The sequence below is a fragment of the Bombyx mandarina genome, chromosome 21 (genome assembly GCF_030267445.1).
Source record: "Bombyx mandarina strain Sakado chromosome 21, ASM3026744v2".
Lineage (NCBI taxonomy): Eukaryota > Metazoa > Arthropoda > Insecta > Lepidoptera > Bombycidae > Bombyx > Bombyx mandarina.
This window is the reverse complement of record NC_143227.1, coordinates 4,310,470-4,547,013: the sequence shown is the minus strand read 5'-3', so window position 1 is coordinate 4,547,013 and position 236,544 is coordinate 4,310,470. Positions and strand designations below refer to the sequence as shown.

General features: G+C 37.6%; 19 protein-coding genes across 30 annotated transcripts; 11 read left to right on the top strand and 8 right to left on the bottom strand.

Annotated features, from left to right (window-relative positions):
• The first annotated feature begins 211 nt into the window (after positions 1-211).
• On the top strand, positions 212-17,383 carry LOC114252974 (putative RNA-binding protein EEED8.10). Of its 4 annotated transcripts, none has more exons than XM_089736510.1 (13): positions 212-481; positions 575-687; positions 1,495-1,640; positions 2,225-2,397; positions 2,542-2,594; positions 2,942-3,092; positions 4,624-4,814; positions 8,713-8,799; positions 9,458-9,962; positions 11,709-11,914; positions 13,997-14,122; positions 14,572-14,734; positions 15,690-17,383. In XM_089736510.1, exons 1-13 carry the CDS (start codon positions 418-420, stop codon positions 15,773-15,775), a joined length of 2,064 nt encoding a protein of 687 aa, XP_089592636.1. In that variant the 5' UTR covers positions 212-417; the 3' UTR covers positions 15,776-17,383. The 4 variants fall into 4 exon arrangements, with proteins under 4 accessions (XP_089592636.1, XP_089592635.1, XP_089592633.1 ...); XM_089736509.1 differs by having other exon boundaries at positions 2,539-2,594; XM_089736507.1 differs by having other exon boundaries at positions 237-481; positions 563-687.
• A 4,179-nt stretch (positions 17,384-21,562) lies between these two features.
• On the bottom strand, positions 21,563-25,507 carry LOC114243952 (mitochondrial import inner membrane translocase subunit Tim29). Its single transcript, XM_089736518.1, has 2 exons — positions 25,318-25,507; positions 21,563-25,109 (listed from the first exon to the last, which is right to left on the bottom strand). The coding sequence occupies exon 2, from the start codon at positions 23,465-23,467 to the stop codon at positions 22,901-22,903; it is 567 nt and encodes a 188-aa protein (XP_089592644.1). The 5' UTR covers positions 23,468-25,109; positions 25,318-25,507; the 3' UTR covers positions 21,563-22,900.
• A 1,710-nt stretch (positions 25,508-27,217) lies between these two features.
• Positions 27,218-34,511, top strand: LOC114243946 (2-oxoglutarate and iron-dependent oxygenase domain-containing protein 3). Of its 2 annotated transcripts, XM_028175607.2 has the most exons (4): positions 27,218-27,644; positions 29,939-30,368; positions 30,860-31,012; positions 34,213-34,511. In XM_028175607.2, the coding sequence occupies exons 1-4, from the start codon at positions 27,553-27,555 to the stop codon at positions 34,489-34,491; spliced, it is 954 nt and encodes a 317-aa protein (XP_028031408.2). In that variant the 5' UTR covers positions 27,218-27,552; the 3' UTR covers positions 34,492-34,511. The 2 variants fall into 2 exon arrangements, with proteins under 2 accessions (XP_028031408.2, XP_089592638.1); XM_089736512.1 differs by lacking the exon at positions 30,860-31,012 and having other exon boundaries at positions 27,276-27,644.
• Positions 34,512-35,826: 1,315 nt separating this feature from the next.
• Positions 35,827-39,980, top strand: LOC114243921 (uncharacterized). The gene is made up of 3 exons (XM_028175576.2): positions 35,827-35,987; positions 36,096-36,219; positions 37,767-39,980. Exons 2-3 carry the CDS (start codon positions 36,098-36,100, stop codon positions 39,436-39,438), a joined length of 1,794 nt encoding a protein of 597 aa, XP_028031377.2. The 5' UTR covers positions 35,827-35,987; positions 36,096-36,097; the 3' UTR covers positions 39,439-39,980.
• Positions 39,981-41,002: 1,022 nt separating this feature from the next.
• LOC114243931 (ubiquitin-like protein 7) lies at positions 41,003-50,034 on the bottom strand. The gene is made up of 8 exons (XM_028175588.2): positions 49,742-50,034; positions 48,783-48,997; positions 47,817-48,051; positions 46,805-46,932; positions 44,778-44,892; positions 44,191-44,304; positions 43,761-43,880; positions 41,003-41,137 (listed from the first exon to the last, which is right to left on the bottom strand). Exons 1-8 carry the CDS (start codon positions 49,890-49,892, stop codon positions 41,082-41,084), a joined length of 1,134 nt encoding a protein of 377 aa, XP_028031389.1. The 5' UTR covers positions 49,893-50,034; the 3' UTR covers positions 41,003-41,081.
• Positions 50,035-51,034: 1,000 nt separating this feature from the next.
• Smg5 (Smg5 nonsense mediated mRNA decay factor) lies at positions 51,035-55,195 on the top strand. Its single transcript, XM_028173610.2, has 4 exons — positions 51,035-51,268; positions 51,669-53,871; positions 53,954-54,152; positions 54,347-55,195. The coding sequence occupies exons 1-4, from the start codon at positions 51,195-51,197 to the stop codon at positions 54,784-54,786; spliced, it is 2,916 nt and encodes a 971-aa protein (XP_028029411.2). The 5' UTR covers positions 51,035-51,194; the 3' UTR covers positions 54,787-55,195.
• Positions 55,196-57,378: 2,183 nt separating this feature from the next.
• Positions 57,379-61,144, bottom strand: LOC114242618 (uncharacterized). Its single transcript, XM_028173857.2, has 3 exons — positions 60,813-61,144; positions 60,529-60,719; positions 57,379-60,313 (listed from the first exon to the last, which is right to left on the bottom strand). Exons 2-3 carry the CDS (start codon positions 60,710-60,712, stop codon positions 58,287-58,289), a joined length of 2,211 nt encoding a protein of 736 aa, XP_028029658.2. The 5' UTR covers positions 60,713-60,719; positions 60,813-61,144; the 3' UTR covers positions 57,379-58,286.
• A 1,927-nt stretch (positions 61,145-63,071) lies between these two features.
• mRpL34 (mitochondrial ribosomal protein L34) lies at positions 63,072-63,600 on the top strand. The gene is made up of 2 exons (XM_028174929.2): positions 63,072-63,240; positions 63,317-63,600. The coding sequence occupies exons 1-2, from the start codon at positions 63,203-63,205 to the stop codon at positions 63,540-63,542; spliced, it is 264 nt and encodes an 87-aa protein (XP_028030730.1). The 5' UTR covers positions 63,072-63,202; the 3' UTR covers positions 63,543-63,600.
• On the bottom strand, positions 63,591-69,930 carry LOC114243428 (solute carrier family 25 member 46-A). Its single transcript, XM_028174916.2, has 7 exons — positions 69,467-69,930; positions 69,212-69,309; positions 68,593-68,771; positions 66,797-66,853; positions 65,848-66,063; positions 65,044-65,248; positions 63,591-64,086 (listed from the first exon to the last, which is right to left on the bottom strand). Exons 1-7 carry the CDS (start codon positions 69,657-69,659, stop codon positions 63,805-63,807), a joined length of 1,230 nt encoding a protein of 409 aa, XP_028030717.2. The 5' UTR covers positions 69,660-69,930; the 3' UTR covers positions 63,591-63,804.
• A 2,748-nt stretch (positions 69,931-72,678) lies between these two features.
• LOC114242398 (uncharacterized) lies at positions 72,679-97,160 on the top strand. Of its 4 annotated transcripts, none has more exons than XM_028173549.2 (12): positions 72,679-72,901; positions 72,992-73,143; positions 73,219-73,439; positions 75,882-76,028; positions 77,111-77,234; positions 78,405-78,513; positions 79,888-80,020; positions 84,708-84,863; positions 85,941-86,172; positions 88,164-88,267; positions 89,400-89,522; positions 90,042-97,160. In XM_028173549.2, exons 1-12 carry the CDS (start codon positions 72,856-72,858, stop codon positions 90,124-90,126), a joined length of 1,632 nt encoding a protein of 543 aa, XP_028029350.2. In that variant the 5' UTR covers positions 72,679-72,855; the 3' UTR covers positions 90,127-97,160. The 4 variants fall into 4 exon arrangements, with proteins under 4 accessions (XP_028029350.2, XP_089592637.1, XP_028029342.2 ...); XM_089736511.1 differs by having other exon boundaries at positions 89,396-89,522; positions 90,042-90,270; XM_028173541.2 differs by having other exon boundaries at positions 72,711-72,901; positions 75,870-76,028.
• On the bottom strand, positions 93,909-129,920 carry LOC114244507 (voltage-dependent calcium channel subunit alpha-2/delta-3). Its single transcript, XM_089736505.1, has 25 exons — positions 129,122-129,920; positions 128,655-128,919; positions 127,707-127,875; positions 126,616-126,747; positions 124,489-124,769; positions 123,984-124,213; positions 122,797-123,019; positions 122,125-122,265; positions 121,005-121,097; positions 120,877-120,900; positions 120,640-120,666; positions 120,042-120,122; positions 118,566-118,640; positions 113,026-113,133; positions 112,658-112,917; positions 111,533-111,690; positions 110,529-110,666; positions 109,000-109,193; positions 106,383-106,517; positions 104,995-105,234; positions 104,288-104,384; positions 103,228-103,394; positions 102,662-102,823; positions 100,669-100,788; positions 93,909-97,493 (listed from the first exon to the last, which is right to left on the bottom strand). Exons 1-25 carry the CDS (start codon positions 129,382-129,384, stop codon positions 97,344-97,346), a joined length of 3,933 nt encoding a protein of 1,310 aa, XP_089592631.1. The 5' UTR covers positions 129,385-129,920; the 3' UTR covers positions 93,909-97,343.
• Positions 129,921-131,800: 1,880 nt separating this feature from the next.
• IIM1 (insect intestinal mucin) lies at positions 131,801-133,870 on the top strand. The gene is made up of 3 exons (XM_089736517.1): positions 131,801-131,939; positions 132,349-133,109; positions 133,605-133,870. The coding sequence occupies exons 1-3, from the start codon at positions 131,933-131,935 to the stop codon at positions 133,704-133,706; spliced, it is 870 nt and encodes a 289-aa protein (XP_089592643.1). The 5' UTR covers positions 131,801-131,932; the 3' UTR covers positions 133,707-133,870.
• A 5,477-nt stretch (positions 133,871-139,347) lies between these two features.
• Positions 139,348-150,832, bottom strand: LOC114244485 (uncharacterized). The gene is made up of 5 exons (XM_089736521.1): positions 150,712-150,832; positions 145,543-147,630; positions 145,228-145,503; positions 144,463-145,176; positions 139,348-144,396 (listed from the first exon to the last, which is right to left on the bottom strand). The coding sequence occupies exons 1-5, from the start codon at positions 150,716-150,718 to the stop codon at positions 139,619-139,621; spliced, it is 7,863 nt and encodes a 2,620-aa protein (XP_089592647.1). The 5' UTR covers positions 150,719-150,832; the 3' UTR covers positions 139,348-139,618.
• Positions 150,833-170,265: 19,433 nt separating this feature from the next.
• LOC114243222 (uncharacterized) lies at positions 170,266-192,035 on the top strand. Of its 5 annotated transcripts, none has more exons than XM_028174630.2 (4): positions 170,266-170,452; positions 170,531-170,616; positions 188,692-188,878; positions 189,459-192,035. In XM_028174630.2, the coding sequence occupies exons 2-4, from the start codon at positions 170,581-170,583 to the stop codon at positions 190,094-190,096; spliced, it is 861 nt and encodes a 286-aa protein (XP_028030431.1). In that variant the 5' UTR covers positions 170,266-170,452; positions 170,531-170,580; the 3' UTR covers positions 190,097-192,035. The 5 variants fall into 5 exon arrangements, with proteins under 5 accessions (XP_028030431.1, XP_089592639.1, XP_089592641.1 ...); XM_089736513.1 differs by having other exon boundaries at positions 188,692-188,940; XM_089736515.1 differs by having other exon boundaries at positions 170,266-170,616.
• Positions 192,036-193,284: 1,249 nt separating this feature from the next.
• Positions 193,285-194,560, top strand: LOC114241720 (UPF0729 protein AAEL015238). Its single transcript, XM_028172647.2, has one exon. The coding sequence runs from the start codon at positions 193,419-193,421 to the stop codon at positions 193,656-193,658; it is 240 nt and encodes a 79-aa protein (XP_028028448.1). The 5' UTR covers positions 193,285-193,418; the 3' UTR covers positions 193,659-194,560.
• On the bottom strand, positions 194,554-199,905 carry Fkbp45 (45 kDa immunophilin FKBP45). The gene is made up of 8 exons (XM_028172630.2): positions 199,499-199,905; positions 198,727-198,954; positions 198,183-198,349; positions 197,583-197,737; positions 197,144-197,351; positions 196,562-196,732; positions 195,809-195,981; positions 194,554-195,238 (listed from the first exon to the last, which is right to left on the bottom strand). The coding sequence occupies exons 1-8, from the start codon at positions 199,506-199,508 to the stop codon at positions 195,157-195,159; spliced, it is 1,194 nt and encodes a 397-aa protein (XP_028028431.2). The 5' UTR covers positions 199,509-199,905; the 3' UTR covers positions 194,554-195,156.
• Positions 199,906-200,967: 1,062 nt separating this feature from the next.
• Positions 200,968-203,127, top strand: RpS17 (ribosomal protein S17). Its single transcript, XM_028173395.2, has 3 exons — positions 200,968-201,107; positions 201,246-201,397; positions 202,863-203,127. Exons 1-3 carry the CDS (start codon positions 201,105-201,107, stop codon positions 203,107-203,109), a joined length of 402 nt encoding a protein of 133 aa, XP_028029196.1. The 5' UTR covers positions 200,968-201,104; the 3' UTR covers positions 203,110-203,127.
• A 1,432-nt stretch (positions 203,128-204,559) lies between these two features.
• LOC114243627 (ubiquitin carboxyl-terminal hydrolase 3) lies at positions 204,560-215,676 on the top strand. The gene is made up of 10 exons (XM_028175189.2): positions 204,560-204,777; positions 205,867-206,011; positions 206,998-207,298; positions 208,027-208,377; positions 208,892-209,040; positions 209,200-209,317; positions 210,394-210,525; positions 210,967-211,109; positions 211,635-211,769; positions 212,194-215,676. The coding sequence occupies exons 1-10, from the start codon at positions 204,690-204,692 to the stop codon at positions 212,342-212,344; spliced, it is 1,713 nt and encodes a 570-aa protein (XP_028030990.2). The 5' UTR covers positions 204,560-204,689; the 3' UTR covers positions 212,345-215,676.
• On the bottom strand, positions 215,582-217,300 carry LOC149500443 (uncharacterized). Its single transcript, XM_089736380.1, has one exon. It carries the CDS (start codon positions 217,172-217,174, stop codon positions 215,702-215,704), a length of 1,473 nt encoding a protein of 490 aa, XP_089592506.1. The 5' UTR covers positions 217,175-217,300; the 3' UTR covers positions 215,582-215,701.
• Positions 217,301-236,544: the final 19,244 nt, after the last annotated feature.

Genomic DNA, 236,544 nt, shown 5'->3' with positions numbered 1-236,544 from the left:
TTTAAGCTCCCGCCAAAAACTCCAGTATTTTTACTTTTTTTGGTTTATTACCACGAATAATAAAGTTGGCCTTAATTAGGCGTTTTTACTACAAACTTTGGCAGGTTTTTAACTAAAGTAACGCATGATCTATAGTTAAGAGATGGTCACACTGAATCTACTACCCATAGATTAAACACATAATATTTGAGACTAGTACCGTACCTACAATTTGAATGTGCATCCCTACCATAGATTATACACTTATCCCTACATAGGTACCCATTGAAATACTGATTTGTGTTGAGATTGAAAAATATTTAGTGATCTCAAAATTTAACAATTACGTGTTGTTTTTCTTTGGATGTAACATGTGCATTTTATAATACGGAAACTTATCTTAAACATAACAGCTTTTTGAATTAGAAGAATACCATCATGTACAACGACGAGGAAGACAACGAGAGATATTTTAGTCCAGATTTACTTCATGTCGTTCGCAGTGAGTTTTGTTTGTAAATGATTTGCATGGCTCAGTTAGTGGTGTATTGTTCTAAAGTGTATTTTTATATGTTACATGTAGGTTTTGTTTCAGTTGCCACTATTTCAAATCTTGAACTAGCTCCGTACGGGATTAGGAGTGTACCCACAAAAACTGAAGATGGAATACCGATTAGAAAGCTTTACGTTACTAACTTACCACCCAAGGTAAAACTCTGGACTGTTATGATATAAAAACCGAACATTTAAAATTGTTTGCCGATATTACCATGCTAAGTGGACATAACAAGTGTATCTTTACTCAGGTAGAAATTGATGACGGTATTTACCAATTGTTTAAATGCTGGCTAAACTGTTCTTAATACAGGTGTATCGTAAATAACCTATTGGCTAAAAAAATATATAACCCAAAACAAAATGATTATGGTAAATTCAGTGTCAGTTTGTTTTGTTGAAAGTTCAGTTTAACCAAGTTTTAGATTGTAAAAAATAATTTTATTTAAAAATATCTTTAAAAGTAATTAATTATATATCTTTGTTTAATTTTTTTATATACTTCATTAAAAGGGTCTTAATATTTTTTTATGTATGACAGGAAAGTAAAGTATTCTCTATTTAACTAAGCGCTTTTGCTGCCAATCAATCTTTATTTATTTGCATACATATATGTCCTGCGTAAAAAGTTTTAAAATGAATGGGTATTATTAAATATTTTTTTGGTATTTATTATATAACCTACCAAAGTTTAAGAGTGAACCTTTACATTTTTGATACGAGCATGGTTTTGCAACTCACAACTTATTTGATTCAACGCTAAGTTGTTGTGGGAGCTTACGGACATTACAATGTGTATCCCTTTGTCAACTCTGTAATTGAACTACTGCCTAATGGTTTTAGCAAAATTATATTTAATGGCAGTGTTTTTGCAATTGTACTTCAGATGTATTAATAAGAAAATGATAAATATCAAGTTTAATTAGATACAAAACTAAATGTTAATTTTCTTTATTTCAGACAACCAGAACTGAATTATATGGGGTATTTGCCCAATATGGTCTCATTAAAAGCTGCTGGTTGAAAATGGGAGACAAGGGGCCAAATAAAACTCCAATACCTACATATGCATTTGTAACTTTTAGTAATCCAGCAGACGCTCATCAGTAGGTATTTTTAAAATGGTAAATTATTAGAGATCATAGATAGATGATTTTAAAAATAAATGTTTTTGCATTAAATATTGTTATATGCACGCTAAATAAGATATATCTATATTCTTAAACAACTGTTGTCAAACTATTCCCAAGTCTGCAATGCAGGACAATGACCTAAAGATAAAAGCAGAGTAACATTTTTTATTGTGTAGATGAGTGGATGGATGTGGATGTGACACATACATGAAAATTTAATTTGTTACTGATTTCTAAAACATAAGAAAATGTTTCATAATGTGCAACAGGCTTTATTGTATATTCTACTTGTAATTGACTGTTATAGTGAAATAAAAACATACTCCAATGCTTCGTTTGAAACTGTGTAGTAGTAAATTTAGTTCACTTGTTTTGAAGACTTCATTTAATCAGAAATCAAACTGATTAAAAATAAAATAACTTTGAGGTTAACATAAAAATATCAGCAGAGCTTCCATGATCTGATCTATTTTCTAAATACCAATCATTTCAGGTTAGATTTTTTTCAGTATGTCAAACAACATTATTTTATTGACAATTTATTATTTTTATTATAGAGCCCTTGAAGCACCTAGTCATGAAAAAATATTGAGGGGTCGAAACCTATATACGTCACCAGCAGACAGTTGGCATCAGCCAGTAGAGGATGCAGATGGTCGGGTCTGCTGGAAACCACGTTTTTCACGTACTAATGTTCGATCACGCTCTAGGTCAAAAGATTTAGATGAAGGTATTATTCTACTACTAGCTTCACAAAACAAATTTAAAATCCAATTCTTTAATTATCTTTAATTTTATTACTTTTAATTATTTTTAATTAAAGGATTTGATGTCAGACAAACAACGTAAGTTATAATGGATATAATTTTAGCAGGTACAAGCACCAAAATGTCCACCGTTGCCACTTTAGATTCATCAGAATCATCAGTAAGTAAATTGTATTTTTTTTTACAATATACACTGTATGTAGGTAATCTGGAAGCCTGAACATAAATTAATTACTAAACCCCGCTACGAACACTTAATTGTTTTCCATGAAGCGTAAGAAACAGTTTGTTGTGAAATTCTCATATTCATACTTCAATCAATATTATTGATCGAAGTATTCATGTGTTTTTTAGTGCTACTGTGTTATATACATATTACTACATCAATTTTGCTGTATCATCAATATTGATTGATTTTAAGCTAAGCAAAGATATTCAATACAGTTTACATAATGATTTTTATTACTTTAGTACACTCATATTACTTATGTTGTATTTTGTTTGTAGGATGAAGAAGATGTGAAGAGTTGCACCATATTAGATGTGTTAAATAGAGATTGTTTGACGCATATCCTAAATTATATCCCTATTAGGGACATAATATTATCTGAAAGGGTCAGTAAAGGTTGGCAGATTATGGTCCAAGAATATTTGGCAGGTGATAAGACATTACTCATTAATTTTTATTTAAAAACTAATGCAAAATTGGATACAAATATTGAAACATTAAACAAGCTCTCGTTTTTATAATAAAATTGACTCAGAAATAACAACGACATGTCTATTTAAAATTATCAGGATATGCCTAACCAAGTGTTATTACACTTTATAAATAAAATTAAAGCATTAATTGAATGTTTCATAGTTTGGCTTCATTAAGGTTTGGTGTTAAACCTGATCTATCTACTAATAAAAACACTGCTAGCTCTCTGCAGCATTATCAATGCTGGGTTTGCAACCTGTTGTGAAAAAAATCTGGTGTAATGGATTATGTATACATAATAAAATTAATTATAGTGATCACATTACATTTCCTGCATTGGCTACTATTTCATACTTAGTAAGCAAATAACTACAATTATAAGAGTCGTTCACTGTTAAGGACTTACATTGTGTAAATGAAAATGAAAACAGTAGAGTTCATTAATTTGTGTCATAGTAGACAATAGGGGCGCGTTGTTCTGTTCACTTAATATTTAACACTAAATGTGAACTCTGTGGCTGATGGCCGCTGAGGCCAAAAAGTTTTCGATTGGCGACCGAGTATCGAAAGACGTAGCGTAGGTAGCCCTCACACAAGGTGGACCGATGAACTATTGAGGTCGTTGTGGGAAGGCTTTTGTCCAGCAGTGGACGTCTGTGGGCTGATAGATAGATAGAAGTGAACTCTAAAGCTGAAGTCGTCGTGGCCTAAAAGATAAGACGTCCGGTGCATTCGTATGTAGCGATGCACCTGTGTTCAAATCTCGCAGGCAGGTACCAATTTTCCTAATGAAATACGTACTTAACAAATGTTTACGATTGACTTCCACGGTGAAGGAATAGCATCGTGTAATAAAAATCAAAATACCCGCAAAATTATAATTTGCGTAATTACTGGTGGTGGTAGGACCTCTTGTGAGTCCTCACAGTTACATGCCACCACCCTGCCTATTTCTGCCGTGAAGCAGTAACGCGTTTCGGTTTGAAGGGTGGGGCAGCCGTTGTAAACTATACTGAGACATTAGAACTTATATCTCAAGAAGGGTGGCTCATTTACGTTGTAGATCTCTATGGGCTCTAGTAAGCACTTAACACCAGGTGGGCTTGTGAGCTCGTCCACCCATGTAAGCAATAAAAAAAAAGCTAAATTTAATAAAAATTTTTGTTTGATTTAAGATGAATTTTAGTAATATTTAAAAACAGACAAATATGTTTAGTGGAATCCGGTGATTTAATGCGTATGTCGGTCGGGTCTAATGAGATTGCGAGGTAGCTGAATACGCTGTGTGCGTGTAATCAATAAAAAAAAAGGTATGAGTTGGAAGTAGTAATAATTTTTTTTTGCTTAGATGGGTGGGTGAGCTCACAGCCCACCTGGTGTTAAGTGGTTATTGGAGCCCATAGACATCCACAACGTAAATGCGCCACCCAACTTGAGATATAAGTTCTAAGGTCTAATAAGGCGGGGGTGTGTGTGGGGAGTGCAGGCGTGCGCGTGCTGAAGACGTCGTGGTGGCAGGCGGAGGCGGCTCGGCTGACGACGGCGGTGCTGCGGCGGGTGCTGGCGCGCGTGGGCGACTCGCTGCTGGCGCTGCACATCGACCACCACTGGTCGGCGCTCAACGACCGCACGGCGCACTCCATCGCCAGGTTCTGTCCCAAGCTCGAGGAGCTCAAGGTGCGTCCTACGGTTTCGAACAATATTACCTATGCTCTTTAACAATTTTGTCTATACTAATACATATTAATATCTATACAAATCACAACATAGTATAAAACAAAGTCGCTTTCTCTGTCTCTCCTCCTCCTTGCGTCGGTTTCCTCATTACTGAGGGTCGTGGTCATGGCCTTGAAACAGATTGTTTTTTATAGTGCACCGCCATCTGTTCCTATCTGCAGCTGAGTGCAGAGCATCGTGCACTGTGGTATCCAGGGCTGCACGAATCTGGTCCGTCCAACGGGTCGGGTTCCTGCCTCTTGGTCGCTTGCCCTCGACCTTTCCAGTGACCATCAATTTCTCTAAGTTGTCACTGTCTTTCCTTGCGATGTGGCCAAAGTATTCAAGAATCCTTCGCATACAAATGGTGGAGAGTCTAGTCCGGATCTTCAACTGAGCTAGGATGGATACATTGGTGCTGCGTGCGGTCCAGGGAATACCCAACATCCTCCTCCAGCACCACATTTCGAAGGCATCAATCCGATTGCGGTCAGCTTTCTTTATAGTCCATGTCTCTGCTCCGTATATGAATATTCAAAACACTAGTGTGCGGACTAGGTTGCTCTTGGTGTTCAGAGAGATATTTTTGTCCTTCCATATTTTGTCCAGCTGAGACATGGCACCTTTTGCCATCCCAATCCGTCTGCAAATTTCCGGTTCACAAGAGCCATTGTTGCTGATGTTGGAGCCCAGGTAAACAAAGTTGTCCGTTACTTCTAAATTAAGTGTACCGCTGAGCTCCAGTCTGCCTGTGCGATCAACGATCATGACCTTTGTTTTAGATCTGTTTATCGCGAGTCCGAGGTCTTTGCTAATGCGCTCCATCCTGTCCAAGAACTTGCCCATCTCGATTTCGCTGGCTGCCAGGAGAGTGGTGTCGTCAGCGTAGCGTAAGTTAGAGATTTTACAGCCTCCGACGGTAATACCACCATCCCATCCATCGCATGTTTTCCTGACGATGTATTCGCCGTAAATATTGAACAGGATGGGTGACAGGATGCAGCCCTGCCGCACGCCCTTGTGAAATTTGAACGAGTCAGATGCAGTCCTATCGATTCTCACTACTCCCTGGCTGTTGTAGTATAATGACTGAAGGAGTGCAGTAAGGTGGCGAGGGACCCCCAACTCTGTGAGGACATCCCACAAGCAGTTCCAGTCAACACAGTCAAAAGCCTTACTATAGTCAACGAAACACATGATGACCGGCGTGTCGAATTCGTAGCACTTTTCCACAATCTGTCTCACGTTCAGTATTTGCTCCCTCGTGCCCTTGCCTTTTACAAATCCAGCTTGTTCCTGCGGGATCTGCCAGTCCAAATAGTAACGAATCCTGCTGTTTATTACATGCAAAAGAATTTTGCTAGCGTGAGAGATGAGGGCCAGGGTGCGGTAATTATCACATTTTCTAGTTGAACCTTTCTTGTGCAGTGGGATAATTACAGACCGCGTCCAGTTTTTGGGCCATTCACCGTTTTTCCATACGTGATTGCAAATCTTATGGAGTACGTCCAAGCCATTGTCACCAAGAGCCTTGAGGATCTCCGATGTGATATCGTCAGGTCCGGGAGCCTTCTTTGATTTGAGCCGGTCGATTGCACCCGTTACCTCTGATCTCAGGATATTAGGCTCCAATTCAAGATCTTTCAAGTCGAACCGGCTTTCGGTAGATTCATGGGGAGCTTTATAGAGTTGCTCACAGTAGCCACGCCAGCGTTCCGTGATTTCGTGCAGTTCATGCAGTAGTCGTCCTTCAGAGTTTTCTATGACCCAAGATTTGGGCTTGGATTTTCTACTTAGCAGACGGACTTTCTTGAACAGATCTGAAGTTTGCAGCTTTAGCGCGTGTGATTCCACCTCTTGACATATGCCCATAATAAATTTATTTTTGTCTCTGCGGCATTCTCTTTGGACTGCTTTACAAATCTCAGAGTATTCCCTACGTATCTCGGGATTCTGTAGGCCTCTGACTTTGACATCTTTTCTGCGCTGGATTAGGCTCCATGTTTGGTCTGTTATCCATGTGGATCTCCTGGGATCTTTTTCTCTTTGAGAGGTAACATCTTCAAGGGCATCATTTATTTTACTTTCCAGATTCATCCACATACATTCTGCATCCTCCGTCAGTGATAAAGGGGATTTGGCAAGCTTTGTTTCAATCAAATTCCGAAAATGAGCTTCTTCTATTGGATTTAGTGATCTAGGTTTGAGTCGTGAGTTTTGGTGGACAGCTTTAAGCCGGAGGGAGAAGAAGGCGACGAGCAGTGTGTGATCAGAACCACATTCGGCCCCAGGAAAGGTCTTTACATTTTTTACGGAAGATCTCCAGCGCTTGTCCACTAATACATAGTCTATCTGGTTTCTGAATCGATCGCCAGGAGATCTCCATGTGTACAGTCGCCTCTTATGGTGCTGAAACATTGTATTCGTAATACTCAGACTTCTACCAATACAGAACTCCGCAAGCCTTTGTCCACGTTCGTTTCTAGTGCCCAGACTAGTTTCTGTCTCTATGTATGCTTAAATCTTTAAAACTACGCAACGGATTTTGATGCGTTTTTTTTTATAAATAGAGTGATTGTAGAGGAAGGTTTATATGTATAATAACATCCATTAAATAGTGGAGAAATCAATAATAAATTACAGTTTCCGAAGCGAAGCGAGGCCGGGTCGCTAGTTACATTATAAAGAGGAAAGATTTGTTTGTTTGTTTGTATTGAATAGGCTCCGAAACTACTGAACCGATTTGAAAAATTATTTCACTGTTTGAAAGCTACGCTATTCCAGAGTGACATAGGCTATAATCCTTTTGAAAAAAATTAAGGATCCTTACTAAAAATCCAATAATGCAATCCAAGGTGTAAAAAAAAATACATGAAATATTCTTTACATCGCGCGCCCTGCGAAAACTATTGATGATAGAATAAAATAATGAACTACGACTTTGTAGAACACATAGTTGTGCCGCAATAAATGTTCTTTTATTTAAAAAAAAAAAAAAAAAAACAACGTCAAATATCCTTGAAATTTTTGTTAAAGACCCGAGCGGAGTCGTAGCGGGCCGCTAGTTGTTAATATTGCCAGTTCAATATATTCATGCCTTATTGTGTTTTATTTATTTATTGCATATACGCCGACGAGCTCACAGCCCACCTACTTAAGTGGTTACCGGTGCCCGTAGACATCTACAACATAAATGCCGCCATACACCTTGAGATATGAATTCTAAGGTCTCAGTATAGTTACAACGGCTGCTCCACCCTTCAAACCGAAACGCATTACTGCTTCACGGCAGAAATTAGCGGGATGGTGGTACCTACCCGTGCGGACTCACAAAAGGTCCCACCACCAGTAATCACGCAAATTATAATTTTGCGGGTTTGATTTTTTTATTACACCGAGTTATTCCTTCACCGTGGAAGTCAATCGTGAACATTTGTTAAATACGTAAATAATTGTAAAATTCGGCGGGATTCGAACACCGGTTCAACGCTAGATATGAATGCACCGGACGACTTATCCTCTGTGTGTAAAAAAAATTCTTTATTTTATATGTTTAGCAATGTCTCATGCTACCTATTAAGCATAAATTATGCCAAATCAGAACCTCGCCTGTATTGATTTATATATAATTTGATTAATGTAAAATTATAATTGGTAATTCAATATAATAATATATAATAATAAATATGTAAATTTTAATATTTTATAAAAGATACATAATATTATAGTACAGATAGGTGCAATATAGTTTTTAAAGAATATAAGTTTTAATGTTCTAAAAGTGAATTACTCGTTTATGTATAACTTAAACTTTCTTTTAATTATGCGCTATACAGACTTTGTCTCTGTCATGTTTCAGATCGTCGGTATGCATACAAAAAATTGGAACCCCCTTCTGTACGGATGTAAAAAACTGAAGAATTTATCATTTATTTCTTGCAACAAGGTAATTATAAATATGAATTTATAAAATGAACACCTAAATCTATCTATCTATCTATATATATATAAAAATGAATTGCTGTTCGTTAGTCTCGCGAAAACTCGAGAACGGCTGGACCGATTTGGCTAATTTCCAATTATTTGTGGAAGTCCAGAGAAGGTTTAAAAGGTAGAGATAAATATTAAAAAGCTCGGAAATAAATAAAAATAACAAATTTGTTTTTTCTTTAATGTCGGACGGATTCCTTTTGTTTGTTTTAAGTTTATTTTATACAAAAGTTTAGGTCTTTTATTTATCGATTGAGGCACTACGAAGTTTGCCGGGTCAGAGCTAGCTAACAAAATTAAAGAGAAAATGTAATATACAAAATTGTACTTAAGTAGTTGAATGAGTAAGGTGTATTTTCTATGTTCGAACCCTCAGACACAGACAGCCCACTGAGTTTCTGTCCGGATCTTCTCAGTGGGTCGCGTTTCCGATGCGGTGGTAGATTCTGCGAAGCACAGCTCTTGCTAGGGTTCGTGTTAGCAACGTCATCAGGTTTGAGTCCCGTGAGTTCACCTACTAGTTAAGGCGACGCTGATATAGCCTCTCAAGGTTATCAGCTTAGGTAGGAAAAAAAAAACCATGTTCGTACACTGACATCTTGAACGTGTTGCAGTTGACGGACTCGAGCCTGGTGCATCTGGCGCACGTGGACTCCTGCATCGAGAAGATCACCGTGGCCAACAACACGCACGTGACGGGACTGTTCCTCACGGGCGCCGCCCCGCCGCAGCTGAGCTCGCTGTCCTTCTACAACTGCTACAGCCTCCAGGGGACGGTCCTAAGCGCCGCTATGGACTCCCTACCGAACCTGACCACCTTGAAACTGGACTTGTGCCCAGCGGCCATGTGGAAAATCGTACCCATGATCTTAAAGACCCTGTCCAAACTCGTGGAGCTGTCTCTAAGCGAGTACATGTCGAGCGAGGTGTGCTTCACGTCCCAGAGCAGTGATGAATTCTGTGAAGCCCTCACCGGTCTCACTGAGCTGCGGAGATTGAACTTGAGCAGAAATATACACATTACTAATGCAGTGCTCAAGCAGATCGGGCAAACGTGTCATAAGTTGGAGTACCTCAACGTATCAAGTTGCAATTCCAGAAAAAACTTCCCTCAACCGGGTACGTATCAGTACTTGTTTCGTATGAAAAATACGGAAAAAATACATTTCTTTTATTCAATACAAACCAATAGTAATTTATAAAATACCAGCTGACCCGGTAGACTTCGTAGTGCCTCAATCGATAAATAAAAGACCTAAACTATTGTATAAAATAAACTTAAAACAAACAAAAGGAATCCGTCCGACGGGGGACACATCAAAGGAAAAATAAAATTGTTATTTTTATTTAATTCCGAACATTTTGATTCATTCATCTACCTTTTAAACCTTCTCTGGACTTCCGCAAATAATTCAAGACCAAAATTAACCAAATTGGTCCAGCCGTTCTCGAGGTTTAGCGAGACTAACGAACAGCAATTCATTTTTATATACCTAGTCAGGTCATAAATTCTGTCACATGTTTAATATAAAATAATTGAAACAAGTTTATTCATTATGTAACCATTCATATACCAAAATGAACTTAACAAACCATAGATTCTTATGACACTAAAGTATATTCAAAACGACCTCCGTGATTTTGAATACAGGCCTTCAATCTGCGCGGCTAGTCGTCTATCGCAGCACGAACGAGGTCCATGTCAATATCGGCGGCTGCCTTAATCAAGGATGTCTTGAGTGACTCCAAATTGGGATGAGGCTTTGAGCACGCCTTTTCCTCCAAGTGTTGCCATATCTTGTAATCTAACGGATTCAAATCTGGACTGGAGGAGGGCCAGTCTTCGTGCCGGATGAAGTCGATTTCACGCGCCGCCAGCCAGTCTTGTGTGCTCTTCGCTCTATGAGCTGGCGCCGAATGTTGTTGGAATACCCAGTGCCTGTTATTGAACATGGTATGAGAAACAGGTTCCGCAAGGTTCGTCAGGACTGTATTTTGATACACAACTGCATTCGTTTTTACACCTTTCTCACAAAAATGTACCTCTGTTAAGCCCCAATAAGAAACTCCCAACCATACCATGAGCGAGGATGGAAAATGACCTCGTTGGACACGCGGAATACGGTTGCGCGCTTCTTCACTACTGTGTGCGTACACCTTATCATTTTGTTTGTTGTAGCTCTCTTCTACGGTAAAAATTTTTTCATCCGAAAAAATAATTTCCCGATATTTTTTTCCCGCGTACCGCTTCAACAAAGCGCGGAATCTCTTCAGTCTCAGGTCCATTAGACGAGCATTCAAACGATGTCCTGTTTTTCTTCGATATGCCCGAAGCCCTAAGTCTTCATTTAACACCCTTTTCACCGTGGTTCTGCTTAACCCCATCTGAAGGGCCAACAGTTTCTGCTTACGTTTGGGATTTCTTTGAATTCGCGCCTTCACATCTTTTATCACTGCTGGAGTCCTAACAGACCGAGGGCGACCACTTCTTGACCTGTCATCTACACTAGAGTCTTCATTGTATCGTTTGATGGTACGATAAACGAATCTTTTGGTTATATTCAAATTTTTCAGTATGTTAAAAATTTGAATTGGCGCGCAACCGCAACGATGCAACGCAATAACTGCAACACGGTCTTCTTTAAGCGTCCACTCCATATTTAAAAATGAGTAAAATTCTAAAAGTATACATTTTTATTTTCATGAACAATTCGAAATTCGAATTCAATAAACTTTTTTGTGGCCAGCATTCTAAAAGAAAAGTTTTTACTGTGTGACAATACTTATGACCTGACTAGGTATATAGATTAAGTTTGGTAGAGAGCGAGCTTCCCTAGATGACGATGAGGTCCGTTGTTATTGCAGGAGTGAGCGACGAAGGTCTGGCGGCGCTGTGGGCGGGGTGCCGGCGACTGCGCGAACTCGACGTGTCGTACCTGGCGGGGCTGGGCGGCGCCGGGCTGGCGGGGCAGGGCGGCGCCGCGCGGCTGCGTCGGTTCACGGCGCGCGGCAACCCCGCCCTGTCCGCCGCCGGGCCCGCTGCGCTGCTCGCCTCCGCGCCCTGTCTGCAGGTAACCCTTCGTGCACCACCAGTGGCATGTAAACCGGCCACAAATCTGTTGTATAAAGGCGGCGTCACCCGAGACAACGCTGCGCAGGCAACCCGAAAGCACATGACGTTAGCAACATTACATATATTCTCAGATTAATAAATGGCCTAAAGGTCTAAATCAGATTAATAAACAAAAATAACACATGATATTGAAAAAAGAAATTATTATACTAGCTTTAGAATTGCTAATCAGTTATTCGTGTCTTTTAAATTACTTTTTTTTTATTTCTCCTTATAACAATTATAATGAGTACATTGAGCAAAGTGCCTATTTGTTAAAAAAGGATTTGGTTAGACGGATGGAAATACATTTTTTTTAAGTGATTTTATGACCTGGTAACTAAGACCAGTCATGTCTTATTTTAATTTATATTCTTATTTTTATGAAAAATGATAATATGGAGTGAAATGAAATGAAAATAATTAATTTGAGACGTTAATCAACTGCGATGAAATTAAATGAAATGAGATGATATGGAATGAAATATAATCTTAGTAAAATGGTGGTCATTTACTAAGATTTTTTCAGTGGACTTTTTGGAGGATCCCGAGAAGTTGCATCCAGCGGCTTTGTTTCATTTTCCCACATTTTTGCACTTTCACAGATATTAAACAGTTAATAAATCACCGTTATTACACATTTAAACCTGAAGAAACACTAAATAGACAAAATAAAACAAATCACACAACGTCACTCCTCGCGCTCCCGCCAAAAAGTCCGATGGAAATACATATTTGAATGTGTGGCCAGCCTAATTTTTTACTACGAATCATATTATTATTGCAGAACCTTGCTTAAAACATAATTCAAGGGTTGGCAGAAAAATAGTTTTATATGTTATGTTTAAGTACTCTGTGCTCCGAAACTGTTACTTGTAGGACACTGTATATTAAGGTAATCTATATATTAATACGTGAAGCAAAAACGTTGTATCCCTCTTTACGAAAATTGCGCGGACGGAGGAGTATGAAATTTTCCACACTTATAGAGAATATAGAGAAGAAGTGCACAATGCTAATATTTTTTTTAAATAATGCATAAAAGATACATTAAATCAATAAAGAAAACATTACACACACTACATACCGTGTATTTGACGCACACACGCATGCATACTATTTATTGTCAAACTTTTGTTCTTGACGTCTGTTGTCAAATTGAGAATAGATTAAATATTGTTTGTCTTTATTAATATTTTTTATAGTGTAGCCTTGGCGAAATTTGTGATTATAGAAGTATAAAATACAATCATAATAGTGTACAAACTTAGAATTCCAATTAATTATAGTCGAATTTCGACTACTGCGGGACCTCTAGTAATAATAAATGTATTAGTGCATTTCAAACTAAATCAAACATATGACAGAAATTTACTAATACTTTTGTAAAAGTTGATCAATTTTTATTAAATATATGGAATCCATCTCTTGGGTGCCGCACCTTACATATCAGATATCAAGGCCCAGTCCATAGCTTGTAACACCCACACCTATATATAGCCCACTGAGTTTCTCGCCGGATCTTCTCAGTGGGTCGCGTTTCCGATCTGGTAGTAGATTCTACGAAGCACGGCTCTTGCTAGGGTTCGTGTTAGCGACGTCGTCAGGTTTGAGCCCCGTGAGCTCACCTACTAGTTAAGGTTACGCTGATATAGCCTCTTAATTCTTAATTATTCAATATTGATTCTGTTTTTCGTTACCTATTATGATTCTTATTAAGTTGAGTTCAGCTGTGTTAATTTAAACTGGAAATAGCACAATTCACGATTTACTATTTTATGTAATCTTAGAGAAACTTCACGGCAGTATTTGTGGGCTTTTGGTTTCTGTAGATCTTCATTAATCAATCTCTAAATAATTAAAATCTAAAATGTATCGCAACATTACGATTGTAAATTACGCTAATATACTTTTTGTCATGAATTAATCCACAAAACCATTAAAAAAAAGCGCCTAAACAGTTCGATGCTCACCCGCCCTCCCGCTGCCGCCTCAATTAATTATGAACCGTTCAATTTTTTAAATTAAATTAAATTCATAGGAGATGGATCTGTGCGGTTGCGACGGAGTGTCCGAAGAAATAGTGGAGGCCGCAGTGAACGCCCTGGCGCTGAACCCGCGACACCTGCTCCTGCGGCTCGCGGGCACCGGCGCCGCGCAGGCACAGGTATCCAGCGCACGCCTCTCTGTATCACAATCACCAACCACAAACAACTACTCACATATTTTCGTATATGGCAATTTTGATGTTAAAGTTATGACATATAAATATCCTTAATCAAACATTGAAAATATAGGCATATATTAACCACTCACCGTCAGGTAGACCTTATGCTCGTCGGTTTATATGGGCAATAAAAATAAAAACAAATATATTTCGATTATAATATATGTGTGTATGTTCCATCAAAACCCTATAACTTTTCCAAGCCGATGAACTCTTTGTATATATCTAAAGAAATGCAAACAAAACAAACAAAAATGGAGTAAATGTGATTAAATATTGGTTATTAATATTTGAGGTTATTTTAATCATAGTATAATGATTTAAAAAAATACAAAAAAATAAATACGGTGTGGAATATTTGAAGTTACGGTGTGTGTGACCGCCAACAGGAGGAGCTGCCGAAGCACAGGCTGCTGACGGTGAACGTGGCGGACGACCTGTGCAACCCCAACATGAGGCCGGACTTCGTGGACCGCATATTCGGGAACGACTCCGACGAGTCCTTCGACGACCTCTACGACCACGACGATTTCGAGGACCTGTTCGGTTCGGGTGAGTCGCGGTTTATTTATTTAAACACGTTGCACGTGGGACGCTCACACCGATACATTGTCTGAAGTCGTCGTGGCCTAAAAGATAAGACGTCCGGTGCATTCGTGTTGAAGCGATGCACCGGTGTTCGAATCCCGCAGGCGGGTACCAATTTTTCCAATGAAATACGTACTCAACAAATGTTCACGATTGACTTCCGCGGTGAAGGAATAACGTCTTGTAATAAAAATCAAACCCGCAAAATTATAATTTGCGTAATTACTGGTGGTAGGACCTCTTGTGAGTACGCGCGGGTAGGTACCACCACTCTGCCTATTTCTGCCGTGAAGCAGTAATGCGTTTCGGTTTGAAGGGCGGGGCAGCCGTTGTAACTATACATGAGACCTTAGAACTTGTATCTCAAGATGGAAGGCGCATTTACGTTGTAGATGTCTATGGGCTCCAGTAATCACTTAACACCAAGTGGGCTTGTGAGCTCGTCCTCCCATCTAAGCAATAAATAAATAAAAAACTCGAATAAGTATCAAAACTCTAAGCAATGTGTCTTCAAATTACGTTACAAATAAGAGTACATGTCATTTCGAATGGTTTTTTAGTATTGTACCGTAGTCCGTCTCGCAGTCATCACTTCCATTTCGATGAACTGGCTTTTATTAGCTTTAACTGTATCTATCCACCTGTGTAACTAGTTTAATCAAATCTTTCAACTTCATTATCGTCGACTTCAAAACATCTCTTATTAACATCAATCAAAATTTGCAGACGTATCAAAGAACGATGACAAGGGTGAGGATAAAAAAAAAAACGAGTATTTGATTTTTATAATTGGCTCAACGTTAAAATGTGTTGTTATAGTTTTTAAAATGTTATATTTATACAATAATTAATAACGAATGCAAATATCGAAACCACTAAACAGGAATAAATTAAATAAATAATAACATTTCAATTGCAGACGAGGAAATATTCTTAGAGGACGAGCTAGACGAGTACGAGCAGATCTTCGCGTACGGAATCGACGTCCCCGACATACTCATATAGACTCCAACTGCCCACACACACGTTATTAATTCACATCTATCGGAATTATTCATCGAATATGGCAGTTTTATTTATAATTAGTTGTTTAATTTAAACACAGTTTACCATAGTCCATTTTCATGTAACAATAACGTTTTTTTCTTATCCTTTTGTTTCATTTTTTTTTCTTAATTTTAATCTGGTATCTTTTATATGGAGTTTCTGTGTTTTTTTAGCTCTGATATACTCTGTTTTTATTTAAATTACAAATATAGAGTAACTAATATTCAGAATGAATGAAAATTAATCATCACTGTAATCTGTGCTCCAATATCAATTAACCTCTTCAGAGACATTGGCTTATTTGTGTACAATTAGTTTTTGTTTATAAATGTGGCCATCATACTTTGTAATGAATATTCACTTTTTTTTTTACTTATTGAATTGTTTTCAATATAAAATAAACAAACCACAATAAAGAATAAAAAAAATTCATGTTTTTTGTACTTTAAAAAATTCGTCCCTAAAAAGGTTAATAAAACATTGAAATTAAGTAACTTAATTGTATACGCTATATTTATCTGATGTTACTATTGATCATCATATTGCTAATTAAAGTCTGAAACAATGTGATAAAAAAATACAGCAGTAATTTAATTTTAACGACTGTTACATAATGGTCAATAATTATAAAATTTATTCAACTTTGTTGTTCATTTAACATAGTTCACAAAATATATTACAAAAATTTAATGAAGTTATTTAGTTGGCGCGAGGAATATTAAACTTTACTTGTCACACTTACTATTGAATCATTTACTTGTTGTGCAAATAGAAATTACTAAACTCATATGAAAATACTTAGCTTTAATACATAATAATGAATTAAATAGAATTGCTACACATAGGGTGTTGATTAGTTTATATTTTAGAATTATAAAAATATCTTCACGGAAATGTGATATTTTGATTAATCTGTTAATTTTTTTTTCTTTTGCAATGATTATCTTTTGTCTGATGAATTTCTTTTTTCGCTTTGCATGCATTACTAAGAAATCATACTGAATATATCATTATTCAAAGCATTGTCATCTGTTAGAATCGAAATATTTTATTTTTTCATTCATTTAGATTAAAATGTTTGTTTGTGGTTTTAATGCTTTTTCTAATATATTTTTTATAAGTTATTCCTACGTTTTTTGAGAACACAAAACTTAATCAAAGCATTGATTTTATTTCTTTACGTTAATGGAGAGTTTAATTTAAAAAGTCGCAATCAAAGGCCCTGTGTAAATATTTTTTTAGATTTGATTTGCTATTAATATTAGTTGAAAGTTTCCTGATGTAAGAGATATTTTGTAAACTGCACAATGTGTTTATACAAGTGATATGCGTTGTTTTGTGATTTGAGTTTCACGTTACATTTCATTTATATCATCATTCATTTACTTAACTTGATTTTTATTAAAAACACTTAGAATTGTTGTGTTCCGAGAGAAATGTGATGTTACTTCAATTTTTTGTGATATACTTTTTTTCATTTTGAGAACCATGTTACGCTTGATTTTTTTTAAATATAATTAAGCGTATTTTTAAAACCTTCAAAATACATTGTGTCTTCAACATCAACTTGTGTATTATTTAATAATAATATGTTTATGTCGAACATACCTATTACTTTTTTTTTATAGCTTTCTACTTCCTATTTATCATGTTTATTATTATACATTTATTATGTGTATTTTGAAAAGGAAAAATTAACGTTTCTTGCCTTTGAGCTCATTTATCGATTTCAATAAAGTATACATATTCTATTTGGGGACGACCATTAATTTACGTAAGGTGTTCTAAGGGGGAGGGGATCTTTCCGATCTCATTTGAGGAGGGGGTGTTTCGTTCACCCACTTTATCTAATTTTAAATACTTTTAGCAGCAGTAATGGAGGGAATTTTTTAAGGGATTTTATGACCTGGTAACTAAGACCCTTACGTCAAGTCTTATTTTAATTAATGTTCAAACTTTTTTTTATATGAAAATTGATATTATGAAATGAAATGAAATATAATCTCAGTAAAATGGTGGTCATTTACCGAGATTTTTCAGTGGACTTTTTGGAGGATCCCGAGAAGTTACGTTCAGCGGCTTTGCTTCATTTTCCCACATTTGTGCACTTTCACAGATACTAAACAGTTAATAAACTATGGTTATTATACACTGAAATCTGAAGAAACGCTAAATAGACAAAATAAAACATCACAAAATTTCACTCGCGTTCCCGCCAATAAGTTAGTAATGGAGGGAAAAGTACAATGTATTTAGAACAAACTCAACAAAGGGGGTCTTAAATAGCAAAATCACAATATGTACCTTCGCAAAAAGTCGCAGAATATCTACATGCGTGCGGCCCATCCTGCACGTAGATACTGTGGAAATGTGCAAATTGCAACCCTCGCGGATTGTCACAAGACGAGCTATTGTGCTTTTGTGTGCAAGCGACAACGGCTTAGAATGGCTAATTCAGAGCCAACTTGAAGGAACAGAAAATTTTACTGAAAATCACATGGATATGTTGATTCAAGTACGTAGTCACTCTTGAGGCCGTTCACGAGTCTATTGACTGAATTAGAATAAATCTTTTCTAAATTTTTGTTTATTATTTAATTTTAATGATGGTAATTTTAAATTACTGTAATATTCACAAATACTAGTCTTTGCTAGTCTTCATTAAACGTAATAGAACAAGTTGTGTTTTTGTATTTTTTTTCTCAATAATCCAACACAGCTAAAACATACATTTTTAAGAATCTCGCGTGAGATTAAGGCAGGGTGTGAGAGTTGAGGAAAATCTTACGAAATCTCACAAAGAGGGGTCGAGGTTTGAAAAATTCGCAAAAAAGCCTCACTTACATAATTAATGGAAGCCCCTTTTAATATCTATCTATTTAAGCCAATTATGTTTTTATATATACATACATACATGTAGTAACTGGTTGATGTGATAGAACATTGTGGTCGATGGTAGAATTGTAAACAGGAACACAACAATAGAATCACAGAAAATCGAAGTCATTCTGCACAACCAAGAGATGATATATGATGATTTATAGAATCTAATAAGTATAACTGTTATTTGAAGACAGTACCCCACGCGAACACGAAGTTGCGTTTAGCATAAGACTGTTCAGTTGTAAAGCACTATTTTGCTGTATGGAAGACTCTTACTGATTTTACTCTCTTTTACTCTTTTGGAAATAGGGCACCAAGACGAAAAGTCTTCTTCGCAACGAACGCGCTAACCTGGCAACAATTGATTGAATTGGATTCAATTCAATTGGTCCACTCAGAGACCCATACCGTATGTTCTACAGGGAGTGCTCTGAGGATTTGATTTCTTATTTTTTTAGCAATACTTGCCATCAGAATGATATTGATATGTGAGATGACAATAATAATAATCTAGAGAAGTCTGATCCTTGTGAAACGCCAGCTTTCGTTGTCACGGCACTGGAGCAACTAACGCCAATGATTGATGCCCCATCCACATACACCAGTTAACTTTAATAGATGTATATTCTTATAATTATATAATGTGATCATTCTTTACTCCTTTTGAATTTTGCACAGACTTTTCATCTATACATACATATAAATAAAATTGGAGTAACTGTAATATTGAAATAACCGCTTTTTACTACATGCATATGAATATACCTAGTCTTGCCATAAATACTGAGACAAAGGAAAAAAAATTCTATTGCAAATAACATTTATTACTTTTACAGTGTGTTAGTTTAATACATAAATATAAAACAATTTAAAGTATAAAAAGCTTATTCGAAGTGGTCTCCATTGGTTGAAATACAGTCCTTTAAACGTTGAGGCCAGTTATCAATAGAAGCACGCACTCTTTCCATGGGAAAAATTTTCACTGCCAATCGTACGGATTGTTTTAGGGACTCCAAATTATCATGGCGTTTAGAGCAAGCCGTACTCTCTAAAACTGACCATAAATCTTAATCCAGCGGATTAAGATCGGGACTAGACGACGGCCAGTCTTCAGCTCTGATGAAGTCCGAAACGTTCGTTTCCAACCAAGACTGCGTAGACCGAGCTTTATGACCTGGCGCCGAGTCTTGCTGGAACGACCATTCTTGATTATTGAACATGGTGTTATTAAGGGGCTTAACTACCTTCTCAAGAATGGTATCTTGATACACTTGTGCCGATGTTTTGATACCTTTTTCATAAAAGTATGGCTCAATCACTCCTTCATAGCTAATACCCCACCAAACCATCACTGATGTCGGATAGTGCCCACGTTGCACTCTGTCAACTAATTGGGAAGCTTCCTTAAAGCTTTGAGCATAAATACGGTCATTTTGTTTGTTAAAATGTTGCTCAATTGTAAAAAATGTCTCATCCGTAAACAACATTTTTCTATGACCTCCCTTTGCTTACGGCTTCAGTAGTTGTTTCGATTTTATCACCCTATTCTCTTTTAAATTATCTGTTAAGAAATGACCAGTACGTCTCATATAGGACTTTTTGGCGGTAACGCGAGGAGTGAAGTTGTGTGATTTGTTTTATTTTGTCTATTTAGTGTTTCTTCAGGTTTAAATGTGTAATAATGGTGGTTTATTAACTGTTTAATATCTGTGAAAGTGCACAAATGTGGGAAAATGAAACAAAGCTGCTGGACGTAACTTCTCGGGTTCCTCCAAAAAGTCCACTGAAAAAATCTCAGTAAATGACCACCATTTTACTGCGATTATATTTCATCTCATATCATCTCATTTCATTAAATTTCATCCCAGTTGATTAATGTCTCAAATTAATCATCTTCATTTCATTTCACTCCATATTATCATTTTTCATAACATTAAGAATATAAAGTAAAATAAGACATGACTTAAAGGTCTTAGTTACCAGGTTATAAAATCTCTTAAAAAGGTCTCTTTTAGGCTGCAAGTCCTAAGTCATCTTTTAAAATACGCGACATGGTTCTAGGTGCTATCTTCATCTCCCGAGATAAAATCTTTTGCTTTCGGACAGGATTTCTTCGAATTATTTCCCATACTGCTTTGACCACCTTTTTCGTACGAGCACTACATGGACGGCCAGATCTTTTTCTGTCACAAACAGAGGAGGTCTCATTGCACCTATTAATAGCCCGATACACAAACATTTTACTAATACCAAGCGTACAGAGAGTTTTAAAAATTGCATTTGGCTCCATACCTACTTTGTGTAATGCAATCACAGCGATTCGGTTCTCTTTATCACCCCACTCCTAATATCGCAAAATATTGTACAAAGTATTGGCGCCAAAATGAGAAAACTCAATGAGCTGAGAAAACTCAAATATAAAAATGACAGATTCCAAATTCAAATGTAATATTTTGTTTATTTTTAATTGTAACAATATTTATGGCCAGAGCATATACGGTACATACACCAAAATAACATTTTTACCATTTTTGTCGGTCTGTCTGTTTGTTCCATAGACCTATATAGTAGGTTTCCTACTTCAGTGGTTTGTTCCGGCTAATCTCTGGAACGGCTGTAGGTACCGATTTTGACAGGACTCACTGACAGGTAGGTGATGATATAGGAATAACTTTGGCAACTTTTTCTAGACCAGCTTCGCTCCGCGGACACCCGAGGTACCACAATAACCGCGGGTAACATCGCGGTCATAGATTATACACTTAATTTAATAGAGAATCGCGGTACTCAACTATCAATTAAAAAAAATAATGTTTCCGAAGCGAAGCGAGGGCGGGTCGCTAGTAAATAAATAAAACTTCATTTAATTTAAATGAATCTATTATTATTACTATTAATATTACTACGATGGTATTATTTAAAGTTTTCATAAGTCTTTGATGTTTTTTAAAGGCAGTATTATGGTTCAATGTTGTTCTTATTTTATTCATTACTTAATCCCATGTTGTTTCAAATATATTAATTATAGTATTTTGAAGTTGGGAGTACTACTTTATGACAAATGTTTAAATTTACAAGTAATGAGTTGTCACTTCACATGTGAAAGAACTTGCTTTGTTGGTTGAAGTATTTTTTTGATAAATTAAATAGAGGCCGTAATAGTACTATGTACACTATTGTTAGAAGATGATAAAAATGTCAATATTCCATTAAACAGGTTGATTAAGAAAGACTAACTACAACTTGTGGCAATATATAATCGTATACTAACTCAATTTAAAAGAAAATTATATTTATGGCTAATAGACAAGGCTTATTATAGTGTGCAAGAATTTTTAAATGATAAGTGTTGTACATAATAAAATATTAGAATAAGAAGTGATAGAATGTAAAAATTAGATAGATTTAGTAAATTTTGTGTTATAATTAATATAAAAATAAATTAAATTTTCGCATGCCTAAACAGGCGAAATATATGAAGCTATGTCCTATATCTTGTAAACTATATTTCTGGCGAATAAAGATTTTCTTTCTTTCTTTCTTTCTATATTCTAAATTATATATGATTGTTCTAAATATTTGCTCATTCAAGTAAATAAGCAGCTGTATAATCTGGATCTCGAGATTGAATGAACAAGTATATAAAATCATATACAAAGAACATTAGAATATTCAGAAGCATATTAATTATCTTAAAGAGTTGCAGCAGCTAAGTACAATACAGAATTACTTTTTTATAGACATAGAATCTGAAGTAATATAAAAAAACTACCTAAATTTTTATACCTGAAATAGAAAACATTTTAGTTGTCAATACAAATTCATCTACATGCATGTTGTGTAATATTATAAGAATTAATTATTATTTTTTATTTTGTAATGAAAAAGTTATGATCATTTGAATGTTTAGCTTATGTGGCTATCAAAACAGGCAAAGGGAATGTTTGTGATCTCAATGGTGATTTTAATACATATTTTAGAGATTACGGCATGCCTTTGTAAGGTTTTAATATTTAAACAACATAGCTGATGCAGTGTTCAGTCATTAAATGCACAAGAAGTAAATCTTACCAACCAAAGTACAAAAATTTTGATAGTTGTGTTATTCAACTGTACTGAATATTTCATTATCAGACAGGCCAATAAACATATCAACTTTCACATAATAATAAGTACAAGATCAAACCATAAAACTTTCATTTAATAATTAACATCATAGTTAGTAGATTTTATAAACAAGTTCCACCATTTTCCCATGAATCCAATATCAACAATACGGGAGGGGAAACTGAAATATGTTGGTTTCGTGTAGGTACAATGGGCCCTGTATAGGTCACAGGAATTGCTTAATTCTGAGGTATACATAACAGATAAAATTCCCAAGCTTCTATAATGAATAACTTCTTGATTGTAACAGGTGTCTAAAAATCGCAAGTGTTCGACCGCCTTTGGATTTAAACATTCTTCACTTACTAGTCCGACTTCATTATTTATAATTTTCAAGTTGTCTTTAAAATCGCATTCTGTTGGATTATTTCTTGATAATACATAAAAGGTTATGATGCCAGTTGTCCACTTCATGGCTTTCATTGGATCATCTTGTATATCACTCCTTAAATCTTGCAACATTTGTCGATAATCAATAAATAAGTTCTTCCAGTAATCAGCCCATTTTTCAATAATTGTTCCTTTAAATTTTTCTGGGAATTTCACTTTGGTGCTTATATTTTGAACCGTTCCCGACACTTTATAAATACTTCGTAACATTTTTGTGGTCTTTATTTATTACGAAGAAATACCAAATGTCATCCAACACATTTTATTTTATTTTATGTAAGTACCTATGTAGTGCTCAATTTATTTTAGTTTTAATAATTTCAGTTCGGTGACATTTTTCATGACTAGTGATGTGCATTGCATTCTAAAAATTTAGGCCTGTTATTTATGGTCACAACAATTACTTTAGTCTGAGCCTTTTTGCCGGTAATGCGGTGAGCGAAGTGTGACTTGCATTATTTTGTTAATTTAGTGGTTCTTCAATAATTATATAATTGTTGAATTAGGTCTGAGAGGAAAGTCTGATTTTATTTTTTCATGGCAAATCGATGATACGAACAGCCCAATTAACAGCATATACAAAGAGTATGCTCCCTTTTTTTTTTGCCTACCTATGCTGATAGCCTTGAGAGGCTATTTCAGCTTCACCCTAACGTGTGTAGGTGAGCTCACGGGGCTCAAACCGGAGTGTTGCTAACACTGACCCTAGCAAGAGTAGTGCTTCGCAGAATCTACCACCGGATCGGAAACGCGACCCACTGAGAACATCCGGCGAGAAACTCAGTGGGCTGTGTCTATGGGTTAATTCGCTCGTCGAGCCCTTCGTCGCAAGTGACGGGTTCGACGAAGACGGTGATCGGTGGAGTATGCTACCATATCCCATGAATAACACCAATTCTAGAGCCACAGCTAAATCACCTGGTGGTAGGACCTATACTGGTGGTAGGATCTCTTGTGAGTCCGCGCGGTTAGGTACCACCACCCTGCTTATTTCTGCCGTGAAACAGGAATGCGTTTCGGTTTGAAGGGTGGGGCAGCCGAGGTTATATTTAATCTTTCTCTATGGGCAGCCGTTGTAACTATACCAGGGACCTTCGAACATGATCTCAAGGTGAAAGGCGCATTTACGTTGTAGATGTCTATGGGCTCCAGTAACCACTTAACACCATGTGTGCTGTGAGCTCGTCCATCCATCTAAACAATAAAAAAAATCACTGTCTTTTATTTAATATTTTTTATAGATTTCCTTTGAAAAGGCTGTTATATTTATTGATAACGGGATACTACGGCGGGAAGTAAATTTCAGAGTTGGAACTTTCACCATTATTAATTGGGTAATATAACCCCTGGGAACGAACGGTTCGTTTTTGAGGGTTTTTTCAATAAGATAAGCTCTACGATTACAATGATAACTGGAGAAAAAGATACTTTATCAAATAATTTCTCAAAGCTCTAGTACTAAAATCATTAGTTAACTTCAACAGAAACTTTATTAAATTGTTTTTCATGTCAAATATCTTTGATCTAATTTCTGATACTAAAATTGTCAGTTTTTATTTATTTATCAGGTGACATTGATTGTGCTGCAACCAACATTTTACCTTACATACTAAATAAACCAAACACCATATCTAATATTTAGAAAACAAAACTTAAACGTATAACACAAGCCAGGTTCATCAATATAAGGGTCCAGTTTGTTGTCAAGTGTAATCGAATATTATCCTTTTCTACTCGGCATATACCCGCCGACACCTTTCGCATCTCGTTTCATACGTGAATTAAACTCGAACCAGTTAGGCATTTGTGGTGGTGGAGGTGGTGATGGCATTTTTGGCATTTGTCTAACAACCTGGAATTAGTCAATTATAGTTTTAAATCTACAAAAACTAGTAAGGAAAATATCTTAAGTAGCTACTTCTAGACGAATTTATATGCATTTTAATAAGTAGTTGATTTATGATCAAATTAATAAAAATAAGAACTATATTTTACACAGTCATAATAGAAACATTGCTTCGAATTTTATCAAACCCTAATAGTTCAAAATAAATACATACCCTCCCTAAGGTATGCGAATAGTCACTGAAAATTTCTGCTTCAGGTGGTTGAGGGGGAGCTGGCGGGTCCTGAGCGTAACTATAATTTAGTAAGTAAGCAGTAAAAAGGACCAAAATAATGGAACGCTTCATCTTCTTACAGCTTTGAAAATAGATTACCGTCTAATGGACACGGTTCAACTATATAACACGAATCGTTGGCTTGATAAACAATAAAACTACTTCCTGTGCGATTGTTTGCGATAGATCAGATAAAAAGAAACAAGACGTTAACTACCACGATAACATCTTAAACATGTCTCTTGCGTGCTAAAAAGCATAATTATTCTATATATCAATTATTGAAGTTGGCTGTCAGAGCTAGATATATAAATGTAACATGTTAAAAATATGGAAGTTTTGAAAATAAGAGACGGGTTTTCCACACAAGATTTCCACACACGGTATTATATGTATGTCTGCTTAGAAATAGATTCTTAGTTAACAAATATAGTATAATAATATCAATGTCTGCGAAACCGATGGGACCATCTGAAAAATAATCCGTAAAGGATTTCAGGCGTTTCCGCTATATATGTTCCGCGTAACAGAGTCTGCGGAGTGTATGGAGCATCCAATCATTTAAAATGTTCCACGGTAGGTAATCATTGATTGTAGTACGCGGCTCCAAATCGGTGTAAAGCCTCCAGTTTAAGTCGCGTCCCAGTTATGTGTCAGAACACATAGCTGCTTCGTGGTAAATACACCAAAGTCTAAAATGTAGAACGCAGCTGAGGCTACTTTCTTCAAACATACAACTGTTATTTCGACCTCATGTCTCATGGAGTGTGAAGACATTCACGCTGTGATGTCCTATGGGTTCCAGTAACCACCTTAACTTTGAGTTATTTCACACATCAAAGGTGAATAATAAAACAAAATAAATAAGGTGTTGTTGAAAAAACTGAAAATTGTTTCAAACTGTAAGAATACGATTTTGAAGGGTAATTTCTGAGAGTGTCTTGTTCAGTTACGTGTCGCTTTTATCTATACTTCTATACTTAATATTATAAAGAGGAAAGATTTGTTTGTTTGTATTGAATAGGCTCCGAAACTACTGAACCAATTTGAAAAATTCTTTCACTTTTTGGAAGCTACACTATTCTCGAGTGACATAGGCATAATCTTTTTTGAAAAAATTAGGGATCCTTACTAAAACTGTAATAATATAACCCAAGGTGTAAAAAATTACCTAAAATATTCTTTACATCGCGTGCCTGCGAAAACTATTCATTATGGAATAAAATAATGTACTACGACTTTGTAGAACACATTATTATTTACAAAAAATGTCGCGACAGCATATGTTTAACTATTATAATTAAGCCGCAAAAGGTGTTCTTTTATTTAAAAAAATAAAACAATGTCAAATATAGCGGGCTGCTAGTGTAGAATAAAGTAGGTAAAGCGACTAAATATGTTTTAAAGTATGTACCAGGTTAACATCAATAATTATTTTTGAATTCGTTCTTCCATTCAGTGCCAACCGCTTAAAACTAAATTCAATAGTAATACAAAAATTTCAGACATCCCGACGTGAATACCACCACCCACCATAAGTCTTGAGGGCTATGTCTCAACTGAATTGGAACTACCTACGCAAATTATAATTCTTCACGGGTTTTATTTTATTTTTTCATCGACTTGCATTTCTTTGTAAATTATTGTACATAATATTTAAAGGAATACAAATTTTTTACTTGACTCGATTTCACTAAAACACAATTCTTACTTTTATTGAATTTCGCAATTCACTTCTTTTAAATTGATGTACCTAACTATAATTATGTTAACATTAGAGATTTACATCCTTATTCGAAAATATTTTTTTTCGCTTTTGTTAGTATTCTGAATTCTGATTGTTGTTCCCAACACTAGTTGATGCACACATTTATTTTTTCGAACTTTTAGACTTTTAGCAGTTTAGCAGTCTTCATAAATTTTATGAATGTACAGGTGGTGTTCGCGAGCATAAAAAAATGAATTTAAACTAGAATAATTATGGAGGTTTTCGCCGATGCAGGCTATAGGAAGAGCGTTTTCGACGAAAACATTTAATTATATTTGAAAAAGGATTAGTAGCACACGCTTACAAATTATTTTATTATAAAATAATACACTCACTAAAAAATTATAACGGTACAATTAATAAAGTAACACAGAAATAGTAAAATAATAAAATAGAGAAAAGGTGCAATGAGTGAAACAAGAAAAAGAAAGACAAAAAACATTCCAAATAACAGTATTAGTGATAAAGATAAAACCAAAGAAGGTGAAACCAAGACAGTGTAAGTTTTTTCTCTCAAAAACAAAAGTATTATTTTTCATAGAAATGTAAAATATGTCAAGAGATGACAGAAAATTTCAGTTCATGGAATGAAAATGGATGCCAAGATTGTTTTATGATTAAATATATTTCCTTTCACCAACGAAAAAAATAAATAAATAAATGGAGAGTTCAAAATAATAAAAATTAATTTCAATTTGAAGGTTTTTGTTCATCAGAATGTACCTTCATTATGTTAATAGTGGTTAAAGTACCAAAAGTATTTCTTTTTGCCAAATGCAATTAACACTATTGATTAAAAGTGCCTGCACTCCTGATGTTGTCCACTGTGTACTTGCATAGAAGCAAACCACTCATTCTTTAGCAAACAAGCTTAATGTATTGCAGTAGCTAAACAGTCTTCTAAAGCATTCAGTATGCTGTATTATTTGTGAATAGTCTATTCCGAGACTACAGAATCTTAAAATGAAATGATTCTGATAGCTTTTGACACTGAAGAAAACTTAGAGCTATCACTATATAATGCGATTAATAGGAAATTCTTCACATATCAATAGCTCTTGAAAATTTATTAACCCTTTATAATAAAGAGGTGACTCTTGCTAATCAAAATAAGCGGTGACCATCACCAATCAAGTGCAAAGGCTCAATAAATTTTTGAGAGTATACATTCCATGATTTCTTTTGTGCATTTTTAATATCCCTAAAATTAACAGTCAGGTATGGCTTTAAGTTGTGAATGCAGTAGGCAGTGCATTCACAACTTTAAGTTGTGAATGCACTGCCTACCCTATGCGTTTATTTCAATGTATCTAAAAGATTTGACAACTATAGCCATAGTATATTCAGGCAGACCACGGGATTAAAGATCTAAAACTGGACTCATTTGTGAATAAAACTTCATTCAAAGTTTCATCATAGCCATTATTGTGTTGGTGACCAAAATTAACCTGAACTTCAAGGCAAAGAACTCTAGCAGACAACTATAAATTATTTCAGGTCAAATACAGTTTTTCACTGGTGGTAGGACCTCTTATGAGTCCGTACGGGTAGGTACCACCATCCCGCCTATTTCTGCCGTGAAGCAGTAATGCGTTTCGGCTTGAAGGGTGGGGCAACCGTTGTAACTATACTGAGACCTTAGAACTTGTATCTCAAAGTGGGTGGCGCATTTGCGTTGTAGATGTCTATGAGCTTCAGTAACCACTTAACACCAGGTAGGCTGTGAGCTCGTCCACCCACCTAAGCAATAAAAAAATATTATTTATTTCTCTGCACACAGAGTCTTTGTCAACTGTCTGCTTTTACCTTCTTTTTTTTTACCTCTTGACAACTTGGTGTAAGCCAGATTTAGATACAGATAATGTTTGGGCTATATGTTTGGAGACAAGTAATAGCCCTAGAAATTTACGTGGCATTCAAATATGGTTTTTTTTAAGTAAAAGATGGGAACAAAGCCTAAGTTTAAAATGGGAAGTTAACGAAATATTTCGCGTATGAAAGAACGTAAGAATAGACATAGTAGATAAAATCATTCCCAAATTATTATTTTTCTAAGGGGATTAAGGAGAAGAAACATTTTTTTAAGTCTTTTAAATGTGTCCAGGAGTGTGGTTCTCGCCTTTGATTGTCTGATACCAAAAAAATCATCTTAATAATTCGACGGGTGAAAGGCTATTTGGTTTAAGCGGCATTTCGTTTAATACGCGACATTTATCTTTGTAATTAAATTCCGGTCACCGTCCTCGTCGAACCCGTCGCTTGCGACGAAGGGCTCGACGAGCGAATTAACCCGCAGACACAGCACACTGAGTTTCTCGCCGGATCTTCTCAGTGGGTCGCATTTCCGATCCGGTGGTAGATTCTGCGAAGCACTGCTCTTGCTAGGGTCAGTGTTAGCAACTCCCCGGATTGAGCCCCGTGAGCTCACCTACAAACGTTAGGGTGAAGCTGAAATAGCCTCTAAAGGCTATCAGCATAGTTAAAAAAAAAGTAATTAAAGATCTGTTTTATTTTCAATTGGGTGTGTTTCTTCTTCTTCGTCGCTTTCTTCATTGCTGAAGGTCGTGTCCCTGAAACTTGACCGTTGCCTGTTCTGGGTGTGTTTAATTTAACTTCAATTAAGCTTACCCCATTCATAGCTGAAGAAGTTTGTTTATTATATTCACCATATTGTAAACTTTGAATAGCCTCCTGTAAAGTCGCAAAAATTTCGCTTAAACCAAATAACATTTCACCCCTTCGACACTGTACATCATAGTTACATTAGCTAAACTAAATCATAATAATTTTCAGATCCCCAAAAAGCAATATACCCCTAAGAGTACTCTCTCGTGCAGTAGTGATATTTTCACTTCTTATTATAGTTTATTTTACGTCAAACGATGGAGCTTTTAAGATATTTGCCAAACAAAATGAAGTAATATCTGGTAAGGGCCAGATAGTTGAATGTTCATCTGCGTATCTGAGGGAAATTGATAAATTCGAGGGATGTTTCCCGAAGCAGTGCAAGAGGTTCGTCACTGATAAAGTGATTACAGATAAAGAAGCCGACGAACTACTCATGATTGCAAAAAAGGGTCTAAAATATGGAGGTTCCTCTGGGGGAGCCTCTATTCTTGATCTGCACAGTGGGGCTTTGTCAATGGGACAACATTTCATCAATTTTTACAAAAGATCCGAGGGAAAAAATGTATTCACGGAAAAGGATTTTACAACTTACAAGGTAAGTTTTAAATTTTCGTGGTTATGTATATGTTGCATACACTACTTTTAAACGGGCATTCTAGATCGTCATCACGGCGCTTGACACAATGCCGAAATATAGGGAACTCATTTAATTAACGTATCAAGAACCAAGAACCCGTTAAATAAAGTGTGCATTATTACAGAGACTGATTTAAAATTATATAAGATTATTATCCCTTTTTTAAATATATATTTTTATATATGATACATAATATTATATGTGTATTATTATTTTTTATTTAACTTCCATTCCCAGCCTCTCAGGGGTTTAACTCGATACCTACTCGTTCACCCGCCCCCTATTGAACTTCGAAGGCATTCGAGCCAAAAGCCATCCAAAAAAGTACTTTATGAATTTCACAACCTGACAATTTAACTAAGAAATGTGAAAAAGAATGTTTTTTTTTTGCATTTTTAAATTTTCAATTTATTTTTTTGACTAATACTTATCCTTTTATTACATTACAGGTTGTCAAAGACAAAATAAAGTATTCTATAGGGCATTATTTCGGAGTTAACCCAGAAAAAATATATTTGACACATCCAACTTTTTTCTCAGAGATAACACCAAAGGAAGCTGTAACAGTTCATGATGAGTACTGGCATCCTCATGTGGATAAAGTAAGAGACTAAAATATTTTTTACTTTTGGCTGTATGTATCTAAAATGACACCACTCCGTCTCTTTTCTCGTGGGTGTTGTAAGAGGCGATAAGAGATTCACCAGAGAATGGATAGCAGCGTTCTCCGAGTTTTATACCAGCGCACTGCGATCGCAAACCGGCATTTACTGATGTATTATCTACCAAAAATGGTTTGTACCACCATCTTCTCTATTTCTGCCGAGAAGCAACCGGGCGTTCCAGTTGGTGATGTCTGGGACAACCGATACAATACAGTAGTCCTTTAGACCTCATGTCTTAAAATGGATCTCATGGAGCCCATAGACATCTACAACGTAAATGCGCCTCCCACCTTGAGATATAAGTTCTAAGATCTTAGTATAGTTACAACGGCTGCCCCATCCTTGAAACCAAAACCAAGGGTGGGGCCTTCAGACCGAAACACATTATTGCTTCACAACAGAAATAGGCAGGGGGGTGGGTACATACCCGCGCGGACTCACAAGAGGTCCTACCACCAGTAATTACGCAAATTATAATTTTTGCGGGTTTTTCATTTTTATTACACGATGTTATTTCTTCACCGTGGAAGTCAATCGCGAACATTCGTTGAGTACGTATTTCATTAGAAAAATTGGTACCCGCCTAAAATTCGAACATCGGCGCATCGCTCAACACGAATGCACCGGCTTAGACCACGACGATTTCAAAAGGGTAGAGTGGTGGTAACTATTAAACTCTATTCCAATTACGAAGTCTCAAGAGACAGATGTTATTATTATGTTAATGTGTGTGTGTGTGAATTAATTGTACAATGATTTAGATTGATTGTGTATTTTTAAATGATGTTTACGACCATGAACAAAAAATGGTTATTATTTCAAATTATTCGAAACGTGAAGAGTTAGGTACGTTCTAAGAAATGTCAAAGGGACCACCAATCAAATATATACCAAGAGTACACCTCTACGCTTATGTGTGCTTACAACGCTACATATCGAATAATTTGGTGTGAAACGTAACTAATGATTAATGTTAATCAATTAACGATAATATTAATCTTAAACGTTAACAAATACTGACAAATCTACGATAATTTTTCACTAATTCGCGATAAATATTGTTTGGAATGTTGAAAACGTCAAAATAGGTCGGTGTTTGGATTTGCTGAAATATCTTTCTACCTAGGTACATAAGAATGCCAGTACTTACCTATTTAGCTATAAGCAACTTTTAAACTTGTTAAGAAGATTGGGATAAATAATTAATCCGGTTTTACTCAAAAGATACAATTACAAATCGTAAGTGTTTGTATCTTGAAACTGTTCGGAAAAACAGGTATTTCAGCCTAAAAATGGTCGCATGGAAATTATTAGTGCCTTTGAAATGTCCAGTTTGAAGAGTTGAAAGCATAGATCCGGCTATCATATCTCTAATATCGGAGATATATTGGATGGATTGAGTTTCTTTTACAGAACCATCCCATTCATGAGAACTTACAAAACTTAAAAGATCACTCTTCAATCTTGTTATCTATTAAGAATATAACTTTTTTTTAATTACGTAGGGGTGAACGAGCTTACGACCTAGCTGGTGTTAAGTGGTTACCGAGCGTAGAGACATCACACCGTGAATATCGCCATGTACGTTTAAGATTGGGGTTCTATGTCTCAATTGTATAATATTTAACACGTTGACTGCCGTGGGGAGCATCGGTAACCGGCACTCGAGTTGGCGGCAGCTCCGTGGTGGCCAGTGACCGGCGATCCAACAAATAAAAGTACATACCTAATTAGAATAAATATGGATACTGATAAATTTTTTTAATAAATATAATCATTTTATAACTTTACTATTAAAATATACATATTAGCCAGTATCTATTGCGATGAGTCAGATTGAACCACATAAGACAACGAAAAACTGAATTAACGCAAACAGAATGATCTTTTACCACTTTTTAGTAGAATTCCACTTTTCTTAGTTGCTTTGAATTTTTTAGTAGCATCCCTTACAAAGTCGGCGCGATTCCGATCCGGAAGTAGATTCTGCGAAGCACTGCTCTTGCTAGGGCTAGCGTTAGAAATTTCTCAGGTTGAGCCCGTGAGCTCTCACCTACCCGTTAGGCCGTAGCTGGAATAGCTTCTTAGGCTACCAAGGAATAGGTAGGGATTTTTTTCTACCCAAATTACATTTTTGCGGGTTCGATTTTTATTAAACATATTTATTTATATTTATTTATTTATACTTTATGCACAAAACAAAACTTGTACACAGGCGGACTTAATGCCATGGGCATTCTCTTCCAGTCGACCATAGGGTGGTGCAGAGATAATGCATGGTAGGTGCATTGACAAAAAAAATAACAAACAACAACAACAAAACAAAAAAAAGAACAAACTCAAAACAAAAATCTTCCTTAAAATAATATCTCAGTATTATAGAATACATATACTACAATTCAATATACCTATGTATAAAATAGTAAAATACATACATACACATAATTACACACAATAACACATGAAAATACACAATTTAGTATTATAGTTAAGAATGGCTAAAAGTAAATATATATATATATATATAATATAATAATAATAATTGAAAAATGAAATAAACTAGTTTGGAGATGATTCTTCCAGTTTTTTGTGGATGTGTTCGCGAACTTTGAGTTTAAAAGTAAAGCGATTGCTGATCATCCTGATTTCTTTGGGAAGCGAATTCCATAATATTATGGACTGTACAAAGAAAGAAGAATGTAAAAAATCTGAGCGATGGATAGGACATTGTAAGAGACGATTATGTGAAGAACGTAGAATTTTGTCATGGCTTGCGTTCAAGTATTTAAAATGCGATTTTATTTAAAGTACGAACTTCATTAGAAAAACGGGTACCTATCGGCTGGATTTCAACACCAGCATAGTCACGTCGGCGTCACTTTAATGCGAGTATACAGAGCGCCTTTAGGCCACGACGATTTGTGTGCTTAGTGCGAGTTTTTTTATCGTTCTCGATAGCGTAAAAGTTAGCTCATATTTGTATGGAATACGATCGTTTGCCTACGTTTGCCGCTAGGGGCGCTGTTCAAACTGCATACAAAAATGAGGTAACTTTTACGCTATAGAGAACGTTAAAAAACTCTCATTAAGCACACTGATTTTATTTGAATTTATTTAATTTCTATTTTATTTTACAGGAAACCTACAAATCATTCCACTATACCACGCTTTTATACTTAACTGACTACAATATTGACTTTAAAGGTGGAAGGTTTGTGTTCATTGACGAAAAATATAACAGAACTATCGAACCCAGGAAAGGACGCGTCAGCATGTTCACTAGCGGCAAAGAAAATTTACACTATGTTGAAAAAGTAACCTCCGGGACTCGTTATGCCGTAACAATATCATTTACGTGTGACAAGCAATACGCTATTGGTGATCCCAATATACGCAAATTCAATAATGATTTATAAAAAATAAAAAGTTAATGGTAGCCAGTGTTTTATTTTTGTTTGCATTAAGCAAGTAGAAGAATCACGTGATGGTGCGTAGTTTACTTTCAGGAAATTAAAACCAGACAGACAACAATATGGCTACTCAACCTGAGACTACGCATTAGGAACATAAAGAGAACCTTAAATGTAAATAATACATTAACTAAATTAAAGTTATTCAGTTTCCTACTTGTATGCCTTTGTGTACCGTTCATCTGATTGAATTTACGGTGTAAATTCTTTTATTACTCAAATGTTAATTACGAGAGGTAGCTTCAATTACAGCATGCGATTCATAAGATTCTACTTGTTTGTTAACACGTTCTCGTAAGGCAAGTTTTTATACTAATTATTACAAATATGTTCAAATGTAGAAGTACTAGGTACTTATGTTTTGTTTTTAAACACACTGAAAACGAACGGAATAGAATAGAAGAAAGATTTAATTAGTAAAATGTAATAATTTGCACTTCTCTGCTCGCATTCCCGCCAAAGAGTGAGAAACTCCACATAACTTCATAAGATAGTAAAATCGATTTCTTTCAATGTTAGTCAGTGTGATAATGAAATAAATAGATTACAAATGAATTAGGAATGTAATTTTGCTATGGACTACAACGATCAACCAGGAGCTATTTGCTAGCTGTCAAAGCTAGTAGTAAATGTTAGAAGAACAGTTGTATGAAAACGTTGCAAATTTGAATAGAGTCATTTTGCTCCCCTGTTAAAATAAAAGAACACACCGAGTTAGTCGACAGGGAAGTCAAGCAGAGCTTTCCTGCCACCCTCGAACGCGTTATCTCCCATTACGAAGTCAAGGAAGAAATCGCGAAGTTACAAGCACGGAAAGCTTTAGCTCCGACGGAATCCATAATCGCGTTTTAAAAATGTTACTCTCTTCGCTAATAATCATTACGCAATAACGCTAAACATTAATGCGTTCAGCAAGAGCCTAGAGCCAAGAGCTTCCTCACGGCGCACATCCTAGTAGGACTAAACAGACGCAGACCCGTCCCAATCGGAGCCCTTTTCTTCGATATCGCAAAGTCTGGCACAACGGTTTAATTTATAAACTGTACATTATGGGAGTGCCAGATAGTCTCGTGCTCATCATACGAGACTTCTCTATCTTACTAGTACGTATCTAGTACGAAGACTACTTTCTCATTTCATTTAATTTTATTCCAGTTGATTAATGTCTCAATCATCTTCATTTTATTTCATTTCACTTCATATTATCATTTTTCATAAAATTAAGAATATAAATTATAATAAGACTTGACCTAAAGGTCTTAGTTACCAAGTCATAAAATCTCTTTAAAAAAAACAAAATTGGTAGAACAAAATGTAAATAAAAATGTCGCTCTGATTAGAAATGTGTATTTATTAAAAATTCCAGTTAAACCAGCAAAGTATTATCGACTATTAAATAACAGAGTTAAATAAAGTATTATTGAACGCTTTTGTGACTTAAGGTAACTATTAAGACATACTTTTTGATGATTTAATATAGTATTAATTTTTGAAGTTCAGCCATATTTTAATTGACTCGGTCAACATAATTGTTTGTTTATTTACTGTAGAAATGGATCTATCAATAGCAGACCATAGCGATTCTGATTCCGGCGAAAGCTGGACGCTTCTTGAAAATTCTTCGGCGTGTGGAGAAGATGCTCCGGTTATCTTGAAAAATTTTAATTCTGAAAGGTACCTACTTATATTCTGCAGATTAATTTTCAACTGCGCAATTATATTTTCGGCGACAGCTGTACAAATGTTTATTAACCGTTCTGCCATATATACTTTAAATTAAAGGAAATGAGGGTCTCTTTTTAGAAAAATATCACTGGTCTATTTTTCAATTAAATAGTCAAAAGTATGGAATACATGAAGAAGAACGAGGAGGGGAGTGAGTAAACAAGTTTTTTTCCCATGTTAGGCAATTACTAGAACCCATAGACACCACAATTTATATGGCACAACTTTGGTAAGTCTCAATTATAATCTTGTAAATCTAAATTATTTACCAAACCAGAATTTAAAACTGGTTTTTTTCCCCTACCTATTCCATGGTAGCCTATGAGGCTATTCCAGCTGTGCCCAGATGGGTAGGTGAGCTCACAGGCTCAGCCTGAGAGAATTTGCTAACACTAGCCCTAGCAAGAGTAGTGCTTCGCAGAATCTACCACTAGATCGGAATCGCGACCCACTGACAAGTTCTGGCGAGAAACTCTGTAGACTGTGTCTATGGGTTAATTCGCTCATCAAACTCTTGTTGTTTCGGGCGACAGCGGCTTTGCGTTGCCCCTTTGTGGTGGTATAAATAAACCTTGTGTGACATACTCTGAAAGGAGTTAGTTTAATTTTATTGCATATTATTATGCACTAATAAAATAATATAACATAATAATAAGTTCTTTAAAAACACTTTGTAGAAATGCAGCAGTGCTAGGTAGTATCAATGAATTCAACTCTGGCTGACTGTACAATGTTAATTGAACTTAATTCAATCCACTGCAATCAGAGATCTTCTCCAGAGAGTTCTCCAATTTTTTTTATCACTTCTTCTCTGAGAGGAGCTGATGGCCAGTGTCTTGTGAAAATCGAGTACAGCAAAGCAATGCATCCTATTAATGGATAGCATATCATCATTAATATGCAAGATGAAACACATTGGAGCGAGCACTGAACTTTATGAACATGAGTGTTAATGATCAATGTAATAGAGCAGCTTTTGTCAACAATATGCTCCTTCCATCTAAAAAACTGATGATCCAATTTACAGTGATCACACGATGTATTCAAGTATGATGAAAACTTCAAATTAGTTGTTCAAAAGAAGAAACAAATAATGATCCAAACAGTTGTTTCTGTGTATAAGTATACCTGTAGTTGTGATTTAATGTTGGTTGATTATTTTTTGTGTAAATCAGATCAAGGTTCAAATGTTCTTAATATGAGTACAGTAAAGTAAAAAAATTGAAATTTAAACAGTAGTCAATTTTTTTTTAACTTTGAGTCTGCTATTTCAACTGAACACTATCTACAGTTTTGGGCTTCATATTCCCTTTCCGCGACATGTTGTATAACTTATTTAAAGCTTTCTTGCCCTCATCCCACATAATCTAGGGTCAGTACGCCATGTCCTCTTATAGTGCTGCAGAGTTTTTACATGAATTTTACCTCCTTTGATCATATCTTCATCTAAGTATCTTTATTTCTTAAATAATATCCAAAAATGTATTGTTCAACAGGCAAGCAGTTGACAGCAACACAGACAAAGATGAAGATACAGATGGTATATCTATTATCAGTGATTGTGAACAAGACACAGCTTTTGAACCCAATAATGACCAGCAGCAGTTTTTATCAGAATCAGAATTGAAAGATTTCACAAATCAATATATTTCGATTACACCTATTTCAACCAATAGTAGTGATCATGATGAAGCAAAACATGAATATGATTTTTTAGGTGATAATAACAAGCACAAAACATATGTTCACAGAAGAAACAAAAGATTGAGTACTGTTCTAAATATTATAATGTTGGGTAGTGTCATTACAGCTGCTGGAGTCGCTATTGGTCATATGTGGGGTGCAAAAAATGAATGCTCTACAAACACAATACCGGTATCAGTGAACAAAATTCTATCTAACCTGTATAAATTACAAGAGGAAAATGCATATTTGAGAAATAAACTAAAAGAGTTAACAGGGACCTTAAATTTGCAAAAAAAACCTGTGTTGAGCAAATCTGCAATACATCACGAACGATGCCAAAAAGTTTATGAGGAATCATTAAACAATAGACATGCTGAAAAAATTACTAAATGTGTTGATGAATATTTCAATACTGGTTTAGATACACCAAATAAACCATCACTACCTGAGTATGAAAGAGATTTTTTAAATGATATTAATAAATTGAAAAATGTCTATATGCAAAACAAGAGCTGGCTTGATGATGAGATTGCCAAAAGATTAAAAAATGAAACACAAATGCATCAGAAATTTAGGAAAGAAATAAAGGTGGCAACTCTGAATACTGTTAGAGAAGAATCTGAGCCAAAGTATGAGAAAATTGAAAATAGAATTACAGAAAAAAAAATCAAAAATCATAAAGGTAAACAGTCTCAGCTGGAAAATAAATTAAGCAATAGACAAGAAATATCTACACCTCTTTTAACTGAACCAACGTTAGATAGAATATCTTATGCTGATTCATTAAAGCAGTTAAAAAATATTCAAGGAGCAATAAAACAATCTGAAGATACGACTTCATCAATCAGTAAATCGGAAGTGAAGAATGTTAAAAAGAAGGTTCAAGAAATAGATGAAGGACTTAATAGAATAACCAGTGATTATGAAATTTTAAAAGATGACAGGCATGTTTTTCTAAATGCAAAAAAGGAACGAAATAAATATGATCGCCACAAGTCACACAAAAAACAAAAGAGAAAAAATAAATATGAACAATGGGAAATGAAAGGTGGATATTTGAAAGATTATGATGAAATTTCTTTAAGTTCACAAGAAAATGAAAATTTGAATTTGAAATTAGATCAATCTACTGACATAGATAAAAAATATTTGCAACCAACATCCAGTACTGATAAAGGTCATGATTTAAATGCTTTTGGAGAAGTCAGTGATACCAAAGTAGTTATAAATGAACCGAAAAGTTGTAAATACAAAGATAAAAATAAGACACTGAAAGAATTGAAGTGGTATGAGAAAAGGGCAGCCTTTCGAACAGAGGCTAGGAAGAAACTGGAGCATGAACTATTTGGAGAAAACAATGCTAATAAGGCCAGTTGGTACTTCCGACGTATGAATAAACGTGAACAATGTCGTGCCAAGGATACAAATAATACAAACAGAAAATTATATAAACGACAAATGAATTACAAAAACAAAAAATAAAAACATACTTGACTGGCATTGAACTTATTGGGTAAAACTTTTTTTTTGTTTACCATAGAAATGATGAAATAATAATATAATTTTTCCCTTTAATGTTTGTAAAGTAATTTTAAAGAATTACTCTACACAAATACATATTTTAAGAAGTATTGACATTTATCAAATGGCATCATTTGACTAAAATTTTCCTACAAATATTTAAGAGAATTTGATTGATTCTAATATTAATGATGTTATTTAATTATATACTTACTCAATGATTAGCAATGTTTTTGAGGACTCCTAACAATTATATATTGCAATAACTTGTACCGCCTTTCTGTAAATTTAGACTGATGTAATTTGATATTAGGAAGCACAGCTATTATAATTATTGTTACTACTTATGTAAATTATTTTAATAGTGACATTTTAATATTCAGAATATTAATGTTGTCTACTTTTTACTGACCTACTATTATTTAAGATACTTTGCCAGTGATTTCACAGCCCGTGATAAATTATTTAGTGATTTAGAAATAAAAAAATTGACCATATCAAAACTGTACTTTTTTGTGTGTATCCTTGTATACTTATTTTCTATTACTTTTAAACTAATATTATATTAAATTCTCGTGTCACGGTGTGCGTGATTGAACTCCTCCGAAACGGCTCGACCGATTTTCGTGAATCTTAGCGTGGATATCGGCCAGGTTGGAGAATCGGACAACATCTATTTTTCATCCCCCTAAATGTTAAGGGTGGTCCACCCCTAAAATTTTTTTTTACCATTATGACAATTTTTTTTGTTTTTATTTTTTTATGATACAGCATACAAAAATACATACAACCCTAAATTTTCACCCCTCTACGATCAACCCTTATTTTTTATTAGTTAATTAAAATCCTTAATTTTTTTGGCAAGAATTTTTTATTTATTTTGTCATGACTTAAATAAAAAAAATCATATTACTCTCAATTTTCACTCTTATACGATCAACCCCTATTTTTCCATCCCGATTTTTATTTATTTTATTTTATGCACAGATCCGCAATAAGGTTGTAAGATGGCAATCAAATATTATAATTGTAGTACGATAAGTTCTTATTCAGAGTTTATAATTTCAAGTTTCTTTAATTATGATTTTTTCGGTCGACTACTGATCAACTATCAATCGATCAGTTATCCCCGCCAGGTGTCACCACTCATCCAGCAAACATCACGTAGTAGGGGTGAGGACGAAGCCGGTCTCCTGTCTTACTCACTATTCATTTTTCAGCCATGTTTTTTGGTTTTATTTGTGTATCAATAGTATGTTCAGTAGGTCTGAGAATCGGCTACTATCTATTTTTCATACCCCTAAGTGAAGGGTTTGTCCACCCCAAACATTTATTTTTAGATATTTTTTTTTTGTTACAATGAGGTATTATGTGGTTGAATGAGGTTTTTTTTTCTACATTAGAATTTCCCTAGAAATCTTATCTTATTTAAGGCAACACAACGTTTGCCGGGTCAGCTAGTTATTTTGTAAAAATGTATGTATGAAGGTTAATAATAAGGTAATAGTTACAATAATACAAAATCAATTCATTAATGTTTATCTTTCCAGAACAATATATGTTTAATTATGTAGATATTTCAGAACAATTGTTTCCCTTGAAGATTATTCATCTCCGATGGCGCCACTAAAAACTAAATTTATAGCTGCATTCACGTCACCTGAAATCAAATTATTGCAAGTTTCGAATATATAGGGTATATTTCAAAGTTATTAGAATCTCATGGCAACGGGCAAAACCCCAAAACGGGACTGGAAATTTTGGGCCTAAATGAAATAGTTACATGTAGAAATAATAGGTTGGGGAAAAAGTCTTTTCGCGTTATAGTATGTATGAACTTGTAATAAAATCTCTTTGGATATACTGTTTGTATCTGGCTGGTTTTGGTATAATTAAAAGTTTAAATTTTAAAGAAGATAATTCTAAATTCAAATTAGGAAAAATATGTGATTTTTATTTATTTTTCGTACTGTCAAGATGAGTGAATCTAATGAAGAAATTCCATACATTTTAAAATTTTACTACAATAAAGGTAAGGATGCAACGCAAGCCGCGAAAAAAATTTGCGATGCTTATGGACCTAGTGCAGTGTCTGTGGGACTAGCACAAATTTGGTTTAAGCGTTTTCAATCCGGAAATTTTGATGTCAAAGATGCACGTCGCTCTGGTCGCCCTATTACGGATAAAATGGATGCCATTTTGAAAAAGTGGAGCAAGATCGGCATATCAGTAGTTACGACGTAGCTGAAGAACTGGGAATTGGCCACAAAACAGTTTTGGCTCATTTGAAAAAAAACTGGGTACACAAAAAAGCTCGATATTTGGATACCTCACGAGGTCACTGAAAGAAACCTAATGAGCCGTGTACTCATTTGTGATTCTTTATTACGACATAATGAAACCGAACCATTTTAGAAGAAGCTGTTAACTGGTGATGAAAAGTGAATCACGTACGACAAGAACGTGCGAAAAAGGTCGTGGTCAAAGGCCAATCAGGCTTCACAGACTGTGGCGAAACCCGGGTTAACTCGCAACAAAGTGCTGTGTGTGTGGCGGGATTGGAGGGGCATTATTCATTATGAGCTGTTACCACCAGGCAGGAACTCTACTGCGAACAACTGATGAGATTAAAGCAAGAAGTTGAGAGAAAGTGGCCGAAATTAATCAACAGAAGGGATGTGGTTTTTCATCATGATAACGCTAGACCTCACACATCTTTAGCCACTCAGCAAAAATTAAGAGAGCTTGGCTGGGAGGTGTTAATGCATCCGCCGTATAGTCCTGACCTTGCACCTTCAGATTTCCACCTGTTTCGGTCTTTTCAAAATTCTTTAGGCAGTGTCAGGTTAACATCACGAGAGAACTACCAAAACCAATTGTCGCGGTATTTTGATCAGAAGCCCCAAAATTTCTATAGCAATGAGATTATGTCCCTACCTACAAGATGGCAAAAAGTTATCGAACAAAATGGTACCTACATACTTTAGTTAAATGTAAATAAACTATATTAAAAAATGTTGTGAATTTTCTTAAAAAATGCGAAGAAACTTTTTCCCCAACCTATTAGATATGCCGTAATAGGTTGTCGATTACAGAAACCTACAATCGACTAAAAAATTGAATGAATTTAGGAAAATATCGCATGATTAATTAATTCATGAAAGTATGAATGTGTGTGTGATGATATTAAGAAAAGACTGCCTTTTTGAAAACTTCAGCGATTATAATTTTAAATTGTCTTCAAGATGTACGCTGATGCAAGCAGCTTCATTTTGAGATAAGCAGAAAGGGGGTTGCCTGCACACGTGCCCCGCTGTCGTGAGTGCCCTTACACTCGAAGGGTCGAAGCGACGTGGACGTGAATAAATTACATTGTGAACTATAAAAGTGGTCACTCATAGTAATTCGCATTTGATAATGTACATGGAAAACTATATGCAGATGTGAATGATGCTATGTTCTGTAATACATATATCATTGGAAAGCTTAAAGTTGCAATTGATTCATTTGATTTGCCCTCGTCATTTACCAGTGTCTAATAAACTTCGAAGACAAAATATTAAGATCAGCTAAAGTTCCGACCGATGGCACTGCAAGACCCTGTATAAATGAGAAGCAGTCCCGGCACGATAACCCAAACGAATACTACGATAGAGAATTCTGGGGTGATTTTCATTACCCGGTCATATGACATTGTGAATTTCTGTTTCAATTATGGCAGTATTGTCTTATATTGACGCTGCGGCTTCAAAAATAAGTGTCCCTTTTAATTGTTTATTATCCTCAATTAATATTTGTAATTGAAAGGTCAGTGAATGAGGCTGATCACCCATGGTTGGCCCAAGAGCTCTGCTTATTACTGGTGGTAGGACCTCTTGTGAGTCCGCACGGGTAGGTACCACCGCCCCGCCTATTTCTGCCGTGAAGCAGTAATGCGTTTCGGTTTGAAGGGTGGGGAAGCCCTTGTGACTATACTGAGACCTTAGAACTATATCTCAAGGTGTGTGGCGCATTTACGTTATAGATGTCTATGGGCTCCAGTAACCACGTAACATCAGGTGGGCTGTGAGCTCGTACACACTTCTAAGCAATAAAAAAAAAAAAAAAAACAACCTTTGAAAGTCATAATTGGCGGTAGGCAGCGGCTTGGCTCTGCCCCTGGCATTGCTGAAGTCCATGGGCGAGGGTAACCACTCACCATCAGGTGGGCCGTATGCTCGTATGCTTACAGTAGCAATAAAAAAAATTTAACTCAGCAGAGACAGTTCATGCAACATATTTACCGGAGCATATTAGTAGGGCGCGAACATTTAGGGCGTCGTCCAGTAGACCCATTTCATGCATGTGGTTCAATTGTGTTGTAAAATTATCTTCCCTTCCTCCGGGACTTTGAGATGAAGATGCTACAATTAAAATTATAATTTGAACGTTGTATTACATTTAACAAATGTACCGTAACTAGAATCGTTGTTATTGTCAAAGTCAGCAATAGTATTGAACAACAATGTCTACAAAACGTGGTTATGGTATTTGCATTATTTCCATGAGTCTGTCTGGTAGCTACATGAGACCATGTCACGCTTAAGCAATTTTATCAATTAATTTTTTTTTTATTTGAAATTCTAAAAAAATTTAAACCTCTGACTACTCTGACTACAGTAGCCGAATATTCAACTGATACTATTAAACAAAACTAGAATGCTGAATGAATACCTGCAGTACTTTGTTCCATAGGTGTTCCATCACTTTGTCTATTGCTGGATCTGTTTATGGCTTCTGAAATAGCTTCACTGAACATTTCCGGAGTGATAACCGAACGACTGGGGCCTGTAAGTGATATTAGTATTACAAGTGTTAAATATGTATGAAAATAATAAAAGATCATTTTGAATTCGGGTGTTTTATTTTTATTTAATTTTTTTATTGCTTAGATGGGCGGACGAGCTCACAGCCCGCCTGGTGTTAAGTGGTTCTTGGAGCCCATAGACATCTACAAAGTAAATGTAATAAATAATAATAATAACATAAGTGTTATTTCAGCATTCTTGTTGAAAGTCAAAATGAACTCTACCACCAATTCAAAGAACACATGGAAGAAGGAACACAGCTGGCTTTCTTATTTATATATATTTTTTGCCATCATACTCATTATTTAAGACAAACTTCTGAATAATTTAAATACCAAAATGAATTGTCAACATTATGAAATTATTTTAGGGGATAATGAGACTTATTAATATAACAATTAAATTAGAACTGGTTCGCTCAATCTACTATGAATAGTATTCAAAAGTGTGTACCTGAGGTCTGCGTGGAGGAGTGCGGTCGGGAGGAGTCGCCGGCATGCAGCAACCGCAGCAGGCTCTCGTGACTGCCGCCGCCGCTCCGCGGAGTCGACACGGCTTCCGTGGCCGCCTACCACAACCCATAACTTACATACTATTACTTAATAAAAGTTACTTAATTCCTCCAAGATCTTGCCACTTAATAGGAGTGGGTGATATAAATCATATATAGATTCAATATCTATATATCGTAGCAATATCGTTGAATCCGATATCGCCCCGCACGAAATCTATATATCGATATCAGCCGATACACGATATTGCTCGATGTGATGCATCGCCATATCGTACAGATTCGTGAATCGAAATCTATATTTCGATATCAGCCGATACACGATATTGCTCGATGTGATGCATCGCCATATCGTACAGATTCGTGAATCGAAATCTATATTTCGATATCAGCCGATACACGATATTGCTCGATGTGATGCATCGCCATATCGTACAGATTCGTGAATCGAAATCTATATTTCGATATCAGCCGATACACGATATTGCTCGATGTGATGCATCGCCATATCGTACAGATTCGTGAATCGAAATCTATATTTCGATATCAGCCGATACACGATATTGCTCGATGTGATGCATCGCCATATCGTACAGATTCGTGAATCGAAATCTATATTTCGATATCAGCCGATACACGATATTGCTCGATGTGATGCATCGCCATATCGTACCGATTCGTGAATCGAAATCTATATTTCGATATCAGCCGATACACGATATTGCTCGATGTGATGCGCATCGGCATATCGTACCGATTCGTGAATATCAGCAATATTCGTTTGATTCGTGTCGAATCGGCCAGAGTGAGTGAGCGCACGATAGGGATATCATGTGATGAATGAAACAGAAACAGGCATTATCCATACAATTGTAAACCTTATATTTAAGTCCATATGTCTGTAGATTATTCTTAGCGTATCAGCAGGATACAATTAAGGAAAGAAGTTTCAACTTTCGACCCTAACTTGAATGCAGTATAGCCTATTTGCATCGTTGAATTTAATTTCACGCTCTTTGACCTTGAACTAGAATTTTTGGACAAGTGTTTATAAATACTTAAAAGTTTTTTGTGTTTGATTTTTAAAGTACACATTTTTCTATTTTTAGTTGAATCCAAATAATTCAGTTTATTTCTTGTGTTTGTATTAAACTTTTGAAATCTACACTCTTTTGGTATATTTTGTAATTTTAAATTAAGACACAAAATACTAAAAACTGAAAATAATGTAGCCAGTCCTAAGCCTGGTAAAAGCATGAAGGAAAGTTTTTTTGATATTTTTATTTTCATGTTCTTTTTATTACTTTAAGATCATATTATAAATTGATATCAGAAAACCAACCGTATAACGTTGACTTAAATCTATATCTACTACGATATTATATCAGCGTATCGTTTCAAATCTCAAATATCATGAATCGAGAAAATCTACTAGCATCCATCAATATATAGATTCAGAAAATATATAGATTCAATATCCGATATTGATCCTCGATATATAGATACGATTCGATACGCGGCAAAACCGATATTACCCACTCCTACCACTTAAATATGAATCACATTAGATAAATAATGCTTGTTCATGTTTATGTGAGTAAAATAATATTTACACGCCCTTATTAGGAATTTCATGAATCCCTGTATATTTAAATCCTCAAGAAGCTCAAAGTGATGAACTGCCATTCGACTGTTAGTAATTTATCACGAAAGCCCTCTGACAATTTGGAGGAATTGATTATGTCACAAAATTTAGAAGAAAAGATGCAGCCCTTTATGTTTCATTATCAGAGTGTTGTAACAGGTAAACATCAAGATCTAACATCATGCGCTATTACATTAAAGGTAGGGAAAAATAGAAAGCTCTCTCTTGTCATAGAAAGTAATGAAGCAAAGCGGTGCATTGATGACAGAGAAATATAATTAATGTTCTTAAGGGACCTTTAAGTCTTGTCTCACAGTCTCTCACCTGCAATGCTGCTGCTAACTGTTCTTGAGTTATTTGGTTTCTTTCACCATTTTCATCAGTCTCCTCATCTTCACCATCTTCATCTTCAGACAAAGCCTCCAATGAATATGCAAATCCAGATGTGGGTGCTGAAAGTGTAAGTTAACTGTGTTATCTGTGATGGATTGGTGTATCAAGACAAGTTTTTTTTTATTTTTTTTTATTTCTTAGACGGGTGGACGAGCTCACAGCCCACCTGGTGTTAAGTGGTTACTGGAGCCCATAGACATCTACAACGTAAATGCGCCGCCCACCTTGAGATAATTTCTAAGGTCTCAGTATAGTTACAACGGCTGCCCCACCCTTCAAACCGAAACGCATTACTGCTTCACGGCAGAAATAGGCAGGGCGGTGGTACCCACCCGCGCGGACTCACAAGAGGTCCTACCACCAGTAATTACGCAAATTATAATTTTGCGGGTTTGATTTTTATTACACGATGCTATTCCTTCACCGTGGAAGTCAATCGTGAACATTTGTTAAGTACGTATTTCATTAGAAAAATTTGTACCCGCCTGAGATTCGAACACCGGCGCATCGCTCAACACGAGTGCACCAGACGTCTTATCCGTTGGGCCACGACGACTTAAACTTACGACTTAACGAAATGTTAATATTGTAGTCCTATTATATCTGGGAAAAGATCTAATAACAAAATATGAATAAAAGTAAGTACATATTCTAGACTACTGAAACATGATGTACCCCTCTTTTAATAAGACAGTATATCAAAACATCTCTAGAGGTACCAACATCAATCAGCAACCAAGGCCATCTGTTAGGCAGTTTGACAGTGGATAGAGGACAAAGATGCATATACATTCATTTCTATTTATTTTGGTAGAATAATATAAATAAGTTGATTTACTTCATTTGTCTATTGTATATTAGAAGATAATAATATCTAAAGAATATATTCTATTCATATGTTGGAGCTGATGTGCAGTTTTGTTTGGTCCCTAAATAGTCTTACCAGTATCACCAGGAGTAGATCCGGTTGAAGAGCGTGATCTAACAAGATTTGTGAGGTGTCTCAATGCTATGGGCAATTCTGGATGGGCTGTGGCACCCCGCCTCATTGTTTGTAGATTGGCACCTAGAGCTGCCAATAACTCAACCTCGTGCAATATTGAAAGAGCTACACAATCCTCTCCTAGTGATGGGGCCTGTTCTATGATCTCAGCCATAACAGAGTCATCATTTAAGAGCTGCAAATATAGGACTTTATTTAAAAATAATCTTTTTTACATTTAAATATAGTGATAAGCAATCTGGAAATTCAATTGGTGGACATTTTTTTTTTATTTTTTTTTTATTGCCTTTGTAGGCAGACGGGCATACGGCCCACCCGATGGTGAGTGGTTACCGTCGCCCATGGACTTCAGCAATGCCAGGCGCAGAGCCAAGCCGCTGCCTACCGCTTAATACTCTCCACAAGCCTCGTTTGAAGAAGGACATGTCATAGCGCTCGGGAAACACCGTGGAGGGGAGCTCATTCCATAGCCGGATGGTACGTGGCAAAAAAGATCTCTGGAAACGCACTGTGGATGACTGCAGTGGCTCCAGGTTGTATGGATGAACTCTACTCCGGTGGCGGGCGGTGCGATGGTAAAAACGAGATGCTGGTATCATCTCGAACAATTCCTCAGAGCACTCCCCATGGAACATACGGTATAAAATACAGAGGGAACCGAAGTCCCTCCGCAAACCCATTCAACCAAAGTACAGCATAGAACAACAAACAGAGAATTTCATGCAATTTCCCAGTGACAGCCATTTCAAATTACAATTGACACTTTAACCTTATAAATCAAAGCAGGAGGCAACAGGTCAAGTTGTGGCACAGTCTCCCGAAACTACAGTGCGAAATCCAGGTGAGCTGATAGCTTCTCCACTCATTTAAATAAATACAAAATGACAATATGAATGGTGTAATGACCTGCATAGCTCTAGTCCAACCTGGTGCATTTGGTGTACATCCAAGAGTTCTCAGTGATGCATTTAACTGCTGCAGCTCAGCATCAGTGTAAGTTGGAGGTGCTGCACTGGCAGTGGTAGTCTTCTTTTTCACAACATGCACCATTTCACCAGACTTGACTCCACATTCTTGAAGTGTTGCCTTGTCTTTTAAGATTTTTCCGTGGTGAATTAATTCTGTTGGTATTAAAAAAATGTTTTACATCAAGATAATTAGTGACTGTAAAGATTGTTTCTGAACATTTTGACTTATTTATTACAGGGATATTAATTGGGGGTGTACTTAAATATTATAGCTGCAAAAATTCAGTTAAACTTTCCTTTATGGTCTGTCGATTTTGGGTCAGGGTGGGGGTGGGGGGAGGGAGGGGGTAAGGGTTTACTCCCTGCACCATTCCCACCCCGCGGAACCCCATGGTTATGAAGACATCCACGGTAATTTTTTTTTATTAAAATTGCATTATTTAGTCAAACTCAAATGGAGCTTTAGTTTGAATCCGCCTTATCTCCGGCGCTGCGGGAAGAGCAGCCCTTCCGCCTTTGCGTGCCGAAGCACGGTCACTCATGCTCCGTCACAGCGGGCGAGGACTGCTCTCCCTCCGCGCCTCCGGTTTTTTATATACACTCTAGGGGTAGGACAGACAAGACCAGGTGGAAAGTGGGGTACTCTGATTCGCTTTTCCATATTTTTCGAGTTGTCCACACTTGCTAACCATTAAATTTTTGCCGCAGTGGCGTTAATACGTAAGTACCCAATTTTTAGTTTATTTGATAGTTTAATCCGTATCAGTCGAAGCCATGAAAATGGAAATATTGAAAATCTAGATATGTAGTGTTGTATATCCACTCTATTGTGATTCTTTGTCTAATTCAATTTTTTCGAGGCTTTTAATACATTTTACGATTTATACAAGAACGTACCTAATGACGATGATGGTACGTTGGATCGCTTTTCAGCCTCAGTTCTAAGAGAATCTACTGTATTCTCGAGTCCAAAATTCTCTAATTTGTGACGTTCTATTGGTCCAGGTTTCACTTTTATACCCAAAAATATGCATGGCTGGTTATCCATTTCTTGTTGAGACTGCCTTTTAATATGACCCTATAGATAATTAAAGAAGCAATAAATTCTAAAAAAAATTATTTTAGTGACTTGCAGAAAGCATTATTTTTCACAATTTTCACTTAAGTGACAGGTATGTATTATCATTATTTATATTTTGATTTTATGACCTGGTAGCTAAGACCTTTAGGTCAAGCCTTATTTTAATTTTAATGATACGTAACTTTTTTATATGAAAATAATATTATGAAATGAAAAGAAAGTTGATTATTATGAAACATGGCATGAAGTGAAATGAAAACGAAATGAAATGACATGAGATGAGATGAGATGATATGGGATGAAGTATAATTTCAGTAAAATGGTGGTCATTTACTGAGACTTTTTCAGTGGACTTTTTGGAAGATGCCAAGAAGTTACGTTCAGTGGCTTTGTTTCATTTTCCCACATTTGTGCACTTTCGCAGATACTAAATAAGTTAATAAACCACCGTTAATACACATTTAAATCTGAAGAAATACTAACTAGCCAATTGTACTTTTTTGTGTTTAATGTATCGCACTGTTTATTTGTTTTTTGGTGTACAATAAAGAATTCTCTCTCTCTCTCTAGACAAAATAAAACAAATCACACAACTTCACTCCCCGCGTTCCTGCCAAAAAGTCTTAAAGGTCAGATTTTTTTTAATGGATTTTATGACCTCGTAACTAAGACGTCATAGGTCATGTCTTATTTTAATTTATATTCATATTTTTAAGAAAAATGTTATTATGGAGTGAAATGAAATAAAGATGATTAATTTGAGACATTAATCAACTGGGATGAAATTAAATGAAATGAAATATAATCTCAGTAAAATGGTGGTCATCTACTGAAACTTTTTCATTGGACTTTTTGGAGGATCCCGAGAAGTGACGTCCAGCGGCTTTGTTTCATTTTCCCACATTTGTGCACTTTTACAGATATTAAACAGTTAATAAATCACCGTTATTACACATTTAAACCTGAAAAAACACTAAATAGACAAAATAAAACAAATCACACAACTTCACTCCTCGCGTTCCCGCCAAAACGTCCATAAAGGTCAGATAGTAGTTATTTTGCATAGATAATACACTCAATATTTGAGAGATATTTTGTATATCCTATGTAAAATATATTCTGTAATGAAAATGACGGATATGTCCATGCAAGGAAAATGATAATAACGAAATGTTTTTCGTTGGCATATTTAATATAGTAACACATTGAAGTTAAAGGAACTTTCTTTTTTAAATCAACATTTTGGTCAGACGATAAAATGACTTGAAAATGAAGAACGGATGTCTCGATTTATCAGAGGCCAAAATTGCGGAGCGCAATGAACGTGCCAAGAAACTTTATCGGTAAGCAAAAATGTTGTTACACATAAACTTATTGAGAATAAGTTAATGATTTACAACGTAGTTACATTAAATGAATTCTAACATACGCTCCTATAGAAAATAAAACTAGAATATGTCTAAACAATTACGTAGCTATGCTAAAGAGTACGTGATTGTATTATTCCTCAACATTTAAGTATGTGAATTAATGTTATTATTATTGATATTACGTCATATCGAATATTGTAGTTCAAGTTTTTATTTATTTATATAATCACAGTCTCACAATAAAGTGTTATTCAGATGACCAGATTTAATGATCATTCAGCCAATAAAGTATCGAACATACACTCGACGTTTTAATTTAAATAATATTAAGCACAGGCCATACCAGTATCAATTAAAAATATTCTAATTTCAGCTATTTAAGTGATGTAGCAAGACGTATCAATGACATGTCGACTGCAAGTAAATTTGTGGCAGACCTCTTTACTACTAACATTGAAGTCCAGAGACAAAAGCTGAGGGACAATTGTGAGAAGTTACTGTTTCTAGATCCAATTAATTACGGCAAGAAAGCACTTGAACTACTATGGAGAAAAGTATATTATGACACTATATCTACTGCCAAAAAGTTGAGAACTGATAGTGAGCATGACCATTTCCTGTTCACCCTCATCCAATGTGGAATTGGTAATTTTCACCATTTCTTAGATAGAATTCATTATGAAATGAAAGTAGATTTCAAGGAGTTAGATTATATGCCCAATACTGAAGAAGATGAGTTGCAACTATCTTCTGGTAATGTTGAACTATCAAATTTTGGGAAATCTGCTTTGCACTCATGTTTGATATATTTAGGGGATTTAAGTCGTTATGCAGTGGAAATATCAAATCACTTTGAACCAACAATTGCTGCTCGATACTACTTACAAGCTGCTCATACTGACTTTACATTGGGAATGCCTTATAATCAATTAGGAAACCTTTATCTTGAAAAAAATTACAACTTGGATTCTGTATGTTTTTATATTCACTGTCTTAATTCTAAAAATCCTTTTGAAGGGGCCATGGGTAATCTTACAAAAATATTTGAGAAAAATGATCAGTTTTACCATACAATAAATGAATCAGATACTTTAACTCAGGTTGAACATATACAAAATACAATTGTGAATTTTCTTTCATTAATTGAGATATGGTACTTGATCAAATCTGATTCTGATATTCCTCAGCGCTGCAGCAAAATTGCACAGCAGCTAAAGATTTGCATGGAGTTTAATGAAGCCACACTTCCTGATATTGATAAAAATTATGATGATTATCTATCAATTTTGGAACATGAAACCAATTTTCCATCTTATTTAAATCCAAATCTAATACATCGTATGGTTCTGATTTGTTTATTCACAGTCTCAAAAATGACAGAAATTGATGAAACAAAAGCCTTTGCATGCAAAGCTTTCACTCTTGCTCTTTTGTCTCAACTTTTGTTGAAATTGCTTAAGCAATTGGATTCAATTGGTTTTGTAAATCCTAGGCAGATTCATAATTATGGATCGTCAAAACCACACAATGAACAAACAGAAAAATATGAGAACAATAATGATGAAAATAAAGAAATTATAGAAAGCACAGTGAACAATGGCCACAATGCAGAACAAGAATTGGAGGAGCAGAAACAAAATAATGTAAAAGAAAACAATCTAAATGGTCATGCTAAGCATGCAAAGAAAGCACTTATGAAATGTCGTCGCCGTCGACGCATTGCCTCTTCAGAAAGTTCTGACGTGAGTGATGCTAATACTGAAAGCAGTGATTTAGATGAAATTGAACATTCATATAGCGACTTGTCAGATTCCTCTGATCAATCTGTATCACTTAGTGAAGCTAGCGATTGTGATGAAGTTAACGATGAAACTAAAGATGAAAGTAGTGAACAATTTAATGAAAAAGTAGAACCAAATAGAATATTGAATGATGATATCACCTCAAAGATTACAGAAACAAATTCACTTAATTCATCAAATTTATTGAATTGTAATACAACAAAATCTCAGCAAACCAGCAAAGTAAACACTATAGAATTGAAAACTTTTTTACAAGGAAACAATTTCATGGCCAGTATCAAGCTGTTGTTGGATTGGATTTTGATTGAAAAAGATTTAATTCTTTCATGTGGCGACAGCGGAGAGTCCTTGTTTCAATGCGTTGTAGATTTGCTAAATATTTTTACATTTTATTTCTATACAAAATCTGATGAGGGGACTAAAGAAGATTGTGAATTAATAAAGTACGTTAGAAATTTAGTCATGAAAATGAAACTTGAATATAAGACAATACCCTTACCTGAAGATATAAATTTACGGGGAACAAACATTTGTAAATTTGATAAAGATGCTGCTGAATGGCACATCTTAGAAAAGTATAAATTATCTGTTTATGAAGAAAACGTAATAAGGATTCTTAACTTCATAGATTTTGGGAACCAGATAGCTAAAATTATACCCAGAATAAGATTTAACAGGACCATGAAATTGTTTTATCTAAAAAACATTCACCCTCCTAAATTGAATACCAAAATTAACCATAAAAGAAGTAGAGAATGGCATTCAAAGAAAAATGTATGTATATTAAATTTCCATAGAATTAACATTAATGTTTTTGTTTTTAAACTAACAGTTGTGGTTTTGCATTATTTTTCAGACTGAATCGAATGAAAGTGGATTACTACGGCGCCTTGGTCGACTATGGTTGACATCACAAGTACGCGAGTTGGAACGCAGCGGACAGTCGGCGGCACCGGCATTACTCGTACTTGACACCGCAGCTCTTAACAAACATCTCCGTCGTGTCAAACAGCTCCTACTCACAACCAACTTTGTGCTCATGGTGCCTACAGTTGGTAAGATATGTCTTTTTGATTTACCAGAAGAAAATTTCAAGTTGATGGTAATTGCTATTAATAAATACAATAGTTTGCTGTTCACTATCTTGAAATGTAAGAGGTCACTTTAAACCTCTGCTAATTAACTGAAGAATGAAGGATGAAAGGGAAAACCTTTTGCAATGAGTAATATTTCCCCTTCATTATTTCAGTGCTACAAGAACTGGACAATTTGAAGCGCGAGCAGAGCACAGCACGTAAAGCTATCCGTTGGTTGGAACTTCAATTAAAAAATGGCTCAAGATTTCTGCGAGCACAACGTCCGAACCAGTCAAAGCCCCTGCCGCTCTTGAAATATCCCCGTAAAGCTCCAGCCCATATTAATAACTTTATTCAGATTTTAGAGTTCTGCAATCATTTCGTAGCGGAAGATAAAAAGACGCAAGGATCCGGTGATGCTGAAAACGTTTTACAAGGGAAGTCTTCGTCTGTCCTTATACTACTCGTTGGCAATGCTGATGAAGATGAAGAACAGTATAAAGAATTTAGTGTTATGGGCGCAGCGCAATCGGCCGGCATTTCCGTAGAAAACATCGTAGATTTCTACAGCAAATGGCGACAGACATCGCATAAAAACGGTAAAAAGAGGTGAACGCGTGTCGATCACGAGACCGGTTTTGATCACTATGGAAAGAATGGACTTCGAGGATATCGATAAAACGTCAAAAAGCTCTTGCGAGGTTTTGATAGAACACGTCCAAAACGCTCACTATTCACTATACAAAAAAAAAAAAACTAATAATAATTTCATTGAAGGTAGCGCGGAAAATTTTCTATTGATGTATTGTATCAATAATAAATGTTTATATATCGGTGTAACATTATATAACCATCCATAAATTCATAATTCATAATGTATTCATATAGCATACGATTGGGAAAATTATCATTTTTAGTTCACATTGATTACAAACTACTCAACCGTTTCATTGCCTGTGTGTTACAACACCATTCAAATTAATTTCTCATTAGAATAAATTCGTTGTCATTGAAAAATAAAATTGCCTTTTATTTTCTGTACGAGAGTAACTTCGCCTGTTGCGATATGTATTACCAAAACGTGGTAACCAACCTCATTTTCAGCATTTCCAAAATTAATGCTTGGTGTAAAAACTGTTCTATAAACGGGGTAAAGGACAGTAGGCAATTGATAGCCTGCTAGGCTGTGTTATTTTTTTTGTTGGAAGTCGAGTCTGTCATTAACCCACATCTGCAGTATGCTTAGTGCGAGTTTTTTAACGTTCTCGATAGCGTAAAAGTTAGCCCAATTTTGTATGCAGTTGGAACAGCGCCCCTAGCGGCAAACGTAGGCAAACGATCCCATTCCATACAAATATGAGCTAACTGTTACGCTATCGAGAACGCTAAAAAACTTGCACTAAGCACACTTATCGTCAAGTCCCACATACCCCGCGAACCCCCGAGACGCGGGGACCCAGTAGGAGGCTCGGCCAGACCAGAAAAAAATTCAAGCAAGCAAGCTCGATAGTAACCAATCGCTTGAATGAATAGACGCTTCATTCAAGCGATTGGTTACTGTCGAGACAACACAGGATAGCGTCGATCACTTCAAGATTTACCTGCCACAAGACGGCCTACTTCATTCCACTTCGATAAAGCGGCACGACACGAGAACCCTCTCATCGTGGTCGCCGGTAACTACATTCCCGATCCTGCGGACAGAATGGGAAGCAGTCGACGTCGCCCCAAACACGTCATTTCGGATCCTCCCGATCCACTAACGGTGCTTTTAGGTACCTCAAGCACCGGTCATCGTTCTCGTCGAACCCGTCGCCTGCGACGAAGGGCTCGACGAGTAAATTAACCCTCAGACACAGCCCACTGAGTTTCTCGTCGGATCTTCTCAGTGGGTCGCGTATCCGATCCGGTGGTAGATTCTGCGAAGTACGGCTCTTGCTAGGGTTCGTGTTAGGAACGTCGTCAGGTTTAAGCCCAGTGAGCTCACCTACTAGTTAAGGTTACGTTGAAATAGCCTTTCAAGGCTCTCAACTTACGTAGGAAAAAAAAAAGGCCTACTTCTAGTTGTCTTCGGCTAAATAAACAAGGATTCCACATGACCAGGACTGCTCTGCCAAGAGTAACCGACTATGATGAAACCTAACACGGAACCTCACGCATCGTCGGATGCCCAATCTAGGGGAGCGTTGTCTTTCGATAGCTTTTCAAATGCAGTTTCGCTGTTTTCAAAGCGATTCACTTACGGGAGCAGAGTGAAATCTCTCCTGTCCCGTACTCTGCTACAGCAGATCGGTTCGAATAGAGAAGAGCTCTACTACGCTCAATCACTAAACCAACGATAACCATTTTAAAAAAATATTAGTTAAGTACGCAAAAAAAGATTATAAAATGCAAATTGCAAAATGCTTTTAATAAATACGCAAGTTATTGGTCGTTTGGTTAAATTTTAAAAATTCAAACAAGCTGAGAATCTAAATTACATTATAAAGTTGTTCTATAATTTAGGTATTTGTTAAACGTTAAAAAAATGGAACTTCCTGGAACTGGAACAAATGGATCTAAAAATAAAACAGCATCCAGGTTCAATATGATCATTAAAACATTTCTTTGAGATTTAGATGGAGATACCTAATTTTTGGCATGTCTAAGTAAGTATGATATGAGACGGTAAGCTTAGAATATTATGTGTCAATTGAATAACGCCAGGCCACTCTCTTTGACATAGTGGAGTAATTATTCCTGGGTCCCACGTGGCTCGGTCTAGGCTAACATCAGTAAGCTCGTTGATAGAGAAATTCACAGTGACGTGTTCGACTTTATAACCCCAACACATGTATTAGGTACCTAATACTCTGGGATTCAGCTTCCCGGGAAAAGGAAGGATATTATCAAGACTGCAGAAGTGACACTTGTAGAGTTGTCCTATAGTTAGTTACTTAATTAACGATGAATGGTACTCGAAGTCAGACGAATGTGCCGATAACTTGATTTGAAGCAGTTATCGTTGCTATGATATTTGCAATATGATCTGAGGTTGTTCTCCACTTATGATTTATTGATCTTGAATGTTAAGCCCTGTTAAATTTACACCCGTACTGTGTAAATTTTGTATAGTAAATCAGCAACTGTTTAGGAATAATCATGGACTGGTAGAATACTACTAGTCCTACTAAAGCAAGTTTTAAATAATTACAACAAAAAAAAGTAAGATGTAAGTATTATTTATTGTAAATCTTGTTTCCAAAATACTATGGATATAAAATAAGTTACGTAACAAAACACAATGAACTAAGAATGAGTACTTACTGAAACTTTATAAGCAATTATGTTTACTTACATAATCTATAAAATAAACTATGTTATTTAACAAAAAATAAAACGGTATTCTATACGTTACATGATTAATTTATATGATAAAAGTTAGTGGCGCGGATTCGCTGACTATTGTTGATCGAAGCACATACATTTGTGTGGAATTAATCAAATGCAACTTTTTAAATAGTTTATCACTATTAGATAACGAACTGGTTAGTGGTCTTATCTATTCTAAGAAAACCTTTAGATTAGTATAAAATTAGGTATTCTTAAAATAATATACAATAAAATTTCATGGATATCAATTGAATCCTTAAAAGCTTAAAAACTCATTGCATGTAAAACTAAACTGCATTAACTAAAACTTCACAACTTAACTATTAGTTCTATAATAACATTAAAATGTAGCCTCCCCCATCATTGTCCAGATGCCTCACAAATCTTACATTAACTGAGAAAATACATTAAAATGTACAAAATATACATTTGTTTCAACAATGTTTCAACAGTCTTATAATATTACGAATCTAACTATATTGCACAAAGTCTAAGGTTATATATAATATAAATACATTGTGTATCATAAAGAGCTTTCAATATTTTTTATTTTAAATATATTATTATGTACATAAAATGCAGCTCCTTCAACACAATCAGTGTAATTCATTGAGATTTCTTCTAATGCATTATTTTTTTACAATGTTTTTATATATAAAGTATTTTTACAACGCTTAAATTTATTATTAATACAGATATTCATTTTTATAAGTTAACATTCTCAAACTTAGTAACACTCCATTAGCAGCCTACTAATTGTATGAGCTGTTGAACTGTTGATCGATCCAACAGACACAAATCAAAATCAAATGTCTGAGTGGTGACTTCATAGCGTCCCGTTTCTGCTATTAAGTTCACGACTCTTTCTAGATCTTCATTATTTTTTATTTTCATGATTCTTTGTTGTAAGTCTCGAAGTTGCTCCATGTAATCCGGGGAAATATCCCCAAGTTCTGCATCTTCTCCTAGACTACTAGACACCCCATTATCTTGAACTTTAGTTTCCATTGACGTTGAGCCACTACTTTCACCCCATTCAGTCTCATTATAAGAAGGCCCTGATTCAGGTATGTTAGGAATTTTTCTTTCAACTTCTTCTTCAGCAGCTTTTCTTTTGCGTCTTTTTTCTTCTTTTTTTGATTTATCCTTGTGTTTTTTTGATTTTTCTTTATGTGGAGGCGGAGGAACTTCAGCTAAAGGTTGTGGGTCTGGTTTTACTTCTGGTTCTGGTTCAGGCTCTGGTTGAGGCTCAGGTTCAGGAGAAGGCTCTTGCTTTACTATTTCTGGCGAGGGAGGCTCGATTTTAACAATTTTGGGTTCATCGTCTTCACATATAACCGAATTTTCTGAATCAGATTGACTGCTGTTTATTTCATCACCTTCTAAAAGCATAGGTTTAGCCACTCCACTTTTCGAACTACATTGAGATGCTGTATCAATTGATATAGGAGATGTTGGTTCGGGAAGTAGTCTTTCTTTGGGAATAGGTGTTATCCTATGTATAACTTTTTCTGTTGGTGTTTCTCTGGTTTTTTCGTGTTTATGTCTCTTTTCTTTACTAGAGTCTTTATGCTTTTCTTTTGACTCATCTCTCTTTTTATCTTTTTTCTTATGTTTATGTTTTCGTTCAGTTTCATTTTTATCTTTTTTAGGGGTTTCAGACCGTTCATCGATTTCTGGAGGAGGTGTTTTCCTTAAGTTTTCTATTGAGAATTTGTTAATTGTTTTCTCCGGCCTCGATTGTTTCTCTTTTATGGGGGGTGATTCTTTTTCTTTGATTGTGTCCTTGACCTTATGAGGTAGTTCCTTCTCTTTAGGGATTTCTTTTGGGGATTCTTTTGACCTGTGACTTTCTTTTTTGTGATCTTTTCTTTCCTTTCTTTCTTTATCTCTGTCATGACTTTTCTTTTCTTTTTTCTTTTTTTCCTTTTCTGCTTTCATTTCGTGTTTTTCATCAGGCCTTGGTTTTTTGTGATCCAAAAGCTCAAGATTTTGACGAGCTGGTTTATATTCTTCTTTGTTGCTGGCAACACTGTTTGCACGTAGTGGGGAACTGGTTGACCGTCCAATTGGACTGAGACAACGCTTTTTAACAGCATCAGGTGAGGCAGGTCTATCACTGGGCCTTTTTGATGCTTTTTCTTTGATTTTCTCTTGATCTTTACTAGGAGTTTTAACTTTATCTGGCCTATTTTTCTCTCTTTCATCTTTTGTTTTGTTTTTTTCTATTTTTGATTCTTTATGTTCATGTTTGGATTTCTTCTCTGAGCTTGATCTTTCCTTATCTTTTTTCTCTAATTTTATTGGTGGTGTGACCTTTTCAATTTTCTTAGGATCAGGTGAAACTTTAGCAGGTTTGTGTATGGGAGGCCCAAATAAATTTACAAAACTACTATTCCTCATAGGTACATCATCTTTGTGTTCTTTTGTTTTGTGTTTTTTATTATTTTCTGAAGACAGTTTTGGTTTGCTAACTAAGTGCTTTTCATCAGTAAATGAGTCTCTACTTCTACTTTCTTGGTCTGGATTAGTGTAAAGTTCACTATTTGTACATGGTATGCCACCTCCTTTTAGAAGCTTTTTACTAAATTCGTCACTAGGATTTTTAAAGATATAGCGGTCTTTAAGAAATCCATTTTGTTGTAATGTTAAATTGTAGGAAAAAGTTATCTTTTTGGGTTCATCTTTATTTTTTAAGTATATTTCTATGGGTAAGGTGAACCCTGCATATCCAGATTCCTTAATAGAGAATGGTGGGTCTTTAACAACTGAAAGAAAGGATAACTTATTAATATAAAAGAATAGCATCAATTCATATTAGCGATAATTCATTCAGAGCTGCACAATATTGCCAACATAAGAACATTAAATAGAACGTAAATAAATCGTTGACTTGTGATTAAATAAATCAAAACATTAAGTTTATCTAAAATTTTAGGTAAAATTAAATGTAATTATGAACATTATATGTAATGTTTTTTACCTCGTCGTGGTTTCAGAAAGGTGTGATGAAGATGAAACACAACTTTATTGATGAAATGACTTATATCTACACCTTCCTGACCGCGAACAAACACTTCCCAGTCATGAGTGAATCCGTCTGGAGTCTTTTTAGGCTTTAAAGTGGCTTCGTGTCCGATTTCAAAATTAACTCTTATCGGTGACATTCTAACACTGAAATTAGAAATTTATTTACATTAATCTCTTTAAAAGTGGGAAAACGATTTAAACGCATGAAATTAGGTTCCATGGCTAAATTGCACTTACATGTATACAGTATTATTTTGAAATCACAATATTCACTCATTACAATTAAGAAATTTAATCAGTAAGCAAGTTCATTAATATTTCTTTTCATGAACGAAAATATTCTTTTAGCGCCCTTGTTATTTTGGTCCGCCATATTAACTTTAGAGCACAGATAAAATATTTAACTTTAGTGGTACGGGTAGAGAGAAGTTTGGCAAATATATTATTGTCTTTTCGCATCCCCCAGATCTTCAATGCTTTTGCTTTTTATGTAGATCTTCATTAATCAGTCTCAAAATAATTAAAATCAAAATTTTATCACATTACAAATCTAAATTACGCTAATATACTTTTTGTCATGAACAAATCCACAAAAACATACAAATGCAAATGGATCATATAAAAGATACTAAAACTGCTCATTTATGTTATAGCGGAATATAGCGCTCATTACGAAACAAAGACCATACCTACTAAACATCTCTGTACCTGATGCGCTAAAACCAAAACACACAAATATCAAAAGTACATACTTTAGTCGAAGAAATTAAACAAATGTGACGAGACCGTGTTACAATCGTCCTCATCATTATCTAAACTACCAGTGTCGTCTCTAAAAAATGCACTGTCGACCCTGGGACTCGATATTTCAAGCAATGTTCAGTATCCCAGTCATTTGGAAGGTAAACCAAAATTGGCCTCTTAAGTGTTGGGAGTCCTCAACAGAGATAAACCGTATTTCACGTTGGGCCAAAGATTTACAAAGCACTGGTCCGGCTTCACGTGGAGTACTGGTCCCACCTCTGGGCCGGGACTCCCAAGTACCAGCTACTTCCATTTGACTCCATACAAAGACGAGCCGCTGAGTTTGACGATAATCCCGCTCTCGCGGATCACTTGGAACCTCTGGATCTACGGAGGGACTTCGGTTCTCTATGTGCTTTGTACCATATGTTCCATGGAGAGTGCTCTAAGGAATTGTTCGAGATGATCCCTCTATCTCCTTTTCACCATCACACCTCCTGCCACCGGAGCAAAGTTCATTCATATTATCTGGAACCGCTGCGTTTATCGACAGTGCATTTCCAGACTTTTCTGCCATGTTCCATCCAACTCTGGAATGAACTCCCCTTTACGGTGTTTTTCGAGCGCTATAACATGTTCTTTTTTTTATTGCTTAGATGGGTGGACGAGCACACAGCCCACCTGGTGTTAAGTGTTTACTGGAGCTCATAGACATCTTCAACGTAAATGCGCAATGCAAGGTGGGTACCTTGAGACACAAGTTTTAAAGTTTCAGTATAGTTATAACGGCTGCCCCAACCTTCAAACCGAAACGCATTACTGCTTCACTGCAGAAATAGGCAGGTGGTGGTACCTACCCGCGCGGACTCACAAGAGGTCCTACCACCAGTAATTACGCAAATTATAATTTTGCGGGTTTGATTTTTATTTGATTGATTACACGATGTTATTCCTTCGCCGTGAAAGTCAATCATGAACATTTGTTGAGTACGTATTGCATTAGAAAAATTGGTACCCACCTGGGATTGGAACATCGGAGCATCGCTCAACACAAATGCACCGGACGTCTTATCCTTTGGGCCACGACGACTTCAAAACATTATATTTCATACGAGGCTTGCGGAGAGTACTTAATAGCAGGCGGCAACTTGGCTGTGACCCTGGCATTAACATGACGTCCATGAGCGATGTAACCACTTACCATCAGGTAGTGGCAGTATGCTCGTCTGTCTACGAAGGCAATAAAAACTCCAAGCCAAGAAACTGCATTCAAAACAATACAACTCACAAAGCACCTACATATTTGTTTAAACGACTGCAAAATACTGAAGACATACCAAATAGTGGCATCGGAGAGGGCTGCTTTTCATTAACTAAAAAATACTACCACTAAATAAAACTTATTTTTTAATTCGATATCCTGGTCTGATAGCTTTTAACGTCATCTTTGTAATTAGGTATACCACTTGCTACGGTAGTGCTACCATAATGAGCCTCTTTTCGAAGGACCCGTTTTCATACATAAAGTTTGCTCTTTAGTTCTACCTTCCTAAATCTCATCCAATACCTACCTACTGTGTTTTAACGTATCTCACGTCATTACTTATAAAAGAAAGGGATTTCAAGTTTTAAAAAAAATGGGCTAGGTTACCGTTGCGTCTTATTGTTAAATGTAAGAAAAAAAAACTGCCGTCACTGGCAGTAATAGTCAAAAGTCAAAAGAAATGTCAGTAATAGTAAACCTATGTAGGTATTTAAATAAGGATAAAGTAACCCAACAAAGTCAGACTAAATCTCCAATACTGTTAATGATAATTTGAAAATATCTAACAGTATCTAGTCTTCACTGTTTTGAATCGGTTGAAAAAGTGACAGTAAATATCATGTCAGGTCTAATTTCAACAATCCTCCAACCCCTAAAGTAATATTTCCAATTTAAGAGCCAATTACAGACTTAATTTATATGCAATGTATTAATTACTATCATTTACTTACAGACTCATTAGGCAATCATCAATTTACTCAGGAGTGAGCTCGAGTTTAGTGAGGCCAGATGCGTTTTTGTTGTCCTCAATTAGGACCAAAGTAAGATGCTATTTTCCACGACCTAATGAGGTTAAAAGAGTTCGACGTCACGGATGGGATTTCAGGATGTCTACTCCAAATGGTCGCCGCGTTATAATGAGGAGATTATTGAAAGGGAGACATGTCCTCACACATTAGATATAATTAGATGAAAAGATGAATTATAGTAGTAAATAAATTAGGATATAACATTAAATGACTTTTATTAAATGAAATGATTAACAATCATTTCAAACATTTACTTAGCATATCCATGTAATAGTAATACAAAGACAAAGGATTCAACTATAACATAAATTATCAAAATATAACACCAATTTCAAAATTAAGTTCCTTTAAAAACATTCTGACGCATGGATTACCAAAATTTCTGTTAAAAGGGTAACTATCATTCACTTGACTAGTTAAACAAGTACTTTTGTTGTGTATGATCATCAGAGTTTGTAGGAGACTTGACTGGCTTCAACAGGTTTGTTATTTCAGTAACTACAATTGTAGTGAGTTTAATTATTGAAATATGAGCTACAAGCTGCAGTACTAGCGCACCAAACCCTTTGTACAACCCTGAAATTCCTTCCCGGGCTATTGTTGTATTATAACAGTCCATGAAACCTTCATATCCTGTTAGAATAGGTGTCACTGATGTTCCTGTGTCTAAATTATCAATGATTGTTCTAGTACCCTGAAACAAAAACTCTTTTTATGAACATTTTTAATTTGAATCTTTATAATTGACACTAAACATCTTTATAACAAATAGGTGATTGCAAGGGTGGACTGCTTGCCAATGCCTTTTTTTTTATTGTACAACCCTGAAGGTGAACTGTAGTAACTTAAAGTTCCACAAGCTGGAGTTTATTGCTTAGATGGACGGACAGTTACTGCCTGGTGTTAAGTGGTTCCTGGAACCCTTAGACATCCGAGATCAACCACCAACTTTGAGACATGTTCTAGTCTCCACTTTTACAGTACAACAGCTACCTCAGCTTGCTACATGTCCTTCTTCAAACGAGGCTTGTGGAGAGTATTAAACTGTTGACAGCGGCTTGGCTCTGCCCCTGGCATTGCTGATGTCCATGAACGACGGTATCCATTCACCATCAGGTGGTCGGTTGCTCGTCTGCCTATACGGCAACAAAAAAATAAATAAAAACTGAAATGCATTACTTCTTCGTGGCAAAAATACAGGGTGGTGGTACCTGCATGTGTGGATTCAGAAGACTTACCACCAGTAAAATTATTAATCCTTTGCCGCTAATTACTCAAACATCTTATTTACTTGTGGGCATAACCTCAACTGTTTAAAAGCAGTGTCAAATCTTGGTATCATGTATGTAAATAACATTTAGAATCAGATAAGCAATATGACAGCTAGCCATCGAAGGAAAAAAACATTCCTAATTAAATATAGTAGGCATTGGCCTTATCAGCTTCAATATCACTTTTTTAAACTGATTTCAAATATCATTCTAATATCACTACATATATGAAGTTTTAATTCGATTTTATATTTTTACATACTAATTTGAAACTATCCAAGATGTAACAATAAGAATAAGCCTTATTCCTACTGAACAAAATTTCCTTTATGATATAGTGAAATTAATAAACTATAGCAGAAATGACAATAATTTTATACCTGTATATGAAGTCTATGTATTATAGTCTCCACTGGATAAAAAAGTATTTCCATAGTAATAAATGAGAAAATGTTTGCTTTCAGATTGATATCTTCTATAAGAGGATTCTGTACATTTTTGCTGTAATTGTATGAATCGCTCAGCTCATGCCTATGCCGTTGTTGGAACCGGAGTATTCTTGCAGTTAAACTTCTCAGTGCAATACTGTAAAATTGTAGTTTTTTAGAGTTCTATAAAAAAAACACATTTCTACTAAAGAATTAGAATAGAATTCGTGGTGGCCTAAGGGATAAGACGTCCGGTGCATTCGTGTTGAGCGATGCACCGGTGTTCGAATCCCGCAGGCGGGTACCAATTTTTCTAATGAAATACGTACTCAACAAATGTTCACGATTGATTTCCACGGTGAAGGAATAACATCATGTAATCAATCAAATAAAAATCAAACCCGCAAAATTATAATTTGCGTAATTACTGGTGGTGGGACCTCTTGTGAGTTCGCGCGGGTAGGTACCACCGCCTTGCCTATTTCTGCCGTGAAGCAGTAATGCGTTTCGGTTTGAAGGGTGGGGCAGCCGTTGTAACTATACTTGAGACCTTAGAACTTATGACTCAAGGTGGGTGGCGCATTTACGTTGTAGATGTCTATGGGCTCCAGTAACCACTTAACACCAGGTGGGCTGTGAGGTCGTCCACCGATCTAACAATAAAAAAAAAACATAATATGACAAATGAAATTATGTAAACATAATGTTTATCATGAACATAATAAATAGATGATTTTTTTAAATGTTTGTTCTTACTGTGAGATATATTTAGAAACGCCTAGGGCTACAGTAGGTAGTACAATTGCCCATATTGGTAACATGCGTCCTTTACTGGGTGTGCCCCACTCAAGTATACGAACAAATCCCTCTCTGAACACATCAAATAGAGCTGGTTTGTCACTGGCGATATCACTCTGCACTGTTTCTACCAAGCTCGCAGAATAGAATGGAGTTATTAATGCCAAACTTAGGCTGAAAATAATACAATTAAAATTTATTTATAACTTAAACATAAATAATATTACCATATAAAATTTAACTAATTGATACTAACAATAACTTCACATTGATACACAAAGTACTAAAAAACTAATACCAGTCTAAAATGTGTTTCAATATTCAAGCAAAAAAAGTTATTAGTTTTATAAACGGCCGTCTGGTGTAGTGGTAAGTGACATGGTTACTACACGAAGGGGTCGCTGGTTCGAATCCGGCCAAGGGAAGATATTTGTATGATGAATATAAAATGTCTTTTCCAGGGTTATGTATGTATATAATAAAAAATAATAAAAATAAAAAAAGACGTGTGGTGTCGTGGGATACCAGATAGGAACGAAGTTTCTTATTATAAAAATATTAATTTTAAGTTCTATTCGAGGTATAAAGAAAATTAAACTGGAGGTTTCACAACAACCCATGGTCATTTGGTGACGTGCGAATTTATTGTGGTACACTTCATTCACGGTTGTTTGCATAAGAGTTAGTGTATTGCGCAAACGAACTCTCTGAGATTGTGGTCAATTAATGATAAAAAAAAATTATTTTTTGTACGTTATTACAAAGTTAAGTCGTACACTGTGTACATTACTAATAAAAATCTTACGTTACGGACGCTTTTTCTCGGTTAGGGTAACCTTCCGCATCTTCCCATAATGTACAAAAATTGTACTTTAATCAATATTTGCAAATAATCATATTATATTACCTTTTTAGAGCTATGTGCTGGACAAATTGCAAAACAGAATTGCACTTGTTCACCTCCCTGTAAATTTATCTTTTTTATTACATACTGTCAAATTTTGCTAAACACAGTTTATTTACTTTAATACATAATGATTTGAAATAACTTACTATTACCATTTATATGGTATAGTGACTATCACTAACTATATATTATTAATATATGCTAGAGCATAAGGAATTCTGTTAGGTTTTTTAATGGTTGCTTACTTTATCTCTTCATAGTGGTAATGTATAAGCATCATAAAAATTATATGTGAAAGCTTTATTAAACACAAAGTGCTCAACCACAATACCAAATATATATGACATGCTTGCTTTTTAGTGATGGTAGGACGTCTTGCGAGTCCGCACGGGTAAGTACCACGACCCTGTCTATTTCTGCCGTGAAGCAGTAATGCGTTTCGGTTTAAAGGGCGGGCAGCCGTAGTTAGAAGTCAGACCTTAGAACTCGTGTCTCAAGGTGGGTGGCGCCATTTACGTTGTAGATATATATTATGGGCTCCAGTAGCCACTCAACATCAGGTGGACCATTTGTTTTATGAAAAGTTGCATGAAAGTATCATCATGTTTAAAACTAAAAGCCTGAAACTTATTTTTTAGGCTGTGGATTGGATATCAATAAATATGAAACTAAGCTTACACATCAGAATAAGACATAAATTAGCTATAATTTATAGAAATATAGTCTGAATCACCCAAAATAAAATGATAAGTGTTAAGTAAGAAAGCTACCATCTGCCAACTATTTTTGCGTCGCCACAAACGTTGGAGTTAAACTTATAAAATGTTTAAATGGGAATGTTAATTTAAAATAGTCCTAGTCCTTTGTAAGCCATTATCGCCAAAATTGTTAACCATTAATATAAGAAGAGGAAAGATTAGATTTTTTGTTTGTTACATTCTTTTTTTATTGTGTTTGTTACTGTCAGCACCAGATTCGTATAAAAGAATATTCAATAGATCAATAATAAGTTACAGTTCCCAAAGCGAAGCGAGGGCATGTCGCTAGTTTAGAAAATAAATAAAAATATTAAGTCAGTGTATTTGTTAAAAAGTTACTTTGATTTTATAAATCTACATTTTGATAGTACTTTGCTATTGATTAAAACAAAATACATAATCATTCTTCAAATTATTAAATTATCTTTCAATTATTTTAATATGAAACTTATTTGTAATTATTGTATAGTTATTTTTAGAAATATACATATATTGGACCAATTACAATTTGTAATAAAGTAAAAGCCCTTTTGGAATTGGAACTTTTTTCATTTGGGTTTTCACTATTTGTGTATTAAAAAAATGCAACCCAATTCATATAACCATAGCTAAAGATTTCTTTATTTGAGGATCCAAGTTAAATACACATTGATAAAAAGGATTCCAATATGTAGGTATCCAATCCAACATTCTTTGTAAATGCACTTTTCCATATTCACCATTTCTGTATTTGCAGCATATTTATGTCACATATACTCCACAAATAAAGAGCTTTTACTGTAGTCAATTGTAGTTCCAATCATGTACACCTGAGCTAGTAATGGTAGCTATCATGGAATGGGATAGATGGCTCCAGCAAGAAACTTAGGACATTACTACATTATTCATATTTATACTTAGACATAAATAAACTTTTGAAGGACAACATTCGGAGTGAACCAATTTATCAAACAATTACACTTACTTCCTGGAAGATCTCCCCTTCATAGTTACCACTATAGGCCTATTTATTTGCCTTTAATGTTAATTTAAACTTACTTAGGCCAACCAGTGCCCTTGGCTACAGCATCTTCAACTGCTAAATTCAAACCCCTCACAATGCAAGTGGAGCCAATCCCTTTCCAGAGAGTTGTGACATCTTGTCTCCTGTGTAGTCTCACTACTACAGGTAACAGAGTGTAAGGAACTATGTGATAGTTCCTTAGATTGTTATGGACCTTCAATAAATATTTAACATTTTTAGTTTGATTAAGGATGAGAGTTGATATCCTTTATTGGTTCTTGTACACCTTGTACAACTTTTGTTTGGCTGAGCTGGTGTCATCATGGATTATCATGTACATATGTGTTTTTCTTAGGCAAATGACCATAGGTATTGCAACATGAATATGACCACATATCTTGACACATGAGAGGCGTTTCAATTTTACTTTATAACAAATGTTCCACTCTTTACAGCACAAAGAGGCAAGAGGTACATACCCATGTTGGCTTATAATTTCAGTACAGAGTCTATAGAAATCACAATTTAAATTCTGCCACCTGCTTTAAACTATTTGGTTAAAATCTGCATTGTTAACAGCTGGTGAGTTTGACAGAAACACTTATGCAGTTGATAAATATAGTATTGAGCAACATCTTAAACACCAACACGAACCTGACATTGTCTTCTGAGTACAATGAATGGATGACTTAACAAATTCTCTGTTAGAAGACTTGCTACACTTATTGCGGTTGTTATATAAGCATTGTTATCTGAAAGTAAATAGATTAGTTATTTCTATGGGAAATAAAAGTTCTTTTGATATTATTTTCTTTTCATCAAAACTAAGAAGTCATACGTTTTGTTTAGAAAATTCATTTTGAATATTTAAAAGTAATTTGATTTAACAGAATAGTAAACAATTTTTACCTTCATCTGGGTTTTCATCCATAACAAGGGGTGGTCCTTGAAACTCTTCAGTAATTGGAGTATGGTACCCATAAATTTGCTGGTAACGGGTATCGTATAAATCATTCGTTTCTCGATTAGGATCTAAACCAAACGGTCGGTTATAACCGGAATGATCTCCGAAACCTGCCATTATCGTACAATCGATAGTCATATAATAATAAAATTATACTTTTAAAACATTTTTTTATAATTCAAATCTTTAATACAAGACACTGTACATAATTATTGATGTATGATTTAAGTAAGTCCTTATTGCTTTTAATTGATTTTAATTATTTTAAGCAACCGAAAATCACCGCACTTGATCTGTGAACTGAAAAATATTAAATTAAAAATTATGTATAAAGTATTTAGGCATTGCATTCCTAAATATATTAAGTGTATAATCTATGGCATTCCTTCTTAAGTGTATAATCTATGTAGCATACTGTACATAAACCTACTCTTTGGTCTCAAATATTATGTATCTTATCTATGCTCTTTCGAGCTTACTAAATTTGAGGTGAATGAAGTTAGCCCCTCAAAAAATTTTATTTTCCCTTTTTTATACTTATTTTCTATTAATTCGTTTGTTCATCATTTTTTCATGATTGTTCACTGTTAATAATTGTTTGTTCTGCATTTATTTATTTTAAAAAAAAAAATAAAAATATACCTACAAGTTAGCCCCTCTAATGCAATTTTTAATATTTTTTCATCCTTAATGACTCGTAAATATTCATTTTCGATTGTTCTTATATAAAACACGTTTGTTCTCTTTCGAAATTACTCGTCTTTTTTAATTTACTATTTTTATTATTTGAATAAATGTATGCAAAATATGTGTACTGCGCATGCGTCAACTATAATGCCTAAACTTTCTACACGGTTTTAATCGTGAAAAAAAAAACAAATATAAATCCTGTAGGAGCATTTAATTGGTATACTGTTTAATGAAAAAAATTAAAAAATAAATAAATGAAATAATGTGCATTGGCGTTAAGTTAGACCAAATACATTTTTTCCATCCTCCTACTTATCGTTATGAAGGTATAAAAAAGATAGGGAGTTCACATAGGTAATATAAACAAATAAGTAAATATATTCATTATTTATCTTTCAAGAGATAATATAGGTATACATTATAATAACTTTTTTACACAGTCGAAATTATATTCCTAACATTAGTAAAATAACATTTTAATACGATAGGTAAGAGGATGGAAAAAATGTATTTGGTCTAACTTAACGCCAATGCACAATATTTCATTTATTAATTTTTTAATTTTTTTAATTAAACTGTATACCAATTAATTGCTCCTTCAGGATTTATATTTGTTTTTTTTTTTCACGATTAAAACCGCTTATAAAGTTTAGGCATTATAGTTGACGCATGCGCAGTACACATATTTTGTATACATTTATTCAACTAATAAAAATAGTAAATTAAACAAAAAACGAGTAATTTCGAAAGAGAACAAACGTGTTTTGTATAAGAACAATCGAAAATGAATATTTACGAGTCATTAAGGATGAAAAAATATTAAAAATTGCATTAGAGCTAACTTGTAGGTATATTTTTAAATATTTTTTTTAAATAAATAAATGCAGAACAAACAATTATTAACAGTGAACAATCATGAACAAATGATGAACAAACGAATTAATAGAAAATAAGTACAAAATAGGAAAAAAAAATTTTTTTTGAGGGGCTAACTTCATTCACCTCTAAATTTGACCGCCTTTTTTTGTTTTCGGGTTTTTATTATTTTTTATTATTTGTCCGTCGTTTGTTCGTTAATGTGCGAATGTTAACGTTTGTTAGCCTTTTGTTAACAAGTGCGTTTATACTGTCTAATTATTTCAAATTATCTAAATTAACTAATCTGAGCGATAAAAATAAAGATATCTAGTAAGAGGGGCCCACTTTAGGGTGTACAACAAATGTAATTAATTATAAATAAATAAAAGACGAACAAACCATTTTTATATTCGAACATTAACGAACAAACGACGAACAAATAATTAAATTAACTAGTAGGTGAGCTCACGGGGCTCAAACCTGACGATGTTGCTAACACGAACCCTAGTAAGAGCCGTGCTTCGCAGAATCTACCACCGGATCGGAAACGCGACCCACTGAGAAGATCCGGTGAGAAACTCAGTGGGCTGTGTCTGAGGGTTAATTTACTCGTCGAGCCCTTCGTCGCAAGCGATGGGTTCGACGAGAACGGTGACCAGTTTTTGAAGTACCTAGAAGCACCGTTAGTGGATCGGGAGGATCCGAAATGACGTGTTTTGGGCGACGTCTACTGCTTTCCATTCTTTCCGCAGGATCGGGAATGTTGTTACCGGCGACCACGATGAGAGGGTTCTCGTGTCGTGCCGCTTAATCGAAGTGGCGCATCGACGCCGACTGCATATACTTACTGATGGACTCTAAGTCCAGGTCGTCATGGAGGTCGACGTTCCTGACGAACCACGGGTGTTTGGATTAGTTTAAGGCTTAGCTTATATTTCACCTACGCAACATTATTATAATAGAGTAGATGTATGATTAAAAAATGGTACTATTATAAAATCAAACGTTTTGCAGATCGGTTTTTTCACTTCTAAAGATAGTATTTCGAGTTTTTTCGTCCGATCTTAACAGTAATGATTAACACGAAATGATGTACTGGTAACTTGAGAAGCTTTTCAGGTTTACAAGGATAAGTAGCTGAGCATGGAATTATCTGGCAGGGTTGGAATTTACAAATAGCTACCCGAATACCTCGAACAAAAACTAACCTCATCCATCTACAACCAGACCGGTATTGCGATTCTCTGAAAAGATCTGACTAGAAACTTAGCGAGCTGATGGCGGTTACGTTCCATATTGAACTCTTCGATATGTTCGATGAGTATGGTTACCAGGGACCTCTCTATGCCTGCTCTGCCCCTAGTGTTAAAGCTGCAAGTGTTTAATAAAATTGTGTTAGTGGATCGGATGGATCTGTAATGATGTGGCTAGGGCGTCGACGGTTACCTGTCGAACTGGGGTTGGAGAGTAGTTGGCGACGGCCAGGGTGAGTCAATTTTCATGACACATCGCCTTATCGAACTTGTGAGTAGGTAACCAATTTTGGTTAAATTCGAATTGGTGAATCGATTAATTAAAATCGTGTCGTGTTAGACCGAAAATATCGATTTTGTGTATTATCGGGCTTCCCTAATAGTTTGCGTTTTGACCGAGACGCATGATCAAAAACATTAAACGCGATACGCGAGGACCAAGCAAATATCGATTATAAAATAGACAAAAGCCACTGCTCAAAATGAGATCAACATCATTTATCATTTGCTTTTGATCAGTAAAATTCGTAATAATGTTTGGTAAAGCTGTGTTATGTTTGACGACTCTACAATTATATTGTAAGATGTATTTATTTTATCGCAACAGCTATAATTGTTTCATAAAAAAATATTTTTGTAATTTACAAACGTTCGTTTCTTGAATACCAGGTGTTACGGCTCAAGGAGATTGCAGTGATCTGCGAGGTCGAGTCATTTCCCACGGCATACATTACGTGCCCGGACCAAACTCCTGTAACCTTTGTATATGCGATAATGGACTACCTAAAGACTGCAAAGTTGTACTATGTTCACCACCCCAGGTAAATAAAAAACTAGCTTAAGATATTGAATATTTAAAACAACACATTTTGCGTAAGTTTTTTTTTTCTCTTCAGGATTGTCGCTCATTTCGAGTCGGAAACAATTGTTGCGAGTTTATTTGCTTAGATGATGTAGTGAAGCCAGCTGACTCCAACGAGTCGAACTTCCGTGGGGCAGCTGGCGGTGCTGCGGCAGTAGTGGTGCTCACAGTACTGTTAGTACTGTACAGAGTAAGGAACCAGAAGCGTAGACGTCCACCACATGGTGATGACCAAAGAAGCCTGACTAGTATTGGGTATGATGATTCTCTAAAATTGCTTTAATCCTTATCTGATCCGTAATATTTTTCTTTGTATTCAAATTACAAAAACTATTATGAAACAAAGAAAATAAGACAGCAGAAGAAATGATAATAAAACAAATATAACAAACCTGCATATTGCCTGAAGATTAATAAACTCAAAATTCATGTAATTTGATTATTGGTACATACATAAAGAATGATTGCTGCTTTGAGACAAAAGTATAACTTTCATTTGAAAATTTAACCAGATTACTTTATTAGTTTGCAGCAAAAATAGATAGAATGGTGTTATGGTAGTAATTCCCAATCAACTCACCACAGCCCTACCATATTTTAAGACAATGTTTAAAGGAAATGAAAGCTTAACTATGAAAATTAGAACCACTTATATGGTTTAATCATGCATTGATTATAATTTTCTGAATTTCCAAAGTATTTAGTTTCTTTTAGACAACTAAGATCAAACTGTTTAAGAATTATAAAAAGCCAAAAAAATATATAAATAGAAAAAACAAAATAAGTAAGCACTATTTTCTCTTCTTGGTCAACTGATTTTCTTTTGTTTAACACCTGCTACTATTAATAAGCTTTTGTACTTAATACCATTAAAATTATTTTAATAAAAAATAATAATAAAATTATTCTAATATAATATTTATTAGGATTTCCATGAAAAATATAATTTTAAATGGCAATCGAAGCAAGTTTTTTTATTTTTATTAACTTAAAGTACTCATTTCAAAATGTCAAATGAATTTCTATTATGAGATAGGACTGGGAGTGATAATTGTCAAAGGAGAAACCCGAAATCCATACAAACTTGGGCCTGGCGTTACAGTGCTAGAATTTGGGCATAAATTACAATACCTTAGAAGGTTTCATGAGCCCAATTTTCAGCTCTCCCAGCAATGGCCAAATTGGTAAAATCAGACAATGTTTACATTTTAGGTTATGTTAATTGTTCGAGATATTTTAATAAAAAACGATATTTTTGAGGCTGTTTCCTACTCAAGATGAGTAATTTTTTACGAAACCTGTTGCAGCAACAGGTTGCTTTGAAAATAAAAATGGAACCTGTTACGAGAAATCGCGCATTAGTTTATTTACGAAAACGAACGAAAGCCAAAAATTAAAAACAACGTAATGCGAAACGCGCTGCACACGAAATGATTTTTTTGAGGGATTTTATGACCTGGTAACTAAGACCTTTAGGTCAGTGTTATTTTAATCTTAATGAAAACTTTTTTAATTGAAAAACGATTCTTATATGATAACTTTTTTATATGAAATATAAATCATTACATGCTCCCATATCATCTCATCTCATTTTATTTCATGCCTCTTTTTATTATTTTTTATTGCTTAGATGGGTGGACTAGCTCACAGCCCACCTGGTGTTAAGTGGTTATTGGAGCCCATGGACATCTACTTCGTAAATGCACCACCCACCTTGAGATATAAGTTCTAAGGTCTCAGTATAGTTACAAAGGCTGCCCCGCCCTTCAAACCGAAACGCATTACTGCTTCACGGCAGAAATAGGCGGGCGCGCGGCGCGGACTCACAAGAGGTCCTACTACCAGTAAAATTATTAATGTAACTACACCATAGAAAAACTCAAATGTACCAAATCGGGTTTTTCATGTTATATTTAAGATTGCCAGTTGAAAATATTTTGAATTGCCGCAGATGCCGACATGATTTCGTGTCATAACTAAATGGCACAGTTATTTATTTCTTTTAATGATTTTTGTTAGTAGATTTTGGTGCTTCACGTTACGTTAATCAATAAGATTAAGTTTATATTCTAGCCAGCGAATCATGGTACAACTAAATAGCGGCAATCCAAAATATCTTCAGTTGGCAGCATTAAAGATAACATAACATGATTTGATACATTTGTGTTTTTCTATGGCATAGTCACATTAATATAAAAATTCAAAACTACCCTTTCATGCTATATTTAATGTTGTCAGTTGTAGATATTTTGAATTGCCGCCATTGTAAATAGTTGTGTCACGATTCGATGGCCATACTCTATTTACATTGATTAAAATACTTATAAAAACAGTCATTTATCCTAAAACAAAGGAATATTAATTATTTTTAACACTCAATTTCCACGAAATCGATCCTATTTTAGGGATGCTCTAATTCTAATCCGCACGTTTGTGGAGCTAGTTACGTATATTGAAATAAGTGTTGCAGATGTTTACAAAGATTGTTTAAAACATAAAATAGAATTCAACTTATTTTCTACACTTGGCCATTGTCAATGAAGCTAAGATTTCAATAGGTTAATCAAGCAAAATAGACGAATTTTTTGGTACATATCCCATTCGTGTAACGGTTAGGCCCAGAATGGGGTTTCTCCTTTCAATCATGGGGTGAATAGGGTGATCTAACCTGATACCATATAATAGTATGTTTGAAAGGTACATCAGTGGAAGCATGGGCTACATGGGTGGCACTTGTGAGACAGCTCTCGGTGCCTGGAAGCCACATGGTTACTACCTGCCAAGGGGTGAAGCGCCTCCACCTTATGATGAGGCTGTGGCACAGTGCAGACAGGAAGTCATGAGGTAATCATGTAGAATATTTTGTATCGAAAGTCTCTTTTTTTGTTTTATTGATATAGACTCATGGGAGCTTACATCACGATTATTGTATGTCCCATAAATCCGAAACATGAATCTCCCAGACCACCTTTAGACATAAGATGGAAGCTGATTGGATTTATTACAACATATGTGAAACTATTCAAACTAGAATGGGCTTCTTGGAAATCTGAAATTGCTTTGTGAAAAAACTAAATAAGATGGGAGTACGAAATTACATTGGCTTAAAAGGTAGAACTTCTAAACTGAAATAAAATAAAATAGTGTTATACTTTTCAGTTTGTTCATTTGGGGTTGTGTAGCTCTAAATTATCATGTAAAGGCTGTCGAACATTCCCTGAAATATGATTTAACATAAACATTGAATTTGAAATACTATTTTAAATATGATTTTTAGTTAAATATTGCATGAACCATATTTAATATAATATATAATCAGCAAAGCCACAAACCGAAACGCATTACTGCTTCCCCGCAGAAATAGGCAGGGTGGTGGTATCTACCCGCGCGGACTCGCAAGAGGACCTACCACCAGTAATTACGCAAACTACGCAATGAATATCGGGAATATTGAATTTTGAAGTCGTCGTGGCCTAAAAGATAAGACGTCCGGTGCTTTCGTGTTGAAGCGATGCACCGGTGTTCGAATCCCGCGGGCGGGTACCAATTTTAAAAATACGTACTCAACAAATGTTCACGATTGACTTCCACGGTGAAGGAACAACATCGTGTAATAAAAGTGAAACCCGCAAAATTATAATTTGCGTAATTACTGGTGGTAGGACCTCTTGTGAGTCCGCGCGGGTAGGTACCACCGCCCTGCCTATTTCTGCCGTGAAGCAGTAATGCGTTTCGGTTTGAAGGGCGGGGCAGCAGTTGTAACTATACTGAGACCATAGAACTTATATCTCAAGGTGGGTGGCGCATTTACTTTGTAGACGTCTATGGGCTCCAGTAACCACTTAACACCTGGTGGGCTGTGAGCTCGTCCATCCAACTAAGCAATAAAAAAAATAATCTAATTACTCTGTACAATAAAATTTCAGGATTCAAAGTGAAGCAGCTTTTCACCGAACATATCCTGCAACAGTAGAGTCTCTCACTAGGCCAGATGAGGCCATGCAGTGTGTCGGTCATGGCTATGCTAATATTCCACGACCTGTTCAACAGGTAATAATTTTTATTGAAAATAAGAGAGAGTGAGAGATTTGCTTATTGAGATTTATATAATTCCAAACTAAAACACAACTTACATTGAAGTTGGTCAATAGGCAGGTTGATTTTATTTTACTTACTAGAGAAATCAGATATTATTTTGTATTTATTTAAAACCCTACTTCTATTTCAAATCTTAATTTGAACAGAACCTTAAAAAAAAATTTTTAAAAGTATAAAACTTCAAAAAAACTTTTTTTTTTATTATTAATCTTGGTTTTCATAGTTCAAATACCTGAAATAACTATAAAGAAAAAATTGTAACTTGTAGTATCTCTCTCTCTCTCTCTTTCTTTCTTTCTCTCTCTCAGTTTGGTACATTGATTGACTTTACTTATTTGTACAAGATGTGTGTGTACTATTCCCAACCCCATACAGGGGATCATTTAAGCCCTTTAACTAAGTCGTAATCTATATTCATTTGCAAATGTATTACCATTTTATCATTTTAATATTTGGTAGGCCTGTAATCTATTTCAAACAAGAGTCGAGGTGTACTAGAGCTATTCCGCACAAGTTTCAGAATCATTCTTACGGATACGATTTTTCATAACCCCTTGTTGATCATTCTATGCCGTTTTACTTTCTACTGGACGGCGTTACTGACTTTTGTTAATGCCACCGTCTGCTCAGAGATAGCCTTCGCTGCCACCAGGTACAGTTGCAATGATCGGTTAACGAGCTCTAGAAACACCTGAATCCATAATTTTTTTTCTTGCCTATTCGCTGGTAGCCTATATATAGCTCACGGGCTCAACTTGAGAAAATTTACTAACACTAGCCCTAGCAATAGCAGCGCTTCGCAAAATCTACCATCAAATCGGAATCTCGACCCCCTGTGAAGATCCAGTAAGAAGCTTAGTGGGTTAGGTCATAGTCGTCGGAGCTCTCAAATACGAGATCGAAGTTCCCATTAAAACTTTTCGAAACACGGTGTATGACTTCTATGGTGAAAAAGGGCTTACTTATCTTATGTACGTGTGCACGCTCACACAACCGCGTAATAATAATTTTACACTAAATTAGTTCATCGACATTATAGTGATAAAAAAAATAACTTCCAGAATCGATAACCGCTGTGTGGTTTGAGTGAAAAATGAACGAACAAAAACATTTCATTTTCAGTTGGTGAATCCTCAGAACTGCTACAACACTCCACTACTGCAGGCCGTGCATACGACTGACGCTCGGGACCCAAATCAAATCCAACACCACCCCTTAGGTCCTCCTGGAGGTGAGAAATACATATAAGGTATATCCTACTACTACATATAAGGTAAATACTCATTGTAAAAATGAATATTTACAAAAAATCTAATATTTTAAAAAATGAAGACATGCCCACTGAGTTTCTTGCCAGTTCTTCTCAGGACGGAGGCTAGTTTTTGTGAATTGGCGGTAGTTATTTTTGACGTTCAACCAGTATGTGCTTTCATTTATGTTGAAAATTTTTTTTTGATTTGATTTGATTTGGTTATCGTAATGGATGAAACGGCCAATGTCATCATACCTGGTTACCACAGCTCAGATACTGCCAACTGGTATTACTGTTAAAGGTACTGACAAAGGTACAGCGAATTCACCAATGTACGATTGCAGTAGTTCCATATAGTAGACCAATTTCCATCCAGTAATGACTGTTGCAGTAATCAAAAGCAAATAACGGATTCATCGCAGATAATTTCTCGAAACTCCTCGAAATAGCAGAGTGCTAATGTTAATCGACTTTGTGATAAGTGGTTACTGTAATTATTATCATATCTGTAACGATCTAAAGTATAACGATTGTCCCACCTTACAAACTGGATTGCATGAGTGCTTGCCAGTAGACAAAATGGATAGTGATACCCATCTGTACGAGCTTGCAAAGGACCCTACCATAGGGTAAATATTAGTTTAGATGATACCCATCTGTACGAGCTTGCAAAGGACCCTACCATAGGGTAAATATTAATTTAGATGATACCCATCTGTACGAGCTTGCAAAGGACCCTACCATAGGGTAAATATTAATTTAGATGATACCCATCTGTACGAGCTTGCAAAGGACCCTACCATAGGGTAAATATTAATTTAGATGATACCCATCTGTACGAGCTTGCAAAGGACCCTACCATAGGATAAATATTAATTTAGATGATACCCATCTGTACGAGCTTGCAAAGGACCCTACCATAGGGTAAATATTAATTTAGATGATACCCATCTGTACGAGCTTGCAAAGGACCCTACCATAGGGTAAATATTAATTTAGATGATACCCATCTGTACGAGCTTGCAAAGGACCCTACCATAGGGTAAATATTAATTTAGAAAAAAATGTAGTATTTGCCTGAGAATCGAAGCACGATTATGAGTAGATCGAATGTTTTTTTTATTTATTACTTAGTTGGGTGAACGAGCCCACAGCCCACCTGATGTTAAGTGGTTGCTGAAGCCCATAGACATCTACAACGTACATGCGCCACTCACCTCGAGATATAAGCTCTAAGTTCTCAGTATAGTTAGATCAGTCAGTTATATCAGTCTTACGAAAGCATCGGGACTTTGGATATATATAATACGGACGTCAGATTGTAATGTTCGCATGTTTTTATTTTTATTTCAGGAGTGGGTTTCCCCAGCGCCATCCGATTAACCGGCTCTCTGGGTACCATCAACAACCGCGGCTTGTTGTCCGTGTTGCACGATCACGATCGTCCCAACTTGTACCCTAATCCTGGGAGCTTACACACTCCATTGTAAGTATCGTTTTTTGTATTGAATATCGAATGGCAAAGGGAACGTTGTATTCGGCCGCACGAGGAAGTAAAGTAGAAAAAAAACGACATGTTAATAATAGGCTATCAGATACCAATAATGAAACAATCAAAAAAGTAGTTATTAGAAATGAGAATTTGAATTGAATTTATCATTTATTTAAATTTTATGTTTTCAAGATTGTTTTAACTAGAAGCTAAATGCTAATCACAAGACGTGTTATAATTAGTATTTAAACTTAACTAACTACTACTTAACGTAGTATTTAAACTTATCCTATATTGTATTGCATCGTAATCGAAATCACGTCTAGTGTACCTAGTTGCATTCAGATGTATTTCGTAATAAAGTTAGATAAAGTTTAAAGGAATATTTAAATTCGTTATGGCCTAAAGGAAAGGCGCCGAAAGAAGTCGTGTAACAATAATAAAACACGCGAATTGGAAATTGGAAAATTGACTTGTAGCACGTACGGGCAACTTCAACATCTTATTATTACTTTTTTTTTTTATAATTTTGTATTTGTAAATAATATAAACATATACGATATACGACATAAATAAATAATATTTAAATAATAATTATTATTTATTTATGTCGCGAAACAGTCATGTGTTTCGTTTTGCAATGACAGGACAGTTATATAAGACTACTAGCCGTATTCGCCCGCTTCGCTGGACATTTAAAAATAACATTATTATTTATTGTCATTATTATTAGGGTGTCCAACACACATATAAATATTAGCCTATCCATTAAGTACATGTATTTTCTACATGGATACCAAGTTTCAAGTCAATCGGAAGTACGGTTCAGTAGTATAACGGAACACCCGTAAAAACCACTGTATATTTATATATTCGTACTAGCGACCCGCCCTCGCTTCGCTTCGGGAACATTAAATTTTATTATTAGTAGTTGAGTCCCGCTATGTTATCCGCGGTTATTGTCGTACCGCGGGTGACGCCGCGGGGCGAAGCTAGTCTAAAAAAAGTAGCTTAAGTTACTCCTTATATCATCAGCTACCTGTCAGTGAAAGTCTCGTCAAAATCGGTCCAGCCATTCCAGAGATTAGCCGGAACAAACAGACAGACAGACAAAAATTGTAAAAAATGTTATTTTGGTGTATGTACCGTATATATATTCATACAGTGGCGTACCTAGAACTTTTGCCGCCCGGGGCGATTTCCAGTCTGCCGCCCTTTCTTTTATAAGTCAATCAAATAGTGGTTTTTATAAATTAATACACATAAATAAATTATTAAGTTATTTAATCAATATTAATTAATACACAGAGTAAATTTGTTTAGACTTATTTGTATGCACTCGTAAACATATTTATATAATATCTACTCTTCTAGCTTTCATACTAGAAAAATCGTGTATAATGCTCTCAAAATTTATATTATTTGTAATTTCTTGTTCTATTGACAATATTGCAAGATTTTGTAGTCTTGATTGACTCATTGTAGAACGAAGATAATTTTTTATCAACTTAAATTTTGAGAAGCTTCTTTCGCAACTAGCGACACTGATTGAAATTGTTAAAAAAAATCTTAACAAAATTACAATGTTGGGAACAGAATTTTCCAACCTATACTGCTGAATAAATTTTAGCAGGTCAAGAGGGCCCTTCTCCCCGTTTTTCTAATGTTTTAACTCTTCTTTTAGTGTAGATACAGCCATAAAAACCTGGATCCTTTTTCTTTCAATATGGAACTGTTCTTTATCAATGTCGATCAAATTATTTATTTGACATTCAAATTCTTCATTTAGTAGGTTACACGGTATTATACACGAATATTTTCCCCTTTATTTGCAGGTATTTTTGAGCGTCATTAATTTCCAAAAGAACGGATTCCCATAAATGAAGGAAACATAGAAAAGAAAAAGATTGCATAGAATTGAGTAATACTCCAGCATCTGATCGCGTTTTACTATTTTCTTCTTCTTCAGATGTCAATTTGTCCAAAGCGCTTAAAATGTAAAAAAAATGTTTTTTTACTATAGTTACCGCGGCAGCTCTAGCGCTCCAGCGAGTTTCTACACTACGTTTAACACCTTGACCAGTGACCGAAAGTAAAACATTCCATTTATGAGTGGAAGAAGAAAACAACGTTCGATAGTTCCAAAAAATGTGATGGAATTGATAGCTGTAGAAGCTGCGTGCAAACATGCCAGGTTTAAGGAATGATTTGTACATGCTACAAATTCTGCATTTGGATTTATTTCTTTAATGCGAGTTTGAACTACATCTATACTTCTATACTAATATTATAAAGAGGAAAGATTTGTTTGTTTGTTTCGAATAGGCTCCGAAACTACTGGACCGATTTGAAAAATTCTTTTTCCATTAGAAGCCGACATTGTCCGTGATGAACATAGGCTACTTTTTTAAATTTTTTATTTATTTATTTTTTTTTTTTGGTTTCATGTGTGTTTTAATGTTTCCGGAGCGAAGCGAGGGCGGGTCGCTAGTGTCTAATAATTTGACTGGTTTGATCTTTGTGTGAAATGTCAGGAGTGCTATCAAATATAATACAAAAGTATTTAGCCTGCTTTATTTGATCCATAATTGTTTTTCTGACTGCGCCTCCCAATAGCTTTATGAATTCGTTCTGAATCTTCGACGACAAATAAGAGAGACTATATTTATTACCCATCTTAATTTTTATTACATGTTCTCGTAATACTGGGTCGTACTTAGCCAATAAGTCAACAACCTCGAGAAAATTTCCTCTATTTTCCAGTAAGTCGGTGTTTTCCTGATGAACACTTTCACGATGTCCTCGAGATGCCAAATTTTGTTTTGCTAAGAATCTAATTATATCAAGTATTCTTGTTAGAATTTCCTTCCATTTTTTTATTTCTTTATCAATATTCTGTTGTTGTAGTTTGTCAATAGTTGCTCTACTTCCAAGTCTTATTTCTAATTCCTTCCATTTGTAATATGATCGCATGTGCAGCGGACTAACCTCATGTTGACTAATTTTAGGATTAAGTTTCCACCATTTGTTAAAACAATTTTCCGTATTAAAACCTGCTTGACAAAGATTATCAAACAGTTTGCAGCAGAAACAATAAATACTTTTCTTCGATGGTGAATATACCATCCACGATCTTAAGAGCTTTTCGCCATTAGGCAAAATTTGAAAAAACCAGTCCCGACTCAGTATTCTTGTTTCACCTTTGGCTTTGCTTGTATTATTAGAACGTTTTATTCCTTCGCTGAAGTCGGCGTCTAAATTTTGAATTAAAAAGGGACCTTGACGTACCAGAAATACTCTTGTATTGTCGTCAATTTTGTTAGGCCATAATCCAATATCTTTCATAGAAACAGACAGAATAATTTGTGCAGCAGATTCTTCATCAAGACTTGATAAACTTTCTACTTCTTCGCCAGTGTGTGAAGCAGGTCTTTCCTCTTGAAGAACATTGGTAAATGTTTTTTCGCCTTCGAGCGCTGCATCTTCACCCGTATTTGAGGCAACAATACTAAAAGAACTAGAATTTGGCTTATGAGAGATGTATTTGAGTAGTGCTCCAGTGTTTTTAATCGGTATTTCCTCCCTTTTCTTTCTAAATGACGCACCGCTTTCTTTTACTCGTTTCATCCTAGGGATATATAATAAAAATATAACTTGTCGAAATAAATAGTATAATATGTATAGAAAACGGCAGAGTCATTTTACTTCGCTGAATAACATCTATATCTACAATACGTAATACAATATGCTTAACATTATAAATTCTCAAAATGCACTTGCACCCTAATAATTTGTTTCACTCTCCACTGTTAAAAGATTGAATCGCTAATGAACAAAATGGTTTATAAGCAATTTATCAATCCAAATACAATTCTTCAAAACGGACTGAGAATATTTATGTATTTGCGAGTTCTGAAATTGTAACTTCATCAGTATTTTTGTTTTGTCTCGTTTAGATTTTGTTGTTTGAAAAAGATAGTTCTTATGCCGGCGCCCTAATGCTTTGCAGACCTAGCAGACCGCCTTCTGCCGGCCCTGTTTTTCAAAAGAAAAATCGATGAATAAAAAAATATTGATATATTACTTCAAAGTAATCATATAAACTTTTCAAAAGAAATGACATTTATAAACTGATATTAAAAAAAATTCCGAACAAAATCGAAAAGATACTTTTACGAATTCAAAGAATTTTAATGAATACAATAAAATCAAATTATTACCTTGTTCTTGAATTAGAATTCAAAATTTACACTAATATGCATTTATATACACCGATGAATAATATTCGAAATCATATAGTTAATCATAATTTATAGAAATCAAATATTAAACTTATAATAATCATAATAATCATTTATTATTCAAGAAAGAAAATAAATATGAAATGAATAAATTGCTTTATACAACTAAAATTAAATGCTACAATGCCGCCCCAGGGTAAGTGCCGCCCGGTGCGGACCGCACCCACCGCCCCCCCTTAGGTACGCCACTGTATTCATATGCATGTAGTAAAAAGCGGTTATTTAAATATTATAAACAGACACTCCAATTTTATTTATATGTATAGATAGATAAGACTTGCGATTCTGTATTATATTGTACAATGGCCTCATCTTTTACACCGGAACGTTGTATCGTCGCGTCGAAGTGGTTCGCGAACACGTGTGCGTTGTCTGTGCAGCCACCGCACCATCCCGCTGGGGGGGCCGGGCGCGGACGTGCGGCGCTCGTTCCACCGCGCGCCCCCCCCGCGCCCCGACACCGGCCGCTCCGTGCCGCGCAACCTGGACCTGGCCGCCGGACCGCACGCCGCGCCGGACGCCGCACCGGACGTCGGGTACGTCACGCATGCGATTGAAATATATTGTTTTAACTAAACTGGATAGTAAGATTCACGAATACTTAGAAATGCCGATTGTTCGAGAGGAAGTCAACAAGAACAGCAAGAGATACAAAGAAAGACTATCGAGCACTCAAATGAATTGCCAAGGTGCTTGCACATGGACATGTGAAACGTTTAAAAAGATGGCAAATTTCAGACTTGGACCAAAGAAATTATATTTACTGCTGTAATTGATAACATTTAATGTAATTTGATCCACAACTCGAACCCTTTGGAACTATATAGCCGATTGCAGATAAATATAGAGAAAAAAAAAACCTAAGCTGGATGGTCTTGAGAGACAATATCAGCGTAACTGGTTGAGTAGGTGAGCTCAAATCTAGCCGCTGTTTACGGTGTTTCCGAAGAGCTATGACATATCCTTCTTCAAACGAGCCTTGCGAATACTACTAAATGGTAGCTACTAAATGGTGGCAGTGACTTGGCTGTGCACCTGGTCTTGCTGACGTCCATGAAATACATACATAATTAGTCTAAATTATATAGAATTAAATAAATCGATAGTTTTATTTAATTTTATCACTTTGATTGAGCGAATATTAGAGGCGGTAGTGCTGATGGTCGTACTTTTTTTTTTTTTTTAAATGTTGCCCTTGTAGGCATACGAGCATACAGACCACCTAATGTTAAGTGGTTATCGGCTCATAGACATCTAAAACGTAAATGCCGCCATCCCCTTTAAGATATGAGTTCTAAGGTCTCAGTACAGTACAACGACTACCCCACCCTTCAAACCGAAACGCGTTTCACGGCAGAAATAAGCAGGGCGGTGGTACCTACCCGTGCGGACTCACAAGTAATTACGCAAATTATAATTTTGCGTATTCGATTTTTACTATACGATGTTATTCCTTCACCGTGGAAGTTAATCGTGAACATTTGTTAAGTACGTATTTCATTAAAAAAAATCGGTACCCGCCTGCGGGATTCGAACACGTTGCATCGGTATATGCGAAGGCACCGGACGTCTTATCCTTTAGGCCACGAACTTCAGACATACATAATTTACAGGCCAATATTGCGGACCAATAGCGCCGGACAGACACGGACACGCAGCGAGGAACAGAACGTGGGCGGAGCGGTGACCACAAATGCTAATGCTAACGCTGGAGCTGCTGGGAACAACGCGGCCGTGGCGGACAGCGCGGGAACCGTCCCGAGCGCGGGCGAGGGGGGCGCCCCTCCCGCCCCCGATGCGCCCCTTCCACCCCCACACAACACATTACCCCTCACTGTGGACAAGGTATTTTATCTGTTAATTCTAGAGGGTAGATTCTTCAGCAAACAATCGATTTTTCTGTGATGTGTGACGTGTCTAATTGGTAGGTACGCAATGGAAGGCCTTTGCGTACCTACTATAGTAGAATTATTTTGTACTTGCAGTTTGGGTCATAAATAATCGGAGCGGTGAAGCGAATATTTCGCTCTCTCTCCCACTCACGAGCCTTATGGACGGGCATAGTGATGCGCATTATTGTTTTCGATAAGCGTTATCGATAGCGTATTTAGTTTTGTCATTTTGTGGGTTAGTGATAAAAATGAAAGTAAAAATCACTAATCGAACGTTTACACCACATATCGCCGCAGCAAGTTTATAGAGAAGGGCAGAAATTAACACTGTAACTTTTCGGGATCTATTTTCATTTCAGTGAAAAATTTTAACACATTGTTGATAACAACAGGTGCAAATATTATTTTGAATCAATTCTGCCGTTTTGGTACGAATGTATAAAAACACATTTCTCTTTGACATATGTACTATAATTTGCAAGTATGTACAACAAATGACTCATAACATAACAATGTCTCACCACCCTTCGTATACCGCCCCGCCGCCGTGTACCTGCCTTCGATGACTCATATGTTTTTATCGATAATGGCGTTGCGCCCGTGCAACATGCTCCACTTTGATAAAGCGGCACGACACGAGAACCCTCTCATCGTGGCCGCCGGTAACTACATTCCCGATCCTGGGGAAAGAATGGAAAGCAGTCGATGTCGCCCAAAACACGTCATCTCGGATCCTCCCGATCCACTAACGGTGCTTCTAGGTACTTCAAGCACCGGTCACCGTTCTCGTCGAACCCGTCGCTTGCGACGAAGGGCTCGAAGAGTAAATTAACTCTCAGACACAGCCCACTGAGTTTCTCGCCGGATCTTCTCAGTGGGTCGCGTTTCCGATCCGGTGGTTGATTCTGCGAAGCACGGCTCTTGCTAGGGTTCGTGTTAGCAACGTCGTCAGGTTTGAGCCCCGTGAGCTCACCTACTAGGTTCCGCTGGAATAGCCTCTCTAGGCTACCAGCTTAGGTATGCTCACCGCCCTAGCCGGGCTATGATTTATGACCCAAACTGCACGGACAAAATAATTCTACTATAGTTAATTTTAACGCACTATTATCATTCTATACATTTTTCTATAATCGTCTAAGAAATGATTGCTATATTTCTTGTTACAAATTACAAGTGCCAAGTTATCTTTTAAAATATGCAACATTATTGTTGGTGCTACATTAAGTTCCCTAGAGATATTTTTTTTTGTTTTTGGATAGAATTTCTGCAGATTCTTTCGTTCGTCCATGATTTATTATGAATAATACTACGTCTACGGTAAATTTTATTATTGCTACACAGATAGTGGATGATTCTTTGTACATCCCAAAAGCCCGGGCTGAAAGTTTCAAAATGTTCATTTGGCTTCATACTTTGTGTAATGCTATCAGAGCAATTTAGTTCTCATTACCACCTCGCTCCTTTTTGATATCACATAAATATTGACGTGAACTTAGAAAACGCTTTCAATTTCAAAACAAGAACGACAGGTTCTATATTCAAAATGCAATTAAAAATAATTTTTGTATGTAACAGTCCAATAGATCGTTGTACATATGTAGTTTTTATCAAGATTTTTACAATATTGTTTAAAATAAAACTCTTTTTGAATATCTTAAAAACTAGACGGTAAAAGTAGCTAATTTTTATCTTTTGTGCAAATTGTCGCATTTTATAAAATTTTAGAATAAAAATCTCAAATTGATAAAAATTACTGATTCCCTGATTTTGGTTTGCCCTAAAATGGTATATATGGTACACTAGGACCACCAGTGGGCCGCACGCATGGCGTTCGACATGTTAATGGCCAGTTCGTATTCGTGAATATTCGTTTATCATTAGCGAATCAATCTGGCCTATAACAAACAGTATGGCGGGCGTGTACCATTCAAATATAATTTGCAGCCGTCGTGCGTGTGCAGCTACGAAGCCCCGGCCGCTCTCGGGGGCGAAGACGCCGACGACTACCGCAGCGAGTGCGAGAACTGCAAGTCCGCCAGCAGCTCCAAGTGAGTATTCGCATACGTTCTTATTGCTCTAAGCCGGAACTGGCAACACTGGGTAATATACGGCCACCGCAGGGACTTTTTGGCGGGAACGCGAGGAGTGAAGTTGTGTGATTTGTTTTATTTTGTCTATTTAGTGTTTCTTCAGGTTTAAATGTGTAATAACGGTGGTTTATTAACTGCTTAATATCTGTGAAAGTGCACAAATGTGGCAAAAATGAAACAAAGCCGCTGGACATAACTTATAGGGATCATCCAAAAAGTCCACTGAAAAAATCTCAGTAAATGACCACCATTTTAGTGAGATTATATTTCATCCCATATCATCTCATCTCATTTCATTTAATCTCATCCCAGTTGATTAATGTCTAAAATTATTCATCTTCATTTCATTTCACTCCATATTATCATTTTTCATAAAGATAAGAATAAAATAAGACATGACTTAAAGGTCTTAGTTACCAGGTCATAAAATCCCTTAAAAAAAAAAACGGCCACCGCAGCCCATTTGGCATAATCATTGCCGTGAGCTCGTCCACTCATCCCTTTTTACTGATGGTAGGACCTCTTGTGAGTCCGCGCGGGTAGGTACCACCGCCTTACCAATTTCTGTCGCGAAGCAGTAATGTGTTTCGGTCTGAAGGGTAGGGCAGCCGTTGTAACTATACTGAGATCTTAGAACTTATATGTCAAGGTGGGTGGCGCATTTATGTTGTAGATGTCTATGGGCTCTAGTAACCACTTAACACCAGGTGGGCTGTGAGCTCGTCCACCTATATAGCAATAAAAAAAAGCCATAATAATTAGTGCAATTCAAGCTGTTACGCTGTTTCATGAAGTTGTAGGTAGTTATTTTGTACTGTACAAAGAGATAGATGTCAGTGTTTGTGTCCTCCTGCGTATGTAGGGCTGTCACTACATTGAATATCAAACGCAAGGTAAGCGGTCTGGAGGTCTAATAAAACTCAATAAAATACAATAATACATTTATCATTTTATTGCTAAATTTAATATACTAAGAAGCGATAAAGATATTGCGATACGTAATAATCGAATATATATTTTTAATGACTTCTACGAAAAGTTGAATACCCTGGTGACGGTAGCGTGTGCGTTACGTGTGTGCGTGAGGCAGATGGTCGTCGTCGGACGGCGCGTGGGAGGGCGCCGGCACGCAGACCCTGCAGCGCCGCGCGCCGCCCCCGCCCGCGCCCGCGCCCGCCACCGCCACCCTGCCGCAGCCCGTCACCAAGCAGAGGTACTGTTACGGGGTGGCTCCAGGAGCTCTTTTAAAAAAAAGTACTTGGTGACTGGCACTGAGTTTATTTTATTGAAGTCGTCGTGGCCTAAAGGATAAGGCGTCCGATGCATTCATATGTAGCGAAGCACCGGTGTTCGAATCCCGCAGGCAGGTACCAATTTTTCTAATGAAATACGTACTTAACAAATGTTCACGATTGACTTCACGGTGAAGGAATAACATCGTGTAATAAAAATCAAACCCGCAAAATTATAATTTGCGTAATTACTGGCGGTAGGACCTCTTGTGAGGCCGCACGGGTAGGTACTACCCCCCCCCCCGCCTATTTCTGCCGTGAAGCAGTAATGCGTTTCGGTTTGAAGGGCGGGGCAGCCGTTGTAACTATACCGAGATCTTAGAACCTATATCTCAAGGTGGGTGTCGCAATTGCGTTGTAAATGGGCTCCAGTAACCAAACACCAAATGGGCTGTGAGCTCGTCCACCCATCTAAGAAAAAAAAATGCTTTATGTTGCAGTCGATCACTGATGGGTCAGCCTTCGAACTGGGAGAACTGGTTTAACGCGATCCCCGATTCGGACAGCGAATCCGAAGAAGAGTAAGAATTTCCCTCTCACCCTTCTTCGAGTTACAATCAAGGAAAATGAACAAACAACAATCTCAATTTTGTTTTATACATATATGTATATATAGTAGCACATTTATGTGTCTGCGTCACATTGAACTTCAATGGAGAAGAACAAAAATAATAAGCGTGAAAAAAATCAAATACAAAAATATTACAATAAAAGTAGGTGAGCTCAGGGGTCAAGTTGAGAGAGTTTTTTACACTGGCCCTAGCAAGAGCAGTGCTTCGCTGAATCTACCAGCGGATCGCGACCCACTGAAAAGGCCCGGCGAGAAATAGCTGAAAAACTAGTTGTTGGCAGATGAAAATAATTATATAGGAGTTATTATCTTTGTGGTCGTATATAACTATACTAATTACGACAAGCAATACAATGACGATGATAACGTTTATAACCATTTTAATTTTTATGTTAAGTTTGCTTGTTATCTTTTGAAATTATTCGATCACTAGTAAGTAAGGCTAGCGGTAGGCAACGGCTTGGCTCTGCCCCTGGAATTGCTGAAGTCCATGGGCGACGGTAACCACTCACCATAAGGTGGGCCGTATGCTCGTCTGCCTACAATGGCAATAAAAATTAAAAAAAAAGATCGAAATTCGTCTAAATTTCTATTCGTAAATCATTGTGTCTCTACTTGTCGCGATGGTAACACGTACACTATATTAGTATTATGCAAATCACTGCCTCAATACCATTCGTTAAAGTCGTCGTGGCCTAAAGGATAAGACGTCCGGTGCATTCGTGTTGAGCGATGTACCGGTGTTCGAATCCCGCAGGCGGGTACCAATTTTTTAAATGAAATACGTACTCAACAAACATTCACGATTGACTTCCACGGTGAAGGAATAACATGGTGTAATAAAAATCAAACCAGCAAATTTTTATTTGCGTAATTACTGGTGGTAGAACCTCTTGAGAGTCCGCGCGGATAGGTACCACCACCCCGGCCATTTTTGCCGTGAAGCAGTAATGCATTTCGATTTGAAGGGTGGAGCAGCTGCTGTAACTATACTTGAGACTTTAGAACTTATACCTCAAGGTAGGAGGCGCATTTACGTCGTAGATGTCTATGGGCTCCAGTAACCACTTAACACGAGGTGGGCTGTGAGCTCGTCCAACCATCTAAGCAATAAATAAAAAAAGTACGGTATAAGTTAATTCCATTCGACAATCCTAATAAAGGTCTTTGGTTATGGCTACCTATATTCACGTGGGGTTTGTGTATTTGAAGTCTAGCGATTCTAATATAATATTATAGTTAAGTGGTCTTTTACTGATCGATCGCTACGAATCAATTCAATACTAAAAGTACTTGATAATAATTATATTTAATATGATACTGAATGTACAAACCGACTGATTCGTCCGAAATGATTGAATTGAGACATTCCTTCATATTTATTCCTCTTTTCTTAATACATACATATATGTTGTTATTATGTGATTTTGAATAGTGATATTGTTTTTTTTTGTTTCGAGAGATGTAGCGATTTTGATCTTTCGAATGATAAATCGATAATGATCTTATCAGGAATCTTTTACACGTTGAAAATAATTATCGTTATTGTTTCTTATTTTTTTTACTTAATGCAATATTTAATTTGCTCGTTATTGTTATCAGTGGCTTATCATCGAAATGATAAGTTTTTCGAAAAAAATAATTCAATATCTCGTTTGGTTTTATTTCGAGAAATGATGCAATTGTTATTGCGTTCGGTGTAAGTTTTTTTTTATATATATGAAGTGAACAAAGTTCGTAATGTTTTACAATAGAAACTCGATTATCCAGATATCAGGTGTATGCCGTTCTCGACTTTATGCTATGTACTAATAACAATAATAAAGAAAGCTTTATCATTATTATATATTATAAAGAAAGCTCTATTATTATTACTATTATGTATAGTGCAAGCGTTCTCGGTTTCCACCCTATCTCCCCCTATCAGTACTCACAAATTTTGTTTTTTGTCAACCGCTAGTGCTACCCAGGTGTAGGTATTAATTTGAAATAAAGACAAAGAATAAAGTAGAAGGTACAATTATTGAAAGAAAAACTTTATACATCTGTTTTCTAAATCTATTTGGTTTGTAAATTAGCCGATAAATTTAGAATTGAGCCTTGTGCAATATTCGGTATAAATTGAAATATACTTTGAAGTACATTTGCGTATATGGCAGTGAAGAGGAATGGTCGCCGAATAGTGATAAAGAAACCAAAGAATTGAAATCTGAGGAATGCAATGTATTTTTAATTTTACAGATGGCCAACATCTGGCAACACTCGAAATGTGTTCTAGCTATGTAAAATATTTTAAGTTTATAATAATTGAAAAATATCTTCAGAAATTCAAACTTTGTTCATAATCTGATGGAGGGTGTTACTATCAATATCTCGACCAGTACAGTCTAAACAAAATATTGTATTGGTAGTTGTAGGGAGGATTTTAATTTGTGCCAATGTTACTGTGACCCACAAAATATCTTAATAAGGGAATTTAATAAAACCCTATGTCACAAAGATGTAACAAATATTTGAATGAAAATAACAAATATTCAAATATATCTGGCATTTTTAAAATTTTCTAAATAACTCTAGTTTCAGTCCGGATAATCGAGTCTCTGTTGTGGTTTAGTTATTCATTATGATTTATACGCAATGCTATTTGATACTAAATAATGAAGAAGTTTTTATCTTTCAATGTCAAAATCTGTTATGTTTGAAAACGGTTAATAAATACAGGGTGGAAGGTAAACGCTTATGAATCCAAAATCGCAAAGATATATTATTACCTTACTACTACTTACTACCTACAGGTGTAAAAGTGAATTGATTGGTAAAAAATTAACATCTTAATTAAACTCTGATTCAAGTTGCTCCTATAATAATAATATAGTGCAATAAAAAAAAATATGTGTAGTTTTCCCCCACCCTGTATTTAATTTTAGGGTTCGACATGTTTCGAATTATACTATTCTAACACTAGAGCGGTGGGACCGATGATCGATATTATTATGTTTAATAAAATCCATAAATCATGAATTCTCACAATTCAACCAAATACGCTTCTCTTCTGATTTGGTATTTGCATGTTATTTCTATGTATAATTTGTTTGTTCTCTTTGATGTTTTTATTTGGCAGTTTATATTAATCGTAATTATTTTAAGTCTAATTATTTATAAGGTGATCACGTACCAAAGGATTTATTAATTTATGTTGTTTATTTTAGTTTATTTAATATTTTACTACTGTAAATTTATCAGTATTGGATTTTAAAGTTGACAGGATAATAAAAATAAAATATATGTTGTGTAGTAAGTAGGATCAAGTATTGTGTATATAGAGGCGAATTTAAATCTTTTTCTTCTACATTAGACTTAAGAATTGCCAATTTGCTATTCGAAAAACAAATTCAGTGCCAAAGTTGCCGAAAAAATTTTAGAACAATTAATCATTTTTAAGTTATTTCACAAAAAATTTCGTTCAATAAAAGCGAAAAAGATAATATCCGTTTTCGTAATTGTCAAAATGTTTGTACGTCACAGAATATTTCGTTCAGGACAAAACAAACAAAGCAATGTTTACCTTTTCTAAATACTAACTATTAAACGAATAATAAAATTTAAAAAAATCAGTTTAAGACACTTGTGCACGCCGATAAATTAATTATAATTTAATTGCGATGCAATAAAAAAAAACAAGACAAGTGGGTATGTTTCGTTTTCAAAAAATATTATTGTTCTAAAAATATTAGTCTAATAAATATGCTTAATAAACAGTGAAAGAAGTGTAATACCAGGCACCACCGCTCTGCTTACTTCTGCCGTGATGCACTTAACATCAGTTGGGCCGTGAGTTCATCCGCATCATATAAGCAATAAAAAAAAACAACCTAAAATTAAACTATGTTTACGGAAGTTGTACTTATTTTGTCAACGAGAATTGAATATCCATTAAATTATTATTTGCTCTCTATAGTTTTAAGATTCCAAACAAATAATAGTAAAATATGAAATAAGTAGTTTTTATCCAGTGTGCCGTATAGTCGCACATAAAAGTGTTTACAATGATACATCATCACACACCGTAATGTTTTCTCGTGGTATAATTGAGGCCGTCAGCGCAAAAGTGGCCTAACCCACAATATTTTATAATCATGCTTATATGTGTATTGCAATTTATTTAAAATATAATAAATTTTGTTGCAAATCCGGCCTGTCCATAGTTTCACCCATTGATAACAGATGGCGTTGTAAACATTATTTTTGCGCATTATTTCTACTCAAATTCAAATTCATGAAAACTTAAACCTCCATTGCTCCATAATAATTATAGTAAGCTTAGGCCTGAGGTTAACATTGGAGGAAGCTGGTGCTAAAACTAGACCAAGGTGGTCACGACCCTCAGTAATGAGGAAGCGACGATGAAGAAGAAGAAGAAGCTTAGGCCACTTTTGCGCTGACCGCCTCAATTGTGCTTTTTTTTGTCATTAAACTAAACGGTCTTCGTTTATTTTCTCTGGTACTTTTCTCAAGTTTACGTGGATTCGTGTATAAATGAGCGAATACGCATGAAATTGAACTTGGCACTGAAAATTCCCTGTTATCGTAGGAATATAACACAAATAGAGGTTTCTTATTTTTTCCGCCTACTTCGTTTACCAAAGAGTCTTTATGATGGTCACAATACATCATGATAATAAGAAAAATATAGGCCGTCCCTGTTCGTACTTGATCGGATAAAAGTCGATAGGGAAAGTAGAATAGGGTTGTCAATGTTGACTCATAGTCGGATAAATGGAATAGATAGATTAAAATGAACATGATTTTATCTTGCACTAAGAGTTCTGTGTACGAAGTGTCCTGACTTATTCTCGGATACATATTTAATTTCTTTAATAAACTTTTAACTTTGGGATCTAGTACATTTTCACTTTTTATTTTTATTTTGACGCTAGCTTGTCCGAGTTTTTTCACTAAACTCTGCAAAGTCATAGTCACCTAAAAGCTTTCCCCACTATGAACAACTTGACAGCCCTGTGTTGTTAGTAAACTAGTATTACCCTTGATTTATAACACTAATTGCTATTCAATCCTTTATCTTCTGTTGTTTTGTATTTTGTTTTAAATTCGTTTTACTTGTTCATTTTTCCAAAACCTAATCTTAAGTCCTTGAGGCTGGGCGATGAGATGAGTGGCTGATGAGGGACCGTACACTGGGTGAAAAAAATATGTCCAGTTTAATATCAGGAGCATGTACCCGGTCAAAAGTTCCGTTAGCAGTTCCAGATCGAAAGTGATGGGAAGATCATCAGAGAAGCAACCCATGAGCTGCAAATCGCACGGCAACTTATGAAAACAACAGAGTACCGGCTCTGAATTGTAAATTACACGGCTCCGCAAGGGCAGGGAGAAACACGCGGAAATGGCGCGAGTCTTGAAAGCGGTTTCGTCGCCCGCTCCAATCCCAGCACCCAACAAAGTCAGGTTGAGATAACCCTACAGAGAATAATGCGCGATGTGGGCAATATGTTACATGTCCGCTTTGCCCAGCTGAAAGCGCGTCTGCCATCGGAGCCCCGTCTGCGGCCGCTTTTGGCTTCGCACAGTTTGAAGAGTCGAGAAAGGTAGATGGAGCTCTATGCCACTGACCTCGATACCACTCTACTTCTCATTTCCTTCGTTCCGCCTCGTTGTCGAAAATGGTCGCATCACCCTTTCCCCGCCTGTCAAGAACGCATGGCTGCGCGGCGGCTAAGCAAGAAACTGGATGATATCTTGGGGAGGTAACTCAGGCTAGATCCGCCTCCAATAGTTGCGCCCGGCAACGACCCCCGCTGGAAACTCAATGTACCTATTTCAAGTCTTTTTGTTTTGTTGAAGTCCCCGTTGCTAACGCGACGATATAAACCTACAGCGATAGGGCCAAAAATAAAAGCTTATCTATAAAAAGCAACACTGTAGTTATCTCAATTTTTGTTTTGGTTTTATCAAAATCACATTTCTTGGCGGGTACGCGAGAACGACAGTATGAAGGTTGTTAAATAATTAAAAAAAATATTACAACTGGTGACACTCCTTGTGCATTGTTCACACACGAGAAATAGTTATCCTTGTCACATTATATGGAACGAAATCAACAGAATAAAATCTTTAATAACCTAAAATTTAAAGTAAATGTACTTACAAGCATGAATTATATAATAATAGTTTTATATAAATGGCTATTTAATACCTACAATTTTAAGATTCACCAAAGCCGTATTAAATTTATAGTCGAGTCGTGGATTCGTTACAAGAAAGTCGCATAGAACGTAAGTTATAAGATCTATATTAATATTATTTCTCATTATGTTCCTCCGATAAGATATTTAAATTATAATAATTGATTTTCTTAAAATTTAGCCTTCCCGTTAGGCAGAAAATGGAAATAGTATAATAGTCTGACTTCCAGGGTTATAAGTATTTAGTACGTTAAAAAATAGTTAGATAAAAAGATACTGAAGAAAAATGTGGCGTTACTTAAAATTTTAAACCATCGTATGAAAAAAGTGATCATTAAAATGCAGTTTATGTATGAGTAACGTAGTTTTAGATGACGATTTTAGATAGGTTGTTAATAAAGAAGGTAAAATTCTTTTACCGTAATTCACGAGTATGAAAATGTAGGTCAGACTGAAAAAAAAAAGTGTAATAATTTGCTTTGCTCTTTTGTACTTGATCATGTGAAAGAATGGTTTAGTATTAAAATTTCACAAATTTTTGAATTCTATTTAGGATCATAAAGAAATTTCAAATGTCTTTGAATTTCACCCAAGGATGATATTAACAAGTTTTAAATTGGGGAAACTTCTTGTACCTGTTCTTATTTGTATGTACAGAAATAAAATACGGATTGTTTTTAATTTTAAAACTAACATTCCCATTTTAAATGTAACCTTGTTTAAAATGTTAAATTGTAACTTAAAGAAAAAGGAATGGATTTAAATAAAACGGGTTTTATCAAAAATCATATAGTTTTATTTCCATTTATGAAACCAACAGCAATTCAAACTAATTTATGTATATTTAGTGTCCGCTGTATTGTCTTATTCATCGAAGCATTTTTCTACGTTAATTCCGCTTTAAATATACAAGTTTAGTTGTGACTTCAGGAACTATGAAAACGTTTCATTCATCACAACTCTGATTTTTACTGAGCACAATTAAAATAATTACTGTTAATTATACATATTAGTACGAATATTACAGCAAGAAATAGCTTCGATGGAAGGTGTCGACTGGAGGTATCTTTCTTTTCAGAGTCTGGAAGCCACGGCCCGCACTGCCTGTACCCTTCCTCCTTGAAATATAAAATGAAATCGTTAATAGTTATCCCAATTTATAATAGTGATCCTTCCAAGGCTGAGCCCCGCGAGCTCGCATGCTTGTTCGACAAAGCTAGCATAACCCCTCGAGGTTAATAGAAATAGGCAGAAAAAAAAAAGTTTTTCATAATTTTTCTATACATAGGCAAAAAAATGTGTTTGAAAAGAGTTGTAGGGAGTATTTACGGTGAACAGGAAAATCGCATGAGTTTCAACTTTACTTATGTAATAAAAATTTGTCATATTTGGCTCTGTTCGTATTATGGAGGGTACGGGTAAGGAGAACCGTCTTTGTGTGTGAAAAAGTGTCCGTTAAAATCTACTAAATAAGGGTGGCGCTACAATAGCAACCGGGTAAATTTAAAAAAAGCGCTGAAATTTATTAGTTTAAGATAGAGAAATAAAAAAGGCCAAAAAACTGTAAGCTGTACAAAATCACAAAAAGTATTTTATTTAAAGCTGATAAGAAAATGCAATCGATGTCTCTACGTTTTACCACAGCAATAATTTTAGGTTATATTGACGAAATTAGTTTGGACTACGTAAACATGTGAGGTCTTGTATATTATACTGTCACTAACTACTCTAGTCATTAAATATATTAAATTTCCTAACTCAGCATACTTCAATCAGTTCACAACTGCTCAATTCATTTCATACCCTGTGCCTGTGCTAGCGCCATTCTGGAGGATTTTTGAACGGTTATTTAGTACTGAAAGTGGGACACTTTTTCAAGCTTCTCCCATATGAGACGGTTCTCCTTACCTCTACCCTTCATAGTTCGTATGTATTCAGCGATGCATGCAGCCGTTGTTTGTTTTTGGTAATAATAAAAAAGGTAACAATATAGTTTAAACCAGTGATTCCCAAAGTGGTCTATATCGACCCCTAGGGGTCTATGACAACCTGCAAGGGGTATACGTCTGCGAAAAAAAAATTGGGGGTCCACGATAGTGGATCTCAACGCATACACTGATAGTACCTATTTACTTCATTAGCCGCGGAGATTTAAGATTAACTCTTACAAAATTGACGCCAAATGTTGATAATTTATTATTAAAGCATCAGGTTCATCGTTCTCGCTAAAAATATTGACTTATTGCTTATGTTATTTTATTTATAGTTTATTTTATGTTTATTTTATGTTACGTATATTTTACATAACAGATACAAAATTTTATTTTGAGTAGTTTTAATTTAAATTCAATTCGGAAGTCGTCGTGGCCTAAAGGATAAGAAGTCCGGTGCATTCGTATGTAGCGATGCACCGGTGTTCGAATCCCGCAGGCGGGTACCAATTTTTCTGATGAAATACGTACTTAACAAATGTTCACGATTGACTTCCACGGTGAAGGAATAACATCGTGTAATAAAAATCAAACCCGCAAAATTATAAATTGCGTAATTACTGGTGGTAGGACCTCTTGTGAGTCCGCACGGGTAGGTACCACCTCCCTGCCTATTTCAGCCGTGAAGCAGTAATGCGTTTCGGTTTGAAGGGTGGGGCAGCCGTTGTAACTATACTGAGATCTTAGAACTCATATCTCAAGGTGCGTGGCGCATTTACGTTGTGGATGTCTATGGGCTCCAGTTACCACTTAACACCAGGTGGGCTGTGAGCTCGTCCACTCATCTAAGCAATAAAAAAAAAAAAAAAAATTTATAAATTAATATGTGTTTTTACTTTAAGTTTTTAACACTAAACTTTACTACAGTTAGAAATTTACAGGAAATCAATATCAGGTAAGTAGGGGGTCTACCCAACACGGAAAAACATGGCAAGGGGTCTACGACACAAAAAAGTTTGGGGAACTCTGGTTTAAATGGTCACGTGTTCGCGCTATACCTACAACTACAATTGAGACCTCGATCTTCTCACTTGTGTCTGAGTGGCGGCGACATTCAGATTGAGATATTTATGGACTGCGATACGGACAACAGAGAGACCATTCGTATGCTCATTTACAGCAATCAGAAAATAATATATTAATAATATAGTATTGAAAGTATAGTATAGAAAATAATATAGTATTGAAAGGAACGTAAATTATAAAAAAAAAACGAATTAACATGGTATCGTTTTTTATTGTAGATAATCATCGATAAACCGTCAATAAACCATTTGATTTAATCTAGATCAAGATAGTGCGATATAAATGATGGGTCTTGTATAGATGTTAACAATTTATGTATCCAATTTTTTCGATGAGTCTCCGTTAAAACAATAGAAAATGTAAATATATGATGTGCTATTTATTATATATATTGAATTTCAAATGTAATTAAAACGTGCAGTTAATAGTATTTTACAAGAATTTGTTTTACTGTGTTGGGTGATATGTTGCAATTACATAGCGAGAAAAGAATACAGTTTAAATTCGATCCCGTTATTACCTAAGTTTATTATGTAATCGTTTTGTGATACGAGCCAAGACAACTAGACAAGCTAATCTGATGTTAAGTGGTTACCAGAGATCACGTTACCGCGAGAAGCTGTGACTCGCCCCTTGGCTACTAGCGAAAAGGTCCAGAGAAAAAAATTACGTGTCGTCTTCTCGCATTAAAACTGTATAATCTTAAAACTTACTAATTTTACAGGAGATAGTATGTGTCTTTTAAAGTAAGATACAATTATGTATTAATTTTGTTAATAGTAGTCAAAACATAAGTAAACTAAAAAAAAAACTAAAACTAAACTACAACTACTACGCACTTTTGACAGTATTTATGAGAAAAATACTGGTGATACCAAATGTTTACGCATATTAACTCAATTTCGAATATTTTTGGAAATTGTACACTTTTATTGTGAAAAGGCGATCATCATTATCCAGCCCTTCTCCCAGTCACCTGGGGTCGGCGCAACATGTTTTCTCCTTCCATCCTCTTCTATCATATACCATTTCTTCGCTCGCTCCTTTCTTACCCATATCGTCTTTCATGCAATCCATCCATTTCTTCTTAGGTCTACCTCTTCCTCTATATCCTTCCACATTCATAGTTAACATTCTCTTAACCAACCTCATTTTCATTTCGTCTCATCACATGTCCAAACGAAATAATGCGAAAAGGCGATGTAATGAACAAAGTGAATGGCACCTACTGAATGGTGAGGTTAAAGTATGAACTGCACTCGTGTGTAACGCTTACCTGGTCGTACTGGTGCGGGAAGCAACTCGTGCGCGACTGTCGCCCGTGCAGCGGCTCGCGGTTCCGCCAGCACGCGAGTTGGCTTGCCGCGCTCAGCGACCCGTCTACGTCCCCCGAGTACTGCAATACATTCGTTCTTCAGCTCACCTTAGCCCATTTCGATAAAGCGGCACGACACGAGAACCCTCTCATCGTGGCCGCCGGTAACTACATTCCCGATCCTGCGGACAGAATGGAAAGCAGTCGACGTCACCCCAAACACGTCATTTCGGATCCTCCCGATCCACTAACGGTGCTTTTAGGTACCTCAAGTACCGGTCATCGTTCTCGTCGAAGGGCTCGACGAGTAAATTAACCCACAGACACAGACCACTGAGTTAGTCGCCTTTCCGATCCAATGGTAGATTCTGCGAAGCACGGCTCTTGCTAGGGTTCGTGTTAGCATCGTCGTCAGGTTTGAGCCCCGTGAGCTCCGTTTTTATTAGCTTCAAACTTATGTATGTTTGTAACGGAATCTTTGAATATGATTTTGACCCCCTTCAAAACGTCAGACTAACTCGAAATTTCGTGTACCTACATACTTATTAAGGACCGATAACAATTCAATATTTAAAAAATAATTGAAATCCAACTAAATAATGCAAAATAAATAATAGTTTAAAAAAACTAACAAAATACGCTTTAGAAAATCCAACTAAAAAATAGAAAATAAACTTTAATAAATTAGAATTAAAAATAGTGTAAGAAAAAATGATTTTATTGTAAAAAAAGCGTGGTAGGTATGGGCAACAGTCTCACTTTAAGCTGGAATGTATGACTCTATGTGTCAGAAAAAGATGATTGTTACACGAGCGGATTACCTTTACGGATATCTTTGATCACTAGTAAATTTCAAAATTAGAGGCATAAAGCGTTAATGTTAATAATAAAAATGTGTGCGGTCTATTCACAGTAGCAGCGTAACCATCATAATTCTTATTCCCTCGCAGGCAAAAAGTTATACCTCTGTGCCTATGTGTTTGTCCCTTTTTATTTATTTTATCAAATTTCATTTTCGGGTAAAATCAAAACCTAGAAGACGTATTCTATCTCATAATTTCGCAAGCTAAATCTTATAGACTTAGGTAGGTATATCTACTATCTCTGTTTCTTGTTTACATTTTCATTTCATAGAGTTTCAAATCAAAATAGTGCTCAAAAAGTTTTCATTTCCAAAAAGACAAAACAATGAATTCACATAAAAGTGACTTATTCTAATAATAATAACAAATAATAAGCCTTTTATTCCCTACTAAATACTGTAACAGTTATTAACAAGTAGGATCTGTCATCACTTAACTAATTTAATACACTTTGGTAGTTTTATGTAGAAACCCCGTATTGGGTAAAGGCCTCCTCCAAAGATGCCCAATTTTCTCTGTCCTGTGCGATGTTTTTCCAGTTTGGACCGGCTGTTCTTATAATCTCATCTTCCCAACGAGTCAATATCCGATAATTAAGATAATTGAGGCCTATAAAATCAAAGGCAGCTAAACGCCTTAATGTCGTAAAATGGATTAACTATGGCGCCATCTTGTTTAGTTAGTTGGACACGCTTTAGTGTTTTTTGCTGCAACAAGCTGCAACAAATGCAGCTAAATCTGTAACAAATTCAGTTCAAAAAATTTATTTTTACTCTGTACTCAAATATAAACGAAGTCTTATCATTTAAAATTCAAATTATTAGTAATATTCTCATTCTTTATAAATCTGCTTTAAAATAAAGAATATCGTAGCTACCCGAACAAAGTAATTTCAGCTTCTCAAAGCGGGAGTGTTGCTAACACTGGCCCTAGCAAGACCAGTACTTCGATGGATCGGGAGTATTCGTAATAACGTGTTTGGGGTCGAATTTTGTAGTTTACCTTAATATTTGACAGACTTGGATTTAGTTGCCTTTGATTTTATAGGCCTCAATTATTCTAATATCCGGGTTAGTAGTTGTGGTGTGTACCTGTCGGTTGTGTTGCGGGTGCGGCGGGCGCGGCTCGGGCGGCGCGCACGGGCGGTACAGCGCCAGCAGCAGCAGGTTGCTGCGCGGCACCAGCGCGCCCGCCAGCGGCCAGCGGCACGGCTGCGGCCCGCCGCGCAGCGCGTCCGCCGCCGCGCGCGTGTGCTGCGGACGCACGCACCGCTTGTCTATCTTACCAAGCTAAAGCACCTCGACGTGTCGTCTTTTCGCATTAAAAGTGTACAATTTCCATAAATACTGGTGGTAGGACCTCTTGTGAGTCCGCGCGGGTAGGTACCACCACCCCGCCTATTTCTGCCGTGAAGCAGTAACGCGTTTCGGTTTGAAGAGCGGGGCAGCCGTTGTAACTATACTTGAGATCTTAGAACTTGTATCTCAAGGTGGGTGGCGCATTTACGTCGTAGATGCCTATGGGCTCCAATAACCACTTAACATCAGGTGGGCTGTGAGCTCGTCCACCCATCTAAGCAATAAAAAACTAGCCCTAGCAAGAGCAGTGCTCCGCGGAGTCTACCACCGGATGGCGACCCACTGAGAAGGTCGGGCACCTGCAGCTGGTACAGAGGGCGGGTGCGGTCGCAGGCTGCAAAGCGCGTTCTGTTGACCAGGACTCTGTCGTCGTAAAGCGACTCGAACTGGTCCGCCTCGTAGTTCTTGCGCAGTCGGTTGCTTCGCTTCATCTTCTCTTTAACAGTTTCCGCGGCGACGCTTGCTCCTACGGAACCCAACGAGATTGAACTTTGAAGCTTCACATTTAAATGATTGCGAATTGTGCCGGCTGAAGTTAGCTTATCATACATTCAGTTATGTTGCAACGTATCGGGCCATTACGGAGTAAGTTAATCGCACCTAGCTCGTCAACAAATATACCTAGTCACATTAAATATTGTATTATAGCCTCGTAAATCCGTGTTCAGTAAAGTTATAGAGTATCTTAATTTACCGATGTCTGAACTTACCCTGACGTTCAGAATATAATAACCAAAGTAATACGATAAGTGTTCTTTAAGGGCCTATGCACACCACGTTTTTTAAACGCGCCGTCGACGCGCGCTTGTAGCGATACAGACGTGATACGCACGCAAGTCAGACGCAGCCCGTAGACCTTTGCACACCTGTATAAATTCAAATACGCGTTTAAATCGATACAGAAGCGATGTTAACGCTTGTATAGATACACACGCGCGTTAGCATCGCGCTTGTATCGATAAAAACGACAACAAACCGCTCTGTAGGATAAAAGCGCGCCGTGGACGCGCGTTACTAAAATGCGTGTCGACGGCGCGTTTAAAAAATGTGGTGTGCACAGACCCCATGACACATTTAGTTCCGCTTGTAGGTGTGCGACGTCATGTCCGGCTTAAGCAGAGGACGCTGTTGTCTTATTCATTTATGGCATTGATGGATAAAGGCACTGAGTGGTCACTAGAGCTCACCGACATCACAACGTGAGTGCCACCACACACAAACCGTAACTGCGAGTCCGCTTCGCGGCACAAATAGGCAGGATCGTGCTACCGACCCGTTTGAGCTCACAATACCCCATAGGTACTACCAGTAAATCTAAGTTTTATTTTTGAATGATCACGTGGTTACCTCAGTACTTACCGGCGTTCACAATCGTCAAGAGTCCGATAAACTCTTGCGCAACACGAAGGACTAAAGCGATCGATCGCCATAACGATTTTAATATAGAAGGCACCATCTGGAGGAATAATGAATCAGACTTAATAGGTGTTTTTTTTTTAAAATCGTATAATAATTAATAGCAGAATGTCGTACACCACGTCTGTCACCGCGGTAAATTTTGTACAATCGAAGCATCGGTAATTATAAAATGAAAAGCTCAAGCCCTGTTAGTATTTATATAGTATTTATAGCTGATCCGGCAGACTTCGTAGTGCCTCAGTCGATAAATAAAAGACCTAAGCTTTTGTATCAAAAAACTTAAAACAAACAAAAGGAATCTGTCCGACGGGAGACACATCAAAGGGAAAACAAAATTGTTATTTTATTTTATTCCGAGCATTTTCATATTTATCTACCTTTTAATTCTCCTCTGGACTTCTACAAATAATTCAAGACCAAAATTAGCCAAATCGGTTTTGCCGTTCTCGAGTTTTAGCGAGACTAACGAACTGCAATTCATTTATATATATATAGATTACAAAATCTTTTGTCTTGCCAGGTTAGAAAAAAAAAGCTTTTGTACTTAATTCTTTTATTGCCATAATGTAAAAATTTCGGAATGATTTTGCCTTTCTAAAGGTCGATCTGCAATTAATCGCCGGGTAGTGGATTCATGTATCTCTCACCAGGGCCGCGCTTGACTTGTTTGTGGAAGTGAAGCACACGCTCTGGTAGTCGTGCAGCCAGTTGAGTTGATAAACGGAAGCGTTGAGCAGCGCCGCCATCGCTGCCGGATGTAGCGCGGCCAGGTGCACCCCGGCCCCCCCGCGCGGCGCCACCACCCACCCCGCCTCGTCCACCACCACGCACATCCACGTCTCGCCGTCGCACGACACCTCGCAACTCTCCTCATCTTCCTCCGCGCACTGTCGTAGATTTAGTATTTATGTGTTTTTTTTTACGATAACTGGTGGCCCGAATACGCCTTTCCAGTTTTACCGGGACAGGCAAGCAAAGGCTCAGCCAGGAGGGGTGGCATTTGCTAACAGCCGCCCGAGCGCCTCCGAAGGAGAACTAACAACTCAAGAGCAGCTGCTTTGCGAATGAATCTACTACCGGATCGGAATCGCGACCCGCTGAAGAGATCTGGCGAGAAACTCAGCGGGCATCTCAACTTGTATTGCAATTAAGATTAAGAATACTATCTAAATTATTGTTTTATGATAGTTACCGCTAGTTTCAAATATAGTCATAAATATCTGTCAGAATCTGACGATAAAGAGTATCACCGTAGGCTGCGACTTGGTTCTGCCCTAGCATTGCTGTCGTCTGCTTACATGAGCAATAAAAAGAACCAGTCTCTCTATAAATTCACACGTTTTGTGAGAACCCGATGATCAACAAATTGAAACATACTTCTTCTCTATGAAATAAATGAAAACCGTTTTTAAATAAAAGTGGTTATTGAAAGAATATAGAATCGAAATTGGGTGTTCTTATAGCTCTGTATGCAGAAAAGTATACAGCCCACCTGGTGGTGAGTGGTTATCGCTGCTCACGGACATCAGTAATCGCAGGGGCACAGCGAAGCCTCTACCTATCGTTAAATACTTTTCGTAAGCCTCGTTTGCACAAAGTCAGGTTATAGCGCTGTAGAGAGGAGTTCATTCACCAAAGCCGGGTGATACGTGGCAAAAAAGATCCCTGTTTTAACAGTATGGATAAACTCTCCGCCAGTAGTGGGCGGTGCAATGATAAAAAAGGGTCGAAGTGTTTGAGTGCTCTGGCCCCATGGAACATAGGGTACACAATAGAGAGAACCAAAATCCCTCCGTTAGTCAGAAGCTCCCAATGGTTCTCGAGAATAGGATTATCGACAATCCGAACGGTCTTACTGCCTATTTTATCCTTATAGTTCACATTATGACATTTATGATTTCTTGACACCGAGTAGACTATCAGCTTGCTCAGCAATTTCCCTCTTATTCAAAAAGTCCTCCAATTTATAGAATCTCAATAAAGGGGGCTTAAACTGATGTAACTCTATTAGCTTACCGGAATTAGCTAAACTCACCGGAAACTTAGTGATGCTGTTGAGTAAATCGTCCAGGTGGCTCGGGTAGAAGTGGAAGCCGGTTACACCGATGATGCCCTTGTCCGGGGAGGTGAGGGCTCGAGCAGCCGTTAGCCATTGTTGGCTGACAGGCACCTGTCAACATTAATTTGTTTAAGTAGCCGTCCCAACGAAGTGATCACCAACTCAAGATCAGCATCAGGTGGGCCGTGAGACAGTTCGACCGTCCCGGCAACAGTCTACTCTTGGGGGCACGTTATCCTTTGTCGTATCACTCCTGTCAGAACAGTCGTGGTCGTCATTCAGTATCATTGCTGTGGACTGATGTTATGCGCCTCACGAGCAATCGCCACCTCTCCCGGTTTCTGGTGAGCCTGGTACACTCATGCAAACAACCGCCAATTGCCGGCCTAGTTAGGTTTTTAAAAATCAAAAGCAATACAAGTCGGCATAAGAATTAGTACAGGGAAGGGCAAATATACTTAGTCAAGGTCGGAATGGGAGTAAAACAGATTTTTTGCAGTGCAGAAGGTCATTACATTAATAAGGCGATAAAACATAATTGAAGATATGAATGGTGACGTCCGCAAAGATATAATACATGGCACTCATATTTGAAAGTACGACAGCAAATTGCATTTTGATAATATCTAATCGTAATCAGATCTTTTTGTCGAAATGTTACAATTTTCAGGGAATCAATAAATAAATGATTCGAAGGAAGTATAGTTACAATTTATCAGCTCTAAAATTAATTTTAGTTTGTGTTCATAAGTGCACGCATTTCGCTAATTTTTATTTTTGAGATGGGTGGATACTTCACGACCCACCTGGTGTGAAGTGGCTACCCGGAGTCCATAGACATCTATAACGTAAATGTTGCCACCCACCTTGAGGCATGAATTCTAAGGTTTCAGTTTTACAGTACAACGGCTGCCCCACCCTTCAAGCCGAAACGCATTACGGCTTCTCGGCAAAAATAGGTCTATCTACCTACTCACAAAACAACCTACCACGTACCTAATTACGTAAATTATAATTATTGTCAGTTTGATTTTTATTACACGACATTATTCCTTCACCGTGCAATTCATTTGTGAACATTTCTTAAGTAGGTACGTATTTTATTAGAAAAAAATGTATCTGGCTGCGAACACCGTTACATCTTCTTCACCTACAGATTCTCTGTAAATATTACTACCGAGGGTTAGGTTTTCTTCAGATGGTTTTCAAAACTTAAAGAATTTCTTATTTCGATATTAACTAAAATAAAACGCTCGTGCTATTTAGATTCTTCTACGGTTCTGTACGTCAAGCACGAAAATCCATCGAATTAATAATGTAAATGTATCGAGTCCTCGATACGAAAACGGATTATTTTACATTAGACCAGGGGCTCCTAAGCTTATCTTGTCTACTGCCCACTTTGAGAATACATTATTTTTTAGCGCCCCCATTTTTTCACCTACTTAAAACCACTGTAGCGAAAGCTCAGTCGCTGTCTATGAGTTCTTGATAAAAATTACAAATCGCCTCCCAAGCCTCTACACAACGCCCCCATTTTTTTCTGGGTCTCTTACCACCCCCCTTTAGGCCTACAGCACCCACAAGGGGGCGTTATCACCTACAATGGGAAAGGCTGCATTAGACGGTAGTACTCGATAGTCAGATTGAGATTTATGTTCCGTATGTCAAAACAATTTTCGTGCTCACGATTATGAGTATAAGTTTCGAGAATGTGACTATTCGATTGCGAAACGAAACTAAGTAAATTCATTCGTGCCGATGAAATTAATTCTTTTTACGGATGGTCGGGGCGCTGTTTAAATCCTACACATTTTAGCTGCCTTCAGAGTACGCTATACTATAGTGCCATATAGCAGCGTATACTTAGCCAATGATTTTTTTTTTTATTGCTTAGATGGATGGACGAGCTCACAGGCCACCTGGTGTTAAGTGGTTACTGGAGCCCATAGACATCTACGACGTAAATGCGCCACCCACCTTGAGATATAAGTTCTAATGTCTCAGTATTGTTACAACGGCTGTCCCACCCTTCAAGCCGAAACGCATTACTGCTTCACGGCAGAAATAGACGGGGCGGTGGTACCTACCCGCGCGGACTCACAAGAGGTCCTACCACCAGTAAATTAGTACAGTATAGTGTGAACGTGTCTCAATGTATGGTCTGCGTTATTGTTGTGCTATGAGCTATAAACTATAAGGTATTATATTATAGCGTAGTCTGAAAGCGGCTTTTAGCTCGATATTTATTTCATGTTGATAGCCATATGAATATTTTTTCGATAGTTATTAGTGCTCGCCCCTTTGTTCTTCGTGCGGGGTGACGTTCCGTGAGCACCGAGACGTGGTCGCTCTTTCGCTTTTTTTTTCCTACCTAGCTGAGAGCCTTGAGAGGCTATTTCAGAGTAACCTTAACTAGTAGGTGAGCTCACGGGGCTCAAACCTGACGACGTTGTTAACACGAACCTTAGCAAGAGCCGTGCTTTGCAGAATCTACCACCGGATCGGAAACGCGACCCACTGAGAAGATCCGGCGAGAAACTCAGTGGGCAGTCATTAGTGCTGGCCCCTCTGTCCCTCGAGCACTACTCACCGGCGGGGGCGGCGCGAAGCTGTTCCGGCGCAGCTGCGGGCGGCGCGCGGGCGCGTGCACGTGCAGCGCGGCGGGGCGGTGCGCGGCGCGCCGGTACCACGCCTCCCGCGGCCCGCGCGCCCACACGCTGCCCTCCACGGGCGCCGCGTGCTCGCTGGTCGCGTGGTGCACCTGCCATCGGGTCAGCCCGTTCTCTGACGGAAATATTAGAATACATTTCAAATATGGAGCATTTCCTCCGACCGTGCCTTAGTCTGTTACGCGGGGTCGGCTTTTCCTATCATTTGACGTCATTCATCTAGCTTATGTATATTATCTTCCGTAAGGTCTCTCCCCTGACGTCCTTACGGGCTTTTCGACTAAGTGAATTGTGGTCTTCCTCTATTTCTTTCTTTGTAGCCACGATGATCGTACCATCTCTGCCTAAACTTTTTGAAGTGAAACTTCATTAGGCGCGTTGAGAGTAAAATTAAACTTGCGACAGATTCGTTACGGCTAGAGAGGAAATATACAATTTAGAAGGAGCGAGAATGAGAAAATACACAGAGCGTCTCGCGAACCACTCGACCGTGAAGAGAGGGAAAGGACAAAGCGAGCTAGGTCGTTTCTCTAACACACAGCATTCCTTATTACAAGAGAAATTTGATTTAAGAAAAATTATGAAAACCACAATACTATACACCGCAACAGAAGTTTGACTTCTTTCACATGCATTATTTTTATTTCACTTTATCAACAATTTCCGCAACCTTGAAAGTATTTTATGTCATCTGTCTGCTAAAAATGGGACACTTAGAGGTAATTCGAGTGTTGGAAAAAACAAAAGGGGGCCAAAGAGATATGTAAGGAATACCGTTCGAAGATTGAAAACATTTGTTTAGTTTCCGGCTAGAAATTCGTTTCATTCATTCATTCAATGTCATTTTGAACGATAATCGAACGCTCATCTGCTGCATAAGGCTCAAATAAAGTCGCTTACCGGCTCACTCTTTGGCAACACTTTCCAGTACACAAAACTGTGGTAATACAAAAACTGTCAACATCGTCTTCACTTTCGACCGACTATAACAAAGAAGGAAGTTCTACGTTCGAATGTATGCCCTTTTTGGTCTGTTCACCGATATCGACATGTGATGAGACGAAATGAAAATGAGATTGGTAACTAACTATGAAAGTGGAAGGATATAGAGGCAGAGGTACGCCTAAGAAGAAATGGATGGATTGTGTGAAAGACGATATATGTAAAAGGGAAGTGAGCGAAGAAATGGTACCTATATGATAGAAGAGTATGTAAGAAGAAAACATGTTGCGCCGATCCCAGGTGACTGGGAGAAGGACAGAAGAATGATGAGTGTCCCGTAATGGCATATGTACAAATGCAATGCAATGCCAGGGACAGCGGCTTGACTCTGTCCCTGGCATTGCTGATATCCATGAGCGATGATAACCACTCCCCATCAGGTGGGCATATACTCGTCTGCCTACAAGGACAGTAAAAAAAGTAATATATTATTTAGTTGCAGTAGTACCACTCGCGAAGAAGGTGGTGATGGAGCCCAGCTCGCAGGTGGAGCAGTCCCGGGCCCGGTGCGGGTGCTCGTGCTCCCTGGCCCACTTGTCCGTGGCTATGGCGTCCTTGCACAGCCTCGCCATTAGACCTTCATCACCTAAGGGTAAGATAAAATTCTAATTTATTTTACACAGAAATACCAGCGCTCCTTTGACTCGGCGACATACGTTCCGGTTTGAAGGGTGGGGTAGCCTTTATATTAAAATATAACCTTAAAGTGTACCACTTAGGTTTTATAATGTAATGAATCTTGCAACTATTATTGGTGCTAATGGTATTATTGAACGCTCTGTGCATTAAGTTTGACAGTTCTAGATTAAGCCAGAACTGGCATTGTAAATGACACTTTAAAGAACAAATTCAATTTCAAATAGCAAGTAAGAAAAGTCGCAGGAGTCTTTTAAGATTGTTTTAGTGAAACGCAAATCTCGTTCAACAAGACTGAATATTTGTATTATATTTTTATATTAGTTCTTATAATGTTTTTAAAATAATTTACGGATAACCAAAACGTTCGTATTTTGTATACAAATATTTTTTTATTTTTTTATTGCTTAGATTAATGCAGTAATGCGTTTCGGTTTGAAGGGTGGGACAGCCGTTGTAACTATACTTGAGACCTTAGAACTTATATCTCAAGGTGGGTGGCGCATTTACGTTGTAGATGTCTATGGGCTCCAGTAACCACTTAACACCAGGTGGGCTGTGAGCTCGTCCACACATATTAGCAATAAAAAAAAAAGATTAGTGCGATTAAATGCGCCACCCATCTTGAGATATAAGTTCTAAGATCTCATGTATAGTTACAACGGCTGTCCCATCCTTCAAACCGAAGCGCATTACTGCTTCACGGCAGAAATGGGCGGGGTGGTGGTACCTACCCGTGCCGGCTCACAAGAGGTCCTACCACCAGTAAATATGTATAGTAGTTGTATATATAACAGTAGTGTACTTCATACTGACATTGATATGTTTTTTCGAGTAACAAAGGTGGGATGGGTGAGAATATATGATTCAGCTTCTTCATCGCGAAGTTGGGCTCGTCGCTCCGCCGCCTGATGAAGTGGAGCACCTCGGCCTCGCGGGAGTCAAAGTGGGGCTCCACGTGCCGGCAGTACAGCCTGCCAGCGGAACAAAGTTATCGAATAGCTTGAAGCCTTTAATCAACAAAACAACTGACCCAGCTGAAGTAACCAAGCAGTTACTAAAACCCATCGACTGATATCATGAAGATATAACTGTATGCAACGGCGGATCCAGGGGGGGGGTCATGGGGTCATGACCCCCCCCTGAGCTGGTTCCAGGACTTAGGTGAACCACTAATTGAACCTAATGATTTTATTTATATATTTTGTCACTATTCAGATTTTATGTAACTACATACCTTCAATATTTAATTAATTTAATATTATATAATAACTTTGTATGATGGCAAGCGTTTGGGAACGAGCGCATCGAAAATTTGACTATGTGACCCCCTCCTGGCGCCAAAGCTGGATCCGCCCTTGACTGTATGTAGTCCACGACTCAGTCGTATTCATTGTTTATTGTTCTTTATGAGTGTCGGCCCGCTGTCGACTGTTAAGTCGCTGCAGGACGCCGTAGATATCACAACCCAAATCCCATCCACCTTGGGACATGCATGTGTAAGTCTTAAGAACTATGAAGGAAGTGACAGTGGTAGAATTATCTGAATGCCGCCAATAGATTGTTGTAAAATTTAATGTTAGTTGTAAAATTAAATTGTGCTATCGATGCGTGTTCCCAAAATATATATATACGAGTTTAGGGGATATGATAGGTACTTTGCCGGTCAACGTTCTCCACGAACCCCTCGCTTGTTGATACTTCTCTTTAACCATGGGATACAAGGCCTTATCCGGGTTATACTTGCTGGAAAATCCTTCAAACCTTAATCAAGTAGTTATCAATTAAAAATAACACATTTTCAATATCTCAAGATATAAAAAAAAATGCACGTGATCTTTGAAATGGTCTCTTAATGATTGATTTAATTCGCGATAGGTACAATGTTAATACGGTAAATGTCGTTGAATATTGTCATGATTTGACCTAACGAAGCCCCACCAGTCTGGCTGCACGGCGAAGTCGGTTCGGGAGAGCGACCTCAACGCGGCTTCAGCGAGCTTCATGGTGAACTGGGGCTCGGACCCGGCCCAGGGCGCGTCGGGGGTCGGTAGCGCGACGACCACGGTGTAGTGGTCCAGGACCCTTCTCCAAAAGTATTGCCGATTTTCCAGCGTCGCCCTCATTCCGTCTTCGTAAATGTTTTTGGCGTACATGGTCATGTTGCCAGTTTCTTTATCGATTATCAGATTTCGTCGAAACTGCAAATATAGATACACAAACACAAACGCTTAATCGCTTTTATTAGTCGCAGATAAAAATAATAGGATTGGTTAAGATTTTTCGTTATATCAGTGATATCGGTTTACCTTGAGCCAATCTGGCAAGTATTGTCTGGGGAGGTGGCTGACTGCCGGCTGTTCCAAGTCGAGGAAGTCAACGGTCCTGTATCCAGGCCTCAAGACGTCTCCGTCGAACTAAACAAATTGAATTGTATTGCGGCGAAATTATAAGCACTATTGTCTTACGAGTTCTTACCAAGATCTTCATGTTTTATAAGTTCCGAATATTTCGGTGGTGTTGCAAGCGCCGTGATAGACTGAAGACTGCGGGTAGGATGTTAGGAGTAAACAAATCTGTCTACCCTCTTTCTAGTCCGTTGTTGAGCGTTATCAGTGGAACTTGATGAGGCACCCTGACAATACCTGCCCTTCTCCCAGTCACCTGGGGTCGGCGCAACATGTTTTCCCCTTCCACACTCCCCTATCATATACCATTTCTTCGTTCACTCCCCTCTTACACATATCGTCATTCACGCAATCCATCCTTTTTTTTTTAGGTCCACCTCTTCCTTTAAATCTTCCACATTCATAGTTAAAACTCTCATGACAACCTCATTGTCAACCTCATATATTCAGTACATATATTTATTCATTCTACCCGCGCCATGGCGCTAGTACATGCACATGAATTGTGAAAATATTGGTAAGGAGCCGTAAAATAATAGTGTTTACTAGAGGTCCCGCAGTAGTCGAAATTCGACTATAATTAATTGGAATTGTAAGTTTGTACACTATTATGATTGTATTTTATACTTCCCTAATCTCAAAATTTGCCAAGACTACACTATAAAAAATATAAACTAAGACAAACAATATTTTATGTATTCTCAATTTGACAACAGACGTTAAGAACAAAAGTTTGACAATAAATAGTATGCATGCGTGTGTGCGCAACAACTACATAGTATGTAGTATGTGTAATGATATCTTTATTGATTTAATGTATCTTTTATGCATTATTTAAAAAAAATATTAACATTGTGCACTTCTTCTCTATATTCTCTATAAGTGTGGAAAATTTCATACTCCTCCGTCCGCGCAATTTTCGTAAAAAGGGATACAAAGTTTTTGCTTCACGTATTAATATATAGATAACAGTGATAATGAATATAATGTGTTTTGGTATTTAATAAAAACATAACTCAGACTTATTACAGTACTACGTGAACTACTACTGGTGATAGGACCTCTTGTCAGTCCGCACGGGTAGGTACCACCACCCTGCCTATTTCTGCCGTGAAGCAGTAATGCGTTTCGGTTTGAAAGGTGGAGTAGCCGTTGTAACTATACTGAGACCTAGTGTAACTTATATCGGCATGAAGAATCTGATTCAAAAAATTTCACACCTTTTGAAGTATATAACAGAAAGGAAATAATTGAACATATAAAATTGACGTAAATACTGGGGTCTCGGCGATTATGGTCGAATTTCGATTACTTGTGCAGAACGAAATCGATTTTAAATAGTTTTATCAAACAAATAGAATTAATATAGTTGATAAGTAATTACGTAACAAAAATGTTTTTTTTTTTTTTTTTTTTCCTACCTAAGCTGATAGCCTTGAGAGGCTATGTCAGCGTAACCCTAACTTTAGTAGGTGAGCTCACGGGGCTCAACCTGACGATGTTGCTAACACGAACCCTAGCAAGAGCCGTGCTTCGCAGAATCTACCACCGGATCGGAAACGCGACCCACTGAGAAGATCCGGCGAGAAACTCAGTGGGCTGTGTCTGAGAGTTAATTTACTCGTCGAGCCCTTCGTCGCGAGCGACGGGTTCGACGAGAACGGTGACCGGTGCTTGAAGTACCTAAAAGCACCGTTAGTGGATCAAGAGGATCCGAGATGACGTGTTTTGGGCGACGTCGACTGCTTTCCATTCTGTCCGCAGGATCGGGAATGTAGTTACCGGCGGCCACGATGAGAGGGTTCTCGTGTCGTGCCGCTTTATCGAAGTGGCCACACAAAAATGTATAATCTTAAATTATTTTATATGCAATATGTTAGTGTATCAGATCAGAGAATGTAAATAGACCAATAGGAACGATTTGTGGAGCGCTTTCACTACGGTAACATACAGATCAAGGGACCCTCCGAAAGTGAAGCGTCGATAGCGCGTCGCGAGATGGGGTACTGAAATAAATATAAAAGGATGGCCATTTATAGGCAACAACAACCTCATCATACGAGACTACTTGTCGAAACGTTCGTTCCGATATCGAGTCGAGGGAACGCGTTCCCGGCCCCGTCACGTCACAGCCGGAGTCCCGCAAGGCTCCGCCCTCTCCCCGTTACTATTCAGTTTGTATATCAACGATATACCCCGGTCTCCGGAGACCCATCTGGCGCTCTTCGCCGATGACACCGCCATCTACTACTCGTGTAGGAAGAAGGCGTTGCTTCATCGACGACTTCAGACCGCAGCTACCACCATGGGACAGTGGTTCCGGAAGTGGCGCATCGACATTAACCCCACGAAAAGCACAGCGGTGCTCTTCAAAAGGGGTCGCCCTCCGAACACCACGCTGAGCATCCCCCTCCCGACTAGGCGCGTCAATACCCCCGCCCCCGCCGTTCGCCCAATCACGATGTTCGACCAGCCCATACCGTGGGCCCCGAAGGTCAAATATTTAGGCGTCACCCTTGACAGTAGGATGACATTCCGCCCCCACATCAAGACGGTACGCGATCGTGCCGCCTTCATTCTAGGACGTCTCTACCCGATGATATGTAGGCGAAGTAAAATGTCCCTTAGAAATAAGGTGACACTCTACAAAACTTGCATACGCCCCGTCATGACCTATGCAAGTGTAGTGTTCGCTCACGCGGCCCGCATACACTTAAAATCATTCCAAGTCATTCAATCCCGTTTTTGCAGGATAGCCGTCGGAGCCCCGTGGTTCGTCAGGAACGTCGACCTCCATGACGACCTGGACTTAGAGTCCACCAGTAAGTATATGCAGTCGGCGTCAATGCGCCACTTCGATAAAGCGGCACGACACGAGAACCCTCTCATCGTGGCCGCCGGTAACTACATTCCCGATCCTGCGGACAGAATGGAAAGCAGTCGACGTCGCCCAAAACACGTCATCTCGGATCCTCCCGATCCACTAACGGTGCTTCTAGGTACTTCAAGCACCGGTCACCGTTCTCGTCGAACCCGTCGCTTGCGACGAAGGGCTCGACGAGTAAATTAACTCCCAGACACAGCCCACTGAGTTTCTCGCCGGATCTTCTCAGTGGGTCGCGTTTCCGATCCGGTGGTAGATTCTGCGAAGCACGGCTCTTGCTAGGGTTCGTGTTAGCAACGTCATCAGGTTTGAGCCCCGTGAGCTCACCTACAAAAGTTAGGGTTACGCTGACATAGCCTCTCAAGGCCCTCAGCTTAGGTAGGAAAAAAAAAAAAAAAAAAAAGGCAAAAACAACCGTCCGATTAGTCTCCTCCCAGCGATAGGCAAAATTTACGAACGGCTCCTTCGGAAACGCCTCTGGGACTTCGTTACCGCGAATAAAATTCTAATAGACGAGCAGTTTGGATTCCGCGCCAAACACTCGTGCGTACAACAAGTGCACCGCCTCACGGAGCACATCTTAATAGGGCTAAATAGGCGTAAACAAATCCCGACCGGCGCCCTCTTCTTCGATGTAGCGAAGGCGTTCGACAAAGTCTGGCACAACGGTTTGATCTACAAACTGTACAACATGGGAGTGCCAGACAGACTCGTGCTCATCATACGAGACTTCTTGTCGAACCGTTCGTTTCGATATCGAGTAGAGGGAACTCGTTCTCGTCCCCGTCATCTGACTGCCGGAGTCCCGCAAGGCTCCGCACTCTCCCCGTTACTATTTAGTTTGTATATCAACGATATACCCCGGTCTCCGGAGACCCATCTAGCGCTCTTCGCCGACGACACGGCTATCTACTACTCGTGTAGGAAGATGTCGTTGCTTCATCGGCGACTCCAGATCGCAGTAACCACCATGGGACAGTGGTTCCGGAAGTGGCGAATAGACATCAACCCCACGAAAAGCACAGCGGTGCTATTCAAAAGGGGTCGCCCTCCGAATACCACTTCGAGCACCCCACTCCCCAATAGGCGCGTAAACACCTCCGCCGTTAGCCCCATCACTCTCTTTGACCAGCCCATACCGTGGGCCTCGAAGGTCAAATACCTAGGCGTCACCCTCGACAGAGGGATGACATTCCGTCCCCACGTAAAAACGGTACGCGATCGCGCCGCGTTTATACTAGGACGACTCTACCCAATGCTTTGTAGACGAAGCAAACTATCCCTCCGTAATAAGGTAACCCTCTACAAAACTTGCATACGCCCCGTCATGACGTATGCAAGCGTAGTGTTCGCTCACGCGGCCCCCACCAACTTGAAACCCCTTCAGGTTATACAATCCCGATTCTGCAGGATAGCCGTCGGAGCACCATGGTTCCAGAGGAACGTGGACCTCCACGATGACCTGGAGCTCGACCCCGTCAGTAAGTATCTACAGTCGGCATCGCTGCGCCACTTTGAGAAGGCGGCACGACATAAGAACCCTCTCATCGTAGCCGCTGGAAATTACATACCCGATCCTGTAGACCGATTGGTAAACCGTCGACGTCGCCCAAAGCACGTCATCACGGATCCTCCTGATCCATTAACGGTGCTTTTAGGCAATACAAGCACCGGTCACCGTCCTCGTCGAACCCGTCGCTTGCGACGAAGGGCTCGACGAGCGAATTAACCCACAGACACAGCCCACTGAGTTTCTCGCCGGATCTTCTCAGTGGGTCGCGCTTCCGATCCGGTGGTAGATTCTGCGAAGCACTGCTCTTGCTAGGGCGGTGTTAGCAATTCTCCGGTTTGAGCCCCGCGAGCTCACCTACACAAGCTAGGGTACGCTGAAATAGCCTCTCAAGGCTATCAGCATAGGTAGGAAAAAAAAAAAAAAAAGGCAAAAACAGTTCTCAGCAGATCATCAAGACAGAAACAGTTCTCAGAAGCTCTCCGACAAAGAAACATCAGCAAGACAGAAACAGTTACCAGCAGTTCTCCGATAGTACAGTTACCACCAGTGAATCAGCTACCAGTGAACCAGACAATTACCTGTGAAACCTCGCTACAGAAGTCGATACCCATCGAAAGAAACAGCCGTCTTCTACCAGCGCACAAACAGACAGCAGAAAATATTATTACATGACTCGGAAACAGCCATACAGACCGGGTCGTGTACATTACTAGTTAACTGAATTTATAATAAAATTAAGTACGAAATATTTTTGGATATCATTTAAGCTATTTTTATGTTTTTTAAGCGCCTATTTATGTATTTTTCGGGTCAATTAACAGCGGCACCTAACATAGAGAGAGTGAGAGAGAGAGTATTCTTTATTGTACACCAAAAAACAAATAAATAGTGCGATACATTAAAAAAAAACAAAAAAGTACAATTGGCGGTCTTATCGCTAAGAGCGATCTCTTCCAGACAACCATCAGGTGGACAAGAATCATTTAACATAATTTTATATCTGCTATCCCTTTGTTAATCAATAATGATACTTCACGTGCTTACTGTAGGTTTCAAATTGTCGTGCAAGACAACGTTTCCACGATGATCTACCAGTATGATTGAGCCGCCCGCACCTAGCTGAAAAAAATATAAATTGTGAATTACTTTTAGCTTCTGTTTGACGGTATCAGATATCGTTTCATGATATCTAATAGGTTTGTAATAGGATAATAATATTTATAATAGAAGATAGACGACGTTTGTACTAAACGTTTATTCATGGCTAGAGAAATTATAATGGCTGTAGTCGTGATTTGTACATTAATAAAACATATGAGTGGAATAGTACTAAAATATTTTGTACTAAATCGGAGGCCTAGTGGTAGACCCAATACAAGTTGGAAGGATATTTTGCTGAAGGACACAAGGGAATGCAATGTTGCTGACGAGGATGTCGAAGACAGCGAGCGAGGTGGAGGAGTAAAGTAAGGAAAGCTATCCCCACCGCCATGTGGGATAAATAGCTGGGAAGAGAGAGAGAGAGGGTATTAAAATATTTAATGACTACTTTGCCTTGATTCTTTTTTTTTTAGTCTGTCATTCCTTGAAAGAGAAAAAGGCATAGTGTTCTTTTATGTTAATAATAACAATAGTAATTATGAACGTCTGCTCTGACGTGTTATAATCAGTTCACCCGGACATGGAACGACATGCATACATTCTATTTTACACATAGTACAGAAAATTATCTATCTGTACATTTATTACATCTCGTAAATAAATTAAAGGTGTATATAATTTATATGTAGATACTCTTATGCGACCGCGACAGAGCAATGTAAAGCCGCCGTCGCCCAAAACATGTCTTGTCGGATCCCCCGGATTCACTCTCGGTGCTTTTAGGCCTCCCAAGCACACCGGTCACCGTCCTCGTCGAACTCGTCGATGGCAACGAAGAGTTCGACGAGCGAATTAGCCCATAGGCACAGCCCACTAAGTTTCTTGCCGGATCTTCTCAGGGGGTCGCAATTTCCATCCGGTAGTAGATTCTGCGAAGCACTGCTCTTGCTAGAGCTAGTGTTAACAAATTCTCTCAGGTTGAGCCCGTGAGCTCACCTACCCGTAGCTGGAATAGCCTTTTAGGCTACCAGCGTTAGATAGAGGTAAAATAATAAACATACATAAAAATGTAGGTATTCGCAAAGGAATAGAGATTAACAGATTAGGATCGGACCGATCTATGCGCTAAAGAGCAATTTGTTTAAATGTGTCGAGCGCAGGATTGAGAAAACGCAAATCGTGTGTGTCATGATGCGCCAGTTAATCTAATGTTTCCGGTCGCAATCATTACCTACTTGTGTTCGGGTATAGATCTACTTGTATACCCAGACCGATAAACCAAGAAAATTTTCTCCTTCGGGGATTAATGTGAGGATTTTTTTTAAAGACTTTTGAATATTTCTCAAGTTCTCTTTCGCTTCGCTTCGGGGCAAATTCGCTAATACAAAAAAACTTAGGAAGAAAAAGGAATGAGTTTACCTGATGATACGGCAGAATCAACTTCAAATGGTCGATGGGAATGTCGACCCCTGCTACTCCTAGAAGACGGTTTACTGGATACTGGAACCGAATAGATTGTATGTACTGATTTATTTGGACTGATATCAGCTGCTTTTATTTGACGCTGTACTGGACTCTACAAACACCATAACCTAACTACACAGATTGTTGGGAACATCTAGTTCCAGTCAGCGGTGGTAGGTCCTCTTGTGAGTCCGCACAGATAGGTACCACCATCCTGCCTATTTCTGCCGTGAAGCAGTAGTGCGTTTCGGTTTGAAGGGTGGGTCAACCGTTGTAACTATACTGAGACCTTAGAACTTATATCTCAAGGTGGCTGGCGCATTTACATTGTAGATGTCTATGGGCTCCGGTAACGACTTAACACCAGGTGGGCCGTGAGCTCGTCCACCCTTCCAAGCAATAAGAAAAGTCAGGAACTTGGAGCTGTCGAATGTGTAATGTTTTATTTATAGCCTATTTACCCCTTGATATTAAGTGAAACTTGATTGGTTTTCCTCCTCCAGACCCCCGCCAGTCCCCCATCGTCAATAAGTAAAGTACAAAGTTGATTTACCTGTCTCGTAGAGTTCCGTTGTCTCTCCTGCAATACAAATTGTAATAGTTTGAGTGTTTCTTGTCCATGACAAGGACGCCAAATAGTTACAAAAATATATATTTTTTGTTTTCTTTCCCTTCAATAAATCTTTCACTCCTCAAAAGTAGGTATTAAGAAAAGAAGTGGTCCACAAATTCCACGTTAATTTTTTTCTTAATTATATACTTAAAAATATTTATTTGTGTTTTCTCTTACCTCCATCAATTGGATCGTAATATTCTGTAAACAAAAAGTACAACTTTTCAATGACAATTTTGACATTCAAATTCTTCTGGAAGGTTCCGCGGTTGAGTTTCGTTTCCATAAAACTATCTATAACTTACCTCTGCCGTAGTAGCATCAAAAACGGGCACAGAAACGCTTATTTCCAAACGATAGTTCAATTCTTCTCCTTCATAATACTGCCCGTATTCGTTCTGCACAACATGAATGTTTTATAATAAACCTAATTGTAAAAAGTACCTCCTTATATATAAGGGCATATGCTTGTTGGTTGGATTAATTAATCTCAGCAGTTCCATTTTTCATTAGACGTCCATGGACGTCAGCAATGCCAAGGGCAGAGCCAAGCCGCTGCCTACTGTTTGTTCCATGGACACACTGCTTGTATATTTGTCGTAGGAACCTTAAATCAGGCTTTGGAACGAAGTTCCTTATGGGACGATGCGGAGTGGTACCCAAACCGGGAAAAGACGTCCGTAACGTAAGATTTTTGTTATTTATGTATAGTCTTAGACTGATGGCTATACAGTGTTTAATGTATAGTCTACGTGATGACGGTTATTTTTATTATTCATATAAATAGCTGTTTCTTTGTAAATTGTTATATCATATATTGTTTATAAATCATTGTGAATAAAATAAAGTTGATAACTTTGTAGTTTTTTTTTTATTTTTACCAATAAATAAATTATAATGAAAAATGTATACCCGAATAATTATTTTCTTTATACCTCGAATAGAACTTAAAATTAATATTTTTATAATAAGGAACTTTGTTCCTATCCGGTGTCCCACGACACTACACATCTTTTTGTCCAATGCAACTAATGTACGTAGGGCAGGTGAAGTGCGAGTATTTTAAAGAATAGATACATACGACGATATGTACATATTTCTAAATGTATAAGTTGTAAGAAGATACGTTCTAGATAATAAAGACAAGGGGTAGTACCGTTTTTTCTGACACGGGAACATATTTTTCATTTAGTATCCTTTGGGCGGCACACAATCGTCCGAGTGGTCTAATTATTATTTTTAACGAGATAATTTATGGGTCATTTTTGAGTATATTTTAAGTTAGTCGGTACCCTTTTAGTACTTTGGTGTTAGGTTATTTTATTGCTTTTTACGTGACATCTGCGCTAATAGTCTCTGAATGGGCTGATTTCCATTCTGTTTTCATCTAATTTGTTTATAAAGATTTTATTTTGGAAAACTCACGAGTTTCCATTGGTGCATCCAATCCTCATTCATTCGCTTCGGGTCCAGGAGTTTGCGTTTGTCCTTCCTCAGCTCCTTGTAACGATAGAGTTGTTCCGCGTTCTCCTTCTGCGTCCAGTGGTACTCGCTGCGTCTCGGGTCCTAGGGGGAGGGAGACCGGGTGGTGCTAATTCATTAATCACTTCACTATTATTTATTGAATTGAAAAAGTCTGCCGTGAAGCAGTGATGCTTTTTTAACTAGATGAAACGAAAGAGCGACATTATGTTATTTTCTACTTTCTCGCAGAGACGAACTAAAAAGTGATAAACGAAAACCTATTAAAACAAGTCTGCGAAAGAATTATATTGGCCATTTCTAATGTTTCAGGTCAATTTTTTTTGCATATTCTACTGACTACTAGGGGTCATCATACTAGGTTCACAAAACAAGTAGGCGAGCTCACGGGGCTTAAACTTGACGATGTTGCTAACACGAATCCTAGCAAGAGTAGTGCTTTGCAGAATTTACCACCGGATCGGAAACGCGACCCACTGAGAAGATCCGGCGAGAAGCTTAGTGGGCTAAGTCTAATGCACGTGAACTGCATATATATATTTTTTTGCAACATAACATTTTTATTTTGATGTCTGTATAAACGAGTATGATAAATGGTTGAAGTAAGGGCACGACCTCGATGTGAGCGTATATATCGCTGAAGACCCGCAGCCTGTGGTCCCGCTGCGCGACGAGCGGGCGCTCCAGCACGCGCAGCACGCTCATGACCTGCTCCGTGACGTCAGCGTGCGTGATGAGCTCGGCGAAGTAGCCGTCGCGCGCGCAGCTCAGCCACTCCGCCAGCCGCCGCGTGTCGTCGCGCAGCCCGTACCGGTCGTGCAGCCAGAACACGAACAGTCTGCCCGGGACCAAGCACTTCAACCTCACTAAAACATTTCGACGCTTGAAAGGCAAACGTGACTAAGCGACAATAACTGCTTTGTACATAAATGTTAGGCAATAACTATATTCGATGCGCAAAAAATATATATTTCTGGGTCTATTAAAATCATTTCAATCCTACAGCTAGATTCGTTAAAATATTTTTTTTTTCAGGTATTTTAAATTTAAATTAGTCTACTGTAAAGTTCACGCATTGTCGCTTAGTCACGTTTGCCTTTCAAGCGTCGATTTAAGCTTTCGTTCTGAGCGCACTTCTGACTTCTTCCTGGTGGTAGGACCTCTTGTGAATCCGGGTAAGTACCACCGCCCTGCCTATTTCTGCCGTGAAGCAGTAATGCGTTTCGGTTTGAAGGGTGGGGCAGCCGTTGTAACTATACTAAGATCTTAGAACTTACATCTCAAGGTGGGTGGCGCATTTACGTTGTATATGTCTATGGGCTCCAGTAACCACTTAACACCAGGTGGGCTGTGAGCTCGTCCACCCATTTAAGCAATAAAAAAAAACTCCTCCTTGCATCGTGTTCCTCAGTGCCGAGGGTCGTGACCTTTACGGAGCACTTCTATTTGGACTATGTTTCTCCATTCCTTCTTGTTCTTTGCGTAGTGAATAACGATATTGGGTCCGGGCGTAGCTTAAATAGCCTCTTAGGTTATCAGCGAATAGGTGGGGAAAAAAGACATTGGTGCTGGAGTCCAATTTCGTCTTAAAATGATCGGACCAGCGCATGGGACTACGCCCCTTAGGCCTCTTTCCTTCTTTTTACAATTTAACTAATTTTAATTTCTTTTACAATTGTGGCACGAACGCTTTGTAGGTTGTAAAATTTCAGACTCTTTAAATAAATATTTAGAAAAATTTGTTCTCTGTTCATTAACCTGAACCTGATCGTCTACGTGTTCGTCTGGTATATTTTATCTACCTGATGTTATTCCCGGGGTCCAAATGCCTCACGAGGTCCGTGTAATTGTCGTACATGCTGTCCGTGAGCAGCACTATAGCTTGCTGACACGACTTCGGTCGGTCTCTAACCAAGCGCTGTTTCCGCAGCAGTTTTATCGCGTACTTTAGCGCGTAGTCCACTTTCGTCTCGTTTACTTTAGTGTATTCCCTTAGCTCTTCCATCATCGCGGCAGAATTCACGTGGTTTGCCTAAAAATTCAAATTGGATTGGATTTTTTTAAGCATATTTGCATGTACTAGTCTGGTGTATTTTTCAAGCTTCGTAATTATTTAAATCGAACAAAATGTTTTGACAAGTTACTTTTACCTAACTTTAATGATCTTCGTCTATGAACTTCCTCAATTTAAATAACACTACAAATACCGTTATCATAAATTCTATTTTCATAGTTTCATTTTTTAGCTTCTCAATAATCAAAAATCATTCGATATAAAAATGTAAAAGTTATACGCAGTCTCCTCACCGGAACCATTTTCTGATTGAAGCACTGGATAAGCGAATAAACGTTCTCATTGAAGTATAAGACGTTGACTTGATCGTCATCTGTGAGAGCGCTCAGCAGAGCCAAAGTGAACTCCTCAGCGATGACCTGGTTCGAGGAGCCGTTCATGGAGCCCGAGGCGTCCAGCAACACGAGCACGTCGCGGGGCGCTCCGCCGGCGCTCACGTACCACGATCGCAGCCGACAGTCGTACACGTCGTCCGTATTCAACTTGAGCTGGTGCATGTCGTCCCATAAAGCAGCTACCGACAAAAACTTTTTTTTTCCTACCTATGCTGACCGCCTTGAGAGGCTATATCAGCATTACCCTTGTAGTGTAGATAATATGCAATGTTGCATATTGCAATATGACGTGTATGTATGTGCGATGTCGGGCGACGCTCCTGCGAGGGCAGTCGTTCGCCTACCGCCAGCTAAGCAAGGTGTGCAATAAATGCTTAATATATGATCAGTATTTTATTGAAGAACCCAACCAAATATTACTAAACCCTAGTATGTAGGTGAGCTTTTGGAACTCAAACCAAAGCTGTTGCTAACACTGGCTCTAGCAAGAGAAGTGCTTCGCAGAATCTACCACCGGATCGGAAACACGACCCATTGAGAAGATCCGGCGAGAAACTCAGTGGTCTGTGTCTATGGGTTAATTTACTCGTCGAGCCCTTCATCACAAGCGACGGGTTCGGTGAGGACGGTGACCGGTGCTTTTGGTATCTAAAGGCACCGTTAATGGATCGGGAGGATCCGTAACGACGTCGATTGCTTACCGTTCGTTTTTTTATTTTTTATTGCTTAGATGGGTAGACGAGCTCACAGCCCACCTGGTGTTAAGTGGTTACTGGAGCCCATAGACATCTACAACGTAAATGCGCCACCCACCTTGAGATATAAGTTCTAAGGTCTCAGTATAGTTACAACGGCTACCCCACCCTTCAAACCGAAACGCATTATTGCTTCACGGCAGAAATAGGCAGGGCGGTGGTACCTACCCGTGCGGACTCACAATAGGTCCTACCACCAGTGATTACGCAAATTATAATTTTGCGGGTTTGATTTTTATTACACGATGTTATTCCTTCACCGTGGAAGTCAATCGTGAACATTTGTTGAGTACGTATTTCATTAGAAAAATTGGTACCCGCCTGCGGGATTCGAACACCGGTGCATCGCAATAACGAATGCACCGGACGTCTTATCCTTTAGGCCACGACGACTGTCAAACAGGTCGGTCCACAGGATCTGGTATGAAACATTCATAAAACCCAATATTCACCCAATAGGCCCATAAAAACAAAATGTCTGGAGAGCTACAATGCGCTCTCTGTCAATTGTAATTATAAAATGTTATCTATACTAATATTATAAAGAGGAAAGATTTGTTTGTTTGTTTGTTTCGAATAGGCTCCGAAACTACTGGACCGATTTGAAAAATTATTTTTCCATTAGAAGCCGACATTGTCCCTGATGAACATAGGCTACTTTTTTTAATTTTTTTTTTGTTTCATGTGTGTTTTAATGTTTCCGAAGCGAAGCGAGGGCGGGTCGCTAGTATATAATATTTTTATGATTCATTCATTTTTATGGCATATTCTCAAACATTTATCCCAATGCGATTCATAAATAACAAACGGTTCAAGACGGCCCTCACTAGAGACATTATGAAACGCGTTTTAATGAGTAGTGGAGTAATTGGAAATTATTGTAGGAACTATAAGATTTTCGAAAATAAATCCTACGTTCCTGTATTAACATTGATTTTAATAATCTTTATATATAAAAATGAATTGCTGTTCGTTAGTCTCGTTAAAGCTCGAGAACGGCTGGACTGGCTAATTGGCTAATTTTGGTCTTGAATTATTTGTGGAAGTCCAGAGAAGGTTTAAAAGGTAGATAAATATGAAAATGCTCGGAATTAAATAAAAATAACAATTTTGTGTTTTACTTTGATGTGTCCCCCGTCGGACGGATTCCTTTTGTTTGTGTTAAGTTTATTTTATACAAACGTTTAGGTCTTTTATTTATCGATTGAGGCACTACGAAGTCTGCCGGGTCAGCTAGTAAAGCAATAAATATTTTTATTACATAACTCACCTGGGTAGTGTCGTAAGAATCCTTTAGCACTACAGAAATACTGAAAGTCCGTGGTCGCGTCCTGCGCGTAATTCTTTTTGAATGTCGACAATAACCCTTCCGTCCAATATATATGTTTCATAACCTTAGGATCTAAAATATGTTTTTTTAAACTTAAAATAACTTTTTTTTTATCTAAAATTCTGAATTAGATAAATGTTCGTATTAATTAAGTAACTTTTTATAGTACTATTGATTACTTTATGTGCCCGCCTGATTTGGTGCGTAGCTTTTTTTTTTCCTACCTAAGCTGATAGTCTTCCTTAACTTTTGAGTGTGTAGTAGGTAGTAGGTAGGTAGGTAGTAGTAGGTGAGCTCACGGGGCTCAAATCTGATGACGTTGCTAACACGAACTCTAGCAAGAGCCGTGCAGAGCAGTGCTTCGCAGAATCTACCACCGGATCGGAAACGCGATGCACTGAGAAGATCCGGCGAGAAACTCAGTGGGCTGTGTCTGAGGGTTAATTGACTCGTCGAGCCCTTCGTGGCAAGCGACGGGTTCGATGAGAACGATGACCGGTTGGGTAGCAGTAATGCGTTCAGGTTCACAAAGCTAGACAGCTCATAGTGGGTTTGCAGTATTTACTATATCAAGCCTAGGGACCCCGGTAGCCACCAGGAGAGCATAAGGTTATTAAATAAATAAAAAATCCTATCTTGACGAATTTCTTCTCGTGTTGTTTGCTATCGCTTTATGCGTTATACGTTAAAAGAAAGTATTCATTAGAAAATTCTTGTTATATAACTATGTTATGTGTATATAAATATCGTTCTTTGAAAAGTTTTGAAAAGTTTGCCAGACTTCATTCCTCGTACCGAATTTCGTCAGAATCAGTTCAGTGATTTGTCCATGATAACATAGCATAAAATAAAAGTGATCCACTATTGTAAGTTTATTGTTATTATTCGAAAGTCTTCACGTCATTTACGTTGTAGATATCTATGGGCTCCAGTAACCACTTAAGACTGGGTGGGCTGTGAGCTCGTCCACCCATCTAATCAATAAAGAAATAAAATAAAATACTATGGATTAGAAAATGCAGAGGTATTACCGCATTCAAAAACCTCAAGTGAAACGTAAACACTGGACGTCTGGAGTGATACTTTGCCATCGAAATGATTACTCTCGTTCAAGGGCACCTTTTGTAAATTAGTACAGTTCTGTGGCATGAACCAGCCTTTCTGATTGGGTATCTTCTTCTCCTTAATTTTATCTAAATCCTTTTAAGAGAAACCGTTCAACCATATACATTTTAATCAAGAAATTGAAAAAATTCAGTATTTTGTATAATGTCAACGATTCAGCGTTCAAATTTAATTATTTTATATAATTAATAATGAGAACTAATTTCTATTATGGAAGCTTCGTAAGAAAGTCGTAGTAACACCTGCTTCTTTTTTTTAGCAGCTACGTACACACATAATATAAACCTACGTATATATAACTACATTTATATATGTAAAGAAAAGTAGTAGTTGTTAGTATTTAAAGCCTTTAAAACACTTCAGTTTATAAAAAAAAATCATAGGCTGAATCATTGACCTGTCTGTCATTCAATAAAGAAAGTAGGTAGGTAAGTTTTGCATTATATAATAATACTGTTTAAAATATTAATTTCAAATGAGATTAAGGGCTTTAAATGTTGTTTTATAATGATATGGAATATTTTAGAATGAATAAACAATAAAAGACTAATTGCTTTTTTCTGTAATATAGTAATATTATAATATTTATATATCGCACATACGGTGCAATAACGTCACATATGCAAATTATGTAACTTTTCAGTTTTTGGAAAATTCAACATCTTATTAAATATATAGTTCTGCTAGACTAAAGGAATAAAAACGATAATATTTATACTAAAATTTTAAACTTCATCAGTAAAAGCAAACATCTCACTGATATAACTATTAAAAAATGTATTTTCTCATACTCAGTTCAATTTATAGGACCGTATGGGCGATATATGTATGTACATATGCATATATAAACTCACCACGCTATGGTCAAAAACGTAATTGTCAGGCGGAGGTGTTTCGTCCTTATCTAATTCTTCAGCTTTGCGCATTATATTTTCGGCGGCTTTGACTCTTCTTGTTAACAAGTCTTCTAAGGCGTCTGCAGCCTTGTTCACGAGGGCGGTTCCGTTGCGAGCTACCATCATAGCATCGCTAAATGCGCTCAATAGTTCCTCTCGCTTAACAAGCTTGCTTTCGATCTCGAAGAATACTTCGGAGAGCCTTTGCGCCCAATTTTCGATCCTTCAAATACGGAATGAAAATATTTAAATTAATTCGGTGATTAAGCATGACTGAAATATTATATTCGTATCGTCATCAACATGGTTTTGAATTTGTCTTTTTAAATAAACTAAAGCGTGATTTAAAAGTATTAAATTCTATGTAATATGGTGAATCATTGTTCTAATTGAATTAATATGTATCAAGTACTTAATGTACTTACGATTTCGTTGAAATCATTCTTAGAATCTTTTTTTCTTTCTTGACGAAAGGCTTAATTTTCACTTGAGTTACATTAGTAATTTTTATCGGGTTAACTCCGGTTTTGTGCTTGAGCACTTCGGACAGAGCGTCCTCGTGTTTCTCGAGACTATTTTTCACTTCGGCAACAGTTCTATTTTGAAGTACATTTTTATGTTTTACAGATTCAGTTGATCGAATGAGTATAGTTGTTAGTAAAATCGATACGATTAGCTTAATTTTCATGTTGATACTTTTTTGAATTCGTCAATGTTTTCTCGCGCGTAACATTGCAATGTTTTGAAAATTCGCGTGGTTTAGAGCGGGCGGTCTGTGGACAACTGCAGCCTCCTGGGCGCCCCTGTCTGGCGCCCAACGGCTCCCGACATCCTGGCGCCTTGAACCAATTTCCCGCCGACCCCTCTGCCAAAATAACAAAATCGTAGTGACGTCTGTATGTCCTACTTATTTTTTGTACGCATTAACTTAAATATGTTAGTAATGGAAGCTTTTATTTTTTTAATTTTTTTTATTGCTTAGATGGGAGGACGAGGTCACGGCCCACCTGACAATAAGTGGTTACCGGAGCCCATAGACATCTACAACGTAAATGCCACCAGCCACCTCGAGATAGGAGTTCTAAGGTCTCAGTATAGTTACAACGGCTGCCCGACCCTTCAAACCGAAACGCATTACTGCTTCTCGGCAGAAATTCACAAGAGGTCCTACCACTAGTAATGACGCAAATTATAATTTTGCGGGTTTGATTTTTATTACACAATGTTATTCCTTCACCGTGGAAGTCAATCGTTAACATTAAGTACCTACGTATTTATTTCAATAGAAAAATTGTTACCCGCGGGATTCGTACACCCATGCATCGTAAGATACGAATGCACCGAACGTCTTATCATTTAGATTTTAGGCCATGACGACTTTAAATCATGTCATCATCATCAGCCTATAGTAGTCCACTGCTAGACATAGGCTTCTCCAACTGCTCGCCAGTGAGCACGAACCTTGGCTTGTCTCATACAGCTCCTGCTTGCCACCCTGCACAAATCATCACTCCACCAAGCCTGAGGGCATCCTGCACTTCGTTTGTCAATTCGCGGTGCCACTCAAGTACGCGTTTACCCCAACGGTTATTTTTTTTATTTTTTTTTTTTTTTTTTTATTGCTTAGATGAATGGACGAGCTCACAGCCCACCTGGTGTTAAGTGGTTACTGGAGCCCATAGACATCTACAACGTAAATGCGCCACCCACCTTGAGATATAAGTTCTAAGGTCTCAATTATAGTTACAACGGCTGCCCCACCCTTCAAACCGAAACGCATTACTGCTTCACGGCAGAAATAGGCAGGGTGGTGGTACCTACCCGTGCGGACTCACAAGAGGTCCTACCACCAGTAAAAGCGATATCGATTGTCCGGCTAATATGGCCAGCCTATTGCCAATTCAGCTAATCTGCTGTGCTATGTTTTTTTTGTTGTTTTTTTAATGCTAAGATGGGTGGACGAGCTCACAGCTCACCCGGTGTTAAGTGGTTACTGGAGCCCGTAGACATCTACAACGTAAATGTCGCCACCCACCTTGAGATATGAGTTCTAATGTCTCAGTATAGCTACAACGGCTGCCCCAGCCTTCAAACCGAAACGCATTACTGCTTCTCGGCAGAAATAGGCAGAGTGGTGATGAAGTCGTCGTGGCCTAACGGATAAGACGTCCGGTACATTCGTGTTTAGCGATGCATCGATGTTCGAATCCCGCTGGCGGGTACCAATTTTTGTAATGAAATACGTACTCAACAAATGTTCACGATTGATTTCCACGGTGAAGGAATAACATCGTGTAATAGAAATGAAACCCGCAAAATTATAATTTGCGTAATTACTGGTGGTAGGACCTCTTGTGAGTCCGCACGGGTAGGTACCACCACCCTGCCTATTTCTGCCGTGAAGCAGTAATGCGTTTCGGTTTGAAGGGTGGGGCAGCCGTTGTAACTATAATTGAGACCTTAGAACTTATATCTCAAGGTGGGTGGCGCATTTACGTTGTAGATGTCTATGGGCTCCAGTAACCACTTAACACCAGGTGGGCTGTGAGCTCGTCCACACATCTAAGCAATAAAAAAAAAAAATAAAAAAAAAAAAAACCTACCCGTGCGAACTCACAAGAGGTCCTACCACCAGTATATCGTTAACTTTGGTTCTCTGTTGGATCATCTCGTTCCGGATTCGATCCTTCAGTGAAACTCCAAGCATAGCCCTCTCCATAGCTCACTGAGTGACTTTAAACTTGTGGGCCAGCCCAACCGTGAGTGTCCACGCTTGGGCTCCATATGTCATGACAGGCAGGACGCGCTGATTGAAGACTCTCTTTAGAATCTGTGGAATAGACGACGAAAATACTCGACGTAATTTCCCAAACGCTCTTATGTACCGAAGCGTTAAATTTTTAACTCGTTTATCACGACTTATTTTCTTTCTATGTATAGATTGTAGATCATCGTAATGAAATCTAATCCATTACATATTGTATTGAACATGGAAATATAAGAATTACATTATGTTTAAAAGCAATTAAAATCACAACTTTTAGCAATTATTGTATTGCAATTTATCAGTACATTATTTGATAAGAGAATCGCATGTCAGCGCCGATAAAGAGAAAAATAATTAGTGCGGTCCCACTCATCTCTTAGATTAAGAAACTTTATTCGATTATTTACTGCGAGTATAAATAACTTCTATTGCTGAACGATTTCATGTCATTTAACTTTTGATTTCGACAATGAGAGGTAATGTTTGGTTTGTTTAACTATTTTAAATTTCAGGTATCATCAGGCAAACGAATATAATATAGTGAATGTGATGTGATTGGTGAAGTGAATTTACTGGTGGTAGGACCTCTTGTGAGTCTGCGCGGGTAGGTACCACCACCCTGCCTATTTCTGCCGTGGAGCAGTAATGCGTTTCGGTTTGAAAGGTGAGGCAGCCGTTGTAACTATACTTGAGACCTTAGAACTTATATCTCGAGGTGGGTAGCGCATTTACGTTGTAGATGTCTATGGGTTCCAGTAACCACTTAACACCAGGTGGACTGTGAGCTCGTCCACCCATAGAAGCAATAAAAAAAAAGTAAAAAATTGTGTTCGTAAAACTAAAGATTCACAAGGCAATATTTTTAAAGAAATTATTTCGTTCCAGGATTAGCATTGATATTGGCAGCAGTTGCTTTGGCGCGGGCCGAAAACCTGTGTCCCCCTGAACAAGCTGAGAACTGGGAAATAGAATTACTTTTGCCTCACCCGCAATGCAACAAATTTTACAAATGCACCTTCGGCCAACCGGTCGAGATGGTGTGCTACGGGAATTTGTACTTCAATCTTAAAACTTGGCAGTGCGACTGGCCCGAAAACGTCGATTGTGGTGACAGGATAGACCCAGCTGATACGACTACAGCGTCACCTACACCTACAACTCTTGTTCCTGAAACGACGACAAATCGCGAAACTGAAGCTCCCATAACAACTCCAATACCAACAACTACTGAGACAACTACAGCTGAAGTTACGACAACCACAACACAAGCTCCTACAACTCCTACTTTAGCTCCTACAACTACAACTGAAGTTCCGACAACCACAACACAAGCTCCTACAACTACTACTTTAGCTCCTACAACTACAACTGAAGTTCCGACGACCACAACACAAGCTCCTACAACTACCCAGGAACCGGATACTGAGCCTCCAACTACGACGGCTGCGCCAACGGTAGCTCCCACGCCGGAACCTGAACCAGAAAAACCCGAAATTGATTTCCTTGAAAATGGTTGCCCAGTTAACCCTCATATTCACTGGCTACTGCCCCATGAAGGAAACTGCAATCTATTCTATTATTGTGTTTGGGGAAGAAAAGTCTTGAGACATTGCCCTAGCACATTACACTTCAACAAAGTCATCCAGGTAAATACATGTTTGTAAAAATCTTATTACTGGTTGTAGGACCTCTTGTGAGTCCGCACGGGTAGGTATCACCACCCTGCCTATTTCTGCCGTGAAGCAGTAATGCGTTTCGGTCTGAAGGGTGGGGCAGCCGTTGTAACTATACTGAGACCTTAGAACTGATATCTCAAGGTGGGTGGCGCATTTACGTCGTTGATGTTTATGGGCTCCAGTAACCACTTAACACCAGGTGGGCTGTGAGCTCGTCCACCTATCTAACCAATAAAAAACAAAAAAGTTAAGTTACTAAAAATTCTCGGAGTCAAATTAATTACATTTTGGTACAACACGCAAAGAAAAGATTTTACGTAATACAAAATATTAATTAAAAGTAAAGAATGTATATTGTTATAGAACAGTTAGAGAAAATTTTACGAGAAACAGGGGCGATATTGTTTAAATTTATTTCATTATGGTTCGAATTGCTGTGTCTTAACTTTAATATTTTATTAATAGGTTTGCGACTGGCCTTGGGACGCAGGCTGTGCATCATCTTTCGACAAAAACGCCGTGGCCAGGAGAATGATTAGTGAGGTCGAAGTATCCGTCAATCTGTAAACGAAGAATGCTCCCGCAAGACGACAATCTTGATATTCGACGAACGTTGATTCCCTTTTATTAAATGCACCAAACAATGTTTTGGTTTATTTATTTCACATGTTCCTATTAGATGATTTTATTATATAGTTTTAAGAAATTAAACTGAGATATTTGTAAATAAATACAGTACGTAAACTATGCCAGTTTTTATTTCTCACTTTTATTATTTGATTACGTTTTCAAGTTATGAATATAATATACGCAAATCAAACCTATAAATCATACCTACAAATCATACCCGCAAAATTATAATTTGCGGAATGACTGCTGGTAGGACGTCTTGTGAGTCCGCACGGGTAGATACCATCACCCTGCCTATTTGTGCCGTGAAGCAGTAATGCGTTTCGGTTTGAAGAGCGTGGCGCCGTGGTTAAAAGTGAGGCCTTACACCGGTCACTCACATGCGCACGAATACGCAAACCCACAAGTGTAGGACGACATTTGCGAATGATTATGCAAAGTTTTCGCTGCATTCGTTTCTCCAAGCTGTGTCGGTTTTTTAACAGACATCAAAGCGCGCGAACCTCGGACCTTCGCGTAGTTTCCCACACATTCGCTTGCCCAGTAGCGCCGACGATTGCGAAGGTAACGGACGTATACTATACGCCATTTTCATAGTTCGTGACGTCTACTGTGTAGCGTATCTTCATCAAAAGAAATCCCATAAAAACAGCATGGCTGTTAATGATGTCTGGGAAAGAATTAAAAACTCTTTTTCTTTTCAATGTTCTATTGACGAATTAAAAAGGAGGAGAAATTCGTGAGACATTCGTAAACAAGTGTAGGAGGAAGCGCAAACGGGTTCGCAAATTGAGTATGCGAACGATGCAGAATGTTTGACGGCCCTTCACATGCGTGCAAAAATTCGTACAATGTACGAATATTTGCGCGCATGTCAGTGGCCGGCATTAGAACTCATGTCTCAAGGTGGGTGGCGGTATTTACGTTGTAGATGTCTATGAGATCCGGTAACCACTTAACATCAGGTGGGCCGTGTCCAGCCATTGAAGCAATAAAAGAAATACGCGAAATTACTACAATTCATGAAAACCGAAGAGTTAAACTTTCCTTTATGGTCCATCGATTTTTAGGGCGGGGAGTTGGTGGGGAAGGTAGAGGGCTTATCCCCTGAATCATTCCAACACCGAGGAAATCCATACTTATGAAGATATCCATGGTTAATGTTTTTAGTCAAACTCGGAGGGATCTTCCCTCTTCTCCCCCAGTTTGAGTCCGCCTTATCTCCGCCTTAGCTTAGCGGCCCTAGCTTTTTTAGCTTAGAGACCGTCTGCTGTACCGTATGAGGTCCGTGTAGGAGCAGCGGGAACAAGACCAAGGCAGGCTGAAGATTCGCGAGCTTCTCCATTTTTTTATTTATTTTTTATTTACAGGTAAAACAGGAGGGAAAACCCATCATGGACCCAGCACTACCCGGGCTCGGGCAGCGCTGGACTCCAACCAGCTAAAGCCTCCAATTTTGCCTTCACAATTTTTTTCCCATGTCGTTGACATGGCTCTTAATATTACGTTTGAATTTATTTATTTATTTTTATTTTTACCTAATGTAAGGGCTATGGATCGGGAGTTTTTACTTAATTTTTGCGTACAGTCTTACAATCCTAAAGCTTACACATCTATTTTTATAGATCGTTTCAATTTTTGCATAATGGTCTCTTTTTTTTTTTCAGGTTATATTTCTTATGCTAATACAATTTGTCTACCTATCTAATACAATTTTCCAATTTTACAAGGTTCCATAGGATAGGTCCCCCTATCGAGCCCTGAACGCACCCTTTAGTGGTTTTCCTACTGCTCTCCTCTCCGGCATACCTAACCCTAACCAATCCGTCACTGAGGTAGCTGTCGATGTCGACCCATTCCCATCTAAGCAATAAAAAAAAAATAAAAAAAATAAGAGCTTCCATACCATGCATCCGATTGACTTGAAACTTGGTATCCATTTAGGAAATACATGTACAAGACTTAATGGATAGGCTAATATTTATATGTGTTGGACTCCCTGATAATAATGACAATAAATAATAATGTTAATTTTAAATGCCCAGCGAAGCATGCGAGTAGGGCTAGTAAATACATAAATTTATGAATTTAGCGGTTTAATTTTTATATGTAGATTAAAATAATATTCAATTAGGCTAAGTACTTCTTCTATATAATCTTCAATCAGTGCTGTGTGATCCGTCATGTTGAATACGGAAAAGTGATTACGCACTGAAAGATAAGTCGAACAATTTGCTATCGCTATTTCGAACTTATAAAAAAAACAAATGTCACCGGTAACAGTATGAATCTTAATTATATTATATTTGTAATAAGGAGAATTTTCAAATGTTTCGAATTATTTGATAAGACTACGAGGAATCTGCAACTCCATTCACAAACCGGAATTGATACAATGAATCTATTTGACGTATTAACTCATATGATTTTACATTATTGTTATATATATCTCTGATAACGAGATAATAGCAGTTTTATAGTTTAGTTATAAAATTAAATACGGTCACGAAATAAAGGCGCAAATTGCATTAATTCGCGTGTTTTCTTTACATGGTGAAATCAATGGGTTTTGGTAACACTTAATGCCAGATTTGTCCCGTACTCTCGTTTGCCCGACGATAACAATGAAAAGATCCTTTCTTGAATTACTTCTTCCTTCTAAGTCCTTCCTGTGTGCTGAATACATATGGCACCCACCATTCCTCCTTTCATTGTCACGAAGCATTCGGGCGTTATGGTCTCCTCAGACGCTAACATGTCCTAATTATAGAACTATTGAGATTTTCACTTTATATCCCGAGGTGACGATTTTAGATTGTCTATAGGCTCTACTTACGCATGGTTGCTTCGGTAAGTTCCTGCACCGGATCGGAGCCGAGCCGACGGCAGAGTGCCACCATTGTGGTTGCGACTTGGACACGGCGGAGCACACGCTCGTTGCCTGCCCCGCATGGGAGGGGTGGCGCCGTGTCCTCGTCGCAAAAATAGGAAACGACTTGTTGATACTGAGTGTTGTAGCATCGATGCTCGGCGACGACGAGTCGTGGAAGGCGATGCTCGACTTCTGCGAGTGCACCATCTCGCAGAAGGAGGTGGCGGGGCGCGTGAGAGACGCACAATCCCGCCGCCGTCGAGCGGGGGCCATGGAGGCGGATCTCGCCCAAGTCCTGGCTCTCTAATTGTTTCGGGTCCCCCTCACATGTCGATCTAGGGACCGGCGAGGGGGGCCTAAGAAGACGACGTGCAAGCTGCTCTGCACGCGTTTTACGCAAGAGCATCCGGGTGATGGAAGGCCGGCTATCCTCGACCCCCACTGGTCCAGCGGGGTATTCCGTAGGATAGCTCACTCTAACCGGCGCCATCTAGGCGGGCTTCGGATAGCCTGCCGACCGAGAGGGCTGGTGGTCGTGGCACCGACGACCGCCGGTCCGGCGTCCCGAGGGGGAGGGTGATGGAAGAGATGTGCTCCGCACTAAACGCTTCGCTTTCCCCCCTTTGCCTCTTCATGAGTTCTGTCTCATGCGAGGTTTGGACGTTGGTTGTTGAGCGACAGGAGGCTTTAGTCAGTCCGACTCTGACATGCCCCGCCCTCCATCCCCAGTGGAGGACGGAAGTCCGGCGATTTCCTCCTGACCAAAAAAAAAAAGGCTCTACTTATAACACTCCACATTCTTACGTAATATATGGTAAATCATTATTTTTTTCCTACCTATTCTGATAGCCTGAAGCTCAGTGGGCTGTGTCTATGGGTTAATTTACTCGTGGAGCCCTTCCTCACAAGTGACAGATTCGGCGAAGACGGTGACCGGTGCTTGAGGTACCTAGAAGCACCGTTAATGGATCGGGAGGATCCGTAATTACGTGAAGATAAATCATATTATGGTAATATTTTATTTAGTTATGTATGTCTATAAGATAAATTTAATAAATTTAAAAAACGGCCATGGAGTCCCTCCCGGAGCGTGGTGCTAGCGAGACGATCAAAACTTGTGCCTGAAGTGGAGAACTCTCTGGGGCGAGTCTCCGAGTGAATTGTGAACTTAGTTCAATTCAACCAGTTGAAGACACAAGTTTGCGCGTTCACTGCGAAGAAGGACCCATTTGTCCCGGTGACGCAATTCCAAGGAGTATCCCTGCAACCTTCCAAGAATATTGGGATACTTGGGGTCGATATTTCGAGCGATGTCCAATTTCGGAATCATTTGTAACTATACTGAGACCTTAGAACTTATCTCAAGGTGGGTGGCGCATTTACGTTGTAATGTCTATGGGCTCCAGTAACCACTTAACATTAAGTGGGCTGTGAGCTCGTCCACCCATCTAAGCAATAAAAAAAAATGCCCTTGTAGCTTTTTTCATTCAATTTTTATGTACCATTTACTAGTACATATCTTTAGGTATATTAGACACGCGCAGCAGTTTTACCTGCATTAAATTTACAATGTAGAATGAATGTAACAAGTTTATTTTCTTCCGATAAAGTATTGCTTCTGTCATCTTTAGAATATAGACTGCCGGCCAATTTGAAGAACCGTTGACGCGTAAAATGAAAGAATAGTATTAAACATGCTGTTTGTTGTATCTATAATAGCAGATATCTATATACCTGGCGTTGCCCAGTCATGTCATTTAGCACGAAAAAACGTATCCTATGCGACGAACTATCTTTGTGGAAAGTTTTATTGAATTCCCTTCCACCGTGTCAACGTGATTTTGCGTAAACACTCAAACCCTCATACGAATTTACGCATTTATATAATTAATGTACTTAGATTGATAAGAGTAATGTATTATTTTATTATCAAATGAATGTGCGCACCTGGTGATTATTCACATTGATAGAATCTTTTGATATCTTTTATAATAAAGAATCGACTAATCTTTGTGTTGGAAATAATCCATAATTTTCACATTGAAACTGATAAAGAAAAAAGGTTTTTAGTCATCTTTAAAACCTTGATTTTATTACGAATAAAAGGTACTTTTTTTAGTTTAGTTCGTTCAATATGATATATAGTCTAGATTTGAAAAAAATAAAAAAAAACGTTTTTTTATCTGTTTTAACAAATCGAGTTCCGATCTGAAGGGCATGATAAAATTATCTACGTCTTGTCTATTTGACTATTAAGATCGAACCGCTGAAATTATGCGTACCTGGGGCAGATCCTGATCTATAGGACTGTAGGGCTTGGAGAGCACATTGAGTTTAAAAAAAAAAAAACTTGGCCGGTTAAAAAATTATTGAGAAATCAATCACTTTGTCAATTTAGGATGGGTTTTTAAATTTTGCCCTGATTTTGGAGCTAAGGTTGGAATGTACATGTTCTGCCAGCGGTCGGACAACAAGCCATTGGAAATCAATTCGGTATTTCTAAAAGGGTGGTTCCAGAGGAGTTTCGAATAACTAACCGGTTTTCATATTTTTACAATAATCATTTTCGAAATTATTTAAACATTTACACTTAGTAGCGTGTTAATTCAGGAAAGTAGAATAATACAAAGTTCTAAACAAAGAGGAAATGACATTTCAAGCAGAGCACTGAAAATCGGAAGAAGAATTTGAAATTAAACAAATTAATTATTTTTTTATGTTTTATTAAAATACTTAATAATATAATAATAATTTCGATAAAGGAGTGAAACAGGACCGAATTATTAATTTTATATCTTATTAATGTTATATATTAATGATATATATTAACATTGTACTAACTTCATCGCTTAAAGAATTTCGTTAAATATCTCACAGTCTTGCCAACAAACTAATATTTATAGACTAATGAGATGTAACATAATTTTAATTTAAAATGAACGATTAAAATTTTGCAAGAAGTTTTTCATAGAGCCCTTTAAAAGTAGTGTCTGATATTTTGTCGTGCTTCCAAATGTTTGTTAAGTGGAGGTAGGAACACTGGTGCAACACGGCCTTCGCAGCTGACATTAGCAGGAAAATCGCATCGTTCCTTTTGAGGATCATAGAAAAGATTAGACGGACAAGCGAATGATAATGTTTTACCGCTGACGCACATGTGATAGTGGCTACAGACATTATGGGCTACAAGTTTGCCGTTCGAACCTTCTTGAGCACATAAAGATAATGCCTGTTTCGGATCACAGTTACAAGGACCAGTATTGACGTTTTCCTCGACTGGAACGACTCTAGTGCCACATTCGACATTCTTGGACCATTCACAAGTTTGGGTGATTGGGCTAAAGAATAAGTTCGAAGGACATTTAAGAGTTATGGGATTTCCAGATGAGCACATGTAAAATTTATCGCAATCTTCGTGAGCCACTAAAACGCCTTCGGATTCTTTTTTCGAGCAGATCACAGCTGTTGTATCTTCGTCTTTGTTGTTTCCGTTACCGTTGTCTCCCTGGAGCTTTCTATCTCCACAATCAACGTAGCGTGGCCAATCACATTTTTCGGTAAGCAAGTTATAGAGTAGAGTGCTCGGACAAGTCAAAGTAACGGGAATACCATTTGAGCACGTATAGAATTGATTGCAATTTTCATGAGGAACGAACGTGCCTTCTGCATTACCTCTTGCACAAATAGCTTTTACTTCACTGGGGCTAGCGTTGGTGTTGTTGTTAACATCATTCGGTTCTTTTATAATACACAAGTTAAGATCATCACTCTTATCAGGAATTATTCTATCTCCACATTCAACAGTACCAGGCCATTCGCATCTTTCTAAGTGTGGATCATAAAGAAGGTCTTCAGGGCAATTTAAAGGAACCGGTAGCTTATTGAAACATTTATAGAACTTATTGCAATGTTCGTGTGCTATTAGGATACTGTCAGATCCTTCAGCAGCACAAACACTTGGGGCTTCGCTGGGATTGCAGTTGCAAGAGCCTCCACCACCTCCACCTCCGCCGCCACCACCACCTCCTCCACCTCCACTGCCGTCTTCTTCATTGCAATCAGGTATTATTCTGTCTCCACAATCAACAGTATCAGGCCATTCGCATCTTTCTAGATGCGGATCATAAAGTAGATTTCCTGGGCACTTCAATGCTTCTGGTAGTCCATGGTCACATTTATAGAACTTATTGCAATATTCGTGAGCGATTAAAACACCATCAGAACCGTCGGCAGCGCAAATACTTGGGGCTTCACTGGGGTCGCAGTTGCAAGACCCACCTCCGCCACCACCACCTCCACCTCCACCTCCACCTCCACCTCCACCTCCACCTCCACCTCCACCTCCACCTCCACCTCCGCCTCCTCCACCACCACCAGATCCATCATCGCCGCCATTGTCTCCGTCTTCTGGATCGGGAATTATTCTGTCTCCACAATCAACAGTATCAGGCCATTCGCATCTTTCTAGATGCGGATCATAAAGTAGATTTCCTGGGCACTTCAATGCTTCTGGTAGTCCATGGTCACATTTATAGAACTTATTGCAATATTCGTGAGCGATTAAAACACCATCAGAACCGTCGGCAGCGCAAATACTTGGGGCTTCACTGGGGTCGCAGTTGCAAGAGCCACCTCCCCCACCGCCACCTCCTCCGCCACCTCCACCACCTCCACCTCCGCCTCCGCCTCCGCCGCCTCCGCCGCCGCCACTACCACCACCGCCGCCTCCTCCACCACCACCAGATCCATCATCGCCGCCATTGTCTCCGTCTTCTGGATCGGGAATTATTCTGTCTCCACAATCGACAGTATCAGGCCATTCGCATCTTTCTAGATGCGGATCATAAAGTAGATTTCCTGGGCACTTCAATGCTACTGGTAGTCCATGGGCACATTTATAGAAATTATTGCAATATTCGTGAGCGATTAAAACACCATCAGAACCGTCGGCAGCGCAAATACTTGGGGCTTCACCGGGGTCGCAGTTGCAAGAGCCACCTCCGCCACCGCCACCTCCTCCGCCATCTCCACCACCTCCACCTCCGCCTCCACCTCCACCTCCACCTCCGCCTCCGCCGCCACCACCACCGCCACTACCGCCTCCTCCACCACCACCAGATCCATCATCGCCGCCATTGTCTCCGTCTTCTGGATCGGGAATTATTCTGTCTCCACAATCGACAGTATCAGGCCATTCGCATCTTTCTAGATGCGGATCATAAAGTAGATTTCCTGGGCACTTCAATGCTACTGGTAGTCCATGGGCACATTTATAGAAATTATTGCAATATTCGTGAGCGATTAAAACACCATCAGAACCGTCGGCAGCGCAAATACTTGGGGCTTCACCGGGGTCGCAGTTGCAAGAGCCACCTCCGCCACCGCCACCTCCTCCGCCATCTCCACCACCTCCACCTCCGCCTCCACCTCCACCTCCACCTCCGCCTCCGCCGCCACCACCACCGCCACTACCGCCTCCTCCACCACCACCAGATCCATCATCGCCGCCATTGTCTCCGTCTTCTGGATCGGGAATTATTCTGTCTCCACAATCGACAGTATCAGGCCATTCGCATCTTTCTAGATGCGGATCATAAAGTAGATTTCCTGGGCACTTCAATGCTACTGGTAGTCCATGGTCACATTTATAGAACTTATTGCAATATTCGTGAGCGATTAAAACACCATCAGAACCGTCGGCAGCGCAAATACTTGGGGCATCACCGGGGTCGCAGTTGCAAGAGCCACCTCCCCCACCGCCACCTCCTCCGCCACCTCCACCACCTCCACCTCCGCCTCCGCCTCCGCCGCCGCCACCACCACCACCGCCGCCTCCTCCACCACCACCAGATCCATCATCGCCGCCATTGTCTCCATCTTCTGGATCGGGAATTATTCTGTCTCCACAATCAACAGTATCAGGCCATTCGCATCTTTCTAGATGCGGATCATAAAGTAGATTTCCTGGGCACTTCAATGCTACTGGTAGTCCATGGTCACATTTATAGAACTTATTGCAATATTCGTGAGCGATTAAAACACCATCAGAACCGTCGGCAGCGCAAATACTTGGGGCTTCACCGGGGTCGCAGTTGCAAGAGCCACCTCCCCCACCGCCACCTCCTCCGCCACCTCCATCACCTCCACCTCCGCCTCCGCCTCCGCCTCCGCCGCCACCTCCGCCGCCGCCACTACCACCATCGCCGCCTCCTCCACCACCACCAGATCCATCATCGCCGCCATTGTCTCCGTCTTCTGGATCGGGAATTATTCTGTCTCCACAATCAACAGTATCAGGCCATTCGCATCTTTCTAGATGCGGATCATAAAGTAGATTTCCTGGGCACTTCAATGCTACTGGTAGTCCATGGGCACATTTATAGAACTTATTGCAATATTCGTGAGCGATTAAAACACCATCAGAACCGTCGGCAGCGCAAATACTTGGGGCTTCACCGGGGTCGCAGTTGCAAGAGCCACCTCCGCCACCGCCACCTCCTCCGCCACCTCCACCTCCTCCGCCACCTCCACCACCTCCACCTCCGCCTCCACCTCCACCTCCACCTCCGCCTCCGCCGCCACCACCATCGCCACCACCGCCTCCTCCACCACCACCAGATCCATCATCGCCGCCATTGTCTCCGTCTTCTGGATCGGGAATTATTCTGTCTCCACAATCAACAGTATCAGGCCATTCGCATCTTTCTAGATGCGGATCATAAAGTAGATTTCCTGGGCACTTCAATGCTACTGGTAGTCCATGGGCACATTTATAGAACTTATTGCAATATTCGTGAGCGATTAAAACACCATCAGAACCGTCGGCAGCGCAAATACTTGGGGCTTCACCGGGGTCGCAGTTGCAAGAGCCACCTCCGCCACCGCCACCTCCTCCGCCACCTCCACCTCCTCCGCCACCTCCACCACCTCCACCTCCGCCTCCACCTCCACCTCCACCTCCGCCTCCGCCGCCACCACCATCGCCACCACCGCCTCCTCCACCACCACCAGATCCATCATCGCCGCCATTGTCTCCGTCTTCTGGATCGGGAATTATTCTGTCTCCACAATCGACAGTATCAGGCCATTCGCATCTTTCTAGATGCGGATCATAAAGTAGATTTCCTGGGCACTTCAATGCTACTGGTAGTCCATGGTCACATTTATAGAACTTATTGCAATATTCGTGAGCGATTAAAACACCATCAGAACCGTCGGCAGCGCAAATACTTGGGGCTTCACCGGGGTCGCAGTTGCAAGAGCCACCTCCGCCACCGCCACCTCCTCCGCCACCTCCACCACCTCCACCACCTCCACCTCCGCCTCCGCCTCCGCCTCCGCCTCCGCCTCCGCCTCCGCCTCCGCCTCCGCCTCCGCCTCCGCCGCCGCCACCACCACCACCGCCACCTCCTCCACCACCACCAGATCCATCATCGCCGCCATTGTCTCCGTCTTCTGGATCGGGAATTATTCTGTCTCCACAATCAACAGTATCAGGCCATTCGCATCTTTCTAGATGCGGATCATAAAGTAGATTTCCTGGGCACTTCAATGCTACTGGTAGTCCATGGTCACATTTATAGAACTTATTGCAATATTCGTGAGCGATTAAAACACCATCAGAACCGTCGGCAGCGCAAATACTTGGGGCTTCACCGGGGTCGCAGTTGCAAGAGCCACCTCCGCCACCACCACCTCCTCCACCACCTCCACCTCCACCTCCGCCTCCGCCTCCGCCTCCGCCTCCGCCTCCGCCTCCGCCTCCGCCTCCGCCTCCGCCTCCGCCGCCGCCACCACCACCACCGCCACCTCCTCCACCACCACCAGATCCATCATCGCCGCCATTGTCTCCGTCTTCTGGATCGGGAATTATTCTGTCTCCACAATCAACAGTATCAGGCCATTCGCATCTTTCTAGATGCGGATCATAAAGTAGATTTCCTGGGCACTTCAATGCTACTGGTAGTCCATGGGCACATTTATAGAACTTATTGCAATATTCGTGAGCGATTAAAACACCATCAGAACCGTCGGCAGCGCAAATACTTGGGGCTTCACCGGGGTCGCAGTTGCAAGAGCCACCTCCGCCACCACCACCTCCTCCACCACCACCTCCTCCACCACCACCACCTCCTCCACCACCTCCACCTCCACCTCCGCCTCCACCGCCACCACCACCGCCGCCTCCTCCACCACCACCAGATCCATCATCGCCGCCATTGTCTCCGTCTTCTGGATCGGGAATTATTCTATCTCCACAATCAACAGTATCAGGCCATTCGCATCTTTCTAGATGCGGATCATAAAGTAGATTTCCTGGGCACTTCAATGCTACTGGTAGTCCATGGTCACATTTATAGAACTTATTGCAATATTCGTGAGCGATTAAAACACCATCAGAACCGTCGGCAGCGCAAATACTTGGGGCTTCACCGGGGTCGCAGTTGCAAGAGCCACCTCCGCCACCGCCACCTCCTCCGCCACCTCCACCACCTCCACCTCCGCCTCCGCCTCCGCCTCCACCTCCGCCTCCGCCTCCGCCTCCGCCGCCGCCACCACCACCACCACCACCTCCTCCACCACCACCAGATCCATCATCGCCGCCATTGTCTCCGTCTTCTGGATCGGGAATTATTCTGTCTCCACAATCAACAGTATCAGGCCATTCGCATCTTTCTAGATGCGGATCATAAAGTAGATTTCCTGGGCACTTCAATGCTACTGGTAGTCCATGGGCACATTTATAGAACTTATTGCAATATTCGTGAGCGATTAAAACACCATCAGAACCGTCGGCAGCGCAAATACTTGGGGCTTCACCGGGGTCGCAGTTGCAAGAGCCACCTCCGCCACCACCACCTCCTCCACCACCAACTCCTCCACCACCACCACCTCCTCCACCACCTCCACCTCCACCTCCGCCTCCACCACCACCACCACCGCCGCCTCCTCCACCACCACCAGATCCATCATCGCCGCCATTGTCTCCGTCTTCTGGATCGGGAATTATTCTATCTCCACAATCAACAGTATCAGGCCATTCGCATCTTTCTAGATGCGGATCATAAAGTAGATTTCCTGGGCACTTCAATGCTACTGGTAGTCCATGGTCACATTTATAGAACTTATTGCAATATTCGTGAGCGATTAAAACACCATCAGAACCGTCGGCAGCGCAAATACTTGGGGCTTCACCGGGGTCGCAGTTGCAAGAGCCACCTCCGCCACCGCCACCTCCTCCGCCACCTCCACCACCTCCACCTCCGCCTCCGCCTCCGCCTCCACCTCCGCCTCCGCCTCCGCCTCCACCGCCGCCACCACCACCACCACCACCTCCTCCACCACCACCAGATCCATCATCGCCGCCATTGTCTCCGTCTTCTGGATCTGGAATTATTCTATCTCCACAATCAACAGTATCAGGCCATTCGCATCTTTCTAGATGCGGATCATAAAGTAGATTTCCTGGGCACTTCAATGCTACTGGTAGTCCATGGTCACATTTATAGAACTTATTGCAATATTCGTGAGCGATTAAAACACCATCAGAACCGTCGGCAGCGCAAATACTTGGGGCTTCACCGGGGTCGCAGTTGCAAGAGCCACCTCCGCCACCGCCACCTCCTCCGCCACCTCCACCACCTCCACCTCCGCCTCCGCCGCCGCCACCACCACCACCGCCGCCTCCTCCACCACCACCAGATCCATGATCGCCGCCATTGTCTCCGTCTTCTGGATCGGGAATTATTCTGTCTCCACAATCAACAGTATCCGGCCATTCGCATCTTTCTAGATGCGGATCATAAAGTAGATTTCCTGGGCACTTCAATGCTACTGGTAGGCCATGGTCACATTTATAGAACTTATTGCAATATTCGTGAGCGATTAAAACACCATCAGAACCGTCGGCAGCGCAAATACTTGGGGCTTCACCGGGGTCGCAGTTGCAAGAGCCACCTCCGCCACCACCACCTCCTCCACCACCTCCACCTCCACCTCCGCCTCCGCCGCCACCACCACCGCCACCGCCGCCTCCACCTCCACCACCAGATCCATCATCGCCAGGCCCATCATCGCCAGGGCTGCTTTCTTCACTTTTGGTTTCATCACATTCTTTATCGTTATTTCCATCTTCGCAATTACAAAGTAGTCTGTCACCACATTCAACATTATGCGGCCAATCACATTGGTTTGTATAAGGGTTAAATAAAAGATTGTTATTACAAACCATAGGCCTTGGACGACCGTGAAGACAAATGTAAAATTTATGGCAAATTTCATGAGCTATGAGAATACTATCAGACCCAGGTCGCGCACAAATCTCTGGTGCCTCCGCTGGATCGCAATTACAAGTCTGCTCATTGTCATCGCTTTCCTTACTCTCATTGTTACCAGGGTTTTCATCCTTTTCAGGGATAGCCCGGTTTCCGCACTTTACATTGTGAGGGTAATCACAACGCCTAGCGCAAGTATCGAATAGAAGATTGCCGGCACAAGTTTGTGCCACTGGCCTTCCGTGCGCACACTGATAAAATTGATTGCAATTTTCGTGCGGAACGAGACCACCATTATTAGCTGGGAGGGCACAAAGTGATGGCACATCACTAGGGGCCCAGTCGCAAGTGTTTTCATTTTCATTGCCGTCGTCTTCACCTTCCCAATCGCCTTCATTGTCGTTACATTCGGTGCGATTGTGAACTTGATTTGTTATTCTATTTCCACAATCAACGTTGTGAGGCCAATCGCACACTTCGATGACCGGATTGTAGAAGAGTCCTTCAGAACAACAAAATGGAACAGGCTTTCTATTGGCGCATTTGTAGAATTTGTCACAACGTTCGTGCGCTACATGCAGATTTGCAGAGCCTAATGCACTGCAAATGTTGTTTGCTTCTTCGGGATCGCAGTTGCATACTAATCTGCCATCGCTACCTAAAAACTCACGCCCCTGTGCAAAGAATATTGCACAGAGCAATGTGAGCAATGTACCTGAAAAAAAAAAACAATAATTAATTTTGCAAACCTTCAACCGTTGATATTAGTTTTAGTTTTATCATAATCCTTTTTTCCTTACATAATATTTTTTAAATTTTATACTTAGGTAATAATAATATAATGATTATTATACAGGGGGGGATACCTTGTACCCGGCTAAGTAAATCCACCAAATATGAGCCTCATATACATTGGCTATCCGTAAAGTAAGTAAAGGATCAGATTAGTAAAAAATACTGGGCTCCCTAAGCCTGCTCTTAGAGTTAGCGCTGAAGGCGTCTAATGCAAGAGTTATTAAATCTGTAAGGACGTGTCTAGGGCGTTAACGGTGACTGGCTCCTGCGTGATAAGGATTTGACGATTGTCAGCGGCGGCAATAATAAGGCGATTATCATGACGCATTTTCTTGTCGAAGTAACAATCCGACGCTGATTTCATATGTTTTCGGATTTAACGGTAGGCAGCGGCTTGGCTCTGCCCCTGGCATTGCTTACGTCCATGGACGATGGTAAACACTCACCATCAGAGGGGTCTATGCTCGTCGGCAATTAAAAAAAAAAAACGAGGCCTAGGCCGTCGTGTAAGTTGACGAACCACTGAGCTCCGACGGATAATTATTAATAATTATTGACGTGAGTGTGCAGGCCGCGTGAGCGAACACCGCACTCGCGTAAGTCATGACGGGCCTTATGCAATTTTTGTAAAGTGTCACCTTGTTCCGAAGGGACATTTTACTCCGCTTACAGATCGTAGGGTAGAGTCGCCGAGAACAAACGCGGTACGGTTGCGGAGTGGCCTTTACGTACCACCACCCCATCAAGCAAACGATCAGACTAACATACGTACATTATTAAAAATACATACATAGGACATGGATACTTTTAATATCTGACCCGCTTGAGTATGTTTATGTAACTTTTTTTTTTTACATTTTTGAAAATCTATACCCGCTCATCCCACCGATGTAAAGATATAGATTACTAGCGACCCGCCCTCGCTTCGCTTCGGAAACATTAAAACACACATGAAACCAAAAAAAAAAAAAGTAGCGTATGTTCATCAGGGACAATGTCGGCTTCTAATGGGAAAAGAATTTTTCAAATCGGTCCAGTAGTTTCGGAGCCTATTCGAAACAAACAAACAAACAAATCTTTCCTCTTTATAATATTAGTATAGATATGTATATCATTTTTGAAGTTATACTTCTTTAGGCGCGTTATGAAAAATTGATGAGAGTGAAATTTTACGATGCGCGCACACCGTGACACAAAATTAACAGAATGAAGTTGCCCACTAAATCGCTCATTACAATACGAGCGACGTAACTTGGCGAGTCTGAATAGCCACAGGTGAACTTTCGCGCATGTACACTCGTAAAAAAAAGGGTTATTAGCATTCATTTTTTAGTAATATAAATGACAAAATTATTATTTAATATAATGCATACTAAATATTATTAAAGTTAAGTATTTATTATTAAATATTTAATATTTAAAAAAAATATATATACCTAGTCAGGTCATAAATTCTGTCACATGTTTAATGTAAAATAATTGAAACAAGTTTTTTCATTATGTAACCATTCATATACCAAAATGAACTTAACAAAACATAGATTCTTATGACACTAAAGTTTATTCAAAATGACCTCCGTGATTTTGAATACAGGCCTTCAATCTGCGCGGCCAGTCGTCTATCGCAGCACGAACGAGGTCCATGTCAATATCGGTGGCTGCCTTAATCAAGGATGTCTTGAGTGACTCCAAATTGGGATGAGGCTTTGAGCACGCCTTTTCCTCCAAGTGTTGCCATATCTTGTAATCTAACAGATTCAAATCTGGACTGGAGGAGGGCCAGTCTTCGTGCCGGATGAAGTCGATTTCACGCGCCGCCAGCCAGTCTTGTGTGCTCTTCGCTCTATGAGCTGGCGCCGAATCTTGTTGGAATACCCAGTGCCTGTTATTGAACATGGTATGAGAAACAGGTTCCACAAGGTTCGTCAGGACTGTATTTTGATACACAACTGCATTCGTTTTTACACCTTTCTCACAAAAATGTACCTCTGTTAAGCCCCAATAAGAAACTCCCAACCATACCATGAGCGAGGATGGAAAATGACCTCGTTGGACACGCGGAATACCGTTGCTCGCTTCTTCACTACTGTGTGCGTACACCTTATCATTTTGTTTGTTGTAGCTCTCTTCTACGGTAAAAATTTTTTCATCCGAAAAAAGAATTTCCCGATATTTTATTCCCGCGTACCGCTTCAACAAAGCGCGGCGTCTCTTCAGTCTCAGGTCCATTAGACGAGCATTCAAACGATGTCCTGTTTTTCTTCGATATGCCCGAAGCCCTAAGTCTTCATTTAACACCCTTTTCACCGTGGTTCTGCTTAACCCCATCTGAAGGGCCAACAGTTTCTGCTTACGTTTGGGATTTCTTTGAATTCGCGCCTTCACAGCTTTTATCACTGCTGGAGTCCTAACAGACCGAGGGCGACCACTTCTTGACCTGTCATCTACACTAGAGTCTTCATTGTATCGTTTGATGGTACGATAAACGAATCTTTTGGTTATATTCAAATTTTTCAGTATGTTAAAAATTTGAATTGGCTCGTAACCGCAACGATGCAACGCAATAACAGCAACACGGTCTTCTTTAAGCGTCCACTCTATATTTAAAAATGAGTAAAATTCTAAAAGTATACATTTTTATTTTCATGAACAATTCGAAATTCGAATTCAATAAACTTTTTTGTGGCCAGCATTCTAACAGAAAAGTTTTTACTGTGTGACAATACTTATGACCTGACTAGTTATAATTAAAGTATAACTTCTTACGCGCGTACATAAGTACACATACACGCACCCTTTTTTTATTAACTAACTTTGCAACCCAATAGGTCTCTATGCGGCTCGAGTAAATCCCCAATTAGCATCGTGGGCTCCTCTGCTATTAACACATATCATATCCGGTTTTGTTGGTAATTTTTTTTTTGTTTAAAGCATTTTTTATTTATTTTTAATCACTTTTAATCACTCCAGTAGTGCTAGAGAATTCACACTTAAAACTCACCTTTCATTTAATTAGCACTATCCACTAGTAGTAAAGTTTGCGATGTTGCACAGAAACTGATAGCTTAATAATTGATTGCACATTATTTATACGTTCCTACTGATTTAAATTTATTCACTACTGATAATCGGTTTGATTAAAACAAAACACTGATTGAGAAGCGATTTCTGAGAAATTAAAATATGACGATAAGTCGTAATTATGACAAAGGCCATACTTCAATGCAGTGTTAATCAAATTTTCGTACGTGAGTCAATAAAAACTTCACAATTCGCACGCAATAAAACTAGGAGTAAGAGAACATACTTCCAAAATGCATTTGGAAGGGTACGTCCTGAAAAAAATTCCCTGAATTGCACCTCAATAATTTTAGGATATTTTTTTATAACATTATATACCGATCAGATTGGATCAGATTATAATATGCACATCAGATATTTGAAATCGGCGCGACGATTTTATACTTTTTAATAAATAAATAAAATGTCCTTTTACAAAACAATATACTGATATATTTATGTAGGTCGTATAACGTTAATGTTTAGTCACTGGTGTGTTTCTCTTTGGTGTTTGAGGATTAACATATTTCAAAGTATGTACAGTACTTAGCATCGCCCGATTAGCCTCCACCCAGCGATGGGCAAAATGTACAAACGACCGATTCGTAAACGCCTCAGGGAATTTATTACCTCTAAAGGCATCCTAATTAAGGAACAGTTTGGATTCCGCGACAAACACTCGTGCATCCAACAACTGCATCGCCTCACTGAGCATCTAAGTAGGAATAAGTAGACCTAAATCCGTTCCCAAACTTCTTCTTCGATATGGCGAAGAGGTCGTTTTCAATTTTGCGGAAAAAAAAAGTAACGATTTCATGAATTTAAGCTTTCTATAATTTTCCATTTTTTTTGGATTTAGGCATGTTCAGAATAAAAAATGCTTCATCACAATCAAGTCAATCACTCATTTATTGATAATATTATATAATATTCATTTATATTTTTCATTTTTCGCATTTGATAACGCCAACACAGATGACAATTTAAATAGGAACTTTTTTTAAAGATTAGAAATCGTACTTCTTTTGTTTTTAATAATGTTCTAATATCCAGTTAGTTTTCCTTTATAGTATTATATACTGATTAAATAAAATTGCCGAATTTCAACAGGAGTTACTGCAAAAAGTGCAAACAAGTTAGAATTTCAATTTCGAACCAGTGATACGAATGAGATTTAGGGTAGTTTTTAATGTAATTTTTGCATTACGGTACGTATGAACTTATAATAAAATCTTTTTGGCTATACTATTTGTATCTGGCTGGTTTTAGTATCATTAAAAGTTTAAATTTTAAAGAAGATAATTCCAAATTCAAATTAGAAAAATGTGTGATTTTTATTTATTTTTCGTACTGTCAAGATGAGTGAATCTAATGAATAAATTCGATACATTTTAAAATTCTACTACAAAAAAGCTAAAAATGCAACGCAAGCCGCGAAAAAATTTTGAGAGTAGCACAAATTTGGCTTAAGCGTTTTCAATTCAGAAATTTTGATGTCAAAGATGCACATCACTCTGGTCGCCCTATTACGGATAAAATAGATGCCATTTTTGAAAAAGTGGAGCAAGGTCGGCATATCAGTAGTTGCGACGTAGCTGAAGAACTGGGAATTGACCACAAAACAGTTTTGGCGCATTTGAAAAAAACTGGGTACACAAAAAAGCTCGATATTTGGGTCCCTCACGAGCTCACTGAAAGAAACCTAATGTACTCATTTGTAATTCTTTATTACGACGTAATGAAACTGAACCATTTTTGAAGAAGCTGATAACTGGTGATGAAAAGTGGATCACGTACGACAAGAACGTGCGAAAAAGGTCGTGGTCAAAGGCCGATCAGGCTTCACAGATTGTGGCGAAACCCGGGTTAACTCGCAACAAGGTGATGTTGTGCTGTGTGTGTGGTGGGATTGGAAGGACATTATTCATTATGAGCTGCTACCACCAGGCAGGACCATCGATTCTGATCTCTGCTACAAACAACTGATGAGATTAAAGCAAGAAGTTGAGAGAAAGCGGCAGGAATTAATCAACAGAAGGGGGTGTGGTTTTTCTTCATGATAACACTAGACCTCACACATCGTTAGCCACTGAGCAAAAATTAAAAGAGAGTTTGGCTGGGAGGTGTAAATGCATCTGCCGTATAGTCCTGACCTTGCATCTTCAGATTTCCACCTGTTTCAGTCTCTTCAGAATTCTTTAGGCACTGTCAGGTTAACATCACGAGAGGACTGCCAAAACTAATTGTCGCGGTATTTTGATCAGAAGCCCCAAATTTTCTATAGCAATGGAATCATAATCTCCCCTAAGGTAGACTGTTAGAGAATGCCTATGGCATTAAGTCCGCCTTTATACTTTCTAGTATAAGAAGTTATAAATAAATAAATAAATAAATCATGTCCCTACCTACAAGATGGCAAAAAGCTATCGAACAAAATGGTACCTACATACTTTAGTTAAATGCAAATAAACTATATTAAAAAAAGTTGTGAATTTTCTTAAAAATGCGAAGAAACATTTGCCCCAACCTATTATTATGTATTTATAGGTATATACTTAGTCTGGCCATAAATACTGTTACAATTAAAAATAAACAAAATATTACATTTGAATTTGGAATCTGTAATTTTTATATGATTGCTCATTGAGTTTTCTCATTTTGGCGCCAATACATTGTACAATATTAAAATGGAGTGGGGTGATAAAGAGTACTTAATCGCTGTGATTGCATTACACAAAGTAGGTATGGAGCCAAATGCAATTTTTAAAACTCTCCATACGCTTGGTATTAGTAAAATGTTTGTCTACCGGGCTATTAATAGGTGCAATGAGACCTCCCCTGTTTGTGACAGAAAAAAATCTGGCTGTCCACGTAGTGTTCGTACGAAAAAGGTAGTCAAAGCAGTAAGGGAAAGAATTCGAAGAAATCCTGTCCGAAAGCAAAAGATTTTATCTCGGGAGATGAAGATAGCACCTAGAACCATGTCGCGTATTTTAAAAGATGACTTAGGACTTGCAGCCTATAAGAGACGTACTGGTCATTTCTTAACTGATAATTTAAAAGAGAATAGGGTGGTAAAATCGAAACAACTACTGAAGCGGTACGCAAAGGGAGGTCATAGAAAAATTTTGTTTACGGATGAGAAAATTTTTACAATTGAGCAACATTTTAACAAACAAAATGACCGTATTTATGCTCAAAGCTCTAAGGAAGCTTCCCAATTAGTCGACAGAGTGCAACGTGGGCACTATCACTTCAGTGATGGTTTGGTGGTGTATTAGCTATGAAGGAGTAACTGAGTCATACTTTTGTGAAAAAGGTATCAAAACATCGGCACAAGTGTATCAAGATACCATTCTTGAGAAGGTAGTGAAGCCTTAACAACACCATGTTCAATAATCAAGAGTGGTCCTTCCAGCAAGACTCGCCGCCAGGTCATAAAGCTCGATCTACGCAGTCTTGGTTGGAAACGAACGTTTCGGACTTCATCAGAGCTGTAGACTGGCCGTCGTCTAGTCCCGATCTTAATCCGCTGGATTATGATTTATGGTCAGTTTTAGAGAGCACGGCTTGCTCTAAACGCCATGATAATTTGGAGTCCCTAAAACAATCCGTACGATTGGCAGTGAAAATTTTTCCCATGGAAAGAGTGCGTGCTTCTATTGATAACTGGCCTCAACGTTTAAAGGACTGTATTGCAGCCAATGGAGACCACTTCGAATAAGCTTTTTATACTTTAAATTGTTTTATATTTATGTATTAAACTAACACACTGTAAAAGTAATAAATGTTATTTGACGCGGAACCCGAACTACTCGTCTATTAATATTTTGTTCGCCGTAATAAAGTCCCAGAGGCGTTTCCGAAGGAGTCGTTTGTACATTTTGCCTAACGCTGGGGGGAGACTAATCGGACTGTAACGATAACGTCCACTTTTTCCACACCGCGGGAAAGATGCAGTTCGTCATAGCGGCATTTAAAATGGTAGCCAACATTGCTATCAGTTCGACTGGTAAGAAGATTTTTAGGGCGCGGTTGCGGATGCCGTCGGAGCCGGGTGCCTTCCCCGGTTGTAGATTGTGGATCGCTTCTTTCACTTCGTTAGTGGTAATGGGGTGTAAAATGCATCGAAGTGATAAAGGTAACGGTCTACTCATGTTGCCTGTTCCGCCGTCAAAGAGTAGTCGGTGTGCGGAAATCGGTGCTACTGGAATAAGGCCCCAGAGAGGTAAGCAAACGTTTTACAAGACTCTCGTACTATCAAAGTGTATTTGCGGCGAACCTTTCCTCAGCGTCTGCGTAGAGAACTCTATTTTGTTTTCGGGTCATGACAAGGGATCGACGGTAAAATGCCTAAAACTCAAATATACGCAAAGCATTCGTTTCCAGCTTTAATGGACTGAACAGAGCAATCACAGTCTATACTATGTTCTAAAGATACGTCCACAACGTTTTTCCACAGTTTCTTTTTTTTTAGTTCACTGTGCTTTGTGTTCTTAATATATCTAGGTGTATAATGATAATAGCAATTGTTATTTTTCGTCATTGATTCGCACTTGGCTACGTTGATATCTACCTCCTTCTTATAAAAATATATTATATTATTATACAATAAATTTTGCTTTATCGATTTCCGTTAATGCGTAAAATGATTTTATGAAGATTTTCAATTTTGTGTTAATCATCATTCTCCTGCCCTTTTCCCAGTCACCTGGGGTCGCAACATGTTTTCTCCTTCCATACTCTTCTATCATATGCCATTTCTTCGCTCACTCCCCTCTTACCCATTTCTTCTTAGGTCTATATCCTCTTCCTCTATATCCTTCCACATTCATAGTTAACACTCTCTAACTAACCTGATTTTCATTCCGTCTCATTACATGTCCATACCATCCCAAATGTGCAAACTTCTCAGCTTCTCTGTCGCCTGTGCCACTTTCAGACTTCCTCTAACATATTCATTCCGTTTTCTATCCATTCTCGTTACTCTACACATCTATCGCAACATTCGCAACTCCGCTGCATGCAATCGCCTGTGCAAATGTTAATGTTAACTTTAATTCACGTGTTAATTAACGCATCGATTTACCATTGCAGTGCGTATTATGCGTAGGTATTGTACCAGAATTTTGTAGTACTTTAACAGATTATTAGGGTGTGGCATTGCAGGGGGTATATACGACCGCACCTGGCCCGCTAGTGCGCTGCGCGACCTGGAATGCGGGATTTTGCAGTCAGGGTAACCTAAGGATACCGCATCGTTTCCTTCAACATGGCGTGCGACGACTGGACGCTGTCCTTGGACCTGGAGGCGGAGACGCTCGCTGCCGATTACGGGTAGCAATGCAATCTTCGCGACGGGGGAGCTGTGCCTCCAATCTCGGCGGTTTGTGCTGAAATCGTAGTCTCGCCGGTTGGCGAACTTATCCTACGGGCTGTGTAGAGTCATGTCCTCGTCGCGCAAAAAGAACCAGACTTGTGACTGCAAACAGTCGTGGGTACGATGCTTGATAGCAACGAATTGCAGAGCACGATCTGGTAGAAAGAGGTGGCGGAACGAGAAAGAAAGAGCTCATCCCTATCGGCGCCGATCAGTTGCTGGCGAGCCTATGGCCAAAGAAGGAAGGAGGTGTCCTCCCCCCTGTGTAGGGCGATGGGGTGACTTGAAAGGCGAGGGATGAGGCCGCACGGCGCGCTATCATAAATCGCGCTAAAACAAAAATATACTGCCAACCATGATCATTAGGAGATACAATTTTAGCATCGTACGTTTTATTTTCAGTCTCACCTATAAGTCAGTATCGCCTAGTTAGATTGTTTTAGATTGCTTAGATGTCTCTATAGATACTTCCTAATGGAATATTTCGTTCGTGCGATGATAATCTGCTCATATACGTCAAAAAAATCAGATTTAATCCAATTCCTACTGATTTGTTTTCATTTGTACTGTGGTAATCTGATTATGCTATCGGATTAAGATTGGGTCTACCGAAAAGGACAATTTATAAGTACAAAAACTTAGATGCACCTATAGTTTTGATGTTTTAGCAGATTAGTAGATGCATCAGTACAACTGTTATACTCCTATGTACTGCTAGATAAAAGTTATTTAAACATTTAAAATCGAGTTTAGGTCAGAGTGTTTCTCAATTGATTTTATTTCGAAGGTTTTTAATGATTAAGTGACATATTTCATTGTCATTTTTTACAGTTTTTTATACAACTATTAGGGAGTATTGTGAGCACTTATAGGTACCAGACTAGACCATCGTACTGCCTATTTCTGTCGCGACACAATTAATGTTGACTTCAGCTCTTGCCTCAATGTGGTAGCGGCCTTGTGGTACCTATGAGCTTTGGTAACCATTTAAACATCAAGTCTGAGCTTATCTACTAAATTAGTGCATATTATTATTTTAATAATAATTCACTTTAAAAAAGAAAGATTATTAATATCACTGATTTTGATAAATAAGGAATACGCTATGTTTTATCTAGGTAATTTGGCTTTAGTAATTTAAAAAACTTGTTTCGAGCAAAGTTACGAATATAACGTAACACCGTTTGAGAATTAAAACAATTTGAAATAGTGTTTTGGGGTAATGTTTCTCAAAGTTAGGAAAAAAGTTTTTTTTTTTTTATTGCTTTGATGGGTGCACGAGCTCACAGCCCACCTGGTGTTAAGTGGTTACTGGAGCCCATAGACATCCACAACGTAAATGCGCCACCCACCCCGAGATAAGTTCTAAGGTCTCAAGTATGTTACAACGGCTGCCCCACCCTTCAAACCGAAACGCATTACTGCTTCACGGCAGAAATAGGCAGGGTGGTACCTACCCGCGCGGACTCACAAGTGGTCCTACCACCAGTAGTATCCGTGATTCGAACTCGTGATATCATCATCATCATTATTTCATATTACCCTTTGCCGGGGTGTAGGGCTCGTATCAAATTTTTCCATTTACATCGGTCTTGGGCAGTCTGTTCTAGCACCTCCCATGTCATTCCCAAGACGCCCAGCTCCTGCTCCACCGAGCGACGCCAAGTTGTTCTGGGGCGGCCTCTCTTCCTTATGGCCTTAACTCGTGATATAATTAAATTAATATTTAAACGGTATCATCAAAATGGCGATTTCGAGGTTTATTCCCTATCAAAGGTCTTTTACCACATCGCATTTACAACATTTTGTTATCGAAATTCATTAATCATAAAGACTAAAAATGAGCTCACCAACACGTCCTAGATGATCGCATCGATAAAATTTCGTGAATTTCAGGTTCAATGATTATTAATAAAATGGAAATGATAATTTATAATCTTATCTTGAAACAAATATGTAGTCTTTATTAAACACCCATAAATTCGATCGGACAGTTAGTGAATTTTTTTTTTTAAAACTCATTTTATGTTGACCACATTGTTGTTGATATATAATAATATATAATTTTTTAATTTCACGAGTTTTTTCAGCTATTCGACAAGGTTCCTTCAATTCAAAATATCCAAAAGAAAATTTGCGCGAGCAAAGGTTTTATCTCAAAGCAGCAACTTAAAAGAACAGATATGTCGGCGCAAATATGACTATTTACCTACTGATCATCAACTAATTACTCTGTGATAAGAAATTAATGTTAAACAGTTCCTTTTATTGTAATTTCAATACTTTAAAACGTGTTTGAAAAACGTGTAAACCCGCTCACGTGTTTGAAAAACGTGTAAACACGCTCACGTGTTTAAAACGTGTCAACACGCTCACGGGTACGAAGCCCCATAAATACGGCCGTGCTGTCTAGCACTGATTGATTCGTGTCCGAGCCGTTGTACTGTACGGATATCTCTGTAACGTTGTTATGCTTCTCGTGCAATATACGAAGTTCTTGTGAAGTTCTCGTGAAGTTTTGTTTCGGAAACCCAAACATGAGTTATCGTCAAGAAAGCAATAACCGTGACGTCAGCAATGCTGACGTCACACTTTTTAAAAACGTTCCATCTGTATCTCCCCCGACATCAGAAGTGAAGGATCAGGACTCTACTCTCACTGGCGTGACGTGTTTGAACATGTTCAAAGTACAGCGGAAAAACATGATGCAGATGAGAATACCAGTAACGGTATCTGAGATCACGGGTCAGAAATTCTTCGGGAACAGACAGATTCCGATCCATGTGCTTGGTGCGCTACGATTGATATGTACCTCGATGAACGTCTACTGGATGGTGCACGGCTCATTGTAGTCTTCAGTGGGGCCCTGAAAGGCGGTGCCTTATCATGATTGTCGCGGATTTCATACGTAAGTGTCACATGGAGGCATTTGCGACTTATTTCTCGCTCGTTATGCAAAATTCTTGCTGCGACGCTTATCAATTTAAGCAATGGTAAGCCACAAAAGCGTGAATGCAGCATACGCAAGTCGTGTAATAGCGTCTGCTACCTCGATGGAAGATCTGAGCCACGAAGAAACTTTATCACATGGCATTTACTAGCGGAAATAGGACACGAAACAAGCTGTTGCAAGAAATTAAGGCAAGTGCAAATCTCAAGTGGAAGTTCGATCACAATAATGGATCTGTCATGACGACAAGCAAGCAAACAAGAAAGCAAGCAATTTTTCGTGGGGAAGAAAATTGACACATTTGAAGTCGTCGTGACCTGTAAGATACACCGTCCGGTGCGTTCGTGTCTGACGATGCGGCGGTGTTCGGGTCCCGCAGGCGGATGCCAGTTTTTCGGGTGAAGTGTGTGCTTGTGCGTGCTTGACAAGTGTTCGCGGTTGGCTTCCGCAGTGTGGGAGTAACATCGTGTAGTAGAGGTGGAACCCGCAAAATTGTAATTTGCGTGGTGGCTGGTGGTAAGATGTCTTGTGAGTCTGCACAGGTAGCCAGAGGTGAGACTTCTGCGGTCGCAGCCCACCCAGTCTGCGAGAACCGGGCAGATCGCCTCGACGGTACGGAGGCCGGCCGACGGGTCCGCCAAATGACGAGACTACGCCTCCAGCACGGACTGCCGAGTTTGGAGCCCTCGCGCTCCGGCTGCACTTGCGCTAGGGCGCGCCGCCTCGTAGGAGACTGTGAGGTATCCTTGAATGACTCTGACCGCGATCGCGCGCTGCCGCCGTCGCAGCGCAGCGACGTTCTAGTGGGTAAGGACGTGGCACCAGACGGGTGATCCGTATAGTGCCATCGACCGCACGGGTACCGTCACCCTGCCTATTTCTGCCGTGAAGCAGTGGTGTATTTCGGTTTGAATGGTGGGGCAGCGGTTGTAGCTATGCTGAGACCTTGAAACTTGTATCTCGGGGTGGATGACGCGTTTGCGTTGTGGATATATGTGGGTCCAATAACTACATAGCACCAGGTGGGCTATGAGCTCGTTCATAGTCCACCCATCTAAGCAAAAACATTGCCACGAGTTGCCGCCGAGGCAAATTGATGGCGCGATGTCATCGACGGCCGCGAGCAACGCAGCAGCAGAGCGACGTGCCGGTAGCTGCGTAACATCGGGTGTTTTGGTAAATGAGAAAAATCTGGTGAGTCGTTTTACTTTTATTTGGAATCTGATGCCGAATGTTCTCTTGTCGAGAAATCTATTAGTAGTAGCTTCATAATTCAGGAATTTTATGCGATGGTTCTCATAAATGGTCTGTTGTTTTGACCAATACTGTACGGAACAAATCCTTTGCGATGATTTATTGCTTAACCATTTTAATGTCATGTACTACCCGATAGTTGTTTTAATCGGTTCAGTGAGATTGAGCATTCAGCGAAATAAGCACTTAAATCTAGTGTGTCCTTATTCGAAGCCCACACTTGCGTTATTGCTGACCAAGCTCGCAATTAGCTCATGGAATTGTTCTTGACATGTTCTTGACAAGAAGTGCTAGAAGCACATATTTTTTAAATTGTTCTATCCAACGTATAAAAAGGGTGAGCCCTCTTGAGCTTTTAATAATTCGCGTGCCATACCCCGAAAAGATTTTTACTTTAAATGATACTGAAAACAAGAGATTAACCTTGACGAGACCAGAGAGCAACCGGTTCCCCTCGTACTAATGGACAGGTAGAGCGCGTTATGAGTGTCCTAAAAGCAATGTTAACAGCGGTAGACTAGCGATACCAGATCGTGGCAAGATGTTGTAGGTGAGGTTCAGCTAGCTATTAATTGCACGATGAGTCGTGTAACGAAAGCATCGCCACTCGAGCTTTTAATCGGCAAGGTTGCAAGACCGTCGTTGATGTGTAGCGATGTAGACTGAAATTGATATTGACGAAATTCGCGAGATAGCGTATGAGAACAAAAGATTATGATAAGGCGCGATTTAATCAAACAAAGGCGAAAATTTAAAATTTTCCGGTAAGCGTACGTACAAATATGCACACGATAGGTTGAGGAGGATATCAGTAGGTCATGTACCAGTCGAAGTTGATGTTGACAATGATCCTATTGAAGATGAGTGAGCCTAAGTTGTGCTGGAAACTCTAGTAAGACTCTATCGGCCGTATTGTGTTCGACCGTACTAGTAGCTATTACGTAGTCGTAGCCCGGTAGAAATCGATGTCTCTTGAGGCAACTCAAGTAGTCCGTGGGTGCGCGGTGCGCGTTTGGCTCTGACGGAGGTCGGGGTCTGTAAATACCATCGTGTGTAGTCAGGGGGTGATGCACACGGGCGATTCACGCTGTGGATGCGCATCATGAGGGCAATTGCGATTGCTGGTCGGCGGGAGAGCCGTGGCGATAGAGAGGCTTATGTGAAGTTTCGATAATTTAATTATGCTTAATTAAATGGTTGAATGAATAAACGACGGTGGTACAAGGCTCTGATCATCCTCCGCTCTTTAATTTGCTCTAGAAGTTTATTGTGATCAATTATTTCCGTATACTTGAGAATTTTCTAAGCTTTTACTATGTGTGTGTGCTTAATTCATCAAAATGTAGTGCAATCCCTAAATACGATTTTGTTGAAACTAGTGATTTAGAAGATGTAGAGTCAAAAGACCACGATACAACTAACTGATTAAAGTAAGGATTTTTGTTGTCCTATTTTGTGTGATTAGTAAAGATAAGTATTCGGTGTCATTTATAAAACTGGTAATTGAACACATCACCTAAATCGAGCGTGTGTTTTATGTTGAAGTTGGGTGCCGGATGGAGGTCCCACTTATTTGCGTCGCTCGATGGAGGTATCAAGGTTATCGTCACTCGATATAGGTGGCATGAGTTACTCTCACTAGATGGAGGTGATTGTAACGACAGTTTGTGATTGATACTGAATACTGATGAAATACTACTCACATTACTTAGTTTTGTAATGACTCTGGTTTCTAATGCTTATTGAGCGTTAATGAAATTTTTCAGTTGTATAGTGTGTCGCTAATAATTGGGTAATTAAATTATCTACTCACACAGGTTAAAGATCTTGTTGAAAGCTAACGTTATGTTTTGTAATGAAAGAATCCCAATCCTCAATCTTGAATGAATCAGGATTGGCCGAGACGAAACCTGTTTGATATTACAGAAGGTTATTTTTCTAGCAGGAGCGTCACACAGGGACGTGTGACATGTCAGAATGGCCGTGTCGTGATTAAAGACTTTTAGTAATATTAAGACGTTATTTTGACTATTATTTTAAATGATGAAATGCTGTTTTGATAAATATCACAAAATGTAGGGTAGACTCCGTAACGCCACAGTATAAAATGGCGGTACGTGGACAGAGTCGTGGCGTTCCGTGTCAGACAGTCATCCAGTCCGTATCAGACGGTCCGTCCGTCAGAGTCAATGAGTCTCTGGCAGTCAGTCAGTCTGTTGGTATGTGGCACGAAACTGTCGGTTTACCCTGTCATTGTGAAAGTTGTGTGTGTTGGGTTTCAATAATTATTATTCAAAAAGTTTTATTGACTAAACTGAGTTCAATCGAACACGAGTGATAACGGAAACTACCGCTTAACCATCCCCGCCGCGCGCCGATTTATATTTCTTACTGCTATCCTGATAGTTACTTAAAATGTTTACCAATTTATGAGAAAGTCAGTATCAACATCAGCAGTAAGATCCAGCCGTTGGCCTTTGTCTTTGTTGACGGGTCGACCATCATTAAAAGTAAGCCTGTACATTACCCCTATCCTATTTTCCTTCCTTGAACCAATTTCAGAGCCCCTGTGGACCACGGTCATAATACATAAGGCCTAGGCCACAGCATCGTCCTACCTACATCCTTTAGAGCCCCTGTGGACCACGGCGTACGAGACCGCTCAGCACCACAGCATCATTCCCATGTGAGCTCTTCATTACGCTATTTATTTTCAGAGCCTCTGTGGACCACGGTCATAAATATAAGGCCCAGGCCACAGCATCGACCTTCACAATCCTTTAGAGCCCCTGTGGACCACGGCGTACGAGACCGCTCAGCACCACAGCATCAAACCCTCATAAGCCTAAACAAAAGGCAAGAAAGAAAAAAAAAAAAAAAACTTTTCAGTGCCTCTGGGGACCACGGTCAAAATGATTGACTATGACTGACTAACTTTGACCGACTTAGGCCTAGGCCCCAGCATCGTCCTAGTTCCCACTTCCATTAGAGCCCCTGTGGACCACGGCGTTCGAGACCGCTCAGCGCCACAGCATCAATCCTATCTACGAGAAATCAAATCGTGCAATTATGCGTGGAGCATTTGTATCGATATATCTACGAGTACATAAATCGTGCGAGTAAGCGTGGAGCATTACAAGCACTTCAATATCATCGCTCACCTCCCATGTACAGCATTCCTATACTTATAACAATTTTGTATAAAGCTTCTCAATCTTTATTCTGTACTACATAAGTACCACAGTGTACGCCCACTACATAAGTACCACAGTGTACGCCCACTGCATAAGTACCACAGTGTACGTCCACTACATAAGTACCACAGTGTACGTCCACTACATAAGTACCACAGTGTACGTCCACTACATAAGTACCACAGTGTACGTCCACTACATAAGTACCACAGTGTACGTCCACTACATAAGTACCACAGTGTACGTCCACTACATAGTACCACAGTGTACGTCCACTACATAGTACCACAGTGTACGTCCACTACATAGTACCACAGTGTACGTCCACTACATAGTACCACAGTGTACGTCACAATATAAAACTACACAAAATAAGTTACTTTCAAAGTAACATAAAAAGGTACACAGATACCAATCTCAGAAACAGACATTCCATTGTTTCAGATGGACTCCAAGAACTCTCTGGTGATACACCATACATGGGCGGCTGGTGCAGAGCGCGCACCGCCTGTCAGTATGGCCGTGTCGGCGCAAATATGACTATTTACCTACTGATCATCAACTAATTACTCTGTGATAAGAAATTAATGTTAAACAGTTCCTTTTATTGTAATTTCAATACTTTAAAACGTGTTTGAAAAACGTGTAAACCCGCTCACGTGTTTGAAAAACGTGTAAACACGCTCACGTGTTTGAAACGTGTCAACACGCTCACGTGTTTGAAACGTGTCAACACGCTCACGGGTACGAAGCCCCATAAATACGGCCGTGCTGTCTAGCACTGATTGATTCGTGTCCGAGCCGTTGTACTGTACGGATATCTCTGTAACGTTGTTATGCTTCTCGTGCAATATACGAAGTTCTTGTGAAGTTCTCGTGAAGTTTTGTTTCGGAAACCCAAACATGAGTTATCGTCAACAAAGCAATAACCGTGACGTCAGCAATGCTGATGCGTCAGCAAAGTGTGACGTCAGCAATGCTGACGTCACACTTTTTAAAAACGTTCCATCTGTATCTCCCCCGACAGATACTAAATAGTACTCATCCAGCTATTCGCCATTTATCGTTTGTTGATCGTAACATACCCGTGTGTTTTAAAATTTCGATAGAAACATCTATCTGTACAAGAATGAACTGTAACAAAATGTAATATGAACACTACTCAAATAATATAATGTTGGTGCAACACAAAAACACGTGACCCTCTTGATCAACAAAACCATTTCTAAAGAGCATTAAAATAAATTCAACCATATTTCAGTGCGAAGAGTAAACAATCAATATGTATTAATATTATGTTATTATGAAAAAATGAATAATTTAAATTGAATGACTGAAAGTTAGGAATTCAATTGACTCATGGTGACAGCCACGGCCACTACATAAGAGTTTAGTGACGAAGAAGAAGTTACCCTTTATTTTTAACAATTCTATTAATAGTTATTAGTTTAATTGTTTACCTGTATATTTTAGAAAGAGTACCTTGAGAAGCGTTTGTATATAATATAAACATATATATACACATAAAATATAAACGTATACCTAATATAAACAAAAATTACTTAATATAAAAACAAAAATATTTCACATAACATATAGTATTTTCTTTTTTTTCCACAGGAGAAAATAGCCGGATCCCCACCAGCGCGGCAGGTGAGGTATGTGGGAGTTGAACCTCATTAAAAACTCCTGCCGCTTACAGCCGGCACCCTACCCCAGACCGGGCCGGGCTATTGAAACGGCGAGACAGGGTTGATGCAGAGCATATTACATCCATCCCGCCGTCCCACAGACGCCGGACCGGCGACCGCCGGCGACACGATCACCGGTTCCCTCGGTCGGCGGGTCGAGAGCCCACCTTGATGGCGCCGCGCTACATCTTCATCAGGAGCGGTCGGGAGAACGCGGTCTACCATCACCCGGCTTCCTAATACGGGCGAGTGTGCAAAGCCTACGCCTGGGTCCCTCCCCGCATATAGCGGGTAGGACCCCATGCTCTTAGGGGGCCGGATCACGGATGCGACCCCGGTCCCACCCTCTGCTCGGCGGCGACGGTTTTCTGCGTAGTGAGGAGAGCTTTGTCTCACTCGCCCCGCCGCCTCCTTCTGCGAGATGGCGCACTCGTAGAAGTCGAGCATAGCCTTCCAGGACTCATCGCCGTCAAGCATCGAATCCACGAGGCCAGCAGCTACAAGTCCGATCCTATCTTTGCGACCAGAACACGGCGCTGCACCTCCCAAACGGGACAGACAGCGAGCGTATGCTCGGCCGTGTCCTCCACTATGGTGGCACCTCGTCGTTGGCTCAGCTCCTATCCGGTGCAGGTACTTCCCGAAGTATCCGTGCCCAGCATAACATATAATATAAAATATTTTGATTGTGTTTATTTATTACTGTGTGAATATAAAATCATTATAATGGGTATATTGAAGCAGCATTATTTTAAAGAGTTCAAACTTGTATCAATTTGGAAACTCTAAGTAATAATATAATAATTGCTCGAATTTATTTCACTAAGTATTAGAGTTTGTCTTTGAAGCAGGCCTTGCAGATTAAAACCAGGTCTTATTACGAGTATAGTAGCAATATGTTGAAGACTACTAGTTACATCTGATGTTACTATAATGTTGGGATCGGAAAAACTAGCTATTAGTTTTTAGTGTGTTAATCAAAATTCACTAGTTCCGTTTTTGACACCTACAGCGTATTTTATTTTTTTGCCGCCATTTTTTGTCTCATTTTTTTTAAGCAAACTTTAATTTTCTGGGAACGTAGCAACAGATGGCGTGGATAGAGAAAATATGAAGGAAAACAGGAAAAGAAGTCCCAAGAACATGGAGCCACCGAAATAAAAAAGATAGGTTTATGTGATGAACGCTGAAGGATAAAAGACACCTAGATACATATCATAGTTTGTTTTTGTTTTTACAAATTTGTTCTTAATGACCCTTAAACATGCATATTTATTTAAAACATTATGACTAGAGCTCTGTTATTGTAAAAAAAATATCAGACTATCAAATACTAATTGTTTAAAAGATAACGATAAAACGCTTTTGTATTGTTTTCTAATCTATGTTGTTATGTAGATTTCTCGAAAAAGAAACGCACAAGTTCATTGTAACAAGATATGTAGCTAACAATTTAATTAGTAACTATTATCCGTACTAGATACAGTATTTTCTTCGGTTTTCACGAATCTTGGACACAATTAAAAGTACTTTTAATCATATTGTAGTACGTAGTCGTCGTGGCCTAATAAAGATCTCTGGTGCATTCGTATTTTTTTTTATTGCCCTTGTAGGCAGACGAGCATACGGCCCACCTGATGGTGAGTGGTTACCGTCGCCCATGGACTTCAGCAATGCCAGGGGCAGAGCCAAGCCGCTGCCTACCGTTTATATCGTATATACCGTTTCGTATCTAGCGATGCAACGCTGTTCAAATCCCGCCGGCAAGTACAAATTTTTTAATGAAATACGTAGGTACTTAGCAAACGTTCACAATCGATTTCCATGGCGAAGGAATAACATAATGTAATTGAAATCAAACCGTCAAAATTATAATTTGCGTAATTACTGGTGGTAGGACGTCTTGTGCATAGATAATGCACATAAATTAGTTATAGATAAGCAATTCAAGCACTCAACAAAAATATATACGGGCGTTGGCCACTAGATGGCTTCGCTTCGATTAGTTTCTCATTACTCCTGTAGATGGCAGTAACATATTATCTATCCTATATTTTATTTGTAATGAAGGATATCGTAAATTTACAGAAACCAAAATTTGTCTATAACAAATAAAGATTTGTACATATTATTTATTTATTTATTTATTTTCTGTGTTTAGTTCTAGAAATAATTAAATGCCTTACCTTGAACAACATATAAGTTTATGGGTATTCGGTACAAGATGTCGATAGTGTCCATACAAAAAAAATATTTGTCTTAAAGTATCTAGTCCAGGTCAGGAAAATCTGTCCAGTGACAGATTTTCATGACCAATGGTCGCGAGTATTCATAGTATAGGTCCCTAATGCATTTTACGAAGTTTCGCTCGAGAAGAAATAATTGACCGAAATGGTACCTGGCTCCTGGACCAATCGCAGTTTCAAGGCCCGGGTCTTGTGAGTCCGCACGGGTTGGTACACCACCGCCCTGCCTATTTATTTCGTAAAGCAGTAATGCGTTTCAGTTTGAAGGATGGGTCAGCCGTTGTATTGTAAAAACAGAGACCTTAGAACTCAAAATTCAAAGTGGGTGGCGATATTTACGTTGTAGACATATATTGACTCCGGTAACTACTTAACACTCCACTTCGACAAAGCAGCACGACACGAGAACCCTCTCATCGTGGCCGCCGATAACTACATTCCCGATCCTGCGGAAATAATGGAAAGCAGTCCACGTCGCCCCAAACACGTCATTTCAGATCCTCCCCATCCACGAACGGTGCTTTTAGGTACCTCAAGCACCGGTCACCGTTCTCGTCGAACACGTCGCTTGCGACGAAGGGCTCGACGAGTAAATTAAAAGTCAGACACAGCCCACTGAGTTTCTCGCCGGATCGTCTCCGTGGGTCGCGTTTTGGATCCGGTGGTAGATTCTGCGAAGCACGGCTCTTGCTAGGGTTCGTGTTAGCAACGTCGTCAGGTTTGAGCCCCGTGAGCTCACCTACTAGTTAAGATTCCGCTGAAATAGCCTCTCAAGGCTATTAGCTTTGGTAGAAAAAAAAACACAAATTACTTAATTAATTTAAACGTACTAGAAGATTCTAGAATTGCAATTCTACATAATAAGTCAATAATAATTAGATTTCTGTGAATTTATCAAACAGCCGGATCATTCATAATAATTGCAATTGCGTTACGTGCACATCCGTTAAGATTAATCGATTGTCCGAATAGATATTATAATCTTTTGATAACAAATCATAGATCGATATCGATCATAGATAGCTCTGAATTTTTGGGAAATTAAGTGTACTCTTTATCTCTTCGATACATTTGAGTTGGAGGTTGCGTAGCCTTGTAGACGAAAAATCATTATATCACACACACACACGGAACCCTCAGGGGGCCAGTTTCACTCAGACTTGTCCGATTTTCTCTAATTCCAACGCTGTGTTGACTGCAGAAAACTAATGACCAATGCTTGGCAAGAATTGAGTTTGGTAGAAAAATTATCGTCGAATCTATTTTACATCAATTAAAATACACTATGTTTTTTTTTATTACCCTTGTAGTAGACGAGCATACAGCCCACCTGATGGTGAATGGCTACTGGGCCCATGAACGTCAGCAATGCCAGGGGCAGAGCCTAGCCGCTGCCTACCGTTAAGTAGTACCGACTTGTCATAGCATTTCATGATATTCGCCTTAACGTTTGGATGACCTGAACAGTGTATCCGGGCCGCGTGAGCGAACACTACACTTGCATAGGTCACGACGGAACGTATGCAGTAGAGCTTGTGAGGCTTGTCATCTTGTTACGAAGAGACAATTTATCTGAAGCGATCTGGAGTTTATTATGCATGAACCCCATCTTTCTACTCGAGTAGTAGCCGTCTCAGCGCAAAGGGCTAATTGGGACGCTGGCGATCGATGTATATCGTTAATATTATATTATATAGGCTGGTCTTAGTTGGAAAGTAACATTCAGATGATGACATTTATGAGGTTTATTAACATTATACTAAGTAAACTGTGCTTGTTAGCTCATCGATAGCATAAGCGTAATCGCATCAGTAATCACTGGTGGTATGTCGTGCTGTGAAGCACACAGGCGCGCACAGGTAGGTACCACCACCTTGCCTATTTCTACGGCGGAGCTGCCGTTGTACTATAGATCTGAGATTTGGTACTCTTAACACCAAGTGAGATTCTTAACACCAAGTGGGCAGTGAGCTTGTTCACCAGTTTAGGCAACAAAAAAATCTAGAACCAGAAAAGTTTCCGTCCAAATTTCTAATTTATTTACGCATACCTGACATTTTATGAATCACAGTGAAATACATTTTGTTTTTTTTTTGTTTATGACAATAACATTTTTCTCCGAATTCCACAATGATAAAAATCGAAAATTATTATCTGTTGATTTCAAAAACAATTAAGTCAAATTCAACAAAGAGCTGAATTATTTATGAAAAACAAAAAAAAATAGATTATCGTGTGACGTGATACCGAGAACTCCTTTGAAACAATATTTAGTGACATTCTCATAAGATAATAATGAAATTATTGTACTGAATTTAAAAAACGCCTGAATGTAATATGCGAGTAGCAATCAGTGAGACGAATAAGTATTTTTTCGCTTATTTGAAAAATTATACGTAATTACTTATAAGGCGCCAGCTTATAATTTAATTAATGTTTGGTTAAGGAATGTGTGCGATTAATTAATGTATTTATTCTTCATTTAATTTTTCTTTCTTGTTTAAAGTTCTACATGAACTATGTAGCAGAAGAGACATTGAATTTCCATTATGATTGTATAAAACGTGTGCAATATAGCTATTATATTCATTATTAAATAAACAAAAATGCTAAATCGTTTTCATAATTAAAAGTTGATGTATCTTTATTATTGTAAAAATATATTTTACATTTTAGGTTATAAGCTATAATTTAGTAGGTGTCCATTTAATATAATGTAAAACGGAACGTACACACATAGTTGCCAAGAATGGAGGTCACGTCACATCGTGCGAGGGGCGGAGCGCCACCAGTACGTCAGTAGTCAGTGCAGTGTTACCCCGCCTCCGTCAGTGAGGTCCGTGCTTTCGGTGACTCAGTGATAAACAAACCTCCTCAGTGCCTACATGTCCGATATGCAGGTTTGAATTCCACCCTGGAACGCAGAGCCGGCTCCATGTATCGTAGTCCGCGCCCAACTCCACACAAGTGAGCCGCGTCCTTCGCTTCTCCTGCCAACTGTGCTCCCTGCTCTCCACATATGACCTCGGTGGCCTCTTGTTGCAGATGTCAGCCGCCGCCGCACGCCCTACGGCGGTTTTATCACATTTTAGAAAATGACTGAAGGCTCACTCTTGCATCATGATACACCGGTGAGTTTTTTTTAGGGCGCACAGAGTTGTCTGCCGATGCCGCGCGCTAGAACTGTCAAATGGCGCGCGATTGCGTGAACTCTTACGGAACGTGTTAAAGTCGAAAACAGTGTGAATTTGCCGGACAAATTGGGAAGTATTTTCGTACGTAATCGTATATTGACCATGAATTCACGCGAGTTCATTAAAACCGGCTCGGCATTCAGGAACCAGTCTCCAATTCAGTTCAACGTTTGGTAATTAATGAATTAATCGTGTTTTTTTTTGTATGTATTTTCTATATAAACACATGCCGCCATACAAATATTTATCAACCAATCGTAGCCAGTAGTATCTGCCTACCTAGTGTAAAGCATGTCTGAGCCATCGTCAGATATATCAGATAACATATTTACACAGATTAACTTGATAAATCGTTTCTACTACTTGAAATAGAGCAAATAAATTATTTAATAATCACTTGTGTTTTGTGTACGTGGACGAATACAGATTAGCTGAACAGAGAATGTAAATTGGGCTTGAATTAATTTATTACGTTGTAGTATTTAAACAGGTGCGCGGTAATTATTGACACATTTATTAAAACGATGTGGAGGAGGACGCATAGGATTCAAATAATATACACATTTATCGGTAATTTTTTTCCAATTTACAAGAAATAAAAATCCCGGATATAAATGTGTGCTAGCGTATTTATTGATATTATTTATCTTAAATAAACATAACAATGTTGTTGTCACAAAAGATTCGGAACTTATAGAAGTAACAAGCTCTGTCTATTATTGCAAAGCCCTTTTCACAGTAAAAGAAACACTGCCTATTATTTTTTACTGGTGGTAGGACCTCTTGTTAGTCCACGCGGGTAGGTACCACTACCCTGCCTATTTCTGTCGTGAAGCAGTAATGCGTTTGGGTTTGAAGGGTGGGGTAGCCGGTGTAACTATACTGAGATCTTAGAACTTATATCTCAAGATGGATGGCGCATTTACGTTGTAGATGTCTATGGGCTCCAGTAACCACTTAACACCAGGTGGGCCGTGAGCTCGTCCACCAATATAAACAATAAATAAAAAAATATATATATAATTCTTCTTAATCGTTTTCTCATTGCTGAGGATTGTGATTCGGTAACACTTTTTCAACAGAATGCCTCCATTAGACGCGGCCACCCGCCTGGTGAAATGCGGTGCTGATAGGTATATATCCAGTTGGTTGGACGTCTGACCAGTCCAGACGCGTTGGGATCCAACCTCTTGGCCTTTTCCCTTCGACTTTCCCTATCAACATCAGCTGTTACACAATATATCATGAATACAACGTTTTTTCTTGTGCGATATCATAATTTGATAATGATTAAACATTTAATATAATGATGAAACTTTAAAAGGTTTTCGTACTACCATCAAATTAGGTCAAGTTTCGTCAATACCAAGATATACAATACGGACACGTTTTTTTTTTTGGTACGGACTATTGATTGCTTTAACATTATCACATTTTCCGACATTCCATCCATTTTTTTTTTGTTATCTATACTCCTAAAAAATATAATATGTACCTACTTATTTAAACATTTTTACTTACTCATGACATGCTCAATAATGTACCTTCTTATTTGACATTTTATGATATCTATTCTATACTAATACTAATACTAATCTTTATATTAATACGTGAAGAAAAAACTTTGTATCTCTTTTTACGAAAATCGCGCGGACGGAGGAGTATGTAATTTTCCACACTTATAGAGAATATAGAGAAGAAGTGCACAATGCTAATTTTTTTTTTAAATAGTGCATAAAAGATACATTATATCAATAAAGAAAACATTACACACACTACATACCATGTATTTGACGCACACACGCATGCATACAATTAATTGTCAAACTTTTGTTCTTAACGTCTTTTGTCAAATTGAGAATAGAATAAATATTGTTTGTCTTTGTTAATATTTTTTATATTGTAGCCTTGGCGAAATTTATGATTATAGAAGTATACAATACAATCATAATAGTGTACAAACTTACAATTCCAATTAATTATAGTCGAATTTCGACTACTGCGGGACCTCTAGTATATATAAATCTACAGTGGTTTTTACGGATGTTCCGTTATAACTACTGAACCATGCATCCGATTAACTTGAAACTTGGTATCCATGTAGAAAATACATGTACTTAATGGATAGGTTAAAGTTATATGAGTGTTGGACTCCCTAATAATAATGACAATAAATAATAATGTTAATTTTATATGCCCGGCGAATTGGGCGAGTACGGCTAGTAAATTCATAATATTTAATATGTATATAAATTACATAATATCTATAAGGAAAACGCAGCGTGGGTAGGTCTTTTACAAGGTAGGCCGATGACCTGCTAAAGGTCTCGGAAATCCGATAGATGAAGGCTGTTGCAAAGGTTCTGTGGGCTGGTGATGATGACAATTATGATGATGATATACAACATAATAGCTTTATACGAAATCGTAAGCTCGATATAGTTCGAATATTATTAATTACTAATTACCCAAATTATAATTTTGCGGATTTGATTTTTATTACACGATGTTATTCCTTCACCGTGGAAGTCAATCGCGAACATAATTTGTTAAGTACGTATTTCATTAGAAAAATTGGTACTCGCCTGAGATTCGAACACCAGTGCAACGCTCAATACGAATGTACCGGACGTCTTATCCTTTAGGCTACGACAACTTAAACGCGGATCCTAAGGTGGCAAAGTCGACGATACTGTGACAGAAAACTTCACTGGAATAGCAAAACTACTGCAGCAATTATTGGTGGTAGGACCTCTTGTGAGTCCGCACGGGTAGGTACCACCACCCTGCCTATTTCTACCGTGAAGCAGTAATGCGTTTCGGTTTGAAGAGTGGGGTAGCCGTTGTAACTATACTGAGAACTTAGAACCTATATCTCAAAGTGGGTAGCGCATTTACTTTGTAGATGTCTATGGGCTCCAGTAACTATTTAACACCAGGTGGGCTGTGAGCTCGTCCACCCATGAAAGCAATAAAAAAAATATACCTAAACGTACTCAATAACTTATATTTTATAGTATGATATGAAATACTTTTACCTCAGAAGATACCGCGAGGCACGCCTAGTTAAACGTTAGTATCAAATGTATGCTGATTCAACAACACAACGGAAGGAAAGGTGTGGTTATTGTATTTTGCAACAAAGAAATCACGATTGAATAACATTAATATTTTACTAGCTTATTATTACTGACCTAGGCTTGAATTTAATCCTTCATATTTGCTCTTTATTTAAGTGTCAAATCAAGGCTCCCGTTTCTCTCATTCGGCCGACCAGACGAAGAATATATTTTTTTCCTACCTAAGCTGATAGCCTTGAGAGGCTATTTCAGCGTAACCTTAGCTAGTAGGTGAGCTCACGGGGCTCAAACCGGAGTGATGCTAACACTGACCCTAACAAGAGCAGTGCTTCGCAGAATCTACCACCGGATCGGAAACGCGACCCACTGAGAAGATCCGGCGAGAAACTCAGTGGGCTGTGTCTGTGGACGAAGAATGTAAACGAAATAAAGTTTCGTTAACATTCCTGAATTTAAAAAAAGCCTTATCTTTATCGTATCTTTTAATTATTTATATTATTCTTGGTTCCCACCAAAAATATCTCGGATCTTCATTAGCCGGTTTCGACTATATACTTGTATACTATAGGTATATGTGTATACCTATACTATAATTGATTTATTTAAGTATTTATAATCGCTACTAAATCTTCCAGCTTTAATATTAAACACGATAACAAACTTTTACTAAAGAAAATTGTAATAATTAAATTATATTAACATAATAATCATAAATTATATTGAAAGAAATCGTGTAGTTATCGGTAAATTAGTTAATTATTGCTTATCTAAATGACTATTTTAATGTCTTCCACGAAGAACGAAAATTGTTATTTTTACATAGATATTCATGATGGTAACGACTGCATTATCAACAATTCAAACAGAATCATCCTTTTGTATTGTTCTTCGAAAACAATAAATTGTTTTTTTTTTAGTTTTTTCTTCTCTCTGAAATTATTTTTGAAGCTGGGTCTGTCGACGGGCTTAGGGCATAATATAGGTCTAATATAGGTCGAACATATGTTCACGTCCTACTCTGCGCTCAGTTCTTACCGGATACGCCTTCCACAAAATCTGAAACTACGAAGAATGGTGAATAATGCTAATGAAAATTAAAATAACATCATTTTACATCATGTTGTTTTTTGTTTTTATAAAACAATTCCATCTCTACCAACGAACTCATTGAATTTAAAATTAAACTACCTGTGTCTACAGTATTATTTTAATCGTGAAACCTATTGGCTCCAACCACGTAACGTCAACGGCCGTGAACTTGTTTACAGTAGGCCGTCTAAAAAGCATTAGTATACTTTTATCGCCAAAATGGCTCCTTTTTTATCTTTGAACATATTACTCGTATATAATATTTAAGTCATTACCAGTAATACTATAGTGGTTTGTGACCGGTTGTCTTATTCTTATCGCGTTCGAGAAATTACTACCCTCATTCGTCACTGATCGTAAGTAAAATAAGTTTTTTATCACTATCCTTCGTTTAAGCCAGTGGTCGGTAAAACGCGGCACGCGAGCCTCATGCGGCCCTTTGACTCCTCGGCTATGACCCTTCCACGAAATGTTTTAGTTCGGGCACGGAATATTACTTATTATCTTGCCTTGTACGACAAGTAAATGTTTTTGAAACACAAGACTATATAAGATATATGTGTTTAAAAAAAATGTCGCTTTGAATAAATTTCAATTGTGTGTGTTATCTATATTTCGCTCTTTTGGTTGACAAGGTTGCCACCACTGGTCTAACTAAACGTGTGCATCATAAAAAATCATTGTCCGTTCCATTTATTGTTGCGACATATGATTGCAATTTTTAAGCGAACTCAGATAAAGGATGAAGGTTCACAATTTGACTGGCTTATGTGTGTGATACTTCAGAACCTTTTTCTTGGTGTTTTTTTTTATAGCATTGATGGTTGGAAGAGCTCACAGTCCGCCTGGTGTTAAGTGGCAACCGGAGCCCATAGACATTTACAACGTAAATGCCGCCACCCACCTCGAGACATGACCGATTTTGATGATTATTTTTTCATTGAAAATCTAGTGCTTAAATTTTATTAAGATTATAGTTTGTATCGTACCTACCCGTTGTATTTAATTGATCTCGAGTACATTTTTCTTTTTATTCTTTATTAGAGCCATACCTCTACTAGGTTAAGTCGACCTCGAGTACATTAATGATATGTTTACTTATTTTATTTTGTCAAAGTCGATTTACTTTTCTTAATTTTTTTATATTTTATTATATTCATTTAACTTATATTTACGATAAGCCACGGCCTTTTTGTATTTTGATACATCGAAAATTAGCATTAACTTAAGTTCGTCAACAACCGTTTGCCAGAAAACTTGTTAATCAGGCACTTTGACCTTCAGACTGAATTGTTAAATGAACAATGAACATAAAACATGTTAAATTCGGTATTATAGCAACATATTAAAAATACATATTCGTATAGTTATGTTGCTAAGAAAATAATTGACATTTATTTGAGAAGTATGAGAAGTATGAATGACACGTATTTGAGAAGACAAGACCAAACAATATCACAATAAAATTTTTACATCTTTGTTCGCCGCGAATCTAGACACGTCGTTGCATATTAATTTTGATGAATTTAGCCAAATAGATTTCGGTTTATTAAGCCTTGAACCGCATTGAGTTTTGTATCGCAATCATTTATACGCACTCTACGAGTTTTTAATACAGTAATAGCTGAATTGTTGACATTCTTTTAAAATGTATACAAAACAGTATGAATGTTTCCCATAGACACACAGCTCATTGAGTTTCTCGTCGGATCTTCTCAGTGGGTCGCGTTTCCGATTCGGTGGTAGATTCTGCGAAGCACTGCTCTTGCTAGGGCCAGTGCTAGCAACACTTCCAGTTTAAGCCCCGTGAGCTCACCTAAACGTCATGGAGAAGCTGAAATAACCTCTCAAGGCAATCAGGTAGAAAAAAAGCTCTCAAGGTAGAAAAAAAATGAATGTTTTTGAAGTGAAACTTCTTTAGGCGTATGAGGGTAAAATTTTTACAGAACGTCACGCAGGTATGCAACGGAAGTGACATGAAACTACTATTGAAATTAAGTACTTGTCAAATGTCAGTAGTAGTAGTAGTTGTTGTATTTTTCCAACTGGAAAGGCAAATGTATCATCATACCATACAGCCTTTTTTTTTTTTCGGGTAGAGGGCCGAACCTCCTACGAGGTCCACGCGCAAAAGGGGCGCGCGGGGTATGTGAGACTCAACGATCTGCATGGTGTTGTGAGCAGACCGCGGGCCCAAGGATTTTAGGACCCACCCACTAAACGACTCTCCTGCACTCTTACACCCGACGTCCGATCCCCTCCGAGGTCAGAACCCGGATGAGGTAGGGGAGCTACCGCGGTCAACACTACAACCAGACGGCGCGGCTCACCCCAAGGACGCCCAGCCGACGGAGCCTTCGAGGCGAATCGAAGGCTCTGAAACGTCGGCCGTCTCGGTACGGCAGCCCTTCGGGCCGCCCAGACGGTGCCGCTGGTGTCCCGGAATACCCCGCTGGACCAGAACCAGCCTGCTGGGTCGGGACGCGATACACCGTCGACCGGTCGCTCTATTCACTCCACGGCAGCGCGCTATACCATACAGCCTAATATTGTATAATTTTTTTGTGAAAAATGTTAATAGGAATAGGAAAATCTAAAGTTTTAGATTTGTATAAATTTAAGCAAGAATTATAAATTAGTTCGCCAAAAAAGTTTCACTTCTGACATGTGTACTTTGTACGCACGCACTTTTTTTTTTTGTTACGAGCCTAAAGAAAACAGCAAACGAACATGAAAATGTAAGTGCAGAAAGTGTAATCAAACTAACGTCGTGCCTTATATCATCACATCGGGTGTATTGAAAGTTGTTCCCGATAATAGTCAGTACTATAGTGAACGCAATTCTTGACGCAAAAAAAATGCTGGTTGTGTGGTGTCGATGTGGAATAGCAGTAGGAATACCAGCAGCATTGCTTAGATGGGTGGACGAGCTCACGGCCCACCTGATATTAAGTGGTTACCGGAGCTTATAAACATCAACAGCGTAATGTCGCCACCCACCTTGAAACATAATTTGTAAGTCTCAGTTTTACAGTACACACGGCTGCTCCACCATTCAAACCGAAAAGCATTAATGCTTCACAGCAGAAAGAGACAAGGTGGTCATATCTACTCGTGGGGGCTCACAAGACGCTTAACCAGCAACAATACTCAAATAAAAAAGTGCATGTTTCATTTTGGTACACGATGTTATTCTTCCACTGTGAAAGTCAGTCGTGAACGTATATTAAGTACGTATTTTATTAGAAACTAGCTGACCCGACAGACTTCGTAGTGCCTCAATCGATAAATAAAATACCTAAACTTTTGTATAAAATAAACTTAAAACAAACAAAATGAATCCGTCCGACGGTGGACACATCAAAGGAAAAACAAAATTGTTATTTTTATTTAATTCCGAGCATTTTCATATTTATTTACCTTTTATACCTTCTCTGGACTTCCACAAATAATTCCACAAGACCAAAATTAGACAAATCGGTCCGGCCGTTCTCGAGTTTTAGCGAGACTAACGAACAGCAATTCATATATATAGAAGAAGAAGATATTGGTACCTGCCCGCGGGATTCGAACATGCCAATTTAAAGGGAGTGACAGATGTTATAGAGTGCATTCAGAGTTCTGTCGCATGTCTCAAGGTGGATCGTGGCATTTAGGTACATTGTCATGCCTATCGTGGTAACAACTTAACACCAGGGGGGGGCTGAGCTCGTTCATCCATATACGCAATAAAAACAGTAAAAAGTAAAATAAACTACAAAGAAAAGTAAATTGTTAACTGGATAAATTAATTATATTGTCGGTGTGTCACTGTATGACGTATGTCACTAGATCGAACATAGTGGTAGTAAGTATATTAGATCGGTAGTAGCAGAGTAGTGTAGTAGTAAATCAGTACTCACCGGCCTACTATCGCTATTATTATTGCCAAGACGATATAATTCCGAGAACTAGCAAAGAATATCCAGCGAGTTTTATAACTGGTTATACTATTTCGCTTCCCGCTCTGTTCGGTTTATGAATTTGAAGTTTTAAAATTGTCGTATTGTAGCTTACGGGCAACTTATTAGCATATTATCCGTGTGTATCGTAGGATTTTTATGAAATCTTTTTATTTTTATATTCAAATGCTCAATTTAAGAATCGGCAATGTTTATAGCAGAAGAAAAATAGTCTTCGAAATTACAAAAATAATTAACCAGTTTTTACAATAATTAAGATTCCTATTGCTTAAAAAAAATTATCGGTAGATTTTTCATATACTCATATGTACCTGAAAAACAATAAAGTAATATGTTCACAATGAGGTTAGTTCATTTACTTCTCACGTGTTAGAATGCACAGCACTTCGCAACAACGTTTAAAATAATTCTTCTGATATTCTCAATAGCTCAGAAGCTAATTTACGTATTCTAGAGGTAGTTTTCCAATTACAGAGCATAATGCGACTCAGTGGTGCACAATGCCGAATTATGCTGAAGCTTAATTGGAACGTAAATTAGTTTTCAAATGCATCAGCAGAGTGCGCTAAGTTAGCACAGTTTTAATTAACATTGATTATTTCTAAGAAACTACGACGAAACGAAAGCCTTACAATTTTTTTCAACATTAAATAATATTACTAACGATAATATAAACAAAATTTCGATCAATGCCAACTTAATGAAAAAAAAACTTGTCAATTTTCTGTTACTGAGTTTTTTTTTTTTATTGCCTTTGTAGGCAGACGAGCATACGGCCCACCTGATGATGAGTGGTTACCGTCGCCCATGGACTTCAGCAATGCCAGGGTCAGAGCCAAGCCGCTGCCTACCGAGTCGGTATCGATTGCGAGTATCACGCGAGAGCAGTACTTTTGAGAGTGCTCGATTGTGCGAAGCGTTGCTGTAGTTGGAACATTCAACGTTGAGCATTATGCCGCATAATGCGCTCTTGTGCTGTAATTGGAAAACTACCTTAATCTCCTTCGGTGTTCGCGAAGCGTAGACATAATTAAAACCACTTTTACGATTTAATCTCGCATTTTTTATTGTCATTATATTATTTTCCGATGTAGCGAATACTTTACAGTTTTCGTCAACGGCCAAAAACGTAAAATTAGTATTAATTATAATATTTCTCACGGTCTACTTCTGACGGAAGCTTATTATTTTTTATAAAAAACAAACAATCAAATTGATGAAACAATACCACATACAGGGTGTCCCAGAAAGAATAGATACTCCTGAAACACCTCATAGTAGAGCTATTGGGGACTGAAAATAAAAAATAAAACAAAATATTTCTTAGGTTTATAGAAAAAATACCAAATTACCAAAATTCAATATAAAAAAATACACTAGCTACTCATATGATTTCCTGCACATTCCTTAGTATAGTCCATGTAGAATATTATAACACCAAAAAGCCTATGGATTTCATTTATTTGTAGCTGTTGTATGTTCCAGAAACGCACAGTAGTGTGGAAAATATTTGGATACTACTACCTGAGATTTTTTATTTTTTTATTTTGTAACCCCAATAGTTCTACTATGAGGTGTTTCAAGACTATCCATTCTTTTTGGGACACCCTTTATATATATTTATTGGGCGTCTTTCTGACATTGCTTTTATAGTTTCTCAATTATTGTGACATTGAAATTTGTGCTTGCACGTGCGTTGCGTTCAGTAGACGCGTGACGACAATGTAACGTTAATGTAGGTATATAGATTCGGTCTAATATATTTAATGAAACGTCCGTGTCGTAATAAAGATAGGAATAAGGATAGAATAGAGAAATAAAGATAGGAATAAAGGTAGGAAAACGTTGTAGTCGCGTCGAGTGATGCGACTCTACAGGTCAGTCAGATTTTCCGGTTTGAAAGGTGACAACCAGTATGCAATATAGTGGAGACTACGACCTTCGACGCTTGGGACGTAGAATTTACAGAATGCGTACAAGTGGTAACAATACCAGATGGACCGTCATCCGGTTCGACTTGAGCAATAAAAAAAAGTGATTATCACATTTCTAATAAAGTGTTAATTTAAAGTTTTTTTTTCTATATTGGACTTTAGTGGACGAGCTCACAGCCCACCTGGTCTTAAGTGGTCACTGGAGCCATTGACATCTACGACGTAACCCCACCCTTCAAACCGAAACCCATTACTGCTTCACGGTAGAAATAGGCAGGGTGGTGGTGCCTACTCATACGGACTCACAAGAGGTCCTACCACCAGTAATAATAGTAATATATCTTACTAGATAGATTTCCCGCGATATCGGTTGCACCTTTGTTTTGGGTGAAAAGGAAATCGCCTAACTTCCGCCTACGCTATGCGAACTGTTGACGCGTCATGCCGTAATTGAACCGTCTAAAACCTTGAAGACAGCCCGGCATACAGGTCACTTGATGGTAAGTAATCAATGTCGCTCATACACATCAGCAATGTCAGACACAGCCAAGTCCTTGTCAGAAGAAAACGGTTTTTTTTATTGCCTATGTAGTCTGACGAGTACACGGCCTTCCTTCCTTTTTTTTTTCAGCCTCGCCCTAACCTGTGGGTGAGCTCACGGGGCTCAAACCGGAATGTTGCTAACACTGGCCCTAGCAAGAGCAGTGCTTCGCAGAATCTATCACCGGATCGGAAACGCGACCCACTGAGAAGATCCGGCGAGAAACTCAGTGAGCTGTGTTTGTGGGTTAGTTCGCTCGTCGAGCCCTTCGTCGCTAGCGACGGGTTCGACGAGGACGGTGACCGTTGCTTGTGGTACCTAAAAGAGCCGTTAATGGATCGGGAGGATCCGTAATGACAAACTGCCTACCATTAATTCTTCTTCTTAAAGGTTTTTTTTTTACTAATAATTAATTTCGGAGCTATCTTTGATAACGCATTTTTTTAAGACTTCGCCTACATTGATCATAATATGCTCATTGATTTTTTTTTAAGTACATTGTCTTATTTTTGTTGGAGCAATCAATATCCGTGGTAGTATCGTGTTTTAATTCATGCGACTAAGTAAGAAATACGCTAAGTATGCACGGGAGTGTTCCAAATGGCATTGAGTTTGTACAATCTCCGGAGAAACTAAATACGCATTTCTAATCTCATCACGTGTCAGACACGAAGTTCAGTGGCACGGTAAACGAAACTTTTAAATATAAAAACGTCTCTAACTACGTCCCTTTTGGGTTCAGACTTCAAAAAGACAGGAAGCGTGTTACAAATAAGATCGAGATCGTTCTGTATGAAAATTGCTCGTTTAGCTGAACTCATTATAGGGATTATTGTTTTAATCGATTGCGTTTATAGATTATTTTTTTCATCTATAGGATTTAATATACTAAGAGTATATATACTAAGAGCCTAAGTACCTTAGCCCTTTTTTTCTTTTTTTTTCGGCTAGGGTGTCGAACCTCATACTAGGTAGCTGCGCCTAGGACGTAGGTACGCAGGGCAGTCTCTTAGCCCGCATTGAGGTCCCGATGTTTGCTTATGACTGGAGCACTCTCCTTTGTTTCTTTTAGGACTCATCTATTTTCCCTAAGCACAGGTAAAATTATTAAAATTCAAGTGATATTGTGCACCTCTTTGAACGAAAGGAACACTAAAGAGCTTGGTGGACGTTTTAAAAACTACAGAGATAAAACAATAAAACTAATTTAAAATCATCCTTTTTCAATATAAACGAAAATAGTTGCTTGAAATAAAACTAATGGTTGTGTATTTAAATTAAACCAAATCTCAAAAGAATCTTTATTTCCTCTAGGTTTTTAGGAAAACATTTTAAACACACTGGCTTGTATTCGATGTAAAATATTTGCCAAAAAAACGAAAACAGATAAGAAGTAGCGCGAGACTCAACTTAAACACACTAATATTATATCATAAAGGTGAAAGTGAGTTCGTTTTTTTGTTAAGTTTTCACCTCTTAGCTACTTCCCTTCGTACTTACCTTATAATGAAATATTTCATGCACATTGTCACAAGTGTCTGGTAAAAGGAAGAGAGGCCGCCCCAGAACAACTTGGCGTCGCTCGGTGGAGCAGGAGCTAGGGGTCTTGGGCATGACGTGGGAGGAGCTAGAAGAGACTGCCCAAGACCGATACAAATGGAAAAATTTGATTCGAGCCCTACACCCCAGCAGAGGGTAATAGGAAAGCATGATGATGATGATGACATTGTCAGAGGTGCAGATCAGGGTGCAGGGTATATTTTATGCCGAAAAACAAGTACTACCGCCGAGAGATATGTTTTTTCTACAGTTTATACGTTGCTGCGCGAGAGAAGCCGCGGTTAAAAGTAAACATCTAAATTATACCCAGGGTATCGGAACCATTCTTCTTCTTCTTCTTCGTAGCTTCCTTCATTACTGAATGTCGTGTCGGAAAAAGGAAATTAAGGGATTTGTTCTGGCTACCATCCTATGCCAAAAGGTTTTTATTGGGGAGGAGGGTTTAATTACACGTTAAAATCTCGACTTTGTTCTCTTCTTTGGAGTCTGCTGGAAGTGATTTCATTTTGAAATAAGCAGTAGTACCTTTGTGTAGCTTTCATTTTTATACAAAAATCAAATGAAACCAATAATCAATCAATCAAATCATAGCTTCCTCAACGTCACATGATCACCTACCGATCCGTGAAGTTGAAATAGCTTCTTAGGCTGCCAAAGATTAGGTAAGAAAAAAAAACCCAGATGGGGCATTAGTTCCTTGACCCAATTACTTCGAGTGTCACCTGTTTTTTTTTTTTTTTTTATTGCCCTTGTAGGCAGACGAGCATACGGCCCACCTGATGGTGAGTGGTTACCGTCGCCCATGGACTTCAGCAATGCCAGGGGCAGAGCCAAGCCGCTGCCTACCGTTAAAGCGTTCAGAGCCTTCGTAACTTGATAATCTATTTTCATTACATCTTAGTTCTTCTATTTCTTCTAGCCTATCTCTCTCTAATCAAAAATCGCTTTGTGAAGATTGCCTCAGGGTTTGTTACGTTGGAATACTTAGTTCTGTTAGTCACATGAATGCGAAGAGTTAATGCTAGGCTCATCGCTATATTGACTAGTCGCGCTATGACGCTGACACATTAGGAGGTGCGCCAGTATCTGAAGCGTAGCCGCAATTCAATAGTTTTATAGACAAGAGCATACAAATTAAAATCTCCCGCTTCTTAATTGTTCAAAATTAAAAAATAAAACAAAAATCTTATCTGTGAACTTTATTTCCTGAACAACACATTTTAGCATCTAAGTGGTGTTCCGAGAAAAAATATGAGGTCGATGTGAGAGTCTCCTCGGTCAGTCACCCTGTTATAAAAACATACAGCAAGTACGTATTATAGCGCGACAGTATAGAGGATCCGATGCTTTTTGGAGTTTAGTGCCATTTAATTAGTATTAGAAAAAAAAATCAAACTAAGAAAAAAAAACTTATTTAATGTAGTGGCCAGATACTGTGTTCCGTCATCTCAATTTTTCATCCAATTAAATTTAACAATTCCTCTAAATACATAATAGTATAGTTTTGAGGTAAACAATGATTGTTCGTTACGTTTTTATGAGTTTATTACGGATCCCTAAATATTCAAGGGAAGATGATTTGTCGTCCCGATTCACAGTATGGTCTGACAGTAATCGCAGTAATGGACGATCTCCGTGAATATAATCGGGCACTCGATTAAATTCAGTGCAACGACTCGACGTTCTAGAGGTCGGATGTGGAATTAGTAAAAGAAATTTTGCTTTAACGCCACGTATAAGAAAAAGACATATCATAAACCTTCTCGTGAAGATTCCAATAAAATTGTTCCCGTAAACTTCTATTACATTTTTAAATCAGTTACTGCTGCGAAAAGTGATTTCATAACCAAAAGAATTGTATTTAAACAACAATGAATACGCTGGTATTTTCTACGATGAAGGTGAGTAAATATATCGGATATTTAGCAGTGAAATTCACTTAACTACAGGGAACTGTGAATCGAATGTTATTTTATCACCTACTAGCGAAATCCGGACATGCTTCGCTGTGAGTCGTGAAATGCTAAATGATATACGCACATTTGTGAAACTGCTTGTGCTCCCCCTATCGTCCTTTGATATACTCCACAAATATTCTCCATTGTTCAAATAACAACAGCTCAATACAACAACAGCGACTGGTTAATATGCATGAAAGTAATTGTTTATGGTGTACTTTTTTTTTATTCCTTAATTTAAACGAGATCGGGTTGATGCCATGGAAAGTTTATTTGTGTTTCCTGATATGTTGGACAGTACAGCTTAAATCAGCTGCAATACAATTAGATGGGTAGATTAGAAAACTTGATATTTTCCGAAAACAAATCAAGCGAATTTACATGACCCATGAGCGCAATAAACGGTATAGCGTAGGTATAGAGTATTCTCTACTAAGTAGGTACTTGTAGTGTATTTAATAATTTTTTTACAACAAATTTAATTTATTATAAGTTCCTACAACTACGTCGATGATATAATTGACAAAAACCTTCACTGAAATGCCAATAACGCCATGTGATCATGCAAACACACAAACATTAATTTCTTAAGCTTACACGAACCTTAAACCGCAAGGACAAAATATTTTTAAGAGATGGTCTTTTGAGGGAATGATTGTAGTTATTAAATATAAAAAGCTTTTCAAGTTCTGGTACATAATGAGATCCTAGTATCTCGTATGTCTCAATAAAATTACCTCTCTATCTACGTTGTTTAGGTCTGGTCAAGTCTTAAGTCGCTGATCATATAGGGCTTTATACCTTTTATTTTATCTACATCTATATATTAACACGTGAAGCAAAAACTTTGTATCCCTTTTTACGAAAATTGCGTGGACGGAGGAGTATGAAATTTTCCACACTTATAGAGAATATAGAGAAGAAGTGCACAATGTTAATATTTTTTTTAAATAATGCATAAAAGATACATTAAATCAACAAAGAAAAATTACACACACTACATACCATGCATTTGACGCACACACGCATGCATACTATTTATTGTCAAACTTTTGTTCTTGACGTCCGTTGTCAAATTGAGAATATTGTTTGTTTTTATTAATATTTTTTTATAGTGTAGCCTTGGCGAAATTTGTGATTGTAGAATTATAAAAGACAATCATAATAGTGTACAAACATACAATTCCAATTAATTATAGTCGAATTTCGACTACTGCGGGACCTCTAGTATAGTCTTATTACGTTTCAAAAGTACAGATTTTTTTTCATTGTAGCTCTGATATTATGTAAGCATATTCCCAGAGAGATCTAATATAAGTACTTTGTGTGTACTTTATCATTTTCTTTTTGAGGCAAAAGAGGCGCCACGCCGGAGTCCTGGCCGCTTGGAGTCGCTAGGGCGAAATCTATGAAACGTGTTTCTTTTTAATTTTGACATCCAAGTAGACAGTTGACTGGTCAGGTTTTGTAGCCATAAAAAATTACGTACTACAAGAAACCAAAAGCGAATTTTTGATTTCGTTCAACGTTCACGGCCAAGGTCGTCACGCACGGTCGATTTGCTCAGCTGAGTATCACGATTTACTCAAGTTAATCGCATTTTTTAATCTGATATTAATTTACGTAGCGTTTTTTTTTTTAAAGATTAATTGTAGATTTCGTAGACCACGTTTCGCTTAATACCTTCGTTTTTTAGAGTATTTTGAAACTGGCTAAGCAACAGAAATAATGTTCATATGTCATTTACATTCATTTTGTATTTCATTAGAAACACGTTCGAAGGTCAGGATTTCTGCGTTTTGTCTGAATTTAAGTCATACTTACATATTTTATCATTTCATTAGAGATTATTATTTGTATTGGCCAAACATAATGCGTTCATTAAAATGATGATCACAGCGGCTAATCAGAAACACGTTAAGATAATACCCTATAAATCATCATTATCACCCATAAAATAGGGGCTTCTTATCGAATACATACGCCAGTAATGACTTAAAGCAAATTATGATTAACTACAATCAAAATGGATACCTATAGTTTTCCTGTAGCACTGAGAAATGTTTTGAAATGTGACTCATAAGATGAATGTGGAACAAACAAATAAACAATTTAATTACTCAACTATTCTCGTTATAAAAAAAATATAAAATAAAAATAAAGCTTTCTTTATTCCATGAAAAAATAATTAACACTTAATTACAAACAATTTGAGTATACATTTATGGATTAAAAGGTTAGTTTCTAATATTAATTTATTGTTGATTATTATTTACATTATTTCTGTACGGCCCCCCTTCGAGGCACACCACTTCTTTCTATCCTTGGCGATGTTCAGCCAATCTTTACCAGCCACTGTTACAATTTCGTCTACCCACCTGACGTACGGGCGGCCTTTAGCACTCTTTCCTCCTGGACCTGTCCACTTTTTTTCCCTACCTATGCTGATAGCTTTGAGAGGCAATTTCAGCTTCTCCTTGACGTGTACGTGAGCTCACGGGGCTCTAACCGGAAGTGTTGCTAACACTGGCCCTAGCAAGAGCAGTGCTTCGCAGAATCTACCACCGGACTGTCCACTATAACTACTATTCTCCTAATTAACTATTCTCCTTATGGACAATTATAATATATCCTAAATGTTGGTTTTTTGATACATTGGCTCGATACTGTACTGCATTGGGAATTGTTCCGGACGGGCGTATTTCTTTCAAATACTAGTAATAGTAACCTATTTGTTTTTAATTTCATTTTATTAATATACAAATAGTTTATTAGTGTGCGTTTTAGTTTCAATTTTAATATTTTGGAACAAATAAAAGAAATCGACATTCTAAAACAGAGATTATAGTACTTAGATGTTGTAAATAAGAAAATTTGTTACTTTCATCGAGAACGTTGTTACCCTCTCACGCAAAAACTATTGGCGGGATTATGATGAAACTTGACAATGAATCGCTCATACATTACATTAATACGGAAGTATAATATAGTACAATCAACGTAAGAGTGATAGCGCGCCAGTTGTTTAAAGAAATTGATGTTTTTCATTCAATTACTGATTTTTACATAGTGGTCAGGTTTCATTTATATATTTAAAATACTTTTATTAGCTTGGTATGTATCTTTGTTTGTATATAACGGAATCTTTGAACGTCATTTGCACTGATACTAAGACGATTGATTAGCTTGTAGATTTATTTGCACACGCATCAAGGACTAATAACAATACAATAATTTTAATTTCGCTCTAATATCCTGACCCGTATTAACGGGATAAATAACAGATGACATTAATTGTTAGTTCAATTTGCTATTTAATTTATTTTATATAAGTGTGTTTTTTTAAAACTACATAATATGTTATAGAGTATAGATAGATAGATACGATTTCGTCCAGTCTAATCTGAGTAATATGTTATATAAGATAGGTTATCATAGTCTCTACTTGTGTAAGTAAGCTCGCGTCGAATTCTATGCGATAAGTAAGAATAAAATCTATACATATAAATAAAATTGGAGTGTCTGTTTGTAATATTGAAATAACCGCTTTTTGCTACATACATATGAATATATGTATATACGGTACATACACCAAAATTACATTTTTCACAATTTTTGTCTGTCTGTCTGTCTGTCTGTCTGTTTGTTCCGGCTAATCTCTGGAACGGCTGGACCGATTTTGACGAGACTTTCACTGATAGGTAGCTGATGATATAAGGAATAACTTAGGCTACTTTTTTAAGACTATATTCGCCCCACGCGTCACTCGCGGTACGACAAAAACCGCACATAACATCGCGGGACTCAGCTATCAATCATAAAATTAAATGTTTCAGAAGCGAAGCGAGGGCGGGTCGCTAGTTTATTAATATATTGTGATGTTCTCAGATGTGTGTGCGCATATGGCTAGAAGTGGGGCACGCGTGCGAACCGCGGCGCTCCGCCCTCGGCCGGGCGCTGGCGTTGGACTGGCGCGTGTGGGTGCGTGGTGCCAATGGACGCGACATCAGTGCTTTCGTTCACAAGATCGTCTTCCGCCTTCACCCCTCCTCGGCGTTTGTTTACCCAAAAAGAGGCAAGGATGTTTAACATTATCACATACCCCCGGACAAGTTCGAGGACTCATTTATATACTTTGTAAGCAAAACCATTCATGTTTTTTTTGTGTATCAATATAATCATTATCGATCAGTCGATTGTGGGTGTTTTTTTCCCCACATTTCATTACTTTTACGAATTATGAGTGCGTGCTTGATCGCTTGTCTACTATGGATCTGTGAGAGTTTTCAAAGCATTAAATGCGAAAATACATAGTCGTTTTTATAATATGTACACAAATACTTGTTTTAGTTGTATTTATCGAGTCTAGTACAGAGCCAATGTATTGACAAAACGAACGGGTTCATTATTTATGTAAATGCTTACATGAATCGACGTCAATGCCGTCTAACTCGTAGAACGTGCATGTTTTTATGTAATTCGATGTTTTTTCATTGTTATTTTTATTTTTTCATCGTCACTATCTTTACATTGATACCCCTAGTCAACCTCGCAACACCTATGACATTATCTCAGTGGCAATACACACTGTTTTTTTTTTTTGTCTTACTCTATTCGAACTCGGATCTTGCTTAAAAACGAACTCTTTTTTCCAGTGCTCCAGGAGCCTCCGTACGAGATCCAAGAGTCCGGCTGCGCTTCGATCGAAATACCGATTCAGATATACCTGAAATACAGCAGTCGGCCAAAGAAGATACAACTTAAATACAGTCTTCAGATCGAGAACAACACGAAGAGCAGTTCCGAGTCTCGTTGCATCTACTACGACTTCGAGAAGCCTTCGGAGCAGCTGTGCCGCGCGCTGATGAGCGGCGGAGGTGAGCTGATCGCGCGGGCCAGAGCCAAGCACCTGCTAGAGTTGCTCTCGGGCGCCGGTACCAAACCACCGCGCAAAATGAACACCAACAAGTTCGTCGAGCCGGTCCTCTGCAAGCACGGCTCCAAGAAACGCAGCAAACGCTTCTCGTCGGCATCGTCGTGCCCGAAGTGCGGCGAATCGACAACGGCCGAGATCAGGAAGCAGCTGCGCGCCGTCGAGATGACTGACGACGAGATACTACAAGTGTCGCGCCTGTACATATCGTACACGAGCTACGAGAAGTCGGCGAACGCTCTAGAGCTACCGCCGCCTTCGGACCCGATATACGCTGTGCCAGAGTTGCCAGCCAGACTCCGCGAGGCCCTCAAAGCGGCCGAAATCGATCGGACTTCTTCACGCGGTGAAGTGCGTTAATGACCAATTTTGTGTATACCCTATAATTTGTCGGTGCCATTTTAAAAGTTCTTCCGCGAACAAGCATCAAGATTTTAATATATTTTTATAGTTAGTTTAATTGAAAATCTATATTTCTCAGGAACTTTTACTGTAGATATAGAAGAAAAAAAGGTTTCATTTTAGTTACTTATGTGTCTATTTAATTTGTCTCGCGACAACGAATGACTGGTGCTGTGAAGAGGATCTCAAGTATTTGAAGAGGTAAAAATATACGTATAAATATATTTAATTAGATATATGATAAAACACGTCAATAAAAAATAAAAATCTAATTTGAATTTGAATATGCGATATTGTAAATTACGTAAAATAATTTCATTTAATGATTATCCATCTATTTCTATCGAATTATTTTTATTAGTGCCTACCTACATTTTCTAGCCGAAAGATCGCAAAGCAAATACATGGGAACATCGTGCCTTATTTTACTTATTTTAACGACTACATATTGGCAAAATTGTTAATGATTCGCAAAAAACGGCAAGAAATTTCCCATTAAAACGTATAATTAATATTTTTAATAAATTTTCGCGGGTTCTATTTATGATGGTGATGTTCAATAAAAAATCAAATGAGTATCTATCGATTTACGGAAAATAATAAAAAATAATAAATCATTAGTAAGCGAGGGTTTGTGATATTACTATGAATTATTTTTATTAATATTTGATAGTTTACTTCGTTTTTAGTATTTAGTACAAAGAGTGAACGTTCATTTATTATTAAATCGATACCAGAATCAGAGTACAACAAGTCAAATTTGTTAACAATGTATTTTTTTAAATCAGAAAACTGTTTCAAATCAGATACTTATTTAAAATAAGTTAATATGGTTTGAAACTGATGTTGAATTTTGACTTGTGTCAGTTTGGTTCTGATGTATCTAATGTGGCTGTTTGGTTCTGATATAGTCAGTTTGTGATTTTGTTGATTATTTCTTTGCTAGTGATTTCACGTTATGTGGTGCTTTTAGTGGTTACGATACGATAATGATCTTTCGGAGAATCAAAAATATTGATTTAATAAGTTTTCGTCGTGATTGTTCCACAGACTGATTGTAAAAGTGTAATTTATGAATATATTCTAGTTCCTGCTTCGTTGTTGGATTATAATATATTAATGAAAAATGTCAAATAGGTTAGATTATATTAACAATAAACTATAGCTAAGAAATTGTATGCTCAACCTTGTGGTGCTTTTTTGTATTGTAAATCAACCCTGTTTAAGCTATTTACAAAAAACGTCTTCCAGATGTACAAACTAGTTGGAAAAACAATACGAACAGTTGAAGATAAATTTTGATAATTATCTTGTTTTTCTTTATGTTCTTTAATGTAAAATCACGAATAAGGCATAGTGTCGTTTCTTTGATATCAGCTGACTGATTAAGAAATTAATGTCAAATGTTTAAGGTTTTTTACGGCTTTTGTCGGGCGATTAGTAGTAGGTAATTATAAATGAAATTACTTATCATTGTTCGATTTTAAACTCTTATTTAAATTAAATTAATGATTATTTAATACTTTGTACAAATGAACAACAATCGCAGTTGTGAATGCGTCGATTTTACGGTAGGCAGCGGCTTGGCTCTGCCCCTGGCATTGGTGAAGTCCATGGGCGACGGTAACCACTCACCATCAGGTGGGCCGTATGCTCGTCTGCCTACAAGGGCAATAAATAAAAAAAAAATTATAATGAACAGGGTATTAGATGTAAGTAAATTCAAATTTATCAAAACATCATCAGTCATTAAAACGTCATGAGGCGACGTTAAAATAACAAAAGTAATAATAATATAATAGCAAATATATTTAATTGAGCAGTTTACTTGAGCAATGTTGTAATCGGATAATGTTTAGTTGTTAATACTATTGAAATAAATTTTAACATTTTGTTAGATTTTTTTTTTGTTTTGCACACAACCTTTTAGATTTTCAGTATTAATTTGCATCATGATAATAATAAATTTATTATTCACATCATCATCATCATCATCTCATCCTGTCCGTTGCCGCCTGCAATCAACGTGACCCAGCGATTCTCCATCTGGTAATTATCATGGGTTCAATTGGGCAGGTTAAATTGACTAAAAATACTTCTATTCTATCCTATCAGCCCACAGACATCCACTGCTGGACATAGGTTTCCCCCAAGCCTCGCCACAAAGATTCGTCCTGCGCTGTCTGCGTCCTATCTTCAATATTTTCTTTGATCGTAAACTAATTATATTATCTTTATTGTTTTATTTTGCCCTTTTTAATATAAATTTTCATTTTCAACGTTTCGAATACTTCAGTTTCGTGGTCACGGACTATTCAAACGTTGGCAATAATACTAAAAGAGAAGCGAGCTAAAATAAATAAGGTTTGAATGTGACCTTTTGAAGTTATTATTTTACTAAATCATTTCGGCGCGGCAAATGGTCTAAATTACTCTAAATTAACGAGTCACATAATGGGTCTTTATAAGATAACGCTATTTTCGGTAGACACTAGTGAAAAATGTCATCAAAGTGATTTCCAACGTTCTTATTCGGATTTACCGTTAGCAGAGCAGTACGTATATCATTAAAATGCAAATTCAAAGATTCAAACGCGACACCATTACCAGCAGTGTTCGAGTTTATAAAAATCTTCAAGGATTAAATGCATACACATTGATAAGCTTATAAAAAGTGACGCGAAATGAAATGAAGTTGATTAATTTGTGTCTTTATGTAATCAAAAGGCATTAAATTAAATGAAATGCGATGAGATGATATGAAATAAAGTCTCAGTACGATAGTTGTTATTTAGACTGTTTCAGTGGATAGCGTTTAATATCTGTAAAAGTGCAGAAATGTGAGAAAAGAAACGAAGCTGCTGGACGTAGCTTCTCGGAATCTTCCAAAAAGTTCACTGAAAAAGTCTCAGTAAATAACCACCATTTTACTGAGATTCTTGTACATCCCATATGATTTCGTGTCAACTGATTAATGTTTCAAATCAATCAACTTCGTTTCATTTCATATTATCCTTTTTTTTATATGAAAAAAATTTAAAAGATTAGGCTGTATGGTACCAACCTTTGCCTTTCTAGTTGGAAAAATAGAACTACTGCTACAATAGCTGTCATTTGTCGTCTTTGTCAATCACACTTTCCATTGTTAAACGTTATATTTACGTTGTTAGATTGAGACATTCCTTCAAATTCAAAAAGTAAAAAATACAAAATTGGGAATTATTAAAACATTCCTAAAAGTGCTTAAGTAATAGAACCGCAAAAATAATTATAAATAAATATGGTTTGTGTTCCATGTTTCATTATACCACTACTTTTGTTTTTATGGCATCGATTTGTGCAGCCGTATATTTTACGCTTCTGGAATCCATGGGCTGTAAAAGACAAGGACGGCAACGTAATGAAAACCGAATTCCCATTTCAATGTAAAGAAGGCGTTTGTGTTTTTGCACGAAACAAGAATACAGAAAATTCAACAAGCAACGAAGCTGATCAATCTGAAGACCAAAAAACGAAATAAAAAGAAAACAATACTCCAAGGCCTACTTGTTTTGAATAGTAATTTAATGGTTCAAAAACGAATTAGGAAATAATGGCTTATGGTATAAACATTTTGAAGCTACAGTTCATGATTCCATATTTTTCAATTATAGTGCATAGCTTTATTACATATTTCAATGATTTATTTTTACTAATATAATCAGTATTCATAATAGTTGGATTTCAGAAAATTCAATATAACTAAATAAGTTTCATTACAATTGATCAAATCTTATGAGACAGCGGCTTTGAGAAGGTTTGTTGATTTCAAGCAGTTAACATTTCTGTATTTTTGACTCTTATGGCAGATATAAACAATGTGGTGCGGTTTTAGAAATTTTATTTTATTTTATTAGGATAATATAAGGGTATATTTCTACATATACGCTTATATTGCCAATTACTGTTTAGAAACAAATAAGAATGCAGTATATGAATTCAAAAGCATGGGTGATGGCAAATTTCAATATATTCAAAGTTATAAAAGGAAAACAAAGCAAAATATTTTCCAAATGGATAGTTGAGTCGACTATTATCAAAGCCGGCAATCTGACTTTTGGACAATTATTGGTAAATCAGAAAAACGAATTATTGACTTTGTATTCCATTGGCAGTCACAAAACTCTTCGGAACGACATCTTAGATAAATAACAGGTTAACTATTAACCTTTATTTAATGCAGGTTTTGAACCGTATTCTTTGCAGGAGACGATTATATTCAAATCAATCTGTATTGACATATCAATAACATTTTTTTGTCAAAATGCACAGATTGCCACCTTTGATAATAGACGACTCCGTTATTTGCCCTCACAGGATTTAAAAAATCTTTATTTTAATTATATTATTCATCCTTGATGTAAATAAAATACTTATTATGAAGTCTTACATTTTATTTGATTGGCAAATACAAAAAAAAAACAAATTTGTATAGTTTACTTAATGTTCAACACCTAACGGAATGTACTACAGAACAATGTGGTTGATGTTGTTAGTAGTTTTAAACTAAGGACACTGAGTACACTACACAAATTTGGTAACACCTGTATGAAAACTTAAGATAGCATCATGCTGTTATTAAAATATATTTGGAGAAATAAAAACCTATTGAAATACATATTTTCAACATTTTACTACTGATATCACAATAAAAATAGAACCATAACTAGAAAGTATGTATTTGAAAATAATTAGTAGTCATATAGTCCAATGAAGCTTACCAGCTAATCTTAATGTGAATTTAACATTAACACCAATCATGTAATTATAACAGTCCTCCTGAGAAGTCTCTAAATGACAAATAGTAAATATTGTCCATCAGAGGAGAAAAAGTTATTAATCATATTTTTTTTTACAATTTTGTACTCTTATCTGTGACAAATGAAATACAAGTGGCAATATCAACTTCAGATTGGCAAACATACATGTTTCATTCATACAATGGCAATCAAATATTATCTGTTACTTAAAACTAGTGTTCACTTAACATTCTTCAATTCAACTTCAAATACTAAGGTGGAGTTAGGTGGAATAACTGGAGGAGAGCCTTTTGCACCATACCTGTTAAAAAAATTATATAAATTAGTCACAAATTAATATTTCTTTTTGTCATGTTTTGTTACTGAAAATTAAAAAAAAATACATTATTTAAATTTTGTTGATCATATTGATGATAGGTACAAAACAAATACAAAGTTTATACATATCAGACAGATAGTCTTATAATACATTAGTCTTAGGGACTATAATGGGTTAATAATATATCAAACAAAGGAAAGTATGGTAGATATATAATGTACTATGTATAAGTATGTATATGTATTCATAATATCAACATGTATCAGAAACATTTGCTTTTCTTAAATAATTAAATGTGTTGATTTGTATCTGTACATTGAATTCATAGCCTACATAGTATTGAGCAGTCTTAATGCATCACAATTTCAATGCCATCCACCTACCTGCGACAATCTGATATTGATGTCTCGAAAGATATTTTTATTGTGGCAATACTACTTCACTGTTCTTTTTATTTCAAACAAATTATGTTAATTAATTATTGGGTGAAAGAAGCATTTATAATATTGTTTGAAGAATATTATATTCGCATATGTAGTTAAGCATACTTACGCCATGCCGGGAGGGCAGATAATCTTCCTTTTGCCTCCGACTTTCATACCAGAAACACCAACATCCCAGCCGCTAATGACCTCTTTTGCGCCAAGACGGAACTTGAATCCAGGTCCCTTGAGGCAGTTGTCAAACATTTTGTTGTTTTGTTTAAGGCGACCCTCATAGTAGACCTATTAAATACAAAAAAATACATTGAAACTACTTATGTGCATTATTATATGAAATCTTATCTGTCAGCTATTATTATCACAATAGAATCCATGAAAACAAACTATAAGTCTTGATATTGATTATACATTTGAGGAGTTACAATAAGACACATAATTTAAATGATCATTGTACTTTTAACATATCTAATAATTTTATATAAAAGTTGGAAATGAGTGTACTTGTCAATTTATTGTTGAAGCATCTTTAGCTTTATACAGACAACATTATTGACATTATCAATACATTTTTATATTATTTTAAGTATTATTAATTTTATATATTACCGTTTAAGATCAATTACGAAGTTGTGTCTGTTGAAAATGAAATGACCTAGTTCTCAGTTTAAATACAATATTTTATAATTGTGTTTACAAAATTATGTTTGATGTTGAATAAAAGTCACACCTATTGACTTGAGCAACGATTTAGGCCTGTCTAAACTGCAAGGAGAGCGTGAATCAATACTAGCATTCGTCAAAGGTTAGACAAATAGTAATACAATTAATGTATAATATAATGAAGTTATGAAATTTTACCTACCATGACAACTTTGCCTGGCTTAGCAACAGGACCATTACCAAGTTTCAGGTCCTCAATTTGTACTCCACCACTGAGAGCTTTCTTTTCCTTTTTTTCAGTTGGACCCTCCTCATTTTCTTTTTTAGCTGCAGCCTTTTTCTTTTCAGTTTTTTGTGGTTCTGCTTTCTCTTTCTAAAAATAAAAGAATAGAGATACAATCTATTATCATTGAACAGATAAACTAGTATTTGTAGGCTTGAGCTATGTCCGTCATAGCAACAGCACAAACATGTATTGAGACCAGCACTTAGTGATGTTCCTGCAGCAGGGTTCAAGGAATATGCAGAGTTTCTTACCAATTTTCCAGTGGTGAAACATTATTCTAAATCAGTTGTGAAAGAGCATTCTACTACAGTAGTGAAGTCATGCTTTGTAATTTGAATTCCCTATCCCATATTAAGTCTTACTTAAATTTCCAACTAAACTCAGTATCTTACAATATTTGGCATTTGGCACTTGATTGTTTTATAACATGCCAATTTTGTAAAATCTGAAATTACTAAATAATAAAATAAACAGAATTTAATGTATTAAATCAAATACCTTGGGTTTGTCAACACCATTCACCTGTCCTTGGGCTTTTTCTTGTTGCTTTTGTTTCTTCTTGAGTCTTCGTTTCTGTGACTTGGTAAGCTTGGAAGTATCAACTTTGGATTCTTCCTTACTTGTATCCAAAGTGGTTTCCGCCTCCTCAGACTCTTCATCTTTATCATCATCATCACCTTCTTCTTCATCAGAGTCTTCTTCATCTCTATTAAATTTTTTAAGACATTTAAATAAATAAATTTAGAAATATACTACATGTTTAGTTTTTGTGCATACTCTGAAATGTTTCAATTAAAATGTTTTTTGCAACAAGATAATATTTGTACCAATGACTACATGCTTCCTTCTTTCTCTTCTATTACTTATGAAGACGCTAGCACTACAGGTGCTGAACAGAATGATTAAGTTAGCATATAGTATGTTTATCAGTACTCACTCATCATCACTAGCATCACCAGAAGTATTCATTTTGAATGAGTCATCATTTTCATCTGTGTCAATATCTTCACCATCCAACAATTTCTGAAGTTGATCTTCCTCATCATCATCATCATCATCTGAGCTCTCAGCTGCAGCTGCTTTTTTATCTGGCTGCAAGTTTTTGAAATTATATGCATGGAAACAATTAAAAGAGCATACAGATACATAGCACCTGATACAAAAATTTTACTATTACTATGTCTCATCAAAAAGTGACTAATTACGGCAAGCATTGGCAGATTGTCTTTAATTATTAAACAAATCAAAAAGCCAATAATAAAAGTTGTTTTAACCAAAAGCATCACTTGGCAACTAGCAGTTCATCAATATGTTATTTGGGCTATTACGTAAACTGTATTTGACGGGATTAACGAAAATTCACAATGGAATTTATTCCAAAGCCACATTTATGACAAAAAGCATAAACAGAAATAAATAATTGTAATGATTTTAAGAAATGTGCTTGTATTTTTTTATGTTTAAATGGTAAATGTTATATGAAAGTACTAAGGAAATGATATCGTTTCAAATATTCGCGTGTATTATTGTACGGTACCTTGGCTTTCTTACTGGCAGTAGCATTAGTATTGTTTTCAAGTTTCCTTTTGTTGTTGATAGGTGCTGAAGTTTCTTCCTCTTCTTCTTCAACCTCTTCCTCATCCTCTGACTGCTCATCCTCAAACTCAGGGTCCAAGTATCCAGTTAGATGTACATTACATTTACCTGATATCATTAAACTATGTTTAATTCACATATAGTTTATGTCATACTTGAATATCAAAAAGATAACTTAACCTGTTAACCAAGCAGGGTGTATAAATACATCAAACATAATCAATAAAGTGAATATATGAATATGTCCTTAAAATGGGCAGGATGTATAGTTTAACAACAAAGGTATTAGTCATCAATACATTTCGAAACATGCCAAAACATGAATTTAATATTCATGAAGGAAATCAGTATCATTTTGCTGTTGAGAATTGTACTGGCACATCCTAGTGAAAGATCTTGCACCCATTATATACTGAGTAATTAAAAAGTCAATTCCCCGATAATAGGTTAATCTATCATCTTACTATAAATTTTGTTTAATTTACCATTAGTCAAAAAGGCAATAGAGTCTCCTGTTTTGAAATACAAGTCAAGTGGAACTTGAATGCATTTGTTTTTCTGGAGAGTGCACACGAGAAAGTTCTTTCCATCAACAACAACCATCACTTGACATGGCTCATTATCACCAGTTGATGTGTCCATAGCAGCCTGTGAAATGTGGAACGGCTTCTCCACCACTTGGGTGTACCGTTTGTTGGGTTCCATTATTAATCCTGAAGAATAAAAAAAAGTTAGTACGAAACATTCTTTAAAATATAATCTACAACACCATTTAGTTTTATTTTAAAAGATCTAGAATTAAAGTAGTGTTTTTTTGTGTGCTAATCTACTAATTAGGCGATTTCGATGGGCGATTTTGGAATGTTATTGTAAGGATAAAATTCCTTATTAAAAGTGATTACGACTAAAACATGAACACAACTGGAGAAGGATGGTTACAAAAGTATCACATGTATCGCTAATTAAGACGTTTAAGAAACGCAACAGATATGAAATAAGAATAACGTAAGGTCAAAGAGACTTGATGGATGTTGTTCCACCTATCTCGTTTTAGTTAATTATCAATTTTATTAAATTTAGCACAAAGAATTCTTAGAGCCAAAATTGAGAGCAAAATTGCACGTTATTAAGTGTTTGTGGATATTGAAAACTTTGAAATCAAGTCGAATACCCAGAGAATTTGTTTCGTGCCATGAAACAATGCGGTTCAACACCGGCATACAACACGTGGTTATAACCGGCATTAGGAATACTTACCCCAAAACATGTTGATAGTTAGATCAGATGCGTAAATGACTAGAAACACAAACAAAAATAAGTTGATTCGTTATTTTAATTTTAACCACTTTAGTTTTGTACTCTTGTAAGTAACTCAGCATGTGGGGGCTACTCGTGCTCCTGATGAATGAACGCGCGCGGTAAACGACTCTTTTGACACTTCTGACACTATTGTTCTTCTTCTTTTTGATTATGGCAATCAGCTTTTTACAGTCATAGATTATTCTATATGTATTTTATGACTAGCGATAGCATTTTGCCAATGTCATGCTTATTAATTTTTCTCTTTATAAACATGTCATTTATACCATTATAAAAAATATATATTATATAGTATCTACGTAGGTATATGAAAAAATTGTGTATATTCTCTAAATGTTGGAGTTTGACTATAAAAGTAGTGGGCGGCAGCACTTGACACATATAAGGTTACAGATTTCGAATATTGGAATTATTTTAAATGTTTAAAACAAATAATTGTCTTCTCGTCAGTGAAGACAATGACATTTCATCTAGACACGGTCAGAGCAACATCTACGAATTTTATAAAGATAAAATATTATAATGGTGTAACAATGTACAAAGTATTTGCAATATAATTATAATGAAGCAGTGTGTTTTTAAATAGCCTACAGAACCCAATCCCTTCAAATTTAACCATCCAACACAAAAGATTCCGAAATAGCTAGAACAACTTAGATGAAATGATTCTAGGAATCTTTATATTAAGATCGTCGTGGCCTACAGGATAAGTCCGGTGCATTCGTATCTAGCGATGCAACGGTGTTCAAATCCCGTAGGTGGCTACCAATTGGGGGTTCACAATTGACTTCCACAGTGAAGGAATAACATCGTTTAATAAAAATGAAACCGGCAAAAATTATAATTTGCGTAATTACTGGCGGTAGGACCTTTTGTGAGTCCGCACGGGTAGGTACCACTACCTAGCCTGTTTCTGCCGTGAAGCAGTAATGCGTTTCGGTTTGAAGGGTGGGGCAGCCGTTGTAACTATACTGAGACCTTAGAACTTATATCTCAAGGTGGTTGGCGCATTTACGTTGTAGATGTCTATAGGCTCCAGTAACTACCTAACATCAGGTGGGCTGTGAGGGCGTCCACCCATGAAAGCAATAAAAAAAAATTTAGCTAAGCGGATGATCTTGTGAAGCCTAGTATCGATCGGATCAAAGTTAAATAAAAAATCAGCCCGCAAAGTAGGCAGACGGGTTAGTCTAGTGTTGTATAAAAATTAAAAAGAGTATAATCATAGATATATAAAAACACATTTTTTAATACATCAATGAGTATAATGAATGGAAATGGTATCCGGGAAGTAATGATAGGCTGTATTGGCTTGTTGTAACCGTAGTACAAGTGACTAAAAGTACTTCAAAGTGAACTTTGGATAATACATTTACATATTTTATTCACAGTTTTATTGTTTCATAGATTATTTAGAAGTGCAAAAAAATTATTCCATAGATTATCACCTAGAATGTAAATCCGTAAAACGTGCAACACTGTGTTCTCTCTTCCTTTCGCTTCTCTTTGATTCTGTCAAAAGCAGCGCTGTACAACTTCAGCCATGGTAATTTAATAAATTCGTAATGTAATCCAATATAATCTTAACAATTGTATTTTCTTACAACTGTTTTAATACGGTGTTCACCAGTTTTCCTAAAATGAATTCTTGCTACCTGTGTATTTTACAGAAAATTTGTTGTAGGGTCGTGTCCGGACTAAAACCGTCAAGAAAGCGGCGAAGATTATTATTGAAAAATACTATACAAGATTAACACTTGATTTTGATACAAATAAAAGAATATGTGAAGAAATCGCTATCATTCCTACCAAGCCTCTTAGGAATAAAATTGCTGGGTGAGTATATTCCTATTAAAAATCTAACACTTAATTTTTGCTTTACACAAACAAATATTAACCCATTCAAATAAATCTAACAATAATTAATGCATACTCGCAACCAAATGAAACAAGTGTGTTATTGAATTCAATGGTCTTTAAATTTTGATTTTACATGAAAACTTTTAGGTGATGTTTTAGTAGTAAAGTACTGTAGAAGCGATGCGGGGATTCTGTACTGTATAGATATTATAGATATACACATATTTTCAAAAAAAATTAAAATTATTAGGAAAACGAATATATTACTATAAAATTTGATTTCAGATAATCTGAATTCAAAAACTTAAACGTGCCATTTACGAAATGTATGCTGACAGTATCCAATCCTTTAAAACTTCTCCTAGGTTTTAAAGAGTGACAGGTTATTAAAATTATAATTCATAATAAGCTACTGAAGATACAAATGTAATAATTTGGAAAAGCAAAACAAAAATATTAGGTATGTTCATATTAGTCACCTAATTGGTGATTAAATAGAAACATAATTTTGAAGCAAAAAATATCTTAACAATAGTTACTTGGAAATTTTCTGCCAGAAATTTTCATTCTAGTAATTATATTGCCAGATTATCCTTACAATATTGTCCCATACCAACTATTAATAATAGTAATAATCCAGACCTGAACATTATGTAGAATATATTGGCTACAAAATAATTGTGTTATCAAAACAAAAATATATATTATTAAGTTGAAGTTGTCATGTCAATACAATTATCATATACATACATTCATTATACAATTAATTATACAATAATTATACATTATGTATAAAGTTAGATCACAAATTGGATCAGCACTGCTAGCATTTTTGTAGTAGTATACCCAACACTATTACACAGTTTACAGGGGCTTAAGAGACCATTCAGAAATCGGTAACCTTAATAAACTATTATTATAAAGAAAGTGAAAACAATAGAACTAAGCATAAATAAACAAGTAAATTTTGTGATTTTCACATGTTAACATAACTTAATTACTCCAACATAATGAAAGCAATTGGAAGTTTTTTTTATTAATTTGAAGCTCTAAGCTCATTTGGTGTTAAGGGTCACCAGAGCTTAATGATATCACCCACATTAACGTCGCCTTCATCTTCAAATATGAGTTCAAAATCTTTTTTATTCACTTTTCTTACTCTACTACTATCTCTTTTATTTACTTTTCAACGGTTTGGCCAACCTTCAAACCCAAATGCATTACCACTTCATGGCCGAAATGCATTACTGTTTTTCCGCACTTTCTGCAGGCTGCACTTTCGTTGTGTCAGCTAATTAAAGTTTTATGTGTGTAAAAAGGTGATAAAAATTTCAAATTCCCTAATAGATATTGAATTTAATCTGAAAATTGGCGTACAGAATGGATTTCAGTCACATTGAATATTATAGTATACCAATAAAATTGTATTTTATTGTTTTAGATTTGCCACACATTTAATGAGGCGTCTCAGACACTCGCAAGTGCGAGGAATCTCTATCAAACTTCAGGAAGAGGAGCGTGAGAGGCGTGACAACTATGTCCCAGAAGTGTCTGCTCTCGAACATGACATCATCGAAGTAGACCCCGACACCAAGGATATGTTGAAGATGCTGGACTTCAACAATATTAATGGCCTGCAACTAACACAGCCAGCTACCCAGGGTGGCTATGGTGGCAGGCGTAATTAATAAATTATAAGAATAAAATTGTCTTGTTTTAATTGAATAACCTGTATAGTATATATGGCTGTGGTCTGTGAAGTGTCAGTTGTCCCTCCCGACTAGGCGCGTCAACACCCCCGCCATTCGCCCAATCACGATGTTCGACCAGCCCATACCGTGGGCCCCGAAGGTCAAATATTTAGGCGTCACCCTCGACAGTAAAATGACGATCCGCCCCCACATCAAGACGGTACGCGACCGTGCCGACTTCATTCTAGGACGTCTCTACCTGATGATATGTAGGAGAAGTAAAATGTCCCTTAGAAATAAGGTGACACTACAAAACTTGCATACGCCCCGTCATGACCTATGCAAGTGTAGTGTTCGCTCACGCGGCCCGCATACACTTAAAATCATTCCAAATTATTCAATCCCGTTTTTGCAGGATAGCCGTCGGAGCCCCGTGGTTCGTCAGGAACGTCGACCTCCATGACGACCTGGACTTAGAGTCCATCAGTAAGTATCTTCAGTTGGCGTCCATGCGCCACTTCGATAAAGCGGCACGACACGAGAACCCTCTCATCGTGGCCGCCGGTAACCCCGGTACATTCCCGATCCTGCGGACAGAATGGAAAGCAGTCGACGTCGCCCAAAACACGTCATCTCGGATCCTCCCGATCCACTAACGGTGCTTTTTTTTTTTTTTTTTTTTTTTTTTTTTTATTGCTTAGCTGTGTGGACGAGCTCACAGCCCACCTGATGTTAAGTGGTTACTGGAGCCCATAGACATCTACAACGTAAATGCGCCACACACCATGAGATATAGTTCTAAGGTCTCAGTATAGTCACAACGGCTGCCCCACCCTTCAAACCGAAACGCATTACTGCTTCACGGCAGAAATAGGCGGGGCGGTGGTACCTACCCGTGCGGACTCAGAAGAGGTCCTTTTAGGTACCTCAAGCACCGGTAACCGTTCTCGTCGAACCCGTCGCTTGCGACGAAGGGCTCGACGAGTAAATTAACTCTCAGACACAGCCCACTGAGTTTCTCGCCGGATCTTCTCAGTGGGTCGCGTTTCCGATCCGGTGGTAGATTCTGCGAAGCACGGCTCTTGTTAGGGTTCGTTTTAGCAACGTCGTCAGGTTTGAGCCCCATGAGCTCACCTACTAGTTAAAGTTACGCTGAAATAGCTTAGCTATCAGCTTAGATAGGAAAAAAAAAGATATCTTGCTTTGCAGGGAAGGAGGTTTTGAATTTCGGATTTCTAGCTTGTTGCGAGATCCTAGCTACAGTAATGCTTATAATAATTACAGTAATATTAAAGTCTCGTTTCTTCCAAATTAAATCCAGAATTTACAGAGTACTTTTTGATAGAAGATAGGGAAATAGCCATTAAGTGTATAATCTATGGAAATAGCCTTCTGCAACACTACACTGCAAATTAATGTCAAAATGTCAAACATAACGTTCCCACAGATTATACAATACTGTACAACATAGGCACCTTTAAGAAGACGGAACTCCTTGTATTTTTCCTTGAATGTAGCTAATAATTACATCGTGATTAAATACTTATATTTCACTTAATTTTTCTGTACTATGAAGAATGGAATGCGAACATTTGTTAGATAACGTCAAATTGGAACAAATCAAAGTCGAGGACACAAAAATCACAAAGAACTTCAGTTGTTCAGGTAAAGTTATCTGAAATGCGAAATTTAATCGTTTTAAAGGATACGGTGTATTATAGTAGTTCATCAGATAAAGTTAATGTTATTGATCATGGAAAAGGGGAGGTTAGTTTAAAAAAATCAATAGCGTTTAACATATTGTATTAATCAGCTGTTCGTCGGTAAAGGGTGGGGGGCGCGGCATGGCTGACCGTGACTGACTATTGACTAATTATGACAACTATATAATATGAATAATTAAGAATTAAAAAAAAAGCCTTCCAACAACTGACGCTACCATACCGCTAACAATTCAGCAGTCTTTAGGCTTAAAATTTATGGCTTTAATAAATTTCTAAGTACAGTAACTAAGTAAATTGCACAGTATAGATATATTTATGTAGTAGATTACTAATTTGTTTTATTCTCTTAATTAATAAATCAAGGTTACCCCCATTTTTTCTAATTTGATTAAAAAATAAGTTAATGCACTTATCAAAACACCTTATGAACACTGTTTAAATTATTCTCAATTTTTTTTCAAAACCTGTACATTTAAAATCATGTAAATGTACAAATTAAAAGAATACATATTAAATAATTTATGGTAGTGAGGCGTTTTGTGAGTCTGCATACTTATGATATGGTTATTAGAGTTGTGGTTCTGCCTATGTCAGTCATGAAACAGTAATGCATTCGAGTTTGCTGCCAGCCAATATATTGTAACCGAGACTTACACCTTAAGTTCTCAATGTTTGTGATGGAACTCACTATGTCTATAGGCTTAGTTACCTATTAACACAAGGTGGGCCATGAGTTTGTTCAACATGATAAAGTACAATAAACAAATCCAAAAATCAAATTATCCCTTAAAAGCTCTTAATCTTAATTTATATGTACTGAGTTGCAATAGTAATTGTATTTATAAAATGTAAACCACAGTGTAAATAACAGCAAATACAAATATTATTTAACTATCCAAATTTTTTATTGAACAAACTGATACCTAAAGTTCATGGTGAAAACTAAAAATATAAACACATCTAATTAATTTGTTTTGAATTTTTGTACTGTATTAAAATTTAAGAATAAGAAAAGGTATTTATATTTTAGAATGTTCAGTACCAGAACAGAACTGGCTTTGCCTACATTGTGGTGCGGTGAACTGTGGTCGTTATGTAAATGGCCATGCGAAGAACCATGCTGACACACTCGGACACCAGCTTTGCATTAGCTGTGATGCTTATTCTGTATATTGGTATGTGTATCGAACTAATTCTGATTAAATAATAATATAGGTCTTAAAAAACCAATTATTTTAGATAGTGTAAGGGTTTTATTTACATTGTACCACATATTCGGTATTATGACAGTGTGTAACGTGCAGTCGGTAGTGCTGGTCGTTCTTGCTGGGCGCAATAAATCATTAGCTGCCAAACGACTTTAATTTCTACACACTCCTTAATGCGTGACTGCAACACAATAACACATCAACTATTTTATCTCTCATCAACCGAATGATCATGGTTCTATACTCTTCGCATACACGAGTGTTACTGTGTTACTTATAATATTTGCTATGTGTATGTGCTATAATTCTCATTTTGTGTTTGTTATTTTAGTTATGTGTTATTTGTTCTACACACACTTATCACTTTTTATTATTATTCTCATTATCCTCTCGCAGGTCTGCTGGAAGAGATTTCTCAAAGAAATAAGCAGTGCCTTTGTACATAATTTTCCTATTACTCTGTACTGTGTCTTGTTTTCTGTGTGTACATAAATAAATAAATAAATAAATAAATAAAAATCACCTAAAATAGCAATAAACCAAAATTCTGTTATATAATAACCAAAATTGTGTTATTACACAGTCCATCCAAGTTTCCTCCTTTATTGACATGTGAGAGAGATGTGTGAGTGAAAATGTGACGTATGATAGGCCTGAGTGAAAAAGAAGATATAATGTGCCAACCCCACATAATCAAATATTACCAAGAAGAAAAATGTTTCCAACATGAGAATATTATGCTGTTAGATTACTATTATCTATCATGAACAAAATGCTAAATGCAATAAATATACTAATAATGAGCTAATAAAGCTTTGATAATTCATTGTGAATAAGCTTTTTAGTATAGTAGTTCAGTATTTAATGTAAAGTATTAAAAGTGTGTATTGTAAGTGTATTGAAAACATGCATGACTAAGCTATGTGATTAATGTTTTAATTATTTTGTTTTAGTTACAAATGTGATGATTACATTATAAATGATACTAAGAACAATATAGATACAATAAGGCAATGTATTATACGGATAAGGCAACAAAATGATGAAAAAGAAAACAGTAGAGAAAAGCAGGAAGATAGCAGACAAGATAAAGATGACTGTGATGCCAATATACCTGGTTTGGTCACTGCTTCAGATGATACAGTGCTCAATGTTATTGAAGGAGATATAGCAGTGCAACCAACAAGCTCTTCTTTAGATCCTCACAGTACAGAAATTGAAAACTGTGATAGTAAACTTGATAAATGTATTAAGGTAATTTTTTAAATCTAAATATTAATATAGATATATGACGGAGAGGCTGGTTCCATGGTGCTTATCAAATGATGACGTCATCGTCTATCACGCCATTCTCTTCATCATTATCATTCCATAGTGACAGTAATTTTCTTTGATGGATCGAGTCTGAAATGAGGAAATCCGTCAAAGAACCAAAGTAACCGACATAGCCCTAAAAATTAGCAAGCTGAAATGGAAATGGGCCGGACATACGTGTCGCAAAACCGATGGCCGATGGAGCAGACGTGTTCTGGACTAGGGGCCACGTACCGGTAAGCGCAGCGTTGGGCGTCCCCCTGCCCGTTGGACCGATGACTTGCGGCGATATGCTGGGAAAGATAGGATGCGGAAGGCGGAGGATCGTTCATTGTGGCGGACTATGGGAGAGGCCTACATCCAGCAGTGGAGAGACACAGGCTGATGATGAGTGACAGTAATTAAGATACACTTTTCCAATGAATTCCATTTATTACATTCCAAGTGTAGAGCGATCACAACAGACAGCTCGGCCTTATTCGGCTGCTTGAGTCGGGAATGTTTTGTGCGCCAATAGTCACTCGTATTTATAGTAGAACAGTCGGGGTAGCTTAGTCATGAATTCTCTTGAACACCGTCTTAAACTGTTGATGACATATGTTACATTAAGGAAACAACTTTATTTTCTAAGCCATTGATTTACATACGACTCATATATGTTGTTTTAGGGGACTGAAGAATCTATACGAAGTCTTAGACCAAGATCGAGGAAGAGAACTCATTCCGAGGACAGTAGCTCAACTGAAAACTCATTACAGATAAACAGAAAAGATAAAAAGCGATCGCCTTCTAATGGAAAGCTCCAGAGAGAAAAAAAAGTTGTAGGATTAAAAAATTTAGGCAACACATGTTTCATGAATGCAGTTCTTCAGAGTCTGAACAATATACAAGAATTTAGTTGTTATTTCAATCAATTACCTTCTTTGGAGATGAAGGCTAATGGCAGGAAGGTGTATCATTCAAGGAGTTATACACGACAGGAGGTGAATGATGTTGTAATGGCTGAAGAACTCCGTAAGGTGAGATAATTTTTTAGTTGCTGAGTAAATGTTGAGCGGTCAAATTTCCACCAAAACAGTGTGACATTGATTTTATAATACATAATTTAAAAATGTATATATATAGTGTAAATTGTTAGTAAATATATATAGATAAAAAACTTAAAAAAAACCTTAACAGTGAAGTCAGTGTTATTCGTCCTGGTAAGTAACGTCAATATTTTTATAAAAACGTTTATAGTATTTACGTATGATTTCACACAGAACAAACTAATAGTATCTTTAGTTCTGGCAGTTTATTTGACTTGGGTTTTCATTTTTACGGTAAGAGAATCCCCTAATACGACATTAGATCCTCTTCCTTAATATGACAGTAAAAATGTGAGATTAAACTGTAACTAAATTGTAAAAAAAAGTTTTAATTATGATTCATAATAATCTAAGAAAATACTATACTATAAGGATGCTTATAATAATGGCAGACTTATATCATTAATGGAGAATCAAATAAAAACATTTCAGTCCTTTCTTACAGGTGTTGATAAATCTCAATACTGGTGGATGCGGTTCGAAAGGTGCTATTTCACCGGAGTGCTTGTTCCTTGTGATCTGGAAGGTGGTACCGAGGTTTAGGGGCTATCAGCAGCAGGACGCACATGAGTTTCTCAGATACATGCTGGACAGGTGATAAAAAGAATTCAGAGGAAATAATCCTATTCTTTTAAAAAATATATTAACATTTAGCACTCCTTCTCTATATTCTCTTTAAGTGTGGGAAATTTCAGACTCCTCCGTCCGTGCGATTTTCGTAAAAAAGTTTTTGCTTCACATTTCAATATACAGATTACACACGGAACTGCTGCAACTGCTGCCCCCCGAGAAGCCGGAGCCCGGGTTCGTGGCGCGGCCTCCGTCGGCGTCCATCGTCACTGCTGTGTTCGGGGGAACATTGCAGAGCGAGGTATTAGTAATTCTCTTCGTTTTGCATATCGTCACCGTCAAACCATAAAGTGCTATGTGCAAAAACTCTATTTTGAATTAACGAGTAAAAGTTAACACAAATTTATATTCAGTTGGAACAGCGCCCCTAGCGGCAAACGTAGGCAAACGATCCCATTCCATACAAATTTAAGTTCACTTTTACGCTACTGAGAACCTTAGAGTAAAAAAATTTTCGTATAAAATTTTATATATGAAAGTGAATTTTTACGAACTATATCAAATGAAAGCTATAGATAAATATTAAAGCTATAGACACATACCAGTTTTTTTTATATACGGTAGATAGGGCTGTGAATTATACGAATTAAAGGTCAAAAAGTAAAAATCTTAAAAAGTGCACATAGCAGATTTTGGTTTGACAACGACGATATACTACATTCCATTTTGCTTTTTTTATAATGTATTAGGCACACAATTCACATTTTAAGCTTTAAAAAAAAGATACACAGCAATTAGGATTTAAACTACGTTCCATTTCCCCGGGGTTTTTTTTTAATGTATTAGGCACACAATTCACATTTTAAGCTTAAAAAAAGATACACAATAAAGAACAACAAGTAAAGAATCTGGCTTGTAACATAAGCCATGTGCACGGCTAAACAAGATAAATGTGCTAAGTACACAATGTTCCTTACAACTGTATGATAAAATAATATGATAACGAAAACTAATCTAGCTTATAATGTTATGAAAGTAATTCTACTATTTAAATGTGAAAGTGTGTTTGTTTGTCCTGCTTTCACATTCAAACGAAGCAACAGATGTATTTTTTTTAATATTACAGTTTTAATTCGGGAACTTAAACTTCTCCCGAAAAATATATCATTCTCACGGGAAACTACACTGACACATTTCTTTGAAAACGCAGGCGAAGCCACGGGTAACTGTAATAAGCTAGATTATTGTATTTTACAATAAAATTTAGGTATTGTTCGTTGACATATTTTGCTGCAATATTGTGCTGAATACAATGAATGTAAAATTTACTACTACAAGTAATAAGATAAAAATGTATGATAACAATTGCGTTTTCAGGTTCGTTGCTTGGCGTGTGGCACGGAAAGCAAGAAGTACGACCCTTTCTTGGATCTCTCACTGGAATTACCAGAAGTCGGAAGAAATGATACGCCCGTCGCTCTTTCGGATTGTCTCGCCAGCTTTGTACAGGTAGGGTTCTGTAATATCATTAAAATTGACCAACATTCATTCTTCATTCTTACTGGTGGTAGGACCTCTTGTGAGTCCGCGCGGGTAGGTACCATCACCCTGCCTATTTCTGAGCAGTAATGCGCTTCGGTTTGAAAGGCGGAGCAGCCGTTGTAACTATACTGAGACCTTAGAACTTATATCTCAAGGTGAGTACCGCATTTACGTTGTAGATTGTCTATGGGCTTCAGTAACCACTTAATACCAGGTGGGCTGTGAGCTCGTACACCCATCTAAGCAATAAAAAAAAAATCTTTGTCAATAGATTATTAATGGTTTTGAGTGATCACTGGAATCTCGTAGTCTACCTGTCGTTTTGCGGCTTCTAGACCCCCTAGAATGTTTTTAGAATAATGACTAGAAGGCGGCATTTGTTTAACGTGAATGTTTTATACTGTGAAGGTCGAGGAGTTGGCCGACACGGAGCGGTACTTCTGCAGCAGCTGCAAATGTAAGCAGAAGTCCACCAAGCAGTTCTGGATTCGGAGGTTGCCGAACGTTTTGTGTCTACATTTGAAAAGGTTTCGATGGCACAATTATTTCAGGTAAAATATTGAATTTAATCTTATTTTTTCAGAAAAAAAAGTTTGTGGCGAGCAATTGGAGATGCCTATGTCCAGCAGTGGACTGCTATAGGCTGATGATGACGATGATATTTTTAGTTATTATATGGTTGGACGAGCTCATAGTCCACCTGGTGTTAAGTGGTTACTGGAGCCCATAGACGTCTACAACGTAAATGCGCCACCCACCTTGAAATATAAGTTCTAAGGTCTCAAGTATAGTTACAACGGCTACCCCACCCTTCAAACTGAAACGCATTACTGCTTCACGGCAGGAATAGGCGGGGTGGTGGTACCTACCCGCGCGGACTCTCAAGAGGTCCTACCACCAGTATTTGTATGGAATGGGATCGTTCGTCTACGTTTGCCGCTAGGGGCGCTGTTCCAACTGCATACAAAATTGGGTTAACTTTTACGCTATCGAGAACGTTCATAAAGCACACGGGTATCGTAAATACGCCTTATCTTTTTGTCGCGTTTGTTTTAACGGAACATTGTTTTGTTCAGGACCAAGGTGGACACTTCGATCTCGTTCCCGCTGCGCGCGCTGGACGTGTCCCGCTTCGTGCGCGACGTGCGGCGCGCCGAGCACGACGCGCTGCTGTACGACCTCGCCGCCGTCATCGTGCACCACGGCTCCGGGTACCGTACCCAATGCGGAATTTACATTACGAATTTATTGTCTTGCATGCTTGCAAACTCAGTTTCACGAAAGTACTTTCGATATATGCGAAGGTAATTTCGTAAAAAAAATAGTGTCGCGAAATCCACAGTATCGCAGTAACCATGACGCCATCAGCATCAAAGCTATATTTTGTGATATTCAATGTAGCTAAAGAAATGCTTATATACCTAAATACTTTAGACTTTAGAACTCGTATCTCAAGGTGGGTGGTGGAATTTACGTTGTAGATTGTCTATGGGCTCTGACAACTGCTTAACACCAGGTGGGCTGTGAGCTCGTCCACCAATCTACCTCGTGTCTCGAGATGACGCGAGGTGGGCCATGAGCATGTTCACCCAATTAATAATAAAAATTAATAACGTCCCTATGCACTCCCCCCAGGGCCGGGTCTGGTCACTACACCGCGTTCGCTATAAACGAGGAGCAGTGGTTCCACTTCAACGACCACACGGTGCGCGCCGCGGACTCGCACGCCGTCGCCAGCTGCAAGCCCTACATACTCTTCTACATCCGCAGGGAACTGTCGCTGTGACATCGATACCGACCTCAATACTCACAATTTTGACCCTCGTACACTCAGATTAGTCTGTAATGGTGTAATCAAGAAGGGTGTAATTAAAATCGGGACCTGAGATACAAATGGCTGACTCTAAGTGAATGGAGTGACAGAGAAGGGACAAGACAAAAAAAGTTTGGGAATCTATGTTCAAAGGTCATTGCCCCCTGTAATAATTAAGATTATAAAAACACTGTATGATACAAGTGTTGCCAACTTTTATTTTTTACAGCGCGCTCAAAGATCGTTACAAGTAGCTTAAAATATATAAAATAAAATGGCTGTTAGGTATGTATGTATGCTCCCGTGTCCTGTGTGCAAGTTTCTTGGGCTCTGTCCTTTTGACTTTTATTATAATATATACATGGAAGGCTCCATGAAGCTCGCTGCTGTTAAAATCTACTGAATTGTGAATATGCATTATTCTATGCATATATATCGACTAGTATTTTTTTTCCAAAAACCTCATTCTCAAAACACGTTTATAAAATTGATAAAATCGTAATTCTCATCACGCATTCGTTTTTGGGAGCGATTTTTGCAAATGAATATCCGAAATAATTTTTGTAATGTAATAAAATATTTTTAGTCTAAACAATGAATTATGTCAGCCTTTTTTTAACAAGATGTTTTCTATTTTTTTATTAATTCGCAATAGGTCAAAATAAGTTCCGTGTTTTTTATTTGCTCGAAATGAGGTTGTGTTTTCGATTGTGAATTCAAATTTGGAATGTGTGATTCGCCACAACGTTGACTAGCCACCAACGACTATGATGTTTTTTTTAACAAACAAAAAAGCAAAAACATCCGTCAAACTTTAGATCCTATGATTAAAGTAAACTTATGATCTAATTAATTAAGAATGTAATATTTAAAAGGCTATTATTGTGTATAATTATGACAGTTATTATGAGATAACGAAATGTGATGGGACAGTTTAATCTGCCCGCATGTTTTTTACATCTTTACATCCCGCGATTACGTCCCGCCCGATTTACATCTTTTTTTTTTCGTAATAATAAATCATGAACTGTTATTTTTGTGATTTCTACACAGTATATGTACATCTCGTATTTTAATTATAATTAAAAATAATTTTATAGGCGCCTTAGAAGATCCAACAGATTGAAATTTTTAATGAATCGTTTATGATATTTCTACATAGTAAAACAGAGTCGCTTTCTCCGCGCTTTCTTTCTTAATCTCGCCACCGATTTTGATGTTGTTTTCACCAATCGATAAACGAAGAAGTTTTATTTAAACAATAGGTCAATATTTTGGCACATCATGCTTCATTATAATGGCGGTGTTATGAAAAAAAAGTTATTTTTTGCGCGTTTACTTGGCTCACGCTGGCCAAATCGAGAAGGCTTGTTTTAAATAAATGATAACATTTTCAGTTCGAAAATAAGGTCGATTTATCAAAGAGTCTTCAAACAATAATAAACGTTGCGTAACGCCCGTGCGTGTTTCGTTATAGGTTAAATATATTTTGTTGCCGAAAATAAAGGTCTGTTTGTTAAAAACAAAGACGTACTTTTCTGCACCCTTTGCCTACACAGTGTAATAGTTAAAAAAGTGGCTGACGCGCGACTTTCACAGTTTTTATGGGGGCGGCGTTCGGCAGAGTTTATTACTTAAACTTATTGCATGAAAATGTGAAATTTACAAAAAGAGATACATTGCTTAGGCTTATCCCCGCGCGCCTTGATATTTTGAGAGTCGTTGACCTCTGCTTATTTTTCACCTGAACTTTAATAAGATCCCAGTGAGATTTATCTAAATAATAAAACACGAATGCTGTCAATATCGACAGCGCATATTTTGAATTATTTAGATATAATGGTGTATTTTTATAACAGCTGTCGACTGCATAGCGTTGTATATTGGCATCACACGGTACCGCTTCGAAGACATGTTTATAAATGCTATGCATCGAAGCTTCTCTTTCATTGGTAACATTGATATTTGATACTTTAATATAAAATATTCTGAAGTTCCTTACTAATCGCAAATTAAATGACGTATCAATCGCGCGTTTATTAAATAATTTTACTATTTCACATCTAGACAGTTTATAATTGCGTTATTAAATTGTGCAAGGATTCTAATTGAGATTCTTCAAATTAGCCTAAAAGGCTTTCAATACAAACTTTCGAATTTGGTGAACCAATCTAAATACTTATTAAAAATATAATATCCTACGAATACTGTAAACGCGGACGTCTGCGTGGATGGTTGGATATTTCACTGAAAAAATACTTACGGATCTTGATGAAATGTCACGATGTATTAACAGATTAAGACATAGGCTATATAAAATAGTACGATCAAAGTATGGTAGGTGGCGCGCGAGTAGTTAGAATTTAAATTTTATCGGACAACAATAGTCACAGCGGAGCGTAACCTAGTCTTGAGTTATATAATCATTTATGAAGAACTTCATTAATTTACGAATAGATTTCCTTTAAAATAATGTACAAATCAAACATTGTTCGCAGATTTCGTTCATTAATAGCAAAATTCCAAAGCGATATGCAGGCAAAGTTAAAATAAGCTTTAAAAAAATATATTTCACGTGTTTTACAGAAAAAAATACTTTAATATAAATGAAGGCACAAATTTTACGTACAGATTAGCGTCTAATGCAGTATGGAACCGAAATTTAGTACCTAGGTAGCACAGGATTTCATACGAGCCTCTCCGATCTACAAAATAAAAACAAAAACCAACATATACTTTTTTAATATCATAAGAAGATACTTAAGCTTACATACTGATATACTTATGTACGCGAGTTATAACACTTAAAAAAGTTAGTTACATCTTACGAGTATAAATGATGAATTGATAAAAATGCCTTAGATTCAAAACTATCTACACGCCAAACAAACTTTAAAATGTTGACAGTTGAATTAAATTCTACTTTTTAGATAGGCTATTACTGCAAGACGGTTTCGTAGTCGCTTTGCTGGTCGTGGATTTAACAATAATTAAGGTATACCTCGTGTTTTGTTTCTCAATTGGACTTACTTTTTAAGATTCGACTTCTTAATTACGCCTCTTACATTCCCATTGGTTTTTTCTTATCGCGAAAATGTATTACGCAAAGAGAAAACGAGAATTGTGTGTTGACATGTTACGGTGAACCTTGTGTAAATAAAATCGGTTTTTTGTTTCGTGATTGTTGTCATATCAAAACCGAAGTAACTTTTATAGAAAAAAAATACAGATTAGTTTTGTATAAGCAACATCAATTACCGGAATTTAGTGTTGAATTTAATAAATTCGCCAAAATAAAATAAAAATGTTGTTTTCTTTATTTACATTTATTTATTTCCAGCATTTAAACCAATTAATGAAACGCGTAAAGCACGATTTTGTTTCTACGGTACTAAGTGATAATTGTGGCGTTAATGGTGTTTCAGTTATTGCTAAATATTCACCCCATTGCGCGGGCCTAAGTAATGCCGCCGCGTTTCTCGTCCATAGCATATCTTGTTTAGTCACTTTACTATCAATGTTAACACCGCAGTTGAGATTATCCTCTTCCATATTACTTAAAACAAAATCTGTAATCGCGGAATTATTGTTGTCGTTCTCTTCAATAATCCAGTTGTTGCATTCTAACTTTTCGATTGGATCAGTAATTTTGTCCTTTGTAAATGTGCGTTCCATAGTTATATGCGGTTTCCGTAAACGCTTTCTTTCGATTCGCGCTTCATTTGTGCCAAAATCTTCATGAGACGTGGTACTTTCATTGAAAGGTTCAATTTCTTCGTGGATTTTTGCAAGCTTATCATCCCTGCTAACTGTTGAGGACGTAAAAATAGACTTGAAGTGTAATTTCTCGTCTAAACGCTTTTGGACTTCTAAGCTCGGATTTGCAGTAGTGGAAGTTTGTTTATCTTGTTTTTTGGGGTGAGAACGTAATTCTATGTCACCAACGAATTCTGCACATCTTCTACGGCTTCTTTTGTTAAATCGTGGCGATAAACCCATCTGAGTAATCAATTTTCTAGATATTTCATTACTGCCATCGGAATCGCCGGTATCTTGATCAGGGAACCAACTGTTAAATGGTTTCTGTAAAGAGTTGCATACGTTTAACATTTCGGGCCTAACGGGTTCTGTTACCTCTGTGAGTGTAGAGAGAGTTTGGCCTAATGTCAGATTCAGTCTAGGAACGTACGTGGTTGGAATCGGTGACGGCAGTCTAGATGTTTCTGTACTGCTGCTACTTTTAGTCAAATCGTTAATATTAAAATCGCGAGAACTAGAGCTACTTGTTTCGTTCGAATGATTTATTGGTTCATAATCAGATAATAAATCTTTATTTTTGTATGAATATATCCAGATAGTTTTCTCATGATCTTTCGTATTAAATGCGTTCATAGTTTTTTGATAATGCTCTTGATTCCAATTTACGGTTTCACGATTTATGTCGCCGCTTGCAGCAAATAATTCGATGTCACGATCTTCATATTCCGAAGAGGTGTCAGAATAGTCGAAGTGTCTATTGACTATCGTGAAACAATTAATTTCGCGATTGAACGCGACTCTTTCGTTCAGAGGGCTAATATTTTTAGTGCGTTCGTCACATTTATTTCGATTTTGTTTGTTGTAATCATTAATTCCAAATTCCTTTGTGAAGCTACATTCTGGTCTGTCATTTAGTGTCTTAGTAACATTAAGATTACCCTTGACATCGTGTTTCTTCCGTAGGTTATAATTCCAAGATGTTTGTGGGTCTGGTGATTTGGGTGTCAGCGTGCTACATGACGAATCTAGTTCTATAATTTCCATGGTATTAACTTCATCTTGTGTCCAAATCGACCGATTTAGTATTCCTGTATATTCAATGTAGTCTCGTGGAGTATTACTAATATCTACAAAGAGAATATATTCATAAGCAAAGGTGAGTTAACAACTATAGGTAAACTAGTTACCATTCGATACCATTATCTAAGGCACTTATTTGGAAAAGTAGGGCCGAAATCTCTAGTAATTTTCGAAGAAGAAACTGGTTTCATTTAGAATGTTTCTTCAAAGGCAATAATACTGCTGAGTGTTGTCTGTGGGTACAGGCAAGAGTCAGCGCGAGATTTGACTGGTAGCGTTCTTTTTGTTAGAGGTGAAGACTGAGACGCTACGAGAACGAAGTAATTAAGTCTGTTTGCACCAGGATTACAATAACGGCAATAAAAATATAAGTCAGACCTCTACCGCTGATTATTAAGAATTGAAATAAGAACTGAGTTAAGCGGAGGTAGGTAGACCGTTGTGCGCTCAGCAAGATAGAATTATGATGACTCATTAAATTTTATACTTTTTTTTAATTAAAGGAGCAATGCTAAAGCTAAAGTTCAGGTGTGAAATTCACTTACGATTAAAAATATTGTTGTTCCGATTAATATTGTAACGCGATCCCATTCTGTTCATATGAAACTATGTGAAATAAACACAAGGTATAAATATGTGTATTTGCCATTTGTACCGACTTTATATTATTAACGTTTATTGAAACATCAATCGCTTTGTCAATACGTAAAGAGGTTTCATTGTGTTTTTAAAAAAAATTGGTACATATATGTTCTCTATGTTCGTTGACTTAAGTAAGCTTGTTAAAGTAAAACTGAAGCGTATAATAAATACGTATACATATACAAATACGTATACATATACAAATACGTATACATATACAATTTAATAGGTATAAATTATATAGGTTTTTTTTTACATAATTCACCTATAAAACTACATTAATTAAACATCATTAAGATTTTAGCCATAGAGAAACATTTTGCATTTTAAAAATTAAATTAGATTACACTCTAATTCTATTACATATTAAACTTCACCATATTGTTGGTAATTTACTGGTGGTAGGACCTCTTGTGAGTCCGCACGGGTAGGTACCACCGCCCCGCCTATTTCTGCAGTAAAGCAGTAATGCGTTTCGGTTTGAAGGGTGGGGCAGCCGTTGTAACTATACTGAGACCTTAGAACTTATATCTCAAGGTGTGTGGCGCATTTACGTTGTAGATGTCTATGGGTTCCAGTAACTACTTAACACCAGGTGGGCTGTTGTGAGCTCGTCCACACATCTAGGCAATAAAAAATTTAAAAAAATAAGAATAATAATAATAATATCGCGTAGAGTAAATTGCTTAGTTTTATAAGTTAAGTTATAAGTATTTAGGTACGGTATTATAAGGTAAGTATTCGGTAAGTTTCTATTAAACATATGGACAATAGATAAATGAAAGTGAGACATTTTTGTTCTCATTAGGGACAACGGGACGGACAGCCTGAAAGCGGGACAATCCCGCCCAAAGCGGGACGTATGGTCACGTTATGAACATCTGGTGTACTGTCTTCGGTATCCTGTTGAATTTTAGATGTTAAATAACTTATTAGCGCGGCTCTGGAGTGCTCGCTGTCGGTGGAAGACCAGTGCCGTGATACCGGATGGATAATTAATCGATGAGCCGGTAGCTTGTTCCGTGCATTATTATTTTTCCTGTTTCCTTATTTGTCCTTTGTGTTAGACTTGGAAAAAAATCTCGACATCAGATGATAACTCTCGTTAGGATGATCGACTAATATTCAGATTAAACTAATAAGATAAAGATAATATTATTATAAGATAAGAAATAATATAAAGAAGAATATAAAGAAGAATATAAAGAAGAATATAAAGAAGAATATAAGAAGAATATAATAATAAGATAAATAAACATGCCTGTATTGGAATTACTTATACGTTTATTTAACTTCAAATTCAATTTTGTAGACATGAAATTCAATTTCTATTCCAAGGTTAGATTTATTTTTATTATTCTTTTTGACTAAACTAAAAATAACAATACTAAAAACAACAAAAAGAAGAAAACGCCAAAATAATTTAGATAATTTAATATTAATTATTTAGATAAATTAATTTAATTTAATAAATTATTAAGAGATATAATCATCTCAATTAAATTTTTTCAAGTTAATCATGAATTTTCAATCATGAAGACAAATGTTGACAAGTTTCTTCATTACATTCATAAAAGAATATGGCATTTTAAGGCACCGAGGCCAATCAATTTAAAACCTTTCTCGGTTGTAAACGATAAAAGCTATTTAGTTTTGACTAAAAGCTGTAGGTACTCGATGCGGTGAGGGCACACGATAGCGACGGTAGTGCCACTGTTGGCGAAACAAAGTGTAAATGGATTGATTGCGCCAATTCCGTCTCACAAAGGGAGGAAAATTTCATTAAAAGCTCCGTGGCGCGGGCCATTTGGCAAGCACTTAGTCCATTAGGAGCGTCCAAATAACGTTACCTTGGTGCGAGAGTCAGGGGCGGCTGCTGAACTATTTCGAGCAGGGCGGGGATAGTTGCTTGTTTAGGTGTGATGCAACTAATTGTGTAACACGATATATTTTATATACAGATTGTACCGTTCAATTTGTATTTCGTAATATGTGTAGTGTAAGAGAAAAACGATATTAAGCATTCGTAATGTAATTAACAGAACATTTACAGATTATTAAGTTGATCTAAGCGTCTGATTGTATAATTTTGAATATTTCACTTGTGATTTAAAAGATTTAAATAATTTAAATTTAGGTTGATTATTTGAAAGGCATACAAAAATCAGTAAATCTGCGTCAGAATGCCGCACTATTTCAGAGGCACGAGTAGTCAAAAAAAAAAACAAGATGCGCTACACTATTTTCAGTACCTAATTCTTGACACAGGCATCGTGCGAAAAAATTGGAACCAAATAATTAATTTGAAATCACATAGAGGACGCGGGAAAAGCGAAGTTAGACGCCGTACACAAGGGCGAAAGCTTTAATTAATTAGATTGCACTGTGCTCGAGTGGCCGGGCTTTCATTGCACGCGTTAATTTGCAAATTAGTCGACGACAAAGCGGCTTTATTCGCTCCATTAGGCTTCTGATGTACACCTATGAAATTTAGATATTTCTATTTAATACGAATTATCGCTGACAATTTATAATACGCTTTTATTATTAGTTTCAGACGTATCTATGTTTGTAATGGAATCTTTGAATATGATTTTGATCCCCTTCAAAACGTCGGATTAACTCGAAATTTGGTATACTTATTAAGGACCGACGACAGTAAAATATAAAAAAAAATATTGAAAAAATTGAAATTCGACTAAAAAATGAAAAATAAATAATAGCTTAAAAAAACTAACAAAATACCATTACAAAACAATTATTAATTCAAATTAATTAAAATTTATTTCTTTATTTATTTTTTATAGTTGGTTTTCTATAAAAGCGTATTTTATTAGTTTTCTTAAACTATTATTTATTATTCTTTATTAAACGTGACGTGAACTAGGATTATGGAAATATTGATTTGAAAAATTGAAACGTGCAACAGTTAAGGGGTCCTTTACATAAAATATTTCTTGAATTTGCTCGGGTCTTGGATTGTTTGCGATCGCGTTTTGTTCAACCGATTGAAATGAAAATGTAAAAAATACTTTAGTTTTTAGTGCTTTACGGAATATTTCTTTATCTTTAATATACGGTAGGTACATGGCGCGCGAGTAAACAAGTAGGTACATACATTAAGAACTGTCCCCGCGATTTCCTGTCCTACTATTGATATCTAAATTATGTTATAAGTTATAATATTAAGTCGATCTAACTGACGTGCTTTTTTAATAATACCTAGTCAGGTCATAAATTCTGTCACATGTTTGATGTAAAATAATTGAAACAAGTTTATTCATTATGTAACCATTCATATACCAAAATGAACTTAACAAAACATAGATTATTATGACACTAAAGTTTATTCAAAATGACCTCCGTGATTTTGAATACAGGCCTTCAATCTGCGCGGCCAGTCGTCTATCGCAGCACGAACGAGGTCCATGTTAATATCGGCGGCTGCCTTAATCAAAGATGTCTTGAGTGACTCCAAATTGGGATGAGGCTTTGAGCACGCCTTTTCCTCCAAGTGTTGCCATATCTTGTAATCTAACGGATTCAAATCTGGACTGGAGGAGGGCCAGTCTTCGTGCCGGATGAAGTCGATTTCATGCGCCGCCAGCCAGTCTTGTGTGCTCTTCGCTCTATGAGCTGGCGCTGAATCTTATTGGAATACCCAGTGCCTGTTATTGAACATGGTATGAGAAACAGGTTCCACAAGGTTCGTCAGGACTGTATTTTGATACACAACTGCATTCGTTTTTACACCTTTCTCACAAAAATGTACCTCTGTTAAGCCCCAATAAGAAACTCCCAACCATACCATGAGCGAGGATGGAAAATGACCTCGTTGGACACGCGGAATACGGTTGCGCGCTTCTTCACTACTGTGTGCCTACACCTTATCATTTTGTTTGTTGTAGCTCTCTTCTACGGTAAAAATTTTTTCATCCGAAAAAAGAATTTCCCGATATTTTTTTCCCGCGTACCGCTTCAACAAAGCGCGGCATCTCTTCAGTCTCAGGTCCATTAGACGAACATTCAAACGATGTCCTGTTTTTCTTCGATATGCCCGAAGCCCTAAGTCTTCATTTAACACTCTTTTCACCGTGGTTCTGCTTAACCCCATCTGAAGGGCCAACAGTTTCTGCTTACGTTTGGGATTTCTTTGAATTCGCGCCTCCACAGCTTTTATGACTGCTGGAGTCCTAACAGACCGAGGGCGACCACTTCTTGACCTGTCATCTACACTAGAGTCTTCATTGTATTGTTTGATGGTACGATAAACGAATCTTTTGGTTATATTAAAAATTTTTAGTATGTTAAAAATTTGAATTGGCGCGTAACCGCAACGATGCAACGCAATAACTGCAACACGGTCTTCTTTAAGCGTCCACTCCATATTTAAAAATAAGTAAAAATTCTAAAAGTATACATTTTTATTTTCATGAACAATTCGAAATTCGAATTCAATAAACTTTTTTGTGGCCAGCATTCTAAAAGAAAAGTTTTTACTGTGTGACAATACTTATGACCTGACTAGGTATATGTATATAATTTAAAAACTAAAAAAAAGGAAACCTTAGTCGAACTAACAATTGATTTCATGTTTTTTTCCCTGTTGATACTAGTCAGGATATTAGAGCAAAGTTAATTTTTGTACAGTCATCGGTCCTTGATGCATGTTCAAATTTACAAGTTAATCGGACGTAAAATATTCATTTTAGATACAAACAAACATACATAATATGTTTATATATTATTATAAATATCAAGCTAATAAAAAACGTGTTAAAAGAAGTAAAATGGTACTATGATTTTCTATGCTGAACAGTTCGTTAGGTTTTTTTTTTATTGCTTAGATTGGTGGACAAGCTCACAGCCACCTAGTGTTAAGTGGTTACTGAAGCCCATAGACATCTACAACCTAAATGCCGCAACCCACCTTGAAATATAAGTTCTAAGGTCTCAGTATAGTTACAACGGCTGCCCCACCCTTCAAACCGAAACGCATTACTGCTTCACGACAGAAATAGGCGGGGTGGTGGTACCTACCCGTGCGGATTCACAACAGGTCCTACCACCAGTAAAAGGTAGGCTCTCTGAAAATTATAGTTTCATTTGGTTCACCTTATTACGTAGGTATGTCTGTCCGTCGTAAGTTTATGAATGGTACAAATTCATAAATGAGCAGGTAATCACCGACATAATCTTAATCTATTTTTTAAGTAATTTACATGAAAACAAACCGTTGTCTTGATCTCACGCTTAAAAAGATAAACATGTTTAGTTTAGTTCCAACTTGCTATCTAAGTGGTCCATCAAGTTTTACATAATTTTTTTTATACAGAAAACAATGGTTACCGTTCATAAAAAAAATCTAGATAAATTTAGTTTGCAACGGAAGTCAATGTTTGGCGCACCGGCCGACCATGAGAACAAAACCAAACAGAATAAATAATTACATTAATTTTTGTCTATCAAAATGTTTTTAATTGGTTTTAGAGTTGAAAAATACTGTAGTATGTGATTATCGAGCTACAAAGCTGTATATTTGGTTAATGGAAGAGTGTTCGAGATAAAAGCCAGAGCTATCGGTGCGGGATCTCTGAGATAATTAGAGGGGCCTTCGAGCGCCGCCTGACGCCTCTTCCTATACATGCCACTTAAAACTACACTGTCTTGCCAAACGTATGCCACACGACACACACATTACACAATATTGTATATACTTAACGCGTAAATATATTTTGGGATACATTTCTAAACAATTCATAATTCTATATTTATTTCTTTGTTGAATACAAAGGTTCTCTTGAATTAATACATTTTCAATTGACAATTTCCATCTTTTTTTTCTTTTTATTTTATTTCTTAGATGGGTAGACGAACTCGCAGCCCACCTGGTGTTAAGTGGTTACTGGAGCCCATAGACATCTACAATGCAAATGCGCCACCCATCTTGAGATATAAGTTCTAAGGTCTCACTCAGTATAGTTACAACGGCTGCCCTACGCTTCAGATCGAAACGCATTACTGCTTCACGGCAGAAATAGGCAGGGTGGCGGTACCTACCCGTGCGGACTCACAAGAGGTCCTACCACCAGTATAATAAATAAAATATAAATAATATATAATATGTAATAAGTAAAATAGAATAATAAATAATATATAATAAGTAAAATAGAGTTAATAAACGTTATTAATGTGTGTTAATAAAATTATTGATTGTCAATTGATTGATTAATAGTCAATGAATATTGATGAGAACAGCTACTTATTTTATAAGTACCGAAAATCAAAATCAGAACATACCAGCCAGCTTTACATAAAAAAATATGTTGCATTAATTTAATATTTTTACGCTATCATAGCAAAGCGACTCGAAGTACCTACTTACTCGGGCGGCTCTAATCTTAACGCGTAATCATGTTGCTTTTAGTGAAATTGCTCTATAAATATTCAAGGAAGAAGTGGAAAAAATTAATAACACAGTATCGGACCGGTTTAATTGCGGACCACGTGTGCTTTGATGTTATAACATATGTGCCACATTTTAACGGAATTTCGGTGCGATGACTTGTGATTTATTTAATTTTTATTGATACTTCGCTGTCAGATTTAACGTCATTAAAGGTGAAAAGAATTAGGTGGCAGACGGAAATGCGCTACAAAACAAGCTTCCTTCAACGACCGTATTTTGTACCCGTACCTTAACTTACTTTATCTAACACGATTTTAGCCTAAAGGATAAAACGTCCGGTGCATTCGTGTTAAGCGATACGCCGGTGTCCGAATCCCAGGCGGGTACCAATTTTTCTAATTAAATACGTACTCAACAAGATGTTCACGATTGAGTTCCACGGTGAACGAATAACATCGTGTATAACAATGAAACCCGCAAAATTATAATTTGCGTAATTACTGGTGGTAGGACCTCTTGTGAGTCCGTACGGGTAGGTACCACCACCCTGCCTATTTCTGCCGTGAAGCAGTAATGCGTTTCGGTTTGAAGGGTGGGGCAGCCGTTGTAACTATACTTGAGACCTTAGAACTTATATCTCAAGGTGGGTGGCACATTTACGTTGTAGATGTCTATGGGCTCCAGTAACCACTTAACACCTGGTGAGCTGTGAGCTCGTCCACCCACGACCCAAAACACGAACTTCAAAGACCAGCCCATGAAATGTGACCTAATATTTCTCGATGCTATACTCAAGTCAACAAAAACAAAACTCAATATTAATTTACGAGTTTACAAAAGCGGTAGCTTGATTCTTATCGGCGTTCGAAACATTCGTTGCCCTTTTCGTAGGAATGATACGAAACTTGTCCGAGAGCTTTCAGAGGGCGATAAACAAAAGAAACGAACTATTAGGCATACAGTTTCCAGAGGTTAAAAACATTTTCGATTGACCCTTGTGTTTTATTTTTATGTTAATTTAATCCTATTGTATCTTAGTTGAAGTGAAAACTTTTTAATGAGCGTTCTGATTTGAAACACGACGCGAAAAGCGAAACTAAAAAGAGACGTCTATAATATTTGGCCTGCGAGAGAATGAGATATGTATAATCTCAACTAATACTCCATCTCCTTTTATAAACTCTTATTTTATTGCTATACAGGAGTTCACGGGTCTCCTGCTGTTTAATACATACCAAGTCAATGCTGCTTTGAAAAAACTTTAATATTTTCTCCGGTCTTTGCGAGTCCTAGACATAATTAAAAATACTTTTACTATATAGTCTCGCATTTTATTTGTCATAATATTGTTATCGCCCGTGGCCACGAAAACTCGCGAGATTAAACCGTAAAAGAACTTTTAATTACAATTATGACTGAATGAGAGCTACCTTAAGTATCAAAATGAAACATTTGTGTTTCGCGGCATCTCAACGAACAAAACATTAAAATCAAAATATTTTTTTAAATTAAACTTATTTTTATCATGTAACACTGTATTAACAAATGAAGTTTGGAGAAATACAATTTGTTCACACAATATAAACAATTGACGGTTTAAAAAAAACGTAACACGATTAATTGAATGATAGAAAAAAAGGACCTCCAAATATTTGTGGCTCCGACGTATTAAAGTGTAAATGGAAACAATGATTTGACACTATTCGTGTAGAAATGTTTTAAGGAAGCGACAGCGTTGCATCTGCTATCAGGCGGGGGACTAAAAAACAGTGGCTGTCCCCTCGCCGACACGTAATTGGCACGTTTTCACAAAATTACTGTTTAATATAACACTTTCTAGAGATAATAAGTTAATAGCCTCAATATTGGGCCAACGGTCCGTTCCATAACACTTAACGGTGAAAGGCAATCAGACTTAACAAAAAAATAGCCGACTAGGATATACTGCTACAGATAAAATTAGGAAAATTTAAGACAAAAACATTATTGCGGTAGATTCAATTAACGAGATTTATAATTGACGAAATATTTTATTATTATTATTATTATATATAATATATATATTTATTTCTGAATAGAGCATTGCTACGTACAATTATAATTACAAACCGCTATTTGAATTTGAATTTGAGTTTGAAAAAATTACTCACTTAGATAATAAGGTTATATACACATTGCCAAAAAATACGAAGATAATCTTGAAAAATAAGTGATTATTGCCTGAAGATTGCTGGGGCGCAGTCCAATGTGTTGGCTTGAGAAGGTCTGCATCACCTTCGATTACACCATCTACGATGCTCTCAGAGTGGCCTAAGATAGGATGAGGAGCACGAAAGACCAAAATTGGGAAGAAAGTCGGGAGTAAAAATATAAAAACCGATCTCACAATCAAGCAAATTGTGAGATCGACATTGACGTGAGAACTTTTTTTAGATTGCCAAAGAAAACATTTCAATCAAGGCGTTAATTTAAAAACATTTCGAGAGTTGAAACAGCGCCGAAGAAGTTTTTTTTTATAAAATAGTATTTCTGTGTCGAGTGTCAATTATTTCATCAAAGCGGCGCCGGCCCGATGTGGGATCGAAATGTTTTACCACTTCAGAACAATGAGTTTCTTATTGATTCGTTAATGCTTTTTTGTGAATACTACATATGAATTAAAATGAAAATCGTTAGTCTGGTGTGAAAAATTAAAAGAAGATCAGTGAATTAATAATATAATGGACGTTTTTGGCACTGTTTTCCACTAAGCTCCTATTATTGTAACCGTGCGAATTGACAACCCCATAAAGATAACCAAGTCCAACCAAAAGTGATATGTCGTCTTGATGTTATACGACACGAAAAAATATTAGATAAATAATAGAATATTGAACACAGTCGAAATATGATAGAAACGGTATAGTTTGTCGAGACTAGCTGTGATTAGTGACGGGAGCCACGTCGGCTGATTACAGGCCGGCAAATGCGTTCATACGCTCACGTATTATTCACATAGTTTACGTAATACTACGATATTTTAGTAAATGCATTTTTTTATAGATCATATGGGTGAACAAGCTCACAGCCCACCTGGTGTTAAGTGGTTACTGGAGCCCATAGACATCTACAACGTAAATGCGCCACCCACCTTGAGGTGTAAGTTCTAAGATCTCAGTATAGTTACAACGGCTGCCCCACCCTTCAAACCGAAACGCATTATTGCTTCACGGCAGAAATAGGCAGGTGGTGATACCTACCCGTGCGGACTCACAAGAATGCATATTCATATTCAATTCAAATTGTATAAATATATGTATACGAGTATACTTCATGAGTTTCAGCAACTGAAGAGCGCAAAGTGATCTGTTATATATAATAGATGTTACAGTTTTGACTTTTAAACGTCATAGGTTTTTGTGATGGTCTGAAAATTGATACTTAAAATTAGATCGATTGATCTTAATCAAAAAAGTCCAAAAAGTAAAAAAAAATTAACACTTCTTAAAATAATAAGGAAAAAGTTTTACGATTGGCGGTTTTATCGCTTAGAGCGATCTCTTGCAAGCAATGAAAAATAACTATTTCACGCAAAAAGAAATGGTCGTTTTCAATATCATTAAATGTCAACAATAGCTTCAAAGCAAATATGACGCAATTAAAAGTCTTTTTTTTAAATATACTTATTTACGTAGACTTACATAAATGCAGTATAATAAAAATTCGAATAATAATTTTCTTCTTTCTAATCATTTTTTTTAGCGTGACGAATGATCATACATTTAATAATGCGTTTTTATTAGACTAGTTGGATGAACTAGCTCACCGTCTGTCCTAGCCTAGTGTTATATAGTTAGGGTCCTAAAATCGCGATACTTTAAGACAAATATTTTTCGGTATGGAAACTAGCGACATCTTGTAGCGGACGCCACTAAACTTATATGTTCTTAAAGTTAAGGCATGTAATTATTGCATAACTAAACACAGAAAATAATTTTATTTTTTTATAAAAAAAATCATAGTCTTTATTTGTTATAGACAAATTGATTAAATTTTATCAATTTGTGATTTCTGAAAATTTACAAAATCCTTCATTATATATAAAATATAGGATAGGTAATATGCTACTGCCATCTACAGGAGCAATGAGAAACTAGTCGAAGCGAAGCCATCTAGTGGCCGACGCCCGTAATCATTTTTATTGAGTGCTTGAGTTGTTTAGCTATAACTAATTTATGTGTATTATCTGTGAAATAGTTACCGAAACCTATAAATAATAATGAATGCCGCCACCGATCATCTCGTTCGGTAACGCTGACATAGCATCTCAAGGGTATCAGCATAGGTAAAAAAAAACATCGACAATTAGAACTGAGCGCGGTATCTCAATTGTATTATTTAACGATCATGCCACCCTTTAACCGGACTTGACTTAGCGGCAGAAATAGATGGAATGGACATACATATCTACACGTGCGAGCGTACAATATGGCCGATAATTTTGCATCTATCTATTATTTTACTTATGCTGAGAAGTTTTCTAACGGATAATACAAATATATCGTAGAAGCGCTACGAACTACGCTACGCAGCTACGCCCTACTGTCCAATTGAAATGTCTCTTTGAAATCCCCGACCTGAAATAATCAAAAACATTATCATCATTGAAAACTGAGTTGTGTTATGAATAAAGTTTGATTATGAATTTATTATAATAAAGAAATCTGAAACTAGTCTGTGGTTGTTGTTTTCAAGTTCTACAATATTCTTTATAATTATAGATCCCGCTAAAAGTGTCCAGTGAATATTCTATTACCATTAAATCGTATTTTTCTTCTTGTGTTTTAAGGTATATTCTAATAATCCTATTAATAAGACAACTAACTAGTCATTAAATTATTAAATTAAAACCATGCTGTCAATGTTTTGCGGATTAAGAAAGAAGAAGTAAATAATTTACTATAGAAAAACTTACCCAAAAATTACTGCTTAAGTTCTTGTTTATAATATCTCGGTGTTTAGAAACCGAAGTGCTGCAAATTTGTTTTACATTAAAAAGTTCCAATATAACAGCGATCAAAACTTTCTTATAAAAATGAATTGCTGTTCGTTAGTCTCGCTAAAACTCGAGAACGGCTGGACCGATTTGGCTGTCCAGTCCAGAGAAGGCTTAAAAGGTAGATAAATATGAAAATGCTTGAAATTAAATAAAAATAACAATTTTGTTTTTCCTTTGATGTGTCCCCGTGTCCCCCGTCGGACGGATTCCTTTTGTTTGTTTTAAGTTTATTTTATACAAAAGTTTAGGTCGTTTATTTATCGATTGAGGCACTACGAAATCTGCTGGGTCAGCTAGTGAAGTATAAAAATAAGTTCAAATATTGAAAAGGTAATCAATTTTTTTTATTGCTTGTAGGTAAACGAACATGGACCTCAGGAATACAAGGGACAGTGCCGCTGCCTGCCGAATTTATCAGAGTATCATTTTAGGAAAACTTGAAATTATTAGTATTAGGAAACGACGCAGCCTCTGACATTCCATATTCGATTTAAAATAAGTCACCACTGACGACAAAATAGGCCTTATCATCGTCTAATTATGAAGGCATTAGAAAAAATATCGTACAACAAAATAAACAATTTAAAAGTAAGTTTAGTTCAGTCAGTTAGAAAAATAAATCAGAGTGGTACTAATTGAATTGGTGGATTGCGTCAGCGACTTAGAATAGGGGCACTATTCAACGCTTTACAAATATAAAACAATCATTTGGACAGTCCAAAGAGCTCCGCGGTGTAACGCAACCTTAACGTGTGGCGCAAGTCACGAGCTGAACGAAAATAATAATAAACAATACACATTAAATGAAACCAAGACAATATTCTCTCCAGAGGCGGATTATCCGTAAGGCAAACTAGGCACGTGCCTAGGGGCGTGTAGTTACAAGGGGCGCGCGAGCTCAGAATTTTTAAATAAATAAAGAAAATAACATATCGACGATTAAGAAGTAAATGCTTGAACTAAATGTCTTGGTCTACTAAATTCCAGGGTTTGATGATACAACGTCATCGTAATTGCAAAAACAACTAGTTAAAATTTATAGTATTATGATGGCCATTTATGGCCGGTACAGGGGCGCCGATAAAGTGATTGCCTAAGGCGCTCTGGACCTTTAATCCGCTACTGATTCTCTGATGTTGTTTTGTTCTCGTCGTTGCCGATTCAACTGGGAAGCTTATTTTGGGCTCGTGGTATATGGTAGTCAAAGTCACTTAACCGATGATGCGATCACGAAATTTTATTTCAAAAACTCTTCATTGCAAGCAGTGGTGTTGTATTTCGCTTTGATACGCCTTAAATAAGCACGTGCATTATTTAGAATACAAGTTAATTAAGCATAATAGTTATCTGATCATTAAAATTATATAAGTTTTTTATAACATACAATATATCGAGGGGTGAAAGGCTTGCAACTTTACAGGTGAGCTATTTAAAGTTTAAAATTTGGAAAAATTATCATAACAAAATAACTTCTTCAGTTATTTGAAAAGAGTCAACTTAATTGAAGTTTGTTAAAAAAAACATTGAATTTTTGGTAATAATACCGAATAAAACGGATCGCTAATTACAAAGATAAATGTCGCGTATTAAGCGAAATGTCGCTTATACCAAATAGCCTTTCACTCCTTCTTTTGAGGGTTCATAAATTGATTAATCACAATGTGCGAAATTCACAAACTAAATGAGAAACGAAAATATTAAAATATTCGTTACGTTCACGATAATGTAATGTGTTCTGCATCAACCCTGTCCCGCCGTCTCAATAATGGTATAAAATGTATATAATGATAGTTATGTGTTAGATTTTTTAAGTTACTAACATAGATTATAAGTAATTGTTACTAACAAAATGTTATGGTTTAAAAAAAAAAAGAAAACTGAAATAAAGTATTAATAATAATAATAATAGTCCTGACTGGGCTCCGGCCGGGTCTGGGGTAGGGCGCCGGCTGTGAGCGGCAGGAGTTTTTAGTGTGGTTCAACTCTCACATACCCCACCTGCCGCGCGGGGTTAGAATCCGGCGATTTTCTCCTGTAGAAAAAAAAAAACTTTTACGATAAAGAAATAAAATCCGAATTCATTGACTTGTGCCACAAAGCTTGAGCTCGCGCCTCGTCATCACGCGGCGCCTTTCAATTCACATCTCAAACGTTTGGACACTCCCCCACAATGGGCCGAGCACAAAGCACCGACACGTTTGCCGGCTCGTTATGTAAAATCCACCAAACAATGCTGTATCGTTTTCTATAAGAACTCAATCGAATTAACAATGACTCTCGTACAATGCGAGCCCGCGTTTCGAGGCCTGTGTTTCAGTTGTAACTGGACATTTCGTCGGGCCTTTTATCTGATTGACGTCGATCGGCGATCAAGAGCTCTTGTATATTAATCGAATTACGATTTAAATGTGAAAATATTAAACGATTTGTACCTTCTGTGAAACCTCGGTTGTGTTTCTGCAGTCAACGAACTGACTAACATATATAGCGTATAGTAGGTCAATTAGTAATAACTAATAAATTACCAATATATATTCGTTTAAGATTTCATTTTTAAATTGACTTTTCCCTTATTTAGTCATTTCGATAAAACCTAGTATCCAATATCTACATCTAAATATTGTAACAGCTGCTAGATAGACTGATCTGTTTTATTTTATTTCTTAAAATAAATAAATCTGATAATTTAATGCGAGTTCGGCAGGACCTAAATATCGCAATAAAATACGAAGCGCCATCATTTAAAAACAAACAGAGAAATGTATTAAGGCCAATAAGAAGAAGTAACAAACACATTGAAAGCTCGAGTTTTATATAAAGCGTGCACACAGTACATAACAAAACATTACCACACAAACAGCGTGCCGCCTCCGACTCTTGCCTGCGCCCCGCGGCGCCTCACACACAGTTGCGACTAAATCACAGTATTACAAGTATATAAAACATTCGGTGCCAAACATCGATTAGTGATTCGATAGTCGATTAACTTGACAATAAAGCAAGTTAATATCGTTATTTAGAATTGAACGGCAGTTAAGTAAAAATCACAACTAGTTTATTGTTATTATTATTTGTCTCCAGTAACTACTTAACCATAGTCGACTTCATTATCCCGTCTACACGATAAAAATAAAAAATATGTCTGTAAGCGCATCACTTCAGAGCCACTGGAAAAATTTGAACAATTCAGGAAATGATCATGCAGCTACTTTGTTGTCATTGCTGGTATTAGTTTTATTTTTTATTGTCCGTGTAAGTAGAAGAGCATACGGCCCACCTGATGGTGAGTGGTTACCGTCGCCCATGGACTTCAACACTGCCAGGGGCAGAGCTAAGCCGCTGCCTACCGTTTTTTTTAAACAACAGCGATGACGACCACTCGTCGCCATGCCGGCTGTGAGCTCAAATTCATATACAAGCAATAATAAATAAATAAAATATTGCTTAGCATTTTTTATCAAATTATGCAATTATAATTTAATATTAATACAATAATAAAATAAAACCACGCGATATTTATAAACATTAACAAAAGCAAAACATTAACTCATAAGCTAGACTGCGCGAGAGAGAGATGGGCAGAATTTTCATGATGCGTATGCAGTGTGACTTCACGCCGCGCGCTTATTCACAAACACTACACAATCGCAACGTTTGAATGTGTTGAACGCGAGCTACATGGTAGGCGGAGTGGGTAGTGTTAGGCTTTATTTTCGTTACGGAATTTCTTGATTTGGTCGCCGCGCTCAAAGACCGCGACAAAAGCTATGCAATAGCTTAAAATTAACATAATACCTGTTTGGTCAACAGTTAATAGTTTATTGAACATTGTATTTAAAGTAAACAAAAATGACATTTCTGTGCGTTTTATACTGTGAGTACTGAGTAGGAGTCGTAGCGTTACCCCGAGGCGTCGAGACGCATTTGCATATAGCTCCACGCTTTGAGCGTCGGCTCACCTAATAGGCTGTATGCCAGACCGACGGTTACGTGCTGCGAAAGTCACGTTTTCACACATCCACGATTGTTATATATCATTGATGGTTGTATTTTGATTTACATTGATGAATTAAGAACGAGGTAGTTACGAAAATTATGTAATTCCGATTGAGTGTTTGACAAAATTAATATTGTTATTATCTGATGGCCTCTTGAGTGTATTTTATTTGTTTGATACTCTCGACCGGGCTTAACCAAGTCGATGGTTTTAAACATATGTAAATATACAATGAGGGACTTGATTAAACAGTACAATATTATGCCAAAAATAGTTTAAATCAATTGCTGTTTCATGAGTACCTACATTAATTTATAAATGCTTCTTACACAAAAAATATGTGTAATGGCCCTTGAAATTTCTATTTCAAAAGTAAAGAATTTTACGTCATTATTTCTATCATTCTTGCCTTGTACAACAAACACAAACACAATAACTAAGGGCAACGTGCGTAATCGAGTTTTTTTTTAAATTCTTCGTTACTGTTTCATACAATTTCATGTTTACATTTGTCAACCTTTATATATAAGTATAATTGAGATTAGGACCTCATGTCTCAAGGTGGGTAGCTGCGTTCATTTGGTGATGTCCACGTGCGCTGGTAACTACTCAACAACAAGTAAACTCGTTGACCCATCTATGTATGACCCATTTATAAATTAAAAAGGTAAAATTTAATATGAAGGATAGCGTGATAGAACAACAGGGTTTTTTTTTAATAACACGCTTTCATTAGCTTCATGCGTATGTTAGTATGTATGTATGTAACGGAAACTTTGAAAATGATTTTGATCCCATTCAAAACGTCGGGTTAACTCGAAATTTGGCATATTTATCCTGGACCGATGACAATTCAATATTTTAAACAGTTACACCCGTTATCCTTACTAGGATAAGCAGGATTAGAGATTTTTTGTTGGGACTAGCTCCCAATTTTAACAGCTCTTCCACAATATTAACAATGCCTATTTCAACCGCTGTACAAATTAATAGCTTGTTACTGACATGTTAATGTTTTATTTGTAGCACCAATAAATTATAGTTTAAAAAAACCAAAAAACACGCATTTTTGTTTTTTTAGTTGGATTTTATTTTTGAAAAATACAACTAAAAAAAAGAAAAAAAAAAACGTAGAGTGCTTTTTAAAATGTTATGAAAATGATAAACCTTTTTGTACTCATATCTGTTAATAAAATATTTTTAACAATTGACACCACGCACCCCATGCTTTTTTACAATAAATTTAACTAGTTTCTATTTTTTAGTTAGATTTTCTATAAAACCTGTTTTTTTTTTAAAGTACTATTTATTATAATTTACTGACACCTCATGGTAATTTAGTTCGAGTTAATAAATGCCACGGAAACTGTGTAAAATTATTTGTACATCTCAGTGTATATACAACAAAGTAAAAATTTAAAATAAACTAGCAATTGTTTTTAAGATAAATGTCGTCGTCACATTGATACTTCGCCGCGGTGGTCTTTGCGAGTCCACGATCTCCAAAACTCAAGTTTCGGTGACTGTGGGTCGTGGAGAGTTCAACCCGAACGGCCAGAGTACTTTAACAGAAGAATTCGAAAGTAAACTACGTATGTCATGGGGCATGTAAACATCGGTATAGTGTTTTACAAGTGACGATACGATTTGTCTTTTCCCAATAACACTTTCGCGTGAGCAACGTTTTACAACGTCGTGTTTTTGAAACAGACAATAAATTTTAATAAATTTGAATTAAAAATAGTGTAAGAAAAAATAATTTTATTGTAAAAAAGCGTGGGGTGCGTGGTATAAGTAGTTATAAATATTTTATGAACAGATATGAGTAGAAGGGTTATTTTGATAATATCCTGAAAAGCACCCCACGCTTTTTTTCTTAAACTATTTTTAATTCAAATTCATTAAAAAAAATTTTCTATTTTTTAGTTAGATTTTCTGTAAAAGCGTATTTTGTTAGTTTTTTTAACTATTATTTATTTTTAATTTTTTAGTTGAATTTAAATTTTTTCAATATTTTTTTAAATATTGAATTGTCATCGGTCCTTAATAAGCATACCAAATTTTGAGTTTATCCGACGTTTTGAATGGGGTCAAAATCATGTTCAAAGATACCGTTACAAACATACATACATACCTCTGAAGCTAATAAAAGTGTATTAATTATCAAATGGCGCAATGTCATATGGCGGCTTCTAGATTATCATATTTATTTTGTCGGCGTCTATTTTATGGGCAAATTCCTATGGGGCATCTACTTAGCGCCGCAACTCATTCAACACTAAACTAAACCTAAAAAGAGTTTTCTTAACTTGATTTTTCGTTTTAGTTCTCCCTGGGCAGACTTACAGACAAACTCACGCTACAAATTACAAATTGCGTAGGGCGGATAAGCCGCAACAGTAAAATATGGGAGATTAATCCGTTCAAGTAGTTTTAATTATGTGTACGACTCACAAAAATGGACAAAAATACTACACGTGGTGTTATCTGAAAGATAGTCACACAGCGTTGTGTTTTTTGCATTGTCAATTTAAAAAACTATCAATACAGGATGTGGTGAGCTGGGACAAGTAACACGAAGTTAGAGTATTAAACGGAAAGCAGCAGCTTGGCTCTACCCTTGGCATTGCTGATGTCCTTGGGCCACGGTAACCACACACCATCACATGGGCCATATGCTCGTCAGCCTATACGGCAATAAAAAAAAAGTTTGGTAAGGACCACATAAACCTTAGAGTATACATAAGCAAGCTAAGACATAAACTATCTGTTTTTAACTTTATTGGAACGAAGTTCCTTACGGCAGGCTTGGAGGAGAGAGGGATTTTGCTGCGCAACCGAACTGAACAAAATGTGATAGTAAAAACCGTAAGAAAAAGTCCGTGGAATAACGCCTTGTTTTCCGCACAGCGATATTTCACCGCGCGATTTTTTTCTCGTAATTCTTTTTTTTTTTTTTATATGGAACTTCGTTCCTATCCGGTGTCCCGCGACACCACACATGTTTTTTTTTCTGGTCTATTTGCAGTAAAATAATCGCATCGTGAAGTAAAAATGGCGCCAGTCCTCTCGATGTCTCGTAGATCGAGTTGAAATGAACCTTGACACTCGAACAGACTCGAGAGGTTTGCTCTTCGTTTGAGACTCGTATTGTTACGTCACACGCATTGTATGTAACTGTTCTTGTTATTTGTACAAAACACGTAGGTACACGAAAATAAAGAAATGCGGAAAAATAATTGAAGACA

Excerpts from the sequence above, each read along its gene's own strand:
- LOC114252974 (XM_089736506.1), top strand. The coding sequence starts at position 418 with ATGTACAACGACGAGGAAGACAACGAGAGATATTTTAGTCCAGATTTA. Across the intron at positions 688-1,494 it reads TTACTAACTTACCACCCAAG|ACAACCAGAACTGAATTATA; the intron begins GTAAAACTCTGG and ends TCTTTATTTCAG. Across the intron at positions 11,915-13,996 it reads CCTCCGCGCCCTGTCTGCAG|GAGATGGATCTGTGCGGTTG; the intron begins GTAACCCTTCGT and ends TTAAATTCATAG.
- LOC114243952 (XM_089736518.1), bottom strand. The coding sequence starts at position 23,467 with ATGTTACGAAGTATTTATAAAGTGTCGGGAACGGTTCAAAATATAAGC.
- LOC114243946 (XM_028175607.2), top strand. The coding sequence starts at position 27,553 with ATGAGTGAAACAAGAAAAAGAAAGACAAAAAACATTCCAAATAACAGT. Across the intron at positions 30,369-30,859 it reads AGGATTTTACAACTTACAAG|GTTGTCAAAGACAAAATAAA; the intron begins GTAAGTTTTAAA and ends ATTACATTACAG. Across the intron at positions 31,013-34,212 it reads GGCATCCTCATGTGGATAAA|GAAACCTACAAATCATTCCA; the intron begins GTAAGAGACTAA and ends TTTATTTTACAG.
- LOC114243921 (XM_028175576.2), top strand. The coding sequence starts at position 36,098 with ATGGATCTATCAATAGCAGACCATAGCGATTCTGATTCCGGCGAAAGC. Across the intron at positions 36,220-37,766 it reads AAAAATTTTAATTCTGAAAG|GCAAGCAGTTGACAGCAACA; the intron begins GTACCTACTTAT and ends ATTGTTCAACAG.
- LOC114243931 (XM_028175588.2), bottom strand. The coding sequence starts at position 49,892 with ATGGATAACCAGCCATGCATATTTTTGGGTATAAAAGTGAAACCTGGA. Across the intron at positions 44,893-46,804 it reads AGTTAGCAGCAGCATTGCAG|GCGGCCACGGAAGCCGTGTC; the intron begins GTGAGAGACTGT and ends GGGTTGTGGTAG. Across the intron at positions 44,305-44,777 it reads CTCCTCCACGCAGACCTCAG|GCCCCAGTCGTTCGGTTATC; the intron begins GTACACACTTTT and ends TATCACTTACAG.
- Smg5 (XM_028173610.2), top strand. The coding sequence starts at position 51,195 with ATGAAGAACGGATGTCTCGATTTATCAGAGGCCAAAATTGCGGAGCGC. Across the intron at positions 51,269-51,668 it reads CGTGCCAAGAAACTTTATCG|CTATTTAAGTGATGTAGCAA; the intron begins GTAAGCAAAAAT and ends TTCTAATTTCAG. Across the intron at positions 53,872-53,953 it reads AATGGCATTCAAAGAAAAAT|ACTGAATCGAATGAAAGTGG; the intron begins GTATGTATATTA and ends ATTATTTTTCAG.
- LOC114242618 (XM_028173857.2), bottom strand. The coding sequence starts at position 60,712 with ATGTCACCGATAAGAGTTAATTTTGAAATCGGACACGAAGCCACTTTA. Across the intron at positions 60,314-60,528 it reads CTTTCTGAAACCACGACGAG|TTGTTAAAGACCCACCATTC; the intron begins GTAAAAAACATT and ends CCTTTCTTTCAG.
- mRpL34 (XM_028174929.2), top strand. The coding sequence starts at position 63,203 with ATGTCAGGTCTAATTTCAACAATCCTCCAACCCCTAAA. Across the intron at positions 63,241-63,316 it reads ACAATCCTCCAACCCCTAAA|ACTCATTAGGCAATCATCAA; the intron begins GTAATATTTCCA and ends ATTTACTTACAG.
- LOC114243428 (XM_028174916.2), bottom strand. The coding sequence starts at position 69,659 with ATGACTATCGATTGTACGATAATGGCAGGTTTCGGAGATCATTCCGGT. Across the intron at positions 69,310-69,466 it reads GGATGAAAACCCAGATGAAG|ATAACAATGCTTATATAACA; the intron begins GTAAAAATTGTT and ends ATTTACTTTCAG. Across the intron at positions 64,087-65,043 it reads TACATAGACTTCATATACAG|GGTACTAGAACAATCATTGA; the intron begins GTATAAAATTAT and ends TTTTTGTTTCAG.
- LOC114242398 (XM_028173541.2), top strand. The coding sequence starts at position 72,856 with ATGTTTGGTAAAGCTGTGTTATGTTTGACGACTCTACAATTATATT. Across the intron at positions 73,440-75,869 it reads AGAAGCCTGACTAGTATTGG|TATGTTTGAAAGGTACATCA; the intron begins GTATGATGATTC and ends ACCATATAATAG. Across the intron at positions 78,514-79,887 it reads CCCCTTAGGTCCTCCTGGAG|GAGTGGGTTTCCCCAGCGCC; the intron begins GTGAGAAATACA and ends TTTTTATTTCAG.
- LOC114244507 (XM_089736505.1), bottom strand. The coding sequence starts at position 129,384 with ATGAAAATTAAGCTAATCGTATCGATTTTACTAACAACTATACTCATT. Across the intron at positions 123,020-123,983 it reads GACCCCGGGAATAACATCAG|ACTGTTCGTGTTCTGGCTGC; the intron begins GTAGATAAAATA and ends GGTCCCGGGCAG. Across the intron at positions 106,518-108,999 it reads GCTTCGCGCCGCCCCCGCCG|GTGCCTGTCAGCCAACAATG; the intron begins GTGAGTAGTGCT and ends TAATGTTGACAG.
- IIM1 (XM_089736517.1), top strand. Across the intron at positions 133,110-133,604 it reads ACTTCAACAAAGTCATCCAG|GTTTGCGACTGGCCTTGGGA; the intron begins GTAAATACATGT and ends TTTTATTAATAG.
- LOC114244485 (XM_089736521.1), bottom strand. Across the intron at positions 145,504-145,542 it reads CGGAGGTGGAGGTGGAGGTG|GAGGTGGTGGTGGCGGAGGT; the intron begins GTGGAGGAGGTG and ends TTGGTGGTGGAG. Across the intron at positions 144,397-144,462 it reads CGGCGATGATGGATCTGGTG|GCGGAGGCGGAGGCGGAGGC; the intron begins GTGGTGGAGGAG and ends GCGGAGGCGGAG.
- LOC114243222 (XM_089736513.1), top strand. The coding sequence starts at position 188,706 with ATGGCTAGAAGTGGGGCACGCGTGCGAACCGCGGCGCTCCGCCCTCGG. Across the intron at positions 188,941-189,458 it reads AGGACTCATTTATATACTTT|TGCTCCAGGAGCCTCCGTAC; the intron begins GTAAGCAAAACC and ends TCTTTTTTCCAG.
- LOC114241720 (XM_028172647.2), top strand. The coding sequence starts at position 193,419 with ATGGTTTGTGTTCCATGTTTCATTATACCACTACTTTTGTTTTTATGG.
- Fkbp45 (XM_028172630.2), bottom strand. Across the intron at positions 197,352-197,582 it reads GGTGATGCTAGTGATGATGA|AGATGAAGAAGACTCTGATG; the intron begins GTGAGTACTGAT and ends AAAATTTAATAG. Across the intron at positions 196,733-197,143 it reads ATGGTGTTGACAAACCCAAG|AAAGAGAAAGCAGAACCACA; the intron begins GTATTTGATTTA and ends TTTTATTTTTAG.
- RpS17 (XM_028173395.2), top strand. Across the intron at positions 201,398-202,862 it reads CTTAGGAATAAAATTGCTGG|ATTTGCCACACATTTAATGA; the intron begins GTGAGTATATTC and ends TTATTGTTTTAG.
- LOC114243627 (XM_028175189.2), top strand. The coding sequence starts at position 204,690 with ATGGAATGCGAACATTTGTTAGATAACGTCAAATTGGAACAAATCAAA. Across the intron at positions 206,012-206,997 it reads GATGCTTATTCTGTATATTG|TTACAAATGTGATGATTACA; the intron begins GTATGTGTATCG and ends ATTTTGTTTTAG. Across the intron at positions 209,318-210,393 it reads GGGGAACATTGCAGAGCGAG|GTTCGTTGCTTGGCGTGTGG; the intron begins GTATTAGTAATT and ends TTGCGTTTTCAG.
- LOC149500443 (XM_089736380.1), bottom strand. The coding sequence starts at position 217,174 with ATGGAAATTATAGAACTAGATTCGTCATGTAGCACGCTGACACCCAAA.